Genomic DNA, 288358 nt, shown 5'->3' with positions numbered 1-288358 from the left:
TGCAGGTAAAGAAGCCTTAGTGTGGGATGCACAACATTCTTAGACTCACTAGAGTTCTTGAAGTATATTTTGATGACATAGAATATGCATATGTTAGCATATCTTGTCCTACTTTTGCTTACTTTGGTAAAACTTGTACTTATTATCTAAGTTATGTAATGTGCACTTAAGTGCACCTTTTGACACTCTTAGAATGTGATTGTAATGAGGCCAAGGGCCAAAGACACTTATGTGAAATGTATGCTAACTTTGAACTTCATTGTTGCCTATGGAAGATATGTGGATTAATGCATTGAAGGGTTCTATTTTGCATATGACATCCCATGAGGCCATAGGCCATTGCAACACATCTATTTTATCACATTACAAATGCTTGCATGCTCACTTTGGCAAACAAAACCATCCTTGATGAAACAAAGACTCTAAGTAGCATTTTTAGGGAGTTTTACCCTATTCTGTTCTAGGGGAATTTCGGGTATTTCAAAATGTGTTTTTTTCATTTTTCCTCACGTGTCACATAGAAAATTCAATTTTAAGGGGGGTTTGTTCTTTGTTTTTTTTCCAAAAACTTCCATCTTGGCCCTTAAAAATCTATTTTTTTCCGAAAAATCATTTCTGCCAGGTTTTTGCCGACTTTAGTGCAAATATACTTGGTACTATTCATCGACTTTTTTTTGAAAAGTGTGACGACCGATCCGAAACTTCCAGGGGTCTTGTGGGTGTATTTTAAGACTGTATTTTCAATTTAGGCAATTTAAAAACCTTCTGAAGCCCCATTTCCTTTCCTTGGGCAGTAGCTTGGAACGATTTTTGACCTCTAGACCTGATTTTCTTGAGGGTATTTTGCACATTTTAAATGCATTTTTTTGGTTTCCGTTTGCCTATTGAGTAGAAAACTTGATTTTAGGGGGGGGGTTTCTTCTTTGAGTTTTTCCAGAAAAGTCCGTTTAGATGCCCGTTTTTACTCTCAGTTGCAGCAGTAGTGGGTTGATGGCACTATAGCTGTCACGGCCTTCGTCGGGCCGCCGCGACGTCGATTTTGTTTTTGACCTTTCTCCCTCATCCGGACTCCAAATCAAGTGAGTTTTTTTTTTTAAATTGATTAATTTTTCATTGTCTATCCAACGGTGTGGTCGGTTGCACCCAGATATTTTTGGATAATTACCAATTTACCCTTTTAGCTTTATTACTCGTTTTTCTTTGTTTTGTCATTTCTCCTTCGTCCGGAATCCGGATAATGAAATTCTTGAGTCCATCATTATTAGTTTTTCATTGTCTTCCTAGTGGTGTGCTCGATAGAACTTGAATTAATTTTTTTTTAAATGACCATTTTGCCCCTAGGTTCCTTTTTGTCCATTTTTGAAACGACACTTCCGCATTTGTTTTCCTTTGGGTTCCATGACCTCATTGAGGGTCACATTGGTGTCTTAGAGACGCATTGTATCTCTAGAGACCGTTGTTTCGCCTTTCGCTTTCGCATTTCGGATCCGTTATCGGGTCATCTTTTGGTCATCACTGACGCACCGGGTTTACAAAACTTGGGCCGTCACAAGTAGTATCAGAGCTCCTAGGTTCAAAAACCTTAGGACGACGAGTTTTGGGTGCATAACATGCTTTTGTTAGTGTGCTTTGATTTATTAGAATACCTTTGATAACATGTTTTTGGCATTATAACATAATTATATGTTTCTTGGTGACATACTTGTTATTATGATATGTCTCTATGTTTGTATGCTTATATGTTTAAGAAGCATCCTTGTTTAACATATTGCTTAAGTGCTTAACTGTTTAAATAGCCTTCCTTGATTGCCTTATCATGACCGTATGTTACATACCTCATCTTGCTTCGTATTTCTTACTTTCATAGTACGAGTTGCATTCGGTCATAATAACTTGTGTTATTGTTGACCTCTTTCATTGTATATGTTTAGCATCATGGTTGTCACACGTGGGGAATCTTCGCGTCAGGGCGTTGAGGAGCAGGTGGATGACACCGAGTTTACGAGGGGTCCAGGGAGGCCTAGGATTCCAGTTCATGGCACGGGTCCAAATCCACCACGAGCTCCGACTTACAAGGAGCAGATTGCACAGGGAGTGGCTCTGGGAAGTCGGAGTCCATTCAAGCGATGTTTCACCAGCAAATGGCGGGGATACAGATTCTTGTACCAGCACCAGCACCGGCACCTGTTGCTAATGAGGCATTGGACTACTTCATGAAGTTACAGAAGGTTAAGATCGACCAGTTTACAAGGAGTATGGATCCGCTTGCTTCAGAGGCATGGTTTGATCTCATGGTACGCAAGCTCGATAGCATGGCAGTACCTACAGACCGATTGAGGATCTCCTTGACAGCCTCTATGTTCATGGGAGATGCCGATATCTAGTGGAGGTCTATGACCAATATCCACGATATGGAGGTGATGACTTGGGAGGAGTTCAGGACATTGTTCTTTGACCGCTTCTTTCCAAAGGCTACGAGGCATGATATGAGAGTGCAGTTTATAGGTCTCTATCAGGGCAGGATAAGTGTCATTGAGTATGAGACACGCTTCACTTCTCTTTCCCGCTATACACCGGAGATGGTAGCCACCGATGAGCTCAGGGCGAAAAAGTTTCAGGATAGGTTACATCTTGATATTGGGCCACAAATTTCAGTGTTGGATCTGAGGACTTATGGGGAGGTAGTATAGAAGGCTATACTAATTGAGGCAGAGGACCGAGATCAGCTTAGGATCAAGGGTTCATATAAGCAGCCACGTGGAGAGGCTTCATTAGTATCCGTTGGGGGTCAGCGTAAGAAGGCTAAGGCTGGGGACAGTTCACACACTCAGGGACAGTCACAGCAGGCTCGGTATGCATCTGCATGTCCAGTATCTTTGGGGTCAGCCCGGGGAGTCATTTATCACCACTGTCAGCAGCCGGGGCACATCAAGCCTCGTTACCCACAGTTGCAGTCTCAGGGCAGTTGTTCTCAGACTAGTAAGTCTTCAGTTTCGACGCAGGGACTTCAGGGGGTTTGCAATTACTGCAAGTAGCCTGGACATTTCATGAGGGAGTGTCCACAGCTACAGAATGGGGCACAGAGTGGTGCAGGCCCACAGGACACACCGGCACAGTCGAAAATTGCACAGTCAGGTTTCAAGGTGCCTCAAGCACCACAGCCAGTTGCACCAGTCAATTTGTATCCGGGTAGGAACCCTACTGCTTCCGGACATTAGTCAGCTCAGCAAGGTAGTTCACAGCAGTCAAGGGCTCAGGGACGAGCTTACGCACTGCCACAGGTCGATACCTCTGCAGGGACTTTTACAGTTCGAGGTATCTTTCCAGTTTTCAGTTCTTAGGCTAGAGTTCTTGTTGACACTGGTGCATCACATTCATTCATATCTGCATTGCACATTCTTTGGGTCTGGAGGTCACGCTGCGGGATGGTTTCCTTTGTGTTGACACACCAGTTGGTGGTCCAGTGTTTTTGGACCGTGTTTGTCAGAGTTGTGCTATCGAGATAGCTGGACGGACGTTGGAGTTTGATTTTGTTGTTTTCGACATGACGGGTTTTGACGTCATTCTTGGGATGGACTGGTTGTCTTTCTTTTGTTCTACGATTGATTGCTTCCATGGGTGAGTGTCTGTTTGCACTCCCGCGGGGGATTGTTTTCACTTCGTGGGAGATCGGAGTGATTCCCACCCGACGATGATTTTCAATATCGGTGACTGGAGTCGCCACAGGTCCTACTTGGCTAGCCTGTTAGTTGACAAGGGTAGTAGTCTGGGCCGTGTTAATTCGACAGTTGTAGACGAGTTTCTGGATGTCTTCCCGGAGGAGTTGACCGAACTCCCTCCTCTTCGGGAGGTTCTCTTTTCCATCGATGTCGTTCCTGGTGCTGCACTTATTTCTATGGCACCGTACCGTATGGCACCGGCAGAGCTTGATGAGCTGAAAGCTCAATTGGATGATTTGAAAGCTAAGGGCTTTATTCGTCCTAGTGCTTCACCCTGGGGAGCACCGGTTCTTTTTGCGAAGAAAAAGGATAGGTCTTTGAGACTTTGCATCGATTATCACAAGCTGAACCATGTCACAATAAAGAACAGGTATCCTTTGCCTAGGATTGATGACTTGTTTGATCAGTTGAAGGGAGCGACATGCTTTTCGAAGATTGATCTGAGATCGGGTTACTATCAGTTGAGGGTTAAGGATGAGGATGTATCCAAGACCGCTTTCCATACACGGTATGGCCATTATGAGTTTCTAGTGATGCCATTTGGTTTGACCAATGCTCCAGCAGCTTTTATGGACTTAACGAACCGTGTATTTAGTGACCATCTTGATCAGTTCATTGTAGTCTTTGTTAATGACATTCTTGTATACTCAGCTTCGGCGGAGGAGCATGAGTATCATTTGAGGACAGTGTTGCAAATCCTTAGGGATAATCGGTTGTACGCCAAGTTCGAGAAATACGAATTTTGGCTACCAGAAGTGAAGTTCCTTGGACATGTTGTATCAAGGGGCGGTGTTGTAGTGGATCCAACGAAGATTGAGTCAGTGATGGATTGGGAGCGTCCAAAGACAGTGTTTGAGATTCGGAGTTTTATTGGCCTAGCCGGCTATTATCGGAGATTTGTTCGGGATTTCTCTCGTTTAACGGCACCTATGACTCGACTTACCCGAAAGGGGGTCAAGTTCGTATGGAACGAGGCATGTGAGTTTGCTTTTCAGGAGTTGAAGGTCAGGTTGACATCGGCTCCAGTTTTGATCATTCCTAAACGTGGTTTAGGTTATGTGATCTTTTGTGATGCTTCACGAAAAGGTTTGGGTTGTGTCTTGATGCAGACAGAGCGGGTGGTTGCTTATGGGTCTCCACAGTTGAAGACTCACGAGTTGAACTATCTAACACATGATTTGGAGTTAGCAACAGTTATCTTTGCCCTGAAGGGGTGGAGACACTATTTGTACGGGGAGAAGTTTGAAGTTTTCTCCGACCACAAGAGTCTCAAGTATCTCTTCTCTCAGAAAGATTTGAACTTGAGACAGCGCAGATGGGTTGAGTTTATGGAGGATTACGATTTTGAATTACAGTATCACCCAGGTAAGGCTAATGTGGTGGCTGATGCATTGAGTAGGAAGTCACGGGGAATACTTGCTAGCATTTCCCTTCATGGATGGAAGATGCTAGAAGAGCTTGCAGATCTTGGTTTACAGTGTTATGAGGATGTTTCACCGGCTATTTTGTTTAGCCTTGTGGCTCAACCGGCACTTGTTAGCAGAGTTATTGAGGTACAATTGGAGGATGGGGAGATGAAGGCCATCTATGTTCGGATTTCAGGCGGCGAGAATGTTGGACCTTACATTGAAACGATGGTCTCAGGTACAAGGGGATGATGTTTGTTCCATTATCTTATCGTGAGGACGTTCTTCGGGATTTCCACCACTCTAGGCTCATAGTTCATCCTGGTGGTACAAAGATGTATCACAATCTGCGATGACAGTTTTGGTGGCAGGGCATGAAACGGGATGTTTCACAATTCGTATCTCAATGCCTTACTTGTCAACAAGTGAAGGCAGAGCATCAGCGACCGGCAGGATTGTTGCAAACATTACCAGTAGCTGAGTGGAAATGGGAGCATATCACTATAGATTTCGTGACGGGACTTCCGAGGTCTCAGGCAGGGAATGATGCCGTTTGGGTCACAGTTGATAGGTTGACTAAGACGGCTCACTTCTTACCAATGGCAATGACAGATAGTGCAGAGAGACTGAGTGGACTGTATGTGAGACAGATTGTCAAGCTTCACAGGGTTCCAGTATCCATTGTTTCGGATAGGGATCCGCGGTTCACCTCTTACTTTTGGCAGAGTTTCCAGGAGGCTCTTGACACGGGGCTTCATTTTAGCCCGGCATTCTATCCTCAGACTGATGGACAGTTGGAACGCACCATTCAGGTATTGGAGGATATGTTGCGGGCTTGTATCTTGAATTTTGGGGGTAGTTGGGAGGACTACTTGCCTTTGGTTGAGTTTGCCTACAACAGCAGTTACCAGGCCAGTATTGGCATGGCACCTTTTGAGGCGTTGTATGGCAGACCTTGCAGATCTCCAGTTTATTGGACCGAGGTCGGTGATATTGTTGCCTTGGGTCCCAACATTGTTATTGAGACTACAGAGAAGATCAAGTTGATTCGGCAACGGTTGGCTACCGCACAGAGTAAACAGAAGAGTTACGCTGACAGGAGGAGACGATCATTGTCTTTTGAGGTAGGGGATCATGTCTTTCTTAAGATTTCTCCGCGTAAGGGGCTCTTGAGATTTCGGCAGACTAGCAAGTTGTCGCCTAGGTTCATCGGACCATTTGAGATTTTGGAGCGCGTCGGTGAAGTTGCTTATCATTTGGCATTGCCGCCAGACATAGATAGGGTTCACGACGTCTTTCATGTCTCTATGTTGAGGAAGTACGAGCCTGACCCATCACATGTTCTGCGGTGGACTGATGTAGTCATTGATGAGGACGTGACCTACGAGGAAGGTCCGGTCCAGATTCTTGATTCACGGGAGCAGGTCTTGCAGACCAAGACCATTGCATTGGTTAAAGTCCTGTGGAGACATCACGGTGTTGAGGAGGCTACCTGGGAGCTCGAATAGGAAGTTCGCTTACGGTATCCCCATTTGTTCACCTTTTCAGGTACGACTCGATTTCGGGGACGAAATCCTTTTAAGGAGGGTAGGTTGTAATGACCCGGCCTTTTTCCTCCTTTTCCATTTTTAGCGATTTTCTTTTTTCGTCTTTTTTCCTATTTTGTCTTTTCATATTTTGTCTTTTTCCCGTTTCTTTCTTTTTTTTCCTTGCATAACCTTACTTGTTGTGCTCGGATTTCATTCCGGTTTTGCATGCATTCATGGTATTTAAATTCCATGACATCTACATTTTTACTTTTGTAGAAATGCATATTAAATGCTTACTTTCTTTGTAAATGCCATGAAAATATGACTTTTTTGTAATTATGCATAACTTGAGGGGTTTTTGGGTAATTACGTAAAGTAATTATTTTTCGTCTTAGGGACCATTTTGTAATTTAATTTGGAAGATATTTTCAAAAAGGACTTGTTTGCAATTTCTAGAAAGTGTGACAAGTGTCACACTCTCATTGGTCCACTTGTTGACATTTGTGTGGAAACACTTTGATGCCTTGGATGATGACATGTGGAGGGTGGAGATTCACCCACTTGTTGGCCTAGGATTGGTAGACTTGTTGGCACGGATGGTTGACAAATGTTGGTTCAATATTAAGTCTTGAAAGTTTACATAGGATGGTGACAAGTGTAGGCTTGAGATTAAGCCTAGGAATGAATCATAGATTCATGACAAGTGTAGGTTCACCATTTAGTCTTGCATTTTGTGTGTGAGAGAGGTAGTGTAAGAGCACATAGTGAGTGGAGGATTTCTAGCCCTTCCACTCACCATTTTACACTTTATCATTTTCATTTTCACTTGTCTTCAAGAACCATAACCTAGCCACCATTGGAGAAAAGCTTGGTTAATAGCTTTTTTCTTCATTTTGGCCTCCTTCGACTCACCTTAGACATAAAACCTTGGAAGACAAAAGCTTCCTCTCACTCCCCACTTCATTAACCCTAAACTTGTTTTCCATTTTGAGCTTGGTTGCTTGGATTATAGAGATTCAATTCTCTATTGAGGTAGGGCGTGTTATCATTTATCTTCCAAGTGATTTTATTTGTTCCTATAGTGATATCTAAGTTATATGTTTGTCTTGTATTAAAATGAGAAATAAATGATTAATTGTGACTTGTATGTAATTCACTTTAGACTTGATAAATAACATGACCATGGCTTGATTCATAACTTATGTTAATTTGAGGTCATTTAGAGTTGTTTTAAAATCTAGAGGGATTAATGAATTAATTTAATTAATTTTTATTTATATGCTTCCATGACTTAAATCAAGTTTTGAAGTGATTTATATAATAACCATGACATGTACTACAACATATATTAAATTGAGCATGTTTGGATGAGAAGTGAAATCTAGGGAATTTAGTTGTTCTATTAAATTGTTTAAATTATGATTTTAAACTTATATCATACTTGTGAGGTTATGTTCTTGTTGTTGAATGATATTGTTGTAATTAGTGGCAAATAGCATAATGATCATTCAATATTCTTCATGCCATTTTAGTTGAGAACTTAGGGCATGTATTGTGTTTCCAAAATTGATTTGTGCATGTTGATGGCTTTACATTGTATATATATATGTTATGTTGATACATATATGTAACGTGCACAAAATGTTGATTTTGGAAACATGGGGATGTCGTTGTTATGACTATGGCTAGGGCATGGTTCTAGTACGGGGGAAAGTCCCTCTACAAGTCTAGTGCGCACATAGGGAGGTTACCCATGGGCTAGTAACCCTAAAGTAACCACATTGTCGGTTTGATCTGGCGTGACGTCCTACTATCCACTTTGGTTTGATTTTGCATTTTAATTCCAAGTTGTTAACTTTGTAAAATTACATCTCCTTGTGTTATGTTGAAAGTTCTATTGTCATTTGATAGCATGAATTAAATGGTATTGGATTGTAACTTGGTACAAAGATAAACCCATGCATTCCCTACGAGTAAACTTGTTTACTCACCCCTAAGTTAATGGGTGTTTTGCAGGTAAAGAAGCCTTAGTGTGGGATGCACAACATTCTTAGACTCACTAGAGTTCTTGAAGTATATTTTGATGACATAGAATATGCATATGTTAGCATATCTTGTCCTACTTTTGCTTACTTTGGTAAAACTTGTACTTATTATCTAAGTTATGTAATGTGCACTTAAGTGCACCTTTTGACACTCTTAGAATGTGATTGTAATGAGGCCAAGGGCCAAAGACACTTATGTGAAATGTATGCTAACTTTGAACTTCATTGTTGCCTATGGAAGATATGTGGATTAATGCATTGAAGGGTTCTATTTTGCATATGACATCCCATGAGGCCATAGGCCATTGCAACACATCTATTTTATCACATTACAAATGCTTGCATGCTCACTTTGGCAAACAAAACCATCCTTGATGAAACAAAGACTCTAAGTAGCATTTTTAGGGAGTTTTACCCTATTCTGTTCTAGGGGAATTTCGGGTATTTCAAAATGTGTTTTTTTCATTTTTCCTCACGTGTCACATAGAAAATTCAATTTTAAGGGGGGTTTGTTCTTTGTTTTTTTTCCAAAAACTTCCATCTTGGCCCTTAAAAATCTATTTTTTTCCGAAAAATCATTTCTGCCAGGTTTTTGCCGACTTTAGTGCAAATATACTTGGTACTATTCATCGACTTTTTTTTGAAAAGTGTGACGACCGATCCGAAACTTCCAGGGGTCTTGTGGGTGTATTTTAAGACTGTATTTTCAATTTAGGCAATTTAAAAACCTTCTGAAGCCCCATTTCCTTTCCTTGGGCAGTAGCTTGGAACGATTTTTGACCTCTAGACCTGATTTTCTTGAGGGTATTTTGGACATTTTAAATGCATTTTTTTGGTTTCCGTTTGCCTATTGAGTAGAAAACTTGATTTTAGGGGGGGGGGGGGTTTCTTCTTTGAGTTTTTCCAGAAAAGTCCGTTTAGATGCCCGTTTTTACTCTCAGTTGCAGCAGTAGTGGGTTGATGGCACTATAGCTGTCACGGCCTTCGTCGGGCCGCCGCGACGTCGATTTTGTTTTTGACCTTTCTCCCTCATCCGGACTCCAAATCAAGTGAGTTTTTTTTTTTAAATTGATTAATTTTTCATTGTCTATCCAACGGTGTGGTCGGTTGCACCCAGATATTTTTGGATAATTACCAATTTACCCTTTTAGCTTTATTACTCGTTTTTCTTTGTTTTGTCATTTCTCCTTCGTCCGGAATCCGGATAATGAAATTCTTGAGTCCATCATTATTAGTTTTTCATTGTCTTCCTAGTGGTGTGCTCGATAGAACTTGAATTAATTTTTTTTTAAATGACCATTTTGCCCCTAGGTTCCTTTTTGTCCATTTTTGAAACGACACTTCCGCATTTGTTTTCCTTTGGGTTCCATGACCTCATTGAGGGTCACATTGGTGTCTTAGAGACGCATTGTATCTCTAGAGACCGTTGTTTCGCCTTTCGCTTCCGCATTTCGGATCCGTTATCGGGTCATCTTTTGGTCATCACTGACGCACCGGGTTTACAAAACTTGGGCCGTCACAAGTAGTATCAGAGCTCCTAGGTTCAAAAACCTTAGGACGACGAGTTTTGGGTGCATAACATGCTTTTGTTAGTGTGCTTTGATTTATTAGAATACCTTTGATAACATGTTTTTGGCATTATAACATAATTATATGTTTCTTGGTGACATACTTGTTATTATGATATGTCTCTATGTTTGTATGCTTATATGTTTAAGAAGCATCCTTGTTTAACATATTGCTTAAGTGCTTAACTGTTTAAATAGCCTTCCTTGATTGCCTTATCATGACCGTATGTTACATACCTCATCTTGCTTCGTATTTCTTACTTTCATAGTACGAGTTGCATTCGGTCATAATAACTTGTGTTATTGTTGACCTCTTTCATTGCATATGTTTAGCATCATGGTTGTCACACGTGGGGAATCTTCGCGTCAGGGCGTTGAGGAGCAGGTGGATGACACCGAGTTTACGAGGGGTCCAGGGAGGCCTAGGATTCCAGTTCATGGCACGGGTCCAAATCCACCACGAGCTCCGACTTACAAGGAGCAGATTGCACAGGGAGTGGCTCTGGGAAGTCGGAGTCCATTCAAGCGATGTTTCACCAGCAAATGGCGGGGATACAGATTCTTGTACCAGCACCAGCACCGGCACCTGTTGCTAATGAGGCATTGGACTACTTCATGAAGTTACAGAAGGTTAAGATCGACCAGTTTACAGGGAGTATGGATCCGCTTGCTTCAGAGGCATGGTTTGATCTCATGGTACGCAAGCTCGATAGCATGGCAGTACCTACAGACCGATTGAGGATCTCCTTGACAGCCTCTATGTTCATAGGAGATGCCGATATCTAGTGGAGGTCTATGACCAATATCCACGATATGGAGGTGATGACTTGGGAGGAGTTCAGGACATTGTTCTTTGACCGCTTCTTTCCAAAGGCTACGAGGCATGATATGAGAGTGCAGTTTATAGGTCTCTATCAGGGCAGGATAAGTGTCATTGAGTATGAGACACGCTTCACTTCTCTTTCCCGCTATGCACCGGAGATGGTAGCCACCGATGAGCTCAGGGCGAAAAAGTTTCAGGATAGGTTACATCTTGATATTGGGCCATAAATTTCAGTGTTGGATCTGAGGACTTATGGGGAGGTAGTATAGAAGGCTATACTAATTGAGGCAGAGGACCGAGATCAGCTTAGGATCAAGGGTTCATATAAGCAGCCACGTGGAGAGGCTTCATCAGTATCCGTTGGGGGTCAGCGTAAGAAGGCTAAGGCTGGGGACAGTTCACACACTCAGGGACAGTCACAGCAGGCTCGGTCTGCATCTGCATGTGTAGTATCTTTGGGGTCAGCCCGGGGAGTCATTTATCACCACTGTCAGCAGCCGGGGCACATCAAGCCTCGTTACCCACAGTTGCAGTCTCAGGGCAGTTGTTCTCAGACTAGTAAGTCTTCAGTTTCGATGCAGGGACTTCAGGGGGTTTGCAATTACTGCAAGTAGCCTGGACATTTCATGAGGGAGTGTCCACAGCTACAGAATGGGGCACAGAGTGGCGCAGGCCCACAGGACACACCGGCACAGTCGACAATTGCACAGTCAGGTTTCAAGGTGCCTCAAGCACCACAGCCAGTTGCACCAGTCAATTTATATCCGAGTAGGAACCCTACTGCTTCCGGACATTAGTCAGCTCAGCAAGGTAGTTCACAGCAGTCAGGGGCTCAGGGACGAGCTTACGCACTGCCACAGGCCGATACCTCTGCAGGGACTTCTACAGTTCGAGGTATCTTTCCAGTTTTCAGTTCTTAAGCTAGAGTTCTTGTTGACACTGGTGCATCACATTCATTCATATCTGCATTGCACATTCTTTGGGTCTGGAGGTCACGCTGCGGGATGGTTTCCTTTGTGTTGACACACCAGTTGGTGGTCCAGTGTTTTTGGACCGTGTTTGTCAGAGTTGTGCTATCGAGATAGCTGGACGGATGTTGGAGTTTGATTTTGTTGTATTCGACATGACGGGTTTTGACGTCATTCTTGGGATGGACTGGTTGTCTTTCTTTTGTTCTACGATTGATTGCTTCCATGGGTGAGTGTCTGTTTGCACTCCCGCGGGGGATTGTTTTCACTTCGTGGGAGATCGGAGTGATTCCCACCCGACGATGATTTTCAATATCGGTGACTGGAGTCGCCACAGGTCTTACTTGGCTAGCCTGTTAGTTGACGAGGGTAGCAGTCTGGGCCGTGTTCATTCGACAGTTGTAGACGAGTTTCTGGATGTCTTCCCGGAGGAGTTGACCGAACTCCCTCCTCTTCGGGAGGTTGTCTTTTCCATCGATGTCATTCCTGGTGCTGCACTTATTTCTATGGCACCGTACCGTATGGCACCGGTAGAGCTTGATGAGCTGAAAGCTCAATTGGATGATTTGAAAGCTAAGGGCTTTATTCGTCCTAGTGCTTCACCCTGGGGAGCACCGGTTCTTTTTGCGAAGAAAAAGGATAGGTCTTTGAGACTTTGCATCGATTATCACAAGCTGAACCATGTCACAATAAAGAACAGGTATCCTTTGCCTAGGATTGATGACTTGTTTGATCAATTGAAGGGAGCGACATGCTTTTCGAAGATTGATCTGAGATCGGGTTACTATCAGTTGAGGGTTAAGGATGAGGATGTATCCAAGACTGCTTTCCGTACACGGTATGGCCATTATGAGTTTCTAGTGATGCCATTTGGTTTGACCAATGCTCCAGCAGCTTTTATGGACTTAACGAACCGTGTATTTAGTGACCATCTTGATCAGTTCATTGTAGTCTTTGTTGATGACATTCTTGTATACTCAGCTTCGGCGGAGGAGCATGAGTATCATTTGAGGACAGTGTTGCAAATCCTTAGGGATAATCGGTTGTACGCCAAGTTCGAGAAATGCGAATTTTGGCTACCAGAAGTGAAGTTCCTTGGACATGTTGTATCAAGGGGCGGTGTTGTAGTGGATCCAACGAAGATTGAGTCAGTGATGGATTGGGAGCGTCCAAAGACAGTGTTTGAGATTCGGAGTTTTATTGGCCTAGCCGGCTATTATCGGAGATTTGTTCGGGATTTCTCTCGTTTAGCGGCACCTATGACTCGACTTACCCGAAAGGGGGTCAAGTTCGTATGGAACGAGGCATGTGAGTTTGCTTTTCAGGAGTTGAAGGTCAGGTTGACATCGGCTCCAGTTTTGATCATTCCTAAACGTGGTTTAGGTTATGTGATCTTTTGTGATGCTTCACGAAAAGGTTTGGGTTGTGTCTTGATGCAGACAGAGCGGGTGGTTGCTTATGGGTCTCGACAGTTGAAGACTCACGAGTTGAACTATCCAACACATGATTTGGAGATAGCAACAGTTATCTTTGCCCTGAAGGGGTGGAGACACTATTTGTACGGGGAGAAGTTTGAAGTTTTCTCCGACCACAAGAGTCTCAAGTATCTCTTCTCTCAGAAAGATTTGAACTTGAGACAGCGCAGATGGGTTGAGTTTATGGAGGATTACGATTTTGAATTACAGTATCACCCAGGTAAGGCTAATGTGGTGGCTGATGCATTGAGTAGGAAGTCACGGGGAACACTTGCTAGCATTTCCCTTCATAGATGGAAGATGCTAGAAGAGCTTGCAGATATTGGTTTACAGTGTTATGAGGATGTTTCACCGGCTATTTTGTTTAGCCTTGTGGCTCAACCGGCACTTGTTAGCAGAGTTATTGAGGTACAATTGGAGGATGGGGAGATGAAGGCCATCCATGTTCGGATTTCAGGCGGCGAGAATGTAGAGGGTTGCACCTTACATTCAAACAATGGTCTCAGGTACAAGGGTATGATGTTTGTTTCATTATCTTATCGTGAGGACGTTCTTCGGGATTTCCACCACTCTAGGCTCATAGTTCATCCTGGTGGTACAAAGATGTATCACAATCTGCGATGACAGTTTTGGTGGCAGGGCATGAAACGGGATGTTTCACAATTCGTATCTCAATGCCTTACTTGTCAACAAGTGAAGGCAGAGCATCAGCGACCGGCAGGATTGTTGCAAACATTACCAGTAGCTGAGTGGAAATGGGAGCATATCACTATGGATTTCGTGACGGGACTTCCGAGGTCTCAGGCAGGGAATGATGCCGTTTGGGTCACAGTTGATAGGTTGACTAAGACGGCTCACTTCTTACCAATGGCAATGATAGATAGTGCAGAGAGACTGAGTGGACTGTATGTGAGACAGATTGTCAAGCTTCACAGGGTTCCAGTATCCATTGTTTCGGATAGGGATCCGCGGTTCACCTCTTACTTTTGGCAGAGTTTCCAGGAGGCTCTTGACACGGGGCTTCATTTTAGCACGGCATTCTATCCTCAGACTGATGGACAGTTGGAACGCACCATTCAGGTATTCGAGGATATGTTGCGGGCTTGTATCTTGAATTTTGGGGGTAGTTGGGAGGACTACTTGCCTTTGGTTGAGTTTGCCTACAATAACAGTTACCAGGCCAGTATTGGCATGGCACCTTTTGAGGCGTTGTATGGCAGACCTTGCAGATCTCCAGTTTATTGGACCGAGGTCGGTGATATTGTTGCCTTGGGTCCCAACATTGTTATTGAGACTACAGAGAAGATCAAGTTGATTCGGCAACGGTTGGCTACCGCACAGAGTAAACAGAAGAGTTACGCTGACAGGAGGAGACGATCATTGTCTTTTGAGGTAGGGGATCATGTCTTTCTTAAGATTTCTCCGCGTAAGGGGCTCTTGAGATTTCGGCAGACTAGCAAGTTGTCGCCTAGGTTCATCGGACCATTTGAGATTTTGGAGCGCGTCGGTGAAGTTGGTTATCATTTGGCATTGCCGCCAGACATAGATAGGGTTCACGACGTCTTTCATGTCTCTATGTTGAGGAAGTACGAGCCGGACCCATCACATGTTCTGCGGTGGACTGATGTAGTCATTGATGAGGACGTGACCTACGAGGAAGGTCCGGTCCAGATTCTTGATTCACGGGAGCAGGTCTTGCAGACCAAGACCATTGCATTGGTTAAAGTCCTGTGGAGACATCACGGTGTTGAGGAGGCTACCTGGGAGCTCGAATAGGAGGTTCGCTCACGGTATCCCCATTTGTTCACCTTTTCAGGTACGACTCGATTTCGGGGACGAAATCCTTTTAAGGAGGGTAGGTTGTAATGACCCGGCCTTTTTCCTCCTTTTCCATTTTTAGCGATTTTCTTTTTTCGTCTTTTTTCCAATTTTGTCTTTTCATATTTTGTCTTTTTCCCGTTTCTTTCTTTTTTTTCCTTGCATAACCTTACTTGTTGTGCTCGGATTTCATTCCGGTTTTGCATGCATTCATGGTATTTAAATTCCATGACATCTACATTTTTACTTTTGTAGAAATGCATATTAAATGCTTACTTTCTTTGTAAATGCCATGAAAATATGACTTTTTTGTAATTATGCATAACTTGAGGGGTTTTTGGGTAATTACGTAAAGTAATTATTTTTCGTCTTAGGGACCATTTTGTAATTTAATTTGGAAGATATTTTCAAAAAGGACTTGTTTGCAATTTCTAGAAAGTGTGACAAGTGTCACACTCTCATTGGTCCACTTGTTGACATTTGTGTGGAAACACTTTGATGCCTTGGATGATGACATGTGGAGGGTGGAGATTCACCCACTTGTTGGCCTAGGATTGGTAGACTTGTTGGCACGGATGGTTGACAAATGTTGGTTCAATATTAAGTCTTGAAAGTTTACATAGGATGGTGACAAGTGTAGGCTTGAGATTAAGCCTAGGAATGAATCATAGATTCATGACAAGTGTAGGTTCACCATTTAGTCTTGCATTATGTGTGTGAGAGAGGTAGTGTAAGAGCACATAGTGAGTGGAGGATTTCTAGCCCTTCCACTCACCATTTTACACTTTATCATTTTCATTTTCACTTGTCTTCAAGAACCATAACCTAGCCACCATTGGAGAAAAGCTTGGTTAATAGCTTTTTTCTTCATTTTGGCCTCCTTCGACTCACCTTAGACATAAAACCTTGGAAGACAAAAGCTTCCTCTCACTCCCCACTTCATTAACCCTAAACTTGTTTTCCATTTTGAGCTTGGTTGCTTGGATTATAGAGATTCAATTCTCTATTGAGGTAGGGCGTGTTATCATTTATCTTCCAAGTGATTTTATTTGTTCCAATAGTGATATCTAAGTTATATGTTTGTCTTGTATTAAAATGAGAAATAAATGATTAATTGTGACTTGTATGTAATTCACTTTAGACTTGATAAATAACATGACCATGGCTTGATTCATAACTTATGTTAATTTGAGGTCATTTAGAGTTGTTTTAAAATCTAGAGGGATTAATGAATTAATTTAATTAATTTTTATTTATATGCTTCCATGACTTAAATCAAGTTTTGAAGTGATTTATATAATAACCATGACATGTACTACAACATATATTAAATTGAGCATGTTTGGATAAGAAGTGAAATCTAGGGAATTTAGTTGTTTTATTAAATTGTTTAAATTATGATTTTAAACTTATATCATACTTGTGAGGTTATGTTCTTGTTGTTGAATGATATTGTTGTAATTAGTGGCAAATAGCATAATGATCATTCAATATTCTTCATGCCATTTTAGTTGAGAACTTAGGGCATGTATTGTGTTTCCAAAATTGATTTGTGCATGTTGATGGCTTTACATTGTATATATATATGTTATGTTGATACATATATGTAATGTGCACAAAATGTTAATTTTGGAAACTTGGAGATGTCGTTGTTATGACTATGGCTAGGGCATGGTTCTAGTATTTTGGACATTTTACAATGCATTTTTTTGTTTCCGTTCACCTATCAAGTAGAAAACTTGATTTTAGGGGGGGTTTCTTCTTTGAGTTTTTCCAGAAAAGTCCGTTTAGATGCCCGTTTTTACTCTCAGTTGCAGCAGTAGTGGGTTGATGGCACTGTAGCTGTCACAGCCTTCATCGGGCCGTCGCGACATCGATTTTGTTTTTGACCTTTCTCCCTCATCCGGTCTCCAAATCAAGTGAGTTTTTTTTTTTGAAATTGATTAATTTTTCATTGTCTATCCAACGGTGTGCTTGGTTGCACCCAGATATTTCTGGATAATTACCAGTTTACCCTTTTAGCTTTATTACTCATTTTTCTTTGTTTTGTCGTTTCTCCTTCGTCCGGAATCCGGATAATGAAATTCTTGAGTCCATCATCATTAGCTTTTCATTGTCTTCCCAGTTGTGTGCTCGATAGCACTTGAATCCATTTTTTTTTTTTAAATGACCATTTTGCCCCTAGGTTCCTTTTTGTCCGTTTTTGAAATGACACTTCCGCATTTGTTTTCCTTTGGGTTCCATGACCTCATTGAGGGTCACATTGGTGTCTTAGAGACGCATTGTATCTCTAGAGACCGTTGTTTCACCTTTCACTTCTGCATTTCGGATCCGTTATTGGGTTATCTTTTGGTCATCACTGACGCACTAGGTTTATAAAACTTGGGCCGTCACATAGACATGCGAGGTTATAATACGCTTTCAGGATGGGGTAAGTAAACCAGCAATTTGAGTCAAATGATATAGATTCAATTGATAAACTGTAGTGTCACGATGGTTTATCGGAGGAACTGACTTGGCTGAATATTTTCTCAAAAATTTTAAACAGGTGTTCCCAAGTCAGTACGAGAATTTTGTACTGCTTTAAGTACTAGTTTGAATGACACCGACTGAGGATAATAGACGAATTAACTATTCACCAGACTATCTTTAATCAGGAAGTTGATTCACGAAGGTGTGTCGTTAGAAGGAGTTGCCGGAATTACATCTCGAGGAGGAAGCAAGTCACTTCATTTGCACAAATAATATGGAAATTTTTTTTTTTTTTTTAGGTTACAGTTCGCAACAAATAGTTGTTGCTCGGGAATTGTTGATTGTTCGGGGGATGGAAGGATTCCATACTCTTATGTGGTGCGACAGTAAGTTTAACAGACACTTACTTGGGTTAGGAAAGTAGGATGTCAAAGCCTTGACGGTAAGATTAAACATTTAAATATGGAAGCTGGTGTTACAAGACTAATGATATTGTCGTTAGACAAATTGGAAGGAGGATGTAAGGACTGAGGTTCATAACTCTTTGTTCTTTAATTGGTCTCGAAGGAAACATGATGCTTCGCAATAGGAAGCAGATGTTTGGGAGGAGGATGATCTTATCAGCTAATAAGGTAATTAGGGTTTAGCGTATGGAAATAATAATACTTGCTATTACCGGGGAAATGGAGGCGGTCAACTTAGAATGTTTGAGCTGACCCCACGGGAGGTTGTACTTTACTCCGATGCATTTTGGGTACTGAAGAAGGATTGATAGTTGTCATTCTGATTCTAGGAAGGTCGGAGTGACTAAGGTGTCACATTCATAACTTTGATCATGGCCAATATGCTTAGGATATATATCTTAGGATGGCAAAGATAATTGAAAGCGTTCCTTAGCTTTTCAGTATTATCTGTGCTATTGTTGGCACAGGGAGGTTCGTGCGACAATGTTTGGGGTTTTAGATAGTCGGGTTGTGCCGATCTCTCACTGGTTGGTCCGGCATGGAAGCGAGGTTATCTAATAAGACCTTGACTTTATGTAAGGATACATCAGAGAAACATACTCTCTTTTGGTAATGATTGCACACGGTTTGGAGGCGACAGTCTGATTTTGTAGATAGTTGAACTCGTACATAGGAGTTTTCTATCAGGAAATGGTTGTTTTGTAGAAAGGTCAGTTTTATGTATTACACCGACTTTTCACGAATTTTGCTAATCCAGATAGGCAGTTGCCTATACTATAGCGTTACCAACTTGTTAAGCGCTGGATGCATAGGAATCTTATGCATTTATTCTATGGAACTTGGAGGAATAAGGATCGTACCCTTCCTTACATAGTGGGTAAGATTGGATCGTTGATAGATACAATCTAGGAGTTGTCTAATTATGGTATGTCTTCTATAGATGAGCTACACGCTAACGGAAATGAATTCTGCAAATACTATAATTCAGAGTTTCGTGAATTCCAAGGACAGAATTTCTTTTATTAGGGGGGAAGAATGTAATAACCCTAATTTTCAAAAGGGATAAAATGGGAATTTAATTTTGTTTTTATAGTATTTTGATTTAATTATGTGACTTATGTAGTTTATTTGCTTAGTTGATTTAGTGTGACTTTATTTTAAATTAATTGGTTAATTGTTATTTTTTTTATTTAATTGGTTAATTGTTATTTTTTTATTTGTTTTATTTAATTGGTTAATTGTAATTATGTATTTGTTTTATTTAATTGGTTACGTGTGATTATTTTTTGGTTTTAGTTAGTCATTTAATTGTGATTAAATTTACTTATTTGATTTATTGGTTTTAATTGACGTGTTTTATCTAGAAGCATAGGTGGGTTATTTGTTTTAAATATGTATGATAGGGTTTTAGTTTCATATAGTTTTGGGACGCCGACTTATATTAGGTTTTAATTAGCAACTTGTAGATATAAGTTTAAGCCGACTTAGGATGTGGGATGCATATATATATATTCTTAGACAGTTGCTAGGGTTATGGGAAAACCCTATTCACGTGATAGGGTCTTGAGAGGAAAAACCAGAGAGTGGTCTGCAGAGGAAAACACAGAAAGAGAATCACAAGTGTCTTGAGAGATTAATTAAAGGGGTTGCTTCAGGATGGAATTAAGAAGCAATAGTGGAATGAAACTGTGATCAGAGGAGAAACGCTCTTGGTGAATTCTGGAATTTAGCAACGACATTGAAAGGTTTCAAACCAGAATCTTAAGGTAAGTTTCAGTCTATTCCTTTCCTATAAACTTGTGTTCTGTGCATTCTAAATAGACTCCAGGGATGTAATAAAACTTTAAAACAAGTGTTTATGCATAAGGAATTAAATTGAAATCTGTTCTATGTTTCGTGTATAACTGTGTTTGCTTTCTTGTATAGACTGCTTCGATTCGGATTTAAACCTCTGTAAATCAATTATAACGGAATTCAAAGAATTTCTAGGGCTGTTTAGACCTTGTTTGAACTCTGAAAACTTTAGAAAAAAAATTGAGAACAGAAGGTTGAAGTTCGCCATGGAAGAAGAAGACGAACAGAGGAGTAGAGAAGGCTCAAAGAAGGGGAGGAAAAGGCTCTAGATTGTGGGAGCCATCTCCCCCTTCAAAGAGCCGGCTCCAAGGGGTTAGGGAGCCAGCTCTAGGTGGCAAAGAGCCTGCTCCAGTTTTTTAGAGCAGGCTCACTTGTGTGTGTGCGTTCTGAAATTCTTTGTGCACTGTTTGGAGAAGTTTCATTTTTCAGAAGGGTTTGGAAGTTTACAAGGGTTTCTAAATATGGTTTTCATGAACATTTAAATCCTCATATGGCATAAATTATATCTGTAGACGTAATGGATGCAATGGTAAGAAAGTAAACAACAGAGCAGGTTCTGTGGTTGGGTGTTACAGCGTGTGTTACAGAAGCTTAAACTTAGAGAAGGCTCCAGTTTTTTAGAGAACGCTCAATTTATTTGGAGAAGGCTCCAGTTTTTTAGAGAAGGCTTAATCTACTTGGAGAAGGATCCAGTTTTTTGGTGAAGGCTCAATCTACTTGGAGAAGGCTCCAGTTTTTTGGAGAAGGCTCAATCCACTTATAGAAGGCTCTGGTTTTTTAGAGAAGGCTTAATCCACTTAGAGAAGGCTCCAGTTTTTTAGAGAAGGCTCAATCCACTTAGAGAAGGCTCTTGAAAACTTGGAGAAGGCTCTCCCTTGGTTGGAGACGTCTCTAGGTGTTTAAAGCCTTCTCCAGTTTTTTTAGAGAAGGCTCTGTGGCTTTGTGGATTACAGTAGCTTAAATTACGCCTTGTTTGGTTAACTGGGGTTTTTTCCACTATGGTTGGGTTATTGTGATGGTTTTAAATATTAATTCATGGAATATTAAAGCCCTAGGATGCAAGTCGCAAGCTGTTTACGGACTTGACGGACCAGAATGATTTAATTGTGTAAACAGTGTCTAAAAATTTAAAAGGGTTAGAACATGGATTCTAATCATTGTACCATGCTACATTAGAGCCACACTTGATAAATCAATGTCTCTGAACTCATGGGTTTAATCGTAGGAATGTATACAACGGTGCAGGCAGTTAACGGTTGGAAGAAGTTTAATTGCCTAATTCAGGTTTAGCAATTTAACGGAGTATGTATACATTTGTAAATCTTGTTTTGGTTGCACGCTAGGATCATTTAATTAACAAGTTTGATCTATGCATATCCTGGATGTTAATTGTTGAAATACTAATTACTTTTCTGCAATACATGGATTTAAGCTTGGAATCTTAATTGCTGTAACATTAAGCATTTTGCTGCAATTATTTGGGTTAGGGTTTGGATTTAAGTTGCTGAATTAGTACTTAGGTTCTGTCAGTCTAATTGGACGTTGGCCTGGAATTAATTGAAGAATTAAATGTATATTTTCTGTCAATTATTTGGATGGATGCTGGAATTTAACTTGACGAATTAGTAAGCTTTGTCTCGTTTGACGCTGGATTTTTAGTTGATAACTTGTTTAAATTCTGTGTTTATCAACTATATGGATAATGTGGACTTTATTTGATGTACTGTATAAAATATTGCATCATTTGTATGTATGCACCGGTATGGGACGGTAGCATATGGAGGGACGGATTAGGTCACAACGCTAATCCCTACCCATTCATACATAAGGAATGGATTAACTAAAATAGTTAAATCCTACATGGATACATGTCCTGTCAACTAAAACAGTTGAACGACATAATGGATATTTGTTTTTTCTTTCTGCACTAGGAAGGAATTTATATATATATTTATGGTACCGTGGTATGAGCTTGAGTCTCCTGATCATGGTTAGGGTGCGTATATTGCAAAGGTTGAGTAGCTAGATATAGCTAAAGTTCCCTGGTAAGTCTAGGTACTTGGCCGCTGAAAAGCGTGTTTTGTATGTCACCTTCTACCTGGGCTGAACTATGTTATAAGCTAGTGACCATCCTATAGTGTGTGTGTATATATATATGGACTATTGTAGATATTGCCGAGCTATCTAGGATGTATCTGCATATCGGGTTTATGTACGGATTGTAGTAGATTGGAACTTGCATGTGGGCCTGACCCACTCCTATTTTTCAGGTGTTCGCCGGTACCAGGCTTAGAGCTTGATCGTGTTGATGCAGATACAGACACTCACTCTTCCGACTACATAGGATTTTCTTTTTCTTTTTTAGTTTTGGATTTTAATTCTGTAATATTAATTATCGTTTGGGATTATTAGGGGTCCACTAGATAGATTCCCGAGTTGTACAGATTGGAAGGATTTAAATGATATTGATTTATTATTTAAAGTTTAAGGGTTTTTATTTTAGATTTCTTTTAGTGTATTATTATTTTATTCTTAATTCAGTTTTTATTCTTGCTTGTTTATATATTGATTGTTTGGTATCCCTCGGATCTGTGCTCGGACTTGATCAGCCGTGGCTCTAGAAACGAGGGGTATCACAAATACTCCATGTATGCTTTATGGATGCCATTTAAGAGAAAAAATTTTGAAAGATTGATATCTTGCTTGCACTTATGGTCCACATCATCTTAATTTTGTAATTGTTTTAAGATTCACTCTATGTGTAATGTCCCAAGTTTTTACAACCCAGTTCGTCAGTGATGACCTTAAGTTGACCCGGTAACAGATCTGAAATACAAAAGCGAAAGATAAAATGAAGGCCTCTAGAGATATAAATCATCCGTAAGACTCCAAAGTGACCTTCCATGAAGTCACAGAACATAAAGAGAATGAAAGAGAAAATGAGAGTCAAAACGAGCAAAATCCATTAATTAAGGGTAAAATGGTCAATTTACAAATAAAAAGAGAAACTTGACTCTAAACAAGTCAAATGAAGTCCATACAACCTAATCTAATCATTTCACAACATTCCAAGAGGTTCTAAGAACTTTGGCCAAGAATCTCACAAAACGCCCATTCCCAGTTAAAGCAAAAACTGACATTATCTCACTAAAACATGAATAACTCTTACTGTGATTTGAATTTGAGAATGAAATTAGTGCCATTGGAAAGCTGACTCAAAATCCTTAAGTTTAGGCTCAAGAATCACCCCATTTGGATTATAAATGAAGGAGATATGACCATTTGAAGTCAGAGTAAGAATGCTGATACATAAACTGAAAAACTAGTGTGCAAGAGTCATTTAGGTCGACCGAAATCCGAAAATGGCATTTCGGTCATTTGAAATGGCATTTCGGTCAACCGAAATGAACAAAGAATCACCCAAAACCTGATTTTTTAGGGAAAGTCACTTCGGTAGGCCGAAATAAAGAATCGGTCGACCGAAATGAACCCAAACAGTGATTTTAGCAACTGAAAAGTGAGTTTTACTGTGCAATTAATACCCAAAAGCCATCGGTCGACTGAAATGACATTTCGATCGGCCAAAATGACTCGAGAAGGTGTTGAAAGACATGATATGCACCAAAAATGTTAAGGCTTTTAACCCAAGCCTCAATTCCCATCATGAATTGGTTCAAAAACAAAGGTTAAAAGCTGAATTTCAAAGGGATATGAGCATGTGAACATGTCAACGAACGTAATATGAATATTTGAATGTATTACAATGGCTCACGGCCTCATACATGCCAATCACAAAGATTTCATATGTCAAACCTCCAAAGTTAGTTAAAATGTATTTTTAAAGCAAAGCATGGTACCAAATGAGTATAAGTGCTAAAGTAAACATGTTTGGCCCTTGGCCTCATTACATACATGCCTATAGTGTCAAAAGTAAGTACTTAAGTATCATTACACATCAAGGAAGCCACATTAGCTTCTAAAATACCATACATCCATAGTATATAAAATATAACATCAAAAGTAAGGCATGTTAAACACTTGCATGTCAATATACAAAGATATTCCAAATTGCTCATAAGCCCCTAAGGATGATGAGCATCTAAGAACATAGTCTCCTTACCTATAAAATAACCCACACAGCTAGGGTGAGTAATCAAGTTACTTGTAGGAAGAAGCATATGCGTATACCCTAAAGTTTCAAGATCATTGTAAGATCAATATAGACGAATACAAGGGATCATTCCACTTAAAATCTCTATTCAAGATGTTTTAAATGATCATCTTAAGCTAACTTAAATGATTCTAACACATCACAATATCTATATTAATGTACTTAACAACATCAAATTGCTAATAACTAAAATTACAAGTCACAATTAAGCATTGGTTGTCAACTTGGAATTGAATGCGAAATCAAATAGTGGAAAACTTGGACATCAAATCCTGAAGTAAACCAAGACCTAAACGGTTATTTCAGGCACTAACCCGCTGGGAATACCACCCTAGTGAGCACTATAAAATGGAGAGAACTCGTACCTCCCGCACTAGAGCCAAACTCTAGCCATGTCATTTGTAACAATGTCCCAAGAGAATCCAAAATCATAAAATAAGTTCAAAACTTATATATAATAATTAAAGCATATAAACCATCTTTCATGCACAAGTAATTTGAAACCACACAAACTATGTCTTAGGGTTCCAAGTCTAAAATGGCATAACAAATGACAAGTCCTCATCATGATATAATGTACAATATATTACCATCAACTTATCTATTTAAATTATGCCTCAACAATAAGCTTTATATATTAGATTATAACATTGTAGTAATAGGCTTCTAAAATAATTACCAATAGTAATCCATAAGAATATAGAATTATTATCGGGAAAAGTGTAAAAAAAAACCCCTGAATTATTAGAAAACATGCAACTAACCCCCTAAACTATTAAAATTGCATAAAACCCCCTAAACTGTACAAATTTGTTGCAGATCACTCCATCCGGCGATCGGCCATCCAAAAATAAGAGCATAATTCTCACGCGACAGACAAATTGATTTTTTTGGACAATAATGCCCTTCCACCGACTACGACAGAGGATTGAGGGAGAATGAGATGATCTCCAAGGACAACGGCCACCACCCATATCTACAAACCCATAACCACCACCACGTTCAACCAAAACCATCGCCGCTCTTCCACCCAAAACCTTCATAATTACCACTCATCCCCATCACAAAGCCAACACCAATTGCAAAACCAATTAACCTATATGCTCACTGCAAAACCAAACCAAAATCATCACCATTGTAACCTAAATTTGCAGACCTTCACCACTAATCATCATCACCACCAATTAATTACAAAGCCAAGCCAAATAAATAAATTACAGCAACTGGAGAGCCAAATTAGCTTGGCTTTGGTTGAACGGATAATTTTAAGACATATGCTTGAGTATTTTTTACATCAAAAAAAAAAAAAAAAAAAACACCCTAGAGAACCATCACCGCTGCCACCACTTCAGCCCGTCGCCGTCACCGAGCCAAATTCTGGGAAGTGGTGTGTGCACAGCATGGAATTCCAACTGGAGAGAGTGAACGTGTACTACAATGAGGCTAGAACTTCGTCGATGACACACCCCCTTTCCGTCTTCACACTCGCGGCCGAATTTAATTTCAAATTGAGACCCAATTGCTCCTTCTCAATCACCACCGTTCCATCCCGCCAAGCACCACCGCAAGCCTCTCTTTATAACAGAGATGAAGCTTCTGTCTTCTGCTCCGCCGACGAAACCGCCCTTTATGACACCTGCGACCACTGTATGACACAACTGCTGCTGTGGAAGGCGGCCGGAAAAGATAGAGACGTAGAAGCTCTGAGACTTTCGAGACCACCGTGAAGTTCTACAAGGGCTTCTTCAACAGATCCGTCGTTTATCTCTCTCTATGTTTCAAGAAAAAATAGAGCAACCCAATATACCCACACCGTCGCTGCTTCTCATCCACAACCACCACCATCACACCGACGCTAACAACAGCCGTCGCCGCCTCTCCCCAACAATCACAGTCGCTGCCTCTCCCCAACAACCACAGCCACCACCAACGCCAAGCTTTCCCCTAAGCCCATCCTCCACACACTGCCATTAGAACCCATCATCGGCATCGCCAATCGCACAATCTAATTGCTGGCATCGTCAATCGCCAATCGACGGCCTAAGCGCACAACCCAATCGTCGTTCACACAACCCGTTTTCGACGGCGATGGGAGAAGCAACAGATAGCCACTTGTAAAGCCGAATCATCCTCTTCTCTTGAAGGAGGCAGCTTTGTTTTTCTTCTGTGAGTCAATTACTCTCTTTTATTGCTCCAATTTCTCTCTCTTTCGTTGCTCTAAATCACAGCTTTGAATGGTGATGGGCATCAACTCTCTCTCTTTCCCTCTCCCTCTCTCTCTATAGAAAAATGAGGGCCCAAAATAAAGAGAGGTTAATTAATTGAGGGTAATGTTGTCTTTTGGCTTTTACGGCACCCTATTGTTAGTTCAAGGGGGTTAAATGTAACAATTCGTTAGTTTAAGGGGGTTTTATGTAGTTCAAGGGGGTTAGTTGCAAAACCCTAATACTTAAGGGGGATTTTTTGCACTTTTCCTATTATCATCACAATAAATATAGCAACTCAAGTCAATAAGAATTGTATATAACATTAATAATTCTACAAAAGATAAATACATATCATATATGCTTAAATCAACAAACCCTAAGTCAAATGTGAGGATTTCCTATAATATACAAGACTACGATACTAAAAGTATGTACACAATGTATATTAAACCCCAAAGGAATACAAAACACTTAAAGTATAAACATACTACCACCCTTACCTAAATAGAGAATTGAATCTCTATAATCCAAAGCAACCAAGCTTAAAATGGAAAACTAAACTAGGGTTTTGTAAAGGAGAGTGAGAGGAAACTTTTACTTCCCAAGGTTTAAAGTCTAAGGTGAGTGGAAGGACGCCAAAATGAAGTAATTAGCTCTAAGCCAAGCTTTTCTTTAATGGTGGCTAGGTTAGGGTTTGAGAGTAATGAGAGTGAGGAAGATAAAATGAATGCGGTGAGTGAAGGATTTAATATTCCTCCACTCACTATGTACTCTTACACTATCTCTCACACACATACTAATGCAAGACTAAATTTGGAGCCTACACTTGTCACCAATCTATGGCTCCTTTTAAGACTTAATCCTACACCTACACTTGTCAACCATCCAAGCCAACAAGTGCACCTATCCTAGGCCAATAAGTGGGTGAATCTCCACCCTCCACATGTCATAAGATAAAGCTTCCAAGTGACTCCACCCCAATGCCATCAAGTGGCTCCATGAGAGTGTGACACTTTCCAAAAATTGTAAAAAGGTCCTTTTCCAAAATATCTTCTAAAATAAATTGTAAAAAGGTCCCTAAGATGAAAAATAATTACTTTTCATAATTACACTAAAACCTCAAAAATCAAGAATGTTTTCCAAAAAACTATGCATTCATGCCCTTTACGAAAAAAAAAATAAGCAACTAGCATGTTTTCCTAAGAAAGTAAAAACACAAATATCCTAGAAATCAAATATTATGAATGCATGCAAAGCCAGAATCAAATCCGATCAAAAAAAGCAAGGTTATGCAAAGAAAAACGATAAACGGGAAAAAGACAAAATAGGGAAAAAAGACGAAAAAAAGAAATTACCAAAGAAAATAAAAGAAGGAAAATGACTGGGTCATTACACTAGGATTCTACACTAGCACAGGCGCACACTAGCATTCATTTGTGGGATACATGCTTTGTTGATTATTGATTTGGTTATATCCCAATTGAGCTAGTAGTGCATTGAAAGTTTTCATTCTTGATAAAGGTGGATAACAAACCCTTTTTTACTAAATAGCCAAGATTCTAGCCTCATCAAGCACTGAATTTCTCATGCTGAGAGATGGAGGGCCTAAACTCTAGGTTAATAACTTTAAAAAAAAATAAAAAATAAAAAATTTGCAAATGCAAATAAAAAAGTGAGGACTTCTCCCAAAAGGTAGGAAGTGGGAAATGATTAGATAGAGGTTGTTTTAATTTGTAACCTAATCGATTTGAGTTTGTAAGTCCTTAGGGGTGTTTAAACACCTAATGCCCTAAAACCGTCCGGTTTGGGAGTCATTAATCTAACGCTCAACTTCATGGATCGCTAGAAAGCTTAATAGATCAACACATTGCACTATGTTTCCATCTTTGATCCTTAATGTTACAACCAAAAAAAAAAAAAAATCAAGTGAAAAAAATAAGTGCACCTAGTTGAATAAAGCTTTAATAAAAGGTTCATTCTTTGTCTTGATGATCGGTACTAGATTTGTGTGCTAACTTGAGGCCGGATGCGATCATTTCTTTAGTTGGCTTGGATAGCAACATACTTGATGCCACTTCACTTAAAAAGGATTCTAGGGTCATTTTGATTTGCATGATCATTGTCTGGATGTGTGGAGGACCATACTTGCTTGCTTGATATTGAAATTTTAGGTGATTGCTTGGAAATGGTTAAAAAATTGCATACTTGAGGTTGTTTTCTCCCCAATGCTTATTTGAAATATTGGTGCCTCTTTAGTGAGAAAGAGCTTAATGTTTGTGGGTATCATTTCTGAAAACCCTCACGAGACTTCACTAGTCCACTAGGGGTAACCTATGGGTTCAAAAGGCTTGTTGCATGCACTAAATGCAATCGTGTTCCTTATGAAAGTAACGTTATCCATTTATTGTTTTCTAGTTCATTTTTGTATAGTTATTGATTTCTTGTTTTTCTTTGTAGTTCATTACTAGGGACTAGCAATATTTAAGTTTAGGGGTGTGATAAAGGCTGAAAAGTGCACATTTAAACCCCTTAAGCTTGAGTGTTTTAAAACATTTATCTATCTTATTTTCCCGTTTTAATCTAATTTCATGTTATTTCCCTTTTTCAGGCACTTATCCCCAGAATAAGTTAATTCAGCTGAATTAGAGCATTAAAAGAAGCAATCTCAAGCCTAGTAGAAGAAATGAGCAAAGTGGTAAAGAAGTCTTCTATGATCGATCGAATAGAGCCATGATCGATCGCACTCCGATCGTTCCAACCATGCCATGATAGATCGAAGCCCTTGTCCTTATTTTCAGGAAAATTTCCTATTCGACCAATCCAACCTTTCCTTCGATCGATCAAACCTTTTGATCTTATCCTCACCTACAACTTTTGTCCTGTTCCCATAAATATCTCAGCCTTTGTCCTTATCCAAATAAATACGCCGCCTTACTTCGAATCGATCATAATAACCATGTGATTGATTGAATTACCTCAAATTGCGTGCAAAATAGATTTCAAGCTAAATTGAAGGTGTGCTCGTGGTGTAATCATTTGGAGCTCCTAGTACACAAGGTTTGACCATTGGGTGTGACATTTGAGCTACCTATATAAGGAATTTGACTTATTTTAGCATAGAGGTTGGTTAGTTAGATAGAGACTTGGCTAGAGATTAGAAAGAGAAATATACAATTTGGGAAAGTTCTTCCACTCATCTTTCTACCAAGAACACAAGAGGAGGAGGACGAATTCTACCATGGAGATAGCCTTTGAGGGTTGGATGACAATATCAATGAGTGGCTAAACCATTCTCTTAGGGCTAGAGATAGCCCTAAGCAAGCCTTCTAGACTTTGATGTTTTGTAATTAATGGGGATTTGTGTTATAATTCTTATCTTGACATCTTATATATATAAATCTTGTTTATACATGATTTGTGTAATTTAATACTTCTAATTGATCATTTAATTCTATTCATATGTCTATGTATGCTAGAATGGATGTTCATGTGTTTATCTCTAGATTTTGTGACATTGATGCATGTCTGTGTGTTGATATTATGAATCTAGTGATGGTCAAGGCATGGTGCTTAAATGGATTACTTTTGTAGTTTATTTGATGGTTCATACTTATTTCTTGATGGATTATGCCACCTCCTTAGTTTAATTAGTTTAATTTTCATGTTACTAGCTTAGTTGTAGTGTAATTGCCTTATTTTCTTAGATAGGTGGACAATCAATTCTTATTGTTTGATATTCCATGCTTATGAATGCAAGTGGTATATTTCTCTAATTTGTTGAGCGTGCATTAATTGTGGGCTTATGGAAGGATTAATGGCTTAATTTGATATGTTGTGTTATTCACTAGATTGATTAGACAATGTATGCTTACTTGGCCATCTATGTTAATATTTCAATTAATGGCACACACTTTCATTTACAACACACAATCCCCCTAATCCATCAAATATTGAATGTCTAGGAAGGTAATGCTTAGTGATGAACTCTATGACCCAAGACTCTTCTATCACATTCTCTACACCTCATTTGTTTTAGTTGTTTTACATTGCATTTATGTAGTTTAAATTATAGTATAATTCAACCAATAAACCCTCTTTTGATCATTCAACCTACTAATCCAACATTGATTCCAAGTACCGTTATTTTCCCTTGGGACGATCCCTAGTTACTCTAGCTACGTTAATAGTTAGTAGTGGTAGTGAGATTCTATAAATTCAAACTTGGCCACACTACACACTTTTATGCAAATCGATACGAGACACACCAGATAATTTATTGCCTTGTATATACATGATATATACGTTGTTGCAGAACTTGTTGATTTTGGAAACTTGGGATGTTGTTTGTTTCAAATTTGACTAGAGTATGGCTCTAGGGCGAGAGATTAGCTCTCCCCACATGTGCGCACTAGGGTAATTCCCAGTGGGCTAGTAACCCAAAATAGCTACTATCGTTCGGTTAAATCCGACATGATGTCCAAGTATCCACCTTTGTTGATTTTATATTTTCATTTCAAGTTGTAACTTGAAGTTCCTTATTTGATTTCACATTTTAAGTTTTAAGTTGTTAATTTTGAGAAATTATTCTTTATTGCATCGTATTGGAAGTTCCAATGTTGGTTAAATTGCATTGATGTAAAGATTTGTGTTTTATTATTCTAATGTACCTTAGGAATGATCATATAGACTCATTTGGAACATAGACGTTAGGTGGCATGAACCACTTTAGTTGATTTCGCACTTTCATTTTCAAGTTGATAATATTGGGAAGTTATAACTAGTTGTGTTGTATTAGATATCCCAATGTGGTTTAATCACATTAACCTTGTGGTTTATGTAGATGATGTGCTCAAGTAGCTTAGGATGATCCCTTAGTCTCACTTTGATATAAACGTTAGGTGGAATGAACCACATGGATCAATTTATATTAACTTGTAAAACTTAGTTTATACGCATGTTCATTTCCTACGAGTAATGTAAGTTACTCACCCCCGTTGAATGCGATTTATTTCAGGTAAGGAGACACCATTTTGGAATGCACAACATCTCTACATTGCTTTAATAGCTTGGCATATTTTGAAGTACCTTATTCATGCACTTGTTAGCATGAAATGCCTTACTTTTGGTTTTATATGTCAAAACATATATACTTTGGTTTTAATTTTGTAATGTGCACATAAGTGCACCCTTTGGGATGTATTTGACATGTATGTAATGAGGCCAAGGGCCGTTTACTTTTAAGTTGTCTTTTAAGTATTTTTTGTTTCATGTATAATTAAAGAAAAATGAAGAAATTTGATGCTTTAACATGCTATCTTTCATTAGAGATGTGTAAAGTGTGCATAAGCACACCTTTTAGGTCTCTTTATATATGCATGAAGTGTGGCCAAGGGCCAAACGGTCTTTTGAATGCATCCAATTTGAGGTTTAATAGGTCATTTTAAGGCATATTTGGGGGCCATGAACCATTCTCACGCACTTTAAATCACTTATTACGTTTGCATGCACAATCGTTTTATCACTTCATATTTGACCAACTGGACACTTGAAGCAAAATTGCATTTTTTAACTTTTTGCTAAAAACTGAACAGAGGGGCATTTTGGGGATTTCACATCAAAATTAAATTTTTCTTTTGACATTGTCAGTTAGAAAATATGATTTTAAGGGGGGGTTTCTTCTTTGTGTTTTTTCAAAAAAAAATCATCTAAGGGTCCAAATTAGCTCTCTGTTCAGCATTTTCTATCAAAAGGGCCTGTTGCTGTCTCAGCCATGCCACCGCACGTGCGGCATGTGTTTTTGCGCGCACATGGGGGCTCCCTTGGCCGCGACGACTCTGTTTTTGTTTTAAACCTTATTTCTTCATCCGAACTCCGAATCAAATGATTCTTGAGTGTAATTTTATTAATTTTTCGTTGTCTATCCAACTGTGTACTCATTAGGACCCGCATATTTTTAGAAATGACCATTTTACCCCTAGCGCTAAAATTGTCCATTTTTAAAACGTTGCTTCCGCATTTGTTTTTCTTTTTGTTTCTGTGACTCATAGAAGGTCACATTAGTGTCTTAGGGATGACGTACATCTCTAAAGACTTGGTTTCTATTTTCATTTCCGCATTCGGGATCCGTTATCGGGTCAAACTTCAAGTTATCACATGATGTACTGGTTTAAAAAACCAGGGCCGTCACAGTCCACAAGCAGCTAGCTTCCTTTCTAGGGAGTTAATGTAGCCCATTCCAAGTAAATATGGTTTAATTGTATTTCAATTTGGGGAATTTTGCTTGTGTATAACAAGTTGTATAATCTAAAGAATTATATTAATGTAATTGAATTTCATTCTTATATATGATCTTGTTGGAATCCTTATCTTCTCTTAGAAAGAATTTCATCTTGATTATACTTCTAACATTCTTATAGTGACAATAAGGATGAGATTATGTAATAGTTTTCTTGGCATGTTTTATGGAGATTTTGATAGGTCATTCTTAGGGAAGAAAGATCGTACTATAACCCTAGTGTAACCGTAGATAGGTAGACGGCCCGTGCAAACCAAAGATACGTTATACTTAGTCTTTGAATACATGACTAGGGAAGACAGGCACTATAAGAAATGTGGGATTTTACGACATAGTATTTACGGGGCTTCTTTATTTTGCCTCGTGATTACTACCATTTACGGAGTTTTTAAAAGAATTCTCGTAATTGTTACGTTATAGGACATGCTTTCACGAGGTTTTAGTAGAATCCTCGTAGAAATTTTTTTTTGCGGTGTATTAAATATCTCGTGAATATTTAGATATATTTACGGCATATTTGTACACCTTTAACGGGATAAATGTTCCTCGTTGATAAAGTACTAAAATTTCACATTTAAGGCCTTTTTTTTTCCCCGTAAATAAGCCATACAACTTGCCCGCCAAATTGAATACGCATCATTAATAAAATTACTTAAAAAATATATACAGAAAAGAATGAAAAAATGAACTTAAGTTCTTTTACGGTGTAAGAAAGAACTCATGAATAAATTTCACATTTAAAGCGTCTTTTTTGCCCCGTAGATATGCAATAAAACTTTCCCACCAAACAAATTTCACTCCCCCACCAAAGTGCCAAAGTAAAATAGTTGGGCACAATTAATATAATAAGTTTAAATATATATACCGGAAAAAAAAAAAAAAAAAAAAAAAGCCCAAACCCCAACTTATAGAGTTTCAGAATTTTTCTTCCCAAAAGAAGCTTCAACGAGGTGGAAAGAGAAAGACCCAAATCTCTCATCTATCGATTTCTTTGGATGAACCGTGTTGATGGCAATAATTTGAGGAAAGAAAGCTTGATTTCCTAAACTCATCTTTCTCAGATTGGACTCCCGACGGTGTTAATCATTCCGTAAGTGACAAGTGAAGAGGTTAGGGTTTTCAACAAGCGACCAAAAATTAAATTTGAATCGAGCCACCATGCATGATGGTACGTACCTTGTTACAGTTGCCTCTCATCCTTTCCATTATCAGTCTAATCATTTTCACAAAAAATTTCTCTATATCTATACATTTTAATGCACATATGTTTGTATATATGTGTGTGTGTGTGTGTGTGTTTGTGTGTCTATGAACTGATTCCTGATTTGATTTATTTGAGCGAGCTATTTGTTTATACCACCTGGAAAAGAAAGTGTTTGAGATTGATAGCTTAATAGAAATATCTAAACAGTTGCTCGCAGTTAGAGTATTTCTTATTTTCTTTTCAAATCCCATAGATTCTAAATCTTTCACTTCTAAAATTCAATCGGATTAATCATCTCCTAATTTTGCAAAGGTTTCATGAAAGCAAAAAGGGGAAATAAACAAATTTAATTTGCAAGATGAAAATAAAATTTATAAATGGTGGGTTATCTTTAAGAAAATAAGCTTTAGAGCATCAATTAGTACTATAAATCATGAAATTTAGAACACAATTTAATTTCATATGAAATCCTTAAAGTGTCAAATTTATTTGAATAGTGGAAATTTGAGTAGAAAAAATAAAATAAAATGAAAATCAAGGTCGTCATAAGTTTATCACAGATAATTAAAAAATTCACCCATGTTGGTCACCTTTCAGAAAAGTTAAATGAATCTATACCTATTTATTATTTTGTATGTATGGTGTAATTTATAGAGTATTTTTATATCTGACTCAATTTGTTTTGTTCAAAAAGTAAATAAAAAAAATCAGTAACAGATTTGATACATATGTTTTTTATAGCCTTATATATAAGTGTGTGTGTGTGTGTGTGTGTGTTTGTATTATAATATTGTTTCTAATCATTGTTCTACTTTCAACTCTGGTCTATCTTGTAATGCATAAGATGTTTATTATAACCCTTATACACACACACATATATATGCCTGTGAATATTTTTATTATCATATTGTTATGCCCTCTCTGATCTTTGTTCCACTTACAACTTTGATGCATATATAGGCAAAATTGAAATGCAAGTATATGGCCAAAATTTAGTGCCAAAATTTTAGAGCTTAAGTGGGGTTGTGGTAGGCCAAGAGGGGCTGCCAAGACAATCAAAAACTGGGATGCGTGAAAGAATGTGGTATATAGGGTAGTGAGGGGGGGAGAAGAGGGAATTCATCCCTATATAATTTATATTATGGGAAACTTAATTTGACGAAACCTATATTGTTTTTTAGTATTTTCATTTATTATCAAACCTATATTGTTTTGCGCTACTTTCATTTATTATTATTATTTTTGAACTATTTGAATATTATAAGAGATGAAGAAAATATTTGATTTTTGTGGAATTTATAAAGAAAGAAAGAAATTTATAGCTTTTGTCACCTTGATCACCTCTAATTTTACTGAGCATCTTTAAAAAAAACATGTTCTACTTGAATTTTTTTTTTTTCAGTCGGTACTTGTTCAGGTGGTTTTTTTATTGCAAGTATCAAACAAAATTAAGTATTTAACTTTCAGCTTAATTATTTGCCAAATAGTAATAAGATTGAGATGGAACAAATGTCTAGAAAGCCAAAGGAATAAATTAGTTGTATAAATTAAGTATTCAGATGACTACGTCCAAATAATTTTGTTTAGGTAGTTAGTTAAACCAATATTAGTTCCACTTCTTCTAGATATTGTAATCTAATGATAATATGCGAACTTTGTCTAGAATTGAGTTCCTTTTCTTTTTCAATTTATCTTTTAGTATCTGTTGAGTGCTGGAAATTAATTAGCCTTGTTTGGTTATGTGCTTCATTACTTTTTTGATTTATTTAAACTAATCATAGATCACTTGATTTATTTTCTGTTTATGTTCTGGAGTATAGCAGTTAAATTTAATATTTTGGAGAAGTTTTAATGAATGTGGGGGTCTGGAAAAAGAAGTTAAAGTAGCCAATATCAAATGATGACTCAGAATGTATTCTTCATATGCTTGTTTATTTTGATTTAATAATACTTGATTCTTCATATCAGCTTGTAAATAGAATTATGGACACTTCTGAGGCACCAATGCGTAGAATATTAAGGTCCAGCATTTCTCGAACTTGAACTGAGACACCATCTCCATGTTCAACTGCCACACAACCGAGTGGAGAAGCTGATGGTAGTAATTCAATTAATGAACAGCCTATTATGGAAGGTGATGGTAATACTTTGCAGACGAGGCCACAACCAAGTAGAGATGATAATTATCCATCTAAATCATATACTATCCAATTCTAACTATTACTTTGTGTTACAGCTGAAAGAAAGTTAAGAAAGGCAAGAAATGCAAAACGAAAAGATGAGGAAGTTGAAAGTCCTGAGGAGGGTCCTGCTATTCGCATGTACAAGGACACGCATTTTAGAGAAGAAACTGGATGGGTAAACGAGACAGCTAGGCCAAACTACATAAGTTAACCAGATCTGAAGGCCACGTGTTAGATACATGTTTTCCAAATCCCCACTTCTTTTTTAATATTTCTTAATGTGTTAACCAGATCTGAAATTCTATGATTTAAATCAATCTGTCACAATAAATGTGCTAATAATCATAGAACTAGAAAACTGTCACACCATCACTCACATTTGGCACCCATTTTTAATACATTCACATCACCTTACATGCTTATAACGCGTACACAAACTCTATATTTTTTCACTTTACACTTTAATTTATTTCTTAATGTGTTATTATTGCCATCTTGTTTGATAATTCCTGTGAATAAATAAAAATGAACATTAATATCAAATGATTCCTGATAAATTAAATTTAAATTAGCAACGATAAGTGTGAGTTACGTTTTTGCTTGCATATTCTAAATGATTTTCAGAGTACCTCAAGCCCTCCTGGTTGATTCCTAGTGTCTTCAATTTGTTGCCATGACCCTTTGATCACTTTATAACAATTCTCACTCTCACTCTATTTTTTTGGCAAGGAAACAATAATATAATAATTACATGCATTGTTTTAATATGTATTATTTTTAGTAATACTGTAACTATGCTTTAAAGTGAAGTCCGAGGGCTACCTTTTCCAACATTCTTTAGTTCTCCTTTAAGCCTCTGCCAATGATGCTTCCCACTTGCATTGTCCCCTTTTTTCTTCCAATTTTACAGTTTCTCACTCTTTGTTTCTGAGACATTCATGCTAACACAAAATTTGAGACTAGTAAGTAGTAGTATCAAACAGATAGCTTTACTTTCTCGTTGAGTGAATTAGGTAGATCAAATGTTTACTTAAATATATATACTTATATGTAGAATTATATATGAATTTTCTGCTCTAATACATTCAAAAAATTACAAGAGGAGGATCTTATTTAATATGTTTCCTGCTATATAAATGAACCAACATGTTGGAATTTTTTTTGTGTTTTCTGCTATATGTCTTTATGTTATTTTTGTTTCTAAAATTTAATTTAAAAGCTGTTAAATCAGTTTACTTCAATCTATTTTCAGGAATTTTTAAAAAAAAATTGTATTAGGGAAGTTTAATTTTGATAGAATGTAGAATACAAGACCCAATATCAGATCTTGGATTACTACTGCCATTTTATTCATCATGTTTGACTCCAAAAATTAGTTACAGCCACTATCATAATGCATGGTTGATTATATAATATTTAAAAGCCCTTAGAATTAGGAACAACTGAGAAACAAATAAATAGTGATAATCAACTATGAATATTAGTAGCTTTAGGCTTGTTGACAAAACTATGAGTTGGGCTTATGGATATCAGCAAAAGGATATTTCTTGGAAGGGGTAGCTTCAGACCAGGGCCAAATGATTTGATAATTTATTAACTTTCAATTATAGAATATTAATCAATTCAATTGGCTGGTCATTAAATAGATGATTTTATTTTGTCCCATTAATTTTCAGATTATAGGATATTAATTTATCAATCTTCTTCACATAGAAAATAGAAGAAAGTAGCTCTAGAGTTTTATAGGAATTCTGTACAGATAAAAATTAAATAAAGACATGCAATTTCTGTAAAGGTGATTGACAATAATCCATTCAGTGGGAGCAGGCAGAGACTGAACCAGAGTTTGGTTAGTTAATCAACATATATAAATAATACATGGATTAAAAAAATAAAAATAAAAAAATTGTTGCCTTTTCGGAATCCTTAAAAAAATTGTCTCAAATTTTCAGTCTTGCATTAATTATCTAATATATTGTTGAACAATTGAAATGGGAAATAAAAGTAAGTTAGTTAATTTTGGAAAATGTTCACTTCATCGCATACTTGACTGTTTCATGTATTGGAAATTTCCCATTTAATCTACATGCATAGTTCTATATTTAATGAATACAAATATGTTTCTGGTTATAATAGATCATTTCTTCTTCTTTTTTGGTCTGTGCATTTGTGTGCAAGTAGGTGATGGGGACATTTATTACATATGAAGATAAATGTATGTGGTTTTAACACACAACATAACAGGTGACATGTATCTTATGTTCATTCATGTGGTGTGATAAGCAAAAGCATAGTGTGATCATAATATGTTGGATTGTTCAACTAGGTTATGTTGTCTCATGGAACAGTAAGATTATAGTTTTGTTCTCTCTTTAAAGACAGACTCAATAGAATGTTGTGGACTCCCAATCTGGAGGATTGATTATATGGATCTTTGGCCAATCATTTCCTCTGCAACTTGTGTGTATAATAGGGGTAGGCAATTGTGGGGATGGGATCATAATAGAGAAATAACCATAAGTTGTTACACTGGAATGGGTCAGGTGTAGTTGTTGCCAAGGCCAAGATTGCAGCAACGGATCCCAATGTGTTAGAAGATCATTTTCCAATTGGTCCAGATTGTTGGAAAATATGGATTGATGATATTCTAGTCGGCGACTGTCCTTTGTATTGAGCAAGCCTAAATGGAAATTTTTATCTTCGTTATGCTAACACAAGCTTAGTTGTATGGCCTAAGAAATATGTGAAAATTATGCACGTCAATTAGTCATTCACTAACTTATTATTAAATTTTTTAAATTAGTCATACGATCTGATTTTTTATGTATTTGTTGGCATTACATTTTTTAAATGTTTTTTTCTGACAGGATTGATTATCACCAGTTCATTAGAAGCAGAAGAATCAGAATTTCTATGATTCCAATCTACAATAAAGGTCAAATGCTATGCTTCTTCATTTTTATTATCACCATGGCAATGCATTATATGCTTAAAAAGTTGATTGTTTTAAGGGGTCACGTGCCTTAAGTGGGCATTTTTTTTTATTATTATTGTGCATAAATGGAGGTCAGAAAATTATTGCGGATGGAGTTTAATTTTCATTCATCGCATATTACGGTGTATAAGGGGTCATGTGATACCCCTCGGATCCGAGACACGGGTTGATCAGCCCCGGGCCCAAACCCGAGGGAAATATCAAACAATTAATATATAACTGAACACAGAATACAAGATGAGATAAATAATAATAATAAACTGAAAGAATACTAATTGAAATCCTCAAAATATCATTAATGAAAACTATTAAATCCAAACTCCAAAACTCCATAAGTTACAACTCGGGAATCCATTTAGTGGACCCCTTATTAAAATCCCAAAAGAAACTAAAATAACTGAAATAGAAACTAAAGGTAAACATAGCAAAGATTCCTACGTAGTCAGAGGAATGAATGTATGTATCTGCTCTGCACGTCCAAGCTCTAACCCTAGAACTGACGAACACCTGAAAAATAAGAGAGTGGGTCAGGCCCACATGCAAGTCCTATTCTACTACGATCCAAACAGTAATCCGATACGCAGATACATCCTAGGGAGACTCAACAATATCTAGAGTAGTCCATATGTATATATATAGTACACACTATAGAACGCTCACTAGTCCAGTAGGTCTATCTCAGCCTGAGTAGAGATACCATGCAAATCGCACAATAATGTGGTCATGTGTACCTAGACTTACCAGGGAACAACACATATGTCCAGTTATCTATCCTAGGCGATATACGCGCCCTAACCATGGTCCTAAGATTCAAACTCATACCATGGCATCATAAAATATGTTTATAAAATCCTTGTACTCCTAATACAAAATATCAACCATCTGTATTGTGGTTTAATATATGTATAACCAATCCATCCTAAAACTACCACAGGTTATTCAATCGTTTTAATGATATAACACAACTATGAGATGAACTTAACCTTTTTGGTTAATCCATCATTACATCCAGATTAGGTAGAACATAGTGTTTGAAAACAGTCCATACCCAGTACGCCACCGTCCCATACCGGTGCATACAATCCTCCATCCAACATAGTTAACAAAAATAGCACCATATACATTTATTAACTATACTCTAGAACCAACATACAACCAATCTAATTTGTGTATGATTCAAATATATATCTAGTATATAATCTAGAAGTCACATTCTAGTCCTTTAAAATGTTAGAGTAAAACACAACAACTAACTCCTCTAAAACAGTACCATAACTTGATGCAATAACTAGTATAGCTAAACATCAATTAATTTCCATTTAAGCATACCTATATATTTTCCCAGAATATGTAATATATGCTTATACAACAGTTGAACCATGAACAACAGTTTAAAATTATGCTAGAAACCAAAGTGCTTTATAGGAACAGCAAGCAATGTCAACGTAAAAATCAACCTTCCACATGCAGTGTATTAATTAACTGTAGGTTATTTCATACTTTAAAATTAATACCAACATGTTTCCCAATCCTTTTAACACTCTAGAACAGTTTAATAAACCATCCATAGCCCCTAGAACCACTCAGAAACCTTCCTACAGGCCAAACCGAACCCAAAACCACGTAAAAACCAACATCAGAGATTGAAGCCGCCTCCTTCCACATTGGAGCCGCCTCCACTGCATGTGGAGCCGCCTCCAATGCATGTGGAGCCAGCTCAACCTCTTGTGGAGGTGGCTCCACCCTTGGGGTGAGCCGGCTCTACTCCACTGTGAGCCGTTGCGCGTAATCTGATCATCTTCTTCGCCTCCGGTGAAGTTCAGAGGCTCTGTACAATTTTTATAACTTATTCTAGAGATCAATTGATGTTCCAGAGTTAATTATAAGCATGATCAAATCCCACATACATGAAAGATTTTCAAGTTTAAACATTAACGCAAACAGATTTTCAAGTGAAAACTACCTCCAACCAACGACAGAATTATGCAACGATTTAAAAACTAATACAAACATAATTTCAAGATGAATTATGATATTTATTTAATCCATTTTAACGTTGGTTTAATCCCTGGAGTCATCCTAAACATGCACAGATCACGAATTAAAGAGAAGGAGAAGAATAGTGACTTGCCTTTGAGTTTCAGATTTGAAACTCTAAACTGCCGTATCCTAAATTTTCCGACGAGGTCTCCGACCGTTGTTCCACCTTCATCACTCTACGTTTAGTCTCAGTTGAAACCCACGACCCCAACTTCCTTACTCTCTGTAACTCTCTCAAGTTCTCCTCTCTGCTTCTCCCAAAACCACAACTATTACTCTCTGTATGTTCTCTTTGTTTCACAGTGTGACTATGAGAACTATGATTGTGTTTCTAACCCTAAACCAACGTAGAATATGCATATATATAGACTTTTAAATTCTAAACCCTAATCCTTATACAACTAGGCCCATTGAACAACCTAGGTTTAACAGTGCCGGCTACATGAACTTACGTAAATTTATAATAACAATGACTTAAATAAAGAAATAAAAACAACCATTAACAACCAATTTTATAATTAAAACAATTTAAATAATTAAAACAATTTAAATAATTAACAATTTACAAAATAATTAACAATTAAACAAAATACCCGCAATTAAATAATTAACACAACAAACAAGGAAAACAATTAATAAAAAAAACAATTAAATCAAAAATAAAATATCAGAAATATCCTTTTAAAAATTAAGGGTATTATAGGTCATGTGCCTTAAGTGGCCATATTTTTATTATTATTGTGCATAAATTGAAGTCAGGAAATTATTGCGGATGGAGTTTGGTTTTCATTGCATATTATAGTGTATAGGGGGTCACGTGCCTTAAGTGACCATTTTTGCTGCTTTTCGATTTATTATTTTTCTGCACGAAGGATTGCTTAGTTCTAGTAATGCTAGTTGGGTTCGATATTGGGCTGAACAGAAAATTTAAGTTGCTAAATGATAAAACTGAGATCATCATTATCAATGGCTATTTGAGTAATTGTCTACTTCTTCTTCTTTGATTTGTTTGATTGTGCCTGAGCATATGCTGTCCCCTGAACAAAAAAAAAAATTAAATAAATAAAAAGAAGAAAAAATATGACGCGAATCATTAAAATAAAAAAAATAAAAAATAAAAAAGCTTAAAGAGTGAACATGATTAAGAAAATAATTACAATAAAAAGTGGGGTTATTGTGATTGTGAAAAATGTAGATACTACACACTTGCAACCATTCATCCATTGAAGCATCAATGGTCCCAGTTCCAACTTCCACCTTTGGCACCCTCTTAGATTTCTGAATATTAAAGAGGAAAATTTTAAAGAATTTGCCTCGGGGAAAAAATAAAAACCGAACTAAATGGGATATAAAGTCACGGAGAAATGTAGATAGACACAAAAAAAAAAAAAAAAAAAGGAAGAAGAAGAAGAAGAAGATCCATGTCCGTTCCTTTAACACACATAGCAAAACATGTGAAGCTATAACATTTATTTGGTAGATTAGAGGGGGGAAGCTACAACATATATTTGGAGGATTTAGAAAAGTACAGGTCCCAGACTAGAACTTCGGTCTTTTTAGTGGATGGATCATAGCTCATTAATATGCCATGTGGTTTTCCCTCTAGAATGTCCCAGACGAACCTCGATAGGTTGTATTTGTATGATGCATCTGTAAAATAGATCATGCCATCATCTGCTATATCAACACCGTCTGTTAGTTTGAATTCTACACCTTCGGCCTCTTTTATCAACAGCTTCACCTTACCATCTTCAGTTACTTTCAGTAGCCCCTGCACCATCATATATATTATGCTAAGAACATATTTAGTATAAATTTTGTTTTTTGGGAATAGTTTATGTTCTCAGTGAACAAAAAAGATAAAACAGCTTGAAACTACATTTGTTTATTTTAAAATAGTGAAATCTGAGCTTGAAACTCTATATGTTTATTTCATACAACACTCTTTTTCTCTGTAGAAAACTGTTTTGTGTTTCCTTGCGTTCAAAATTGTTTCAAAAAACACAACCATTCAGCCTAGGCAAAGTTCGAAATTGTTGTGTCACAACAATTCCTTATTCTCATGGATTTTGTTACAAGTCATGGATTTTGTTTCGTAATGGGAAATGTATTGAGTAGTCACAATTGTCATGCTGTCCAATCTTGTCTCTTTGATGAGGTGGGATGACTCCATGTGTTTAGTATGAATGCATTACAACTAGCAAAGGCAAGAAAAAATTGCTATGCCCATGATATGTAGAGCAAAATTTTCTTCCACCATACATTGTTGGCATGCATGACTCTCTTATATTGGAGTCATTACCCTTAGGTTTGGTATTTGAGAGCAGGATAAGGGGGCATTTTCTGACAATTAATGTATGTGTTGTGAACATAAGAAATCAAATTGGAATTGGTTACTATGTACAGTGACATTTCGAATCACATACTCTTTTTAGAACATAATTAGAACATCATATATATATATATATATATATATTATGCGAAAAAGGGTAGACTAATCTATGTGATATATAGATGATGATGTGGGGTTTATTTCTTAAATTAAAGCACACAATAGAATATATAGAAGGGTTGAGTTTGAGGACATGGTAGATTCTGAACGTGGGCTGCTTTTTATGGTTTGAAATAATACACACAAACTTGCATACTTATTAGGTAGAGTTTGAAGTTGATGGATTTATGGGAGCAACAGATCATTCAATATATTTCAGCAACGAACAATCAAGCCCTCTCTTAATTGCTTGCAACCATATCCATCATCCCTGCAATTCCAACTTTTCAACTCTCTGCTTTATCTCCTTCTCTGGTATGCTTTTTTTTTTACATTTTAATTTCTACTCCATGCTCATACTTTCTCCTTTCTTTTCCCTCTATAATATTTCAACCCCTTTTAATTTGTACTACTCTATGTCAAAACACTAGCTTTCATTTATAAACACTATAATAAATTTCTCCATCTTTTTCATTTCCACAAGAAAAAACTTCTCCATTTCTCTCTCTCTCTCTCTCTAATTTTTTGGAACTTCTTCAGGACTAATTACCCAGAAAAATGCCATAGACACCTGATCACTGAGTGTAATACAATCCTAAATTTATGGTTTGAGTCGGCTAGAATATGTATTCTCTTTATCTCATAAATATAAAGAGATTATAATATTGTCTGTTCTCATACATCCATGCAAAAAATTTGTATTTAATTAAGGAAAATTATCTACTTGAAATATTTTTGGCAGATCAGAGGAAGAAATTCTTAGCAAAATGTTTGTGTTTGATTCATAAATGATAATCTTGTTATTTCCTTTTTTTATTAGTATTCTAAATTTGAGACTTGTGTAATGCAACTACTTCCTTGGATTTTGTACTGTGGATTTTGCAGCTACTTCCTTAGATTTTGTACAGTGAGGTGATTTTTTGACAAGTGCAGATTGAAACTCAAGTGCTAGAAGGTTTATCAATTTTTCAACAGAAGTGTTAGGAAATTGATGATTTTCTTGACAAATGGACTTACTTCCTGTTTTGGAACATTGATAAATGTTGAATTGTTTTGGCACATTGATAAATGATAAATTATAAAAATGTTTTAACTCTTTTGATATTTTTAGTGGGATATGTTTTTTGAATTAAATTATAGCTGAAAGTGATGTGAATTACAGGTTGTGGATGATTGATTAACTGGCAATAATTAAGGCTGCTTAATTTATTAAAAAATATATATTTTATTTACGGGGAGCTTGAAACCCCGTAAATAAAAAGTCATATATTAGTGAAAATCCTCATAAATAACTTTTCTACGACATACATGGCAGCTGAATGGTTTATATTATTTACGGGTAGCTAAAATTCGCTGTAGAAAACTTTTCTACGGCATACTTCAATGCCTTGTGAGATTATTTATGGGTAATTAAAATTCGCTGTAAAAACTTTTCTGCGATATACTTCAATGCCTCGTGAGATTACTTACGGGTAGTTACAATTCGCCGTAGAAAACTTTTCTACGACATGCGTCGATGTCTCGTAAGTTAATTATTAACAGAAAAATATCCATGTTGTAAATAAATTTAATATATAAACAAATTTTAATATAGAAAATTTGATTTCGGAAGGAGTTTCTTCTTTATGTTTTTCCAAAAAAACTCGTTTAATAGCCTATTTTTGCTCTCAGATGTGGACAGATACTGTAGCAGCTTTTTGACCCTCCTGACCTCTTCTGGTCTAGGGGCATTTTGGGGATTTCGCAGTGTGTTTTTTTCGTTTCCTTTCACGTGGCCGGGTAAAAATCTTGATTTTAGGGGGGTTTCTTCTTCGTGTTTTCCCAGAAAAAATTGTTTCGGCTCTCAATTCTGGCAGAATTTTTTCTTCCCTAGCATGTCATGGTGTATGTCAGGATGCTCGTGGAGTGACGGCCCTGGTTTTTAGGCCAGTACATCAGTGATGAACCGAAAGGATGATCTGATAACGAATCCGAATGCGGAAGCGAAAACAGAAAACAAGACTCTAACAAGTCAAAGTGACCTTCCATGAGGTCGTGAAACTCAATGAGAACTGATGCGGAAGCAAAAGATCAAAAATATGACAAATAAGCCCTCATGGGCAAAATAGTCATTTTTGAAAACTGTGGACTTGGATGCCACCGAGCACACCGCTGGAAGGACAACGAAAAACTAATCAAGATGGACTTAAGAATCGCATGATTCGGAGTTCGGACGAAGAAGAAACGGCATGATGAAGAAAAACGAGCACTTAAGGCTAAAAGGGTAAATTGGTAATTATCCAGGAAGATTTGGGTGCAACCGAACACACCGTTGGAAAGACAGCGAAAAATTAATGAAGTTCAAAACAAAGTTCACTCGATTTGGAGTCCGGACAAGGGAGAAACAAGAGTTTGAAGTTTTGACGTCGCGGCGGCCCGACGAAGGCCATGACATGCCTCATGTGCTCCCGGCGCCCATACCGGCGAGCGCGCCGGCGCCCAATGGCATGCCCATGCTAACAGCAAAGGTCCAAAGCAGGTTTTCCAAAACTGAGGCTTGAAACGGAGTCAAGACTAGTTTTTCTAGAAAAACACGAAGAAAAAACCCCCCCTAAAATCGAGTTTTCTACGTGACTCGCAAGAAAATTCAAAAACAACTCACTATAAAATGCTCAAAATGCCCCTCCATGAAATCTGGTCATGAAAGCCAAAAAGCTGCTAAATGCAAACTGGAAGTTGAAACTTCACGAGGGATTTCCGGTACCAAGACGATATTTTCTAGAAAAACACAAAGAAGAAACCCCCCCTAAAATCACATTTTCTATTCAACCATATTGAAAGAAGAAATTAAAACTGATGTGAAAGGTCTAAAATGCCCCTAAATCAGATTATGCAACAAAACCTTAAAATGAGTTCCTAGGAGGCTCAAATTGCCAAGGAAGAGGTTTTTATTGAAAATAATCATGCATGCAAATGTAACTTACCTATTAGGACGTGCTACAATGGTCCATGACTTAAAAATACCACCGATGCAAAATCCGACCCCCCAACGAGCAAAAAGGCAAAGATGAACAAGAAAAGGGAAATTTGAAAACCAAAATTAACAAATGATTTCAAATTACCGTTTGGCCATTGGCCACACTTCATACATGATTAATAAGACCCTATAAAAGAATAAAAATGGAATTCCCACACCCGATGCAAGCATAGTGAAGCAATGACTCAGCATTTTTCAATATTTCACAATATTTCATGAAGTGAAAAGTTACATAGGATACAAATTAGAGGTCATTGGCCTATGGCCTCATCTCATACATGTCAAATACATTGTAAAGAGTGTACTTATGTACACATTACAAAAATATAATCAAATTTACACATTTTGATATATAAAGTTATAAATAGCATTTCAAGCCAACATTTACAAGAAATGAGAACTTCAAGTCTACAAATCATCCAAGCATGATGTGAATCCCAAATCTTGATCCCGGTACCTGAAAAAAGTTCCCACTACGTGGGTGAGTAACATAAAGCTACTCATAGGAGATGAGCATGCATCGACCTAGCGTTTTACAATTATACCACCTTAAGGTGAAACATGTCAAATGGGCCCATGCCACCTAACGCCTATGTCAAGTGAGACTCAGGGATCATCCTAAGCTACTCATGCAATTTGAAATGAACAACGGCATACAAGTATACATGCTCAAGTATACTAAACAATGTTAAACATTTTATACAATATACAAGCATACATTTCCAAGTATACTAAACCACATTAAGACAAGTCATGCAATGTCTAAGCATATTTACACAAGTATGCATTTTATATGAAAATCTCATAAATCAAGTATACCGACACAAGTATACTAAGCTAAGAGAGATACGCCTAAAATAAGTATACACGGCACAAGCATACTAAATGAAATCTAAACTCACAGAGCAACCATACAAGTTCAAGTACACTATATGAGATCTAAATGCACAAAACAAGTATACAGTTTCAAGTATACTAACTAAGATTCAAATATCCAAAGCAAGCATTAATTCTCAAGTTACAAGTAATCCATGATTAACAACTTGAAATTGAATGCAAAATCAAAGTAGAAAAACTAGGACATGTGGTCACTAGACCAAGCAAGTGTTTCCGGGCAATTACGACCCACAAGGCACTACCTAGTGCGCACATGCATAAGTTATTCCGGGCAATTACGACCCACAAGGTACTACCTAGTGCACACTTATGACTTAGAAGACTCTTGTCTCCGTACTAAAGCCAAACCCTAGCCATCATGTGAAATATGTCCTTACAAGCTTTCCAAAATCAGTAAGTCCAAAACTTATACAAAAATCAATAAGTTAGACCAAACTTATACCAAATCCACTAATGCATAAAGCCATCTTCCATGCACAAATAAGGTTGAATTCACACAAACCATGTCCTAGAATTCAAGTCTAGATAGCATATGACATGTCAAGCCTCCAATATGCAATTTATACACCAAAATAATAATATTTTACAATAATTGAACCACATTACCACACTAAGCCACAAGTACTAAATAAGTCCCAATTTAGTAAATAGCTTCCAAGGTAAACAATTGTAATATTCTAACAAGCTATACACCTACACAAGATATATCTAAACAAGCTATGCAAGTCAATGATATTCTATATCATGCTAAGTCCAATTAGCATTTCAAGATTTCTCAAGTACTAATTCTACATCAAATTAGTAACATGCTCACAAGGTGATTAAACAAACCACATTTCAAGGGATTATCAACCTATTACCTCCAATATCAATTTAAGTGACTAACACACTTAAAATAAAATTAATTAAGCTCATTAATTAATTTTTTCCTAGATTTTTAAACATATCTAAATGTCCTCAATTTAATATATGTTAAAGAACTCACCAAGGCCTACTTTAATATCACATTACAAGTTCATTCCATGCTTGATACAACTAGGTGAATTAATTTCACAAAAGATAAATATTAAATAAAATTTACAATTCTTATTCAAATAACCCCAATTTAATATATATCAACCACCATACCAAAGCCTAAATTTTTAGCATGCCACAATTTAATTCTAAGTTGCCTAGCATCATAAGAATTAAATCTTAAACAAAGAAAATAATTAAATTAAATTCTAAAAACTTGAACAAGGCATGCTCACAAGTTGTATATGCTTATAAAATAATCAATACAACAATAATATAAACCTAAGACACCCCCTACCTCAATTTGAGATGAAAATCTCAAAAGCCATCAAAACGAAACGGCTCCGAATCCGACAATACTTCGGGGTTTCGTCGGAGACAACGCCATGAACGATAAACTCCAAAGAGGACCCATGAAAATCACAACTTGACTTCAAAACCAAACTCAAAATTTGGCCCGAAATGGGTTCTAATAAGGGTGAAAGAAGCGCGTAGTCAACACGAACACAAAACGCAAAGGCCCTACTATGTTCTGACAAAGAAATGAAGTTCAAATGAGGAGAGATAAGGTGGCAGCCTCCCTTGGGCTACCATGGAAGCTTCAGGTCGTGCAAGAGAGTGGGCAAGTTGAAAAAATAAAATATCTCATCCCCTTTTTATAGAATCTCAAAAAGTGCCCCAAACGGGCCCCGCCGAGTCTGAAAAAGTGAAATTTGAGCAGACGCGCTCAAATGATGAAAATCTATGAACAAAAAAGATTCAAAATGAGAAAATAAGAATAACAAAAGAAACAGCGTCAAAAACTGAGTCCCGAGCAAAAAGTTATGCCCCAAACAAGTTTGGCGCAAATCGGGGCCAAAAACCCTTAAACTGGAAAATATCGACCAGAAGGGACTTCTAAGAGTTTACGACTCGATGAAAAGTGAAAATGAATCCCGTACAAGGATCCAGGCTCAAAACAAGATAATTTACAATAACTTTCATTAATTGCACAATGGCCCCCACAAAAAGGGTTAACTGCAAAACTGCCCCAGAATAAAAATATCTTCCAAAATGTATTTTCTTAGATACTCCTGAAATAAAATATCTTCAAAAGATATTTACGAAAAACACCCCAAGAAAAGAAATTAATTTCAAAGAATTATGCATCCATGCCCCTATGGACACCGAGAGCAACCAAAGTACTTTCCTACAAAAGTAAAGATACGTATTTCGTGGAAACCACTCACGATAAAGATACGTGAAGTCAAAAACCAACTCCAAGCACAAGAAGTGAGGTTTTGCCAACAAAGTGACAAACGGGAAAAGACAAAATAGGGAAAAGGACGAAATAGGAATAAGGACAAAAAAGTGAATAGTGTCGAAAAACGAAAATTGTGGAAATGACTCGATCCTCAAAGGAAGTTGTCAATCCACGGAAAAGAGTCTCAGAAACTATTTCCAAGCACTCAAGATGACACTAAGTGACAAAAAACCATCCACATAAAAGAAAAAATAACGGAAAAAATTTATCCGCAAAATTTGAGGAAAAAGAAAAAGGAAGAAAATGACCGGGTCATTACACGTGGGATGCTCGTGGGGTGCTTGTGGTGCCCCGTCTCGACGTCGTGACATCGATTTTTGTTTTCACTCGTTCTCCTTCGTTCGGACTCCAAATCAAGTGAACTTGTTTTTGAACTCGACTAATTTTTCGCTATCTTTCCAACGGTGTGCTCGGTTGCACCCGGATCTTCCTGGATAATTACCAGTTTACCCTTTTTACCTTAAGTACTCGTTTTTCTTCGTCATGCCGTTTTGCCTTCGTCCAGACTCCGAATCATATGATTCTTGAGTCCATCTTGATTAGTTTTTTGTTGCCTTTCCAGCGGTGTGCTCGGTGGCACCTGAATTCATAGTTTCATAAATGACTATTTTGCCCTTGGGGCTATTTTTGCCCAGTTTTTCTTGCTTTTCGTTACTTTTTTTTTAGTTTCGTGACTTCAAGGGAAATCACGGATGTGTTTCGGGAATGATATACATTCTAGGGATGTCATTTCCATGTAAAATGACTATTTTGCCCCTGGGGGCTTAATTGTTATTTTTTCGATCTTTTACTTTCGCGTCAGTTCTCATTGAATTCCACGACCTCATGGAAGGTCATCAAAGTGTCTTAGAGGTATGTTGTGCCTTGGGAGACCGTTGTCTCATTTCTTGCTTCCGCATTCTAAATTCGTTATTAGATCTGCGTTCGATTCATCATAAGACACGCTGGCCTAAAAACCAGGGCCGTCACAGGTGGTATCAGAGCGTCCGGGTTCGAATACCTTGGACGACTGGTTTTGGGTGCATATCATGCTCATGTTGTTTTGCTTTGATATGTCATTTGTATGTTGATAACATGTCTTGTTTGATAACATGTCTTATATGATAACATGTTCACATGCCCAGGTGTTTTGAGACATCTATTATTTGTTAAGCATGTTTTATGTGTATATATGCTTACTGATAACATGGTCTAGATAGCTATCATGTCCTAGTGTGATATTATGTCTGTGTGCTTATGTTAGCAGGACCGTATGAGACGTATGTTGGCATACCTTACGCTTTTCATTCACGTATATTGTCGTATCATGTACTTACGTGCTTTTTGATAACATATTTTAACTTGATAACTCATTTGTTTGCTTATGTGGCAACTTGTTTAGGAGCTTACCTTGACTGTCTTAGCATATGATATATGCTCATTTGCCTTAGCACATTGTACTTGCTTATTATCTTAGCATATAATATATGCTTGTCTACCTGAGTACATTGTATACGCTTGTTCATCTTGGCATGATTATATACTGCATATTGTCATGTTTTACGTTCTTCTCCTGTATACACTGATATGCTTTATGTAATCTTACTGCTTGTGTGAGTAGATAGTCCGTTGCTATGTTACATGCTAGCTGATTACTTTCATGTCTGATTTTGATATTGTCTCTTTAGGTCTATCATGTCCTTTAGATGCATTTTATTTTACGAAGTTCTTCCCTAGATAGGAGAAATTCATTATGTAAGGACCCATGTTGGGAACCTTCTTGTCTGTTTTGTTGGTTGGATGTTTCGAGACCTTAGTCTGATGGTTGATGCGAGTAAGGCTCACATAAGTGTAGAATCGCAATCCTTATCTAGTGGAGTGAGACGCGGGCCAGGGAGGCACCGTTTCATTTCTTTTTTCCTTCGTGGCTTTACGACGTGGTCGGGGAATGTCAAGGGTATTTTGCAATGTAGGAGCTACTGGTTTTACTTACACTGAGGATTTAAGACCTTAAACGGTGCCTATGACATTATTGTCAGAGTTTTAGGATTGGCCAATATGGTCTGGCCAGACATCATTGGACCATATCCCACTCTCACAAAATGCCTGGTTCCCGTAGTGCTTTTGGTAATGATCGTTTCCGACATTGATGTCATCTGTATCGATTGGTTTTTCAGAGTTGACTTTGTTCGGGGAAGGTTATGAACTAGTGCCTTATACTGTCTTGCTACCGTACCAAGTTATGTTGTGGGCGGGTGCTAGTCGCCGTCGATGCTACCTTACTGACAAGTAAGTGTGGGCAGGCGCTAGGCACTGTCATTGCTACCACATTGAGTATGTTGTGGGCGGGTTTTGGTCATTGTTCGTATTACCTTGTCGCTCTTTCCTTTTGTCATGTTTTGACGTTTTGTTGTCTTAGGATTCTCTCGGTAGTCGACGTTGAGTTAACAGGCCGATTCGTATGGGGTGTTGTCTTCGGTTCATGGTTTCACATTCCTTCAGTTGATCTTGAGACTTCTGGAGTTGTCCTTTAGTGCTTTATGACCTGTCATTTGGTTTGACCTTGCGTTCAGTCTTAGTTCGGTTCTCCTCGAGATGTTCCTAATTTTGGAACAAAATTCCTTTAACGGGGGTAGGTTGTAATGACTCAGTCATTTTCCTTCATTTATTTTTTCTCAAATTTTACGAAAAAAAAAAAAATCGTTTAATTTTCTTTTCCGAGTTCAGTTTCTTATCACTGGGCGTCGTCTCGAGTGCTTGGAAATGATTTCTGAGACTCTTTCATTCGGATTGACAACTTCCTTTAATAACCGAGTCATTTCCGCATTTTTACTTTTTGGACACTATTCACTTTTCGTCCTTTTCCTTATTTTGTCTTTTCCCCGTTTGTCACTTTTTGACACAACCTCACTTTTCATGCTCGGAGTTGGTTTTTGACTTCATGTATCTTCATTCTAAGTGGTTTCCACGAAATACGTATCTTTACTTTTGTAGAAAAGTACTCTGGTTGCTCCTGGTGTCCATAAGGGCATGAATGCACAATTCTTCAGAAACTTTTTCTTTTCTTGAGGTGTTTTCATAAATATCTTTTAAAGATATTTTATTTTAGGGGTTTTTAAGAAAATAATTTTTGGAAGATATTTTCATTTTGGGTCATTAGTGCAGTTAACCCTTTTTGGAGGGGCCATTGTGTAATTAACGAAAGTTATTGCAAAATACCCCGTTTTGAGCCTGGATCCTCGTACGAGATTCATTCTCACATTTCATCGAGTCATGTACTCTTAGAATTTCCTCCTGGTCGCTTTCCCTAGTTTTAGGGTTTTCTGACCCCAGTTGCCGCCGAACTTGTTCAGGGTATATCTCTCTGCTCGAGACTCGATTTTTGACGCAGTTCTTTTGTTGTTCATATTTTCTCATTTCGGTTCTTTTTCATTCACAGATTTTTGCCGTTTGAACGCGTCTGCTCAAATTTCACTTTTTCGGACCCAGCGAGGCCCTTTCAAGACACTTTTAGGGTTTTACTATAAATAGAATGTCTTAAAGTGAAAATTCACTTTTTTCATCATCTTCCTCCCTCTTTGGCCAGCAGCTATGGAACCTCTTTGGGCTGCCACCTTTTCTTTTTCTCCTCCACTTGATTTCCTTTGTAAAAAGTTTTCTGCCTTAACGTTTATCATAGGCCTTGACGACGCACACTTTTTCCCCATATTAGAATCGATTTCTGACCATTTTTGAGTTCGGGTTTCAAGTTCAAGTTTGGATTTTCATGCTACCTCAAAGGTTAAAGTTGCTCCCCTCGTTGTTCCTGACATAACCTAGGAGTATCGTCGGATTCAGAGCACTTTTCTTTCGGTGGGGATTTGAGATTTTCATCTCAAATTGAGGTAGGGGGTGTTATAATTTATATTCTTGATGTATTGCATGTTATTGATGGTTATACAACTCATTTACATGTCTATGTATTAAATCTAGAAACTTTATTTATTTATTTTCTTGTATGAGATTTAATTCTCCTGGTTGGTTAGAGCTTGGTTTAAACATGTGGCATGATATTATATTACACCTTGATATGTTCATTGACATATATTAAATTGAGAGCATTTGAACAAGTATAAAAGTTTATATTTAATATTTTTCTAGAATGAAATTTTAATTCATGTGGCCTTATCTAGCTTGAAATTAATGTGTGATGTCATATTATATTAGGCCCTAGCATGCTCTTCAACATATGTGAATTTGAAAGTATTTGAAGATGTTTTAAAATCTAGAGATAATTAATTAATTTTTTTCAAGTGCACTATTCACTTTATTGGAATTTCGACTTGATATTATTGATGTACATGCCATATACTTTCACATATATTATATCGAGAATATTTGATTAGGTTTTGAAACCTTTCATTTATTATTTTTCTTGTATAAAGGTTTAATTATCATGGTTGCAACTTACATGGAAATCACTTGTGTTAGACTATTAAATCAAGTCTTGGCTTGTTTTATAACATACTTTAATTTGAGAGCATTTGGGTGAGTTTAAAAATCTAAAGATTTTAATTAAAGTAATTAATTAAAATCTATTTAATGGTTCCATTGGCTTAATTAAGTTTTTAACTTGATATTTGTAATGAGTAGGACTTGTTTACTAGCATATATTAATTTGGGACCATTTGAAGTTGCTTTAGAACCTTGGGATTTAAATTAGCATGATTTAATTAAATTCTATTTTATTATTCCAATAACCTAATCAAGTTTTTGAATAAATATCGGTGATGACCGTGCTATAACCTTTAATATGTATTGATTTGAGGTTATTCGGAATTGATTTGGAATCTAGAGAATTTAATTATTTTTATTTAATTAAATTATATCTAATTGCTCCATGGATTAAATAATGTTTTGGAAGTTGTTTATTTATTTAAATCATGGACTTGGACTTGTTGTACATTCACTTGGTCACATGTTGAGCATTAGATAACATTGTTGTTATATTTAGATTCATGAGTTTATGTTTTCAATATTGAGTAACATTGTTATAGCGTGTAACGAATCACACACTGAAGATTCGATATTGTCATGCCATAGTAGTTGTGGACTTAAAGCATGTATTGTATATGTTTCCAAATTTGGTTGTGCGTGGTAGATAGTTGATTATCTTATATATACATGTTGATATATACGTTGTTGCATAACTTTTTGATTTTGAAAACTTGGGGATGTCATTGTATGACTACGGCTAGGACATGGTTCTAGTACGGGGGATTGTCCCTCTACAAGTCTAGTGCGTACATAGGGAGGTTACCCGCGGGCTAATAACCCTAAAGTAACTATAGTGTCTGTCTGATCCGACGTGATGTCCGAGTATCCACCTTGTTTGATTTCGCATTTCATTTCAAGTTGATAACTAGATAAAATCGTAACTTGTTATTCCTTATTTGATTTCCCATTTTAAGTTTCAAGATGTTTACTTTGAGAAATCATGCTTTATGCGTTGTATTGGAAGTTCCAATGTTGGTTAAATTGCATCGATATTGTGATTTATATTTTATTGTTTTAATGTAGCTTAGGAATGATCCTATAGATTCAATGGGAATATTGACGTTAGGTGGCATGACCCACTTTAGTTGTTTTCGTATTATAAATTTCAAGTTGATAACTTTGAGAATCTATGTCTTGTTGCGTTGTATAATATGTTTCTATATCGTTTAATTGCATAAATATTGTAGTTTATGCTAGAATTACTCTAAGGTAGCTTAGGATGCTCCCTAAGTCTCACTTTGACATAGATGTTAGGTAGCATGAGCCCCTTTAACATGTTTCACTTTAAGGTGATAAATTTGTAAAATGTTAGGTCTATACATGCTCACCTCCTATGAGTAGCTTTATGTTACTCACCCCAAAGTTACTGCAACATTTTTCAGGTACGAAGACTTGATTCGTGATGCTCATCATTCCTTGGATGACTTGCAGCTTTTAAGTTTCCATTTTATGCAAATATTAGCATGAAATGTCATTTTGTAGCCTTATATGTCAAAACTTGTATCTTTAATTCCATATATGTAATGTGTACATAAGTACACCTTTTATGATGTATTTGACTTGTATGAGATGAGGCCAGAGACCAATGACATTTATATTGCATCTTATGTAATTCTTGACTTCATGAAATATTATGAAATATTGAAAAATCGCAAGTCATTGCTTCACCATGTTTGTATCGTGTGTGAGAATTCCGTTTTTATTCTTCCATAGGGTCTCATTAATCATGTATGAAGTGTGACCAAGGGCCAAACGGTAATTTGACTCCATTTTATATTTTTAGTTTTCAAAATTTCGATTCCAAGTTCATTTTTATCATTTTTGTCCGTCGGGGGGTCGGATTTTGAGGAAGGGTTTTTTCTTCATATTTTTCCAGAAAAATTCATTTAATAGTCCATTTTTGCTCTCAGATGTGGACAGATACTGTAGCAGCTCTTTGGCGCTCTTGACCTCTTCTGGTCTAGGGGCATTTTGGGGATTTTGCAATAAATTTTTTTCGTTTCCTTTAACATGGTCGAGTGGAAAACTCAATTTTAGGGGGGGTTTCTTTTTCGTGTTTTTCCATAAAAATTCGTTTTGGACCTCGTTTCGACTCTCAGTTCTGGCATTTTTCTTCCCTAGCATGTCATGGTGCATATCAAAATGCTCGTGGGATAGTCGTGGGGTGCTCATGGTGCCCCGTCTCGACGTCGTGGCGTCGATTTTTGTTTTCACTTGTTCTCCTTCGTCCGGACTCCAAATCGAGTGAACTTGTTTTTGAACTCGACTAATTTTTCGCTATCTTTCCAACGGTGTGCTCGGTTACACCCGGATCTTCCTGGATAATTACCAGTTTACCCTTTTTGCCTTAAGTGCTCGTTTTTCTTCGTCATGCTATTTCGCCTTTGTCCATCTTAATTAGTTTTTCGTTGCCTTTCCAGCGGTGTGCTAGGTGGCACCCGAATCCATAGTTTCAGAAATGACTATTTTGCCCTTGGGGCTATTTTTGCCTAGTTTTTCTTACTTTCTGCTTCCGCTACTTTCTTTTGAGTTCCGTGACTTCATGGGAAATCACGAATGTGTTTCGGGAATGATATACATTCCAGGGACATTATTTCCATATAAAATGACTATTTTGCCCCTAGGGGCTTAATTGTTATTTTTCCGATCTTTTATTTTCTCATCAGTTCTCATTGAATTCCACGACCTCATGGAAGGTCATCAAAGTGTCTTAAGGGTGTGTTGTGCTTTGGGAGACCGTTGTTTTGTTTCTTGCTTTCGCATTCTGAATTCGTTATCGGATTTACGTTCGGTTCATCACAGAACGCGTTGGCCTAAAAACCAGGGCCGTCATAATTCACCTCGAGAATAGTATTCAGGTTAAAAAGAATTTACATTAGACTATTCACCTTGGGAATAGTATCTCGGGGTAAAAAAAAAAAAAAAAATCTTTAATTTTTAGGGAAAAAATATACCCTAAGTTTGATTATTGTCTTTACTGTACCATTCCCTTCAACTTCGTAGAAAAGAGCGTAAATCATTCAATTGACGAAGATAGGAGTAATCAGTTAGAAAAGATAAACAAAATCTCCTTAATCGACATCTACGTAACCGTTTGGATCCCGATGCAACCATAAATACGGTAGATGGCCATTAAATGAGGTATGAGAAAAACTCTAAAATATTCAATACATAACTAATTTCTGTTATACGATTCTAAGCACTGACTTGATCGTCGGAGTGTCCTCGACCGGCATCCCACCAATGCCATTTGAGTTGACTTAATCTCCATTATTTTGCAAGTAAACATCGTCGTTCCGAGTCGCAAGAATTTTTACATCAACATATAGTAAAGTGAATGAAATTCTGCTAAACAAAAAAAAAAAACAATACGAATAGGAATATAAATATTTCTCTACTACTACTATTGAGTCAACTAAACATATTTAACAAAATTGTGACAATGAATAAGCAAGAGAACCAAATAACTAATAATTACAAAAAAGAAGGTCATGAAATAAACATATTAAAACAGAATGTTTGTTACCTTTGTTTGGGATAAGATGTCAATTGAAAATTTTATTTTCTGATTTAAAAAATTTGTAAAAATGTATAAAAATAATAAAAAGTCTTACCCTTTATTTTTAGTATAGATATAGATTGATTGATTATTATTTTAAAATATTTTGTATCAAATAATATATTAAGTACTTAATAAATTAAATTAAATACAAACCAACAGATACAAACCACTTTTACAATGGTGATTATTTTTTTATATTGTTTATCAAGTAACATTTTAAGTATTTAATAGTAAGTTAACCTATGTTGTATAATTTTGTTATCTTTTATGTTATGTTATTATATATTATTTATAATTATAAAAATATTTATTTATTTAAAAATATTTTGAATTACGTATATTTTTCCTAGTACATTTAAATGTTGCAGTTAGCATTGGATGGTTTAGTTTACAATTTTTGTTTGTAAAATTCACTAGACTTTTTAAGAGAATAAAAAATATTAGGGATAATTGTACAAAACCTCCTGTAAAACTTTTCATACATTACTAATTGTACAAAATAGTACGGTATGGAAGTTAACTAACAATCCTTATTCTTTTGGGTATATACCAAGTATGCCAAACTCTCTTATTCTTTAAAAATTTTAAATAACACTGTGTATATTAGTAATGTATAAACATTTTTAGTTTTCGAGTTTGTAAAGTAATTTTATTAGGGTCAAGTGGAGAAAACACTCCTAATGTATATTTTGTGTAGCATTTTTATCCTTATTTGAAAAAGTGTGCTAAAAACACCCCTATTCTTTAAAAATTATGCAGAAACACCCCTCAATTATAAATTGTTAATAAAGTAATACTGTAATACTCATTTTGCCCTTTTACTCATAAAAAAATGCCCAAAGGGTGTCTATGCTAATAATCTCATAGTATATGAGTGTTATGTTCACATTAACTATATTTAACCAACTTTTAAGGATTTTCTCTCACATTTTCGAAATTTTTTCTCTCTATATGTTTTGGCTAACCATGTATTCTCTCTTCTAAAAAAAAAATTATTGTCACAATTGTCAAATTAATGTACAGTATATCGTATGGAATAAAAATTTCAGTTCCTTTTATAATTATAAAAAAAAATTATTCCCAATTAAATTTTAATACAATTATTAGTTTTCATTAAATATATAAATAAAAAATTAAATTAAAGGTACTTATTCATTATATATAAATAATATACATTTAATTTTTTAAACTTTAGAATTTGCAATAAATTTTCGCATATATATATACATACATATATATAATATATAAAATTCTTTACATAGCAACAAATGGGTATTTAATCTTTATCGAGAATAACTAAATAAATAAATAAATGGGAATTTAGGAAAAATAAATAAATAAATAAATAATTGGGTGTTCAATCACCTACCATCATCATATTATTCAAATGGCGATAAAACTACGTTTGCAATTAAATTTAACCGTTAAGATTACAAGATTCAAAACAACAATAGTTAATAAAGTGCAAAAAACATCCTTATAATATGCTTACAATGCGTATCACACCCCCCATATACTAAATAACCATTTTCGTCATTTCATAAAATTATACATTTTAAAATAATATATAAAATGTATAAATATATAAGGGCAATTTAGTCAAACTATAACTTAAATGTGTCAAAAGAGATATATTTGCACTAAATTGAAACTTTAGAGATATTTTATGCACATTAGGAATTAACAGTTAAATTTAGGTGTTTAGTAACAGGAATTAATTCCTGATTTCTATTGTCAATTTCTAAATTAGGAATCAAAAGTGAAAATCATGTTTAGTAAAATATTTTTACTTTTCAACTTTAAGGAAGTACTTTCTAATTTTGTAAAGAGAAGAGAAAGTGAAAAATTCTCACTTTCTGTATTTTCTGTACTGTAGCAAGGAATTACTTCCTTTTACTGTAGCACACTCTCTCAAATTAACAGACCCATAATGAAGCCATCGCCACCCAAAGTGGAATAGAGATTGCTCCACAAAGACTTTGTTCTGCTTTGTGGTAACTGCTGTAGCTGTTCTGTCCTTCTTTGGCCCTTCCTAGTCCACAACAGACCTGATCTTCCCTTGACCCATCTGAATCACACCCTTCAATTGACTCATTATCTCAGACAAGAAAAGCATACGAATCCACCGAGAAAGTCAAACCTCATCGAAGTTGGCAAAGAAGCAGACGATGAATGATTACGATGTTGAAACATCTGCGTTTTCATGGCAGAAGTTGTGGCTGTTCATTGGGCTTGGGTTCTTCATGAGCATATCATTTCTGCATTCAAGCAATCTGTATGTGTAGAGAGTATTGACGAACAGGTGGGTCTCAATGCCTGAGAAATTATCTCGATTAGAAGCAAGAGGCCGTTTGTAGAGGCCAGAAATTGACTGGGGTTTTAAAATTGGAGATGACACATGAAATTCTTGTGATGCGATCGTTTTTGTACCATCCGATCAGAGGTCATGTGAGAAAAGCAATGACCTTAATTTCAAAAAGCGAAGGAGAAAAACAATTACCTTGATTTTGAAGATGGGTGAAGATGCGAAGGTTGTGGGTGAAATGGGTTTGCCGAAGTTAATTTTTGGTGGTGGGATTGGATATGGTGGTGGTCGGATGTGTGGCGCTCGTCGTCGCCGAGCATAATATCAGAAGTCATCGTTGTTTCAATCCATCTCGTCGTGCTGGTTCAACATCGTCTTCTTCGCGAGATTTCAGCCGCTGTTTTTGTTTAGAGAGAGAAATATAATAGGAAAGCAAAATTAAAATTAAAATTATTAAATTTACTTTCTATTTTTTACTTTCAAAATAGTAAAAATAAAATTAAACATCATTTTACTTCCTATTCCATCTCAAAAAAGTAAAATGATTTTACTTTTGAAGAAAGTAAAAGTAAGAAAGTGAAAGCGTTAGTAAACGGGCCCTAAGGATGTGAGATGTACTATAAGCATACTATATGGATGTCTTGTGCACTTGACCCAATTTATTAATGACCACATTTTCATCATTTCATTTATGTTATTTTTGGTCGCATAAAGAAAAAATAATTCAATTAATCATGGCAACAAATATGTATTTTAGGCTCCGTTTGACGTAAAATATTTTCTTGAGGAGAGATTTTCCTTTTTTAAGTAAATATATATTTTTTATTTTTTATTTTTGTTTTGGGTAAATTGCACAGATACCCCCTGAGATTTTGGTTAATATCACTCAACGGACGATCAATGGCTTTTTTTACATTAACATCCCATGAGGTCTCAAAAATGTACATTGACACTCCCTCAAGACCTTTGAAATTATATGAAATTACTTTTTAAACTTTTGACTTGTCAACAATTTCATTTAAATCATGAAATTACAAATTTAACATCCTAAATAAATTTAATGAACCAAACTAACCTCTTCATCTCTTCTATACATATAGATATAATTTATATATAATAATACTTGTACCACCTAACCTATACTTATACATCCCAAACGCCACCAGAACCGTCACCACACAAAGACAACACCACCAACACACCCAGACGCTACAAGAACCACCATCACTAGCACAATAGAATTTTTTTCTTTTTTGAAACACCCTGATAACCTAGATACCACCACACCCACACCACAGCAACCACTACCAGACTAGAAAAAAATAAAAATAAAAAACAACCATGGCCAACCCAGACCCACCGTAACAGGAGAAAAAAAACAGCCATGTCCGAGATCGAGAAGAGAGAGAGGGAGTGTTGGCGGCTAGGTACTAAAATGAACCAAAATAAAAATAAAAATAAAGAATTAAAGATTAGGGTAGAGAAAGAGGGATAATGATGAAGGTAGTTTTGTAACTTTGTCAGTTAATAGGGCATTTTTTTTGTAAATTAATAAATTAAATAATTAGGGGCAAAATATGACATTTGAAATCACAAGGGTGTTATTGTTAAAAAAACCGTTGACTTGTATCTGAACGACATTGATCGAAATCTCAGGGGGTGTCAATGCAATTTAACCTTTTATTTTTTTTGGGTTTTTGACATATGTTTAGGTCAAAGTTGAAGGTGAATCCATTGGGCATGTAAAATGACTTTTCTAAAATTGATCAATAAATTATTTTGTTAAGTTTTAATAATAAAATTTTCCTAGTCAAATGCCAAAAAATAAAAAAAAAATATTTTAAAAAATATTAAGATGCGAATTACAAGCCGTCCAGGTAAACAAAAAAATAAAAAAATTACAAGCCGTCAATTCAAAAAAGTTTCATTTAGGAGGTACTGTGCAGTTTATTGGAAAAATTGTGCTAGTAAAACCGAGAATATGAAAATGGTCATTTCTTGTTTTTGGAGGACATGGGTATAAACGGACGCAGAACACAAATGTAGAGAGAGAAACTGAGAGAAGCAAAGAGAGAGAGAGTCTTCCCTTGTAAAAGTCGAGGGTTTTTGCTTCTAGGATATACACATACATATACAACACATACATATACACACAGACAGCAATGCGAAGAGCTAAAATGACTGGAATAGAATAATTTCGTTGGCGAATCGTACAAAGGCTCGCTTTAGAGTATAATTTGACACAGTCAGTCATCAAACACGCCTCACACTAAAATCTTCATCTTCCAAAACCCTAAATCTTCCATCTTCTCTCTAGTTCTCAATTTCACTGATCTGGTTCCGAACACTATTATTATTCATCTCTGGAGCATATACTGTGATTGATTGTTATCATCGATGGCTCTCTCAGCTTCCGACCTACCTGCAATGTATAATTTGCTCACCAATTCGTTAAGTGGGGACGAGAACGTGCGCAAACCGGCCGAAATCGCCCTCTCTCAGTCGGAAAGCAAACCAGGTTTCTGCTCTTGTCTCATGGTAATCTCCCCGTTTTCCTCATTTATAGGGTTTTGATTAAATACATACTCAATGGTGTTTGTATGGATGTTAATTATGTTGTGTGTATTCACAGACCTATATCTGTATAAGTATTCACGGAGTTTGTGTGATGAAGGTTCCTTTTGACGCAGGAAGTGATAAGTGCAAAGGATTTGGCATGTCAGGTGGATGTTCGTTTGTTGGCATCAGTTTATTTCAAAAATACCATTAACCGGTATTGGAGAAACAGGCGTGATTCAGGGTATGATTTTGTGTCTTTCCACTTATTTTTCTACAGTATTGTAACTTATTACTAACAAATTAGAGTTCTTCATTCCTGAATTTCTTATTCTTAATTGGTACTATATGACAGTAAAGTGATAAGAATGTAACACTAACTGCAAACCTCATTACTCGTCGGCAGAATAACTCGGGTGGTTGTTTTTGCATGCTGAACAGCTGAAGTAGCAAAGCAGGGTTGCTATTGGACTAGCACACACCTCTTATAGATTAGATGTTTTATAACAAGGAAATAAATTGTGCACTACTTTTTGTTATTCTGTGTCTTGGATTCAAGGCGCACAGTGCAGGAAAAAGTAAAAGGAGGTTTCTTCTCATTTATCATGTAGATTGGTATTGCTTTGACTTGGACACTCGTTGATGTAACTTTTATCCTCTCGAAATGGGTATAATATACCAGAACAGACATACAATCAGGAAGTTAATTGGTTGCATATTACTCAGCTCATGTACTCTAAAGATATGTAGTAGATTAGCAACAATGTACCCAAGTAATCGCGGGTTGAGGGATGTGAATGTACAATCAAGGATGATACATCCTGGCCAAATACCATGTTAGGATTAATTTTTACTAAAGTTGTGAAACAATTTTGTGAATGAAATATATAAGTACTTGATTAGAAATCATTTTTCAATCTCTATAAGAAAGTAACATAAAGCCTCATTGAAGTAAGTTCTAAATAAATGGTAGACACGTATGCTCTTGGGCTGTTCAGATACTCGAAAGGGAGATAACAACTCCTATAATATTGTGATCCCGCTATCTTTCTCAGGGGAGCAGGGTTGGGTTCTGCTACAATAAATTTTTTATTTTTTCTGTTTTATATAGTGATATTCATTTTTGTTTATTCTCTATTCTTTTTACTTGTACTAGTGCCATGAGAGAAATTGTTATGCTTTCTAAGCTGCAATTTACTATGATATGCAGGGGCATAAGCAATGAAGAAAAAATATATTTGAGACAAAAACTGTTGTCACACTTGAGAGAAGAGAATTATCAGGTGGTACCTTATTCTTTTTCACTGACTATTTAACTTTCCTTTCAATTATATAAAGTTGACAGAAGTGATTTCATCTGTGTTTGTATCAATCATAATATTGTAAGCATTCATGGGCTTCTAAACAGTTTTTGTGAAGTGTATTAGAATTTTATCTCAGTTTGTTTTGAGGTCAACGCTGCTTTTGATTCTCATGCTGTTAAATGGTTCGGCAGTCTACTTCCGTTTAGAAGTTACCTTTGCTAATTCTTACTCTTTGATTTATTTATTTATTTTTACATCAAAACAGATTGCTCTTACGTTGGCTGTGCTGATCTCAAAAATTGCTCGTATTGATTATGCCAAAGAATGGTAACTTTTCTTTCTTAGTTTCTCAATCTAAGATTTCATTGGAAGAAACATTGAAAAAATATTTTGGAGTAGTTGTATGGAACTTGCATTTATAAGGCACCTTTGAGTAGTATGCCTGTGTTATTTGAATTAATAATCATGGGATAGAATATTTCAACTGTAAGTCTCACACTTTAGTTGATGGTGTGCGAGGCTAGCATTTTCTTAGCCTTTTCAAGCAGGGTTTTCTTTTTCGTGATAAGTAACATTCCCAAGCACTTAACTTGACAACTGTAGCATGATATTATTTCTGGTACATTTTCCTCACCTAAGTTGACATATGATCAATCAAGTGCATCAAACACTAATGACTATATCTAGTAGAGAGAATAACATGGTTTTAGTGGAGGAAAGCCAAAAAGGATTTTGATTTATGGTAGCAAGAAAAGATCTCATGGCCTATTATGTGACAGAAGATATAGTCCTGATGGAAAAGAAAATAAGACTCATGTAACTGACTCTAGTTTTCTAGGATCAGATTGAGTATATATTTACTGGATATGATCTCATGGAGCAGTACATGGTTAATTTTAATTTATTTAATAACATATTCTTCAAAAGAATTTTCTGATAGTCTTTTATTTTGAATTGTTTATATTTATAGGAGTTAACTTCTCACAGCATTTTTCATGTTTCCATGGCTGACTTTAGCATACATAGTAAACAATTGTTGTTCTAAAATTGTTAAGCATCCTAGTCTCTTGCCATACATGGTTTTCTGGTTCACTTTTTACACCCTATTATGTCTTAATTGTTCTTTTAGTTATATACGTTATATGTTCTGACCCTCAAACATGACCATATTCAGGCCAGAACTCTTTTCTGTTTTAGCACAACAGCTTCAATCGGCAGATATTCTTACTTCCCACAGGATCTTTATGATTCTTTTCCGAACCTTGAAGGAGTTGTCTACTAAACGTCTTACTTCTGACCAAAAGAACTTTGCTGAGGTATAGGCTTCGACATCAAATTTTTATTTACTTTTTTGTTTTTGTTTTTTTTTTTTTTTGTTTTTTTTCCTTCTTATTTTTATTAAACAAAAGATTTGATTACTCTAGTCCTGCAACTTGCATGATTTGTATTAATTGTTGCAACTTTACAATATTAATGGGATGGATTTACCTGTAGAGAATAATTTTGGCAGTTCCTATTGCCCAAAAAAAGTTTTTAAATTTTCCATTTTTCCTTGTTGAGGTGGGTGGGGGCTCTAAAATTATCTTCATTTTTTTTTACAAAAGAGAGGAAATCTCTCATATTTTTCTTTTTCTTGCACTCCATGTATGATTTATATACAATAACCTTCTTTTCTCTCTTCTTATTCTACTTTTATTCACTTATTCTTTAAATTTATTGCTGGAATTTTATACACTAAGGGCATGTCTGACAATCGTTTTCTGTTGTACGTTTTCGTTGACAAATTGGTGAAAAAGATAATCTAGTCATGAAAACACAATAATGCGCTGTTACTACACTATTATTTTTTGGCTTCTTGTCTTGCTGCACTGTTAGTTGGATCTTTCTTCATTTTTTTTTTTTTTTTTTTTTTTTTTTTTTTTTTTTTTCGTCACGCTTAATATGCAAATTTCTGGCTCCTCCCTGGTTGTAGACTATGTCATAAGTATTTCAGGTTAGTGTCGGATATCCTCAAGTCCAAAATCTCAGAATATGGGATATGTTTCCAAAAGCTGTATACGGGCATATAGTTACCATCAATTGAATACTTTATATTTTATATTATAGTATAATGTTTGATGTTGTTATTCTTTAAGAATTTACTCAGTTATTATTTCAATTTTATGGGATATGGTAAGAAAATGGGCCCATCAATCTCATAAATGGAAAAACTCTTCTCTGCTAACAAATATGACGTTTTTCTTCTGCTTCTTTAGTCATGCCATGCGAAGGATCTTGGTGTCTGATTTGGGTTTGTGCATTTGACACATATATGATGTAAATAAAGAATGTTGCCTTGAGAAGTCTCTTTTTGTTTAATGAAGGCAGATTTCGTCCTTTTTTAAATAAAAAATATTAATTAAGGTTCAGAAATACCAAGTCTTCGCTTAGGGAAGTGGGAAAAGTGTTAATCCTGTGTGGGGATTGTAGAAGTCATTATAGAATCACTGTTCGAGCCTCAATTTCTAAATGGAAATCTGAGAAAAGCGTGAAGAGAAGTTAATAATCTGAAAATATTTCAAAATTATATTGATTAAAACTTGTTACATTCTTACAGAGAGAACTCAGAGAGGGCTGTCCCTTTATAATATAACTTCTTTCAGTTTCACCTTTCCTGCCCATGTGCTTTTTGATGGTTTAACTGATGTGGTAGCACTCCATTTTGCACATCCAGACTGCATATGTCACTAAAATCTTCCTTCAATAGGCTATCTTATACAATTCTCAGCTTCACATGCCTTTGTTTTCTGCCATCTTTGTCTCCCAATGTCTAGATTAAGAGGAGAAATGGTTCCATATTGTTCTAATGTAGTGAGAAATTTGATGTTGCAGATTTTCAAAATCTTCTTTTGTGGCTATCTTGCTTCCTTACCTGCATATGCGAAGATTGGATACAAGTCTACCAAGTGCCCAAGGGTTGTAAATAGTCACATTATTGATAAAACTGTTGGGATAGCAGATATGAGCGAACAATGAGATCCAATGAAAACCAACATAACAATCACACACAAACACAAAATATAACGTGGTTCGGCCACAAGGGGCCTCCATCCACGGATGGAAAGAAATTCCACTATGATTTGTATAGATATTGCAACAGTAGAGTACCAACATCATGTAGATGCCTTTTCACCATGTACCACTTCACGAGCCAGCCCTTTTGCCACAGTTTTTCCTACTCTACCAACTATAAACTAGCTCTGTCTATCAACTCTATCATGAGACTATATCTTAATCTCACAAGTCTCAACACATAACTAAGCTACCAATTTATAAAATTCCAAACTCAATTCCTTGTTGGATAAGGATTACAATTCCTTGGAGCCCAAGACTTGTCTAACACGAAATTGCCTAATAAAATACAACTCCGAAATAGAAACCTAATTAGACTAGGAATTTGAGACAAAATTTCTAATAATCTCCACCTTCGCTCAAATTCCATCAACTTAATCATCGCTTCCCACATCATTGATCATGGCAGTTCTTTTGCAGCTTCCATCTTGCACACAAAATCAATCACTCTTTTGGGACTTCCACCCTTAGTCACACGATTTGTGTAGGAGGGTGGCGATCCTCACATTCACGAATTTAGCACGGATGCGGCAAGAAACCGCAAATTCCAATTTCAGAATTCACGTACTCAATTTTTGAGTTCGCATTGAGTTCGCGGATTCAAACTAATTCATCCATTTGCTCCCACGTGTCACAATCATGTAAACTAATTTCGTCCATTACCGCCATGTGTTTCAATCATGCATATGTATATGAGACTAGCCACGTGGTGCAATGGCCGATTGAGTTGTAAAGCATAAAAGTGAATGATGCAAGACTCGAAACAGGTCCTTTAATAGGGAAAGTGGCAAAACAAACCATTAGGCCACTATTTGTTTTGATATTAAAAGCTCACTATATTATATATATTTGTAAATACATTAGGACACTATAACTTAAAAAATAGCAAAATAATTTTTTTTTTAAAAATAAATTTATATAATAATATTTCATATAAAATAAGTACAAATTCATAAAATATATAATATATAGGCGCTCTCAAGACGCTTCCGCTCTTGGTCTATGTGACTTAGCTTCCACCCATGGGCCATGGACCATTCTTGCGTCTTAGCTTGATTTAGGAACTTACACTTCTCCAGTCTGATTCAGGGACTTTCACCCAAGGAGCCAGTTCCTCCTTACTCTTAGGATTGCATGCCAAAATTTCACGATCCTCTTGCAAAACTCTAATTGTCCACACTGAACGCTGCTTCATTAGTTGAACCTCCAAGGCTCCACGTTGACTACTCGAGCTCCTAGGAAGCATGGACACGCCTAAAAGGGCAAAGAATCCGTGTCGGACATCGACACGCGCCAGACACGCCAACATACGTGTCCGAATATTTTATATTTTTTCGAATATCTAGACACACCGTGGAGACGCTTCCGACACGCTATGGATATGTGTCCGACACGTGTGTCCCACTTTTTAGAAACAATGTTGAGTTGAAGTGTAAATATTAGGAGTTGTTTATTTAGATAATTACTTAAAAACTGGTTGTTTCATAAAACAATTTTATATTCAAACAACTAGATATTTATTCTTATATTTTAGTTCAAACGTTCGAACCCTTGCCCAATCCTCTTTGAGTCTCTTGTTGTCCCACCAACCAAGCTTTGCTACCGGTGAATGATCTCTTTTCTCTCTATTCTTCGTTGTCCTCTTTTCTCTCTATTCTTCGTCCTCCTCTTTTCTTTCTTTTTCTTGTTCTTCACAAACCCTAAATACTTCTTTTTTTTACTTTCACAACAAATTTCTTCTTGTCTCTTTTTCCTCTATTCCCTATAAACTTTTTTCTCTTCTATGGATTCTTACCTTTATTTTTAACTAAGGCCTAATTTTTTTTCTAACAAAACCCTAATCCTTATTTTTTTATTTTATTTTTTATTATTATTTTTTTTATGACATTGTAAATAATAATATTACTGACAATTTCTTAAAGTACAACATCATATATATAGAAAAAATATTTCTTATTTGCCGTGTCCCCGCCGTGCCCGTTTCCTAATTTTTTAGGATTTGACGTGCCGCCGTATCCACGTTGTGTCGTATTCATGTCTGTGCTTCTTAGTCGAGCTCGATTCCATGCAACAATCATGATTTTTTGACCACCATGACCAAACAAGCTGATTGATTGAGTTCACCTGCAACTAAGGCCCATTGCATAATCTGGTGAGACCTGTGTTTTCTGGATCTCCTTTGCCTTCGGCTTTGATACCAATTTGTTGGGACAGCGGAATCGCCCGAACAACAAGATCCAATGAAGCCACAACCGGCCTACATCCACAGATGATAAGAGATCACTGTGATTCGTAGAGATATTACAACACTAGAGTACTAAGACCACATACATGCTCTGCCAATCCTCTCGTCAACAGTGTCACTGGTGTTTTTCCTACTCTATCAACCCATAATGTCACGCCTTAAATCCCAAGGACCTTGTTCATGATGAAAGATGAAAAGAAATGAAACAAAACTCAACCCGGAACCGAAATCCCTATGCGGAAGCAATACCCATGTTAACTCCCTTGGTTAACGGGGCCACAATCACGACATCAACCACACATACGTTAACCTCGCTTTAGAATCATAATGTAGAAGCATATCTTTGGTTAAGAATGAAAAGGAATGGTTAAAGTCCCTACTTGGTTCATCAAGTCCTTACAAGTATATGTGAAGGAAGGAAAGAGAATCAAATCCGAATTCGGATCTGACAACACAATGCGGAAGCTGACACAACACCGTTAACCCCTAGGGTTAACGAGGCCACAAGCCTAACTACTCGAAATGAAAGTCGATTCTTACTCGTTTGAAGCTCAATAAGATGCTTCAAGGTCTCATAATAGAGGGAAACTTGGAAGTTGCTTCACATAGCCGCAACATGCCAATACAAGAAAATATGAAGGAATAAATGAAGGAAAAGGGTAATTTAACAAGTCCCATTCATGTGTATTTACATTAATAAAATAATTTCGTGATGCTTGGAACTTATTGTGAAACACGAGTTGAAAGTCTCCCGAAAAGGTCCCATTTCGTTTTGAAAAGATGAGAGAGAGAAAGAATGGATGAACATCAAACCCATTAAGAACATGAAACTCATCATTTAGCATAGCAAATTAATTTAGAACCCACAACCCCTCGTGTGGAGCATATAGTGATCATATAAAACATGGACTCCATCGCGTGTAGCATATAGAAATCGCATTTATAGCATACTTGACACAACAACATACATATATAGGACTATAAGAACAATAGGGTAAAAAGCTTAACACACCCCTACCTCGAATGGAGAAAACGCAAACCTCCACCGAAATGAAAATGTCCAAATCCGAAATCCAAAACCATAATCGTGATGAGAATCTCGTGGTGAACAACTTTCTCTCTTGCACCTTCTTCAAATTCGGCCTCGATGTGGGTCCATTCTAGAGAGAGAAAGTAGATCTAGGAGTTTTTGAAGAGAAAGTAGATCTAGGAGTTTTTTATTTAAATAATTTTTTAAATTCTTGGCAATAGTATGACGTCACTATGTGCGATTTCACCACAGTAGGGGTGACTTGTGGGGCGGTTTGTGTTTTGTTAGGTTGGGATGAAATCCTTTATGGAAATTGCAAGATTACCAAGAATCTCGCTTGGTGGGGAAGTGAAGTTGGCAGTTCCTCACCGAGGACCGTCGTTGTACATTGACGGGGAGTCCGTTGGAGGAAGGAAGTTTGTTCTCTCCTCTTGTTTGGTCGGAAGATTTGATAAGGAAGTGGGGAGCTGTGATTGTGTGAAAGAATGGGCAGCGCGGGCTTGGAATACGACTTGTGGATTAGGGGTAACACCGTTATCCGACTCACTACTTCTTTTCCGGTTTCCTTCTCAGGCAGAGGCCAAACGTGTGCTGAAAGAAGGGCGACGACAGTGGGGTTCTGTAACTTTGAGGATCGACGTGTGGTCCTTTCGTGTTGGGTGTTGTGGCGTTCTCAGTGATCAAGGTTTCAAGTAGATCAGGCTGTTTGGCCTTCCATTGCATCTCTGGTGTCATGCTCTGTTCGTCGAAGTGGGGCAGCTTTGTGGTGGATACGTGAGATCTGATGTGGATGAGATTAGGGATGCCGAAAGCATTCGGATAACAGTGCGATCCGGTCGTGATTGTCCGAAGTTCGTGTTTATTAACGACGACACCTTTTGTTACAAGGTCGCGATTTGGGAAGAAATTTTGCCGGAGTTTGTTCCTTCAACGGAGAGTCTCGAAGGAAGTGACGAATCTTATCTTATGTCGGAAGAGAAATGGAATGAGATTCTTAGTAAAGGAAAAGAAGGGGTTCTCGAAATTCAGCATTGGCTGAAGGATCGCGAAATTCAGCAAGCAGTGAAGTTTATTGGAGGTAGACGACGAAGTGATCTTCACGCGCCTGCCAAACACGTTGTTGATGAGCAGCGTAAGAGTACACGTGGAGATCAACGGGATGCCCCTTCAGATTCGGCCTTATCCTAATCTCTTGATGATAAGGTTGGGGAGGATTCGTCTTTTTGGGCTGAGGATGGCGGTGTGTTGGGCCAGAAGATGTCAAGACAGGCCAGGAGTACTGGGCCTGGTTTTAATCTTGGGCTCATTCAGCCTAAACCCAACAGAGCGAATTTGGGTTCTAGGCCTTTTCGACGGGTACAGAAAGGGCCACTTAGATTTGGCCAAAGTGGGCAGCTTTAGGTTGGGCCTATTAGATCTGGGCCTAATAGAACGGTGCAAAAAGGGCCTAATTCTTTATTTATCTCTTTCCCAAACACCAAACCTGGCCCTAAGCTATTTAAAGAAACACAAGCCCTTGTTAAGCCTTCAACCCATTTGTTGAAACCCGAGCGGAGGATGATGGACGTCGGTCGCCATGGACCTCGGTGGACTCGGACTGAAAAACAAAAATGGGTTGCACGATCTCACACTTCTTCTCCAAGTTGGAGTTCTGATCATTCTCTAAATGCTTTCTCTACTTCTACTTCTTCTTCTTCGGGTGGAGTGGTAAGTAATAGGAATGTTGTAGAGGATGTTTTGAATCAACAAAGGAGTCTTATTGGGTCTTCGAGTTCATGGTGTGTTGGGTCAGAGTTGGATGTCTCAAAAGTCACAACTGGGAGTTTGGGTTCTTTCAATGGAGTGACAGTTTGCATTGGGAAAGATCTGCATTTCAAATTGAATAATGATTCAGCTGTAGCTCTGCTTAAAGAGCTTCGGCTCTTTGCTTCAGTTGAAGGTTTGAACAGTCAATCATCTGAGAATGAGGTGATTTTGTCAACTCCACCCGTAGAAGTTGATGCTTTGGAAACAGAGGGGAATATGCAGTTAGGAGTGGTTGATGTTCCTTCTCAGCAGCACTATTCTAATGATTCTTTTTCCGGGATGGACTTTGATCAATCTGAAGTGGATTTAATGGAACCTCTGGCAGTCGTGCAACCAGATTGTTTGGAGATGGCCAGTGATCTGGGTATGGAATGGGTTATTGAGAATATTGGAGCAGTAAGTGAAGCTTTGGGTGTCTCTGTAGAAGGTTATGAGGAACAAACCTTGTCTATTCTTCACGAAATTGTTGCAGGAAATGGTAGTACTGAACCAAATCGTGGCACAAAAGAAGTCAAAGTCAGAAATTCACATTGGAAAGGCAAATAGGAAGTGAAGAATCTGATTTCTTGTGTTAATTATGACGGCAAGAATGGGACGACCAAAGAAAGGGGAAGAACCGGAAGTGGTAAACGGGGAGGAGGAGAATTGATCGTTTTTGGTTCTACGTGAAGCTACGACTTATAACATGGAATGTTCGTGGTCTTAATGATCCGAAAAGAAGAAGAGTTGTCAAGGTAGCTTTGAGGAAGTGGAGTGCTCATGTCGTTTGTTTACAGGAAACTAAGATGGCTGCTATCACTGTTGAGATTGTCAGGAGTCTTTGGGGAGGTAGGTTTGTGGAATGGGAAGGGCTAAACGCACAGGCACTTCAGGTGGTATTCTTCTCATGTGGGATCGAAGGTGGTTGTCAAGTTTGAATTGTTGGAAGGGTATTTTCTCTGTGTCTTGTCTGTTTCAGATGGAGGAAGACAATTTCAGGTGGGTGTTTTTAGGTGTTTATGGCCTGTTACTGATAGTGATAAACCAGTCCTGTGGGAAGAGCTTTGCTATGTTAAGGATTTATGGTCATTGCCTTGGTGTTTTGGTGGGGACTTTAATTATGTTAGGTCCCCATTTGAGAGGTCCACAGGGGGCAGGTGGTCTTCAGAAATGACCATGTTTTCAGAATTCATTGACAGTAATTTCCTTATTGACCTACCATTGGAAGGACCGGCCTTTACTTGGTCTAATGGTAGGGAACCGGTTACTTTTTCCCGGTTGGATAGATTTCTTATTTCTAGGGCGTGGGAAGAGCATTTCCCGGATGTCTCTTAGGCTGTGTTGGTTAGAGTCACATCTAATCATGTGCCTTTAGTTCTTGATTGTGGTGGCTTGAGTTCTAGACGCACTCCTTTCTGCTTTTAAAACACGTGGCTTAGATCTGAGGACTTTCAAGGGAAGGTTCAGTTTTGGTGGGAGAAAGCGAATTTCACAAGATCTGCTAGTTATGTGTTAGCTAGAAAGTTTTAATTTCTTAAAACTGAGTCAAAGAGGTGGAATAAAGAAGTGTTTGGGAATCTTGAATGGAAGAAGAATAGAGTTCTTGCTGATATTGCTGAGCTCGATCGTCTTGATGAGGTGGGACAGAGTGGGGAATCATTACGATCTAAAAGAGCCTCTTGCCAAGCGGTTTTTGCTGAGATTGCTCTTATGGAGGAGATTTCGTGGCACCAGAAGTCTCGGGCTTTGTGATTAAAAGATGGGGCTCGTAATACAAATTCTTTCATAGACTTGCCAATGCTCACAGAAGATGTAATCACATCGGGCGTATCCGAGTCAATGATTCTGAATTGTGGAGGGAGGACGAGGTGCGCGGGGGAATCGCTTCTTTTTATGAACAACTCTACACTGAGACTTTGGATTGGAGACCTACTCTTGATGGTCTTCCATTTAATTCTATTTTTGCGTTGGATGGTGATAGGATTGAGATTCCATTCACGGAGGAGGAAGTGCTTAAGACACTTTCTAGTTGTAACAGGGACAAAGCTCCAGGGCCAGATGGGCTTACTATGCGGTTTCTTAAGGAGAGTTGGGAGGTGGTGCGAGCTAAGATGATGGGCACCTTTCAGGATTTTTATTCTCATGGCACATTTGAGAAATCTCTAAACGCATCTTTTATTGCTTTCATTCCCAAGAAGGGCGGTTCCTCTGATATTAAGGACTTTCGGCCAATTAAGCTTAATTGGATGTTTGTATAAGCTTATTGCTAAGGTTCTTGTCTCCAGGATGAGTAATGTTTTGGATGGTCTCATTTCAGAATCACAGAATGCTTTTGTTGGTGGGAGGCAGATTTTGGATTCTGTTCTTATTGCAGGGGAATGTGTTGACTTTAGATTAAAAAGTGGGGTTCCTGGTGTTTTGTGTAAGCTTGATATTGAGAAAGCTTATGATCATATTAATTGGAAGTTTGTTCAGTATCTGCTTCGGAGGATGGGGTTTGGTGAAAGGTGGATAAAATGGATTGAAACTTGTATCTCGTCAGTTATGTTTTCTGTGCTTGTGAATGGTTTACCTGCGGGTCTTTTTGCTAGCTCGCGTGGTCTGCAACAAGGAGATCCATTATTGTCTTTTCTTTTCCTTATTGTCATGGAAGGTCTGAGCAGGTTAATGAGAAAAACGGAAGATTTGGGTTACATCAGGGGGTTCAGAGTTGGCAGAGATGTTGAACATCAGATGCAGATTTCCCATTTGTTGTTTGCGGATGATACTTTGGTATTTTGTGATGCTGAAGTTTCTCAACTTAGATATCTGAGGTGCATTCTTGCTTGCTTCCAAGCAGTTTCTGGGTTAAAGATTAATGTCGGAAAGAGTGTGCTTGTCGCAGTGGGGGATGTCCCAGATATTTCCTCCTTAGCTACTGTCCTAGGGTGTGGAGTTGGTACTTTTCCTCTTCCTTACTTAGGATTGTCTTTGGGAGTTTCTTCTACACGAGTTGGGATTTGGGATCCAGTGATTAATAGATATGAGAAAAGATTAGCAGGATGGAAAAAGCAGTATCTATCTAAGGGGGGGAAAGTCACACTCATTAAGAGTACCCTCTCATCCCTTCCTACCTATTTTTTTATCTTTGTTTTAAATTCCATGCTCTGTTGCTAAAAGGATTGAAAAAATTCAGAGGGATTTTCTCTAGGGTGGAAGGGGAGAGGAGTTTAAGTAACATCTTGTTAATTGGGATCAAGTCTGCCAACTGTTGAGGTTAGGCGGGTTAGGCATTCGAAAAATCGTTCCTTTTAATCGTGCTCTCTTGGGAAAGTGGTTATGGAGATTTGGAAGGGAACGTCATCGTCAGTGGAGAAGAGTTGTCTCGTGTCGTTTTGGTGAGGAGAGTGGGGGTTGGTCATCTCTTCCAGTCACTATTACGGGAGGCGTTGGTGTGTGGAAATTCATTCGGAAGGGCTGGGATGTTTTCTCCACACATATTAGATTCAAAGTTCTATAATGTTTGGCATATTCTTCGTTCTTTGTTCTATAATGTTTGGCATATTCTTCGTTCTTTTTTCTATAATGTTTGGCATATTCTTCGTTCTTTGTTCGGAAGGTCTGGGATGTTTTCTCCACACATATTGGTGTCTCAACTTATTTTTTTGCATGTTTGGCATTTTTTGGGTAATGCCTAAGCCTCCTCACAATTGACTAATGCTTGGAAAAGGTGTTCTGTTAAAGAACAAGCTCGTGATTATTAGAAGATTGTTCGGTGTTTGTGGCGTGAGAGGAATAACAGATCCTTTGAAGGAAAAGAATCGTCTTTAGCTAATTTAAAAATTCATATTCTTCGTTCTTTGTTCTATAATGTAAGAGGAAATGCATGCTCCTCGATTGATGATTTCTTTAATTTCTTGGATTCTATTGGTCCTTAGACCTTTTTTCTTCTTGTATTAGGGACGTGTTCCCCTTTTGAACGTTTTTCTAATATATTTTTACTTATCAAAAAAACAAAAAAAAGAGTATAGAGAGAAAGAGGAGCCGATTCTATAGCTCTCGTTTGCCCAGCTCCTTTTATATTCCTTCTCTTGCCCTAATTCCTTGTTACCCCAACTTCAATTAATTTTCCTCCTTGCGGAAAGCAACTCCTTGTAATTACACTAGGCAACATTCTACTTATTAAAAAAAAAAAAAAAAAAAAAAATTACACTAGGCAACATTCCTACCCTATGCATGACAACTAGGCCGTTAATGAATTTCATTTAGGCTCTCGACAAATTCTGAGCACTCGGGCTGCCTGGGACCACACGCCCGTCATCCGGTCCCATGTGCCTGAGTTAAAAAAATAAAAGAACCTGACTATTAAACCAATGAATTCAGAACATCTCAAGACAACAAGAAACAATCCCGAACGCCCAACACAAGAGTCCTAAGGCAAAAATCATGACCGGACCCGTAACGAAATATTTTATGGAAAAGAAAAAGAATCCGGGTCTCTACACATAAACTTCCTCTATCCATCAACTTTCTCATGTGACTATATCTCTCTTAATCTCATAAGTTTCATTCCGTAACCTGTGTCTCTGTTTATAACGTTCCGAACTCGATTCCGTTGGACAAGGATTACAATTCCTTGGAGCCCAAGACTTATCTAATAAGAAATTACCTAATAAAATATAACCCCAAAATTGAAATCTCATTAGACTAGCAATTTTGAGACAAAATTTCAAAGAATAACAACTCTTGATGGAGGAAGATCTTGGGAATTATGATGATGCCAACCCAACTTTTGATGAAGAAGATGAGATCTTGGGGGTACTTTCAACTTCCCGTCTTCCAGAATTTAACAATTAAGAGGAATATGAAGAAAACAAGAAGGCAGAAGAGGGGATGTCTAAAGAAGCAGCCAACAACGTGTCAGAAGTTGAGCCAGTCGTTATTTAATGTGCAATTTGAGTTTGATGTGAGAAAGTGGGCACCTTTGAAAAAATTAAACTATCTCAAGTTGATTTGCAAGTTGTTAAATTTCAGAGCTTATGTTCGTCGACAAACAAATAGGTGGAAAATTTGAAGATTCCAATGTTAAATTGTTAAGTGGTGCATTAGACAATACATATGATGAAGTTTACTTGAATAATTTGGTTGGAAATGGAGCTACTATTTGGTCTCTCAAATCTAGTATTTTGTCGTTGTTATTCTTTTGGGTTAATAGGCGAAATTGTGTATCATTGGGTAGTCTTTTGGATTTTGTTGATACTTTAAAGATGTAATGTCGCTGGTAGCGGCTTTTTGTTCTTGGGAGCGCTCCCCTTTTGAGTGCCTTTAATGAATTTTACTTACCAAAAAAAGAAAGAAATGGAGCTACTTTGTTCATGGAGTTGAAAAATCATGAATTTCATATTCATCACCCGATTTAGGATGAATTCTTGGTGCGACATATGTCTAGGAGTTGTTCCAATTTAAAAATCAGATTAATTTAGGTTTTGCTTCGTGATGTGTGCAATCAAGCTTTGAAAATCTACTAAATTTTAAAAAAGATTTTCGGGAAGTTCATGAAAAGGTGTTCTTTGTTGGTGAAAGTCTTCGACTAAGAAAAAGAAGAAAGAAAGGAAGCAAGGCCTTATTTAGGTTTTAATTGATAGTGGTAAATGTCTAAAAACTCGAGGGCGATTTTCTTCAAGGAGAACAAATTATGCAAATAAAGAATGGTGCCTTGAAAAGTCTCTTTTTGTGCAATGAAGTCAAGACTCAAAGTTCATCGTGGTTTCTATGAAAAATATTGATTAAGGTTTGGAAATACCAAGTCTTAGCTTAGGGAAGTGGTAAAAGTGTTATTAATGCCAAGTGGGGATTCTAAAGGTCATTTTATGAGTCACTCAGAGTTATATTATGAAAGGGATATCTCATAACAAGTCTTAATCAATATAATTTTGAAATATTATCAGATTATGAACTTCTCTTCAGGCTTTTCTTGATTTCCTTTTAGAAATCAAGGCTCCAAGTTTCCAATGGTGAGTGGAGTAATTCTAGTCTAACTGTTGTAAGAGGACTTTGTTCTCTCTCTCTTTGCTTCAATATCTCATCTTGTGTCGCGTTGACATGGGTACGTGAAAGGAGGAACGTCCATTTAACACATTGTAAGTCAAGCTTACTAGAAAATGGGCAAATCATGAATTCTGCATGCAGTAGAATTTGGACCTTTTGTTTATTTGATGATTGTAATATATTATCAGCTTACAAATAGTACACAGGTTGTAAATCTACAACTCACAATCAGTGGCTGCAAACATTTTTTTTCCCTCCCTACAGTCTCTTGTTGTTGAAGCTACTAATACAAAAAATTCGATTAATATTATGGAAAACAGAGGCTGTGATTCTCGTACTTTAAGAAAACACAAAGAAAAAGGATGATTAACGTATCAATGCCAAGGAAGTCAAAGAAATAGATGATGTGAGGTTGGATTATTTTTATTCATGGCAGATCTAAGGAAGTGCATGATTTGCAGTTGTCTTGACTATTAATTTCATTAGCCCAGATAGATTGGATGGTGTCATGGGAAAAAAAGCTCCTTTCCAAAAGGAAAATTGATGTGAAATCAACTTTAAATTTTATTCCACCAAGAATACGAGGTCAAAGCTTGTGACTTTTCATATTTCAACACTTCAAAACTCAAAGTCGAGTTTTCTTGAATGTGACGGAGAGAGTTATACAAAGCATTCTAAGAAGAAAATGTGCAGTTATGCCAGTTAAAGATTTGGACCTTGTGTACTCAATTTTGGGTTAGTTGAGTTTTATTTTACTTTAATTATATATATACACATAATTTTTTTATTACTGGTAGAATTTCATTTACGTTTTCTTGTTTTATAGAGATAAAATGAATTCTGGTAATTTTAAAATTTGGTGAAAATGACCTGTGGTAGTGAACCTAGTGGTACATGATTTAGATTATAATTCGTTTATCTGAAAGCATTAAACATAAATAGTGATAATTATAAAAAGTTAAAGCAATCACAGAGAGAACTCAAGGATTTATATTTCCCCCATAGGTGAAAAACTATGATATCCTGGGTCTGACAGATCAAATCAACTATAATGAAATGCGATACAACCCCAATTATGTTATTCTAATCCCACAAAACCATCTAAGTTACCCTAGATCCAGTTTTTCGCTAGATGTTCATCCTTGAACTTTGTTGTTGTTGATATTTGAATCCGTTTACCAGCCCAACTCTCATTTAAAAATTTGCAAATATTACTATAACTTTCTCATTTGTAAAAATTTATGGTCCTCAATATGATTCGAAATATCAGCTATTGATCAAATATATGAGCACGTGGCTACAAACCACTGTGTTGGGGGTTCAAATCCCTCCTCGCCCACAACCAGACCAAAAGGGAAGGATCTTTCCCTTTTGGGGTAGGGGAGTCATGATTGTCCCAATTTCAATAAGCTTCCTTACAACAGGGATCTCCAAAAATCTTCATATATGTCCCTTGATTAAAAGAAGGCCTGCAGTGTGTCTTGCACACTATTGAGATCTGAATGCCCTCATAAGATGTTGAAGCTGGCCATACATAACTTTGGCTATATACAGTTTATCTTTACGGTCAGTGTACTTCAATTTCTTATTGAAGTTCTTCTGTTCTGCATTATTGCCTTTTTCTGCCTTTGCCCTCTCAATTGGGATATACCCTTTGGTAACTTGTGCTTCTATTATATTATAGAGGATCAGATCTGGTTTTAGTATTATTTCTTACCATATTTCTTTCATAAATTTTCTTTTGACAGATATCATCCCATTTGTTCGATTACAGCTGGCACCTTTGGCAGAGGGATGTGCAAACTATACTACATGGTTTCTCTGCACTTACTCGGAACTTCAGTTCAAATGCTTCAGGGCCACATCATGATGATCTTTATTTGACATGTGAGAGATGGTTTTTATGTTCAAAGATAATACAGCAACTGATAATTTCTGGGTTTCCAAGTGACGCGAAATCATTAAAGGTAACTATTTAGTTTTATCTTTTGTTCTTACTTAGGTTTTGTATTTGATAGCACCTCATTTTTTTGTTTCTATTTCTAGGAGGTTCATCTAGTCAAGGAGGTCTCTCCTATGCTGTTGAATGCTATTCAGTCACTTCTTCAATACTGTGAGACTTCTATCTTGTTTTCATTTCCAAGTGTTGTAAGGTCTGCACAGTTGCAATATATCTTCCGAGCCATTCAGGATTTATTTTTGCATTTCTTTTTAAAATTTTCTGCAGTTTATTTCTTGCTGTTTGAGACTTTGAGTCACCAACCACGAATGCGTATTTCCATGTTATTTTGTTATTATATGATTTTCTATTTAATAATTCAAAAAGTAGAAAAGAATTTCATTTTTATTGGTTATTGAACATGTTTGCATCTAAAAAAAACCAAGTTTTGTCAGTTCCAGTGAAAGTAATGCCATGAATTGTGCCACTTTTGAGATCCACTGGACAGCCAACTGAAATGAGACCTCATGTGTGTCCTTCGACAAGAGAAAGCTCATTAAACCACCAATCCAAGTTGCTTTTGGGATGGGTGGAAGGGTCTAAATTCCAGTATTTTGCGTTGGTGCTACAGAACATTGGTAAATTTTAGATTAGCTATCATACTTGAGGACACAACTCTATTGCATTGACTAAAATTAGGCTTCCTATCTTCATGATTTACACTGTCATGTCATATCCAAGCAGCTCCAAAACTTCCCTCATGTTTTTTGATAGTGTGGTTCTACCCCGCGTGCTTTCAGAAGCACATGTTTTTTTTTTTTTTTTTTTTTGATAAGTAAAAAAGTATTAGGCTTTCAGAAGCACTGTTCTACCTTAAAGGTGAACCACATGGTGGGATAGTACTTTTAATCCCCATTAGAGTCATCCTGATTGATCCAAACCCATCAATCGCTGTACCTCTTCATTTTTAAGGTTGTTAATGCTGACATTTTTTTTTCCCTAAATGGAATTGTAATTAAAAAAAGGAAGAAAATACAGAAAGAGAAGAGAGACGTGGAGACAGAAAAACACAGAGAGCTGTGGAGTGAGAAACCTTAAACATGACGTTTTATTTATGTAAGCAATTTTTTATTTTTTTTATTTTTATTTTTTCATACCAAGGGTAATTTAGTCATTTCATAGCTCCAGTAACGGGAGATGGACGGAAAGGACCTAACCGAACAAAATCTTTAGTAGGGGGGTGGTTTTAGACAGGGAGGGGTGTAATACAAACAATATGCATACCACAAGGGTGTTTTCTGCATTAATCCATTAAACTAACACAAATAATACATGACACCCATTCAAGACAAATTATACATCACACCCATTCAAAACCATCAAGCGCCAGGTTGGGCCAGCTCGATACAATTAGAGGCCTAAGGCGAAAACTATAATCGAGGCCTCCGCCTCCAGCGCCACAACCTTCTTTATTTCCTTTACAGATATTTTTCCCTTTTTTTTTTTAATTTGGATAATTTCACCATTACCACCACAACATCGAGTTTCTTTGACTCCAAAGAGTTCCAACTCCAATTACTTACACACACATCGTAGACACTTTATTACACTAGTACACATTTTTTATTATTATTTTTTTTTTCACTCCAACATATTTGCGCACACTTGAACAAAACAGCTCTCACTCCTGCCTGGCCAAACATTGCATACACTAAAACATAATGATAAACACTAATGCATAACAGCCACACCACCATACAGACAACTAAACTAACACAAATCACACACCACACCCACTCAAAACAATCAAGCACCAGGACATTGAATCATATCACACTACTACATTTTTTGGTGATTGTAACCTCCTTTTTTTTTTTTTTTTTTTCCCGTGTCTTAAAACAAAGCTAAATTCGAGAATTCATGCTTTCAGATCAAATAAGTTCGTAGATTCATGACTCTAGTTTTTAAGTAAAAAGATTCTATATGAACAAGGAAAAAATGTAGTTCAATATATTATTGCATTAGATTTGTTTAAAATGATCCACATAAAAATTGGAGAGAGTGTATATTAAAACAAAAAAACCTATAATGAGACGTGCGTTTAAAAAAAAAGGGTTATTTGGAGGGGAAAAAAAAAAAAAAGAAGAATTGGGGGGCCTTTCCCCAAACGTAGCCTTAGGCGACCGCCTAATTCACTTAAGAATCCAGCAGCCCCTGCTGTGATGGACACCTTTGAATCTCGCTAGTCATAGTGATATTCTAAGTTAATAAAAGATGATTTGGTGGAATTTTCAAACAGGCTCCCGCTAAGAGATATGTGGGGGAGACTTCTGCTGGAAAGAAGCAGCCCCAGTTGGAAGTTGGGAGGAAGTGTAAACCCCCCCTCCCCCAATCCATGGTGGTGCAACTGTCTTCCTCATGACCTGCAAAGCCTAGCACGTGCAAACCCTAATGCCTCAAAGAGAAATCCTATTGAAAACGAATTTCTTTTATACAATATAATTATCTAATGCTGACATCTCAGTAGACATCATATTATGAAATTTTTTTTGCACATCGTAATCTGAAATATAACATACCAATATAACATACCAATGTGACTTAGCACATCGTAATCCAAAATTCACGTGCAACTTTCAATCATATGAAGAATGTTACCGCTTTACTTTATTTTCTTGATGAATTATAATTATGCTGATCTCGCGACTTTAACTGCAGATTCATCTTCCCAGGATCAGTATCCTCAATTCTGGGACTTCTTAAAGAGGGCTTGTACCAAATTGATGAAAATTTTGGTCGCAATTCAGCACAGACATCCTTATTCCTTCAGTGACAAGTGTATCCTTCCACTTGTCATAGACTTCTGTTTGAATAATATCACAAATCCGGAACCAGATCTAATGTTATTTGAGCTATTCCTCATTCAATGTATGTCGATGTTGAAATCTGTCTTGGAGTGTAAAGAATACAAACCAAGCTTGACTGGTCGTGTGGTTGGTGAGAACGGGATCACACTTGAGCAGATGAGGAAAAAAATCACCAGTGTTGCTGCTGGTGTTCTTTCCTCCCTTTTACCCAGTGACAGGGTAGTACTCTTGTGCAACATATTAATAAGAAGGTAACAACGGACCTATCTTTCCTTGCTTTGTTAATTTGCCTGAGGCCTATTTGGCTAAATTTATTGCATAAGATAGTATGGCATGCCATCTTCATACAAGGATGCTGTATATGTGGAAATTGGTACTGTGGGATTTTTTGTCACATTTTTGTTAAATAAATCTATATTACTTTTTTTTTTTTTTTAATTATTTTTTGTTTTAGTTTTTTTTATCTGTTCTTGTATTATTGCTCGAATCAAACGGGAAGCCCTCACTCAGGAAGGGGGAGGGGTATTAAGAGCACCGATACATGTACCTTTTAGCAACATAGTAAAAGAAGCCCTTAAAGATGTCTATACAGCCTTAAAACAATAGTGTAGATAACCTTTGCTACCTCCCTATTAAGGTATCTTTTAAGAGGCCAGCAGGATACATAAACATAACCACAGAAAGGATTACACTCGTAGAAAATAGGGACACAGATATAAAACAGATAGTAAGGTATCTTATCCCCCTGAATCCCCCTCGAGGGGAGATAGTAAGAGCAGGGAAAGTGAGAGTTGCTACCACTGTATTGTGAAAGCAGGAACAGTCCAAGCAACTACCACCTTCCTAATAATCCTGTGCTTATTCCCCTTGGATAGCGTTACTATCACCATATAGGTATAGTGTGCCTCTCTTCCCCACCGTTCGCAGAGTCGTTGACATGTCTCCTGATTAAGAGGCGACCACATTAGTTTTCTGCCACTGACTTAAAGCAGTCAATGGTCGCTGGTAATGTGACACTTTTTTTCTTTTTTCGATGAGCATGTTTCCACTTTTTGCTTCTGAAGTTCTTACTATAAGAATCTGCAGTCATCTTATCTATCACTTTGATAATAGAATAATTGGCTTATGATTGAGACCAAAATCAATGTCATTTCTAGGTGATTGCTTCACTATGGACAGGGTAAATCATCAAATTTACAATCAGTTCAATTCCAATCCGAGTCTGATTTTCTCCAAATTATTAAGTTTTTGTTCAATTTTTAAAATCCAGTCTTCTGAAACTTCGGGGGAGAGAGATTGAACACCACCTAAGACGAGAGACGAAAGTGTTGGAGAATCAATTTGGATTCATGCTGGGTAGGTCAGTGATGGCGGCTATATACTTATTGAGGATATTAATGGAAAGATATAGAGAGAAGAAGAGAGACCTCCATATGGTTTTTATTGATTTGGAGAAAGCCTATGATAGGGGTTACCTAGAGACCTAATATGGAGGTTTTATTTATTTATTTATAAGTAAAGTTTTATAAAAGGCGCTCAAAAGGGGAGCGTTCCCAAAGAAGACAGCAGTCGACCAAAATCGACTCTATAGCTTTAAGTTATCCACAAAGTCCAAAAGCCTATCCATTGAATTACAATCCTGCCCATATACCCAAAAAAATAAAGAAGTAAGAATATTGTATTTAATAGCCCAAATGGGAGACTCCACTCCTTCAAAGTATCTCCTATTTCTTTCGCGCCACAGTGACCATCGGATATAAAGGTGAGTGGTCCTCCAAGGATCTCTGACTCGGCTCTCCACTGTACACCCTTTCCAAATCTCTAACAACTCGACCGTGGATTTTGGGAACACCCATGGAAGACCAAACGCAACGAAAAACATAACCTAAACATCCCTAGCCACTGAGCAATGTATAAGGAGATGGTTGACAGATTTCTCTATCTTCTTGCACATGTAACACCTGTTAACGACAATATGACTTCTTTTTCTAAGGTTATCAATAGTAAGGATGCTTCCCAAAGCGACAATCCGTGAGAAGAATGCCACCTTCAGTGGAGCTTTCGTCCTCCAAATGGCTCTCCAAGGAAACATAGGGCTAGGGCACTCCAACATACATTTGTAGACGGACTTGACCTCGAACACTCCTCTCGGGGTATCCTTCCACAACATCTCGTCCATGCCCACCCCGACCACCACCTGTCTATAAATGAATGCTAGGAGGAAGTCTGTAACCTCCAAAAGTTCCCAATCATGAAACTGTCTACGAAACTACACATCCCAAGTCACCCTCCCATTATCGAGTCGATAATAGTTAGCGACTTCCGCATCTCTAGCCACAACAATCCGGTAAATACGAGGGAATCTACTAGCTAAGTCCGAATCCCCACACCATCCGTCTTCCCAAAACCTGACATTACTCTTGCTTCTAACTTTGAACCGAATACGTTTGGAGAATTCATCCCAACCTCTACGGATAAGTTTCCAAGAGCCCATACCTGTTCTAGCCTCCTTAGAAATCCATCCTCCATTGCCCTCCCCATGACAAGCTATAACACGCCTCCAAAGCTTGGACCTTTCTCTCCCAAACTTCCACAACCACTTGCCCAACAACGCCTTATCAAATACATCCAGCCTTCGAATCCCCAAACCCTCCTTATTAATAGGGGAACACACCCTCTCCCAGTTAACCCCATAGAAACTTCCTCTGAATATCATCAAGTCTATGAACAACTGTCTTAGGCATCAGAAAAGCGACATATAGTAGGTCGGGAGATTTGAGAGTGTGCTTTTCATAAGTGTAACCCTCCCCCCTTTGGACAAGTGTTGCTTCTTCCAACCGGCTAGCTTCTTCTCAAACCGCTCAACAATCGGATCCCACACAGTAACTCTCCTCGACGTGGCTCCCAAAGGGAGTCCCAAGTAGGAGATCGGAAAAGATCCAACACACACCCCAAAGTATCAGCTAAGGCATGAATGTCATCCACCTCCCCAACTGGTACAATCTCACTTTTCACAATGTTAATCTTCAACCCAGAAACAACTTGGAAGCAGGGCAACACGCACCGTAAATACCTCAACTGAAGGAGGCTAGCATCACAAATGACAATGGTGTCATCCGCAAAAAGCAGGTGGGAGATGCCCAACTGATTCGGAGCTCTACCCACCGAGAATCCATGAATGAACCCAAGATCACCCACCCTCCCCATCAGACGGCTGAAGCCCTCCATAGCAATAGCAAACAAGAATGGGGAAAGTGGGTCCCCCTGCCCTGCCTCAGTCCACGAGAACTAGCAAAAAAACCAACTGGGGATCCATTCACTAAAATCAAGAATCGAGTAGTCGAAATATAGAAAAATCCACGCCCTCCACTTTTGCCCAAAGCCCATTCTCTCCATCACGTACATCAAAAAATTCCAACACACATGCTCATAAGCCTTTTCGATATCCAGCTTGCAAACAACCCCCAGAATACCACTTCTCGCCCTAGCCTCAGTGCATTCCATAGCAATCAAAACTGAATCCAAAATTTGACGCCCTCCAACAAAAGCATTCTGGGAGTCTAAGATCACCCCTTCGAGAACTCTCCTCAACCGAATGGCTAAGACTTTCGCAATAATTTTATACACCGCCCCAACAAGACTAATTTGTCTAAAGTCCTTCGCCTCACATGCTCCGCCCTTTTTGGGAATAAGAGTGATGAAGGAAGCGTTGAGGCTCTTCTCAAAAGAACCATGAAGAAAAAAAGAATCCAATGCCCCCATCACCTCAGCCTTCACCACCTCCCAATTCTGATGAAAGAACCTCATCCTCCCCAAACGGCATTTCAAGCCTGTTTCTATCACCTTCCGAGATTGCTGCAAACTCAAGCCCATCAAGCAAGGTCCTCCAACTGGAAGTCTCCTCAAACAGCTGCTTGTAATATAAGACACGAACCCATCCCAGATCTCATCTTCTCTAGACACCTTAACCCCATTAAATTGCATTCTCCCAATATGGTTACATCTTCTGTGTGCATTGGCCATTCAGTGAAAAAATTTTGTATTCCAATCACCTTCCTTAAGCCAGAGTGCTCTAGACTTTTGTCTCCATGATATCTCCACCATTTCTCCAAACTCAACCTTACACTGCTCCCTTCTACTAATATCCATGCTGCAGAGGCCCTCCTCACCCTCCTTTCTGTCCAAATCTGAGATTTCCAGTAGGATTCTATTCTTTCGCCACTCAAGAATGCCAAACACTTATTTGTTCCATTTCTTGATGTCAATTTTCAACAAACTTAGCTTGGAGGCCAACTGGAAGCTCGGACTGCCCCTAACCTCATACTCCGTCCACCAAAGCCGAACCCTATCAAGTCTTCAACCCGGAGCCACATATTTTCAAACCGGAAGGGCAATCTCTCTCTCCTCACCCCTCCACAATCAAGAAGAATAGGGATGTGGTCCGAAATAGCACGGGTCAAAGCCACCTGAGAAACATCAGGGAACATTTCCTCCAAATCCCCCGAGATCAAAAATCTGTCCAACCGAGACAACGTTGGTGAATCCCGTCCACTAGACCACGTGAACTGATTTCCTTCCATCAGAATATCCATAAGGTGGTGAGAGTCAATAAAATCTGAAAAATCCGTCATTGCCAGAGACACGAACCCCCTGTGGACCTCTCACTAGGAGTACGGACAACATTAAAATCACCCCCAACACACCACGGGGCATTCCACCTTGATTTAGCATATCCGAACTCCTCCCACAAAACTCTCCTTTCAACATCCCCTCATGGTCCATACACACCAGAAAAGACCCATTGCGATCCATCTTCTTCTAACGAGAACAACAAGGAAATAGAGTGCTGCCCTTTCCACAAATCAGCTTTTGAGACCCACCATATATCCCAAAGCACCATAAAACCTCCAGCAGTCCCCTTGGCATCAATCCACAAACCTACCCCCCCATAAACTTTTAATTACACGATCAGAAGGAGAGGCCAGTTTAGACTCCTGCAAACAGACCACATGCACCCACCATTTTCTTAAAAGAACCTTCACCACCCTTCTTTTGTTCGGGTCATTCAAACCCCGAACTTTCCAAGACACAATTTTGATCTTATATACACACAACATCTTTCCCTCCCCCCCTCCTTCCCCCACTCCTTCTCTCACCCTTCTCTCCACTTCTCCCATCATAGTTGACATCGGAAAACAGGCTTTTGAGTTCTCTCCCCCCTTTCCAGCTAGGACTCTTCGTTGTCTTCACCGTTGCCCACTCATCCTCAACAGATTGGAACATGTCTTGAGACTGCTTTTCGTCCCCACCACATGACAGTCCCAACAGCTTACTTGTCCCTCCAATACACTCCCTAAACCACTCCTCATTACAGCCTTCCAAGTTAGCAACCCTCTGCCCGACTCTGATGGCTGCCAGTGGAGTGACAATCCCAATCGTGCCCCCATGCTCCCACACGGGAGGTGGAAGATCCAACGCTAAGGAAGAGCAATCAGCCACTGCCAGAGCATCACATTCAGAGAATAAAGACCCAGCTTCCTGCTCCCACCCCTCGGAATTGCTCAGCACTCTGCCCTAATCAGAAACTCCAGTAACAAGCAGATTTGGCTCAACAGAACCCGTCTTCATCCCAATCCAATGAATCTTCAGATCAGCTGTGCCTCCATCAATTAACAACTGAGTCCCTCAGCCAACACACAGAACAACGCTCCCATCCGCTTTGCCACTTCGGGTATGCTTCAGTGGCCAATCCTTAAAAATTGAACTGCAGGTCTCAGAACATGATGTGGTCCCTATATAACCCCGCCATCATCCTCAAATCTGCCTTCAAAGCTCTCTTCCGCAACTTGGGGACAGCCAATGAGCCCCCATGTTGAAACCACCATCCACCCTTCCATCACCCCTCCTCAACACCCCACAAAGAGTAGAAGTAGGAGGAGTAGAGATAGAATAGATAGTTGGCAAAGGAACAGAGCACATACCCGGGTTATGAGCTCCAGTTGTGGACTTTACCCACTTTTGTTTCTGTTTTCTGCACCATCTTTGATTTTTCGAGCTTGCCCGAGAGTAACTCGTTCTATGAATTCTGGCAGCGGAAAGTCCTGCACCAGCGCCCTCACTGCTCTGTCTTGCATGAGGCACCATCTCAGATCCCTTCAAAAGAGCTGACTTCATCACCCCCTGAACCCAACTCATCTTGTAAACAGCCAAACGAATTAACCAGCCCAGTTGATCTATCCTTAAGAGGCCCATGGTGCTGCCTAAAGGCCTTAGAATGAGCTTTGGGCCTCACTTTAGTTGTGGTAGGTTGGGCTCTATCCTTAAAAGGCCCATGGTGCTGCCTAAAGGCCTTAGAATGAGCTTTGGGCCTCACTTGAGTTGTGGTAGGTTGAGCCCTATGTCTTCTTTCTGGCCCTGGAATACCAGAAGAGTCATACACCCTCGGCCCGTATCCTTTCTGTCCCAACCTGTTTCGAACATAACTTCCCAGTTGTCCTGAATCTGTTCGGCCTGCATGTGGCCCAAACGAACTCACCCTCTCCCGAGTGGGCTTGATAAAATCACACCCATGTGGCCCAGCCCAAGCACAAGGGCCATCCCTCATCCCTTTGAAAGAAGAGTCACGTGACCCACCTTTGAAATTCAAATGGCGCGTGTGCCTTATCTTATCCGGATAGGCGTAATCCCCCGTTGACTTTGCATGCCAACCATGTGTCCCCCCCGTTCTGCCTCTTAAATCACACGCTGGTCGTGCGTGAAAATCCCGTCTTCTTCTACCCTGAGCATCTGCAGACTCCGGCGCCATCGTCCCCTTTCCACCTCTTCTTTGCAACCTCAACCATTCCTCTTCTAAGAGGACCGTACTCTTATCCCTTATGTCAAGACCCGTAATTGTGGGAGCAAGATCTGGGAACCTCTCAATTGCCAAATTCACCCTGTAACAGAGGCGCTCGTCGTTCGCCAGAATCCACTCTAGGACAACGCCATCATCGTCAACATTTTTTTTTGATAAATAAAAATGTATTAGAAAGCGTTGAAAAGGGGAACGAGTCCCAAGAGCTGTACATGAACCGAGAAAAAGAAAAAATAGGGGAAGGGGAGGACCTATGGACCCAAAGACCCCACAAAGTCCATGATCTTATCTACAGATAAACAATCTCTCCCCATACCCCAACTAAAAAGAGAACAAATAATAGAAAACTTCAACGCCCCAATGGAGATCTCCTCCCCATCAAAGATCTTCTATTCCGTTCTTTCCAGAGGCTCCACCAAACATAAAGGGGGGTCACCCTCCAAAAATCGCAAACACGCGCTCCCACCCTTACCCGTCCAAATATCATCGTCAACATAAATAATAACCTTGCTCGCATCCTTCCTTTCGTCAAGCTTCAGCCTTCTTGAAACTCCCACAAGTGTTGTCAATTGATTCAAATAGAGCATACGACCACAAATGTAACGGCAAAGCGAACACCATCACTCTCTTCACCTTCTTCTCCTTAAGGATTCCACAGCACCCAACATGGAAGGACCACACATCCAATCGTAACTTAACATCTCCCCGAGTCCGTTTGCCTTCCCTCAACAGCCTAATCGCCTCAGTATGAGAAGGCAGTCTGAACAACAAGAGAGAGTCTGGCAACGGGGAAATCACCACACCTGTAGAAACGTTCCAAGCCCTTGAAGCCCAATCTTCCATTCTTGCACAATCCCCAACATCACGGTCAAACCTTCCCACCAGATAACTTTGCATAACATCCCTTCTTTTCCAAATGCTTTGATCATCAAGAAAGAAATCAACAGCCCTTTTTGACACCGATGCCACCTCAACGTACGATCGATCCCTCATCGAGAAAGATCAGTCTGGCTTCAATCTAATCTTTAAACATACTTGAACAATTCTTTTGTTGCTTGAGTTAATCTTTGGTTGAAAATTCCAACGGAGCTTAGTTCAAGTTGAACTTAAGCAGAGGCCATAAAATGAACGGAGACGGAGGAAATTTTTCCCGAGAAAGTTTCCCTGTAATCGGATGATAAATGGACCAATAGAATCTTTGATTCGCCGGAAAATTAGCGTTTTTACTCTACAGATATGGAGGGTTTTCACAAAGTGATACACTGACACAATAAAGGACATGTATGATGGTTCTAAGAAGCGCACACACTTCTACAAGGTGTTGTGTACGTGTTGGACATCGACACTTCATGGACACTTCTGGACAAGTCTCTGACACTCCATGACCATGTCCATAATTTAAAAATAATTTAGGCAAATTACACCTACCTCCCCTGAGGTTTGTCAAGATAACACTTACACCCCCTCTTGGTATCAATTTCCCACTTACCTCCCCTGTCAGTTACGGCTGTCCAACTGAGTAACAGTAGTGTGTTACACTGTTACTTTACTGTTTTGATCATCAATTATATATTGATAGTGATAGAGATTTGTACCTGAAACGGAAAGGACCAAAATACACTTTCTTTCTCTTTACCCATGTAATCCAAACACTTGTGCTAATGAGTGTGTATATATACATATATTCATATAAATATATATGTAGAGAGAGAGAGAGTCTTGTTCAAGTACTCCCTGCCATGTAGAGGGAAAAATATCCACGAATTAGTGTTTAATTTCCTTAAATGCATGTCTTTATATCCATATGAAGAACCACTACAGAAAATGAAATGCCTTTACATGTCTTTCTTCTTTCCCACCAACACCATATTCACTAGCAGAGAGACCCTTACAGCAGCAGGTTTTTCATCTCTGTTCCAAACACCAGCAGTTTGATTGCAAAATCGTGCTTCCGTAGCCACCAATGACCAATCAACTAAATTTGTTGTCATCTTAAAGCTATGAGCGAGTCCCTTTCTTTATCGATTCCTCTCCTCTTATGAATAATTCTTTTTATTGCTAGTGTCATGAATCTCGTGTTATCATCTATTCGTGAACATGCCCAAATCTACAATATACTTGGGCTGCATATGTGCAAAAATTTGATTCCACCTGGCTTCGAGCAAAGGCAGGTATAGTGATTTTTTTTATTTCATTTTTTATTTGAAACAAGAGAGAGAGGAGCAATATGTGCCATAGAGCTAACCCCAAGGTTGTTATACTTTTTTTTTTTTTGATAATTAAGAAAATTCATAAAAAAACGTTCAAAAGGGGAACGCGTCCCAAATACAACAAAAGTGACATAGAAAGGTCCCTAGGAACTCAGAAAGTCAATTGTCTCCTCAGGGGAGGAACAATGTCTACCCGAACCCCAACAACATAAAGAACTAATAAGGAAAGATTTAAGAACAACAATCGAAGATTCTTGTCCTTCAAATGATCTATTGTTCTGCTCCCTCCACAAACACGACCATAAGCACAAAGGCGCCATCCTCCAATAATCACGAGCCTGTGATCCCACGTAGCACCCTCTCCAAGCGTCCATCAATCCTCTCGCAGATCTAGGCATAACCCACGAAACCCCAAAGATACCCAACAAAAGGCTTCAACAACCAAAAGCCACTGGACAGTGCAAAAGAAGATGATCAACCGACTCTCCGTTACACTTGCACATACAATACCAGTCAACTGTGATTTGTTTTCGCCTCCTCAAATTATCAAGCGTCAAAATCTTGCCCCACACCACTGTCCAAGCAAAGAACGCCACTTTGAGCATCACCTTGGAATGCCACACTGCCTTCCACGGAAAAGTAGCCCCGGCAGAATTTGAAAGACATCGAAAAAAGGATCTCACTTCGAAACTTCCCCGAGAAGAAGGCACCCAAACAAGAGAATCCCTACCTACGCCACGAACCTTAAGACAATATAAACGTTCCAAAAATTGATAGACGTCGTCCAGCTCCCAATCCTGAAAAGATCTCAAGAAATGCACGTCCTATTTTAATCTCCCGCTATCAAGCCAATAGCCGTCAGAAACCGAGACATGCCTATCAACAGCAATCCTAAACAATCTTGGAAATGAACATGCTAAAGTACAATCTCCACACCAAAGGTTATCCCAAAAACGAATATCCCGACCATCTTAAACTCTGAATATGATATGTTTGGAAAACTCATTCCATCCTTTCCTAATGGATTTCCAGATGCCCACACCTCCAGGAATCCTCACCATACAAGAGCACCACCCCCTCGTCTGTTCCCCAAAACGGCACAAGATAATTCTCCTCCAGACCCTGTGACGCTCAAGACCAAATCTCCATAGCCACTTACCAAGGAGAGCCTTGTTGAAGGTCACCAACCTCCTGATCCCTAGGCCTCCGGACTGAATCGGCCTACAAATCTACTCCCAACGAACAAGGTGATGCTTAAACTCATCCCGTAAACCACCCCATAAAAAGTTTCTTTGAAGCCTCTCGACCGAAGCCGCAACCAAGGACGGAATCTAGAAGAGGGATAAGAAATAAGTAGGAAGACTTGAGAGCATGCTTTTCAAAAGAGTGATTCCCACCTTTCGATAAGTATTGCTTCTTCCACCCTTTAAGTCTCCTCTCAATCACAGGATCCCAAGCACCCATAGTCCTCGAAGAAACCCCCAAAGGTAAACCTAAATAGGAAATCGGAAAATAACTGATACCACATCCAAGGACAGAAGCCAACTCGCTAATATCCTGCACCTCCGCTACTGGAATCAGAGCACTCTTCCCCACATTCACTTTTAAGCCCGAAACTGCCTGAAAACAAATCAACACAGACCTCAAGTACCTCAGTTAGGACACCTTAGCCTCACAAAACTCCAAAGTATCATCCGCAAAAAATAAGTGGGAAATCTCCAACTGATGAGCAGCATCCCTGCCCACCCTGAATCCCCTAATGAAACCCATCTCCATGGCCCTCCCCATCAACTTACTAACACCCTCCATAACAATGATGAACAAGAAGGGAGACAAAGGATCCCCCTGACGCAAACCTCGCGAGCTACTGAAGAAACCTGTCGGGAACCCATTAACCATCACCAAGAATCTCGCTGAAGAGATGCAGAATTCAATCCAACTCCTCCATCTATCCCCAAAACCCATTCTCTCCATCATATACAACTGGAACTTCCAGCTTACATGTTCATAAGCTTTCTCAACATCAAGCTTACAGAGAACCCCTCGAACACCACTCCTTAACCTAGTGTCCACACACTCACTAGCAATAAGAGCTGAATCCAGAATCTGACACCGCCCTCCTTTAAAAGCGTTCTGAGACTTTTATATAATATCATTCAAAACATCCCTCAATCTCGATGCTAGGACTTTAGCTATTTGGGAGATGGTTGGAGTAGCACCAATTGGAGATAAAATGAAAGAGTTTTGGTTAAGATGGTTTGGACATGTGCAAAGAAAACCTTTAAGTGCGCCGGTTAGGAAAAATGATGTAGTCCACATTGAGAGTAATACTAGGGGAAGAGGAAGATCAAAGTTAATGTAGGTAGAGTAAGTAAAGAAAAATATGATAACATTTGGATTGACTAAGGGTATGCCTTAAATAGAGCGAAATGGAAACATAGGATTCATGTAGCCAACTTCAAGTAATTGGGAAAAGGGTTGGTGGTGGTTGTTTTAAAATCCAATCTTTTAAGTTGTCATTTAATTCTTCGGCTAGTACTAGACAAATGTCAACAAGTTCCATCTACCATTTAGAAAAGTTGATTTTTTTTTTTTCCCTAAATTATTAAAGCTAAATCAGCTCTTGTTTATTGCACTTAAACCTGTACTTTCTGAACTCCACAATTTTCCAATCTGCGTCGAAATTTTGTTTGTCCAGACTTCTTCAAATGCAAGGGTCCAATTAAAATTCAAAATTTCTCCATATTTTCACGAATATTTGGTGAACTTGAAAACTGTGTTTGTAGATGGTTGTTCTCATCATACAACAGCAGCAGCAACAACAATAAAAAACAAAGCCTTTTTCTAACTACTTGGGGTCGGCTACATGAATCATATCTTTCATTTAGCTCTATCCAAGGCCTTAGCCTCAGCCAAACCACATGTTATCATATGTATAACCTTAGGATTCATGTTGATATTGTTCATGACAAAAGCGTTGGTTGTCAAGCTACCTAACGCAACCCTCTTCCTTTTTCTGGGCTTGGGACTGGCTGTGTAATGATAATACACTAAGCATGACAAAGATGGAGTTATAGGTGTTCTTATTTTTATTGACAAAATTTAAATTGTTTCTTTTGTAATGTATTTTGGTGTTTCAAATTGCTAATATTCTCCTATTTTGTTAAAACAGGTTTTTTGTTTTAACGGCAAATGATTTGGAGGAGTGGTACCATAGCCCTGAGTCTTTTCATCATGAGCAGGATTCAGTTCAGTGGGAACTAAAGCTGAGGCCATGTGCTGAAGCCTTATATATTGTTTTGTTTGAAAACCATAGCCAAGTAGGTGGACTCAATTCTTGGTTCCATATTTTTCCAGTAACATATTTGTAGAAATATTGAGAGGTGTGTTCAACTGCTCATTGTTATTTAAGCTGCTAGGTCCAGTTGTTGTTTCGATTCTTCAAGAGGCAATGAATGGTTGTCCTGCTTCAGTAACTGAAATCACTCCAGGGCTGCTTCTTAAGGATGCTGCCTATAATGCTGCTGCATACGTTTATTATGAGCTCTCAAATTATCTGAGCTTCAAAGACTGGTGTGTTTTTCCTTCACTTTTATCAATTAATTTGTCATACCAACTCTTCCAAATTTATATGTTGTTGATATTGTGGCATTTTACTTGCAATTGTTTTCTATGGCTTATTTATTCTATGTAGGAAACTAATTAAATCCTGTATATCTGTTATAAATAAAAGACTATTTACTGTATCTGTTTTCCCTAAACTTGTTCGGGTATCATGGTAGAATTATTTATTAAGCTATAACGATTTCTCTAGGAAAAAGAAAAGAAAAAAGAAAAAAGGTGAAGCCCTAAATCTAATGCAAACTTTTTTTTGAAAAACATTGTAGATTATCTATCCTGCCTAGCTTGAGATCAGAAGCTTGCTATGTGGATGACGTTTTTAACATCAAGGCCCATGTTAGCTGCCACGCCCCGGATTTCCAAAATCATAGAACAAATAACCTTTTAGCATAAGCATCATTCATCACATCTATTATTTATTATTTTAATTTTTGTTAGCTATCTTTATATCATATTTATCTTTCTTTTCTTTAAATCAGTCCCACCAAAACTACATGGCCGCTTCGGCACACTTACATTTCTTATTTATCTACTCTAAAGTGATTGGTTTAATGTTCACTCACTTTCTTTTTCATCACCCACCAAATATGTGCACAGGTGTGTTTACCATGTGTAAGTAAGTGTTGAAATATATGTCTTATTATTATTTTTATTTTTATTAGCTGATTTCAGCCTTTTATTAGGTGTTTTATGTAAGATCCCTATTATCAAGGGATCATGTAGATAATATCCTCGTAATTACGGGATCGCGTAGATAAGATTCCCGTAATCATGGGATCACGTAGATTTTAGCATATTTCCTGTTTTTCTTTAATTTGGTTTCCTTTCTTTGTACCCTATTCTTGTATATAAATATAGCTCTTGGTTCTCGGTTTGAGTAAACCAAAACCCAAAACTTCTTCTTTTTGGTATCAGAGCAAAACAAAAACCTTCGCCTCCCCATCTTTCTCCCAACCCCGCCACCTTCTCTCTCCCTCTCTCCATTTTCCCTCACCTCCGGTGCGCCTCCATCTCCTCCCAGCCCTTACACTGGACCCCTTGGCTAACCCTCTGTTTTTGACTCCTTTTTTAGGAGAATTCCCTTAGGTTTTTTATGACCTAAGGGTCCTTCTGGCATTTTTTTTTTCTTTGTGGGTTGCCGGTGTTTGTTCGACAGCATATTTGGAAATAAGCGCCGATTTTGGCGGTGTTTTTTCTGGCCTTATTTTTTTCTTTCCTCCTGCTTTGACGTGTGGACCAGCCTTATTTTGGTACTATGACTAATTCTAGTAGCCAAAATGACACTGTATCCTCGGTTTAGCATACTTTATCTTCGGCACATCATACTTCGGCACAACGGGTTACTAGTGTGCTCTTGAATGGGCGCAACTTTGTATCTTGGTCCCGTTCTCTTTAACTCTATATTGGAGGGAAAGGGAAAACTGGTTGGCTTTTGGATCTAGTAAAGGAACCGGAAAAGACGGATACTAAATATATTGCATGGGACATGGACAGGTGCACCATTCTGGGTTGGATCTTCCACTCAATGGAGGAGCGTATCTATAACATGTTCATGTTTCACACTTACGTTTTTCGTCTGTGGCAAGCCCTCAACAAGATGTATGCCCATTCCCGCAATGACGCTCGTATTTTTGAACTCTATCATGAGATTGCCCATGTATCTCAGGAGATACTCAAGCTGTCAGTATCAGAGTATTTTGGGTACCTCCAGTCTAGGTGGGAAGAATTAGCACAGTATGAACCTCTCTCCGATTTCTCTGAAGAATCCACAACTCTTTTGGTCAAGAGATTGGACCGCCAACATACCTACCAGTTTTTGATGGGTTTACGACCTGAGTATGATGCTCTTAGAACTCAGATCATAAACACCTCTCCTATGCCTGATTTATATGATGCCTTCGCTATTGTTGACCATGAGGAGTATAGATGTCAGATCTCTGAGCCAGTAGCTTTACTAGAGACTCTTGATCTGATGGCTCTTGCTGCTAATTCTAGACTTTCAGAGGGAAAGGTTATTTGTCAACAGGTCATATAAAGGATCGTTGCTTTAAGCTTTATCCCAAGCTAAAACATAAATTTTCTTGCAATTGTCCTTCTGGCCGTGGCCGCACTGCCGCAGTAGCCGATACCATTTGTGGGTATACTATTCCACATTTTGTTGTCCCTCTTGCTTCAACTCCCCCAGACCATCTTTTCGGGACTTCAATCAGTTACAGTCCCAGATTGGTCAGCTTCAGGAGCAGTTCGGAGCTTTATCTACCATGGCTAGCTCTTCTATTCCTATAGTTACTATAGCTACATGTACTCCTCCTGCTTTTTATGTTAAAGCGGGAAAACCTACTTGGGTTTTGGATTTTGGAGCCATTGATCACATGATTGGTGAGTTGTCATTATTTTCTACTCCCTTTACCCCTGATAATCAGACTGTTAGTCTGGGTCAACCACCATTATTCGTCGTAAGGGAGATGTTCATCTATCCCTTGATATTATTATGGAGAGGAAGGATGTCATCTTTGTCGGTGTAAAAGCCATCTCCATGGACCGCCAATTGGAATCTTCAATCTTCAAAACCCTAAAAGCCACCACAAGATAGGAGAACCAAGAGAGATAAGAGAGGTAGAGATAAGAAAGCCCTCTTCAATATGTCTTCTCATCTTCTTTTATGGTGGAGAACAAGTCCTAATCCCCTTTGGATGAGCTTTACAGCTTCTGAAGTCATCTTGGCCCGTCTAGAACCAAAAAGGAGTGTTTCCCGCATGTATTTTTAAGTTCTAGGATGACAGTGCTCGAGCATACTCTCAACACGTAGTTTTCTTTCAACAAATTTTTCTGAAGTTGTAATGCTATTTTGACATATTTGGAGTACGAATCTCGAAATTGCTATTAGATACAAAAACGTCAGGCTTCGAGTCTTCTTTCCACAGCTTCTGAGTTTGCCCAATTTGGAGTTTTGAGTGAAAGTTTTTTTTTTTTTTTTTTTTTTTTTTTTTGATAAATATAGTTTTGAGTGAAAAGTTATGCCCAAAATACTGAAGGAGGCCTAGAATTTTCCATCAGTGCTCGAGCTCTGAGGGGTTATGCTCGAGCACAAAGTTTTGTGCTCGAGCTCTGGGAGCTGAATTTTTCCGAAGTGTCTTTTTCTTTGACGCTTAGCTTTTTTTCTTGAAATTTTTTATTTGTACTCGAGCATAGAAAGTTGTGCTCAAGCCCTTGGACTTGTGCTCGTGCATAGATACTTGTGCTCGAGTTCTAGGGCTGGAATTTATCAAATCTTCCCGGTTGAGTTTTGAATCGACCCAAAAGGCCTAGAACATCTCCTTAAGCGTTGGGAACATCGCCATAAACTCTAAATACATGGGATTATCCACATCTTTGGGTAAAGACCTACAAAATGTAAATAAATGAAAATAATTATAAGAATCGAGATAAAAATATCAATAAGGCATTAAAATATGTACGTTTAAGGGCTCGAATATGTAATATTCAACGCTTATCACAACCCCAAACTTACATATTGTTAGTCCCTTAGCAATACAAAAGTAAACAAAAATTAAAATAAAATAAAAATATAAAGTTCGCTTTTGTGGGAATCACGATTGCATTTAGCTTATGCAACAAGCCTTTAAACCCCTAGGTTACCCCTAGTGGTCGAGCTGTAGTCTCGTGAGGGTTTCCAGAGATGGTACCCACAAACATCCAAAATTTAGCTCAATTATCACCTGTTTAGCAAGCAAAGGTATCCTGACAATGATTAAACAGAAAATTACAAGAAGTATGTAGATTACGACCATCATGCACAACATCATGCTCAACAACAATGGTCCCTATATAAAGTTCAAATCCATATATCAAATAATTTCAAACTCTAGCATCCTTATAAAAGTGAACTTACATTCATCTATGTTGCTTACCATCCATACTCATATACATTCCGTAATATTCTTCAATTTATTGGTAATTCTTCAAATTTTGATTCCCAAGGCATAAATAACAATTCTAACACGTGTGTGCCTTTTTTTTTTTTTTTTCAACAAGAGTTTTGTGCAATGTTCGGATCCCTTAAGCTCTCTAGAAAACCCATGTAGCAAGCTTTCGGCCAATGATTCCCAAACCGGCCAATTTTTGGGCATTAGGTGTCAAGACACCCCGAAGGACTTAATCACTTGAGTTAACTAGGCTACGAATCTAAACTAACTCTTCAACTTTCTTTTTCCTAAGTTCTCCACCTTTTGATGTGAAATCTCAATGTAATGAGGCAAGAGTCCCAGTTACTCAGTGGAAAGTAGTTGAATTTTTGCGTACAAAAATTTACCAACTTATCTCAGTCAATTACAAATCATAACAAGATATCAAGTTCATACCCCACAAAATAGATGCAAGTGTGCTCAGATGAAAGTGAAGTACTCTAGAAGTTCAAAAATCATGAGAATGTGGAAAGACCTATAATGTGGACCACTATATGAAAACGCAATGTAAATTTTTTTCAATTTATCCCAAAATTAGCAACAATTCCACATATATGATGTATTAATCCATTAAAAATTGCTTCGGGACACCAAACTAGCTTCACATGCATAAATTTATTGTTAAAACTGCATGCTCTTAACTTTGTATCAGTCAAAGATTGCAAATTCTATCAAAAAGTGTGAAATTAAACACAAACTTGCAATTTTATTGCCTCCCCAAACTTGAACTGCACATTTTCCTATTTGTGTAATGAGAATAAAAATAGAAGAAGGGTTAGAACAATATTACCGTAGAAGTGATGAATGTCAAAATCAAACCGTCCAAAGCACAGGCAATTGTCAAACAAGGTGGTACCCTGTCAATGAAAGCAACTAGACAACACCACATGAGAGTGAACAAAGATATGAAAGAGTATGTTGTCAGGGGCTTATTTGTTATTACTTATATAATGTTGGGGCTTATATGTAATTTCTGAAACTTTTTATTATAAATAGAATCTGGTGGAAGGATGAAAGTATTCTTTCATTCTTTCTCTTTTTCTCTCATCCGCTTTCTTCTCTTTTTCTTCTTCTTCTTCTTATTTATCACTTACTCTTGATTTGATTATATCTTCAAGTCAACATGGTATCAGAGCATGGTTTGTAAAGTTTTAGGTTTGTAGTTAAAACCCTAGGGCAAGTTTGTGTAAACCCTAGTGGGGTGTGAAGGGTTTTGAAGAGACTCCAAAATGGGATCTGAAGTAGTGTTAATCACATCCACACGTACCTTGGATCCAACAAAAAAATTATTTTGGACCTGTTTTTTATCTATTGTAGTCTCGATCGGTGTTTTTTTTTGTTCTCGGGGTTCTGCAACAACGGCTTTTTCTTCGTCGTTCGCGATTATGGTATGGTCTACTTTGTTGCTTTCTAGGGTTTGTGTGGTGACTGTGTGGTCGCTTTTTTATGCATCTCAGAAGACGGTAATCTTTTTAGTTGAAGTTTGTGTGTTAGAGAGGTGGTCCTCTACATATTTTTTTGTTGTTTTTGTTTATGAGGATTGTTTCAATCCATACAGGGCCTTTTTAAGGTGACAAACAGTGTGAAGATACTCCCCCTGAGCAACAAACCCAGGTGGTTGCTCCATATAAACCTCTTCTGCTAAGTCACCATGCAAAAAGGCATTTTTAACGTCCAACTGAAACAGAGGCCAATGTCTATTAGCAGCAAGAGAAATCAAAACATGAATAGAAGAAATCTTAGCAACAGGGGCAAACGTCTCATCATAGTCAATACCAAAAGTCTGGGTATAACCTTTGGCAACAAGACGTGGTTTTAAACGCTCAACGGACCCATCTGGAAGATACTTCACAGTGTATACCCAGCGACAACCAACATGTTTGGCACCTGGAGGTAATGGAACAAGAGTCCATGTGCCATTCTTATGCAAAGCATCCATTTCATCTTGCATTGCTTTTCTCCGGCCCAAATCAGACAAAACATCCTGCACAGTCTTAGGAACAAATGTAGTAAACAACTTAGAGGAAAAACATGAGAATGATGGCGACAAGGAATTATAAGAGACATAATGAGCAATGGGATGTTTAGTAACACATGAGCGAGGAGCTCTACGAAGTGCAATCGGCAAGGAATCAGACACAGTGGAATTTGTCGGATCCAAAGACTCTGAAGATGATGGAGGAGGCATGACAGCAAATGGCTTTGGTCTTCTTTTGTACACCTGTAACGGGGCAGGTGAAGGAGAGCTGGGTTGAAGAGAAAGCGAGGGAAGAGGAACCGCAGGAAGAGACGACTCAGGGGTGATATCAAGAAGTGAATCATTATCTGAAAAATATGGGATGGACTCACAAAAGGTTACATCCGCGCTAATAAAGTACCGTTGAGAAACAGGACTATAGCAGCGATAACCTTTATGAGAACGAGAGTAGCTAAGAAAGACACATTTTGTGGCACGTGGGTCGAGTTTATCAAAACCAGGACCAAGATTGTGGACATAACATACACATCTAAAAACTCTAGGAGGAAGAGAAAACAAGGGAGAATTAGGAAATAAGATAGAATATGGAGATTTGCCAGCTAATATAGATGACGGCATACGGTTAATAAGATGACAGGCAGTAAGAACAGCATCACCCCAAAACCGTTTAGGCATACGCATATGAAACAAAAGAGCACGGGTTACTTCTAAGAGGTGTCGATTCTTACGTTCTGCAACTCCATTTTGTTGACGAGTATAAACACATGAATTTTGATGACTAATTCCTTTATCACTAAGATATGTATCAAAGGGGTTTGAGGAATATTCCTTAGCATTATCAAAGGGGTTTGACGAGTATAAACTGAGTTTTGATTTCTTTTCGAAATTTTTGAAAAATTAAAAATAACTCAGAACGATCTTTCAATGGAAACAACCAAGTCAGGTGAGAATAATCATCCACAAATGTCACAAAATAATGAAATTTATTGATTGAAGAATGCTTTATTGGACCCCATACATCTGAATGAACCAAATGAAAAGGACTAGAGACACGATTATTAACCCTAGACTTGAAAGACATGCGATGGTGCTTACTAAGTTGACAAACTTCACTTGACAAGAATTCCAAATGACTAAGACCCTCTTGACGCTTCAAAACTTGAAGTGACGGGTGACTAAGACGATAATGCCACTGGAATGGAGACACAGAAGACTGAAGAGCCATAGGATAAGGTTCCAAATCAAAATAATATAAGCCACCAGCTTCATGCCCCACACCAATCTTCTTCTTCGTCTTGAGATCCTGAAACACACAAGAAGTAGGATCAAATGTAACAGAGCACTTGAGAGATTTAGTAAGCTTACTGATAGACATTAAATTAAAGGGAAACTGCGGAACATATAAAACAGATGAGAGAGACAAGGAATCACTAAGTTGAGTTGTCCCCAAACCTGAAACCTGAGTGGATGAACTATTAGCAAGAGTAACACTTTGAGAATGAGGTACAGAATTAAAATCAGATAGACGAGAAGAACATCCAGTCATATGATCGGATGCTCCAGTGTCTATGATCCAAGGACTGCGAGTGGAAGACAATAGACACGTGTGTGCATTACCTGACTGGGCAAAGGTAGCCGTGGAAGATGAATTAGATGCTTGCTTATAAGACAAAAACTGAGTATACTCATCCCGTGGAATAGGGACTGTTTTTGATTCAGATACATTGTGAGATCGAGAAGCAACATCATTCGGAGAGGAGGAAACTTGATTGGCATAACCAGATGGTTTGCCATGAAGGTCCCAACAAAAGTTCACAGTATGATTAGAAAGGCCACAATGAGTACATTTTCGTGATTCCCTGCCACGGCCACATCCTCCCCGTGAATCACGACCACCACGTGTGGAGCATCCCCCACGACCTCCACGGTAAGCATTATGTTCACCCTTTGAAACTACCAATGCTGAACGTTCACCACTCTGCCCAGAATTCAAATTTAAGGTGTCGCTTGCAAGTGTAGCGCGTTGAAGTCGAGAGAACACCTCAGTAAGAGATGGAAGTGTGGGACTGCCCATAATCTGTGCACGAAAAGGCTCATATGTTGATGACAGACCGGTGAGAAAACGGACAACATTAAAGTCCTCACGCTGTTGTTGCATATTGCGAACATCAGCAGTAATGGGCTGATACATATTCAGCTCCTCACAGACTCCCATAACTGTGGAATAATACTCCTCTATACTATGATTACCTTGTTCAAGATGGAAGTACTGCTTACAGAGCTCATAAACACGAGTGATATTACCTGTCCCAGAATACAATTGTTGCAATCTGTTCTATATCTCCTTGGCAGTATCCAAGTAAAATAAAGTTGAACTGATTTGGGGTTCAATACTGTTTAACAGCAGAGAGATGATCTAAGCATCTTCCTTTTCCCATGCATCAAAAGAAGCATCAGTTTCCTTGGGTTTATCTTTAGTCAGATGATTGCCAAGACCTCTGCCTTTGAGAAAAATTGCAACAGATTTATCCCACAGTATGTAGTTCTTCCCATTGAGTTTAACTGAAGTCATGGGAGAATGAAGACTTAATGTGGGAGAAAGCAAATATGAACTGGACGCCGTATTGAATCCAGAAAAACAGAGAAGAGAAAAAAAAAAAAAAAAAATTTGCAGAATTTGTATTCTGGCCGAACCTGGAAATGAGCCGGATCCGGGCAAATGGGTCGGATCTTGGGCAAACGGGTCGGATCTTGGGCAAACGGGCCGGATTTTGGGCAAACGGGCCGGATCTGGGCTATCCCTGGTTTAGTAAACTGGAATTGGAATAGCTATCCCAGGTTTAGTAAACCAGGGTTGGAATAGCATAACCGTGTAGCCAAACACGGGTCTTCTTTTTCACACCTTCACAAACACCGGTGTACAACGCGGTGGAGGCGATGGCAACCCAATCACAAGCAGCGGCTGCAACTTCCGGCCAAAAAAAAAACCAACCTCACCTCTGCAAATCGAGACAGCAGATGTCGGCGAGCTTGCTGACAACTAAAGAGGAGCTGCCGGCGACAACGAAGATATGACGAACAAGCTTCAGATCTGATGACGACGAACGAGGCTGCAGATCCGACTACGGTGAACAAGGAATTGCCGACGACGACGAATGAGAAGCTGTCGGCAGAGACACCAAAACCACAATCGTGATTCCGATTGCGATTCAGATCTTATACAAGAACAACCCACCTACTTACTCTCACACCCATGATCATTTTGCTCTGATACCATGTTCAGAATCGAGAGAGAGAGAGAGAGAGCGAAGCATATATTCTATATATTTAACACTCTAACCTAATAAGCCTGTGTAGGCTTATATATAAAGGGTACAAGTCTTGCATAATAACACAAGGGTCCTATTAACTAAATGTAATTACATAATGACCCAACATATATATATATATATATATATATATATATATATAAAACTTCTAACAATAAGTATTGGAATATGGATTTTAACCCGGTCTAGAGAATGTGGCATTGGCTTGCTCTTGAAGAAATTCAGAAGATTGACCTGTTAAAGGACAATTTCCGGCACGATGAGACGAATTAGAGCAGATTGAGCACACCTAATGTGGTAATGGGAGCATACCCCGCTACTAAGACTTGGTCAAATCTTCGGGTCAATGCTTCTATTTGAGTAGCTAACTCTCGAGTTTTCTCAATTTCAAACAGACTTTGTACCTTATGGAGACCAGGAGTGGACCTAAACCTAGAAGTAGAAGCATGTTGGATAGAATTCGTTATTATGTCACATTCATTGATGATTATTCCCGCTGCACATGGGTATATTTACTTAAAAAGAAATCTGAAGTTTTTCCCTGGTTCACTCAATTCCTCCAAATGATCAAAACTCAATATAAAACTGTTGTTAAGAATATTAGGTCCGACAATGGTCGTGAATATGTTTCCAATGAGTTTCAGTCTCAACTTAACCAACAAGGTATTCTTCATCAACTTACTTGTCCATATACCCTTGAACAAAATGGTGTGGCAGAACATAAAAACTACCAACTAATGTCAGTTGTTCGATGTCTTTTAAGTGGTATGAGTGTGCCAAAGTCATATTGGCACATGTCGGTTCTTACAACAATTTTTCTCATTAATCGTACCCCTGGTAGAGTATTAAATGGTAATGCCCCCTTACAAGTGCTTCAGCCTGATATTACTCTTTTTTTCATCATGCCTTGGGTGTTTGGATGTACATGTTTTGTCCAGAATCATAGCCCTTCTCGGACTAAACTTGATGACAAGGCCATCAAATGTATCTTTTTAGGACACTCTTCAATGTCAAAAGGTTACCGGTGTTATGATCTTGTACACAAACACATGTATCACTCTCTTGATGTCACCTTTCATGAGCATACCCTTTTTTATTGTTCTAACACTATCTGGTAGGAATCTTCTACTCTCGATCAAGAGGTTTCTCCTCTTGCTCGTCCTCTTCCTATTTTTCATGAAGAGTCTTCTCTTGTGATTTCCACACCCCCTTTGCAGGTCTATTCTTGCCGCCCTCGTGCTCCGCCTCCACTGCCTTCATTCTCCTTAGATACAGGTTTAGGTACATCTCCACTGTCTACTTTACATTTCCTGACCTGTTCTTGAGTTTCGGTATCCCACTTGGGACCACAAACCCCCTGCTCGATTTGGATTCGCTTGTAGTAGTGATCATCCTATTTCGCAGTATCTCTTATGATGGTCTTTTAGGGTCTTACCGAGCCTTTCTAGGCAAACTTGATTCCATTTCTATTCTTAGAAATGTCTCTGAGGCTCTCCGGAATCCCAATTAGATGTCTGCTATGATGGTAGAAATGGATGCGTTGTAGCAAAATGAAACATTGGAGCTTGTATCTCTCCCTCTTGGTGAAAAGACTCTCGGTTACAAATGGGTATTCAGTGTTAAATATCTGCCCGATGGCTCTATTAATCGGTATAAGGTCCGTTTGGTGGCTAAAAGGTTTATTCAGATTCCTGGTAAAGACTTTAATGATACCTTCGCTCTAGTGGCTAAATTAACCTCAGTTCTTTTGCTTGTCTCCCTGGTTGCCTCTCACAATTGGCCTCTTCATCAGCTTGATGTGAAGAATACTTTCCTTAACGGTGATCTTCTTGAGACTATTTATATGGATCCTCTACCTAGTTTTCGGGCTGTGGGGGAGTATGCTGGAAAGGTTTGTCGATTGCGGAAGTCTTTGTATGGGTTAAAACAATCTCCCATAGCTTGGTTCAGCTGCTTCAATGATATAATTCTATCCATGGAGTTTGTTTGATGTCATTCTGACCATACATGTTTTATCCACCGTTCCTCCACCGGTCGATATATAATTATTCTTGTCTATGTTGATGATATCATCATTACTGACAGTGTTATCCCTGGGATTGCTCAAGTAAAGCTTCAATTGGCTAAAGTTTTTGATGTGAAAGACCTTGGGCAGCTCAGATATTTCTTGGGAATTGAGGTTGCTAGATCTAAGCAGGGTATCTCTTTATCGCAAAGGAAGTATGTCTTGGATCTTCTTCGAGACATGGGTATGCTTGAATGTAAACCTGCTTCCACTCCTATGGATCCTAACAGTGTTGTTAAAGGCGCGCCTAGGCTCGAGGCTTAGGTTTAGCGCCTATTGTCATCCCAGGCTCACTGATGTTCACTAGGCGCGCGCCTCAGTTGCACCTCGTCTTGCTTATGAGGCGCGCTTCACTGATATTTGTTTTAAAAAATACGATTGTTCTATTTCTTAAGCCAAAAAGTGTACTTTTGGCAACTTAATAAACAAAAAAGAAATCTCAATCATACGATACAAGGAACTTTTGTTCAAAAGAATAAAAAAATAAGAAAGCCCAAGAGTCAAAGTGTTAACCGAACAACGATAGAATGAGATTGTGAGATGAAGACGAAGCCATGTCAGTTCCTTCTTCTTCTTCTTCATATATATATATATATTTTCCCTTGGATCTTTCCTCTCTTCTTATCTTTGTTTACATCTCTCTCTTTGTCTGGTTCTCTTTTCTTTCTTTCTGTCTTCTTCTTTTTTTTTTTTTTGTTAACATATTTATTTCTTTTTGTGCTTTGTTTTGCCATTAAAAAAAACACATTTTGCTTTGCCTTTCAAGAAAACAAATTTGTGCTATGTTTTATGATTGTTGGATGCTTGTATGGTTGATGGATTTACTTTTTTATATTTGATATTAATTTTTAGAATATTGATATGATTTATGAGATATGAATGTTATTATGGTATTTTAAATTTTCAATTGTGTGCCTCACTTCACTTAGGCGTGCGCCTTGCCGTGTGCCTCACGTCTAGGCTTTAAAGGACCTCTATCACCTTGCTGCTCCTTGGGCCTTTAATAACACTGGATTCTAATCTGAAGATCTCGGCTGAGTCTGGAGATCTCCTTTCTAATCCCTTGTAGTATCAGCGCTTGGTAGGAAGATTGTTTTATCTTACCAATACCCGTCCTGATTTGGTTTTTGCGGTTAATGTTTTGAGTCAGTTTATGCATGGTCTTTGCACAGCTCACATTGATGCAGTATATCATATTCTTCGATAACTCAAGTCCTGTCCTGGACTTGGATTATTCTATTCTTCTAGCAGGCAGGTTGGGCTATCCTGTTTCAGTGATGCAGACTATGATGGGTCCAAGACTGACAAATGTTCCACATCTGGCTTCTGTACTTTCTACGGAGACCATCTTATATCCTGGATAAGTAAGAAGCAACCTGTAGTTTCGAGATTTTCGGCAGAGGCTGAATATCGTGCCATGGCCCAGGGTACTTACGAAATTCTCTGGCTTCGATCTTTCTTGAAGGAGCTAGGGCTAAGTGAAAAACAGTCCTCTGACTTGTTTTGTGATAACAAGTCAGCTATCATGCTTCAGATTCTGTTCTTCACCAGAGGACTAAACATATAGAGGTGGACATTTTAGCAGAGAGAAGGTTCGTTCGGGAATCATTAAGCTGTGCTTTTTTCAGTCCTCTAATCAGTCGGCAGATGTGTTCACCAAATCCATTGGTCCATCTTTGCTTCATTCCTCGATTACCAAGTTGGGCTTGATTGATATCTTCACTTCAACTTGAGGGGGAGTGTTGAAATATCTGTATTATTATTATTATTATTTGTTTTTGTTAGCTATTTTCAGCTTTTTATTAGGTGTTTTATGTAAGATCCCTATTATCAAGGGATCACGTAGATAAGATTCTCGTAATCATGGGATCGCTTAGATAAGATCCCCATAATCAGGGGATTACGTAGATTTTGGCATATTTCCTGTTTTTCTTTGATTTGGTTTCCTTTCTTTGTACACTATTCTTATATATAAATATAGCTCTCGGCTCTTGGTTTGAGTAAGCTAAAATCCAAAACTTCTTCTTTTGTAAGTATAACACTTATTACAGGTACACCGGTTGAGAACTTTGCACTTCCTTGTTACAATCTACATACTTATTTTAAGCACGGGCACAAGATGCCAAGAGAAAGCCCAAGTATCCAATCAGACCCTCATATGTATATAAATCAAGTAGACACCCCTAGAAGTGATTTCCCCACATCCAAAACATTAGACAAATATAATCACTTCAGACTGACTTAGATATTCTGACTCATCAAAATAGTTCCAACATCAAAATAATAAATTTAACCTTCCATAATTCCAAATGGAAATGAAACTACTATTTGCTCTCAAATTAAATTGGCAACACCCAACACGTGTCCGCCTAAAAAATAAAAATAAAAATAAGAATAAAAATAAAAATAGTCCTTCCCAAGCAAGCAACATAGAAGTGATCTTTTCCAAGTAAGCTAAGTAACCAACACCTTATATGCACAACTTTAAAAATCAATATATAAATTCTATTTAGGCATCCAACACAACTCAATGCAAGTAAGAACAAGAACCAAATGACAATGCATAGTTTCATGTAATGGGAAAATAATGTATACCTAATTATATTTCATCTATGATGAAAAAGTTTAGCCTACCTCAAAGCTAAATCCGAAGTTACCAAGATTCAAGTATGTAGACGCGTAGAGAAAGTTGAGATGAACGCTTTTCATTCTTGGCCCACCAACAAATTCCTTCCGATTTGTCTTTTAAGAAAGGAATAGATGAAGAAGAAGGCTAGGGTTTATTTTTCTTGCTCTCTCTACGCTCATTGTTTCGTCTCTTTTTCTTTTATTTTCTTTTCGTTGATTTACTTTATATACACACGGTCAAATGAAACTCGTGGGAATCGAATTACAAAAGACAATTTTCACACATTTTGCTTTTAGTTCTTTTTTTTTTTTTTTTTTTTTTTTTTTTTTTTTTTTAAAAATACTGAAAAGGTCACGCACAGAAACATGTATCTCTTGGTATATTATGCTTGCTTATTCATTTAGCCTAAGCATGTACGCCGAGGCTACAATTGTAAAGGAAACTGAGATTCTTATTGGTTTCCAAAGAAATCAACACCACCCGACCCCCCCCCCCCTTTTTTTTTTTTTTTTTCTTCCCGTAACCTGTACAGAACCGTAAGTCACACTAGGTAAAGCTATAACCTAAAGGTACAGAACTGTAAGGAACCAGTGCGTTTTATGCTTTACCAAATAAATAAATAACTAAATAAGAGCAATAAAATATTCCTTTTCAACCTATTATTTCCCTTAATTGTAATTGCACCTCCAACAACAATATCACACAAATGCACCCAAACATTAATAAAAATTATAATAATCACAATAAATAAATGACATTTTTTTGTAAGAAGTCGGGTGAATCTGTGAACCATCTTCTCCTTCATTGCTCGGTGGCAAGGGATGTTTGGTCTATGTTCTTGGCGGATTTTGGTCTTCCATGGGTTTTCCCTTTTCCACCGTGGATATGTTAGAGACTTGGAAAGGGTGTATAGTGGAGAGCTGAGTCAGAGATGCTTGGAGGGCTACTCCCCTCTGTATTTGGTGGGGTCTGTGGTGTGAGAGGAATAGGAGATCCTTTGAGATAGAGGAGTCTCCTATTTGGTCTCTTAAATTCAATATTCTATCTACTTTATTCTTTTGGGTTAATGGGAGGGATTGTAACTCTATAGATTGTCTTTTGGACTTTGTGGATAACTTAAAAGTTATAATGCCGCCTTGGTCGGTTTTGTTTCCTCTGGGAGCGCTCCCCTTTTGAGCGCCTTTCTTCTATATAATCTTATTAAAAAAAAAAGAAAAGAAAAAAAAAAGAAGGTCTGTACATTAGCTCTGGCCTTGAACCCATTGAAACTTTGTTTTTGTTTTTCGTTAATTAACTGTGATACTTTATTGGCTTGGTTTTGGCCCTAAACTTCGTGGTTGATTTTGGACAGGGCCCTGGCCAGTTCATTTACATATATTGCCTTTGGATTGGGTTGACATGGGTGATTGGCCCAGCCTAGCCTGCTCAATGTGCAGCCCCTGCACATAGCTTTTATTACTCAAATCTCAGCTGCCTTTGCACTTGTTTGTTTAATGAAAATTGACTATTTGGGGGGCAGTTCATGTTGTTTGTTCACTTTGTAAATGATTTTACTGGATGGAAAAATATTTTTATGATGTGATCAAAGTGATCGACTGATCATATTTAGTTAATTAGATGATGAAATTTCAGCTAAATCTCCTAGACTCCCATATTGCCTTTATCTTTTGTGTTGGTATGCTATTTATCTATTTATTTTTTGATCTGTTTCCTGAAACTACATGTAGGTTTAGTGGTGCATTATCTCTAGAACTCACAAATGATCACCCAAACATGCGCATCATCCATAGAAAAGTTGCACTAATCCTTGGGCAATGGGTTTCTGAGGTATGTTATCTCAACGATTTGTATAGTACAGTCTTTGAAACTCTAATCTGCTATTCGCTCTGTGTGTGTACATGCATGTGTGTCTGATTTGACATTTTAAAACAAGGGTGCCGTGAAGAATAGTCACTTGTTGATATCTCTTCAATGTTTTGCTCAAATTTGACAGAAAATCAATTACTTATCACTTTTTCTCTTATCTGGATCTCTTTAATGTTTTGCTCTTAGAATCAGATAAGTCATAAAACTAAGTTGACGGGAACTTCCAGGTTGACTCTGATGGCTTCTATCCAAGGCAATCCTATCTGCCCATGATATTTTACATTTTCATATGTCCTTCCCATCAATGTTGAGTTCTCATGCCTGTCTTTATATCATAGGATTCCGTAGGCAAAATATTAAACATACATGGGTGTGGGGCTTACTTTTTTGACCTTTTATTAGTTAGAAGTAATGGTCAGTGACTGCATATGTTGTAGTGCAGCGCTTGATGACAGTTACTTTGAGGTTCCGAAATATTGATACATCCATCTGATATCTCGATAATAAGGATATTGAGCAGGTGTGTATTTTGTGGTGATATCTGCAACTTAAACGCAAGTTTATGATTTTAGAATGAGCCAAATACTTGAGTTTGCCTCGTGTTTGGCTTGCTAAGAGCTGGTTTTAGCCTTTTCAGTTTGTCTTTTGTTAGTTAAGCTTGAATTTTAAAGCCACAGTTTCCTAGAGGGAAAATGGAAGCGTGAAACGTTGTTCACAAAAAATCATAGAAAACAGGAAAGATGGGTGATACAAAATTAAATAAAAAACTTCCTTTTGTGTTTTTTTGGGCTTCGCTCCCCTTTTGAGCGTTTTTAATAAAATCTTACTTATCAAAAAAAAAAAAAAAAATTAAATAAAAAACTGATTGGGAATATTATGAATAAAATTTGTCAAAATTTATGTAAAACACACACAAAAGAAAAAAAGAAGGTAAATTAAATATTTTTGTTGGGAAATAATTAGGGATATTTTCAAGGTGGTATTTTTGGCAAAAAGCATCAAGAGTATAGCAAATAAGTAAAAGTTTGAGAATCATGTTTGTAGTAAGTTTTTCTGCGATTCCTGCTAGGTTCCTGAAAGTTCTTTACAAAGGATCAGAAGAAAGGGCTATCGACTCAATCCACCAGTCTGAATGCAGGTAATGAAAAGCCCAGACCTCCTTGCAGTTTAAAGTATTAAAGGGGATCCCTTCATATAAGAATTCCATCTCAGAGAGCAGCTGCAGTCGTTTTGAAATGGAAATGGATTGGAATTCAAGGAAATATCTATTGGTGAATTAAGTTAAAGGAAATAATTAATTGAGGCATTCCCAAAATATAGGATACTTGGGTGAAATTAAGGAGGAAAAGCAAGTTGATAAGTATAAAAACTATGTCAAGCAATACTTAACAAGTTTAAAAGATTCCAAATATTATAAAATAATAGGAGGAAATATTTTTACACACATCATAAGAAAAAGTACCATCTAAAGCAAAACAATAAGCAAGGTACAGTACTCTTTGAGATTGTTGTGCACAGAATCACAGATAAATATTTTGATAATTTTGTGTTCAGACTCTTCCAGAATGTTCCATTGGAAAAAAGTTAGTTTTTGGTGTGATGTTTGAATTTCTGTTTTCCACTGGTTTTATTAAGGTTTACTATGGTACCAATTTTTTTTTGATCACTACACAGATTTTAGAAACAAAATGAAATTCTTACATGTTCCCTACAGATCTTTCTGGAGTTTCTAAAATGTTCCTGAAACATTTTAAAATGATTTCCCTTAAAATGTCTTTGATATTTCATCCCGGTTTTCGAAACTGTTTTCTGCCCTCAAACAAGTATCTCGGCAACTACGTTACTATTATTATTATTTGGATAATTACAACTACACTATTTTAATTCTGGCTCATTCTAGTCTCATCAATAATCCCATTTTTCGCTTGATATGTCCATGCACATTATTTTTTGTTGTGAAATTAAGGATTTTGAAATACTACATTTGCTGAAAAGCCAAGTCTCCAACCAAATAAAAATGCTCGAAGGCTCTTTATTTTGAGGTCCGTTCTTTATTTTTCTGCCTGCCGGGTTTCATGGATCCATTTTCCCGTGGAAGACGGTGTGGCGTTCAAAGGCTCCTCGCAGAGTGGCGTTCTTTGCCTGGACTGATGGAGAGTCCGTGGATCACCTTCTTTTGGATTGCCCTGTGGCTTATGCCTGCTAGAGTCTTATTTTTGGTTTGTTCGGCGTTCAGTGGGTCATGCCTCGGTCCTCGAGGGATTTAATTGACGGTTGGAGAGGCTTCAGTGTGGGGGCCCATGTCCGGGACTTTTGGAGGCATCTCCCCTCAGTGTTTGGTGGTGTATTTGGAAGGAACGCAATAGAAGATCTTTTGAGGGGGAGGAATCTTCCATCGGGGTGCTGAAATTTACCATTATTAGTTCTATTTTTAGTTGGGTGATGGGGAGAAATTGTATATATTTAGATGAAATCAAGGATTTTTTGGGTTCCTTGGGTCCCTAGGGCCTTTCTTTGTACAGCTTTCGGGATGCGTTCCCCTCTTGAATGCTCTCTATTATACTCTATTTATATATAAAAAAAAAAAAAAATTCAATTTTCCTAGTTTTTGTGAAGAGTCGATCAACTGACTTTAGCAGTGCCAGAAATTTGTTTCTACTCATTGATGCACTCTTGAATTCAACTGAAAAAATATTTATCTTGGTCAAGTTGAGCTAGACAAATCTTTTCATATTCTACAGTTTTAGTCCTGCACCTACATTTCATCCAGCGCCCTCTGAATACTCCTTGGATTGTATAGTCCTACTAGGTTTCTGTTTGATTTTATTGTTGAGATTCTGTCAGATATCTGTAGTGGAATTGTATTAAGATTATTTGGCTTGACTGTTATTCAGATTATCACATATCTGTATTGGACTGCTATTCAGATTATCTGTATTAATTATATTGTTGATGGGTAGGTGTATTTGAGGGCTTCAAAGTCCCAGACCTTAACAATTGCTGTGGAAGATGTCCTTTTGTCCCTCTTTTGCTAGACACTTTTTTTTTTTGGTAGTTTTCATTCGAGTCACATTAAGGATAATTCCGTAAGTATGATGCATCCCACTTTTTCTGTATGGCACATCTGTGAGAGAATGAGTATGGTCAAAGTGATAATGATGCTATGGGAAAACGAGACTTTAAAGTGACGAAATGGGATAGGGATTTAAGAACATGTTGTTACTACTTAACATTGAGTTGTGGACCTGTGGTGTGCCACGTCACCTAATAATATGCTAAGACAAAAATGAGTTGAATAGAATAATCTTATGTAAAAGTGACTCTCACATGGCCTATTGAACAACATTAATGGATCGAGTGTTTGATTATATATAGGGAAGGTGTTAGTCACTCCATATTTCCACACTCGTGAATGGTTTCCGTATTATTATGGATGATTCCCTAAATGTGTTCGTGTTTGGAATGCATATAAAATGTTGTGAGATTCTTTATTACTTTATCCTTTGGAGTATTTGTGGTTTTGTACGTATTACAACAACCAATGCAACTGTGTACTTTGGCATCAAAGTGCATGGTGTAGGTGTCTCTTTGCTCTGTCAAAAGGATTTTTCTGCCACAGTACTAGTTTGTTTGTTTTTTTTTTTTCTAATTTGGTTTTGATGTTTGCACTCTTCACAGATTGTCGGTGACATAAGAAGACCAGCATACTGTGCTTTGATCAAATTGCTTCAGAACAAAGATCTAGCTGTCAGAGTATGGCGCATTAATAGGAATCATCAATCTTGCCCATCTCCGCAATTTATTCACAAGTTTCAGCTTTTTAATTTTCTTTTGACTTATCCATGTTTAATAATGCTTCCGTTTATTCAGCTGGCAGCTTGTCGGTCTTTGTCTTATGTTATTGAAGAAGCAAACTTCTCAGAGCAAGATTTTTCTGATCTTCTTCCACTGTGTTGGGATTTATGTTTTAAATTGGTGGAGGAAGTGCAGGAGTTCGATTCAAAGGTAAATTATTGCTGCTGGTAATTAGTTGCTAGAGTACTTACTTGTTGATTAATTATACTTCTTTATTTTCTTCTACTCCAGTTTGCACATTGATTACTGATCAATGCCTGCTCCCCTTGTCATGAGTTCCCCATAAAGATGGCTTAGGTATCTTATTGCATGGTTCATGCGCGTGTTGGCAGAAAATTCTGTCAAGGATACAATTATATAGGAGTAAAAATGTATTGCATATATATGGTACACATGGTTGTAACTATAATGGTTGATGCCAAGGCGATAAAATTGTGTATTTTGTCAAGCGTCAGTGTCACACCCCTAACCTAGGAATACAACCCATTTTGAAGTCCAGGGCTGATCAATTATTATGTCAACTTCATTAATCTCGTTGCATGGTCTAGGCCTAAATAAAATCGAATTAGCGTTTAATTGAGAAACTTTGAGTTTCAACCTCTCTGACTTGATAAATCCATTGCATAAAACACAAGTCCAAATTTCTTGAATTGAATCTATAAATACTAGACCTATCCGGGATTCTTGGAAAAATAATCAAATACCAAAACTCTCATTTTATATTTATTAAGAAATTCCAAGTCGCCATCAACTTTCTGTCAGGTTCCTGACATAGAAATACTTTCTTTAAATTATTGAGATTTATATACTAGGATTTTAGTGACAAGGTCTGTATTTCTCGATGGTGGACTTCCTAAGCTTTCCAACCAGATACAGTAAATTATTGTTTGATGTCATTAGGCCCTTCAATTATTTCCTAAAATCAAGTCATTTGTTTGCCTGAATATTCTGATGAACCCAGGAAGATTTTCTAAATTCTAGATTAATTAATTACTGGTCTCTATCTCACACAACTATTTCCGACCAGATTGGTGTTTTAATTTGACAGCAAATATCTTTTGAAATTAAAACAAAAACTTGAATTGTTCTATCTAATATAGAGCACAACTTATTTCTAGGTAATAAAGATAGCCAGTTTGTTGCATATTTCTCCAAATTCGGCATATAAAAATGGGGAGGCGATATTCACACTTTCCTTTTTAATAAAAGCATTCCAATTTTAAAATGAAATGCCATTTGTGTCCCTAATTAATTTTTTTATTTTTATTTTATTTTTTATTGATAAGTAAATATTGTATAAAGAGCGTTCAAAAGGGGAATGCATCCCTCAAAACTACAAAAGGCCAAATAGGGCCTCTAAACCCTCAACGAACCCAAAAGATCTACAAACTCCTCTATGGATTCTATTTCTCCCAAGAACCCAACAAAAAAGGGTGCTAATAATACAAAAAGGGTGCTAATAATGGAGAACTTCAACGTACCAATAGGATTCTCCTTTCCTTCGAAGGACCTCCTATTTGTCTCAAGCTATTAACACCACCATACGCATAAAGGAGAAACCCTGCAGAAATCACGGACTTGGGCCCCCCACTGTACAACCTCTCCAAGCCTTTGGAAGACTTGGGCATAACCCACTCAACCCCAAACAAACCCAACAACAAAATCCAGCAATCCTGTGCTACTGGGCAATGCAAAAGAAGGTGATCAACCGTTTCCTCATCATTCTTACCCATAAAGCACCAATTGACTACAATCTGTTTTCTCCTCTTAAGGTTATCCTGGGTCAAGATCTTCCCCAAGATGGATGTCCACGCAAAATGCCATTTTTAGAGGAGCCTTCGAATGCCAAATAGCCCTCTAGGGAAAGGGGGCCCTTGGAGCATTTGAAAGACACCTATAAAGAGACCTAACATCAAAGCGACCCTAAGAGAAGGAATCCACACCCAAGAGTCAGAAACATCTCCCACAATCTCCTAGCGATACAGAAGCTCAAAAAAAGTAGTAGCATCCTCTATCTCCCAATCCAGAAAATGACTTGAGAAACCAAGGTCTCAAACCGTTCTCCCACTATCGAGACGATAGCAGTCGACTACCAAGGCATGTTTATCCGTAGTCCGGAAGAGTATAGGAAAAGTGAGTGCAAGAGGACGGTCATCACACCAAATGTCCTCCCAAAAGCGGATTCTCCTGTCCCTAATTTGAAACATAATGTGTAGAAAATTCATCCCACCCCTTCCGAATGAATTTCCGAACCCCAACTCCACTAGGGATTGTCACCTTTGAAGAGCACCAACCTCCTCTCAACTCCCCAAATTTTCTCCCAATCACTCTCCTCCAAAGTTTGTGCGAATATCAGCTCCCCAAAAAGTTCATAAAGACAAAAAAGAAAGAAGGGAGTGCAAATATCACCTCCCCAAAATGTTCATATTTGAAAATTCACTTCAGCTTGATTGATTTTCTGTTTATTAGTGTTATGGCTACCCAACAAAAAGAAAAATAAATTGTGAATGACTTAGTCTATGTCTATTTCATTTTATCCGGAAGAGGATAGTTTGTAGATTCACTTGGATGTCATATCTATGACCTGGGCTACGTTTTCTTGGGAATTTGAACATTTCTCTAACAGACTCATCTCAACAAAACTTTTTCCCAACTAATTGGAATCAGCTACATGAATCCCTTTCCATTATCCTCTAGTATGGACACAACATCAGTCAAACCATATGTTACCATATCTTTCCTTACTACTCTATTCATGTTAATTTATATCTTCCCCTTTCCCTAGCAGCATTACCTTCAATGTGGACAATGTCGCTCTTGACTCTTCCTAACTGGTGCACTTAGTGGTCTTCTTTGCGCATATTGAAACCATCTTAATCGATATTCTCCCATTTCATTTCCAATTGCTGCTATTTGAAATGTTTCACACTTTATTTCCAATTGTTGCTACTTCAACCGTTTCACGAATGTATTCATTTTTTAGTTCTATCATTTATTGTCCTGCTGCACATCCGTCTCAATATTCGTATGTCCCACACTTTATGTATATGTTGTTTCCTAGTTGCACAACATTTTGTCCATAAAAACGGTTGGTTTAATAGTTATTCTGTAGAATTTGCCTTTCAATCTTAGTGAGATGTGCTGATTGCACGATATATTAGACTCATTTAGCGTTGATTTCATGATTAATATCATCTTTAGTTTCTCCTTCATTTTGAATAATAGAGCCTAAGTAGTGTAAATGTTCCCCATTTTGGTATGTCTTAATTTTTAAGCTTCACTACATCCTATTTCTTTTTCTAATATTAACTAATGTCACACTTCATATATTCAATTTTATTCCTACATATTTTAAATTATGTTAATTATAGAGCTTCCCTTTAAACCTCCTGTTTAGCACTAATGCTTTCTCTACTTTCATCATTTAAAACAATATCATCAGCAAATAACATACAAAAGTACAAATGGAATCTCATCCTGAATGTCTCATTAGTTCATCCATAACTATGAAAAAAGGTATGTGTTCAATGCTAACTCATGATGTAAGCCTATAGAAATTGAAAACTGAAAATTTAATTGATCCCCTTACAGTCATTTAAACTATAGTCACACTTTCATCATGCTTTTCTTTTATCATGTCAATATAGTCCTTTTTGACTTGTTTCTTTTCTAAAATTCTTCATAGCGGATCTATAGGTACCCTATCATAGGCTCTATTGTTGACCTGCTTGACACAAGTCCAAGTTGATTTTCTATCACTTCTGTTTTTGTCTTAATCATTCATTCACTCTCTCTCAAAGTTTCACATATATATATATATATATATTTGATAGATAAGAAAGATTTCATAAAAACGCTCAAAAGGGGAGCGCTCCCAAAACATACAACTGCCGTCCATGACGACACTATAGCTTTAAGCTATCAACATCCAAAAGACAATCCACTGACATACAATCCCGCCCATTTACCCAAAAGAATAAAGAAGAAAGTATACCATACTTAATAGCCCAAATAGGAGACTCCACACCCTCAAAATATCTCTTATTTCTCTATCGCTACAAATCCCACCATATACACGGGAGTAGCCCTCCAAGAATCTCTGACTCGGCTCTCCACTATACACCCTCTCCAAGTCTCAAGCAAGTCGACCGCATATTCTGAGAACACCCATGTAATACCAAACGCAACCAAAAACAAAGACCAAACATCCCTTGCCATCGAGCAATGAATAAGAAGATGGTTGACAGATTCCCCCGTCTTCTTACACATGTAGCACCTGTTACCCACAACTTGACTTCTTCTTCTATGATTATCAATAGTGAGGATGCTTCCCAAAGCAGCTGTCCACGAGAAAAGAGCTACCTTCAGTGGTGCTTTCGTCCTCTAAATAGCTTTCCAAGGAAAAGTGGGGCCAGGAATCTCCACCATACTAAAATAGAAGGACTTGACCTCGAATACCCGACCACCACTTGGCTATAGACGAAGCTAGAAGATCTGTAACCCCCAATGGTTTCCAATCATGAAACTGTCTACGGAACCGCATATCCCAAGTCACCCTTCCATTATCAAGGCGCCAATAATTGGCAACTATAGCATCTCTATTCACAACAATCTAGTAAATTTGAGGGAACCTACGGGCCAAAGCCAAATCCCCACACCATATGTCTTCCCAAAACCTGCCATTTCTTCCACTTTGAACCTTGAATTGAATCCTTTTAGAAAATTCATCCCAACCTCTACGAATAAGTTTCCAAAAGCCCATACCCACTGGGAATCTAACCTCCCTAGATTGCAACCCTACTTCACTCTCCCCGTAATGATAAGCGATGACATGCCTCCAAAGCTTGATCCTTTCTCTCCCAAATCTCCACAACCACTTGCCCAACAACGCCTTATTAAATACATCCAGCCTTCGAATGACCAAACCCCCCATTTTAATAGGGGAACACACTTTATTCCAGTCAACCAAGTGATACTAGAACTTCTTCTAAATAACATCAAGTCTTCTAACAATTGTCTTAGGAGTCGGAAAAAGCAACAAAAAATAGGTCGGGAGGCTTGAGAGTGTGCTTTTCATAAGGGAGAACTCGGGAAGCCACCGAAGGAAACTTGCCATGGTACAGCCGCGGCCGGAGTCCACTGCTTCGACCACTCACCGGAGTCATTAACTCCGGTGAAATCCTCTACTACTTTCCTTTCTTATGTTCTCTTTCTCTATTGGCTTCGTTGTTTTGTTGGTTGTGGACTTGTTCATGAAAGCGCTCGATGGTCAGAAGTTGTCGTATTTGGAGGTTGCCCGTCTTCCTTGTCTGGATTTGAAAGGGGAGGCGGAACGAATTTCTTCTCAGAAGGATCATGTGTTTAAGGTGGATAATCTCAGCACTTCCTCTTGCGAATAGGTTCTTAGGGCTTGCTTTGTTGTGCGTTTTGACAAAGAGGTGGGATCCTTGGAAGAGATTGAAGATTGGGCCACGAAGACCTGGTTGATTTCGGGCAGGGTTAGGGTTAACTCCTTGCTGGACGGGCTTTTGTTGTTCCGGTTCCTGTCGGCGTTGGAGGCTTATAAGGTCCTTGATTGGGGTAAGAAAGTTTTGGGTGAGGCTCAGCTCTTCATCGATCTCTGGTACCACAGGGTTGGGTGCTCCGGTTTGTGGTTAAGGAATAATTTCCAGCGAGTCATTTTGTATGGTATGCCGTTGCATCTTTGGTGCCAAAAGCTTTTCGTCGCCATTGGTGATGCGTGTAGAGGTTTTCGGGAAGTGGAGGCCTTCTAGATGAGCGACACAGAAAGGATTGTGATCACTGTGGCTGATGGTGGTGTGATTCTAGCGAGTATAGTGGTGGAGGATGGTCAGTTGGCGTTCAGAATCTCGTTATCTGAAGAAATTGCTCCAACCATGGTCCCGCTGACTGGGACTTCTTCCGGAAAAGGTGTCTTGGGACCAACGGCGGCGTCGGCTGCCTCCCGTCCAGTTCGTAGATCTAGTGGTGGAGGTAGATCTAAGTCGGAGCTCCAAAAGGTGGAGGTGCAGCACAGTCGGACTCAAGGTCAGGGACGTGGGAGACGCCACGCGCCTCAGGCGAGTGGCAGTGGGAAGGAAACTCCTGTGACACATGGTTGGAGGAGAAACGACGCCCGTTGTGAGTGGAAGACAGCTGCTCCGCCACGTGCTGAGCCACGTGATCCTCGGCATTTTTTGAATTCTAATTCTTTTGGGCCTGATGGGGTTGGGCCGTTTCAACGTGGGGCTCATATTGAGGGCTCGAAAGGGACTGGGAGGGATAAGCATGAGTGGGGTGGATGCCTCAAGCTTTCTGGGCCTCTTGTTGTTGCTGGACCAGCCCCGGTTAAGCCAAGATTGGCTAAGGAGAGGGTGGTTAAATGGGGCCCAAATAAAAGCCTTTCAATTTCACTTCAAGGTGGGCAACCCAATTCAGGAATGAACCACAACCATTCTTTTCAAGAACCTCATCTGGACATGTCGCAGAGAAGCTCGGCATCACGTTCTTGGTCGAGGAGAGAAAAAGCGAACTTGAGCATGACGAAGGGGGATGGGGTCTGTCCGAAGACTTTTCGGCATGGATCGTGTTGTTAGAACCGGCTCTCGGGTAACGGATTTGATCTTCTTCAGTCTGGGTTTTTGGGTGATGATGAAAATGGAGACCGTGAGTCCATGAAGGAGGATGGTCTCTCTTGGAATCTTTTGAAGCAACCTAGAAAGAAATGGACTAGAAAGGACAAACAGAAGTGGGTCGCCCATAAGGATTCTCATTCGTGTCCAGGTAAGTCTTCTTATTCTCATGTCTGGAACTCTCTGTCAGCTTCTTTTCCTTCTTGTACTCCTTCTTGTGAGTTGTTGAGAAGCAAAGGGGAGGAGGTTTTTGTTGGGAGGCAGCAGATGTTGTCGCCTGGTCTTGAGGGTGACTCGGTGGATGCGATGAGCTCTACGGTTGGTTCTGATTTTGGGGATGTTGGGTCGTCAGAAAGGGATGGGATGGTTTGTTTCTCTGGTGACAGGGATTTCAACTGGTTTTGTGCCGGGTTTGCTGAGACATGCTTGGAGTTTTCTTCCGTGTCTCGATTTAATGATTCCTCAGGGGAGGAAATGGGCAGGTCGGCTAAGCTTCTTTTGAGTGGAACGGCAAGGCCTTGTTCTCCTCTAAAATATGGTCCAGTGACTTGTTTGAAGGGTTCTGTGCCTGATTTGGTGACTGTTTGTATGGGCAAAGATATCCGTATTTCCCTCAGCGATGAATCAGCCTCTCTTTTGGTAAAGGAGCTGCAGAAGCACAGATTTTCGCCTGATGATCAAACTGTTGACTGCAATCCGGACCCTTTCATCCTGGATGGTGTATTGGATTATGGTGAGGAATGGTCTTCTCATGTTGAGGAGGCAGTGGTGGACAAGGGAGGTGAGGGAGATGGGAGTAGGTCTCTTGATCTGATGATGTGGGAGGAGGAGGGTCATACTAACTTGGGGGTGGTGGACCCATTGGCTATTGTTCTTCCAGAGGATTTGGGCAGTAAGGAGTGTAGACAAGAAGCTGAGGATACTGGAAAGGAATGGGTCAAGGCTAATATTGGGGTCACTAGTGAACTTCTGGGTGTCTCTTGCAAAGGCAATCGGGATCAGGCCTTAGCAATTGTTCAGGCCACGGCAGAGGGGAGAGAGGGGGAGATGATTCAATTTTCCAGAAGGAGGAGAAGAACCTTTCTCCGTGGATAGGGGAAAGGGAGCTTAAGAATTTGTGTTTTGATGTGAATTATGATAGGGTGATTAAGGGGGTGAAGGAGAGGGGGAGTGTTAAGGGAGGAGGGAGGGGTAAGGGGGAGATGGGGGTGAGTGTTTCCTTATGAAGCTACGACTTTTATCTCGGAATGTCCATGGCCTTAATGGTCCGGGCAAGCGAAAGGTGGTGAAGATGGCGGTGAGGAAATGGGGGGTGCATTTGGTGCGTCTTCAAGAAACAAAGATTGATTCTATGACTGATCGGGTGGTGAAGAGTTTGCGGGGTAACCGGTTTGTTGAGTGGGAGGCGTTGGATTCTGTTGGGACTTCAGGCGGTGTTCTTATTATGTTGGATAGAAGGTGGATGTCTAAGGTAGATGTTTTTAGGGGGATTTTTTCTCTGTCTTGTGCCTTTGTGATGGAGGAGGATGGTTTCACTTGGGGCTTTTCTGGGGTGTATGGGCCGGTTGATGATGATGTGAGGGATGGTTTTTGGGAGGAGTTGAGTGGGGTGAAGGAAAGGTGGTCTTTTCCTTGGTGCGTGGTAGGTGATTTTAATGTGGTTAGGTCCCCGACGGAGAGAACAGGAGGTCCGTGGAATCAGGCTATGATGCACTTTTCTGGCTTTATTGATGGTCAACAACTTATTGATCTTCCTCTTGAGGGAGCTTCTTTCACTTGGTCCAGTGGAAGGGAAGCACCAACTTTCTCTCGCCTTGATAGATTTTTGATTTTCGGTGACTGGGAAGAGAAGATCCCGGATGTTGTTCAGGCTGTGTTGGCTAGTGTGACTTCGGATCACATTCCTTTGGTTTTAGACTGTGGAGGGTTGAGATCTCATTGCACTCCTTTTAGATTTGAGAATATGTGGCTTCGTGCGGATAACTTCGAAGGACTTGTGCATTCTTGGTGGGAGGAGAACTTGGTGGTGGGTATGTCGAGTTTTATTCTTGCAGGAAAGCTTCGTATTCTGAAAAATAATCTCAAAAGGTGGAATAAGGAGGTTTTTGGGAGTTTGGAGTGGAGAAAGAATAGGGCTTTGGCTGATATTGCCGAGATTGATAGACTAGAAGGGGAGGGTGTTCTTTCTGAATCTCAACGTAGTAGGAGAGCAGCTTGTCAGGCAGAATGTGTGGAGATTGCAGTTTTGGAGGAAATTTCGTGGCGACAGAAATCTTGGGCCTTATGGCTCAAAGAGGGAGACCGGAATACCAAGTTTTTCCATAGAACTGCTAATGCTCATAGGAGGAATAATTACATTGGGCGGATGTGTGTGGATGGTGCGGTTTTGACTACGGAGGAGGAGGTGCGTAGCGGTATTGTCTCTTTCTACCAAAAGCTTTATTCTAAGCCTCTTCGATGGAGGCCACGTCTTGATGATCTTCACTTTGATTCTATTTTTGCCTTGGAAAGAGATGCGTTGGAAAATCCTTTTTCGGAGGAAGAGGTGCTAAAGGCTCTTAAGAGCTGTAATGGTGATAAGGCTCCAGGCCGACGGCGTTACTATGAGATTTCTGTTGGAGAGCTGGGAGGTGGTCCGGTACGAGGTTATGGGCACTTTTCATGAGTTTCATTCCACGGGGTGGTTTGAGAAATCACTGAACGCATCTTTTATTGCCCTTATACCTAAGAAGGGTGGTGCTTCTAACATTCAGGATTTTCGACCAATCAGTCTGATTGGATGCATTTACAAGCTCATCGCAAAAGTCCTTGCGTTTCGATTGAGGGAGGTTTTGGATGGAGTTATCTTTGAGTCTTAGAATGCTTTGATTAGGGGTAGACAAATCCTGGATTCCGCTCTTATTGCCAGTGAATGTGTGGACTCTAGATTGTGTAGTGGGGCTCCTGGTGTTCTTTGTAAGCTGGATATCGAGAAAGCCTATGATCATGTTTGCTGCAATTTCCTGTTCTACCTGTTGGAGAGGATGGGCTTTCGTGAGAGATGGAGGAAATGGATTGTTTCATGTGTTTCCACTGTCAGATTTTCGGTGTTGGTGAATGGGTCTCCTGCGGGGTTTTTTGGCAGTTCTCGCGGTCTGAGGCAGGGGGACCCTCTCTCCCCGTTCCTTTTTATTATTGTTATGGAGGCTCTTAGTTGGTTGATGAGAAGGGCGGTGGACTTGGGTTTTATCAGGGGCTTTAAGATCAGCCCTGATTCCGTTCAGCAGATGGAGTTTTCTCACTTGCTCTTTGCGGATGACACTACTGTTTTTTGCGAGGCAGAGGTGTCCCAGTTAAGGTATATGAGATGTGTCTTGGTTTGCTTTCAGGCTGTCTCTGGTTTGAAAGTCAATGTGGGCAAGAGTGTGCTTGTCCTTGTGGGGCAGGTTCAAGAGGTGGACACTCTGGCTGCTGTTTTAGGGTGTGGGACGCAACGTTTCCCTATCTCGTATTTGGGTTTGCCGTTAGGGGACTTGGCCAGGAGGGTGGGAAGTTGGGACCCGGTGATTGAGAGGGTCGAGAGAAGATTAGCTGGTTGGAAAAAGCAATATCTCTCCAAGGGTGGTAAAGTTACGTTAGTGAAAAGTATCTTGTTAAGCCTCCTAACGTATTTTCTTTCGCTCTTTCGGGTTCCAGCCTCGGTTGTTGGACGTCTTGAGATGCTTCAACGAAACTTTGGGGGGGTTGTGGAGGGGAGTTTAAGTATCATCTTGTCAGATGGGAGCAGGTTTGTAGGCCATTTCAGTTGGGCGGGCTTGGGATTAGGAGATTGACCCCCTTTAACAGTGCTCTCCTCGGTAAGTGGCTTTGGAGATTCGGCAGTGAAAGGCATAGATTATAGAGAAGGGTTATTTCTTGTCGCTTTGGGGAGGAGAGAGGGGGGTGGTCAGCTAGGCTAGTCAGGTCTGCTAGTGGAGTAGGGGTGTGGAGGGCCATTAGAAAAGGATGGGACGAGTTTTTCAAACATGTTAGATTCAAAGTTTGGGATGGAAGGTTTGTCCGGTTTTGGGAGGATCCCTAGTGCGAGGATAGGCCTTTGGCTCTTTTGTTTCTAAGGCTGTTCAGGATTGCTGTTGACAAATATACTATGGTTGCTAACTGCTATCGCCTTAATAGCGGGAGGTTATCTTGGGATGTGCGATTCTGGTGATCTTTTCAGGATTGGGAGTTAGATGATGTCACTGGCTTGTTGGCTCTCTTGTACAGACAGGAGGTGGAGGGCACTAGTGTTGACTCCCTGATTTGGGTGCCTTCTTCTAAGGGGATGTTCTAGGTCCGGTCTTTTTTTGTGTGCCTCTCTGGTTTTCATGGCGTTTCCTTCCTGTGGAAGACGGTGTGGTTGTCCAAGGCGCCTTTTAGGGTGGCCTTTTCTGTGTGAACTGTAGCTTGGAGTAAGATTTTGACTTTAGATAACTTGAGGAAGCGAAGACATATTGTTGTTAATTGGTGTTGTCTTTGTAAGTTGAATGGGGAGTCAGTGGATCACCTGCTGCTGCATTGTCCTGTGGCTCATGATTCTTGGAGTCTCATTTTTGATCTGTTTGGTATTCATTGGGTCATGCCTCGGACATCTCGGGAATTGATGGATATTTGGAGGGGCCAATGGGTGGGGGCTCAGGCGAGAGTCTTCTGGAGGGTAACCCTTTTTTGTGTTTGGTGGAGCATTTGGAAAGTGCGGAATAGAAGATCTTTTGATGGGAAGGAGTCCTCCATTAGGGTGTTGAAATTTTCTATTATTTATACTCTTTTTTGTTGGGGTTGGGGGAGAGATTTTTCCTCGATTGAGGATATTGTGGACCTTTTGGGCTCCTTGAGATCATAGGTTCAGTTTTTATTTGTATAGCTTGGGACGCGCTCCCCTTTTGAACACCTTCTAATACATTTTACTTAAAAAAAAAAAAAAAAGGTCTCCTTTCAAATCTCTCAACAATCGGATCCCAAACAGAAATTCTCCTCGACGAGGCTCCCAAAGGGAGTCCCAAGTAGTAGATCGGAAAAGAGCCACCACCACATCCCATATCAACCAAAACTTAAATATCTTCCACCACCCCAACTGGAACTATCTCACTTTTTTCAATTTTATCTTCAAACCAGAAACAACTTGGAAACATGTCAACACACACCTTAAATTCCTCAGCTGATGAAGAGTAGCATCACAAAAGACAATGGTATCATCCGCAAACAACAGATGGGAAATGACTAACTGGTTAAGGGCTCTACCCACTGAGAATCCCTGAATAAACCCAAGGTCCCCCGCCTTGCCCATTAAACAACTAAAAGCCTCCATAACAATAACAAACAAGAATGGGGAGAGAGGGTCCCCTTGCCTCAATCCTCGAGAACTAGCAAAGATATTTGCGGAAAAGAAGAAAAAAGATGAGGAATAATCTGTATATTAACCTTTTAGAGGATGGGATACAACCTATTTATAACACGCTCTTAAACAGCCAGCTATACAAAGTCAATGACAACTATACAATCCTGAATTAATTTCTAGAGATCCTACCTACCACAGAAAATAAGGAAACTAATTAACTAATTTAAAATACAAACAAATAGTCAATACATGGTAACTAAAGCTCAACAATACAGCTGTAATGCCAATTAATGAATAATTCTGCTGTAATTCTAACACTCCCCCTCAAGGCTGGTGAGTAGATGTCAACCATTCCCAGCTTGGTTCTTAAATCTTCAAAGAGTACCGTTGTAACTCCTTTTGTGAGTATATCAGCCAATTGTTGATGAGTTGTTACGAACGGAGTAGTAATCTGTCCCCTTTCAATTTTCTCTTTGATGAAGTGTCTGTCCACTTCGACATGCTTAGTGCGGTCATGTTGAACGGGGTTGTGAGCTATACTGATTGTAGCTTTATTATCACAAAACACTTTCATAGGAGATGTATATTCTAGTTTAAGTTCTTTTAACAACTTATGTATCCATAAAAATCTCACAAATTCCCAGAGCCATAGCTCTGTATTCTGCTTCTGCACTGGACCTGGCAACTACATTTTGCTTCTTGCGCCTCCAAGTAACCAGATTACCTCATACGAAAGTACAATAACCTGTTGTAGATCTCCTATCTGTGATTGAACCAGCCCAATCGGCATTTGTGTAAACTTCCACTAGTAGATGTTCAGATTTTTTAAATAGAAGTCCTCTGCCTGGTGTAGCCTTTAGATACCTCAGAATTCTTTGAACAACTTCTATATGACACTCCAAGGGAGAGTGCATAAATTGACTTACAACCCCTACAACATAGGCAATGTCTGGTTTTGTGTGGGATGGATAAATCAGTTTCCCGACGAGCCTTTGATATCTCCCCTTGTCAATTGGATTTTCTTCACTGTTAAGTCCCCAATCTATGAGTCGGATCAATTGGAGTCGTTGCTGGTTTACTTCCTAAAGATCCCATTTCCTTAAGCAAGTCAAGAATGCATTTTCTCTGAGAATCAAACATATTATCCTTTGACCTTGCTACTTTCATACCTAGGAAATATTTGAGATTTCTTAAGTCCTTAATTTCAAATTCTTTTGCAAGTTGAGTCTTCATATCTTTAATTTCTTCAAAGTTGTCCCCTGTCACAATAATATCATCAACGTAGACAATGAGAATTGTAGTCTTTTGATGAGGAGAATGCTTGAAGAATAACGTATGATCTCCTTGACTCTGTAAGAAGCCACACTCTATGAGAAACTTGGAGAATCTTTCGAACCAAGCTCTAGGAGACTGCTTTAGCCCATATAAAGATTTTTTCAACCTGCAAACCTTCCCATCATTTGAATCTCCGAAACCAGGAGGTAAATCCATATAAACCTCCTCTTCTAGATTACCACGACGAAATGCATTTTTTACATCAAATTGATGTAAAGGCCAATCTAAGTTGATAGCAAGAGAAAACAAAATTCTTACTAAGTTCATTTTCGCAATAGGGGCAAATGTTTCTTGATAGTCTAAACCATAGGTTTGAGTGAACCCTTTGGCAATGAGTCTCGCCTTGTATCTTTCTACTGACCCATCTGATTTATACTTCACCGTGAAAACCCACTTGCATCCCACATGCTTCTTCCCTTTAGGTAGATTTACAATTTTCCAAGTTTCATTTTACTGTAGAGCTTTTATTTCCTCAAGAATTGATCCTCTCCACTTCAGGTCTTTTAGAGATTCAGAAATATTAGCAGGAATATTTTCTGTAGAAATTTGAGAAATAAAAGCCTAAAAGGAGGGCTTAATCGATGATAAGATAAAAAATTGGAAATTGGATGTTTGGTGGTACATGACCTCACCCCCTTTCGGATAGCTATGGGAATATCTAAATCTGTATCAACCTGTGGCAATGAAGGATTAGGTGAACTACCTGACCGAGGACTCACCATTTACTGTACCTAATAATTGCATTGTCAATAGGCCCAAAAGAAATGAAAAATGTATGCATAAATAATGTGCTCCTTTCTAACCATCATTTACACGTTGTATGAGCAGCCACATCTGTGGAGGACCATTGTGGTTGTGACATCCCCTTTACGCGCCTAGGAAGTTGAGGGCATGCACCCAGCTAATTTAGAATTTTAGAATATAATGTTTTTGGTAAGTATAGATTATTCAAATATTTTGGACATGTTGGTGTGACACATTATTTTAATATAGAAAAAGAATCAAACTTGTAAAGAAATATTCATGGTGATAATTATATAATATATAGAATAATTTGTATATCATCAATCATAATATTGTTTTCCATACATTTTGGACATATTGCCATACCAGATTCTATCAATTCCCTACTTTTATAAATTTGCCTTGGTAATATTTCTCGATTGTATCAGTGTCATGTTTAGTGTCCTCATCTGTACATTTGGTCATTTGTTTAGAAGTTAATTTAAGTTAAGAGCACTTTCATCCAATTTTTGCTTTAAGAAATTAATTCTCAATTTTGCTTTGGTTCAACAATTGATACATTTATTTTCAGGTTCTAGTTTTAAATTCAATCTCTGTTCTTATCACACATGCTGGTGAAGTCTTTCCAAATGCAAACAAGTTGGTGCATTTTTTCCAGAAGGTATTGTTATGATATTTATTTTTTATATCTTGATATGAATTAATTGCTAATTAATACTCAATTTCATGCTATGAAGATTGACCTTAACTCAGTGGAGATATATGATATTAGGTTGGTATTTAGGCCCTAGTTTGTCCAGTGATTATTTGTGAATCATTAACATTATTCAGGAGTTGTTTATGGGTATACCGTTTCACAACGACTTGTAATGATTTGCTAGATTGGACCCTTTTTTACTAGATAATACTATAGAGGAGGCTTTAAAACTTGAAACTTATTCAAGGAGGTGTTGATGGAATGCTTTTGGTCTAATATAAATAACAGTCGGAGTGAGAAAGAGGATCAACTAAGATTGGTGGATAAGAATCTATTAAGATGTTTTATATTATTGTTTTTGAATTGTGTATAAAGCTGTTGAATTACAACATGATTTAATATATATATATATATTTAGGATAAATACCCCGACCTCCCCTGAGGTTCAGTTAAATTATCCAGGACTGAAACATTTTGAAAAATTGTGACCAACCTCCCTTAAGGTTTTGCATAATTACTTTAATCACCCGTCGTTAATAGACCATTAAGTCAGTCGTTTGATAAATTCGATTTTTTTTCGAAAATGCCTTTATTTGAAGCAAAATGACGCAGATGACCCTATTGATTTCATAGATGACCATTTTAACCATCCTCAATCCTCTCTCTCTAACCCAAACAATCCCTCATCCACCTCATCTGCATATACCTAATCAAAACAGGTAGACGACAGTCACAGTGAGAAGTTCTCAATGAACTCTTTTTATAGGTTGTGTATCATCCAAACTCTACAGGAAAGATCTCAAGTAAGACATTATCTTTGGCAATGGAGACTACAGACAAACATGTCTCTCTCATGGAAGATCTACAAGGGGGGGTAATGGCCTTTCCGTTTCAGGCGAAGAAATGCCCTAAATAGGGGTGCGTTTAGTAACATTTCCGTTTTATGTTTTTGCAGTCCCAAAGAAACAGAAACATAATTTTGTTTTTCGAAGTAAAAACAAAAAGCAAAAATAACGTTTAGTAACTTTTGCTGTTGCCACAATTTTAATAACAAAAAACAAAAAGCAATGTTTAGTAAAACATTTGTCACAAAAATTTTTTTTTTTGGAAATTTTTTTAATTTATTTTTTCATCCATTTATCAAAATCTGACTTTCAATCACAATAAAAGACATAATCTAAAAAGGAATATATATATATATATATATATATATATATACAGGGCAAGATAAGCGTACAATTGTATAATGTATATATATAGAATATAAAAATAGATTTTATATATACATATATATTAACAAAAAATCTGAAAACAAACCACAACCAATACATGTATAACAAATAGAAAGAGGAAAAAAAAAAAAATACAGTACAGTTGTATAATGTATATATATAGAATATAAAAATAGATTAGGTATAATGTATATATATAGAATATAAAAGTACTAATGGAGTAATGTCAGTGGTTGTGTATTAATGGAAGAGTAATGTCAGTTGTTGCGTAAAAAACGAGGGAAACAGGAGTGAAAACGTTTCCTCTGCTACAGTGAAAAAACACAGGAAACATCATTTTGATGTTTTCGCTTTCTTTCATAAAAATGAGAAATGTTTTTCATTAAGAGGAAACAAAAACAAATTACTAAACATGATTTTTGTGTTTGTTTCTCCTTTTTAAGGATTGACAACAGAAAACAAAAAATGTTTTGAGTTACTAAACACACCCTAGGGCTTCGAGATATCAACTTGAGAATCCCATTGAAGTTCTTGAGCGAGATGTGTGTACCCATTGCAGTTTTTGAATCAGATGGATGTACCCATTGAAGTTCCTGGCTAGATCGGTGGTTTCCCGAGGAAGGTGAAGAGATTTGAAGTTATAGATGTAGTAGTATTTCAGGCCCATTATAACGTAGTATTGTGGATTCAAAATTTGAAGAGATTTGAAGATATAGATGAGTAGATCTGAGGATATTATAAATTAGTATTTCATCAAAGTCTCTTAACTGATACTGATACGGAGGTTGCACTTCCACCTTGGAGTAGTACTTGAGGCCCCAAACGCTCATCCACCTCTTCTATATAGGGTAAGAGAGATTTGGGTTGATTGCTGTGAATTGGGCTTTATAAACACGAGAGAGAGAGAGAAAGAGACCATGGTGGTGGTATTAAGAGAGAATGAGATAGAGTTGGGGAAGTGGTGGTGAAGGGACAGAAGCGGCGCTGCCATAAGCTAGGGATGGTGGCAGTGAGCTAGGGGAGTAGTGGCGGATGGTATCTATATAAGTGAACCTATGTGTATGTGTATATATAAAGTAATATACCAATATGTAATATATTGTTACGGAAATGCAATGAACCAAAAACAAATCACGAAACACGACAAAAAAATAAACATGCCATACACAAAGAACACAAAAAATTTATGCTCTGTTTGGTTGAAGGGATGGAAAAATGGATAGAAGAGATAGGGGGTAGGGATAGATGAGGAATTTGTCTCCCCCATTTTTTGTTTGGTTGAATGGAATTGATAGTAGAAAAGAAGTATGTGGTGATACTTTTTTTTGTTTGGTTGGAAGGAAGGGAAATAGAGTTTTTATGTTTTTTACCAATATACCCTCACTGTATAAAATAATAAAAGGTAGATATTCATTTGAATTTTTTTGAAAAGGTTAAAATTGTAAATTGTATATTTGTAGGTAGTTATTCACTCTCTCTCCTCCCTTCCTCCCAAAATTGGGCAGGTAGAAAAACATGAAGAAAGGAGGGATGCTTCATCCCTCCTAGCTTCCTCCCCTTCCCTCCAACCAAACACGAAAAGCTACATCCATCCCTCCTCAATCCTTCCCTCCAACCAAACATAGCATTAGTATGGTTTGATACAAGCATCCAAGGTGAAGATTTGGTAAAAGGTTTTACTATGCAAAAGTTAGGAGATTACAAGTTTCAGCCCCCAAGGCCTAGCTCTCGCGCTCTCAATTTCCCATTCCGAACCCTAAATGACCTTATATATCGGGCTACAAGAGTATTAAACATGGTCCGTGACTCGCAAGCAAAAATCGGTTCATTGGGTCATCAGGTGTTGCAACCTGGAACCAAATTCGGGCCACAACATCACACATATGTATAGGAATTTATATTTAGTTTTTAATTTTTTGTTTGTGGGCATTTTTGTAACTTGATTTTCAAAGTTAATGGTGTTAAAATATTTGCTCTGAGTGATGTCACCGAAAGTTGCATCCGAGGATAATTTAACTAAACCTCAGGGAGGTTAGGGTAATTTACCATAATTTATTCACTTTTTTTTTTTTGTTTGACCCAGAGAAGTCTAGTGGAAGGGTTTGAATATAGTGCTGCAAACGAGTCGAGCCGAGTAGGGCTCGGCTCGGGCTCGGCTCGATCATATAGCAATGGTGTCTGAGCTTGACTCGAGCTTTTACGTGAGTGTCTGAGCTCGGCTCGACCATGATTGATAAATTCCGAGCTCTGGTCTTTATTTCAATATTCACTTCCGATTCTGCCATCCAAATGGAGAATTGGGGAGGTGCGATCTCATGGGAAATATGACAGGTATAGAGAGAGGGTTAACCATGTATTTCGGGTGTGATGGAGTGTGTCATCGTCGCCGGCGTTGAATAGCAGGTTGCTGCAGTGTTCTGGCCAGAGCGCTGCTTCCATAGAGGTGGCGATTAGGATAAGGTTGGGGATCGATATGGTGGTGAGAAATGGATATGTGTGAGATAACGATGCTTAGGGTTTATATGATGGGCTTGGAAATATGGGCTTGGGCTGTTTTAATTTTAAAAGGGCTCATGTTATGTTTATATGCATTGGATTGGGTTGGGTTGGATTGGGCTCGAAAAATAGTGGGCCTAGTAGGCTATTATATACATGTATATACATACATATATATTCATATTAACATGCTCAAAAATGAGCCCATTAACGAGCTTGTTCACAAACATGTTCGCGAACAAATGAGCCGAGTTAGAGTGTGTTTGAGCTCGGCTCGCTTATTAAATAAACGAACGCGAGCCGAGCATTTAGCAAACCGAGCTCGAGCTATTCGCTAACAACTCTTTTTGTTTGCAGCCCTATTTGGATATTAACATTGACTTGAGGTACAAACTTGAATGTGTTTAGATACCAACTAATGTAGGATTAGAAGGAAAGCAAGTGATGAGAAGATAGAAGTTGAGATGAAGCTAGATGAAGGAGATGAGAAGACGTATTAAAAAGATAGGTTGGATGAGACTGAAAAGTTGGGAAGAGTAGGAATGATGAATGAGACATAAATAATTCTCAAATCACTATGTTATTCCAATAATCAAAGCTAAATTGTGGGATTACATATAGGCCTTTATATAGGCATAATTAAGCAAATCCCTAATAAACCCTAAAATATGAAAATACCAAAATTGCAGAAAAAATATAAAAAGAAGAAAAATTAAAGAATTGTGTAAAGGCTTGAATGAGATTATCACTCATTCACAGCTAGTATTTATAGATAAAAAGAGCACATGCTCGTATTACAAGAAAGGAAATTAAATCAAATCACAACATATTGTATGGCATATTCTATAGTAAATCAAATATCTGCTAATATGGTAAGTAATTCCATAAATCGTGGCTATCATATTTGCTAACACTCCCTCTCAAGTTGGTGCGTGGATATCTGAAACGCCTAACTTGGACAATGCATTCTGAAACCCAATCTTGCCGATGCCCTTTGTAAGAGTGTCTGAGTGCTTGTGGCAAATGTAGTGCAAATCTGACTAGCGATGATTTTCTCTCAGATGAAATGCCGATAAACAAATAAAAAATGTCTCCTCAGACCGTAATCAACCAACAATGTCTCCTTAGACAGTAAACAACCAACAATGTCTCTTTAGACCATTTCCCTTCATATACATGTTTAAAACATGTAGATGGAAGAATCAACAATGTCTCCTCAGACCATTCCCCTTTGTTGAAAGAGAGAGAGAAAGAGAATATATGAAAACGTATATCTTATTGAGTGAGTAATGCAATAATACAGTGGTGTTTATATAGGAGAAGTTACGGGAGTAGGTGAATGGAGAACAAGTAAACCCTATACATGGTAATTCTATATATGGTAATGAGGGGTAGGTGACAACTCATACAATACTAACTGTACACGTGTGACAACTCATACAATACTGTTTGGGGTGTGCACAATTCGGTTTGGACTGGTTTAAGAGTTTTTTGAAACCAAATCAATTGTAACGGATTCATAAAATTTGGAACCAAACCGAACCATTTGACTAAAGGAACCAAACCAAACCAGATCATGAAAAACCAGTTTGGTTCGGTTCCACAGTTCCTTTTTTTTTTTTTTTTTTTGTCTATTATTGCAAAAGTATTCATATTATCCACATGCACAACAATAAACCAAGTTACCAACACATTCAGAACTATTAATATATTCAGAACGTTTAATTCATTATTTTCTATCACTTCTGGAACTAAAGTAAATAAATTTTGAATTGGTAATAACTTAATACATTTAGAATTACTAATTCAACAACAAACAATCAGCCACAATTCAATTAAGTCACTAAAAAAAAAAAAAAATTATCTAATAAATTGATAAGATATTTAAGAGTGTATGATTGATAGTTATTACAAACTTCTAAGTGATTTGGATTGTAGGATTATATTATATTATCTATACTCTAAAATTTAATATATATATATAAATAAATATATATATAATATAACAGTTTGGTTTGGTCTAGTTCGGTCCTAAAGGACCTCAAACCGTGACCAAACCGTATCTTTACGGTTTAACAAATTTAGAACCGTGACCGAACCAAACCAAACCAAACTGTCCGGTCCGGTTTGGTCTGGTTTGGATTTTTGATTTGACCGGATTTTTGTGCACCCCTAAATACTGTACAACACTCCCCCTCAAGCTGGAGAGTAAATGTCAATAACTCCCAGTTTGCTACATATGGAATCAAGAGTTCTTGGGAAGCGCCTTAGTGAAGATGTCTGCCTACCTACCAGAAGGAACAAAAGGTGTAACAATCTCATTCAAGTCAACTTTAGATCGAATAAAATGGCAATCTACTTCAATGTGTTTAGTCCTCCCATGGTAGACTGGATTGCTAGCAATATGAATAGTTGCCTGATTGTCACAATGGAGAGGAATTGGGTACTGGATTGAAATTCCAAGTTCCTGTAAAAGGGTTTTCAACCAAGTAAGTTCATTGTGTGCCATGGCACGATACTCTACTTCAGCACTGGAATGAGCCACAACTGTTTCTTACTCCTCTAAGTTACTAGATTTCCTCTTATGAAGGTGCAGTAACCCGTGGTGGACCGTCGATCAAAAGGAGAACCAGCCCAATCTGCATCTGTGCATCCCTCAATCCGAAGATGTCCAGAAGATCGATAAAGCAGACCACGTCCTAGAGCACCCTTGAGATACTTCAAGATGCGTACAATTGCCTCCATGTGAGGTACCCGAGGACTGGTCATGAACTGGCTCATAACACTGACTGCATAGGAGATGTCTGAACGAGTGATTGTGAGGTAAATAAGTTTACCTACAAGTCTCCAATACATCTCTGGATCATCGAGTGGGTCACCATCATCCACCTTAAGTTTTATGTTATTCTCCATGGGTGTAACTACAGGTTTCGAACCAAGATATCCAGTATCTTGTAAGAGATCAAGAGTATACTTCCGCTGAGAAAGACTAATGCCTTACTTCGACTGAGCCACCTCAATTTCTAGAAAATACCGAAGTTTGCCCAAATCCTTAGTAAGGAAGCTAGAACTCAAGTGATGGATTAGAACTTGGATCTTATCTTTGTTACTGCCGGTGATAACGATATCATCTACATACACCACAATAATCACAATACCACGTTTCGTTTTCTTAAAAAAGAGAGTGTGGTAAGCCTGGCTTTTGGTCATGCCATGAGCTACCATTGCTTTACTGAACTTATCAAACCATGTACGAGGGGGACTGTTTGAGGCCATAGATAGACTTCTTGAGATGACACACACACTCCCCCTTAGCCTCAAACCCAGGCGTTTGAGTCATATAGACTGTCTCAGTAAGGTCATCGTGCAGAAAGGCATTTTTAACATCAAGTTGATGAAGTAGCCAGTCTCGATTAGCTGGAAGGGAGATTATCACATGAATATAATTCAGTTTGGCCATAGGAGAGAATGTCTTGGTATAATCAAGGCCATAAGTTTGAGTGTAGCCTTTAGCAACAGGTCAAGCTTTGAGACGGTTAATAGTACCATCAAGCTTCTGTTTAACAGTAAAAACCCAACGACAACCAACAACCTGAGTATCAGTAGGCTTAGGAACAAGGTCCCAAGTATGATTCAATTTTAAAGCGTTTATTTCTTCTTCCATAGCTTTCCTCCACCCTTGATGAGAAAGTGCCTACTTAGGAAGAGCAATAGAGGATAATGACAAACAAAAAGCTTGAAAGGAGGTGGACAATTTATTATACGATACAAAATGGGAGATAGGGTGATTGGTACAAAACCGTTTACCTTTCCGAACAGCAATAGGTTGATCAAGATTAGAGTCCGGAGAGATGGAAGAATCTCCAGGCGTTGAAGCGACTGGTGGAAGTGGCAAGGCTGGGTTTACTACTTTAGTCGTTGGAACATGATTAACTACTCTTTTCTGGCGACGAGTATAGACACAAAGAGCTGGTGGGATGTCAGAATAAAAAACTGGAGTTGGAAGAACAGACTCTTGAAGAATAGAGTACTCAAAACTACTGTCTTCCTGGGAATAATAAGGAACATCCTCAAATAAAGTTACATTTGCACACACATTGTTTACAAAGAGTTGGACTGTAATATTTTATCTCTTTTGAGTGCGAGAATAACCTAAGAAAATACATTTGTGAGCACGAGGATCAAGTTTGTCTCGTCTTGGGCTTAGATTATGAACAAAACAGACACACCCAAACACCTTTCGAGGAATGGAAAAAGGTTTTTTGTCAGGAAACATCATTTGGAAGGGTGATTTTCCTTGAAGGACCTTAGAAGGCATGCGGTTTAAAAGATAAGCAGGAACCGGAACTTCATCTGCCCAAAAATGTTTTGGAACATGCATTTGAATTATTAAGGCACAAGCGATAGCTAGGAGTGGGCCATTCTTCCGTTCAACAACTCCATTTTGTTGAGGGGTATCAACACAAGATGTTTGATGCATAATGCCCCTCGACTCACGAAACTTTTGAAAAACAAGAAGTGTATATTCAAGGGCATTGTCAGTTCTAAGAATTAGTAATTTTGCATCAAACTGATTTTGAATTTCATCATTAAAGGATTGAAAAACAGAGAATACTTGAGATCTATCTTTAAGAATATAAACCTAAGTTAAACGTGAATAATCATCAATAAATGACACAAAATAACGAGCACCAAATAAACCAGTAGTACGAGCTGGTCCCCAAACATCCGAATGTACTAACTCAAAAGGTTTTAAACTTTTATTATCAAAACGAGACTTAAAAGTAGCCCGACGATGTTTACTAAGTTGGCAAGTAGTACAATTAAACTTAGCAAAATCAACTAAAGGAGGGACCAAGGCTCGAAGACTATTTGAAGAGGGATGTCCAAGGCGGCAATGCCATTGGTAAGCTGAAGAGGAGGTGGAATGTAGAGTTGTCAGAGCAGTAGTTGACTGGAAGTAGTAAAGACATCCTTCTCAAATCCCCCACCAATCGTCTTCTTTGTCTTTGAGATCTTGAAAGACACAACGGGAAGGAGAAAAAGTAACTGAGCAATTTAAATTTGATATGATTTTGTGAACTGACAATAAATTGAATGAAAATTGAGGGATATATAAAACTGATGAAAAAGTGAGACACGAAGTACGGAAGGCACAAATTCTATGAACAGGTGAATTGGCACCATTCATTGTGGTAACCGATGGTGAGAAAACATGAGAAATATCAAAAAGAAGAGATGGGTTACTTGTCATGTGATCAGATGCCCCTGAATCAATGATCCAAGGTGTAGAAGAGGAAGCATTGAGACATGTATTACCTGAAGTAATGATAGTAGTGGTGGAGGAGGGCTGATTTGCACGCTCACGCTTTACCAGAGAATCATATTCGGCATTGGAGAGAATGACTTGTTCATTCACAAGAGTGGGAGTAGTCTCCTCAGAAATTGAAGCTTGATTAGCCCAAGTTGTTTTGCCTTGAAGAGCCCAGTAGAAGTCAACATAGTGATTGTTTCGGCCACAATGAGTACACTTTTGCTGCCGCAACCCCCTCTGCTGCCACGAGTACTACGGCCTGCGTTGGAAGGACCTCTGCTCCCTCGTCCTCCACAGAAAGTATCATGTTGCTCATTAGGAACAACAAGAGTAGAGTGGTTGTCCTTCTCAATCACAAGGGCATGAATAGATGCTCTTCGAAATCGAGCAAAAGTCTCACTTGCTGTGGGTATCTCCTTGACAAACAATTTGCGAACTGATCGGAGCTAGTTCGGGTTTAAGTCCAGATAAAAATTTTGCCACCCGAAACTTGTCCCTATGCCCTTTTTGTTGTTCTATGTCTGTAGTCAATGGTTGTTAGACTTTCCATTCTTACCACATGCCCTTCAATTCTAAGTAATAATCTTCAATAGAACGATCTCCCTATTGGAGATTAAAAATATCTTGGTGCAACTGATAAATACGAGAAATATTCTTCTCTGAAGAATACATGTCCTTGAGATTTTCCCAGATATCTTTGGCATATTCTAGGAATGACACGTTGTTGAAGATCTCAGGCTTCAAGTTGTTCCATAATCAAGTCATAGTCTGAATAAGACTAAACAAAATAAATAAAGAAATAATAAAAAGGGATCGATTTCCGCTCTGATACCATGTTGAAAGAGAGAGAGAGAGAGAAATAAAATATATAAAAACGTATATCTTATTGAGTGAGTAATACAATAATACAGTGGTGTTTATGTTAGAATCGGGATTCTACGTAGGATCGATGAGGGCTTCATAGGATCGGAATTGTAGGATTGGATCGAGAATCGGAAGATTTTATGAAACTATTAGAAAAGTAACTCAAACTAACTTTCTAAATCAAACATTTTCAATATAAATAGAGAATAAGGCTAAATAACCAATTCAGACACTAACAAAATTAATTAACCTTAAAAGTGCTAAGACACGTGACAAATACTAAATATCAATTTCTTGATTTCAACAAAAAATCAGCATAACAATCATGCAAAAACGTAAAGAAGAAATTAAAGTAAAGCCTAGTATAGAGTGAAAAGTACAATTTATTTGCCTAATTGTTTGAGCAATTTAGTTGAAAAGTTTGCTTTTCGGTTAAAAAAAAACAAAGAACAAAATTGTGATAGAAAGAACAACGGAATGAAAATGAAGTCTTTCTTTATTTTTGTTTTAGAATTGACAAAGAATAGGTGGAAAAATAGAATTCTTTATGTTCATTGTACTGAAAAAGAAAGAAGAAAAGAGAAATTAAGAAGAATAGAAAAAAATAGAGGAAATTTTAAACGATTTAAAATTTAGAGATCATCTCTACATTTGACGTTCATTTTTTTGTTTTTATTTTATTTTATTAATGTAATTAAGCTAATGAGTTGGACTTTATATTTAAAATTATTAAATTTATTAGTCCAAAATTAATTGGAGGCCAAATAAATTTGGAAGAAGAACAAAATAACACATTTTAGTAGAATCAGTAGGATCGTAAGATTCTATGAGATTCTACGATCCCACTCCCGATTCTACAGATCCTACTGAGATTCTACTTTTCAGAGATTTTACAAGGGATCGAAATCGTTTTGGCAATTTAGGATCGTAGAATCATAAGATTCTAAGATCCAGAATCGGGATTTTAACAACTATTATATAGAAGAAGTTACGGGAGTAGGTGAGTGGAGAACAAGTAAACCATATACATGGTAATTCTATATATGGTAATGAGGGGTAGGTGACAACTCATACAATACTGTACAACACCCTTCATACATATGTTTAAACAATGTAGATGAAAGAATCAACAATGTCTCCTCAGACCATAAAAAGAAACAACTATGTCAACTCTAACCATTTCTGAATAGGTGGTGCCAAACTCGCAACACCTTTATTGAGGTCGGACCACCCACCCTACCTGACACATCTCGAATGGGTGTTGTCATGTCACTTTATACCATTCCCGATTGTGTGGTGTCGAACTCACAATGCCCTCATTGCAGTCGGACCATCTTGGCTCTGATACCAAGTAGAAATATAAAAAGAAGAAAAATGAGAGAATTGTGTAAAGGCTTGAATGAGATTATCACTCATTCACAGCTAGTATTTATAGATAAAAAGAGCACATGCTCGTATTACAAGAAAGGAAATTAAATCAAATCTAAATCAAATCACAACATATTCTATGGCTATTCTATATAAAATCAAATCTCTGCTAATACGATAAGTAATTCCATAAATCGTGGCTATCATATCTGCTAACAATTACCCTAAAATTGAATCATTAAAAAAAATAAAAAAATAAAAAAACCATAAAATTATCATATCTGCTAACAATTACCCTAAAATTAAATCATTAAAAAAAAAAAAAATTATCCCTAATTTACAAAATTCTTAATTCTATTTCTCTTCTCCTCTTTTTCCAAAGTAACTCTAAAACAGATGCAACTTCCTCCAGTATATCACTAGCAGTCCTCAAGTACGGCATGCAGCTTTTTGTTTGTTTCAAAGCCGTTTTTGCGGGGCATACTAATCCCACTACATACCACAACACTGGGCAGCTTGCCTGAATGCCTAGTCTTTCTTGTCGCCAACTTAATGCTGTTAGAACCTGCAAGAGTGAAGAAAGGCTGAGTGGAAGGGGGCAGTCAGCTGGCTGCTCCTCGGCCACGCCCCACTGCTTATAGATACAAGATACTCTATTTAAATTCTACAATAGGAAATTGCACACTGTTAGCCAATACACGTATCGGAACATGGGTACATGATATTGAATGTCATCCAGGTCAAGACACAAATGGATTGTCAGGAATGGTAGATGGAACAAGGATGCATAGTAGGCTTAAAACTCGACACAAATTGGATGCACTGCAGCCGAGCTTTCCTCTACTACTTCCTGGAGAAACCTCCTTCAATTGATTGTCAGTAGGTAGGTCGGTAAGAAAGTCAGATGCCTCTCCTACAGGCCGAAATGTTTCCTTTTGAATAGATGCAGTTCTCCCCATAAAAAAAGAGTGAGCACTGGGCTGAGGAAGAGTTATGGAGCCTAAAATGGAAAGTACGCTGATGGGACTAGGCATAGTATGTGTAATGTGTGTGAACATGTCTCGTTCCCCATCACTAATAGGATTTAATTATGATTCAACAAGGATAGTAGAGAATTGATATTTCATTTAAGAAACCTGTAAGAAATGTGAAAAATTCTGGAAACTGAATCCCAAAGTGAGTGAGTTCGAGAACTTTCCAAGTTACACAGCAATGTATTTAGGCATGTATGTGTGTTTAGTTGGGTGTATTTGAATGTTCCGACTAGTAATTTTTCCTATCAAGTTGTGACCATAGGACCTACCTAATTAACTTCTTCACTTCTAAAGAAACAGTTACAATTATGCTTGCTACTCTTGCTTTACACTAATTAGAAATGCTTGTTTTTTCCAAGGCATGGGAGGAATCTTCGAATGAAAGCCTTCTGCAAATTCAGCTTCTTACTGCTCTAAAGAACTTTGTGACTGCACTTGGTTATCAGTCATCCATTTGTTATAACATGCTGCTGCCCATTTTACAATGTGGAATTGACATAAATGGCCCAGATGAACTTCTTGAAGACAGCATGCTGGTTAGCAATTCATTGTGTTCTTATTCTGATTTTTCTCCAAATGATTACCATCATTTTCAAAAGTACCATGCTAACGCAAGTGATGTAATCATGCAGTTATGGGAAGCCACACTTTCTAATGCCCCCTCAATTGTGCCTCAACTAATGGGTTATTTCCCATGTCTACTGAAAATCTTGGAAAGAAGTTTTGATCATTTAAAGGTGAAAATTTTCTAGAGTGTAATTTATTTGACTTGTGTATTGCATCATTTCCTAGAAGTATGCTGTGCATTTTATATTATCCTGACTTCCACTGATTTTGAACTATAGGTTGCTGCCAATATCATTGAAGACTACATAGTTTTGGGTGGAATGGATTTTCTAAATATGCATGCTTCTATTGTTCCTAAACTTCTTGATCTGGTTGTTGAAAATGTAAACGATAGGGGGTTGCTCTCAGTTCTTCACATCATTGAAATTCTAATTCAGGTACCTGGTTTTACACTTGCTACGATTAGTATCAGAATAACATTTGTGGCAGATTTTGATGTCTCATGTGAAGCAAATTATTACATTGCCCTTACATGGCGTTTGAAATGGATTCTTTTGGTTCAATTATACGTATATGGAGTTCATCATCCGCCTTTTTCCGTGGAAGGATTACCTTTTGGGTTCTTCTCTAATAATGTCAACCTACCAAAAGAAATTGTTAGAAATGTGGCTAAAATTCATTTGTTAAAGGCATGTGTTTTTTGTTGATTGGTTAGCTGTATGTGGTTCCCTGTAATTGGTCTTAGTGACGTGGTTGTTGTGATTAACTAAGCAAATGGAATTGATAAGTAATGGACAGCTAAGACAACTGAAATGATGGACCAGTCAAAGATTGAGTTACTTAGTGGCTAAGGAATGTTAGACGGCAAGGAAAAGTAAGGGTGGAGGAAGCTCACCTATAAATATAGGTGCATGGCGATGAAGGAAGGTAGAGGAGGGGATAAATATGTGAGAGAGAATAAAAAAGAGAGATTAGGGTGGGTGTGAGGGTAGAGAGATGTAGTCTCGTAGAAGTGTGTGTGTCTGTGTGTGTGTGTGTGTGTGTGTGTGTGGGGGGGGGGGGGGGGGGGGTGATTCTCTATCGTTGCAATATCTCTTCTGTACTAATGACTAGTGGAATCTCTTCCAGGTGGAGCCTATTGAAGATTTAATGGAGGAAAATCTTTCAGTAATTGATGTTGTTTCCTGTTATTGAAGATTTGGTGTTACTAGAGGAATCAATGGAGAAAAATCCTCCTTGTTTCCTATTTTTGTGGAAAAATACGAGTTAGTCTCCTTGATTAGTGGGAGGCTAGCACTAGAATTGTGTAAATATTTGTTTCCTAGAGTTTAGGGATTTGATTGATAGAGAATCAGGGATTCCTGATTATAGGGTTTTCAAAATTTAGTTAGTTGCTAATTTTTCTCACTGTAATTTCTTATATATAGCCCAACAGAGGCTCTTGTAAAAAGATTAACAGATTCAATGGAATTGAATTCATTTCACCACATGGTATCAGAGTCGTAAGGCTTGGATTTCCTAAAAAAAAAAAAAAAAATGGATTTCCTGAAAAAAAAAAAAAAAAAAAATTATTTATTTATTTATTTATTTTCTGTTCAGGCCTTCATAGCTTATTTTCTCTGTGACTTGCCTTCATCGCAGTCATTCTCTGGTAATTTCTTTTGCCAATTTTTGCATAACCCTTCTGTCCGGCCTTCATAGTCGATTGTTGAAGAATGTCAGAAACTACTGTTCAATCATCCCAATCACCCGAGGAAGAGCAGGTTCAGCGCTCCACAAGTGAACTGCAGAATATTCAACCGGCATACCGACTTAATGGAAGAAACTACTTGAAATGGTCTCAATTGGTTCGAACTTTTCTGAAAGGAAAAGGGAAATTAAGTCACTTGCTGGGAACGAGACCAAAGAAAGGTGATGCAAATTTTGAAGCGTGGGACGAGGAGGACTCAATGGTCATGTCCTGGTTGTGGAATTCCATGACACCTGAAATTAGCGATACATGCATGTTCCTACCAACTGGCGAAGGCCATCTGGGACGCTCTCAACCAGACTTACTCCAAGGTTCATGATGCGGCGCAAGTATACGAAATCAAGACAAAGACAGCGTCTACAAAACAGGGGAACAAGTCCGTGATTGAGTATGCCAATTTTCTTCAAAACCAGTGGCAAGAATAGGATTACTACCAAGTGATTGATTTGAAGTGCAGTGAATGCACTGTAATTATAAAAAATTTCATTGAAAAAGATCGAGTTTATGATTTTCTCGCTGGCCTAAACTCTGAATTTGATCAAGTCAGAATTCAAATTTGGGGAAGGAGGAGGTACCATCTCTTAATGAGGTGATTTCATTGATTTGGGCTGAAGAGAGTCGGAGAGGAATCATGCTTGAACCTCAGTCGATTGACAGCTCAGCACTCGTAGCCTCTGCTGACAAGAAGCGGGGTTTCCTGTAGAACAGCCGCAAAATGCTGAACATGGAAAGGCGGAATTATTGAAGGGGGCAAACCGAGACAATCTCTGGTGTACGTATTGTAAAAAGTCGCGACATACCAGGGATCTTTGTTGGAAATTACACGGGAAACCACCCACATCCAGCCAAGAATGGGAAAACAAAGGAGGACAGTAGCAACGACAACAAGTGCAAGTCCATATGACCTCACAGGTGGGTCAGGACCAGACAAAAGAATATGGAGGATTCGACAGTGAAGATATAGAGAAGTTAAGAAACCTGCTGGGAACCTTGAGAAACCATCTTCTGGTGCTTGTTCTTTAGCCCTCTCAGGTGAGTCTTTATTCTCCTTTGGATTAAATGTTTCTGATAAATTGTTTGTGGATTCATGGATAATAGACTCAGGAGCCACAGACCACATGACACATGCCTCAAACCAGTTCATCACTTATATCCCATGTCCTAGCAATAGGAAAATCACTGTTGCTGATGGAACCACAACCACGGTTGTTGGTGTAGGAGATATCCATATCACCCCTAGTCTTGTTCTTAAAAATATTCTACATGTTCCTAAATTGTTCGCTAACCTTGTGTTCATTCAAAAGCTTACTAGAGAGTTACATTGTCATGTTACGTTTTATCCCTCTTACTGTGAATTTCAGGACCAGGATTCGGGGAGGAGGATTGGACGTGCTAAGGAAAAGGAAGGACTCTACTACCTTGAGACACCGAGCCTTCCGAGTATGATCAAGACAAATTTATCCTCTTCGTTTCTCTCTTCTTCCAATAAAGATGTCATATGGTTGCATCATTTTCGTCTCGGACATCTGTCTTTTGCAATTCTAAAAATTATGTTTCCTTGTTTGTTTAAGGGATTAAATATTGGAACATTTCATTGTGATATTTGTGTGTATGCAAAACACACTCGTGTAGCTTTTCCCATTAGCAATAAAAGAAGTTCCTCCCCTTTTTATTTAATTCACAGTGATATATGGGGACCCTCTATAGTCCCAAATGTTTCTAGTTCACGGTGGTTTGTGTCCTTTATCGATGATTGCACTAGAGTCCCTTGGATATTTTTACTCAAAAACAAATCAGATGTGAGTAATATCTTTCTCAATTTCCATACAATGATCCGCAATCAATTTGGTTCCAAAATAAAGAGGTTTAGGTCTGATAATGCGAGGGATTACTTCAATCAAGTCTTGTCACCCTTCTTTCAAAAGGAAGGAATTATTCATGAGTCATCTTGCATTAATACTCCACAACAAAACGGAATAGCCGAAAGGAAAAACGTTCATCTCCTAAACACTACTAGAGCACTCTTGTTTCATCAAAATGTACCAAAACACAATTGGGGGGAAGCAGTACTGCCTACATCATAAACAGACTTCCTTCACGGGTTTTAGGGTCAAGAAGTCCAATGGAAGCCCTTTCTAAATTCTACCCCGACCTTCGTGCCACAAACAACCTTACCCCTAGGATATTTGGGTGCACTTCATTTGTTCATGTCCATAGCAACAACTGGGGAAAATTAGATCCTAGAGCCATTAACTGTGTGTTTGTAGGATACTCGTCCACACAAAAAGGTTACAAATGTTTTCATCCTCCTACCAGGAAACTCTATATCTCAGCTGATGTCACATTTGCGGAAGGGAAACCGTATTTTATTGAACCTTATTTTCAGGGGGAGTCATTTATCATGGAAGATAAGGATTTTTTCCAGCTCACTTTACTGTCTTCGTCTCATTCACCATCTCTCTTACCTGTATCAAACACTCAATCTAACTCAGTACCTGAGTCTGAATCTCCTGTTTTATCACCTATGTCTCCTGTTGTGTCTTCTGTGAAGGATAATACGATTCTTGATCACGTACGATATAGGAAAGGGAAGGTGTACTCGAGGAAGCAAGGTCCAGCTCCTTATCCGGTGCAGGCCCAAACCTCCAACCTGACTCCTGAGAATGAGGTAACGGTATCTGAACCTACTCCACTTATAGAACACCAGCTCCCTAGACCTCAAATAACTGACCAAGATTTGCCCATAGCCTTAAGGAAAGGAACTCGAGAGTGTACCAAACGACCATTATACCCGCTGTCTCATTATGTATCCTTCAAGAAATTCTCACCAGCCCATAGGAGTTTTCTCACGAGTCTAAATGAAATCTCTATTCCAAACACTTTATTTGAGGCATTATCCAATGAAAAATGGAGGAAAACAATGAGAGTTGAGATGGATGCATTGGAAAAAAATGGGACGTGGGAGGTGGTTGATCTACCAAAAGGAAAGAAGGCAGTGGGTGTAAGTGGGTTTTTACCTTGAAATATAAGGCTGATGGATCATTAGAGTGCTACAAAGCAAGGCAAGGTGCTAAGGGGTACACTCAGACATATGGAGTTGATTACCAAGAGACCTTCGCTCCAGTTGCAAAAATGAACACTGTGAGGATGTTGTCATTAACAGCTAATTTTAATTGGGAATTATAGTAGTACGATGTGAAGAACGCCTTTCTCCATGGTAACCTGGAAAGAAGAAATCTATATGAGCATCCCACCAGGATTTAGAGGAGTTGAAGGGAACAAGGTATGCAAGTTAAGGAAAGCATTATACGATTTAAAACAATCGCCCCGTGCATGGTTTGGGAGATTTACTAAGGTGATGTTAGGTACAGGATACAAGCAAAGTCGGGGAGATCACACTCTTTTCATCAAACACTCGGTGATAATCACGACCTTGACAGTTTATGTGGACGATATAATTATGACTGGAAATGATGAGAAGGAGAAGCAAGCCTTGAAATAATGTTTAATCAAAGAATTCGAGATAAAAGATTTGGGGAGATTGAAGTATTTTCTAGGGATAGAAGTGGCTCATTCTAGACAAGGTATCTTTATCTCGCAGCAAAAGTATGTCATCGCTTCTTAAGGAAACAGGAATGCTCGCAAGCAAACCAGCTGCAATACCTATAGAGCTGAACCATAGACTTGGAGAGGCTATTGGAGATCAAGCAGTAGATAGAGAGATGTACCAGAGATTAGTTGGAAAACTCATCTATCTTGCCCACACCCGGCCGAACATAGCATATTCTGTTAGCGTCATCAACCAATTCATGCATGATCCCAAGGAGATTCATCTTCAAGCTGCCTACCGTGTGCTTCATTTACTTGAAAACTAATCCTGGTAAGGGGATAATGTTCAAGAGAAACTTTGAGTTTGTCCTTGAAGCCTACACAGATGCAGATTACGCAGGGTCCCATATGGATCGGAGGTCTACTTTAGGTTATTGTACATTCTTTGGAGGCAATTTGGTAACATGGTGAAGCAAGAAGCAAATTGTTGTAGCCCGGTCAAGTGCAGAAGCCGAGTTTAGAGCAATGGCACAAGGTGTCTGAGTTGTTATGGCTGAAGATTATACTGGAAGACTTGAAGATTAAATGGAGTGGGCCAACGAGACTCTATTGTGACAATAAATCAACAATCAACATTGCATATAATCTAGTGCAACACGACCGAACTAAGTACATCGAGATAGACAGGCATTTTATCAAGGAAAAACTAGAAAGCTGATTAATTTGCACACCATACATTCCCACGGAGGTCAAATGGCAGATGTTCTTACAAAGGGGCTCAATTGTGTTGTCTTCCAATAGATTATTTCCAAGCTGGGAATGATTGACACCAATTCACCAGCTTGAGGGGGAGTGTGGAAAAATACAAGTTAGTCTCCTTGATTAGTGGTAGGTTAGCACTAGAATTATGTAAATATTTGTTTCCTAGAGTTTAGGGATTTGTGTAAATATTTGTTTCCTTGAGTTTAGGGATTTGATTGATAGAGAATCAGGGATTCCTGATTATAGGGTTTTCAAAATTTATTTAGTTGCTGATTTTTCTCTCTATAATTTTTTTTATATAGCCCAACAGAGGCTCTTGTAAAAAGATTAATAGATTCAATATAATTGAATTCATTCCACCACAATTTTATATCTCTTTCCATTCTCATAATTTCTTCTCTTATATAAAAGAGCCTCCACCATTGTATTGTGTATGAGTTAAGAGATTATAATAAAAGTGATGTAGCTTGTTGGGCTCTTTGTGCCGTGGATGTATGCCGTAGTGGTTGAACCATAAATATCTTTGTGTTTTTCTCGTTTAATTTCTCTTCACATATGTTTTATACTTTACAACATGGTATCAAAGCCTAATTTCTCTTCTTAGGTTCGGACCCCTATTTTGGGGTATTCCCTTAGCATCTAAAATGTTGCTAAGGGTTTCTCAGTGCTATTTGTAACTTGTTTGGGTTGCCGGTTTGTTCGGCAATAATGTTTTTCGCCTTTATCGTGTCTCCGACAGTTTTTATTGACTTGTTTGGGATGCTGGTGTGTTCGGTAGCATTGTCTTCTTCTTTGCCGTGTCTCCAGCAGTTTTTATCGACTTGTTTGGGCTGCCGGTGCGTTCGGTAGCATTGTTTTCGCCTTTGTCGTGTCTTCGGTAATTTTTGTTTGACTTATTTGGGCTGCCGGTGTGTTCGGTATCATTGTTCTTCGCCTTTTTTCGTCTTTCTTCATCATTCGCACTTCTTGTTACTCGTCATCTCAATAGCAAGGTTGGCATTCATGCTCCAACTTGAGGGGGAGTATTGAAGATTTAATGGAGGAATCAGTGGAGTAAAATCTTTTAATAATTGATGTTTCCTATTATTGAAGATTTGGTGTTACTAGAGGAATCAGTAGAGAAAAATCCTCCTTGTTTCCTATTTTCTATCTTTTTCCATTCTCATAATTTCTTCTCCTATATAAAGGAGCCTCAAACATTGTATTGTGTATGAGTTGAGAGATTATAATAAAAGTGATGTAGCCCTTTGGGCTCTTTGTGCCGTGGATGCAGGCCCTAGTGGCTGAACCACATAATATCTGTGTTTTTCTCGTTTAATTTCTCTTTACATATGTTTTATACTTTCCAACAGAGCCGAACCACGTTAAATATTGTGTGTATTTATGTGTTTGTATTTTTATACGTTGTGTGATGTTCAGATCTCTAGTTATTGAGTGTGCGCTTCTGCTGTGCTGAACGAAGGAGGGGTTAATTCCTAACAAATTGGTATCAGAGCCAGGTTACGTGCACATGAGCAGTGCATCTGGGAACGGGACATGCCAACAATGGCGAGCGTTGAGGAGTCGGCGTGGGGAGGTGACTTGAGGTGCTGCCAAAGAGGGACCCTATCTATTGGGCGCGTACACTAGAGAGTTGTACAAGGAAGCAATGGAAGGCCGTGCTAGCGGGAGGCTGGGTAACTCGAGGGGAGTCGTTCTATGAACAGTCACAAAGTCGTCACGCTCGAGAGGAGTCCCTGTGTCGAGCTGTGTGTAGAGCTGAAGGTTCATCTTGAAAAGTTCAGTCATTGTTTTATAATGGAGGTCCAGAGAAGAAAAACAAAAAATACAAATGCATGATGGTTGGAGTGGTGAGCTTGCGGGAAGGTGGAGAATTTTAGCCAAGGTGGAGATTTGTTAGAAATGTGGCTAAAATTCATTGGTTAAAGGCATGTGTTTTTTGTTGATTGGTTAGCTATATGTGGTTCCCTGTAATTGGTCTTAGTGACGTGGTGGTTGTGATCAACTAAGCAAAAGGAATTGATAAGTAATGGACAGCTAAGACAGCCGAAATGATGGACCAGTCAAAGATTGAGTTACCTAGTGGCTAAGGAATGTCATGCGGCAAGGAAAAGTAAGGGTGAAGGAAGCTCGCCTATAAATATAGGTGCATGGCGATGAAGGAAGGTAGAGAAGAGGGGAGAAATATGTGAGTGCGAGAATAAAAAAGAGAGATTAGAGTGGGTGTGATATAGTTGTTAAAGGCTCAAGGCGCGCTAGGGCGCCAAATGCCTTCTGGAGCCTAAGCGCAAGATGCAGTATAAGGTGCGAGCCTGATTGAAGTAAGGCACGTGTATATAATAATGCATATTTAAATATATATATTATTATATATATTCATAATCAAACAGTAATTGCAGTTAATGTAAGTAGTGAACCATAAATTTATGAACTTTTTCAAATATTTCAGAAGGTTAAACAATAAGATATATGATATAGAACCTTTTAATTTACTAGTCATCAAGTAAAAAAGAAATGATATGAATAAATGATTAAAAAATACAAGGCGCGCCCCTTTTTTTAGCTTGGAGCCTACTAAAACGTGTGAGCCTGGTTGAAGGGGCCCGGCCCATAGTAGGCTGAGGCGCTCTAGCTGAGCCTTGACGAGCCTGGGGCTTTTTTGGAGCCTAGGCGCGCCTTTAACAACTACCGTGTGAGGGTAGAGAGATGTAGTCTCACAAAAATATGTGAGTGCGTGGGGATAGAGATGATTCTGTGTGGTGAACACCGATGGCAAGCGGAGGTCTCGTGGAGTGGTAGATCGTGAAGGGCTCGGGTATCTGACACCATGCCTGAGTATTGAGTGTGTGTGGACATGGTCCGGTGTTCGAAATCTATACCGGTGTAATTTCTGATGAGACAGTGTGTGTGTGTGTATATTCTCTACCGTTGTAATATCTCTTTCGTAATAATGAAGAGTGGAATCTCCTCTCTATGGACGTAGGGCCAGGTGGAGCTGAACCACGTTAAATATTGTGTGTTTGTATTTTTGTATTTTTGTACGTTGTGCGATGTTCAGATCTCCAGTTATTGTGCGTGTGCTTCCACTGTGCCGAACGAAGGAAGGGTTAATTCCTAACAGAAATAATGTCATAAAGTTCAGTATCATCTATTGTGATGATTTCATACTAATGCTAAAAGATATGGAAAAGAAAATGAAGTGGTTCCCTTTTTCAGAAAATCAAATGCACCATTTCAATTTTGAAGGTTGAACATTTGATGTGGCTCCAGTTTATATTCTTTGATTTTAATCAATAGTAATTTATATTTGCTTCTTCTGCTTTGCAGTGTTTCCCTGTGGAGGTACCCCAATTGATCAGCAGTACTCTTCAGGTAATAATGATTGTCTTATTTGTTTCAGTTTCAATAATTTTGTTTTTGTGTGCCCACAATTGTGGGGCCATTCTGCTTTTTTTAGACAGTTTCACATATTTGGTTTTTTTGCTGGTTCTTGCTAGAAATTAATCATTATATGCTTGACCGGAGGAGATGACCATGATCCTTCTAAGACAGCTGTAAAGGCCTCTTCAGCAGCCATCTTAGCAAGGATTTTGGTAATGAATACCAATTACCTTGCTCAATTAACATCAGAATCATCACTGGTGTTATCCCTGCAGAAGGCGGGTTTCTCAACCGAAGAAAACGTGCTTCTTTGTCTGGTGGACATATGGCTTGACAAGGTCAGTGGAACTTTCATCTCCAAGACAAGGATATTCTTCACACTGACTGATGTTTTCTGCCCTTTTTGTTCTCTTAAATGTTTAAGCATGTATATATGTCCTGAAATACCTATAAATTGCATTGCCATATATATGGTGAATTTTTGTCTTAAAATCTGGGCCTAAAACGTAATTAAAAAACCAGCTCGTGTGGAGTTGTCTATACAACATGTTAGTCTTCTTTAGGCTCCTAGGTTTGGATTCAAGGAGTGGAGTATAGAATGCAATCGGTTTATAATGCTATCCTTTTATTATTTTACGTTCTTTTTAGTATTTAAATGTTTCATGAAATGGGAATGTGATACTTAACATGGGGATTCCTTATTTCTAGGTAGGAATTCCTTATTTCTAGTCTCTACCTCTTTCTCTAGTAAAACAACAATCCGTCATTCTAAAATTCTTAAACATTGGCCTTCAAGATTAGAATTTATTAAAGATCGTACAGACAAGTTATATTTTTAGGGATTGTTCTATTTCTGAAATAAGCTGTATTAGATATATATTATGCAGAGTATACATGTGTATGTGTGTGTATTCTCATTCATAGTGAATTCAGAACTATTTAAATATATTTGCTAGAGTGATTCTGCTAATGGCAAATTCAGAATAATATGGAAAATCTGCAAATGAGTGTTATCAATATGAGAGAGAGAGAGAGAGAGAGAGAGAGGTTGGGACATGTGCATTTTTGCATTGTCAGATCAAGTACTATATGATTACTGTTAATGTGGGCTCTATATGCATACTGGATCCAGAGTAGACTGAGTGAGGTAGAAGTCTAGACAAACTTGAGAGAGAGATAGGATGGCATTGTGCAAGTTCACCATTGACTCCCTTGGTGAAGGTTTAGAGGGTGAGCTGAGAGAGAGACTGTGTGACTGTGTGTATGGGTGAGAGCAAGAGATCTAGAGGGTGGTGGTTCCTTAGATTTCCTTTCTCCCTTTGCCCTTAGTAAAGTGTCCTTTTTATAGGCTAAATGTGAGGGTGGATGATGTTATGCTTGTAAGTCAGAGAAAATGGAGTCAAAGCAGAATTTCTGATGATGGAAGCAATCCACTCCCTTTGGTTTTCATTACTATTTATATTACAAAATTTGCCAAACAAGTGGCTACAATCAAGGAGGAGTAATTACAGTGTGTATCTAAAAGGTAAATCACGTAATCAAACCCACAGCAACTATAGTAGGCTGTGTTTGGTACGGTGGGAATAAAGAGAAAGGATAACATTAGTTATAAGGGAAAGGGAAAGGGAAGGGAAGGGAAGGGAAGGGAAGGATAATTTTAACCCTCAATCGTGTTTGGTTGATTAATGAAGGAAAAGACAGGGAAGGATAATAATCATGTTTGGGAAAAGAAAGGAAAGGAAACTATTTATATAAATTTACTATTATACCTTTTTATATTTTAAAAGATAAATTGATAAAAAATATATATATTTTTATTGCAAATCATTTCAGCCTCCGCCTCCATCTCTATTCTCGTTCTCAACTCTGCACTTGCCCTCTCTCTGTCTCTCTCTCCATCTCTCTCTCTCCAACTGCAAACTACAAAATCTACATTTCAAATTGTTCAAAAAATCAAAACCCATATTGGCATATCATTTCAGATTGTTCAAAAAATCAAAACCCATATCTTTCAGTTTCAATCTCCCCCTGTTCCAGTTCGGGTTCGCCATTCGCAAGCTTCAGCCGCTGTCTCTCAACTCTCCAAGCTTGCCCCCCTCTCTCGCTGCAACTGCTAACTTGTATGTATGGGTTTTGTTTTAATTTTTTTTTTTTCTAAATCAACTAATCAAGGTCTGTAATTCTCGTTTTGCAAACTAAATCCTAAAATCAAGTGTAATCTTGATTTTGTGTAAGGGTAAATTTGGCATCAGAACTAATTCATCACCCTAGCCTTCCCTGTCCTTCCATTTCCTCCCATTTTTGGGAGATTAAGAAAATTACTATTCATGCCTTGAGTTATCCTTCCAAAACAATCCATCACCTTCCCTTTCCTTCCCACCATTTATGCCAAACACAATTTTTTAATCACCCTCCATCACCTTCCCTTTCCTTTCCTCCCTTTTCCATTGCACCAAACTGACCCTTAAGGTAAGTCAATGCTAGCTAATATAATCCTACATTAATGCGGATTCTGATCAAGCAACAATTTGGTTGTTAGAAATTCATGACGTGGACAAGATAAGGCTTTTGTGAACAAATCTGCAAGCTGGTTCTCAGAGGAAACATGAGGAAGCTGTATAGAACCTGTGAGAACATGGTGCCGAATAAAATGGCAGTCTACTTCTATAGGCTTTGTCTTTTCATGAAACACTGGATTATTAGCAATTTGCATAGCACTGGTGTTGTCAACATAGAGTGGAGTAGGACCACGAATTGTAATTTTCAAGTTCCTGAAGAAGTCTACGAAGCCATATCACCTCTCCACTAGCAGATGACATAAGACCTGTAATCAGCCTCGGCTGAGGATTTAGAAATTGTTGGCTGATTTTTGCACTTCCAAGAGATTAGAGATGACCCCAAAAACATACACCAACTAGTTGTAGTAGAACATCGTGTATCTTGGCAGCCAGCCCAATTAGTATCAGCATAACTGTGAAGTGCCAAGGAAGAGGTGGAAGAGTAAAAGAGCCCTCGATCAAGAGTTCCCCAAATATAACGAAGAATACGATGAACGATAGCTAGATGGGGCTTATGAGGATTACTAATAAATTGACTAACAATTTGAACTGCATGAGTGGATGAGTCATAGTGAGATAGATCAAGCTTCCCACAAGATGACAGTATATAGTAGCCTAGGAAGCACGGACACTCCAAAATGGGCGAAGAATCCGTGTCCGACACGTGTCGGATACACCAAAAAACGTGTGTGGAATTTTTTATTTTTTTTGAATTTTCGGACACGGCTCGGACACTCCGCGGACACGAATACGGACACGGACACGGCACGGACACTTTTGGAATTTTTTTTTTTTTTTTTGAATGCTGATATGCTCTGTATTGTAAATGGTAAAAGTCCTAGGTCAAATGATGGATGGGAATAGATGATAGTACACTGACTTGTTTTTGTATCTTTTTTGGGGACTAGCCTTTAGGTTTTTGTGAATGTTAAGTGCTAACAGTAAAGTCCTAAATGTTAATAGTCCTTTTGTCTATGCTTTTGTATTTGGAGTAAAGTTGCAATGATGATTAAATGATACTAGTTATTATTCTAATGTCTTGTTTTTTATTTTGTTTTATAACTCTGCAACATTATTCTTTTATAGTTTATTAGTTATGAGTAATGATTTGTGTTTTTTTTTAACTGTGAGGTTGATGAAAAATAGTAATACTCAGTAATTTTTAAAGTACTATATCATATATATATATATATATATATACACTATTCGCCGTGTCTCCGCCATATCCGTGTCCTAATTTTTTTGAATTTGCCGTGTCGCCGTGTCGGTGTCGTGTCGTATCTGTATCCCTTATCCGTGTCCGTGCTTCTTAGATAGTAGCATCAGGAAGAGGAGGTCCATCATCTTTGTGTAGCTCAGCATTCAACTCCAATGGTGTATCACATAGTTTTGAATCCGCTAGATGAGCCAAGGATAATAAGTCTTCGGCATATTTCTTTGCCGAATGCGAAATTTCCAATCATAGGAAGTATGTGAGAGGTCCCAAATCCTTCATTTTAAAGGATTGGATTAAGTAGGTCTTCAGAGAGGGTAATTCCAAATTCATCATCTCCCGTAATGATCATATCATCAACATATAATAGTAACCATGTAGAACCTGTGCTTAACAAACAAGGAGTTATCATTAACACTCTGGTGAAATCCAGCTTTTATGATGGCACTGCAAAATTTTTCAAACCATGCACGAGGAGCTTGCTTAAGACCGTAAAGAGATTTGTGCAAGTGGCAAACATGGTTGGGAGGAAAGACATATTCTGGTGGTGGCTTCATAAAAACTGTCTCATGGAGATCTTCATGCAAAAATGCATTTTTAACATCCATTTGCCAAAGAGGCCATCCTCGAATGGCAGCAACGGCGAGTAAAGTTCGAACTGTGGGCATCTTAGCAACCGGAGCAAATGTTTCTTCATAATCGATACCATACTCTTGTTTATACCCTTGAGCAACAAGGCGAGCCTTGTATCGTTCCAAAGTTCCAAACTACCATCAGGTTTCAACTTCAATGAGTAAATCCATTTGCTTCCAATTACTTGAACTCTAGAAGGCCGGGGAATTAAATTCCAAGTGTGATTTGATTCAAGAGCAATTAATTCTTTTGTTATAGCATCTTGCCTTTGGCCTTTGAATAAGATGAAGGAACATACATAGAATCTACATTGGAAAGGAGGGCAGAAAATCCAAAGCGGTCAAGTGGTTTAGAAACACGAGAAGAACGATGTGGAGTTAGGGAGATTTCAGGAGTAATGTTACCTGGTGATGAAGGTGGCACGAATGAGTGATCGGGAGTAGGAGCAGATGTAGGAGGACGTTGCAACCTTCGACTAAAAATCTGCAATTCTTTAGTAGAGTTTAAAGGAGAAGAGCTAGAAAAATGAGGAAGGTAAGTAATATTTGATATTTGAGACTCCTTTTGAAGAGAACAGAAGGGAATATGCTCAAGGAAGACCACATTGTGGGATATACGTGTTCATCGAGCCTCTGGATCATAGCATAAAAATCCCTTATGTTCATCACTGTATCCAAGGAACACACACTTGGCTGCTTGTTGGGACAGTTTGTTTCTTTCCAAGGAAGGAAGATGAACGAAACAAAGGCATCCAAACGTACACAAGTGTGTGTAAGAAGGAGGGGAATGAAATAAAGATACATATGGGGAAATATTCTCAAGCACAGGAGTGTGCAGTCTATTAATCAAATAGACAGCAGTGTGCACTGCCTCACACCAAAAACCAGAAAGGACTGCTGATTCAAATAGTATGGCCCTTGTTGTCTCTAGAATATGCCGATGTTTGCGTTTGGCAATCCCATTTTGCTGAGGGGTGTGTGGGTAGGTTTTCTGGGAAAGGATCCCTTTATCAAAGAAAAAGGAAGAAAACTCTTTAAGATTGTATTCCCCACCTGAGTCAGACCTGAGGGCCTTGATTTTTTTTATTGAATTGAGTTTCCACAAGATTACTGAATTTTTTGAATGTGGACAAAACCACAGATTTATGACGAAGAAAATAAATCCATGTAAACCGAGAGTGATCATCAATGAATGTGACAGAGTATTTATAACCAAGCCTACTGAATTTAGGTGCAATTCTTCAAACATTTGTATGGATAATGTCAAAAGGACCAGTATGACAGGAGGAATGAGCCTGAAATGGTAAAACATGACTTTTACTTAAACAACAGGACATATATTTGGACTGTAACAAATAAGCTTGAATAAAAAATAAAGTTTATCATTATTCAAATGACCGAGGCGACGATGCCAAATGGTCCACAAATTATTCTGAGAGCTAACAGAAGATGGAAGCAATGCTCCAAGTCCCACGTCCAACAGAAATGTTCTCCCACGTTTACTCCCTGTCCCGATCACCTTCTCCGTTATGTAAACTGAACCGTGTAACCATTATCAACCAATTGTCCCACAGATAATAAATTAGCAGATAAATTAGGAACAAAGTAAACATTAGACAAGTTCGGAAGTTGGTTTTGGGGAGTAGAAAGGGTGATAGAATCAACACCAGAAATAGGCATATTCTGGTAATTTGCAATCTGAATATTTTCAGTTCCAGTATAAGGATGAGATTTATCAAGGCTATGCTCTACAGAAGTCATATGGTTAGACGCACCTGAGTCAATAACCCAAGAGGATGGCGAATTAAATGTAGAAGAGGAAGTTAAGTTGTACCGACCATTAATACCCATGGAGGTAAAGGCAGATGCAACAGAAGCATTAATCATCTCGCGAATCTGATCAGCTTGGGAGGAAGAATCATTAGCCGGAGTAGGATCAGCTTTGGCATGGAAGGCAGCTGGATTTTGACGATGTTGTGAAGCCTCAGTTTTCCTTGGTGGATGTCTTCGACACTCGGAGATTATATGCCCAGATTTCTTGCAGTAATTGCATAAGTTCTTTTTGCAATAGCGAGCAATGTGGCCAAAATCCTTTTATTCAAAGCACTGGACTGATCTGTTGTTGGTAGAAAGAAGAGCTGCCTCGCTTGAAGCAGATGCATGGAAGGCTTTTGAATCTTCTATAATGGTATGCTGAGATTGAAAGCGAAGTTCCTCTCTCAAAACCTCTTGGAAACATGTATCTAAATCTGGAGAAGCTTCTCTATTCATTAAAACAGCTCGTACAGACTCAAACTCTGGGCGTAGTGTCATCAAGAATTGATTAACATAGGCTTCCTCTTGTAATTTAAGAACATGGGAATGTGCAGTTGGGTCAAAACCATCCAAGATCATAGAATCCTTCTCATGCCAGAGTGAGAGGAAACCATTGTCGTATTCTTGTACAGTCTTATCGCCTTGACTGCATTTAGCCAACTCGATGTCAATGAAGTACTTCCTTGATTTGTTGGTCTGATGATAAACTTTCTTCAAATGTTTCCACATCTTTGAGGCTTTACAAAAGGACTGAAGAGACAAGGTGATTGAAGGATCAATAGAATTCAAGATCCAAGTAATCACCTTTGAATTGTTTTGGATCCATGTGACTTTGGTTTTGTCATCAGTAGGCTCAGTGGCAGTTCCATCTAAAAACTCAGCCAATCCTTGTCCTTGGACATAGTGCTTGAGATGAAAAGACCATCCCACATAGTTGATAGCACCAGCAAGACGAATAGGAATGATGTCACTTTTATCCATAGCAAAAGTGGAACAGATATGCAACGAAAGAGTCAAATCTGAATAGATGTCAACGGAGTTATTAGTCACAATAATGCAAGGAGACTAATAAATCAGCAAAGATCTGCTCTAAGCAGAGGTTTCAAAGATGATGATGTTGTGAATCAGATTCGGACAGAGAACTGAATAAAGATCTAAACGGAGAAAAAAAAAATGCAAGTCTTTGACTAACCCTGCTCTGATACCATGTAAATCAGAGAAAATGGAGTCAAAGCAGAATTTCTGATGATGGAAGCGATCCACTCCCTTTGGTTTTCATTACTATTTATATTACAAGATTTGCCAAAGCTACAATCAAGGAGGAGTAATTACAGTATGTATCTAAAAGGTAAATCGCCTAATCAAATTCCATAATTACAGCAACTATATTAAGGTAAGTCAATGCTAGCTAATATAATCCTAAATTTAAGGCATGATTATTGTCACTATTTACAATGCTAGGGTAAAGTATGAGTTTAATATCATGATAACAAGGGGAAATGTACACACAGTGATGCGAGAAAAGGATAGGGTGTAGAATTGTTAAATATAATAAGGGTAAATATTTAATGAGATTAGTGTTATTATAGGCCCAAGGCGCACAAAGGCGCTAGAGGTCCTTTGGAGCCTAGGCGCAAGGCGAGGCGCGCGCCTGAGTGAAGCGAGGCACACAATTGAAAATTAAATTACTATTAAAGCATATCCATATTCCATATTAAAGGCGCAAATGCTGTCAAGGCACATCTGGGCACACAACAGGCGCAAGTGTTGCACCTGAATGAGCCTGGAGCCTAGGCACGCACCTAGGTGTGCATTTTTTTTTTTTCCCTAAATGGTTGGAAAATTTATTGATACAAACAGACAATAAAGTACAAGAGATATCATGATCTCTAAAAGAAACCATTAAGAAATCACAAGACAAAAGATATCAAAAGACGGTCTAATCAAGGGCATACCCTTGACTAGAGAAAGAGAGAGAGACCACTAGTCAGAACAAAACCTGCAAATCAGCCAAGGAAATGCCTAAACAAGATAATCCATCAATGCAGTCTTCCCTAGCCACCTCATTAAAAGGAGTTGGAGTTCCACCATGAAGAACTTTATTTCTCCATACGCTCCAAATGATGGAGGTATAGAATCATCTAGATGCCTTGCCTCTCATAGAAGGCTGTTGACAATGGGTAATGAACCAGTGTTGTAAAAGACGAAAGCCCCATAATGTCCCAATTGCAGAAATCTACATACCAGTGCCACACCTGACTAGCGAAAGGACAGGCCAGAACAAATGATCCCTTGAACCATCTCCACTATAGCAATTATGACAGATGGAAGGAAGAGTCAAACCCCGTCTGTGAAGATTAACCGATGACTTGTTAGCATGTTGCATTACAAGAACTGCAAAGATAGATACTCTAGGCCTGCTGCCATTCCAAACCAGAGAATACCATGGAACCTCTGCACTATGTTGTCTACATAAATCCCAAGCAGCTGTGAAAGAAAACTGTCCATCCTTCCAGAGCACTTCATCTTCTTCTGTTGATTACTACTTCCCTTTCAACCAATTAACTATTTCAGTTGGCCATGAATGTGGAATTTGCCACTCATCATTATGTCTAAGCTCACTAACTGTGTCCCCAGGCTGAAACCCTGCTTTGACCCTCTTCAAACCATATCTTGGTTGAAGAGATATTCCATCAAACCATGGGTCATAAAACCGACTGAATGTAGGCTATGTAGCATCATTATTAGTTTTATACACCAAAAGTGGCAACAAAATATCTCTGACAAAGAGAATTTCTCTCCAAATTTCAGAGTCAGAAGTTTTGCTGTTCACAAGCCAAAACTGTGATTTCCTCAGATATTTATCTCTAAACCATCTAACCCATTGAGCTTCTTTGAGGTGTAAGAAATCCCACAGTAGCACACACTTACTAGCAGTGGAGATACCCTGCATACATCTTAATCCCAGACCTCCTTCCCTTTTTGGTAGAGTAACATTCTCCTAGCTAAACAGAAGGTTGGCTCTTTTATCTTGATTAGCAGTCCATATAAAATTCCTGACTTTCTTCTCTATAATACTCTGAACACCTCCAGGTAAAGAGAACACAGCAGACCAGAAATAATAACATGAAGTTATGACAGACCTGACCATCTCTACCCTTCCTGCCAGAGAAAGATTAAAAGAATTCCAAGCAGACAACTTTGAATTGATCTTGTTCACCAGAGGAGCAGTGAGCAACAGTAAGTCTTCTGTCCCCCAATGGTAAACCCAAGTATGTGACTGGCAAAGTCCCCACAGAGAAAATTAAGATGCTCTTAATGCCCCCTCTTCCTTCTCACTGATCTTGAGAAAAACAACTCACTTTTCTGAGAGTTCACACTCAAACCTGAAATTTCAGTAAATTGCTGCAGCGGCATCCTTAAATATCTAGCATTAGAAGTACTAGCCTTCACAATCATGAATAAGTCATCTGCAAAGAAAGCATTAGAAATCTGGGCATTCATTTTCTGAACGTTGTGACAAAGATGGAGATGACCCTCTTGGACGGCTCTGTGAACCATTTGGGAGAAGTAATCAGTGACAAGACAGAACAGTAGAGGGGAGAGTGAACACCCCTGCCTAATGCCTCTCTCCCTGAGTGGAAAAATCCCTCTGGGACTCCATTAACATGGGATAACACATCCGATACCTACAACTATAAACAGCAGTTTTAATGGTTTTGGTTTATGCTGTACAAGAGAATGATGCGTCAACATTGTTTTTGTGCACATATCATTCATGACATATTAAAGCTTTAAAAAGAAGTATTTTTTACTTTACTGAAACATGAAATTTTGATGCCTGAAGGGCTTTGCTCTTTGTGTTGCCAAACTAATGTTAAATTATTATTCTAATGTCAGTATGTTCTGAATAGGAGTCAATTCTCATTGCAAGTGAAGGCTTTCAAAGTATCTTTTATGTTTTGGCTTCTGATTGCATTCTTATGGGGTGTAACTGAGCTTTTATTTGGCAGATTTTTCCATAATGTCTTGTAAAGGTCAGTACAATATCTCACTTTTTTTTTCCCCCTGGTTTGTGGCGCAGGTCGATAATGTAACCTCTATCCAGAAAAAGACATTTGGTTTAGCCCTTTCTATAATATTGACTTTGCGATTGCCTCAAGTACTTGACAAACTTGATCAGATCCTTAGGTAATTTTTTGGCTTTGAATTGATTCATTATTTGATGTCTAATTATCAGATCTCCTTCGCGTTCATGCAATAACATTTTTCATGGTGTATACTAATATGTGATAGTGTATGTACGAGTGTAATATTGGGTGGAAGTGAAGACTTAACTGAGGAAGAATCCAGGTTAAATTTTATTGTGCTTTGTTAACTTGGTGGTTTTCATAAAATTGACAATATTCTCTTTATTTCTCATTGTAAATGTAACTTTTTTACTTGATAACAGTAGCGATAATATGAGCTCCAGCAGGCTTCATGTTCCAAGCAAAGAATTCAGGAGGCGGCAGGTAAACATTCTTAGGATTCTTGAAATCAAGAATTAATGTCTATAGAATTTTATTCTGACATTTTTTCACCCTTGTTAGATCAAGTTCTCAGACCCTATAAACCAGTTGTCATTAGAGAATTCAGTGAGAGACAACCTTCAAACATGTGCTGCCCTTCATGGAGAGAATTTTAATTCGGCCATTAGTAGAATGGATCCTGCAGCATTTGCTCAAGTAAAGCAAGCTTTGAAAATGTCATAGGCACCTAGCAAAAAGAGAATTTTTTTTGGTTGCCTGAAACTCCAATATTTTGACAGCAGAGTGGTCTTACGTCCAGGGTCATTCAAGTTTCCTCTAATCCTGTAAATTGGGAAGATATGGGGTATGTTTTTTAACCTCTTATTATTTTGAAGTTGTTTCGACGTTCCTTAACATTATTATTGAAATTAATGAGGCATATGATTCATGTAACTGCGTACTATATTTCTTTGCTATATGAAAACAATGTTCTATGCAGTAGTAAGTATGATTATTCTACCTTGAGGATTATTGCTTTTAATAAAATAAAATTCAGCTACGTACACCAAAATTTAATTGAAATAGACTTTTTTTTTCCCTAAGACTGGTGATTAGAAGATTCACAGCTCATAATTATGGAGACAAAGAATTGAAGCATCAATTTGCTTAACCCCAGTGGGTTTGGCCTAGTTGGAAATGACTCGGGCCCTGGTGCCTCATGAAGCATCAGGTCTCATGATCGATTCCTGCTTGATTTAAACAATTCCTTGGAGTGTACCAACTAGTAAAAAAATAAAAAATAAAAAGCATCAATTTGCTCTCTCTCTCTCTCTCTCTCTCTCTCTCTCTCTCTCTCATGCGGTTGTGGCCCTTTGTGGTGAACATATCTGATGTCAAATATTTTACTTTTCCAGGTGTCAACGGAGCTGCTTTGATTATATGTGGTGGTGCGTTCTGTATTCTTTAATTTTTCTTCTAGTCGTTTGGGCTTGAGCTTCTTTCCCATTTATCAGATTACAGTGGCTGTAAATGCTTCTTTGGCACAATCACACTGTATATAGGGCGTGTGACCCTTTTTTCCATAGTATTTGAGGTATAAGGGTCAGCGTTAATTTCACCACAGATCTGATTCTATAGTAAAAGAGTGGGGGTTGACAGAAAATGAGAGTTAGAAAGTTGAATGTGTAAGGTTTTTCTTTATCCAAAGGTTTTGTTTGTGTATTGTTTCTCGATTGTCTTGCATTCAAGCAGTTTATTGAAGAACCCTAGTGAAGATTAAAAGCAATGTTGATTTGAGATTGAATAATGTTGTTTTCTATCAATTAGTAAAGTGATTTCTTGTTTCCTTTCCGCAAAAGATGTAGTGAGATATGTTTTATGATGGGGATCTTTCATTTAACCACATGAACTGTTGTAGTAGTGACTGGATCTGACAGTGTCACCCAAGCCCCGAAACAAGAAGTGTTTTTGTTTTTGTCGGATACTGTAATAGTGAATAGTGAAAAAAACGTGTTTGGTAAAAACTGTTTTGTTTTACAAAGTGTCAAAACATTTCGTGAATGATGGCCAAAAATCAAAAAATGACTTTTTCAAACTTGTAACATATTTATTTATACCAAACATCATGTTTTTATGTTTTTGTTTCCAAAAAACTTGCAACAAATAGATGTTACAAAAAATGCTTTCGATTACCATTCAAAACCCTTATTTTGTTTAAAATTTAAACAAAACACGTGCCAAACATGGTCTATGTTTTCTACCACAACATGTTGGAGGCCGTGCAATTATGGGCTTAAAAGAGAGCGTTGTAAAGTGGGCTTGAAGAATTCATGGATTCCATATTCTTTTGGCATGTTTTAAGATGGTACGGATTTGGTTCTCCCAAACAAAACGCAACTAGGGTGTCCTAGAAGCTACTAGGGTGTCTTAGAATTGGAAGTAATTTAGTTCAAACTTTAATTCTGCTTGATTTTGATGCGCCCAAGACATAGTTTTAGTGGGACATCCATGAGTTGACGCTAGCCATACTACAAACATTTGACATGTGCTTCGTCTCAAAATTTGAATAATATTCATTACTTGAAGTGGTTCTTTCTTGCATTCATCAAAAGGAGACGCTTTGAATTTGACCAATTGGGATATCTAGAAACAATATATTTTTTTATTTATTATTTTTTCATTCTAAATTCGAAGTGGGTTCTGATTCTATTTCTGTATTCTTTTTAAGATTCAATGATTAACCACGGAATCACAAATAAAAAATAGTGAATAGATTCATAGGTTTGATACCTTGTAACAGAACTCATGATAGAAATATTAGACCACAAAGTACAAAAGCAACCAAAAAGAGGACGTTAAGAGCCACTGGGCCTAGATCTGCTCTGTGTTCACCGTCACTACACATCATTCTTTTATAAACATATATTGGGCAATAAACCACCGATTATCGCTATAAGAAATAAAGATGAATAAGAAAGTAAAATAATGCACACGTCACACGTAAAATTCTATCCCAGTATGGTAAATAAATAAAGGCAGATCCTAATTATATGATAAAGTTAACTATAAAAAATGGTAAAAACTAATTACATAAATTGCTGCTATAATTGGGAAATTATTTATGTAAATGTTGAAGTGAGTCGTGTTAACAACTAAAGCTTGATTGATGAAGGAGTATCTCTAATATGCCCCCGCAAGATGGTGCTCAGATCAAAGACACCAATCTTGGACCGAAGATACAGAAGTCGCGACTTGGACATTGGTTTTATGAGAGCATCCGCGAGTTGGTCCTTTGTCGAAACATGGAGACACGAAGTTCACTGCGAGTAACCTTGTCACGAACAAATTGAAAATCAATAGCGATGTGCTTCATCCTAGAGTGAAACACGGGGTTGGCGCATAAATAAGTGGTTCCCACATTGTTACAGTAAATAGCAGGTTGTTGCGGGAGTGTGACACGAAGTTCCTTTAGTAAAGATTGAATCCATGCTAATTCAGCTGTTGTTGCTGCAACTGCTTGATACTCGGCTTCTATTGAGGAACAAGCAACAGAACGTTGTTTCTTAGAGCTCCACGAAATTGGATTATGACAAAGAAAAATAACTGTGATGACCCAAGTTTTACAAACCTGATGCGTTAGCGAGTGACCCGAAACTGACCCGATAACGGATCCCAAATGCTGAAGCAAAAGAAAAGGAGTCTTTAGAGATGATATTCATCTCTAAGACGCCAAAGTAACTTCCCATGAAGCCACAAAACTTATATGAACACAAAAGCGGAAGCTAGGTTTTTGAAAACGGACAAAGCAAACCCCAAGGGTAAAATGGTCTTTTCAAAAGGAATTGGATGCTACCGTGCATACCATTGGATAAAAAATAAAAAAAATTAATAAAGTTAGACTCAAGAATCATCCGATTTGGAGTCTGGATGAAGAAGATATGAAACCTCGAAGTTTCATAAAAATTTGACAAACTGAGTGCACAGTGTGATCGATCGCAGAATGACGAGCCCCTTTCTAAGTGTTTAGAAAATGAACTTTGTAATGCGAGAGGTCGCTTCGCAAGGTCAAAATATGAATGTGGTTTATGAAACCTTTCTAGTCAAATTTACATTTATAAAACCACTACTACAACTAATGAAGCATAGTGCGTAGGGATCGTCCGCAGGGATTATACGTGTTGGAATTTAATATTGACTCTAATGTACCAATTGATTGCAAAGAGAGAGATTGGTTGATTAAACTAAGATGCAAGGAAATTAAAATACAATTAAAATAAACTAAGTTGAGTTAGGGATTTAAGAGATGAGGAGTGAGGTCTTGGGGTTCATTGGAATTGCTACCAAGCTTGTTCACAAAACCACACACTTTCAACTAATTTGGGGAAAACCTTCTTGTGAATGAAATGTGACTACCAATTGCAATATTAAGCATGGACCATTAAATTCAATAATGAATTGCCTACCTAACCAACAATTAAACTAAGTGTAGAACAACCCGTCAATTCTAACCATGACCCATCAAACTAGTCATAATTGTAGCACACATCAATCTAGAGAATCATGGAATTTGCAATAATAAGCCATGGAATATCAAATCAAGTGTAGATTGTCTACCTACCTACAAGCATGAATTAAATTGTAGAACAACCCATCAAACATAAGCATAATCCATCAAATTAATTGACAAACCCATCTAATAAAAATCATGTCTAGCCATCACTAGATTCTCAACACATAGACATGCAATTAATATAGAAAAATAAGTGCATAGATCAATTCCCAAATAATCACACATAAGACAACATGTAATCACATAGAGAAATAATAGAAAAATTAATCCATAAAAATTAAAGGAGAACCCAAGATTCACTAAATTCACAAGGCTAAACTACTAATCACAAGATATTATTTCCCAAAAAGTATGAAAGAGATAGAGGTTTAGATTACAAACTTGGGACTCATCCAAGCCCCAAGGAGAAGTCTAGCCAATCATAGAGGAGGTGGGCATGATATTGGAACCCTCAAGGGCAATCCCCAAACATGGCTCCATCTTCTTCCCCTTCTTCTTTATTGAATTCTAGAGAGAGAGTGTGTGTAGATATTGAGATGTGTTATTGGAGCCTCCACTCTTCTCTTTTCTTCTAACCCTAATCTCTAACTTTTCTAGAGAGAGAAAATAAAATTAAATGAAATAAAATCGAAGACAAAAGATATTTTACAAAATGGTTCAATTCCCTTTAAATATAAGGTCCTTGGAGTAGTGAACAAGTCAGAAAATAAGCCCTTAAAATATCTAATCCTGCAACTATGTGGTAGGTGGAGTTCGGGCGCGCGGGTATAAAACAGCTCGCTGCCAACACATTTTCGATCGATCGAAGAAATCTTCGATCGATCTAAATCCACTGGTGGCGAAATTCTGCATTTTTGACCTTTTTCCGGATTTTTTTGAAATCTTTTCGGAACTTTTGCTTGACTCCAAAAAGGCTGTAATAGACCATTTTTAGCCCGTTTGAATCTTATTGACCTGAAATAGACAAAAACACAAATAAGTACTAAAGTGGAAAAATAAAGATAGATGAATGGACTAAAATACCTCGCTTAGGTGCTAAAATGCGTCACATTTAAGCACTTATCACAAAATTCGGCGATCGATCACCGAATCTACGATCGATTGGGACAGTAGCCAAATTCCAAAATTTAAAAATGAATAAGCCCAGTGCGATCGAACGCCACTTCTACGATAGGTCGCAAAGTTTTGCGAAGGATGAACAGTGACCACAAAGGATGAAAAATGACCAAAAAGGTGCCCCATGATCAATTGATTGCAACAATCGGCGATTGATTGCCGATTCTGCGAAGGATCGTGATTGGGCTGGTTGTGACCTTGAAGTTTTAAAAAAATGTTTTTTTTTCGAAGCAAAAATGATTTCTTTTGGAAAAAGTTTGTGAAGCCCCCCTACCAACCCCCCCCCCCCCCCCCCCCCCAAAAAAAAAAAAAGGGTTTTCAAATCAACTATGGTTTAAAACAAATTAAATTTCAACATAAAATGCCCAAAATGCCCCTGACATTAAATAGGTCGCTGAGGTAATACATGTTGAAATTTCATCATACATTCTAATCCTCAAAAGAGTTTGGCCCTTGGCCTCATTACATATATGTTGAAACTACTTCAAAATAAAGTGCTTAAGTAAATATTACATTGCCAAAAGGAAGCATGCCATGCTTCTAAACAAGTTACATTTTACAATCAACTAAAGATAAAGTAAAACATGCTAACACTTGCATGATAATGTACCCAAAAGATATCTAATTGCTACCAAGCTAAACTAAGGATGATAAGCATCCAAAAACAAGGTCTCCTTGCCTAAAAAAAATAACCCAAACAACTTGGGTGAGTAAGCACATGCGCATGCCCTAAAGTTTCAATGGTTTTTTTGTAAGCATAATATAAATCGAGTTCATATGGATCATACCTCCTAACGTCTACATTTCAAGGGAAAGCTAAGGAAGCACCCTAAGCTACATTTGAAACAAAATGAAAACAATCCACAATTGGTAATACACCTAACTCAATTGGAACATCCAATGCAATATACAACAAGTTATAATCTCAATGTAATATCAACTTGTAAATTGAAATGCGAAATCAATAATGTGGAAAACTTAGAGGCGGCGTCCGAATGTGAACTTACAATACAAGACAATACAAGTTATTTCAGGCGTTAACCCTCAAGGAAGTACCTAATTGTGCACTATAATTTGGGGAGAACTCATACCTCCCGCACTAGGGCCAAACCCTAGCCATTTCAATGCTTCTTTGCCCCAAGTATTTCCAAAATCAACAAGTGTCACAACAACCACAAGTGTAACAATGCAATTTAAACACCTTCCATACACAACCAACGTTTGGTTATCACACACAACCATGCTCTAAGTCTCTAAGCTACAATGACATGTGAATGTCAAGTTTATAATGCAATATCAACTATGTTATAGCAAGGTTACTAAACAAGGGATTTCATCCACATAACATAGTAAACTTAAAACCTTAATATAAACAACAATATAGTATAGATTTCACAACAATAATCAAGGCAAGAATTTCACTAGAATTTCATAAGCATTATACAAGAAATCTCTAGATTTTATTCTTACACAAAATGAAACTATAACAATATAAGAGTTTAACTATATACAAGTCTTATGCAAAATGAAAGCCAAGGTTAGATAAAATCAAGTTTCATCTATATACAACCCTAGAACTTCACTAAATATGCACATAACTTATATTAACTATAAAGAACACATGATACACTTAAAGTATAAACATAATACACCCCCTACCTAGCTAGAGAATATAATCTCTAGAATCCAAGCAAAGTGGTGCAAAGCTAATTCCAAGAACAAGGCCTCCAAGATGATGATCCAAGGAAGCTAAAACCCTTCTATCGTGAGGTGAAAAGGTGAGGGGAAAGTGGTGTAAGGTAAGGTCTAAGCAAGGTAACAATGGTGGTGGCTAGAGAGAAAAGATGAGGAAGAAGATGAAGTTAGTGGAAAAAGATGTATTCTTCCACTAATTAAAGCACACACACACAATGCACTATGCTAGCACTACCTCTCACACACACACACACCAAATCTCCACCTTCCACTTATTAAGATCTCAAGTAACTTCACAAGAATCAGTCCTAAGCTTACACTTGTCACCATCATAAGCCCCCAAGTGTCCCAAACCAAGGCCAACAAGTGAGTGAATTTACACCCAACACTTGTCACCAAAAAAGGCTTCCAAGTGTTTCCACTACAAAGCCTACAAGTGGTCCAATGGGAGTGTGACAATTGTCACACTTTCCAAAAATTGTAACTTAGTCCCTCTTCCAAAATATCTCACAAAAATAATTACAAAATGGTCCTTAAGACAAAATATCTAAAAAAGATAATTACACAAAGCACCACAAAAAGTGAATGTTTCCAAAGAAACTATGTATGCATACCCCTACGGAAATGAAATCAAGCTAGCATGCTTTTCTACAAAATTAAAACTATGCATTTCATGGAAATAAAATGGGGTGAATGCATGTAAAGTCCAAAATCAAATCCGAGCTCAAAACCTTACCTCGGGTCTCCAAAACCCTAAGGTTACGCGAAAAGAAAAATGCCAGAAAAGAAAGGAAATGAAAACAAAAATGACAAGGTCATCACAATAACATAGGCACTGGTAGAGGTATGATCATCCTTATTCCCCACCCAATCAGCATTTGAGAAGGCATGAAGATGTAGTGGATATTATTTTTGAGAAGTAGACTATGAGACATCGCACCCTTGAGGTATCGAAGAAGATGTTTGGCAGCTGCCCAATGAAGAGTGGTGGGCTTGTGCATAAATTGCAAGAGCTTGTTTACTATGAATGAAATGTTCGGACGGGTGATTGACAAATATTGAAGACTGCCGACGACCCGTCGATACTCATTGGCGGCGGAGAGGTTGGAATCAACAGTAATAGTGAGAGATGAGCTTATGGATAGGGGCGTCTGAAGCTCCTTTGCCTCAAGCATGACAGTTCTATCAAGGAGATCTTGTATATATTTGTGTTGAGACAAAAGAAGACCTAATGAGTGGGAACGACCTCGACACCAAAAAAATAGTTGAGAGCCCCAAGATTTTTGATAGAGAATTTATCAGAAAGCTGAGCAATAAGGTTATGAATAATGGATGTACTAGTACCCGTCATAATTAAATCATCAACATATACTAACAAGTAAATCAAAGTTTCATCATAAGAGTATATGAATAGTGATGTATCTGAATGAGAATTTGAAAAACCTGCTGATAATAAAAAAAAAAGAAAAAAAAGTTGAGTTCAGTGTACCATGCTCGTGGTGCTTGCTTGAGTCCGTATTGAGCTTTGTGCAATTTACAGACATGTTTTGGAAATGTGGGATTAATAAAGCATGGTGGTTGAGACATGTAGACTTCCTCAGTGAAATGCCCATGAAGAAAGGCATTGTTCACGTTAAGTCGGCGAAGTAGCCAGCCACAAGAAAGTGTAAGACAGAGAACAATCTGAATCGTCGTTGGCTTGACAACTGGACTAAAAGTACCTTTATAATCAATTCCAGGGCGCTGATGAAAGCCCTTTGCTACAAGACGAGCTTTGTAGTGTGAAATTGAGCCATCAGGATTTCGTTTAACACGGAATACCCACTTGCAACCAATAAGATTCAAAGTTGGATGAGAGGGAACTAGTTCCAATGTGCCGTTCTAGATAAGTGCATCAATCTCCTCCGACATAGCAGCTCTCCATTCGGGAATTTTCTTTGCTTGTGAGATACATGAGGGTTCAAGTGATGCACTGGGAAAGTGAGTAGTGGTCACAAAGAGCTTCTTCGGTTTCTGTATGTTATTTTGTGAACAGGTGACCATGGTATGGGTTCGTGTGGGCTGAAGAGATGGTTCCATGGTAGGATGAGCTATAATAGTAATAGGGTCATCGAAATTCTCATGTGAGAGAGGAATTTCGCACGGGGAGGAACAAGCCAAAGGGATTGACTGAGTCGGTGAGCTGGGCATCTCATGCATAGAATTGGAAACTGAGGATGTGGTTGGTAAGATTTACGGGGAGGAAATCTCGCTAAAGATGGAAAGAGTAGGAGAATCGGGGATTGGAATTTGATAGATGGGAGCAGCGGTAATTGCATGGGAGGTCCATGTGGATATATTTGTGGAATTAACGCGTGTAGAGTTTTGGTCAAGAGAAAAATATAGAAAGATTGTCTCTATAAAATTGACGTGTTTGGAAACAAAGATGCGGTTGGTGGTGGAATCTAGACACTTATACGCATTTTGTGTAAGAGATTACCCAAGGAACACACAAGGCTGAGAACGAGGTTCAAGTTTGTTCTTAGTGTAAGGCTTTAACCAAGGGTAATATAAGCATCCAAAAACACGTAGTTTGGTATAATTTTGTGAATGACCAAACAAATTTTCAAATGGAGATTGGAGAGACAAAATTGGTGTTGGCATGCGATTAATTAGATAGACAGTAGTGAGAAATGCATTGGACCAAAATTTTAGAGGAAGCGAGGCTTGACTTAAAAGTGTGAGTCCCATTTCTAGAATATGACGGTGACGACGTTCAGCTATTCCATTATGTTCAGGGGTATGGGGTGGTGTCAGAAGGTGTGTAATCCAATGGGATTCAATAAAGGATTTCAATGCATTAAATTCCCCACCACCATCATAATATATTTAGATAATTTGTCTTTGGAAATTTTTTTCAACCACTTGTTTAAACAAATAAACATACTAGAGACCTCAGATTTTAATTTCATCGAAAAAAGCCAAATATACTTTGTGAAGTGGTCAACAAATATAACGTAATAGTGAAAACAATCATGAGATTTAACAAGAGAGGGTCCCTAAACATCAGAGTAAAGTAATTCAAGAGGAGCATTACTTTTTAAGAGGACTTATGAAAAGGAAGTTTATGGATTTTATTGCAAATGCAAACATTACATAAAATTTCACTAGTAGTATGATAAGTGCGCAAATGTTGCACATTTTAGCACCTAAGCTAGGGTATTTTAGTCCATTCATCTATCTTACTTTCTCGTTTTAGTTCTAATTCTTGTTTTTGTCTATTTCAGGTCAATAAGGTTCAAACGGGCTAAAAACAGCCTATTAAGCCCTCTTTGGAGTTAAGAAGAAAATCCGAAAAAAGTCTAAAAATTTGCCCTGGAGCAATCTCGATCGATCGAAGATTCATCCACGATCGATCAAAGGTTGGCAATCCTTCAAAGCCACGTCAGAAAAAGGATAAGGCTGCCAACTCATTGTTTGACCAAATTGGCGATCGATTAAAGCCTATGGCGATCGATCGCAGTGCCACATCAGCGCTAGCTAAGCAGATAAGGTTGCCAGTTGTCAAGATAAGTATGCCACGTCATTTACAATCGATCGAAGATATTCTCGATCCATCGAAGACCCTTTCGATCGATTGAAATCTTGCTAGCAGTGAGTTGTTTAATTCCTGAGCGCGCCCGAATTCCACTTAACTTTTGGCTGCGGGATTAGACTAATGAAATGGCTATTTTCTGATTTGTTGCCTACATAAAGGGGCTTGTATTTAAATAAAATGAAACCAATTGTATAAGGTTCCACTTTTTGTTACAATTTTTACATAGTTTGTGGCTAGTTTCTCTCTCTAGAGATTAGGGTTCTTGAGCAAAGCAAGAAGAAGAAGATGGAGCTTAATTTGAAGATAGCGCTTGAGGGTTGCAAGACAACAACCATGAGTGGCTAGATCATCCTCTTGGGGCTAGAGATAGCCTTAGGATTGCCTTTTAAACTCTAGTATTTTGTTATTTTTGCGGATTCATGTTGTAAATAATGTATTGACCTTGTGATTCTATAGATCTTGAATTTTTAAATGATTTGTATGGATCAATTCTTCCAATTAATCTTTTAATTTATTTACATGTCTATGTGTGATGAAATGGATGATTATGTCTCTACATTGGGTTCTCTATATTTGATACATGTCTATGTGTGGTTAAATTGTGAATCTAGTGATGGTCAATGCTTTGGTTTAATTGGCTACTCTTGTGATTAATTTAATGGGCTATGCTTATGTTTGATGGATTGTTCTTCACCATTAGTTTAATTAGTTTAATTTCATGTCTTAGTGTAATGGTAGTATAATTGCTTTCAATACCTAGATATGAAGACAATCCATGCTTGTGTTTGATAGCCCATGCTTCTGATTGCAAGTAGTACATTTCTCTAGATTAATATGTGTACCAATTGTTGGTTTATTGAATGGTTAATGCCTTAACTTGATGACTTGTGTTACACATTAGCTTAAGTAGACAATTAATACTTGTTTTTGTCATCCATGCTTATTGTTTTAATTGGTAGCACACACTTGTTTTACAACATTGAATCCCCCTAAGTTGAGAAATGCTAGTTGTTTATGAGGTGGAGCTTAGTGGTGAATGATGTGTGTCTAATTTTACTACTCGCAATAGGATGATTCCATGTAGAATAGTGCTATAGAAAGAGATGTCGAACCCACAGGGAGATGAGATTTATTTCAGTCTTTAATTTCATTTTATGGTTTACAGGTAACTTGGTTGGAAATTTTGTTGGTTGTCACGATTAAAAACAAACTAAAATTAAACTGAAATATTAGACTAAGTAGTCAGAGAGAAAAATCTTAGGGCTTTGACTTCACCACAATCATCATACTATGGTCAATTGAATCAACTCTGGGAATTTAACCAATTATGTTTTCAAATGAATTGAACTCAATAACATTCATTCAATTCGGATTTTAAAGAAAGATGTTTTACAAAATTCAGTTAACGATAACCTATCTGCGGTTAGCGAGGACTATCCACCTACCTACTCTAACTACTCTAACTACTTTGTAAACAATCCACCTTTCCTAGGCATGGACTATGAAAACATTCTTTTGTAAAAAACGTTAGAATACCATTATATGACCTCTATTATTGTGTCTGGCAGGGCTCCGCCAGATACCACACAACAAGATAGGTTGAGAATAGATAATAAACCATTACATCTAAGATAAGGGAATAACAGTTTATAATCTACTACAGCATGGTTGAGTTATCTCAATTGCTCATAGTCATATAATTAAGAAAACATTATATATTAAAATAAAAATCCCAAAGTTAAAATAATCAAACCATAATATCAGATTGGGTTACATCAGTGTCCTAAGAGAGAGATTAGTTACTCATGACGATGTCAGATGTGTGTTAGAGTTGTCCCCATCGTCACGGACGACACTTCTCTTTTCAGGATCTTCACTTTCAAGGTTGTAGAAACCCTAAAAGTCACCACGCTACCAGCCTTTTGAATAACACCATAAAAAGAACTTGAAATTTTGGACCTCTTCTATCACGGCTTACGCCTTCTTTTATAGAAGAAAATAAAGATCTGGTGAGCTTTTAGGTCTTCTAGCCCATCTAGGATGAGATACGGCCGATAAAGAGAGCAATCCTGTACTTTAAATCTGACATGTCATGGAAGGCTCGAGCTTTAGGAACAGAGGCTTGAGCTTTAACGTTCAGGCTCGAGCTTATCTGGATTGATGCTCGAGCTTCAAGAATTGGTGCTCGATCTTTACTTTGACATTTAGCCAATTTTCTTTAACTATTTTCCGAAGCGTCTTCTTCTTCAACACTTAGAATATTTTTGGAATTGAAATCTGTTAACATTGCTCGATCTAAGCTTCATGAGCTCAAGCACTAGGTACCAGGCTCGAGCATTTGGGACTCTAGGCTCGAGCTTCAATGAATGGTGCTCGATCCTGAAGGAGAGGCACGAGACACGGGAGCACAGCCTTTCAATTAAAATCAACTCTTTAACTTTCGATGCCTCATGCTCGAGCTTGAGGGTCAAGGCTTGAGCACCCTTAGGTAAGGCTCGAGCACCCTAAGTTAGGGGTTGAGCACCAAGGTACAAAGCTCGAGCTTTAATGCTTTGTTGACTTTTCTTCTTTTCTTTGTTGTGATGCTCGAGCCTCAACACCTGGGCTTGAGCTCTGGGACTGAATTTCTTCAAACTTCACCATTTAAGCTCTTGGCTTGCTCTGAATGACCGGCAACGACTCTGTAAGCTTCGATATCATTATAAAGTCCCAATTTTAACCATTTCTCTGGGAAAGTACCTGCAAACGCACATTAAACATAAATCAGTCTAAATATGGATAGAAGTATCATTTTAGGCCTTAACATACGTATATTTAGGGGTTCGAATATGCATATATTCAGCGCTCATCAGTGAACTCTATGCCCTAAGACCTCTATCTCATTCTCTATACCCTAATTACTTTAGTTTGTTTTACATTGCATGTTTCAATACAATTGTAGCTTAATTCAACCAACCAAACCATTCTTTTTGACCATTCGACCTACTAATCCAAAGTTGATTCCAAACAACCTTCAAATCTCTTGGGATGATCCCTACTCTTTATGCTATGTTAGTAGTAGTAGTGGTTTTATAAATTTAAATTTTAACCAAAAAGGCTTCTTGAACCACACTCCCAATTTGACGTCTTTGTGACATAACTAAGAGAAGGCCGGTCAAATTTTGGCGTCGTTGCCGGGGATTTAACGGTTTTGTTTGGAATTAAAATAGGAAATAGTACTCTTAGAGCAAAGAAAAACAAGCATTGGACCTTGAAGCAAGCATAAAAAATAAAATAAAATAAAATAAAAATCAAAAGCATAAAAAAATCTTTTTTTTTTTTTTTAATAAGTTTGAAGCATAAAAAAAATCTTGAAGTTGCTTAAGGACCTTTGTAAACAATTCTTAAACTCTTTTAACCTAGTTGTTTATTTCTATATATGGTTGAGATAGCCCTTGTCGAGGCTAATTACTTTGTTTAAATTCTTGTTAAAGCATAAGCCCTTGTCATGGCGTTTACTTTATGTTCAAAGCGTGGGTCCTTGTTGTGGCGAATATTTTTTTCCATTGATATAACATGGGAGTATGGGAATATCGTATGTGGAGGTTGTTGATTGATTGATTGTTGTGAAGGAGAAGTATTTGCATGTTGTTGTTACTTGTTGGTGTGTTGACTTAATATTGTGCGATTCTTTCCACTCTTCATCATCACTCCAATGGAAAACCTCAATGAGAATCTTGGTTATCTAAACCTCAATTTCATCCAACGTCCTCCTCTTGATCAATTTCCTCCAAGAATTCAGGTTCTAAATCCTCCAATAGTCCTTTGTGATCTTTAATCTCCTAATGTGTATAATGCACCGACTTGCATCATGCTTCCAAATTTTAGGGCAAATCATTATGAAATCAAACCCGAGATCATCCAAATGTGTCCACTTTTCTATAAATTAAACAATGAAGACCCGTATAAGCATTTGGGTGAATTTCTTAAGGTGTGCTCCACCGTGAAAATCTTGGATGTCCCGGAAGAAGTTATTAAGTTAAAAATCTTTCCTCTTACTCTACGGGACAAGGCTAAGTATTGGTTTAATAATTTGGGGGTGAATACCATAACTTCTTGGGCTCAAATGCAAAATAAATTTTTGAAAAAGTATTACCCCATGAGTCGAACCAATTCAATGAGAACTACAATTAGGTAATTTTCACACGAGGATGGAGAACTTCTACATAAAGTGTGATAGAGATTGAACGAGTTGCTAAAGAAGTGTCCATACCATGACATTCCAAAATGGAAAATATTTCAATACTTCTATGAGAGCCTATCCGATACCCATAAGAGTATAGTCGATGCTTCATGTGGAGTGTAGCGAACCGAGTTTTTCAACCCGGTTCATTAGTGATGAACCGAAAGTTGACCCGATAACGGATCCAAAATGCGGAAGTAAAAGATGAAACCAAAGTCTTTAGAGATATAAACTATCTCTAAGACACCAATGTGATCTTCTATGAACTCACGAAGCTCAATGAGAACGAATGCGGAAACAAAGGGTCAAAACGGACAAAAACCATAACCAAAGGGCAAAATGGTCAACTCACCATTAAAAGGAGAAACTTGACTCTAAACAAGTCAAATAAGGTGAAAAAAATCTAATCTAATCATATCAAGACTTTCCAAGAGGTTCTAAGAACATTAGACAAGAATTTCACAAAACGCCATTTCTCAATTTAAGCGAAAACCGACACCCTCTCACTAAAAATTGAATAACTCCCACTGTGATTGGAATCTGAGAATGTAGGTACCATTGGAAATCTGACTAGAAATCCATGAATTTAGGCTCAAGAATCACCCTATTTGGATTTAAAATGAAGGAGTTATGATCATTTGAAGTCGGAACATCAGTGCTGAAACTGAACTGAAGAAGCTGGGTGAAAGGGGTCATTTCAGTCATGCTGAAACTGAACTGAAGAAGCTGGGTGAAAGGGGTCATTTCGGTCGACCGAAATGACCCATCGAACGACCGAAATGGACATGCTGAGAGCTGAAATCATGGTTCAAAGGGGCTGGTTGTTTTGGTAGACCGAAATAACCCATCGGTCGACCGAAATAGGCTTGAACAGTACTTTTGGCAACTGGAAATGCATGATTTGAAGTTCAAAAGAATTCCACTTGACATCGGTCGATCGAACGAAACACCACGAAATGCTACAAAATGGCCTGCAATGAACAAGATTTGATGAAGCTTCACCCAAACTTCAAACCCCAACATGGATATGATCCAAAAACAAGATTTTAAGCTATATAAACATGCTAGCAAGTATAATTTACATATTTAAATGTATTACAATGGCCGATGGCCTCTTTACATGACATTTGCTCAAATTCATATACTAAACCTCAAGTTAGAAAAGAATACACTTCAAGAACAAAACTTGCAACTTAAATGCATACACTTGAATCTTTAAAGTTTATGGCCCTTGGCTTCATGTCATACACATCAAATACATTGAAAGGAGTGTACCTACGTACATTTTACATGATTAGAATCAAAATTACATGTTTTTGACATATAAGGCTATAATGGCATTTCAAGCCAATCTTCACAAAAATGGAACCCTTCAACTCCACAATCATCCAAGCATAATAAGAGTCTCAACTTTAAATCCCTGTACTTGAAATATGCCCTAGAAATGTAGGGGTGAGCAACATAAAGCTATTCGTAGGAAATGAGCATGCATCGACCTACGTTTTACAAGTCAGCATGATTTAATCATTGTGGTTCATTCCACCTAGCGTCTATGTCAAGGTGAGACTCAGGGAGCATCCTAAGCTACCCTAGATTAATTCTAGTATCAATCGCCTCATTCATGCAATTTTAGCAACCTAGGGTCATGCTTACACAAAGAAACAACATAGGAGCATGCTTACACAAAACAACAACATATAGATTCCCAAGGTAATCAACTTGAAGTCTAAAATGCAACATCAACTAAATATAACAATTTAGCATAATTAGAATACCTAATAGCACACATCAAGACATACATTCTCTAGGTTATCAACTAGAAATCTAAAACTGTGAAATCAACTAAATGTATCAATTTAGTATGGATGTACTTATCAACATCAAAATCGCCAATAGCCAAAACTACAAGTCAATAAGGTAAACATGATTGTCAACTTGGAATTGAATGCGAAAATAAATAGTGGAAGACTTGGACATTAAAGCTCGGATTTCTGCCGAGACTAGGAAAATTTGGAGCTACTTACTCCCAGGCAGCCTACCCAACGCGCGAACTTTTGACTTAGAGGACTCCTGTCCCCGTACTAGAGCCAAACCCTAGCCATCACAGCTTAACAATGTCCCAAGCAACTCCAAAATAATCCAAATAAGTTCATAACTTATACACATTACTACTACATAGTAACAAGTTAGCAATATAACTCTCAATTATGCATAATAAGCATTTCATATCCATAATGCTATGAAATCACAAGTCAACAATATATTTATATTAGAAGCATACTCTCATGAATATAAATTTAACAACAATGCTCTTCAATGCGTATAACACAATCAAGTGAATACATCACAATTCTAAATCCATGATCTTAAAATAGAAGTAACTTCTGAAACATGATTAAATCCATGGATACACAAGATAGATATTAATTACATCAAAATAATTAAACTTTCTAGATTTCAAATCATTTCCAATTGGCCCCAATTTAATATATGTTAATAGATATATCATGGTCATTACATATATTCACACACAAGCTTAATTAGGCCCATGAAACCACCGAAAATAGATTTTAATTAATTCTCTTAATTAAAGTCTCTAGATTTCCAAACTCAACCAAATGCTCTCAAATTAAAGTATGTTAACAAACATGTCAAAACTTAATTTAGAAGCACAATACTACTCAATTTCATGCAAGGTACGGCCATGAACTTAAATCTTTCACAAAAGATAAATATTAATTAAAAAGTGCAATCCTTATTTAATTAATCCCAATTTAATATATATTAACCAACATATTAAAATTAAACTTTCTAGCATGCCACAATCCAAATCAAAGTTACACATCATCATGAATTTTAAATCTTATACAAAGAAATAAAAATTACTAACTTTCTAGATTTGATACAAGGCATACATATATGTTGTATAATCATGGTAACCACACAATACAATACACAAATAATCCTAAAACATTCCCTACCTCTATTTGAGATGAAATCCCAAATCCCCACCAAATGGAAACCGCTCCGAATCCGACGAAACTCCTAGGTTTTGTCGGGGACAACACCACGAACAAGAATCCGAAGAAAGCCCCATCAAAAACACATCTTGACTTCAAACCCAAACTCTAGAAATGGCCAAAACTGAGTTTTAATAAGGGGGAAAGGTAGAGCATGGCGAGGGGAACAATAAACACAAAGGTACTACACCTTTTCAACCAAGGGAAGTGATCGGAAAAGAAGAGAGAAGCATGGCAGCCTTGGCTACCATGAGATCCGGCCAAGAGAGAGGAGAGAGAGAGAAAAATATGATATTTTCTCTTAAGTGTTCCAATTTATAGAAAAACCCTAAAAGTGCCCCGAATGGGTCCCGCCGGGTCCGGAAATATGGAATTTGAGTAGACGGGTTCAAACGGCAAAACTCCATGAACAAAAAAGATTCAAAATGAGAAAATATGAACAATGGAAGAGACAATGTTGAAAACCGAGTCCCGAGCAGAAAGTTATGCCCCAAACAAATTTGGCGCAAATTGGAAAATAGCGACCAGGAGGAAATTCCAAGAGTACACGACTCGACGAAAAGTGAAAATGAATCCCATATGAGAATCCAGCCTCAAAACAAGACATTGAGCAATAACTTTCATTAATTGCACAATATCCCCTCCAAAAAGTTAAAACTGCGAAACTGCCCCGGAATGAAAATATCTTCCAAAAAGATATTTTCTTAGAAACCTCTGAAATAAATATCTTGAAAAGATATTTTTGAAAAACACCCCAAGAATAGGAAATCTTTCCAAAGAACTATGCATCCATGCCCCTATGGACACCGGGAGCAACCAGAGTACTTTCTTGCAAAAGTAAAGAAACGTATTTCATGGAAACCATTGAGAATGAAGATACGTGAAGTCAGAAACCAACTCCGAACACAAGAAGTGTGGTTATGCAATCAAAGTGCGAAATGGGGAAAAAGACAGAATAGGGAAAATGACGAAATAGGGAAAATGACAAAAGTGAATAGTGTCGAAAAACGAAAAATGTGGAAATGACTCGGTCCTCAAAGGAAGTTGTCATTCCAACGAAAAGAGTCTCGAAAATCACTCTAGAGCACTCGAGACGACACTAATCGACAAGAATCGAAACTCAAAAGGGAAAAGACAACGGAAAATAATTTATCGGAAAATCCGGGTCATTACAGCCTTCCCACCTTAAAGGGATATCATCCCCGAAATCCAGCCCCAACAAAACAAAAAGGCGAAACCAGGATAACTACGGAGTACATCTCCGAGTACCCCACACAACATGCCACACCAGCGGCCTCAAAGCTGAAAAGAAACCCCCAAACCAATGTCATTTGCACCCACGTGCTCACGACAAGACAACCTTTCAAAGAAAAAGTGACCGTATAGCCACATGACAAGTTAGAACTCACACACTGAACCCAAGGTCAGACAAAAGAATGGAAAACAACAACCGTAAGCATTCTTCCTGATGAACCTCCAAACCGATCCATAAACAACTACCAAATGAACTCCAAGATCATCACAGATCAAATCAAGGTACAGAACAAAGACAACGTGATAGTACGAATAGTGACCAGAACCGCCCATGACGTACTCAAATGTGTGGTAGCAACGACAGTGCCTAGTGCCTGCCTACACTTACTCGTCAGTTAGGTAGCATCGACGGCAACTAGCACTTGCCCACAACACATAACTTTATACAGTAGCATGACAGTATAAAACACTAGTTCATAACCTGCCCCCACTAAGTCTACCCATGGAACTCTCGATACCAATGACATCAATGTCACAAAACGATCATGGCCAACATTTTTGCGGGAACAAGGCATCTGTGAGAGTTAGAATATGGCCCAAAGATGTTCTAGACCATCCTAGCCAATCCCAAACTCTGACAATAATGTCATAGGCACCATTATGTTTAAGGCCTCAAATCCTTATACAACAAAACAAACAACTCTAATGCCTCAAAATGCTACTACCAACAACATCAATCGAGAATCCAAAACCTGAAAAGCAAATCAAAACCTCCAGAAATCAAAACGAGTCTCACTACAAGATATTTCATCGAAAGTCCTACATTTCTCCCTAAAACAGATCAACTACAAAACCAATCACCGTGATCAAACATCCAATCCATATCCCTATCACGGATAACTAAATCCTCAAAATACAAATCCACCAAGTGGCACACACATCAAAATACCAACAACCAAGGTAACAAAATGAATCTCTCAAAATCGTGCTTGGCAACACCAAGCTAAATCAAAATTCCTTAATTTCAATCCATAACCAATCATCGGAACTACAATTCCTCAAAACCACGCCTAGTCATAACTAGGACGAGAAACTCCACAAACAAGCTATATCCAATAGCGATCCTCCAAAATTCCTCCTAAGAGTCAACCACATCCAGGTCTCCAAAACGAAAACAAGTCTCCAAAAGACATTCTCAAAAGAGCATCGAGCTCACCTCACAATCAAACAAATCCTCAATGATATGGACACAAGTCCCCATAAAATGATCTCACACCAATCAACTCACTCTGAGCACCACAACTCCATTAACAACCACGGCAGAAACTCCCCAAGGGAAGACACGAAAGAAAGGGAACCACCAGTCCTAAAAAGGACAACACCACGATTCTATCTCTGAAATAAAAGACAACAAGGTTAAAGACTTCACCCCCTACATGGAAGTAAGTCGACCAAAATCCATCAAATCCTCACCAAGGACTCAAGACAACGATAGTGATCCTCACGGATCAACCAACCACAGAACAGTGCACAACGCAATGAAGAGAAGAGACTCACTCCTTGTAAAGTCCTTTACTCAAACCAAGAAAAGAGAAGAAATCCTATCCTCCCTCAGGTGTCGATATGACAAACACAGAAATGGAGCATCCTTCCCACCTTAAGGAAGCGGACAGCTCAAGACAAAACAGATGTGACAACTCCTCTACAAGGAATTTCACAACGAAACCCTTACGGAAACCCACACACACACCACGTGCTGCCGAGGGGAAAACAAAAGGGGCAAACCAAACCTAGAAGTCATGCATATGACAAGGAATGCAATTACTTGAAAGAAAATCTACTCACATAGATAAAATCAAGGGTACATGTAACACGTCTCCACGTAAGCACAAAAGCATGTCACTAAAGTACAGTAACAACATGGCATCTCTAAGCATATAAGGAAGGCATGCTAATACCACACAACAAGAAGACAAATGTGGATACACCTCCACCTACTCATGCATCAGAATAACATAAATCATACTACTAACATGGTAGTAAACGAAACTACTGAAGATAAAGATGATGCAACTATGAACCCTATGGACGTCGTGTTCTAGAGTGTCTAGATAAAAGGAAAGACCAATCCTAGTCACAAACTGACTCCAAAAACCAATATGACAATAACCTGTCTCAAATCAAACGTGAGCCCTTACCGTAACGGTAAGACTCTAACAATCCATCCCTGAATCTAAAGGTGACACTATAAGTGACACTAACAATGCAAAGCTCTCTCTACCCGAAACATCAATCAATCAACTTGATCCCAAAAACGTCATCACGCAAGGACTCCTCAAAAAAAAGGGCAACTATAGCCACACCAACAACAACCAAATCAATCACCACGACTGATCTCCTAAACAACCATCATCATTATCGATAAAAAGGACAACGCCTATCGAAACAAAACCCACCTTGGTTCCATCTGAACTACACTTGTATCTAGCCAGTACGGTAGCATGACAGTGCCATGCACCTGCCCCCAACGTACCGGCCCACGAAAAACGCAATCCCAAAGGAATCATTACGAACAATCAATGATCCTAAGAGGTCCATAACCTCATTATGGCTTAAAACCAACAAATCCATCACTATGGCAACGTAAATGACTCACTTCACGAGAGGTTAAACAAAAAGGTGACCATCCACCTACCTCAAAACCAATGCTAGGTCGACAACAACCTACACTACCACAAAACTGTGACTACAATCACCATCAACCTCAACTTGTGCCTCAATGACCAATCCCGTGTCATGCCAAATGTGCAACACAGTTATGCATATACAATTCTAATCTACCATACATCACATGTCATGCTCTTTACATTAGAATTAAAATAAGCTAAACAGATAGCATACCACATACAGCACGTAAGCATATAAACATGTTATCAAACCAAAATATGTTATCAGGAAGAAAATAAGCATGATATGCACCCAAACCCATCGTTCAAGGTATTCAAAGCTAGGAGCTCTGATACCACTTGTAGCGACCCGAGTTTTTCAACCTGGTTCATTAGTGCCGAAAGTTGACCCGATAACGGATCCGAAATGCGGAAGCAAAAGATGAAACCAAAGTCTTTAGAGATATAAACCATCTCTAAGACACCAATGTGATCTTCCATGAAGTCACGAAGCTCAATGAGAATGAATGCGGAAACGAAGGGTAAAAACAGACAAAAACCATAACCAAAGGGCAAAATGGTCAACTCACCATTAAAAGGAGAAACTTAACTCTAAACAAGTCAAATAAGGTAGAAAAAATCTAATCTAATCATTTCAAGACTTTCCAAGAGGTTCTAAGAACATTGGACAAGAATCTCACAAAACGCCCTTTCTCGGTTTAAGCAAAAACTGATACCCTTTCACTAAAACTTGAATGACTCCCACTGTGATTAGAATATGAGAATGTAATTGGTACCATTGGAAAGCTAACTCATTATCCAAGAATTTAGGCTCAAGAATCACCCCATTTGGATTTAAAATGAAGGAGTTATGATCATTTGAAGTCAGAACATCAGTGCTGAAATTGAACTGAAGAAGCTGGGTGAAAGGGGCCATTTCGGTCGACCGAAATGACCCATCGGATGACCAAAATAGACATGCTGAGAGCTGAAATCATGGTTCAAAGGGGTTGGTTGTTTCGGTAGACCGAAATAACCCATCGGTCGACCGAAATAGGCTTGAACAGTACTTTTAGCTACTGCAAATGCATGATTTGAAGTTCAAAAGAATTCCACTTGAAGTTCAAACTGTGATTACAATCACCATCAACCTCAACTTGTGCCTCAATGACCAATCCCGTGTCATGCCAAATGTGCAACACAGTTATGCATATACAATTCTAATCTACCATACGTCACATGTCATGCTCTTTACATTAGAATTAAAATAAGCTAAACAGATAGCATACCACGTATAGCACGTAAGCACTTAAACATGTTATCAAACCAAAATATGTTATCAAGAAGCATATAAACACATAGAGCATGGCAATATAAGCATGATATGCATCCAAACCCGTCGTCCAAGGTATTCAAAGCTAGGAGCTCTGATACTACCTGTAGCGACCCGAGTTTTTCAACCCAGTTCGCTAGTGATGAACCAAAAGTTGACCGGATAACGGATCCGAAATGCGGAAGCAAAAGATGAAACCAAAGTCTTTAGAGATATAAACCATCCCAAAGACACCAATGTGTTCTTCCATGAAGTTACGAAGCTCAATGAGAACGAATACGGAAACAAAGGGTCAAAACGGACAAAAACCATAACCAAAGGGCAAAATGGTCAGCTCACCATTAAAAGGAGAAAATTGACTCTAAACAAGTCAAATAAGGTGGAAAAAATCTAATCTAATCATTTCAAGACTTTCCAAGAGGTTCTAAGAACATTGGACAAGAATCTCACAAAATGCCCTTTCTCGGTTTAAGAGAAAACCGACACCCTTTCACTAAAACTTGAATAACTCCCACTGTGATTGGAATATGAGAATTTATTGGTACCATTGGAAAGCTGACTCAAAATACATGAATTTAGGCTTAAGAATCACCCCATTTGGATTTAAAATGAAGGAGTTATGATCATTTGAAATCGGAACATCAGTGCTGAAATTGAACTGAAGAAGCTGGGTGAAAGGGGTCATTTCGGTCGACCGAAATGACCCATCGGATGACCGAAATGGACATGCTGAGAGCTGAAATCATGGTTCAAAGGGGCTGGTTGTTTCGGTAGACCGAAATAACCTATCGGTCGACTGAAATAAGCTTGAATAGTACTTTTGGCTACTGGAAATGCATGATTTGAAGTTCAAAAGAATTCCACTTGACATCGGTCGACCGAAATGGAGTTATGCTGCAAAATGGCCTGCTATGAACAAGATTTGATGAAGCTTCACCCAAGCTTCCAACCCCAACATGGATATGATCCAAAAATAAGATTTTAAGCTATATAAACATTCCAGCAAGTATAATTTACATATTAAAGTGTATTACAATGGCCTATGGCCTCTTTACATGACATTTGCTCAAATTCGTATACTAAACCTCAAGTTAGAAAAGAATACACTTCAAGAACAAAACTTGCAACTTAAATGCATACACTTGAATCTTTAAAGTTTATGGCCCTTGGCCTCATGTTATACACATCAAATACATTGAAAGGAGTGTACCTACGTACACTTTACATGATTAGAATCAAAATTACATGTTTTTGACATATAAGTCTATAATGGCATTTCAAGCCAATCTTCACAAAAATGGAACCCTTCAACTCCACAATCATTTAAGCATAATAAGAGTCTCAACTTTAAATCCCTGCACCTGAAATATGCCCCAGTAACGTAGGGGTGAGCAATATAAAGCTACTCGTAGGAAATGAGCATGCATCGACCTACGTTTTACAAGTCAGCATGATTTAATCATTGTGGTTCATTCCACCTAGCGTCTATGTCAAGGTGAGACTCAGGGAGCATCCTAAGCTACCCTAGATCAATTCTAGCATCAATCGCCTCATTCATGCAATTTCAGCAACCTAGGGTCATTCTTACACAAAACAACAACATAGGAGCATGCTTACACAAAGCAACAACATATAGATTCTCAAGGTAATCAACTTGAAGTCTAAAATGCAACATCAACTAAATATTACAATTTAGCATAATTAGAATACCTAATACCACACATCAAGTATAGATTCTCTAGGTTATCAACTAGAAATCTAGAAGTGTGAAATCAACTAAATGTATCAATTTAGTATGGATGTCCTTAACAACATCAAAATCGCCAATAGCCAAAACCACAAGTCAACAAGGTAAACATGATTGCCAACTTGGAATTGAATGTGAAAACAAATAGTGGAAGACTTGGACATCAAAGCTCAGATTTCCACCGAGACAAGGCAAATTTGGAGCTACTAACCCCCAGGCAGCCTACCCAACGCACGAACTTTATAGGGCTAATTTGGAGCTTCTAACCCCTAGGCAGCCTACCCAACACGAGAACTTTTGACTTAGAGGACTCTTGTCCCCGTACTAGAGCCAAACCCTAGCCATCACAACTTAACAATGTCCCAAGTAACTCTAAAATAATCCAAATAAGTTCATAACTTATACACATTACTACTACATAGTAACAAGTTAGTAATATAACTCTCAATTGTGCATAATAAGCATTTCATATCCATAATGCTATGAAATCACAAGCCAACAATATATTCATATTAGAAACATACTCTCATGAATATAAATTTAACAACAATGCTCTTCAATGCGTATAACACAATCAAGTGAGTACATCACAATTCTAAATCCATGATCTTAAAATAGAAGTAACTTCTAAAACATGATTAAATCCATGGATGCACAAGATAGAATTTAATTACATCAAAATAATTAAACTCTCTAGATTTCAAATCATTTCCAATTGGCCCTAATTTAATATATGTTAATAGATATATCATGGTCATTACATATATTCACACATAAGCTTAATTAGGCCCATGAAACCACCAAAAATATATTTTAATTAATTCTCTTAATTAAAGTCTCTAGATTTCCAAACTCAACCAAATGTTCTCAAATTAAAGTATGTTAACAAACATGTCAAAACTTAATTTAGAAGCATAATACAACTCAATTTCATGCAAGGTACGGCCATGAACTTAAATCTTTCACAAAAGATAAATATTAATTAAAAAGTGCAATCCTTATTTAATTAATCCCAATTTAATATATGTTAACCAACATATTAAAACTAAACTTTCTAGCATGCCACAATCCAAATCAAAGTTACACATCATCATGAATTTTAAATCTTATACAAAGAAATAAAAATTACTACCTTTCTAGATTTGATACAAGGCATACATATATGTTGTATAATCATGGCAACCACACAATACAACACACAAATAATCCTAAAACATTCCCTACCTCCATTTGAGATGAAATCCCAAATCCCCACTAAATGGAAACCTCTCCGAATCCGATGAAACTCCTAGGTTTTGTCGGGGACAACACCACAAAAAAGAATCTAAAGAAAGCCCCATCAAAAACACATCTTGACTTCAAACCCAAACTCAAGATATGGCCAAAACTGAGTTCTAATAAGGGGGAAAGGTAGAGCACGGCGAGGGGAACAATAAACACAAATGTACTACACATTTTCAACCAAGGGAAGTGACCGGAAAAGAAGAGAGAAGCATAGCAGCCATGGCTACCATGAGATCTAGCCAAGAGAGAGGAGAGAGAGAGAAAAATGTGATATTTTCTCTTAAGTGCTCCTATTTATAGAAAAACCCTAAAAGTGTCCCGAACGGGGTCTCGTCGGGTCCGGAAAAGTGGAATTTGAGTAGACGCGCTCAAACGGAAAAACTCCATGAACAAAAAAGATTCAAAATGAGAAAATATAAACAATGGAAGAAACGGCGTTGAAAACCGAGTCCCGAGCAGAAAGTTATGCCCTAAACAAATTTGGCACAAACTGGGGCCAGAAACCCTGAAACTAGAAAACATCGACCAGGAGGAAATTCCAAGTGTACATGACTTGACAAAAAGTGAAAATGAATCCCATACGAGGATCCAGGCTCAAAACAAGACATTGAGCAATAACTTTCATTAATTGCACAATGTCCTCTCCAAAAAGTGAAAACCGCGAAACTGCCCCAGAATGAAAATATCTTCCAAAAAGATATTTTCTTAGAAACCTTTGAAATAAATATCTTCAAAAGATATTCATGAAAAATACCCCAAGAATAGGAAATGTTTCCGAAGAACTATGCATCCATGTCCCTATGGACACCGGGAGCAACCAAAGTACTTTCTTGCAAAAGTAAAGATACATATTTCATGAAAACCACTGAGAATGAAGATACGTGAAGTCAGAAACCAACTCTGAACACAAGAAGTGTGGTTATGCAATCAAAGTGCGAAACGGGGAAAAAGACAAAATAGGGAAAATGACGAAATATGGAAAAGGACGAAAGTGAATAGTGTCAAAAAACGAAAAATGTGGAAATGACTCGGTCCTTAAAGGAAGTTGTCATTCCAAAGAAAAGAGTCTCGAAAATCACTCTAGAGCACTCGAGACGACACTAATTGACAAGAATCGAAACTCAAAAGGGAAAAGACAACGGAAAATAATTTATCCCAAAATCCTGGTCATTACATGGAGGTTCATATTTTAGAAAGCATGAGGACGACATTTGGCGCCTCTTTGAGAATATGAGCAAAAACTCAATGCATAAATCTCAATCTTCTCGGGTAAGTCATAATTCTAATATGAGAGGGAAAAACTCAAATTTGTGTCAAGTGGAGAGTCCAATGGAGATTGTTGCCGAAGTTAAAATTCTCACCCAAAGACTTGACCAATTTTTTATGAATCAAAAACCAACAATCCAATCATTCTACTCTTTCCATCCTAAAAATGAAATGTGTATGACATGTTCTAGTGTGCTTCATAATATTTCTAATTGTCCCCATGGACATGTTCAAAGTGAGCAACATGAACAAGTTAATGCCACATTTGCTCATCCTTATTCCAATGCTTACATTCTGGTGTGGAGCGAGACTTCAAACTTTTCTTGTAATAATCAAGGAACCGGCATAAGCCCTCCACAAAGTCAAACTTTTCAAAAAAGGTATGTGCCTCTTCATATAAGAAATGAAAATTCTCAAGGGTTCCATCCATCCTCTTTTCATTATCAAAATATGAATCACTTTTCTCACTCCCATACTTACAATTCTCAAGCCTACTCTCATCAATCTCAAGCACCTCCTAGGAATCTCACCTTTGAGGATAAGGCGGCTTTGGGTGGCTTAGAAGCGAATAATCAATTGTTGCACTCTCATTCTCAATCTATCTCAAAGCTTGAATCCCAAATCAGGAGAATAGCTTATTCCATGAATGTAAGAGAGAAAGGTAAGTTGCTGGTGTCATCGTGAACCAACAAGTTAAAATGTGTTAAAAAGTGGCCAAGTTTGAATATATAAAGTGCCACTACTACCTCTAACTACTAATATAGCTAGGGTGAGTAGGAATTATCCTAAGGGATTGGGAGCAACGTTGATATGGAAACAACGTCGGACTAATAAGTCGAGTGATCAAAATGTGGTTTGATTGGTTAATTAAACTATAATGTAAACAAATTCAATACAAATAAATTAAAGTAAATAAAGGGTAGAGAACAAGAGAGAGGGATCTTGGGATTTAGAGGTCACCACTAAACGTCATCTTTCTAGATACCCAATGTGTAATGAATGAGGGGAAATATATGTTGCAACACCAATATGTGTGATTGATTGAATCAACAAACATGGATGACTAATTAAGTATATATTGTCTAGACAACCTAATGAATAGCACAATATATCATACTAAGCCATTATTCCTTCGTTTAAGCTCACAATCAAACACTTTAATAAGTTAGAGAATTATATTACTTGCATTCATAAGCATGGAACATCAAACAACAAGCATGGATGGTCTTTCTATCTTGGAAAATAAGGCAACTACACTACAACTAAACTAGGGGCATGAAAATTAAACTAATGAAACTAAGGTAGAGGCACAATCCATCAAGAAATGAGTATTAACCATCAAACAAGCCACAAGTGTATTCCGTTAAAGCACCATGCCTTGACAATCTCTAAATTCATAGCATCAACATACATAGACATGCATTAATATCACAAAACCAAGAGATAAATACATGAACATCTATTATAGCATACATAGATATATGAATAGAATGAAATGATCAATTGGAAGTATTAAACAGCACAAATCATTGTAGAAACAAGATTTATATATATATATAAAATGTCAAGATAAGAATTACAACATAAATCCCCTCAAAATATAAAATATCAAGATCTAACTTTAGCCCCAAAAAAATGTTTAGCCACTCATTGATATGGTTATCCAACCCTTATGGGCCATCTCCATGGTAAGATTGATCTTCTTCTACTTGATGGAAATCCTAGATGAATGGAAGAACTCCCAAATGGTGTATGTGTCTCTAATCTCTAAGCTCTCTCCTATTCTATTGTTGTATGATGATATATGATCCTCCTCCTTTGTAAAAATGGCTCAAAACCTTTATATAGGTAGCTCCAATGTCACACCTAATGGTCAGGTTTCATGCACTAGGGCGCTTTCAATGATTGCACTACGAGCCATTATTCAATGAGCTGGACTTTGTTTTTATTTTGAATTCTGATGAGATCAATCGAAGTATGACCAGATCGATCAAACCTTGGTGGCGCTTTTTGGAATAGGACAAGTCTGAGATATTTTTGGGATATTTTGAGAAAAATACAAAAGTGGTAGGTGGGGATAAGATCAAAGAAGTTCGATCGATCGAAAGAAAAGTTGGATCTATCGAAGATGGAAATTCTTAAGGATACGGACAAGGGGTTTAATCCATCTTGGTGAGGCTGGATTGATCACTGTGACATCGATCGAAACTTGCTGTTTTCCACCACTTTGCTCTTTCTTCCATTTAACTTGAGATTGCTTCTTTTATGCTCAAATTTGGCTGAATTGACTTATTTTGGGGATAAACGCATAAAAAGGGCAATAACATGAAATTAGTCTAAAACGGAAAAATAAGATAGATAAAGTTCCTAGAATACTGGAGCTTAAGGGGTTTAAATACGCACTTTTCAGCGCTCATCACACCCCCAAACTTAAATATTGCTAGTCCCTAACAATGAACTACGAAGTAAAGGAATGAAATGAACATCTATACAACTATAACTAGAAAGCAATAAATGGATAACACCACTTTCATAGCGAACATGATTGCATTTAACGCATGTAATAAGCCTTTTGAACCCCTAGGTTACCCCTAGTGGACGAGTGAAGTATCGTGAGGGTTTCTAGAAATGATACCCATAAACATTAAGCTCATTCTCTCAAAAGAGGCATTAATATTAGAAACTAGCATTGGGAGAACACTACCTCAAGTATGCAATTTTTCAACCATTTCCAAGCAATTTCCTAAAATTTTGACATCAAGCAAGCCAGTATGGTCCTCCACACATCAAGAAAATGATCATACAAATCAAAACAACTATAGAATTCTTTTTGAGTGGACCGGTATCAAGTATGTTGCTATCTAAGTTAACTAAGGAAATGATCACATCCTTACCCTCAAACTAGCACACAAATCTAGTCCCAATCATCAAAACAAAGAGTGAACCTTTTATTAAAGCTTTATTGATCTAGGTGCGCTTATTCTTTTCACTCAATATTTTTTTTTTTTTTTTTTTTACTATCTTAGAGGATCAAAGATGGAAGAATGGTGCAATGTAGTGATCTATTAAGCTTTTTAGCGATCCATGAGGTCGAGCGTTAGGTCAATGACTCCTAAACCAGACGGCTTTAGGGCATTAGGTGTTTAAACACCCCTAAAGACTTACAAGCTCAAATCAACTAGGTTACAAGTCAAAACAATCTCCATCTAATCATTTTCCACTTTTCACCTTTTGGGAGAAGTTCTCACTTTTTTATTTGCTTTGGCAATACTATTTTATTTTATTTTATTTTTATTTTTGTAAGTTCAATTATTAACCTAGAGTTTGGGCCCTCCACCTTTCGGCGCGAGAAATTCAGTGCTTGATGAGGCTAGAATCCCAACTACTCAATGAAAAGGGTTTATTATCCACTTTTGTCAAGATGAAAACTTTCAATGCACTACTAGCCCAATTGAGATATAACCAATTCAATAATCAACAAAGCATGTACCTCACAAATGAATGCTAGTGTGTGCCTGTGCTAGTGTAGAATCCTAGAGTGAATCTCAAAACAGTCACAAAATTGGGATGATGTGGACCACAAGTGTAATGACCCAGTTATTTTCCTTCCTTTTTCTTTCTCAGATTTTCACAGATATTTTTTTCCGTTGATCTTTTCCTTTCTGAGTTCAGTTTCTTGTCACTTAGTGTCGTCTCGAGTGCTCTGGAATGATTTCTGAGACTCTTTTCCTTGGATTGACAACTTCCTTTGAGGACCGTGTCATTTCCACATTTTTATTTTTCGGACACTATACACTTTCGTCTTTTTCCCTATTTTGTCTTTTCCCTTTTTATCACATTTTAGCACAATCTCACTTTTTGTGTTCAGAGTTGGTTTTTGACTTCACCTATCTTCATTCTAAGTGGTTTCAATGAAATACGTATCTTTACTTTTGTAGAAAAGTACTCTGGTTGTTTTTCTCCAGTTTCAGGGTTTCTGGCGCCGATTGTCGCCAAACTTGTTTGGGGCATATCTCTCTGCTCGGGACTCATTTTTCGATGATGTTTATTCTGTTGTTCATATTTACTCATTTTGGTTCTTTTTTGTTCACGGAATTTCACCGTTTGAGCGCGTCTACTCAAATTCCACTTTTCCTGACCCGGCAAGGCCCTACCAGGGTACTTTTAGGGTTTTTCTATAATAGTGCCTTAGTATTTTATGTTCATCTTGATAAGGCCTTCGATTCCACCGATTGGAATCTCGTTTTGGCCATTTCTTGAGTTCGTGTTTGAAGTCAAGTTGTGATTTTGATGGGGCTTCGTTGGCGTTCTTGTTCATCGTGTTGTCCCCCACAAAACCTAGAAGTTTCGTCAGATTCGGAGCGGTTTCATTTTAGTGGCTTTTGAGATTTTTATCTCAAATTGAGGTAGGGGGTATTTTAGAATTTTGTATGTGTTGTATTGAGTGTTTTCCATGATTATACAACTTGTTTGCATGCCTTGTATCAAATCTAGAAAATTAGTAATATTTATTTCTTTCTATAAGATTTAATTTACAAGAATGTATATAGCTTAGAATTGAATTGTGGCATGACGATAAATTATGCTTTGATATGTTTGTTAACATATATTAAATTAGAATTATTTGAATAAGGATTGCACTTTTTATTTAATAATTATCTTTGGTGAAAGTTTAATTCTCATGGACGTACCTTGCATGAAATTAACTTGTGATATGCTTTTAAATTAAGTCTTGACATGTTCTTTAACATACTTTAATTTGAGAGCATTTGGATAAGTATGAAAATCCAAAGATTTTAATTAAAATGATTAATTAAAATCTATTTAATGGTTCCATTGGCCTAATTAAGTTTTTAACTTGATATTTGTGATGACTAGGACTTGTATACTAGCATATGTTAATTTGGGACCATTTGATGTTGTTTTAGAATTTAGGGATTTGATTATCATGATTTAATTAAATTCCATTTTATTGTTCAAATGGCCTAATCAAGTTTTTGATTTGATATATGTAATAACCATGCTCTATGTTGTTTAACATGTACTAATTAGGGACCATTTGGTTGAGAATTGAAACTTAGAGAAATTAATTAGTTATTTGATTATTTTTATTTATTTATTTTTTTTTTTTGCATTATTGATTTAAATCATGTGTTTGACATTGGTATTACGTTTGAAGCATGATTTTAGGCTTGTAATGGATTTATGAGTTTATTTTTTCAATATTGGATTATATTGTTATAGCGTGTAATGAATCGTACACTAAAGATTTGACATATGATGTTATTATAACGTGTAACGAATCGCACTCAGAAGATTCGACATTGTCATCCTATAGTAGCTGTGGATTTAGAGTATGAATTGTGTGGTTTCAACCTACTTGTGCATGAAGGTAGTTTCGTGTACTATTTAATACGTATATAAGTTGTTAACTTATTTATTTTGGAGTCACTTGGGATATTGTTACTGTGATATGCCTAGAGTTTGGCTCTAGTGCGGGAGGTATAAGTTCTCCTCATTGAGATAGTGCGCACTAGAGTGGTCTTCCCAACGTGTTAATGCCCGGAATAACCATTTTGATCTTGGTTAACCTCAAGATGTGATGTCCAAGTCTTCCATTATTTGATTTCGCACTTTTAGATTTCTAGTTCATAACCTAGAGAATCTATGTTTTAATGTGTTGTATTAGAAATTCTAATTGTACTAAATTGCTATATTTAGTTGTTTTTGCACTTTTAGATTTCAAGTTGATAACTTAGAGAATCTATGTTTTGATGTGTGGTATTAGAAATTCTAATTATACTAAATTGCTATATTTAGTTGTTTTCGTATTTTAGATTTCAAGTTGATAACTTTGAGAATCTATATCTTGTTACTTTGTATAGCATGCTTCTATGCTGGTTAAATTGCATAGATATTGTGATTTGTGTTTTGTTATTTAAATGTGACTTATGAATGATCCTATAGTTTTATTTGGAACATAGACGTTATGTGGCATGACCCACTTTGGTTGTTTTCGCATTTTAGATTTCAAGTTGATAACCTTGAGAATCTATATCTTGTTGGTTTGTATAGCATGCTTTTATGTGGTTTGAATTGCATGGATGATGTGATTTATGCTAGAAATGATCTAAGGTAGCTTAGGATGCTCCCTGAGTCTCACCCTTAACATAGACGTTAGGTGGCATGAACCCTTTAACATGTTTCACCTTAAGGTGATAAAATTGTAAAATACTAGGTCGATGCATGCTCATTTCCTACAAGTAGCTTTATGTTACTCACCCACGTAGTGGGGATATTTTTCAGGTACAGGAATCAAGGTTAGAGATTCTCATCATGCTTGGATGATTTGAGGATTTGAAGGGTTCAATTCTTGTGTAGGTTGGCTTGAAGTGCCGCTTGTAACCTTATTTATCAAATATGTATATTTGATTCTAAACTTGTAATGTGCGCCTAAGCACACTTTTGATTTTCATTTTATGTATATGACATGAGGCCAAGGGCCAAACTTCTTTTGGAATAACATATATGTCATGGATGTTAAATCTTGTCTTTAATGAGAATATATGAAAAATCATGCGTTTTAGTATGCTATTTTGCACCGGAGCATGCATTGTGCATGAAATTCATCCATTGGCATTCATTAATCATGCATAAAGTGTGGCCAAGGGCCAAATGGCATTTTTAAACCATTTCATATTTTTGAGTTCCAAGTTTTCATTCAAAGTCCATTTCTGCCTTTTTGGCCGTTGGGGGCTCGTATTTTGCTTCGGCGATATTTTTAAGCCATGGACTATTGTAACACATCCTATTAGGTATGTTACGTTAGTGTGCATGATCATTTTCATGAGAAACTTCTTCTTTGGTGACATGAGCCTCCTATGGACTCATTTTGCATTTTTATTGCAAAATCTGGTCTAAGGGCATTTTGGGATTTTTATTCAAGAAATAAATTCCAGTCTTGATATGGTCACTTAGAAAATGTGATTTTAGGGGGGGTTTCTTCTTCATGTCTTTTCAGAAAATGTCATCTTTATTCCGAAAATCCATCGCAAAGTTCAGCTTTCAGTTTTGCATTTTAGCAGCTTTTTGACCCTCATGACCTGATTTAATAGAGGGGCATTTTTGGCATTTCACCGCAAGTTTTTTTTTTTTTTTTTTTTTTTTTTTTTTTTTTTTTTTTTTCATGTAGTCACGTGGAAAACTCAATTTTGAGGGGGGTTTCTTCTTTGTGTTTTTCCAAAAAATGTCATCTTGGCCCTCAAAAATCCATTTTTTTTCCCGAAAAACCCCTATTGCCAGGTTTTTGCTGAGCTGTAGTACAAGTGTGTGAGTAGTAGGCTTCTCATAATTGGTTAAATGACTCGGGGTAGAATGTGAACTCTCTATTTTGGCCTCCTAACCGGTTAGGATGGTTTGGTAACCAGTTAGATGTGCTTGGGTTGGCTCATTTTGACCTTTTTACCCCTGTTTTTCCATTAGCCATATCTTCTTCATCCGGACTCCGAATCAAGTGATTCTTGAGTCTAAGTTTATTAATTTTTCATTTTATTTCCAATGGTGTGCTTGGTAGCACCCACTTTCATGTTGGAAATGACCTTTTTGCCCATAGATTCATTCTTGTCCGTTTTTGAAACGCCGCTTCCACATTTGTTTCCTTTGGGTTCCGTGACCTCGTTGAGGGTCGCATTGCTGTCTTAGAGATGTGTTGTATCTCTAGAGACCATTGTTTTATATTTTTCTTCCGTATTCTGGATCCATTTCGTGTCATCACAAGACACATTGGGTTATAAAATCCAGGGTCGTCACAAGTGGTATCAGAGCTTCTAGGTTTGAGTACCTTGGACGACGGGTTTTAGGTCCATTTCACGTTTTTGTTGCTATGTTATACGTGTGTATATGCTATTTGTTAACATGATTCGGTATTATAACATGTTTATGTGTTTCTTAATAACACGTTTGGTATTATGATATGTCTCTATGCTTATATGCTTATGTGTTTAAAAACATCCTTGTTTGACATGTACGCTTATTTGCTTAAGTGCTGAATTTTTTAAACAGTTTTCTTTGATTGCTTTAGCATGACCGTATGTTGCATACCCTGTCTTGCTTTGTGTTTGGTACATTCATAGTGTGAGTTGCATTCGATCATAATAACTCGTGTTATTATTGATCTCATTTCCTTTCCATGCATATAGCGTCACAGTCTTAACTCACGGAGAGTCTTCTTATTAGAGCTCGGGTCAGTGTAGAGTTATTGTCTCCGTCTGACAAGATGAGACGTAGGCCATGGAGGCACCGTTTCGTCTCATTTTCTTTTGTGTTTTCATAATGTTGCCATAGTGGTGTTAGAGGTGTTGGTGTCATCTCTTAGAACTTCATCACGGTCTTGACGTCATGATGTCATTGAGGTCTTTGTTTCTAGCGTCATGGGACGATGAGTCAGGACTGACTCGAATCCTTCCTCAGGGAGTTGGGAAGTTGCATTATGAGCCTCAGGGTAAGGTTCTCGTGTCTTGTCTTCTTAGGGCAATGGTTTCGAGATTTGGATGGGTGTGTTGACCTAGGATCCTGCTTGTCTTGCCTTGGTTAGCTCTTATGGGCTACGGTTGGGATATGAGTGGTTTCGTGTAATTAATTGTGTTGGTACAATTAATTACTCTCCCTTATCATTGGAGACTTGGGGGGCATTGTGTTAGGGTTCCGGTAGAATCCTGCAGAGTTCCTGTCGAACTCGTTGGCATCATGGTTTGGGGGTTTTCTTGTTGATGTCTCGTAACGGTTAGCATTGGGGCTATCCATTTTTGTTGTTGTCTTGTTTCGTGTGGTGTTGGGATTCCATCGGGGTATGAGCTGGTCTTAGGAAAGACTTATTGACCATATACCTTGAGGACCTTAATGGTCGGTTGTACATTTTCTGTGTGGTGTCTTTTGAGAGGTATTTCATTCATTTTTGTTGATTTTACGAACTTGCCATTTGTATGATCACTTTTACATGTTTATGTGCCCCATTGTTTTCGGGCATGCATTAGAAACATGTTTAGGATTTATAACTATGTGGTAGTTATATGAGGATGTATATGATACGTTGTTTATATAGTGTCTGCTTACCATGTTTGTGTCGTTGGTGGTGTATAACGTTTCGCTATTTGTTTAACCCTATGTGATAGGTGGTTTACTTGGCTTACCTTATGTGTACTGTGTGTTTAATACTATGATATCATTTGATTTATGTCATTTAATTTTGCGAGTATGCACTATGTGATTATTTGGTTTATACTATTTCATCTTTCCTGCACTTATGTAGGGTTTTGTGACCTTGGTTGTTGGGATTGAGATGTGTGAGCTACGCAGTAGACTTGTGTTTTGAGGTTTTAGTTGTCTAGTATAAGAATTTTGACCCAGAGTTTTGTCTTCTATATGTAGCCTTACGGTAGGTCTACTTCAGATATGTGCTTTGGTTTTCAGTTTAGTGGGTCCAATCCATTAGCTTGGGGGCACAGACTTGTCAGGCTATGGATTTGGGACTGGTGTTGTTGCCACGTTTTCAGATATGGGGGTCATCAGTACGCCAGCGTTAGGGATTTAAGGCCTTAAGTGTAACGGTGCCAATGACATTATTGTTTGAATTTTGGGATTAGTTACCTCAACTCTCACGGATGCTTGGTTCCCGTAGTGCATTTGGTAATGATCATTCTCGACATTGATGTCATTTGTATCGAAAAGTTTCTTTCTGGGTTGATCTGATAAGGGTATGTTATGAACTAGTGCCTTATACTGTCATGCTACCTTATTGATAAGTAAGTGTGGGCAGGTTCTGGTCATTGTTCGTACTGCCATATCATTCTTAACCATATGTCTTGATTCGACTTATCGTTATCTTGGGATTCTCTCAGTGATTGACATTAGGTTAATATGCCGATTCGTTTGGGAAGTGTCACTCAGTTCTTGGGTTTTGCATTCCTTCGGATGATCTTCAGGCTTTTGAAGTTGTCCTTTAGCACCTTATAGTGTGTCCCTTAGTTTGATCTTGCTTTGATCTTGTTCGGTTCTCTTTTGTCTGTTCCTAATTTTAGGGATGAAATCCCTTTAAGGAGGGTAGGTTGTAATTATCTGGTCATTTTTCTTCTTTTCATTTTCTCAGATTTTCACGGATATTTTTTTCCATTGATCTTTTCCTTTCTGAGTTCAGTTTCTTATCACTTAGTGTCATCTCGAGTGTTTTGAAATGATTTTCGAGACTCTTTTCCTTAGATTGACAACTTCCTTTGAGGACCATGTCATTTCCACATTTTTTTTTAGACACTATTCACTTTTTGTCTTTTTTCCTATTTTGTCTTTTCCCCGTTTGTCACTTTTTGGCACAACCTTACTTTTTGTGTTCGGAGTTGGTTTTTGACTTCACGTATCTTCATTCTAAGTGGTTTTTATGAAATACGTATCTTTACTTTTGTAGAAAAGTACTCTGGTTGTTTTTCTCCAGTTTCAGGATTTTTGCCGCCGGTTGCCGCAAAACTTGTTTGGGGCATATCTCTTTGCTCGGGACTCAATTTTTGATGCTGTTTCTTCCATTGTTCATATTTTCTCATTTTGGTTCTTTTTCATTCACAGAGTTTTGCCGTTTAAGCCCATCTGCTCAAATTCCACTTTTCTGGACTCGGCAGGGCCCTTTCGGGGCACTTTTAGGGTTTTTATATAAATAGAGGGTTTTTAAGTGAAAAATCAGATTTCACTCTCTCTCACCCCCCTCTTGGCCGGATTCCATGGCAGCCAAGGGCTGCCATCTTCTCTCTCTTCTTTTGAGTTTCCTCTCTTCAGAAAAAAGTCATAGTGCCTTAGTGTTTTATGTTCGTCTTGGCGGGGCCTTCGATTACACCAATTGGAATCTCATTTTGGCCATTTCTTGAGTTTGGGTTTGAAGTCAAGTCGTGATTTTGATGGGGCTTCCTTGGGGTTTTTGTTCATCGTGTTGTCCCCCACAAAACCTAGAAGTTTCGTCAGATTCGGAGCGGTTTCATTTTGGTGGCTTTGAGATTTTCATCTCAAATTAAGGTAGGTGGTGTTTTAGAATTTTGTATATATTATATTGAGTGTTTTCCATGATTATACAACTTGTTTGCATACCTTGTATCAAATCTAGAAAATTAGTAATATTTATTTCTTTGTATAAGATTTAATTTACAAGGATGTATATAGCTTAGAATTAACTTATGGCATGATGATAAATTATGCTTTGATATGTTTGTTAATATATATTAAATTGGAATTATTTGAACAAGGATTGCACTTTTTATTTAATAATTATCTTTGATGAAAGTTCAATTCTCATGGACGTACCTTGCATGAAATTAACTTGTGATATGCTTTTAAATTAAGTCTTGGCTGTTCTTTAACATACTTTAATTTGAGAGCATTTGGATAAGTATGAAAATCTAGAGATTTTAATTAAAATGATTAAAATCTATTTAATGGTTCCATTGGCCTAATTAAGTTTTTAACTTGATATTTGTGATGACTAGGACTTGTATACTAGCATATGTTAATTTGGGACCATTTGATGTTGTTTTAGAATTTAGGGATTTGATTATCATGATTTAATTAAATTTCATTTTATTGTTCAAATGGCCTAATCAAGTTTTTGATTTGGTATATGTAATGACCATGCTATATTGTTTAACATGTACTAATTAGGGACCATTTGGTTGAAAATTAAAACTTAGAGAAATTAATTAGTTACTTGATTAATTTCTGTTTCTATTGCATTGTTGATTGAAATCATGTGTTTGATATTGGTATTACGTTTGAAGCATGGTTTTAGACTTGTAATGGATTTATGAGCTTATGTTTTCAATATTGGATTATATTGTTATAGCGTGTAACGAATCGCACATTGAAGATTCGATATGTGATGTTATTATAGCGTGTAACGAATCGCACTCTGAAAATTCGACATTGTCATCCTATAGTAGTTGTGGATTTAGAGTATGAATTGTGTGGTTTCAACCTATTTGTGCATGAAGGTAGTTTCGTGTACTATTTAATAGGTATATAAGTTGTTAACTTATTTATTTTGGAGTCACTTGGGAAATTGTTACTGTGATATGCCTAGTGTTTGGCTTTAGTGCGGGAGGTATGAGTTCTCCCCGTTAAGATAGTGCACACTAGGGTGGTCTTTTTAGTGGGTTAATGCCCGGAATAACCGTTTTGATCTTGGTTAACCCCGTGACGTGATCTCCAAGTCTTCCACTATTTGATTTCACACTTTTAGATTTGTAGTTGATAACCTAGAGAATCTATGTCTTGATGTGTGGTATTAGAAATTCTAATTATCCTAAATTGCTATATTTAGTTATTTTCGCACTTTCAAGTTGATAACTTAGAGAATCTATGTTTTGGTGTGTGGTATTAGAAATTATAATTATACTAAATTGCTATATTTAGTTGTTTTTGTACTTTAGATTTCAAGTTGATAACTTTGAGAATCTATATCTTGTTACTTTGTATAGCATGCTTCTATGTTGGTTAAATTGCATAGATATTGTGATTTGTGTTTTGTTGTTCAAATGTGACTTAGGAATGATCTTATAGATTTATTTGGAACATAGACGTTAGGTGGCATGACCCACTTTGGTTATTTTCGCATTTTAGATTCCAAGTTGATAACCTTGAGAATCTATATCTTGTTGCTTTGTATAACATGCTTCATGTGGTTTGAATTGCATGGATGATATGATTTACGCTTGAAATAATCTAGGGTAGCTTAGGATGCTCCTTGAGTCTCACCCTTGACATAGACGTTAGGTGGCATGAGCCCTTTAACATGTTTCACCTTGAGGTGATAAAATTATAAAATGCTAGGTCGATGCATGCTCATTTCCTAGGAGTAGCTTTATGTTACTCACCCATGTAGTGGGGACATTTTTTAAGTACAGGAGTCAAGGTTAGAGATTCTCATTATGCTTGGATGATTTGACGATTTGAAAGGTTCAATTCTTGTGTAGGTTGGCTTGAAGTGCCGCTTGTAACCTTATTTGTCAAATGTGTATATTTGATTCTAAACTTGTAATGTGCGCCTAAGCACACTTTTTGAGTCTCATTTTATGTATATGACATGAGGCCAAGGGACAAACTTCTTTTGGAATTACATATATGTCATGGATGTTAAATCTTGCCTTTAATTAGAATATATGAAAAATCATGCGTTTTAGTATGCTATTTTGCATCGGAGCATGCATTGTGTATGAAATTCATCCATTGGCATTCATTAATCATGCATGAAGTATGGCCTAGGGCCAAACGGCATTTTGAAACCATTTCATAATTTTGAGTTCTAAGTTTTCATTTTAAGTCCATTTCCGCCTTTTTGGCCGTTGGGGGCTCGTATTTTGCATCGGCGATATTTTTAAGCCATGGACTTGTAGTACATCCTATTAGGTAAGTTACGTTTGTGTGCATGGTAGTTTTCATGAAAAACTTCTTCTTTGCTGAAATGAGCCTCCTATGGACTCATTTTGTATTTTTATTGTAAAATCTGGTCTAAGGGTATTTTGGGATTTTTCTTCAGGAAATAAATTCTGATCTTGATTTGGTCATTTAGAAAATGTGATTTTAGGGGGGGGTTTCTTCTTTGTGTTTTTTTATAAAATGTCATCTTGGTTCTAGAAATCCATTGCAAAATTCAACTTTCAGTTTTTCATTTTAGCAGCTTTTTGACCCTCATGGCCTGAAATAATGGAGGGGCATTTTGGGCATTTCACTGTGAGTTTTTTTCCTTTTCTTTTGCTCTTCCATGTAGAAAACTCAATTTTGAGGGGGGTTTCTTCTTTGTGTTTTTCCAAAAAATGTCATATTGGCCTTTAAAAACCTATTTTTTTCCCGATAAACCCCTGCTGCCAGGTTTTTGCTGAGCTGTAGCACAATTGTGCGAGTAGTAGGCTTCTCGTAATCGGTTAGATGACTTGGGGCAAAATACGAACTCTCTATTTTGGCTTCCTAACCGGTTAGGAAGGTTTGGTAACTGTGACGGCCCAAGTACCCACTTTGGTTTGATTTCGCATTTAAAATACTTGTTGTTAACTTTGTGAAATTACATCTCATTGTGTTATGTTGAAAGTTCTATTGTCACTTGGTAGCATGAATTAAATGGTATTGGATTGTAACTTGGTACAAAGATAAACCCATGCATTCCCTACGAGTAAACTTGTTTACTCACCCCTAAGTTAATGGGTGTTTTGCAGGTAAAGAAGCTGTAGTGTGGGACGCACAACATTCTTAGACTTACTAGAGTTCTTGAAGTATTTTTGATGCCATAGAATATGCATATGTTAGCATATCTTGTCCTACTTTGCTTGCTTTGATAAAACTTGTACTTATTGTCTAAGTTACGTAATGTGCACTTAAGTGCACCTCTTGACACTCTTAGAATATGTATGTAATGAGGCTAATGGCCAAGGACACATATATGCCATGTATGCTACTTTATCTTTATAGTTTGTATGTGGAACTTAAGGGATTTCATCCATTGAAGGGTCATATTTTGCATATGACGTTCCATGACGCCGTAGACCATTGTAGCATGTCTATTTCATCATAATACATTTGTGTGCATGCTCACTTGGGCAAAATTCACACCATTTCAAGAAATGAACTTCCTTTGGACACTTTTTGACATTTTAAATTGCAAATCTGATGTGAGGGCATTTTAAGGATTTTAACTTGACAAATTAATTCCGTTCTTCACATGGTCACTTAGCAAATGTGATTTTAGGGGGGGTTTTTTCTTCGTGTTTTTCCAGAAAATGCCATCTTGGCATCGGAAATCGCATCCGAAGTTCAGCTCTCAGTTTTTAAATTTAGCAGCTTTTTGGACCCTCTGGACCAGTTTTCTTGGGAGGGAATTTTGGGCATTTCACATTGCATATTTTTCAATTTTTCTCAAATGTTATGTAGAAAACTCGATTTTGAGGGGGGGTTCTTCTTTGAGTTTTTTTAGAAAATGTCATCTTGACCCTCAAATTTCCATTTTTCCCGGAAAAACCCCTACTGCCAGGGTTTCTTGCTACCCATTCTGCCGCCTTCACATCGAAATGGTTACGAGGGGTTTCATAACCGGTTAGATGAGTGTGGGCAGTGTATTTCTCATGAATTTTGGCCTCCTAACCGGTTAGGAAGGTCTCCTAACAGGTTAGATGTTTATGGGTTGCCTCTTTTGGACCATTTTGCCCCTTCTTCTTCCTTTAGCCATATCTTCTTCATCCGGACTCCGAATCAAGTGATTCTTGAGTCTAAATTCATTATTTTTTTTGCTGTCTTTCCAATGGCATGCTTGGTGGCACCCACTTTTAAGCAAAAAATGACAATTTTTCCCCTGGGTTCATTCTTGTTCGTTTTTGAAACGTTGCTTCCATATTTGATTCCTTTGGGTTCCGTGACCTCGTTGAGGGTCATAGTGGTGTCTTAGAGCCATGTAGTATCTCTAGAGACCGTTGTTTTGTCTTTTGCTTTCGTATTTTGGATTCGTTATCGGGTCATCTTTCGGATCATCACTGACGCACCAGGTTGAAAAACTTGGGCCGTCATAAGTGGTATCAGAGCCCTTTGCTTCGAAAACCTTTGGACGATGGGTTTTGGGTGCATAACATGCTTTTGTTAGTGTACTTTGATTTATTAGCATACTTTTGATAACATGTTTTTGGCATTATAACATGATTACATGTTTCTTGGTGACATACTTGTTATTATGATATGTCTCTATGTTTGTATGCTTATATGTTTAAGAAGCATCCTTGTTTGACATATTGCTTAAGTGCTTAACTATTTAAACAGCCTTCTTTGATTGCTTTGTCATGACCGTATGTTACATACCTCATCTTGCTTCGTATCTTTTACTTTCATAGTACAAGTTGCATTTGGTCATAATAACTTGTGTTATTGTTGATCTCTTTTATTACATATGCTTAGCATCATGGTTGTCACATGTGGGGAGTCTTCACGTCAGGGTGTTGAGGAGCAGGTGGATGACACTGAGTTTACGAGGGGTCCAGGGAGGCTTAGGATTCCAGTTCGTGGCACGGGTCCAAATCCACCACGAGCTCTGACTTACGAGGAACAGATTGCACAGGGAGTGGCTCTGGGGATGTCAGAGTCCATTCAGGCGATGTTTCGCCAGCAAATGGCGAGGATATAGATTCCGGTATTGGCACCAACACCGGCACCAGTTGCTAATGAGGCATTGGACTACTTTTTGAAGTTACTGAGGGTTAAGATCGACCAGTTTGCAAGGAGTATGGATCCGCTTGCCTCAGAGGCATGGTTTGATCTCATGGTATGCAAGCTTGATAGCATGGCAGTACCTACAGACTGATTGAGGATCTCCTTGACAGCGTCTATGTTCATGGGAGATGCCGATATCTGGTGGAGGTCTATGACCAATATCCACAATGTGGAGGTGATGACTTGGGAGGAGTTCAAGACGTTGTTCTTTGATCGCTTCTTTCTAAGGGCTATAAGGCATGATATGAGAGTGCAGTTTACAGGTCTCTATCAGGGCAGGATGAGTGTCATTGAGTATGCGACACGCTTCACTTCTCTTTCCCGCTATGCACCGAAGATGGTAGCCACCGATGAGCTCAGGGCAAAAAAGTTTCAGGATGGGTTACATCTTGATATTAGGCCACGGATTTCAGTGTTGGATCTGAGGACTTATGGGGAGGTAGTACAGAAGGCTATGCTAGTTGAGGCAGAAGACCGAGATCAGCTTAGGATCAAGGGTTCATATAAACAGCCATGTGGAGAGGCTTCATCAGTATCTGTTGGGGGTCAGTGGAAGAAGGCTAAGGCCACGGATAGTTCAAGCACTGAGGGACAGTCACAATAGGCTCAGTCTGTATCTACAGGTCTAGTATCTTCGGGGTCAGCCCGGGGAGTCGTTTGTCACCACTGTCAGCAGCCGGGGCACATCAAGCCTCGTTGCCCACAGTTGTAGTCTCAGGGCAGTCGTTCTCAGACTAGTAAGTCTTCAGCTACAACGCAGGGGCTTCAGTGGGTTTGCAATTACTGCAAGCAGCCTAGACATTTCAAGAGGGAGTGTCCACGCCTACAGAACAAGGCACAGAGTGGCGCAGGCCCACAGGTAACACCGGCACAGTCAACAGTTGCACAGTCAGGTTTCAGGGTGACTCAAGCACCACAGCCAGTTGCACCAGTCTATTCGTATCCGAGTAGGAACCCTACACCTACTACTTCCGGACATCAGTCAGCTCAGCAGGGCAGTTCACAGTAGTCGGGGGCTCAGGGACGAGTTTACGCACTGCCACAGGCCAATACCTCCGCAGGGACTTCTACAGTTCGAGGTATCTTTCTAGTTTTCAGTTCTTGGGCTAGAGTTCTTGTTGACACAGGTGCATCACATTCATTCATATCTGCATCATTTGCACATTCTTTAGGTCTGGAGGTCACGCAAAGGGATGGTTTCCTTTGTGTTGACACACCAGTTGGTGGTCCAGTGTTTTTGGACCGTGTTTGTCGGGGTTGTGCTATTGAGATAGCTAGACGGACTTTGGAGTTTGATTTCGTTGTTCTTGACATCACGGGCTTTGATGTCATTCTCGGGATGGATTGGTTGTCCTTCTTTCGTGCCACGATCGATTGTTTACGTCAACGGGTGTCTGTTTGCACTCCCGCGGGGGATTGTTTTCACTTCGTGGGAGATCGGAGAGATTCCCACCCGACGATGATTTTCAGTATCGGTGATTGGAGTCGCCACAGGTCCTACTTGGCTAGCCTGTTAGTTGATAAGGGTAGCAGTCTAGGCCATGTTTTTCCAACAGTTGTAGACGAGTTTCTGGATGTCTTCCCGGAGGAGTTGACAGAACTCCCTCCTCTTCTGGAGGTTGTCTTTGCCATCGATGTCATTCCCGGTACTGCACCTATTTCTCTGGCACCATACCGTATAGCACCAGTAGAACTTGATGAGCTGAAGGCTCAATTGGAGGATTTGAAAGCTAAGGGTTTTATACGTCCTAGTGCTTCACCCTCGGGAGCACTGGTTCTTTTTGCGAAGAAGAAGGATGGGTCTTTGAGACTTTGCATCGATTATCGCAAGCTGAACCATGTCACAATCAAGAACAGGTATCCTTTGCCTAAGATTGATGACTTATTTGATCAGTTGAAGGGAGCAACGTGCTTTTCAAAGATTGATCTGAGATCGGGTTACTATCAGTTGAGGGTTAAGGATGAGGATGTATCCAAGACCACTTTCCACACACGGTATGGCCATTATGAGTTTCTAGTGATGCCATTCGGTTTGACAAATGCTCCAGCAGCTTTTATGGACTTGATGAACCGTGTATTTAGTAACCATCTTAATTAGTTCGTTGTAGTCTTTGTTGATGACATTCTTGTATACTCAGCTTCGGTGGAGGAGCATGAGTATCTTTTGAGGACAGTGTTACAGATCCTTAGGGCTAATCGGTTATACGCCAAATTCTAGAGATGCGAATTTTGGCTACCAGAAGTGAAGTTCCTTGGACATGTTGTCTCAAGGGGCAGTGTTGCAGTGGATCCAACGAAGATTGAGTCAGTGATGGATTGAGAGCGTCCGAAGATAGTGTTTGAGATTCAGAGTTTTCTTGGCCTAGCCGGCTATTACCAGAGATTTGTTCGGGATTTCTCTCGTGTAGTAGCACCTATGACTCGACTTACCCGCAAGGGGGTTAAGTTCGTATGGAACGAGGCATGTGAGTTTGCTTTTCAGGAGTTGAAGGTCAGGTTGACATCGGCTCCAGTTTTGATCATTCCTGAACGAGGTTTTGGTTATGTGATCTTTTGTGATGCTTCACGAGAAGGTTTGGGTTGTGTCTTGATGCAGATAGAGCGGATGGTTGCTTATGGGTCTCGACAGTTGAAGACTCATGAGTTAAACTATGCAACACATGACTTGGAGTTAGCAGCAGTTATCTTTGCCCTGAAGGGGTGGAGACACTATTTGTATGGGGAGAAGTTTGAAGTTTTCTCCGACCACAAGAGTCTCAAGTATCTCTTCTCTTAGAAGGATTTGAACTTGAGACAGCGCAGATGGGTTGAGTTCATGGGGGATTACGATTTTGAATTACAATATCACCCTGGTAAGGCCAATGTGGTGGCTGATGCATTGAGTAGGAAGTCACGGGGAACTCTTGCTAGCATTTCCATTCACAGATGGAAGATGCTAGAAGAGTTTACAGATCTTAGTTTACAGTGTTATGAGGATGTTTCACCGACTATTTTGTTTAGCCTTGTGGCTCAACCGGCACTTGTTAGCAGAGTTATTGAGGCACAGTTGGAGGATGGGGAGATGAAGGCCATCCATATTTGGATTTTAGGCGGCGAGAATGTAGAGGGTTGGACCTTACATTTAGACAGTGGTCTCAGGTACAAGGGGATGATGTGTGTTCCATTGTCTTGTCGTGAGGACGTTCTTCGGGATTTCCACCACTCTAGGCTCGCAGTTCATCCTGGTGGTACAAAGATGTATCACAATCTGCGATGACAGTTTTGGTGGCAGGGCATGAAACGGGATGTTTCACAATTCGTGGCTCGATAACTTACTTGTCAACAAGTGAGGGCAGAGCATCAGTGACCGGCAGGATCGTTGCAACCATTACCAGTAGCTGAGTGGAAATGGGAGCATATCACTATGGATTTCGTGACGGGACTTCCGAGGTCTCAAGTAGGGAAAGATGCCGTTTGGGTTATAGTTGACAGGTTGACTAAGACGGCTCACTTCTTACCCATGGCAATGACAGATAGTGCAGAGAGACTGAGTGGACTGTATATGAGACAGATTGTCAAGTTTCACGGGGTTCCTGTATCCATTGTTTTGGATAGGGATCCGCGGTTCACCTCTCACTTTTGGCAGAGTTTTCAGGAGGCTCTTGACACTGGGCTTCATTTTAGCACAGCATTCCATCCTCAGACTGATGGACAGTCAGAACGCACCATTCAAGTATTGGAGGATATGTTACGAGCTTGTATCTTGGATTTTGGTGGTAGTTGGGAGGACTACTTGCCTTTAGTTGAGTTTGCCTACAACAACAGTTACCAGGCTAATATTGGCATGGCACCTTTTGAGGCATTGTATGGCAGACCTTACAGATCTCTAGTTTGTTGGACCGAGGTCGATGATACTGTTGCCTTGGGTCCCGACATTGTTATTGAGACTACAGAGAAGATCAAGTTGATTCGGCAGTAGTTGGCTACCGCATAGAGTAGACAGAATAGTAACGCTGACAGGAGGAGGCAATCATTGTCTTTTGAGGTAGGGGACCATGTATTTCTTAAGATTTCTTCGCGTAAGGGGCTCCTAAGATTTCAACAGATTGGTAAGTTGTCTCCTAGGTTCATCGGACCATTTGAGATTTTGGAGCGCGTCGGCGAAGTTGCTTATCAGTTGGCATTGCCACTAGACCTAGATAGGGTTCACGACGTCTTTCATGTCTCTATGTTGAGGAAGTACGAGCCAGACCCATCGCATGTTCTACGGTGGACTGATGTGGTTATTGATGAGGACGTGACCTACGAGGAAGGTCCGGTCCAGATTCTTGATTCACGGGAGCAGGTCTTGCAGACCAAGACCATCCCATTGGTCAAGGTCTTGTGGAGACACTATGGCATTGAGGAGGCTACCTGGGAGCTCGAACAGGAGGTTCGTTCTCGGTATACCCATTTGTTCCCTCTATCAGGTACGGTTCGATTTCGAGGACGAAATCCCTTTAAAGAGGGAAGGTTGTAATGACCTTGTCATTTTATGTCCTTTCTTTTTTCGAAAATTATCTTGTTTTGTCTTTTCCTTATTTCGTCCTCTTCTCGTTTTTCACTTTTACTTGCATAACCTCATTTGTTGTGCTCGGATTTGATTCTGGTTTTCTATACGTCCATGATATTTAAATTCCATGACATCTACATTTTTACTTTTGTAGAAATGCATATTAAATGCTTACTTTCTTTGTAAAAGCCATGAAAACAAGACTTTTTGTAATTATCTATAACTTGTTGGGTTTTTGGGTAATTAAGTAAAGTAATTATTTTTCATCTTAGGGACCATTTTGCAAATTAATTTGGAAGATATTTTCAAAAAGGACCTTTTTGTAATTTTTGAAAAATGTGACAAGTGTCCCATTCCTATGGTGCCACTTGTTGATTTTGTGGTGAAACCACTTGGAGGCTTAATCTCATGACACATGGAGGGTGGAGATTCACCCACTTGTTGTCCTAGGATTTGTGCACTTGTTGGCATGGATGGTTGACAAGTGTAGGGTTAATATTTAATCTTGGAAGCATACTTGGATTCATGACAAGTGTAGGACTCACCTTTAGTCTTGCATTAGTGTGTGTGTGAGAGGTAGTGCAAGAGCACCTAGTGAGTGGAGAAGCCCACCAAATTAGCTTAGGGTTTACATATTTTAATTCATTCATCACTTTCCTCTCAAGAACCTTAAGGAAGCCACCATTGGAGAAAAGCTTGACTAGTAGCTTTGACTTCATTTTTGGTGCCCTTTCACTCACCTTAGAACTTTGAACTTGGAATATTTTAGGTTCCTCCCACTCCCCTCTACAAAACCCTTGTTTGGTTTTTCATTTTTAAGCTTGGTTGCCTTGGATTCAAGAGGAATAATCCTCTTGTGAGGTAGGGGGTGTTATCATTTATCTTCCAAGTGATTTTATTTGTTCCTATAGTGATATCTAAGTTATATATTTGTCTTGTATTAAAATGAGAAATAAATGATTACTTATAACTTGAATGTAATTCACTTTAGACTTGATAAATAACATGACCATGGCTTGATTCATAACATATGTTAATTTGAGGTCATTTAGAGTCGTTTTAAAAATCTAGAGGGATTACTGAATTAATTTAATTAATTTTTATTTATATGCTCCTATGACTTAAATCAAGTTTTGAAGTGATTTATATAATAAACATGACATGTACTACAACATATATTAAATTGAGCATGTTTAGATGAGAAGTGAAATGTAGGGAATTTAGTTGTTTTATTTAATTGTTTAAATTATGATTTTAAACTTATATCATAGTTGTGAGGCTATGTTCTTGTTGTTGAATGATATTGTTGTAATTAGTGGTAAATTGCATAATGATTATTCAATATTCTTCATGCCATTTTAGTCAAGAACTTAGGGCATGTATTGTGTTTCCAAAATTGGTTTGTGTATGTTGATGGCTTTACATTGTATATATATATGTTATGTTGATACATATATGTAATGTGCACAAAATGTTGATTTTGGAAACTTGGGGATGTCGTTGTTATGAATATGGCTAGGGCATGGTTCTAGTACGGGGGAAAGTCCCTCTACAAGTCTAATGCGCACATAGGGAGGTTACCCATGGGCTAGTAACCCTAAAGTAATCACATTGTCGGTTTGATCTGGCGTGACGTCCAAGTATCCACTTTGGTTTGATTTCGCATTTAAATTCCATGTTGTTAACTTTGTGAAATTACATCTCATTGTGTTAAGTTGAAAGTTCTATTGTCACTTGATAGCATGAATTAAATGGTATTGGATTGTAACTTGGTACAAAGATAAACCCATGCATTCTCTACGAGTAAACTTGTTTACTCACCCCTAAGTTAATGCGTGTTTTGCAAGTAAAGAAGCCTTAGTGTGGGACGCACAACATTCTTAGACTTACTAGAGTTCTTGAAGTATTTTTGATTATGCATATGTTAGCATATCTTGTCCTACTTTGCTTACTTTGATAAAACTTGTACTTATTGTCTAAGTTAGGTAATGTGCACTGAAGTGCACCTTTTGACACTCTTAGAATATGTATGTAATGAGGCCAATGGCCAAGGACGCATATATGCCATGTTTGCTACTTTCTCTTTATAGTTTGTATGTGGAACTTAAGGGATTTCATCCATTGAAGGGTCATATTTTGCATATGACGTCCCATGAGGCTGTAGGCCATTGTAGCCCATCTATTTCATCATAATACATTTGCGTGCATGCTCACTTGGGCAAAATTCAGACCATTTCATGAAATGAACTTCCTTTGGACACTTTTTGACATTTTAAATTGCAAATCTGATGTGAGGGAATTTTAGGGATTTTACCTTGACAAATTAATTCCATTTTTTAGATGGTCACTTAGAAAATGCGATTTTAGGGGGGGTTTCTTCTTCGTGTTTTCCAAAAAATTCCATCTTGGCATCAGAAATCGCATCCGAAGTGCAGCTCTCAGTTTTTAAATTTAGCAGCTTTTTGGACCCTCTGTACCAGTTTTCTTGGGAGGGAATTTTGGGCATTTCACATTACGTATTTTTCAATTTTTTTTGAATGTCATGTAGAAAACTCGACTTTGAGGGGGGTTTCTTCTTTGAGTTTTTCCAGAAAATGTCATCTTGACCCCCAAATTTCCATTTTTCCCGGAAAAACCCCTGCTGCCAAAGTTTCTTGCTACCCATTCTGCCGCCTTCACATCTAAATGGTTACGAGGGGTTTCGTAACCGGTTAGATGAGTGTGGGCAGTGTATTTCTCGTGAATTTTGGCCTCCTAACCGGTTAGGAAGGTCTCCTAACCGGTTACATGTTCATGGGTTGCCTCTTTTGGACCGTTTTGCCCCTTCTTCTTCCGTTAGCCATATCTTCTTCATCCGGACTCCGAATCAAGTGATTCTTAAGTCTAAATTCATTATTTTTTTGTTATCTTTCCAATGGTGTGCTTGGTGGTACCCACTTTTATGCTGGAAATGATGATTTTGCCCCTAGGTTCATTCTTGTTCGTTTTTGAAACGTTGCTTCCGTAGTTGATTGCTTTGGGTTCCGTGACCTCGTTGAGGGTCATAGTGGTATCTTAGAGCCATGTAGTATCTCTAGAGATCATTGTTTTGTCTTTTGCTTTCACATTTTGGATCTGTTATCGTGTCATCTTTCGGATCATCACTGATGCACCGGGTTGAAAAACTTGGGCTGTCATAAGTGGTATCAGAGCCCCTTGCTTCAAAAACCTTAGGATGATGTGTTTTGGGTGCATAACATGCTTTTGTTAGTGTACTTTGATTTATTAGCATACCTTTGATAACTTGTTTTTGGCATTATAACATGATTACATGTTTCTTGGTGACATACTTGTTATTATAATATGTCTTTATGTTTGTATGCTTATATGTTTAAGAAGCATCTTTGTTTGACCTATTGCTTAAGTGCTTGACTATTTAAACAGCCTTCCTTGATTGCTTTGTCATGACCGTATCTTACATACCTCATCTTGCTTCGTACCTCTTACTTTCATAGTACAAGTTGCATTTGGTCATAATAACTTGTGTTATTGTTGACCTCTTTTATTACATATGCTTAGCATCATGGTTGTCACATGTGGGGAGTCTTCGCGCAAGGGTGTTGAGGAGCAGGTGGATGACACCGATTTTACGAGGGATCCAAGGAGACCTAGGATTCCAGTTCGTGGCACGGGTCCAAATCCACCACGAGTTCTGACTTACGAGGAGCAGATTGCACAGGGAGTGGCTCTGGGGATATTATAGTCCATTCAGGCAATGTTTCACCAACAAATGGCGAGGATATAGATTCTGGTATCGGCACCAACACCGGCACCAGTTGCTAATGAGGCATTGGACTACTTTTTGAAGTTACAGAGGGTTAAGATCGACCAGTTTGCAGGGAGTATGGATTCGCTTGCCTCAGAGGCATGGTTTAATCTCATGGTACGTAAGCTCGATAGCATGGCAGTTCCCACAGATTGATTGAGGATCTCCTGGACAGCCTCTATGTTCATAGGAGATGTCGATATCTGGTGGAGGTTTATGACCAATATCCACGATGTGGAGGTGATGACTTGGGAGGAGTTCATGACATTGTTCTTTGACCGCTTCTTTTCAAGGGCTATGAGGCATGATATGAGAGTGCAGTTTATAGGTCTCTATCAGGGCAGGATGAGTGTCATTGAGTATGCGACATGCTTCACTTCTCTTTCCAGCTATGCACCAGAGATGGTAGCCACCGATGAGCTCAGGGCGAAAAAGTTTTAGGATGGGTTACATCTTGATAATAGGCCACGGATTTTAGAGTTGGATCTGAGGACTTATGCGGAGGTAGTACAGAAGGCTATGCTAGTTGAGGCAGAGGACCGAGATCAGTTTAGGATCAAGGGTTCATATAAGCAGCCACGTGGAGAGGCTTCATCAGTATCCGTTGGGGGTCAGTGGAAGAAGGCTAAAGCCGGGGACAGTTCACGTACTGAGGGACAGTCACAGCAGGCTCAGTCTGTATCTACAGGTCCAGTATCTTCGGGGTCAGCCTGGGGAGTCAGTTGTCACCACTGTCAGCAGCCGGGGTACATCAAGCCTCGTTGCCCACAGTTGCAGTCTTAAGACAGTCGTTCTCAGACTAGTAAGTCTTCAGCTTCGACGCAGGGACTTCAGGGGTTTACAATTACTGCAAGCAGCCTGGACATTTTAAGAAGGAGTGTCCGCACCTACAGAACAGGGCACTGAGTGGCGCAGGCCCACAGGCCACACCGGCACAGTCAACAGTTGCACAGTTAGGTTTCAGGGTGACTCAAGCACCATAGCCAGTTGCACCAGTCAGTTCGTATCCGTGTAGGAACCCTACACCTACTGCTTTTGGACATCAGTCAGCTCAGCAAGGCCGTTCACAGTAGTCGGGGGCTCAGGGACGAGTTTACGCACTGCCACAGGCCAATACCTCGGCAGGGATTTCTACAGTTCGTGGTATCTTTCTAGTTTCAGTTCTTGGGCTAGAGTTTTTGTTGACACAGGTGCATCACATTCATTCATATCTGCATCATTTGCACATTCTTTGGGTTTGGAGGTCACGCAAAGGGATGGTTTCCTTTGTGTTGACACACCAGTTGGTGGTCCAGTGTTTTTAGACCGTGTTTGTCGGGGTTGTGCTATTGAGATAGCTGGACGGACATTAGAGTTTGATTTCATTGTTCTCGACATGACGGGCTTTGACATCATTCTCGGGATGGATTGGTTGTCCTTCTTCGTGCCACGATCGATTGCTTCCGTGGGCGGGTGTCTGTTTGCACTCCCGCGGGGGATTGTTTTCACTTCGTGGGAGATCGAAGGGATTCCCACCCGACGATGATTTTCAGTATCGGTGATTGGAGTCGCCACAGGTCCTACTTGGCTAGCCTATTAGTTGATAAGGGTAGCAGTCTAGGTCGTGTTTTTCCAACAGTTGTAGACGAGTTTCTAGATGTCTTCCCGGAGGAGTTGACAGAACTCCCTCCTCTTCGGGAGGTTGTCTTTGCCATTGAAGTCATTCTCGGTACTGCACCTATTTCTATGGCACCAGCAGAACTTGATGAGCTAAAGGCTTAATTGGAGGATTTGAAAGCTAAAGGTTTTATACGTCCTAGTGCTTCACCCTGGGGAGCACCGGTTCTTTTTGAGAAGAAGAAGGATGGGCTTTGAGACTTTGCATCGATTATCGCAAGCTGAACCATGTCACAATCAAGAACAGGTATCCTTTGCCTAGGATTGATGACTTGTTTGATCAGTTGAAGGGAGCGACATGCTTTTCAAAGATTGATCTGAGATCGGGTTACTATCAGTTGAGGGTTAAGTATGAGGATGTATCCAAGACCGCTTTCCGCACACGGTATGGCCATTATGAGTTTCTAGTGATGCCATTCGGTTTGACAAATGCTCTAGCAGATTTTATGGACTTGATGAACCGTGTATTTAGTGACCATCTTGATCAGTTTGTTGTAGTCTTTGTTGATGACATTCTTGTATACTCAGCTTCGGTGGAGGAGCATGAGTATCATTTGAGGATAGTGTTGTAGATCCTTAGGGATAATCGGTTATACGCCAAATTCTAGAAATACAAATTTTGGCTACTAGAAGTGAAGTTCCTTGGACATGTTGTGTCAAGGGGCAGTGTTGCAGTGGATCCAACAAAGATTGAGTCAGTGATGGATTGGGAGCGTCCGAAGATAGTGTTTGAGATTCAGAGTTTTCTTGGCCTAGCCGGCTCTTACCGGAGATTTGTTTGGGAGAAAAAAAAGATGAGCTGACCATAACTCAAAATGAACACCTATGACTCGACTTACCCGCAAGGGGGTTAAGTTCGTATGGAACGAGGCATGTGAGTTTTCTTTTCAGGAGTTGAAGGTCAGGTTGATATCGGCTCCAGTTTTGATCATTCCTAAATGTGGTTTAGGTTATGTGATCTTTTGTGATGCTTCACGAGAAGGTTTGGGTTGTGTCTTGATGTAGACAGAGTGGGTGGTTGCTTATGGGTCTTGACAGTTGAAGACTCACGAGTTGAACTATCCAACACAAGACTTGGAGTTAGCAGCAGTTATCTTTGTCCTGAAGGGGTGGAGACACTATTTGTACGGGGAGAAGTTTGAAGTTTTCTCCGACCACAAGAGTCTCAAGTATCTCTTCTCTCAGAAGGATTTGAACTTGAGACAGCACAGATGGGTTGAGTTCATGGAGGATTACGATTTTGAATTACAATATCACCCGGGTAAGGCCAATGTGGTGGCTGATGCATTGAGTAGGAAGTCACGGGGAACTCTTGCTAGCATTTCCATTCACAGATGGAAGTTGCTAGAAGAGCTTACAGATCTTGGTTTATAATGTTATAAGGATATTTCACCGGCTATTTTGTTTAGCCTTGTGGCTCAACCAGCACTTGTTAGTAGAGTTATTGAGGCACAGTTGGAGGATGGGGAGATGAAGGCCATCCATGTTCGGATTTCAGGCAGCGAGAATGTAGAGGGTTAGACCTTACATTTAGATGGTGGTCTCAGGTACAAAGGGATGATGTGTGTTCCATTGTCTTGTCGTGAGGACGTTCTTCAGGATTTCCACCACTCTAGGCTCGCAGTTCATCCTGGTGGTATAAAGATGTATCATAATCTGCGACGGCAGTTTTGGTGGCAGGGCATGTAACGGGATGTTTTACAATTCGTGGCTCGATACCTTACTTGTCAACAAGTGAAGGCAGAGCATCAGCGACTGGCAGGATTGTTGCAACCATTACCAGTAGCTGAGTGGAAATGGGAGCATATCACTATGGATTTCGTGACGGGACTTCCGAGGTCTCAAGCAGGGAATGATGCCGTTTGGGTTATAGTTGACAGGTTGACTAAGACGGCTCACTTCTTACCCATGGCAATGACAGATAGTGCAGAGAGACTGAGTGGACTGTATGTGAGACAGATTGTTAAGTTTCACGGGGTTCCTGTATCCATTGTTTTGGATAGGGATCCGTGGTTCACCTTTCACTTTTGGCAGAGTTTTCAGGAGGCTCTTGACACGGGGCTTCATTTTAGCACGGCATTCCATTCTCAGACTGATGGACAGTCAGAACGCACCATTCCAGTATTGGAGGATATGTTACGGGCTTGTATCTTGGATTTCGGTGGTAGTTGGGAGGACTACTTGCCTTTAGTTGAGTTTGCCTACAACAACAGTTATGAGGCCAGTATTGGCATGGCACCTTTTAAGGCGGTGTATGGTAGACCTTACAGATCTCCAGTTTGTTGGACCGAGGTAGGTGATACTGTTGCCTTGGGTCCCGACATTGTTATTGAGACTATAGAGAAGATCAAGTTGATTCGGCAGTAGTTGGCTACCGCATAGAGTAGACAGAAGAGTCACGCTGACAGGAGGAGGCGATCATTGTCTTTTGAGGTAGGGGACCATGTCTTTCTTAAGATTTCTCCGCGTAAGGGGCTCCTGAGATTTTGACAGACTGGTAAGTTGTCTCCTAGGTTCATCGTACCATTTGAGATTTTGGAGCGCGTCGCCGAAGTTGCTTATCGGTTGGCATTTCCACCAGACCTAGATAGGGTTCATGATGTCTTTCATGTCTCTATGTTGAGGAAGTAAGAGCCGGACCCATCGCATGTTCTGCGGTGGACTAATGTGGTTATTGATGAGGACGTGACCTACGAGGAAGGTCCGGTCCAGATTCTTGATTCACGGGAGCAGGTCTTGCGGACCAAGACCATCCCATTGCTCAATGTCTTATGGAGACACCATGGCATTGAGGAGGCTACCTGGGAGCTCAAATAGGAGGTTCGCTCTCGGTATCCCCATTTGTTCCCTCTTTCAGGTACGGTTCGATTTCGGGGACGAAATCCCTTTAGAGAGGGTAGGTTGTAATGACCCTGTCATTTTACGTCCTTTCTTTTTTCGAAAATTATCTTTTTTCGTCTTTTCTTTATTTTGTCCTCTTCTAGTTTTTCACTTTTACTTGCATAACCTCATTTTTTGTGCTCGGATTTGATTCTGGTTTTCCAAACATCCATGATATTTAAATTCCATGACATCTACATTTTTACTTTTGAAGAAATGCATATTAAATGCTTACCTTCTTTGTAAAAGCCATGAAAACAAGACTTTTTGTAATTATCTATGACTTGAGGGATTTTTGGGTAATTAAGTAAAGTAATTATTTTTCATCTTAGGGACCATTTTGCAAATTAATTTGGAAGATATTTTCAAAAAGGATCTTTTTGCAATTTTCGGAAAATGTGACAAGTGTCCCATTCCTATGGTGCCACTTGTTGATTTTGTGGTGAAATCACTTGGAGGCTTAATCTCATGACACATGGAGGGTGGAGATTCACCCACTTGTTGTCCTAGGATTGATGCACTTGTTGGCATGGATGGTTGACAAGTGTAGGGTTAATATTTAATCTTGGAAGCATACTTGGATTCATGACAATTGTAGGACTCACCTTTAGTTTTGCATTAGTGTGTGTGTGAGAGGTAGTGCAAGAGCACCTAGTGAGTGGAGAAGCCCACCAAATTAGCTTAGGGTTTACACATTTTAATTCATTCATCACTTTCCTCTCAAGAACCCTAAGGAAGCCACCTTTGGAGAAAAGCTTAAGTAATAGCTTTGACTTCATTTTTGGTGCCCTTTCACTCACCTTAGAACTTTGAACTTGGAATACTTTAGGTTCCTCCCACTCCCCTCTACAAAACCCTTGTTTGGTTTTTCATTTTTAAGCTTGGTTGCCTTGGATTCAAGAGGAATAATCCTCTTGTGAGGTAGGGGGTGTTATCATTTATCTTCCAAGTGATTTTATTTGTTCCTATAGTGATATCTAAGTTATATGTTTGTCTAGTATTAAAATGAGAAATAAATGATTAGTTATAACTAGAATGTAATTCACTTTAGACTTGATAAATAACATGACCATGGCTTGATCCATAACATATGTTAATTTGAGGTCATTTAGAGTCGTTTTAAAAATCTAGAGGGATTAATGAATTAATTTAATTAATTTTTATTTATATGCTCCTATGACTTAAATCAAGTTTTGAAGTGATTTATATAATCACCATGACATGTACTACAACATATATTAAATTGAACATGTTTAGATGAGAAGTGAAATGTAGGGAATTTAGTTGTTTTATTTAATTGTTCAAATTATGATTTTTAACTTATATCATACTTGTGAGGCTATGTTCTTATTGTTGAATGATATTGTTGTAATTAGTGGCAAATTGCATAATGATTATTCAATATTCTTCATGCCATTTTAGTCAAGAACTTAGGGCATGTATTGTGTTTCCAAAATTGGTTTGTGCATGTTGATGGCTTTACATTGTATATATATATGTTATGTTGATACATATATGTAATGTGCACAAAATGTTGATTTTGGAAACTTGGGGATGTCGTTGTTATGACTATGGTTAGGGCATGGTTCTAGTATGGGGGAAAGTCCCTCTACAAGTCTAGTGCGCACATAGGGAGGTTACCCATGGGCTAGTAACCCTAAAGTAATCACATTGTCGGTTTGATCCGGCGTGACGTCTAAGTATCCACTTTGGTTTGATTTCGCATTTAAATTACATGTTGTTAACTTTGTGAAATTACATCTCATTGTGTTATGTTGAAAGTTCTATTGTCAGTTGATAGCATGAATTAAATGGTATTGGATTTTAACTTGGTACAAAGATAAACCCATGCATTCCCTACGAGTAAACTTGTTTACTCACCCCTAAGTTAATGCGTGTTTTGCAGGTAAAGAAGCCTTAGTGTGGGACGCACAGCATTCTTAGACTTACTAGAGTTCTTGAAGTATTTTTGATGACATAGAATATGCATATGTTGGCATATCTTGTCCTACTTTGCTTACTTTGATAAAACTTGTACTTATTGTCTAAGTTACGTAATGTGCACTTAAGTGCACCTTTTGACACTCTTAGAATATGTATGTAATGAGGCCAATGGCCAAGGACACATATATGCCATGTATGCCACTTTCTCTTTATAGTTTGTATGTGGAACTTAAGGGATTTCATCCATTGAAGGGTCATATTTTGCATATGACGTCCCATAAGGCTGTAGGCCATTGTAGCACATCTATTTCATCGTAATACATTTGTGTGCATGCTCACTTGGGCAAAATTCACACCATTTCATGAAATGAACTTCCTTTGGACACTTTTTGACATTTTAAATTGCAAATCTGATGTGAGGGAATTTTAGGGATTTTACCTTGACAAATTAATTCTGTTCTTCACATGGTCACTTAGAAAATGTGATTTTAGGTGGGGTTTATTCTTCGTGTTTTTCCAGAAAATTCCATCTTGGCATCGGAAATCGCATCTGAAGTTCAGCTCTCAGTTTTTAAATTTAGCAGCTTTTTGGACCCTTTGGACCAGTTTTCTTGGGAGGGAATTTTGGGCATTTCACATTGCGTATTTTTCAAATTTTCTTAAATTTCATGTAGAAAACTCGATTTTGAGGGGGGTTTCTTCTTTGAGTTTTTCCAGAAAATGTCATCTTGACCCTCAAATTTCCATTTTTCCTGGAAAAACCCTTATTGCCAAGGTTTCTTGCTACCCATTCTGCCGCCTTCACATCTAAACGGTTACGAGGGGTTTCGTAACCGGTTAGATGAGTGTGGGTAGTGTATTTCTCGTGAATTTTGGCCTCCTAACCGGTTAGGAAGGTCTCCTAATCGGTTAGATGTTCATGGGTTGCCTCTTTTGGACCATTTTTGCCCCTTCTTCCGTTAGTCATATCTTCTTCATCCAGACTACGAATCAAGTGATTTTTGAGTCTAAATTCATTATTTTTTTGTTGTCTTTCCAATGGTGTGCTTGGTGGCACCCACTTTTAAGCTAGAAATGAAAATTTTGCCCCTAGGTTCATTCTTGTTCGTTTTTGAATTGTTGCTTCCGCATTTGATTCCTTTGGGTTCCGTGACCTCGTTGAGGGTCATAGTGGTGTCTTAGAGCCATGTAGTATCTCTAGAGACCGTTTTTTTGTCTTTTGCTTCTGAATTTTGGATCCATTATCTGGTCATCTTTCGGATCATCACTAACGCACCGGGTTGAAAAACTTGGGCCGTCACAGTAACCGGTTAGATGTGCTTGGGTTGGCTCCTTTTGACCTTTTTACCCCTGTTTCTTCCGTTAGCCATATCTTCTTCATCCGAACTCTGAATCAAGTGATTCTTAAGTCTAAGTTTATTAATTTTTCATTGTCTTTCCAATGGTGTGCTTGGTAGCACCTACTTTCATGTTGGAAATGACCGTTTTTTCCCTAGGTTCATTCTTGTCCGTTTTTGAAACGCCGCTTTCGCATTTGTTTCCTTTGGGTTCCGTGACCTCGTTGAGGGTCACATTGGTGTCTTAGAGACGTGTTGTATCTCTAGAGACCATTGTTTCATCTTTTGCTTCCACATTCTGGATCCATTTTGGGTCATCACAGGACACAGTGGGTTGTAAAATCCAGGATCGTCAGAACAAGTGCAAGTAAGATATCAATCTTCAAAAAATTTACCCCTAAATGATATCCATAAGGCATACAAGGAGTATTGGACTCTCAAGTCAAGCAATTTTTAAATTTTAAATAATATAGTACTCGAAAGATCAAAATCATAGCTAGCCATGGACCAATCATAGAAAATCTCTAAAATACACAAGTCATGCTCAAAATTTTGAATTGAAAACAAACACTGCAAAGAACACATATTACCCCTAAACTTAAATGGCACAGTGTCCTCAATGTGCAAAGAGAACAAAAGGAAAGAGTATACCAGTGCAGCTATGGCAAAGAATGGCCAGGACACAAATATCCGAAGTGGGTGGTATAACCCCCCTAAACTTGGGATTGACTGTGGTTCTGAAAAAAATGGCACTGGAATAAAAGCTGATCAGACAACAAAGGGGATAATAACAGTGCACAGTGGGCATGCAAGTGTAAGTGGAATAATATCTGAGTTAAGGAGAGAGGAATAAGAATGGTCATAAAAAAATTTGGGCAGCACTCTCTCACTGAAGTCACTGGGATGTACCTGATAATGAAGTCAATCACAGATAAATATATCAATATAATAACCTGACATCCATAAATAGCATGCATAAAATAGAGAGAATAAAAGTAATGTATAGTACAACATAGTATCTGGGCCAACAGACTGGCCGTACAAATATAACAATAATATCAAAAGAACCGTAAAGTATCACAGATATATAAAATGATAAAGAGAGAGAGAAAAAGAGATGTCAGGCAGATGAAGTTGGTTTAACAGGGCGTGATCCCTGGATATCTCTGGATAAGTCCTGCAGCGCAGTCAAGACGTCCGCACGGAGAGTACTCACATCAGTGCTAAGGGAGGCCACATTTGCTCGAAGAGAGACTACCGCGTCCTCTAAGGTCTGGATAAGCTCTCCTAGGCCGAGTGTCTGAACTGGAGCGTCAGGGATGACTGGGTTAGGAGATTGATGCTCCTTCTGACTCTACTCCTAAGAATGTACTGGCAGCCCTACTAGAAAGTGATATGGTGACTCCGCTGGAGGCTCCTGCTCCAAGTCAATCTCCATATGTGCGTCCGCAGCTACCTATGGGTCTGCTGGATCATGTGTTGTTGCTGCTGCTGCCTCTGCCTCTGCCTCTGCTAACTCTACCTCCTCCGCCTCCTCAGCTGCTAAGGCTGCCTCATCCTCTAAACTCCGAATAAGAGCGTTTTAGCTCTTGTCCCAATCCTTCTTGCCATAGCAGCAAGCGTCGGACTCAGGCTGCTCCTCGGAATAGAAAGGGTAGTGCTGATCTCTGAGGATCTAAGTAATCAACCAATGGCCCGTATAGAAGGCGTAGAGGGTTGCAAGAAAATCTGAATACCGCAGATCTTATAGCCCGCCATAAATACATTTTGGTACAAGACTGAGTCGAAGAACCATAGATCATCAGGCAAATAAGTCTAGGTGGCAAATGTCTCGCCATCATTGTAAGGATCAGTTAGGGCAACAGCTATATCTGCATCAGATGGCCTCCTCAGAATAGGATATTGAAGGCTGGGAGGGCAAACGTATGGGCACCGAGAGTATGTGGCTAGTGTCTTGACTGTGTTGCAGATGAGATGGCTATCAATAGTAGTCTGCAACTCCGATAGATTACTCAGGGTCGGCCGGAGGTTCTGGTAAAACAACCGGACGAGCTGTGGGTAAATTGGGTAGGCTACCGGGGCAAGAATAGCTGAAATACTATGCCGCTCAATCTCATCATAGGTCGCCCTGGTTAAAATTGACCGGGAGAAGAAAGTAGTGTCAAAAATAGACTCATGTGCCACTGAAAGGTGTGAATATCTCCTGGTAGGTCTGTCTCGGACCTGGCCGGACTGTGCCGACGGTGGTGAAGGAAGTGGTATATGCTTAGTCTCCTCTGCCGATGAAGAAGATGAGGATGAGGATGCAAAAGAGGTAGAGCGCTCGGACTGAGCTAGAGCTGGCTCCTCAGCCTCCTCTGTACGTGGTCTCACTCGGCGATGATACTGCCGGTTGGCAACAGTCTTGACTCGAGCCATGGCCTGTAAAAGAAAGAAAACACTTGCAAGTGTAGTTAGTACAGGTATGAAATATAGAATTGAAGCACAATAAATAGAAACATGTTTGTTAAGTTAAGATAGACAACTCAGAATAAAGTACATGAATCTATGTAAGTGATAATACAGCCAGGTATAGACATCAAATGTTCAAATAGAGTGAAACATGTTGAACATGATAAGTATGGAATGCATCCAATATGGAAAACACAAGCATTGGGCATAAATTGGATAACATGAAACACAAAGATGATATGCAAAATGATAAAGTTTGATCGGTCAGAAAAAAGATGAGATCGATCCAAGTTGAATCGATCAGGACATAGATAAGATCGATCAAGATTTGATCGATCAAAAAAAGGGTGCGATCGATCGAACTCTGTAACAAACACGAACAGTCACAGATTTATGACGTGGACAACACGGGGGGCACCCGAGCAAACTCGTAGGCCCCTCTACACCTCAAAAGTCAATATTGGTCACTTAAATAGGCACGTGACCCCCTAAATTGAAATCGGAAATGAAATATATACAAAATATATACATATATATATATATATACACATATGCTTGAAAAGTCAAAAATGGCAACAATGGAACATGAAAACTCTAGATTTAGGCATGGTAACATGAAAAACATATAGATTGAAGCTCAAAAGTGATAATATAAACCAAAACTTACCAAGAACTAACGAGAGGAGTGGAAACGGAGAGGATGAGATGAGATCAGAGCCGAGAGAGAGTTTAGAAGCTTGGAGAACTCACCGGAAGCTCGTCGGAGGTGGGGAAGAAGGTGAAACAGTGGTGAGAAAGGAGAAGGGTCGTAATCGATGGTGAAATCAATCAAAATGACCCTTGGGTCATATTTTTAAAAACTGTTTCTGACAAGTTCGATCGATCACTTGTGAATCATATCGATCGAACTCCGATCGATTAAGAAGGAACTCAGATCGATCGAACCCACAAAACGACAAAGTATTTTTGAAAATTATATTCTTTTTTTATTATTTTAAAAAGGTGAATTAAAAATATTTTTGAATTTTTATAAAATATAATAAATTTTGAAAAATATTTTTGGAATTTTATTTTATATTTTAATTTTTTTTATATTGAAATAAATTTAAATTCAACAAGAAGTCAAAGGTCAACAGGAGCACCCAGATCAATCGAACATAGATCGATCGAAGCTCGATCGATCCAACAGGTGAAAAACCTGCAGACATGTTTGAACGATCACACAGAGAAGTGATTTTTCATTGGGTTCAAAATTTTTCTAAGTATGGGGCACGGATCGATCTGAGGAAAATCTAGATTGATCTTGGAACACTCAGATTGATCAAACATAAGGTTCGCATGATACATAGAGAGCTTAAATATGTAGGAAATTTACACAAGATGGGACAGAGAGATGATTGGATGCAGAGATGATGTTCGATCGATCGAATAGGCATAAAATGCTTAATTAAAAAATGACAGTGCATGCATTCTCAATCAAAGTCCCTAGCAATGTGTATGAACCTAGAATATATCTAGACTTCGTAAGAAAGGAAAGGTACAATAGAAATGAGGAAGGAATAGGGTTGTAAACTCTACGAAGTACTAGTGTTTAATGTCTTTATCAAGACATTCGGCTCTTTAGCCTGGATCAAAGATCTTGTTGTGCATCCCCTCCTTGACGGGGTGAAAATTACTTTGAATCCCACCCAACAAATTGTTCCCTAGAGAACTTGTTGGATTTGACTCAAAGGAGATTGACGATCCTTTGTCAAAGCAATTATTGGGCTTCCATGCCCATTCAAACTTTGTTTTTGAAACAACTTTCTTTGAAATCAAATTGGAAGGCAAACCTTTGGAAATACGATTTTCAAGTAACGACTCAACTCTATCAAATTCATTGTCAAGATATTTTTCCACAACACATGCTTCTTCATGCTTGTCTATTGAATTCAGGGTTGGATTAAAAATGTTCAACTTCACTTTCATATAGCCAAATGAGACTTTCATTATCCCTATCCTACAATTTATGTTGGCATTTGTGGTTGCCAAGAAAGGACGGCCAAGGATAACGGGAATTTGGTTCTTGGGATTCGGAACCGGTTCCGTGTTAATGACAACAAAATCAACCGGGAAGAAGAATTTATCAATCTTGATCAACACATCCTCAATAATACCCCGTGGCTTTTTGATGGATCGGTCGGTAAGTTGCAAAACTACCGAAGTTGGTTTCAAGTCTCCTAAGCCCAATTTAACATATACCGAGTACGGAAGAAAGTTAACACTTGCTCCTAAATATAGAAGAGCCCGATTAATAACATGGTCACCAATGACACAAGACGTAGTAGGTGAACTGGGGTCCTTAAACTTTGGGAGAGTGTTTTGTTGTAAAATGGAACTTACTTGCTCGGTCAAGACCACTTTCTTTCGTACTTGGCTTTTATTCTTCCTCTTTTGGGTGCAAAAATCTTTCAAGAATTTGGCATAAGCCGGAATTTATTTGATTGCATCCAAAAGCGGAAGATTAATCTTCACTTTCCTAAACACTTCAATGATTTCATTCACTTTGGTCTTTTGTTTTTCAATAGAGATGAATCTTTTCAAGGCATCCGGAAATGGAGCCTTTGGCTCAAAAACCTTTCCAAAATCTTTCTTCACAACATCTTCAACACAAGAATTTTTCAAATCATTGTTCAAATCATTTTTCAAATAATTTTTCATGACTTTCTCAACAAGATGATCATGCACATGCAATGAAGAAGGAATAGAATGTGAAACAGGACGGGTGTCAACTTTTGGTTGCACTGGTTCGCTCTCTTCATTGAAAACACCAACTTGATTGTCAACAATTTTCCCATTTCTCAAGGTTGTCACCACGTTAACATGTTCAATGGTGTGACCTTCTGATGAGGAATTAGTTTTCACAACAAATTGTTGCTTTGGTGGAGTATTTAGAGGCATCTTCCCTTTCTCTCTAGCATTTAAAGTACTAGCTATTTTCCCAACTTGGGTTTCTAGCTTAGTGATGGATTGAGAATGGGAATGAGTGTTTGCCTCTAGAGTACCCAAAGCGGTTAACACTTTTTTTTCAAAAACGGGGCTCCTAGAATTTCCTTGAGAATAAGATGATTGATTAGGGAAATGAGAGTTTGAAAATTGGTTTCCATGTGATTGAAAAGATGATCTATAACCTTGGGAACCTTGGCTTTGCATTGGAGGTGGAACATACTTGCCTTGAAAACCACCTTGGGGAGGGTTTGAGCCTTCCCTTTGGCTTTTTCAAGAGAAGTTTGGATGGTTCCTCCATACGGCATTGTACTGTGTGCCATATGGATTATTTGATAAATGTGGCATTAACTTGTTCATAATGCTCATTTTGCACATGTCCATATGGACAATTGGAAGTAGAATTCAAGACACTAGAATAAGTTATGCATGTTTCATTAGATGGATGATGAACATGATTAGGGGAGGAAGACACTTAATTCACCGAATTTTAGTTGATAAAAAATTGATCGAACCTTTGAGTTAGATTTGACTTCGGCTGCTATGTTATTGGAATTGTCAACTTGATATAAGCCGATATTCTTCCTTCCACCTAGAATTCTAACATTTTTTTATTGATAAAGATCGATGCATGAAATTTTCACTCATACTTTCATACAATTACCAAACATCATTTTCATGTTTATCAAGATAAGAACCACCCATGGATGCGTCTACCATTCCTTTTTGATTATCCAGCAAACTTTTAAAGAAGTATTGGACTAATTGCCACTTAAGAATGTCATGATGAGGACACTTCCTAAGCAAGTCATTAAATCTTTCCCATACCTCATGAAACAATTCCCCATCCCCTTGAGAAAATTCATGAATGGAAGTTCTCATAGCATTGGTCTTTGATACCGGGTAATACTTTTTCAAGAACTCTTGTTGCATTTCTGCCCAAGAAGTTATCGAAAAAGGCCTAAGATTGTTGAACTAATATTTTGCTTTATCTTTAAGGGTAAAAGGAAAAAGTTTGAGTCTCAAAACCTCTTCCGGCATGTCCATGTATTTCACAGTGTAGTATACTTCAAGAAACTCATCCAAATGCTTGTAAGATTCTTCACTTGGAAGTCCATGATAGTTAGGAAGCATTTGAATAGTTTATGGTTTAATCTCATAATGATGTGCTCTAAATGGGGGCAATTGAATGCATGTAGGTGCATTATATTCATTTGGCACATAATGATCACACAAAACAATGGGAGGATTCACAAGCAGTGGTGCTACACGAACACCTTGATGGCCTTGCATAATGGGAGGTTGTGGAGTAAAAATTGGCTGAGGCATTCCCAATGGAATTTGGCCTTGTTGTTGTGGTGGAATGAATGGTCTTGGCATGCCTAATGGGACTTGAATGTTGTCATGATGCACATTAGGGTGGAGGATGCCTTGTTGGTTTATGTGACCAAGGTCCTCCACATAGTCGTCATGTCGCTCCTCCATTGGTAAAATAGAGTAATGAGAGCTACCCCTTCCACTAGGATTATGAACAATGGATTCAAAATTCAAATTAAGTAGGATAAGAGTAGGATTTAACGATCTATGACAATATATACACAAACAAAACAAAAACACGCAAAAAGCAAGTAGCAATCACTTCACCTCCACAACAAATCAATAAAGAAGCATCCTCCATATACAATGATCCCATACTCCCATGCTTTCAACAATATGTTAGAAAAATTAAATAGCCTCCATGCGGGCTCATGATCTATCTAAGAATTTAAGAACTTGCCACCACGCGGGCTGATGATTTCATTAGAGATTGAGTTAGAAAAAGCTCACAAAGGGTCCTTAAGCAACTTCAATTTAGTTTTCAAGTTTTGCTATGCTTTGCAATTTTTTAGAATTTTGCCCTTTTTATGCTTAGCTTAGCTCCTTGCTTTCCCATTCTCCTTTGTTTCACTTCCTTTCTCAGTGCACCTAGCCAATCAAGAACAAACACAATAAGTAATCAAAATAAAATAAAGTAAAGACACGATCAAAAGAGTTCTAATTCCTAATTGTTTCCAAAACACGGCGTTGCCAATTCAATCCCTAGCAACGGTGCCAAAACTTGGTGTTGTCGTGAACCAACAAGTTAAAATGTGTTAAAGAGTGGCCATGTTTAAATTTATAAAGTGCCACTACTACCTCTAACTACTAATATAGCTAGGGTGAGTAGGGATTGGGAGCAATGTTGATATGGAAACAAGGTCGGACTAGTAGATCGAGTGATCAAAAGGTGGTTTGATTGGTTAATTAAACTACAATGTAAACAAATTCAATACAAAGCCATTAAAGTAAATAAATGGTAGAGAATAAGAGAGAATGATCTTAGGATTTAGAGGTCACCACTAAACATCACCTTTCTAGATACTTAATGTGTAATGAATGAGGGGAAATATATGTTGCAACACCAATATATGTGATTGATTGAATCAACAAGCATGAATGACTAATTAAGTATACATTGTCTATTCAACCTAATGAATAACACAATATATCAAACTAAGCAATTATTCCTTCCTTTAAGCTCACAATCAATAACTTTAATAAGCTAGAGAATTATACTACTTGCATTCATAAGCATGGAACATCAAACAACAAGCATGGATGGTCCTCCTATCTAGGAAAATAAGGCAACTACACTACAACTAAACTAGGGACATGAAAATTAAACTAATTAAACTAAGGCAGAGGCACAATCCATTAAGAAATGAGTATGAACCATCAAACAAGCCACAAGAGTATTTCATTAAAGCACCATGCCTTGACAATCTTTAGATTCATAGCATCAACATACATAGACATGCATCAATATCACAAAATCAAACATAAATACATAAACATCTATTCTAGCATACATAGACATATGAATAGAATGAAATGATCAATTGAAAGTATTAAACAACACAAATCATTATAGAAACAAGATTCATATATAAATCAAATATCAAGACAAGAATTACAACATAAATGTCCTTAAAATATAAAACATCAAGATCTAGAAGGCATGCTTAGGGCTAACTCTAGCCCCTAGAAGATGTTTAGCCACTCATTGATATAGTCAAGGGCCATCTCTATGGTAGGATTGATCTTCTTCTCCTTGATAGAAACCCTAGATGAATGGAAGAACTCCCAAATGGTATATGTGTCTCTAATCTCTAAGATCTCTCTAATTCTATTGTTGTATGATGATATATGATCCTCCTCTTTTGTAAAAATAGCTCAAAACCCTTATATAGGTATCTCCAATGTCACACCCAATGGTCAGGTTTCGTGCATTAGGGCGCTTTCAATTATTGCACCACGAGCCATCTTTTAATGAGCTGACTCTGTTTTTATTTCGAACTTGAGGAGATTTGATCGATCGAATTCTGATGAGATCAATCGAAGTATGACCAGATCGATCAAAGTATGGCTAGATCAATCAAACCTTGGCCACACCTTTTTGGAATAGGACAAGTCAGAGATACTTTTGGGATATTTTGGGAAAAAGACAAAAGTGGTCGATGGGGATAAGATCAAAAAAGTTCGGTCAATCGAAAGAAAAGTTGGATCGATCGAAAATGGAAATTCTTGAGAATAAGGATAAGGGGTTTGATCCATCTTGGTGAGGCTGGATCGATCACTGTAAGATCGATCGAAGATTGGTCTGATCAATCAAAACTTGCTGTTTTCCACCACTTTGCTCTTTTCTTCCATTTAGCTTGAGATTGCTTCTTTTATGCTCTAATTTGGCTAAATTGACTTATTTTGGGGATAAGCTCCTGAAAAGGGCAATAACATGAAATTAGTCTAAAATGGGAAAATAAGATAGATAAAGGTCCTAGAATACTTAAGCTTAAGGGGTTTAAATACTCACTTTTCAGCGTTCATCAGCTGCCTAGCCAACCCGAGAGAAATCCCATGGCACATTATATGGTTGAAGCAAGTCCTACATCAGGATGCCCTCCACATAAGCAAGTGCAAGCTATAACCACCTTAAGAAGTGGTAGAAAAATTGATAATAAGGTAGAGAGACCAAGTGAAAGTAGTGAACTGGTGCAACCAAGTGGTTGCCCCTGTCCCGTTTCCAATCCTATTCCTACTTCTTTGGATGAAAGTGGTTCCAAAAAGAACTCTCCATCTTTTCCTTCCTCATCACCCCAATTAGAAAAGTCTTATAAGCCAAAATCTCCATTTCCTCATGCATTGAGAGAGACTTCACCATTTGGGAGACAAGAGGGAAAAATTCATGATATGATGGAAGTTTTCAAGCAAGTTAAAATTAACCTTTCTCTTTTTGATGTGATTTGCCAAATTCCACCATATGCAAAGTTCTTAAAAGACTTATGCACTCAAAAGAGAAAGAACAAGGGACAAAGCCCTAAAAAAGTGCTTCTCACAGAGCAAGTGAGCTCTAGTCTTCTCCATAACACTCCTCTTAAGTTCAAAGATCCGATGCTCTGACCATTTCTTGTGTGATTAGAAACCATGAGGTTCGTAGAGCTCTTCTTGACTTAGGGGCAACTGTTAATTTGATTCCTTACTCCGTGTATGTTCAACTAGGTTTGAGTGATTTGAAGCCAATTTCAATGGTGCTTCAATTGGCCGATAGATCCACCAAGAAGCCTTGGGGCATGGTTGAGGATATTCTCATTAAGGTTGACAAGTTCTATTTTCCGATTGACTTTGTTGTTCTAGATACCGAACCGGTTTCTAATCCTACCAATCACATTCCAATTATCTTAGGAAGGCCATTCCTTACCATCGCAAATGCAACAATTAATTGTAGATCCAATCTTGCTTTTGGCAATATGATGGTCAAGCTTAATGTATTCAATGCAAGTTGACATCCTATCAATGAAGACGAGTATTGTCTTATAGATGCTTTGGATGAAGTTGTAGAGGAGTCCATCCCTTCCATGCTCTTAAAGAACCATCTTGAGGAAAATCTTTCATCTATCCTTTCTGAAGATCCTCTTGTATCATATCTCTTAGAAATGTATGGAAATTATGGGTTTGACAATGATGGATCCATAAGCAAAGTGAATGCTTTGATGGAATCCGTTGCTACCTTGGACTTCCAACCTTGGAAAAATATAAAGGATCATCTTCCTCCACTTTCTAGTACTCTTCCGGTTCCATCTCTCATTTCTCCACCCACTCTTGAGCTTAAAACTCTTCCTTCTAATCTCAAGTATGCCTTCTTAGGCCCAAATGAAACTCTTCCGGTCATCATTGCTTCAAATCTTAGAGATGACCAAAAGAAAGCTCTTTTGGAAGTGTTAAAAGAAAATAAGGAATCTATTGGGTGGAGTGTTGCCAATTTAAAGGGAATTGACCCTTCCATATGTATGCATTGCATTCTTATAGAGGAGAATGAGAAACCCTTTAGAGATACCCAAAGGAGATTGAACCTAAAAATATAAAGGAAGTTGTTAAAAAGGAGGCAGTGAAGCTTTTGGATGTAGGGATCATATATCCTATCTTTGATGGTAAGTGGTTAGTCCGACACAAGTAGTTCCCAAAAAGACAGGAATTATGGTTATGGAGAAAGCAAAAGGTGATCTAATTTCGAAACACACCGCCACTTCATGGCGTGTATGCATTGATTACCGTAAGCTCAATTTCACAACTAGGAAGGACGATTTTCTTTTGCCCTTCATTGATCAAATCTTGGAAAGATTGGCCGAGCAAAAATACTATTACTTTCTAGATGGTTACTCGGGATACAATCAAGTGGCCCTTGATCCACTAGACCAAGAGAAAACCACATTCACTTGTCCTTTTGGCACATTTGCTTACCGACGGATGCCATTTGGTTTGTGCAATGCCCCCACCACATTGCAAAGGTGTATGATCTCGATATTCTAGGACATGGTGGAAAAATATTTAAAAGTCTTCATAGATGATTTCTCAGTCTTCGGGTCTTCTTTTGATTCATGCATTCAAAATCTTTCTTTTTGTGTTTAAAAGATGTCGTGAGATTAACCTTGTTCTACGTTAGGAAAAGAGCCATTTCATGGTTCAAAAGGGGATTTTTTTAGGCCATGTCATTTCACAAAGGGGTATTGAGGTTGATAAAGTAAAAGTTGAACTTATTTCTGAATTGCCTCCACCTTCTACGGTGAGAGAGACCACTCCTTTCTAGGTCATGTCGGCTTCTACCGCCGTTTCATCAAAGACTTTAGCAAAATTGCTAGACCTTTGTGCAATCTTCTTGCCAAGGAGACACCATTTGTCTTTGACCAAGCATGCCTAGATGCTTTCCATAAACTCCAAAATCTTTTGTCATCCGCTTCCATCATGCAACCTCCAAATTGGTCATTACCATTTGAGATTATATGTGATTCGTCCGACTATGTAATGGGTGCCGTCTTGGGGAAAAGGGTGGGAAAGCTTCCATGCGCCATATAGTATGCTAGTAAGACTTTCTCGGGAGTCTAATTGAATTACTCAACTACCGAGAAAGAATTGTTTGTTGTAATGTATGCCCTTGATAAGTTTCGATCATATTTCTTGGGGTCGAAGGTTATTGTGTTTTCCGATCATGCTACTCTTAGGTATCTCTTGATTAAAAAGGAAACCAAACCTCACTTAATAAGATAGATTTTACTCCTCCAATAATTTGATTTTGAAATCAAGGATAAGAATGGCTCCGACAATGTCGTTGCTAACCACCTCTCAAAGCTAATGGTTGAATTTTCTCCAATCCTCCAATTCATGATTCATTTCCGGATGAACAATTCTTTCAAATCTCCAATGAAAAATTGCCATGGTATGCTGATATTATGAATTACCTTGCAATTGGCAAACTTCCTACCAATTGGTTAAGACAAGAAAAAGACCAATTCTTTGCCAATATCTAAAAATACTATTGGGAAGATCCCATTTTGTTTCAATATTGCTCGGATCAAATAATGAGAAGATGTGTGCCGAAGAGTGAAGTTCCTAGTGTTCTTGTGTTTTGCCATACACTTGCAAGTGGTGGACATTTTAGTGCCAAGAAGACCGTCTTAAAGGTTCTTCAAGGTGGGTTATTTTGGCCCACTATCTATAGAGATGCTTACAACTTTTGCAAAGTGTGTGTGCGGTGCCAAAAGATGGGATCAATGTCAAATAGAGACATGATACCCTTAACTAATATTCTTGTTGTAGAAATTTTTGATATTTAGGGCACTGATTTCATGGGACCATTCCCCATGTCTTATGGTTTCCAATATATTCTCATTGCCTTTGATTATGTCTCAAAGTAGGTTGAGGCTTGTGCTACCAAAACGAATGGCCATTCCGCAGTAATTGCATTTGTCAAATCAAACATCTTTACTCGCTTTGGTATGCTAAGGGCAATCATTAGTGATAAGGGCAAACATTTTTGCAATCAATTCTCAAGACAACTTTATTTGAAATACTCCGTCACTCACAAGGTTGCTACGGCCTACCATCTTCAAACAAGTGGGCAAGTTAGGGTTTCAAACCGAGAAATTAAATAAATTCTTAAAAAAATGGTGAACCTAACCCAGAAGGATTGGTCAAGGAAATTAAATGATGCTTTGTAGGCTTACAAGACAACTTATAAGACTCCAATAGGTATATCTCCTTATAGACTTGTTTATAGGAAACCTTGCCATCTTTTGGTTGAGCTAGAACATAAGGCTATGTGGGCAATCAAGAAGCTTAACCTTGATCTTGATAAGGCCGGTGAGAATCATTTTGTCCAATTGAATAAGTTGGAAGAATTGCAAAATGATACCTATGATAATGCTAAAATCTATAAGGAAAGGACTAACGCTTTTCATGATAAACATATTATGAAGAAGTCCTTTGAGCCCGGCCAAAAAGCATGGCTTTTCAACTCCAGACTGAAGTTCTTTCTAGGGAAACTTCGCACTAAATGGGAAGGCCCTTATAAGATCATTTATGTTTCCCCCCATGGGGAGGTTGAAATCAAGAGCCTAAAAGATGAGAAAACTTTTAAAGTAAATGGTCAAAGATTGAAGCCCTATATTGAAGGACAAGCTTTTCAAAGAGATGTGGAAGATGCCCTCTTGGTGGATCCCATCTATCTTGATGATTAAGAGCATCCCAACGTCTTGCTAGAGACGTTAAAGACTAGTTCGTAGGGTTCAAACTCTAGCCCTCCCTCATTTATTCTTTTGTTTACTTCCTTGTGTTACTTTTTATAAGTTTTACATGCTTCAATGCAGTTTCCTGGGCAATTTTGAGCAGTTCCTTCACTTTCTGTGTCATTTTCGATCAATCAAAGTCTACATAGCCCTGTTTTACCTGGTAATCACCTCTCGGTATCATCCATTGTGAACTTTTTCAATCAATCATGGACCCTTCTTGATTGATCGCCATTGTGTTTCAGAAACTTTCATGTTCCAGAGAATCGCTCGTAAGTTCCTTCGATCGATTGTTGAAGTTTTCGATCGATCGTTTTGTGCATAAGAAAAATCAACCTTCCAGGGTATCCTTCATGACATTTGGCAATCGATTGCCAAAATCTTCAATCGATCACAGCATTTCTAAAAAAAGAATAAAGTTTTTTCCTTGTGTATTTAAAATGTTTGCTTGCATGGTTGCTTCCTTATTTTTCTTTTCTCTTTTTAATCTTGCATTTAGGTTTCTTTGCATGTTTTCATAAATAAAAATAAATTTAAAAAAACCATAAAAACTTGATCTCATATCTCTATTTCATCTTGTGCTATATTACCTTAGAGTGCATGATTTGCCTTTCTTTATCCCATTGTGATATTTGATGTGAGTTTGCTAGTGTGGTTATTTAAATAGATTCCTAATTCCAAGTTTGGGGGAGATGCCTTTCTTACATGGATCGTTGCTGGGCCACATAAGCTTTGCCTCCACGGTATACTCTTTCCATCTTTTTCATTGTTCTCATTGCATATTGAAGACAATGTGCGGTTTAAGTTTGGGGGTAAGATGGTTTTGTTGCATTCTACTTAAGTTCGAGCTTTAATTGCATGATTACATGATTGAGATTGGAAATCTATGTTAACTATGATTTTGATCTTTTGAGGGCCATGTTACTTAGAATTTAAAAATTTCTTGACTTGTGAATTCAATACTCCTTGTATGCCTTTGGGATGTCATTTTGGGGCAAATTTTTCAAAAGTTTGATTTTATGATTGCTTTTGTGGTCCACATCATCATATTTATGAGAATGTTTTGAGATTCATCTCTAGAGTTCTACACTTGCACATGCGCACACTAGTATTCATTTGTAGGGTACATGTTTAGTTGATTATTGCTTTGGTTATATCCCAATTGAGCTAATATTGCTTTGAAAGCTCTCATTCTTGACAAGATGACCGTAAATGCTTAATAACAAGCCTTTTACTGAGTAGCCAGGATTCGAGCCTCATTAAGTATTAAACTCTCATGTGCGAAAAGTGAAGGCCCACACAATAGTTAAATAAATAAATAAATAATAATAATAATAATAATAATAATAATAATAATAATAATAGTAATAAAATTTGCAAAATACAAATAAGTGAGTGCTTCTCACCAAAGGTGGAAGTAGATAAATAATTTGATGAGAGTTGTTTTGATTTGTAACCTAGTTGATTCGAGTTTATAAGACCTTAGGGGTGTTTTTACACCTAATGCCCTAAAGCCGCCCGGTTTGGGAGTCATTGACCTAACATTCGTTACATGGATTTTCTAGAAAGCTTAAGAGATCACTACATTACACCATACTCTTATCTTTGATCCCATATATATATAAATAAATAAAAAAGAGTGAAAAAGAAATAAAAAGAGAGTATGTAGGAAATAAATTGAAATAAAGAGGTTCATTCTTTGTCTTGATGATTGGTACTAGATTTATGTGCTAGCTTGAGACCGGTTGTACCCATTTCATTGATTTGTTAAGATAACAATATATTTGATACCGGTTCACTCAAAAAGGATGCTAGAGTTGTTTTGATTTGCATGATCGTCTTACTTAATGTATGGAGGACCATATTTGCTTGCTCATTGTTAAAATTTTAGGAAATTGCTTAGAGATGGTTGAAAAATGGCATACTTGAGGTAGTTTTCTTTTAATGCTTGCTTGGAATATTGGTGTCTCTTAAGTGAGAAAGAGCTTAATGTTTGTGGGTATCATTTCTGGAAACCCTCACGAGACTTCACTTGTCCACTAGGGGTAACCTAGGGGTTTAAAAGGCTTGTTGCATATGCTAAATGCATCCATGATCCCTACGAAAGTGGCGATATCCTTTTATTGCTTTCTAGTTAATAGTTATTTAGTTGCTCATTTATTTCTTTGCTTTGTAGTTCATTGATAGGGACTAGCGATATCTAAGTTTGGGGTTGTGATAAGTGCTCAAATGTTGCACATTTTATCACCTAAGCTAGGGTATTTTAGTCCATTCATCTAACTTACTTTCTCGTTTTAGTTTTAATTCTTATTTCTGTCTATTTTAGGTCAATAAGGTTTAAACGGGCTAAAAACAACCTATTAAGCCCTCTTTGGAGTCAAGAAAAAAATTTAAAAAAAGTTTAAAAATTTGCCCTAGAGCAATCTCGATCAATCGAAGATTCATCCATGATTAATCGAAGGTTGGCGATCCTTCGAAGCCACGTCAGTAAAGGGATAAGGTTGCCACCTTATCGTTTGACCAAATTGGCGATTAATAGAAGCCTATGGCGATCGATCGAAGTGCCACGTCAGCGCCAGCTAAGCAGATAAGGTTGCCAATTGTAAAGATAAACATGCCGTGTCATTTACGATTGATCGAAGATATTCTCGATCCATTGAAGACCCTTTCGATCGATCGAAATCCTACTGGTAGTGCATTGTTTAATTCCTGAGTGTGCCCGAATTCCACATAACTTTCGGCTGTGGGATTAGACCAATGAAATGGCTATTTTCACACTTGTTGCCTACACAAAGGGGCTTGTATTTAAATGAAATGGAACCAATTGTATAAGGTTCCACTTTTTGTTACAATTTTTACATAGTTTGTGGCTAGTTTCTCTCTCTAGAGATTAGGGTTCTTGAGCAAAGCAAGACGAAGAAGATGGAGCTTAATTTGAAGATAGCCCTTGAGGGTTGTAAGATAATAACCATGAGTGGCTAGATAATCCTATTGGGGCTAGAGATCGCGTTAGGCTTGCCTTCTAAACTCTAGTATTTTGTTATTTTTGGGGATTCATGCTGTAAATAATGTATTGACCTTGTGATTATATAGATCTTGAATTTTAAATGATTTGTATGGATCAATTCTTCTAATTAATCTTTCAATTTATTTCCATCTCTATGTATGATGAAATGGATGATTATGTCTGTACACTAGGTTCTCTAGATTTTATACATGTCTATGTGTGGTTAAATTATGAATCTAGTGATGGTCAATGCTTTGGTTTAATTGGCTACTCTTGTGATTAATTTGATGGGCTATGCTTATGTTTGATGGATTGTTCTTCACCATTATCTTAATTAGTTTAATTATATGTCTTAGTGTAATAGTAGTATAATTGCTTTCAATACCTAGATAGGAAGACAATCCATGTTTGTATTTGATAGTCCATGCTTATAATTGCAAATAGTACATTTTTCTAGATTAATGTGTACACCAATTATTGGTTTATTGAATGGTTAATGCCTTAACTTGATAAGTTATACTACACATTAGCTTAAGTAGACAATTTATACTTGTTGTTGTCATCCGTGCTTATTGTTTTAATTGGTAGCACACACTTATTTTACAACATTGAATCCCCCTAAATTGACAAATGCTAGTTATTTAAGAGGTGGAGCTTAGTGGTGAACTCTATGCCCTAAGACCTCTCTCTCATTCTCTATACCCTAATTACTTTAATTTGTTTTACATTGCATATTTTAATGCAATTGTAGTTTAATTCAACCAACCAAACCACTCTCTTTGATCATTCGACCTACTAATCCGAACAACCTTCAAATCTCTTGGGACGATCCTTACTCTCTATGCTCCGTTAGTAGTAATAGTAGTAGTGGTTTTATAAATTTAAATTTTGACCAAAAATGCTTCTTAAACCACACTCCCAATTTGACATCTTTGTGACATGACTAAGCAAAGGCTAGTCAGTAGACGAGGACAATGGTAAGGTTTGAGAAGAGAATATGTTTAAGGATTTTTGTAGATGGATGACCCAGACAGTTATGCCACTGATGTAAAGGAACTTTGACACTAGCAAATGCAAGAATTGGCTTGAAAGAGTGTGATACATGAGATAGCCATCCATAAACTCCGTCTTTATTTGCTTTTTTCATAAGAGGTGCCCCGTGTGAAGATCCTTCACCACAAAAGAAGAAGATGAGAATTCAATAGACACACTATTAGAATTACAAAACTTAGAAACTGAAATAAGATTCTTTTTCATGTTAGGAACACAAAGTACATCAGACAGTAAGAATGATTGAGAATACGATGGTAATGTAGTAGAACTAGTGTGAGTGATTTAAAGCCTTGTACCACTCCAATCATTATGTCATCTAAACCATTATATTCTGAGTGCAATGAGAGATTATTAGGATCCGCACTAATATGATGTGATGCTCTAGAATAAACCAACCAGTTTATAAAGGAAAGGTTTAGTTGAACGGCAAAATGAGCACGTGGCGGTATAAAGGGAGTGCGTTGAGGTGCACTAAAATTCTAGTAGGATGGTTAAGAAGGCGTTTATGAGAAAAACCTGAAGCAAGTGCAATGTTTGGTAATATGACCTTGCTGATCACACAGTTAACAAAAACCCTTATAGGGTTTTGGGTTTTGATTCCTCCTGGTGTTGTTGTTGGAATTTTGACTCTAGTTGTATGGATTATGGCCAGAGTTGTTGGGCCGCCCTTACTTATTTTGAGTATTGCCTTTCCAGTTCTGACTTGATTTGTTAGCGACATTTACAGTGATAAAAGAATTTTTAGATCTATGTGTCTTACGTTTAAGAAAAGTTTTATGATCAGACAACTTTTCATGTAACTCTTCAAAAGAGATCGGACTGTCTCTGGCCCGCACAGCTGCATTGATTTCTTTGAAATCAGGATTGAGTCCATTCAGTACATGGATGACAAGATCTTCATCATTGAGAGGAGCATCAATAAGAGCAAGTTCATCAGCATAACTTTTGATGATCTGTATGTATTCAGTCACACTTTGAGTATCCTTTGAGAGTTCGTCAGTTTGTCTTTAATCCAAATGACATGACCACGAGATGGTTTGACATATATCGTGCCAAGTTTTGACTATGCTTCCCGTGATATTTTAGAGGAAGGAATAAAGGGGGTAATTTTATCAGAAAAGGAAGCCAAGATAACACTAAAAAGAAGTTTGTCTTGGTGGATCTAAAGTGAATAACTTGGATTAACTTTTTCTGTTCCATTTTCCTTGAGGATAGGGGAAGGACAAGGTAGAGTTCCATCAATATAACCCATAAGGTCATATCCAATAAGAAGAGAATCGAACTGAGCTCTCCAAGATGTGTAGTTAGAATGAGTAAGTTTTAGTTGGGCTTGAGTTGCAACATTAATAGAGATAAGAGTTGTGATGGCCCAAGTTTTGTAAACCCGGTGCGTCAGTGATGACCAAAAGATGACCTGATAACGGATCCAAAATACAGAATTGAAAGGTGAAACAATGGTCTCTAGAGATACAATGCATCTCTAAAACACCAATGTGACCCTCAATGAGGTCATGGAACCCAAAGGAAAACAAATGCGGAAATGTCATTTCAAAAACGGACAAAAAGGAACCTAGGAGCAAAATGGTCATTTTGCAAAAATGTGGATTCAAGTCCTATCGAGCACACCACTGGGAAGACAATGAAAAACTAATCATGATGGACTTAAGAATTTCATTATTCGGATTCCGGACGAAGGAGAAACGACAAAACAAAGAAAAACGAGCAATAAAGCTAAAAGGGGTAAACTGGTAATTATCCAAAAATATCTGGGTGCAACCGAGCACACCGTTGGATAGACAACGAAAAATTAATCAATTTCAAAAAAAAAATTCACTTGATTTGGAGTCCGGATGAGGGAGAAAGGACAAAAACAAAATCGACGTCGCGGCGGCCCGACGAAGGCCGTGACAGCTACAGTGCCGTCAACCCACTACTGCTGCAACTGAGAGTAAAAACGGGCATCTAAACGAACTTTTCTGAAAAAACTCAAAGAAGAAATTCCCCCTAAAATCAAGTTTCCTACCCCAATCGTGAACGGAAACAAAAAAAAAAAAAAAAAAAAAAATGCATTATAAAATGCCCAGAATGCCCCCAAGAAAATCTGGTCAAGGGGGTAAAAATTTCTCCGAGCTGCTGCCCAAAGAAAGGAAATAGGGCTTCGGGAGGTTTTTAAATTGCCTAAATTGAAAATGAAATCTTAAAATATACCCACAAGACCCCCGGAAGTTTCGGATCGGTCATCACACTTTTCAAAAAAAAAGTCGATGAATAGTACCAAGTACATTTGTACTAAAAATTTGCAAAACTTGGAGGCAAGGATTTTTCGGACAAATATGGATTTTTGAGCGCCAAGATGAAATTTTCTAGAAAAACACAAAGAAGAAACCCCCCTCAAAATTGAGTTTTTGAATGACCTAAGAGAAAAAATGAAAAAAACGCATTATGAAAAATCCGAAATGCCCCTGGAACAGAATAGGGTAAAACTCCCTAAAAATGCTACTTAGAGTTTTTGTTTCATCAAGGATGGTGATGTTTGCCAAAGTGAGTATGCAAGTGCATGCAATATGATAAAATAGATGTACCAACATGGCCTAAAGCCTCTTTACATTCCATTAACAAGTTTTAGCATACAAAGCCTCCATTTCTCACAAATAAGCTACAATGGCAATACTTGAGTTTTAGAGGAAACATACTTGTAACCTTTCAAGTTAATGGCCCTTGGCCTCATATCATACATGTAAAATGCATTAAAAGGAGTATACTTATGTACACTTTACATACGTAGAATCAAAGAATACAAGTTTGTTACATAAAGCTACCAAACGATCCAAGGCAATGAAATCTTCAAGTCTTGAGTCCTGTACCTGAAATATGTCCCAGTATCGTAGGGGTGAGTAACATAAAGCTACTCGTAGGAGATGAGCATGCATCGACCTAGCATTTTACAATTTTATCACCTTAAGGTGAAACATATCAAAGGGGTTCATGCCACCTAACGTCTATGTGAAAATAAGACTCAGGAAGCATCCTAAGCTACCTTAAAACATTTATAGCATAATCATATTGTTCATGTAATTCAAATAACATGGAAACATGTTATACAAAGCAACAAGATATAGATTCTCAAAATCTTTAACTTGAAATCCAAGATACGAAAACAACAAGAGTGGGTCATACCACCTAGCGTCTATGTTCAAAGTGAATCTATAGGATCATTCCTAAACTACATTTGAACATCAAAACACAAATTATAATATCGATGCAATTTAACCAACATTGGAACTTCCAATACAACGCTTAAGGCATGATTTCTCAAAGTGAACATCTTGCAACTTAAAATGGGAAATCAAACAAAGAACAACAAGTTACGATATCATCTAGTTATCAACTTGAAATGAAATACGAAATCAAACAAAGTGGATACTCGGACGTCACGCCGGATCAGACCGATAACATAGTTACTTTATGGTTACTAGCCCATGGGTAACCTCCCTATGTGCGCACTAGACTATATAGAGGGACAATCCCCCGTACTAGAACCAACTCCTAGCCGTAGCCAAACAACGACATCCCGAAGTTTCCAAAATCAACAAATTGTGCAACAACGTATATATATATCAACATCTATATACAAGATATCAACTATTTACCAAGCACAATCCAATTTTGGAAACTTATACAATACATGCTCAAAGTCTACAACTACTATGGCATGAAAAATGTCAAATACAAAGTATGCAATTCCTTACACATAGCAACAATATATTCAATAAGGAAAAACATATTCTCATGAATATAAAAGTAACAACTATGTGATCCAATGCTCAAAAGTGATCAAGTGAACATACACCAAATCCAAATCCATGATTTAAATATAAAAACAACTTCCAAAATGCAATTAAATCCATGGAGTAATAAAATAGAATTTAATTAAACATAAATAGTTAAATTCTCTAAATCCCAAGTTAATCCCAAATAACCCCAATTTGATATATTTTGAAGGACATGTCATGGTCATCACATATATATCTTCAAATGACAAGTTAAGTGACTAAAACACTTAAAACAAAATTAATCAAGCTAATTAATTAATTTCCTCTAGATTTTTAAACAATTCCAAATGCCCTCAATTTAATCTATGTTAGAGAACATACCAAGGCCTATCCAAATATCACATTACATCATGATTTCATGTTTGCTATCACCATGTGAATTAAACTTTCACAAAAGATAAATATTAAATAAATTTTGTAATTCTTATCCAAATGCCCCAAATTTAATATATGTTAATCAACATACTAAAACTTAATTTCCTAGCATGCCACAATTTAATTCCATGTTATACACAAAGCCATATGAATTAAATCTCAAATACAAAAATTAATTAAATTAAATTCTAAATTTTAAACAAAACATGCTCACAAATTGTATATGCTCATATAACAATCAATACAACATAAATATAATCCTAAGACACCCCCTACCTCAATTTGAGATGAAAATCTCAAAAGTCATCAAAACGAAACGGCTCTGAATCCGACGAAACTCTTAGGTTTTATCGGGGACAACCCGATCTATATGAATCTCCAAGAAGCCCCATGAAAATCCAAACTTGGCCTAAATCCCAAACTCAAAATTTGGTCAGAAATGGTTTCTAATAAGGGGTAATGGTAGAGCACGACGAGGCGAGTAACAAATGCGAAGGCTAAAGGATTTTCACTTAGGAAAAGTAGGTTAAAGGAGGAGAGAGAAGATGGCAGCTCCATGGGCATCCGTGGCTGCCTTTGGTCGTGCAAGGAGAGGAGCAAGAAGAAGAAAATCTGATTTTTCTTCTTTAAGGCACCTATTTATAGTAAATCACAAAAAGTGCCCCTAAAGGGCCTCGCTGGGTCCGGAAAAGTGGATTTTGAGCAACCGCGCTCAAACGGAAAAACTCCATTAACAAAAAAGATTCAAAATGAGAAAATATGAATAATGAAAGAGACGGCGTCAAAAACCGAGTTCCGAGCAGAAAGTTATACCCCGAACAAGTTCAGCGGCAACCGGGTCCAGAAACTCTGAAACTGGAGAAAAATGACCAGAACGGAATTCTATGATTTTACAAGTCAACAAAAAGTAAAAATGAATCCCGTACGAGGATCCAGGCTCCGGACGAGACATTTTGCAATAACTTTCGTTAATTACACAATGGCCCCTACAAAAAGTGTAAACTGCGAAACTGCCCCAGAATGAAAATATCTTCCAAAAGATATTTTCTTAGATGCCCTTAAAATAAAATATCTTCAAAAGATATTTATGAAAAACACCCCAAGAAATGAAATGAATTCCAAAGATTTATGCATCCATGCCCCTATGGGCACCGGGAGTAACCAGAGTACTTTCTTACAAAAGTAAAGATACGTATTTCGTGAAAACCACTCACGATAAGGATACGTGAAGTCAAAAACCAACTCCGAGCATAAGAAGTGAGGTTGTGCCAAAAACTGACAAACGGAGATAAGTCGAAATAGGGAAAATGACAGAATAAGGAAAAGACAAAATAACGCATAGTGTCCAAAAACGAAAAATGCGAAAATGACTCGATCCTCAAAGGAAGTTGTCAATTCATATGAAAGAGTCTCAGAAACCAATTCTGAGCACTCGAGATGACACTAAGCGACAAAAAACCGTCCACAGAAAAGAAAAGACAACGGAAAAAATTTATCCGCAAAATTTGAGGAAAAAGGGAAAAGGAAGAAAATGACCAGGTCATTACAACCTGCCCACCTTAAAAGGATTTCGTCCCCAAAATCCAGCCCAAACAAAACAAAAGGTAAAACTAGGATAACTACGGAGTACATCTCCGAGTACCCCAAACAACATGCAATGAAAACAACCCCAAGGCTGAAAGACAATGCTCAAGCCAATGACATTTGCACTCACGTGCTTACGACTGGACAACCTCTCAAAAGAAAAATGACCGTACAGCCACACGACAAGTTAAAGGTCACTCACAGAACCGAACGCCAGACAAAGGAACGGAAGACGATAACCGTAAGCATTTCTCCTGATGAACCATCATACCGATCCAAAAATAACCCAAAAATAACTTCAAATCATCACAGATCAAATCAAAGTACAAAAGAAGGACAACGTGGCAGTACGAATAGTGACCAGAACCCGCCCACACTTAGTTGTCAGTAAGGTAGCATAACAGTATAAGGCATTAATTCATAACCTGCCCCCCACTAGGTCTACCCATGTTACCTCTCGATACAAATGACATCAATGTTATGAATCATCATTACCAAAAGCACTACGGGAACTAGGCATCTTGTGAGAGTTAGGGTAGCTAATCCCAAAACTCTGACAACAATGTCATAGGCACCGCTAAGCTTAAGGTCCTAAGTCCTCAATACAACAAAACCAACAACTCTAACGCCTCAAAATACTCCTATTAACAACCTCAATCAAGAGTCCAAAGTCTAACAAGCAAAACATCATCTCCGAAATCCCAGATATCATCCTAAAACAGATCAACTACGAAACCACACTGAAATCAAACATCAGATCAAAATCCCTACTACGGATGACCAAATCCTCGAAATACAAGTCCACTAAGTGGTACACACATCAAGTCCTGACAACCAAAGTCACAAAACGAATCTCTCAAAACAGTGCTTGGCATCGCCAAGCTAAATCAAAATCTTTTAATTTCAATTCACAATCAATCACTGGAACTACAATTCCTCAAAACTATGCCTAGCCATAACTAGGATGAGAAAACTCCATAAACAACAAGTCTAGGTCTCTAAAAACTTCTCCTAAGGGTCAACCACATCTAGGTCTCCAAAAAAACAAAACAAGTCTCCAAAGGACATTCTCAAAAGAGTAGCGAGTTCACCTCATGAATTAAATAAATCCTCAATGATATGGACGCAAGTCCCCATAAAATGATCTCGCACCAATCAACTCACTCTGAGCACCACAACTCCTTCAACAACCATGGCAAAACTCCCCAAGGGAAAGACACGAAGGAAAGGAAACCACCAGTCCTAAGAAGGATAACACCACGACTCCACCTCTGAAATGAATGACAACAAGGTCAAAGACTTCACCCCCTACATGAAAAGTAAGTCGACCAAAATCCATCAAATCCTCGCTAAAGACTCAAAATGACAACGATGATCCTCACGGACCAACCAACCCCAAAATTGCCCACAAGGCGATGAAGAGAAGAGACTCACTCCTTGTGAAGTCCCAACCATGAACCAAGAAAGAAGAGGAATCCCATTCTCCCACTTCCCACCTTAAAGAAATGGACAGCTCAAGACCAAACAAATGTGACAACTCCTATACAAGGAATCTCACAACAAAATAAGACACACTGCGTATGACTGAGGGAAACAGAAAGGAGAATCAAATACGGAAGTCATACATATGACAAGGAATGCAACTACCAAATAAATAAATCTACTCACATAGATAAAACAAAAGGTACATGCGGCACGTCTCCACGTAAGCACAAAAGTCATGTCACAAAAATACAGTAACAATATGGCATCTCTAAGCATATAAAGAAGGCATGCTAAAGCCACATAACAAGAAAGCAAATATGGATAGACCTCCACCTACTCATGCATCGCAATAACATAAATCATACTACTAACATGGTAGTAAATGAAACTGTAGAAAACAAAAGTGATGCAATAATGAACCCTATGGATATCGTGTCCTAGAGTGTCTAGGTAAAAGGAATGATCGGCCCTAGCTATAATTGTCTCCACAAACCAACGCAACAACAACCTTTCTCAAAACAAATGTGAGCCCTTACCACAATGGTAAGACTCTAACAGTCCATCTCTAAATCTAAAGGTGACACCACAAGTGACACTAACAATGCAATGCTCTCTCTACCCAAAACATTAATCAATCGACTTGATCCCAAAAGCGTTATCACGCAAGGAGAACTTAAATGAAATGGCTACTCTAGCCATACAATCAGACAACCAAATCGATCACTACGATTGATCCCCAAAACAACCATCATCATTATCGATCAAAAGGACTACACTTGTCGGAACAAAACCCAACACTGATTCCATCCAAACTGCACTCGTAGCTTGCCAGTACGGTAGCATGATAGTACGGTAGCATGACAGTGCCATGCACCTGCCCATAACGTACCTACCCACGAAAATTGTAATCTCAAAGGAACCTTCCAAAACAACTAAGGATTCCAAAAGGTCCAAAACCTAACCATGGCCTAAAATCAACAAATCCAATACTACGGTTGTACCTAATGGCTCACTCCACTAGAGCCTAAACAAAAGGTATCTCTCCACCTACCTCAAAACCAACTCTAAGTCAACAACAACCTAAACTACAATACAACAGTGACTACAATCACCATCAACCTCAACTCGTGCCTCAATGACCAATCCCGTGTCATGCCAAATATGTAACACATTTATATATATGCAAATCTAATCTAGCATACATCATATGTCATGCTCTTTATATTGGAATCAAAACAAGTTAAACAGATAGCATACCACGTATAGCATATAAGCACTTAAACTTGTTATCAAACCAAAACATGTTATCATGAAGCATATAAGCACGTAAAACAAAGCAACAGAAATGTAATATGCACCCAAAACCCGTCATCCCAATGTATTCAAACCTGGGAGCTCTGATACCACTTGTGACGGCCTAAGTTTTGTAAACTCGGTGTGTCAGTGATGACCAAAAGATGACCTGATAACGATCCGAAATGCGGAAGCGAAAGGTGAAATAACGGTCTCTAGAGATACAATGCGTCTCTAAGACACCAATGTGACCATCAATGAGGTCATGGAATCCAAAGGAAAACAAATGCGGAAGTGTCGTTTCAAAAATGGACAAAAAGGAACCTAGGAGCAAAGTGGTCATTTTGCAAAAAAGTGGATTCAAGTGCTATCGAGCACACCACTGGGAAGACAATGAAAAACTAGTCATGATGGACTCAAGAATTTCATTATTCAGATTCCGGACGAAGGAGAAACGACAAAACAAAGAAAAACGAGCAATAAAGCTAAAAGGGGTAAACTGGTAATTATCCAGAAATATCTGGGTGCAACCGAGCACACCATTGGATAGACAATGAAAAATTAATCAATTTCATAAAAAAAATTCACTTGATTTGGAGTCCGGATAGGGGAGAAAGGTTAAAAACAAAATCGACATCGCGGCGGCCCGACGAAGGCCGTGACAGCTACAGTGTCGTCAACCCACTACTACTGCAACTGAGAGTAAAAACGGGCATCTAAACGGACTTTTCTGGAAAAACTCAAAGAAGAAACCCCCCATAAAATCAAGTTTCCTACCCTGAATGCAAATGGAAACAAAAAAAAATGCATTGTAAAATGCCCAGAATGCCCCCAAGAAAATCTGGTCAAGGGGGTAAAAATTTCTCCGAGCTGCTGCCCAAAGAAAGGAAATAGGGTTTCGGGAGGTTTTTAAATTGCCAAAATTGAAAATACAATCTTAAAATACACCCACAAGACCCCTGGAAGTTTCGGATCGGTCGTCACACTTTTCAAAAAAAAGTTGATGAATAGTACCAAGTACATTTGCACTAAAAATCTACAAAACCTGGCAGCAAGAATTTTTCGGACAAATATGGATTTTTGAGGGCCAAGATGACATTTTCTGGAAAAACACAAAGAAGAAACCCCCCTCAAAATTGAGTTTTCTACATGACTTAAGAGAAAAATTAAAAAAAACAAATTGTGAAATATCCGAAATGCCCCTGGAACAGAATAGGGTAAAACTCCCTAAAAATGTTACTTAGAGTTTTTGTTTCATCAAGGATGGTGTTGTTTGCCAAAGTGAGTATGCAAGTGCATGCAATATGATAAAATAGATGTACCAACATGGCCTAAAGCCTCTTTATATTCCATTAACAAGTTTTAGCATACAAAGCCTCCATTTCTCACAAATAAGCTACAATGGCAATACTTGAGTTTTAGAGGAAACATACTTGTAACCTTTCAAGTTAATGGCCCTTGGCCTCATGTCATACATGTAAAATGTATTAAAAGGAGTGTACTTATGTACACTTTACATACGTAGAATCAAAGAATACAAGTTTGATACATAAAGCTACCAAACGATCCAAGGCAATGAAATCTTCAAGTCTTGAGTCCTGTACCTGAAATATGCCCCAGTATCGTAGGGCTAAGTAACATAAAGCTACTTGTAGGAGATGAGAATGCATCGACCTAGCATTTTACAATTTTATCACCTTAAGGTGAAACATATCAAAGGGGTTCATACCACCTAACGTCTATGTCAAAATGAGACTCAGGAAGCATCCTAAGCCACCTTAAAACATTTCTAGCATAATCACATTGTTCATGCAATTCAAACAACATGGAAACATGTTATACAAAGCAACAAGATATAGATCCTCAAAGTCTTTAACTTGACATCCAAGATACGAAAACAACAAGAGTGGGTCATACCACCTAGCGTCTATGTTCAAAGTGAATCTATAGGATCATTCCTAAACTACATTTGAACATCAAAACACAAATTATGATATCGATGCAATTTAACTAACATTGGAACTTCCAATACAACGCTTAAAGCATGATTTCTCAAAGTTAACATCTTGCAACTTAAAATGGGAAATCAAACAAAGAACAACAAGTTATGATATCATTTAGTTATCAACTTGAAATAAAATACGAAATCAAACAAAGTGGATACTCGGACGTCACGCCGGATCAGACCGACAACATAGTTACTTTATCGTTACTAGCCCATGGGTAACCTCCCTATGTGCACACTAGACTATATAGAGGGACAATCCCCCATACTAGAACCAAGTCCTAGCCTTAGCAAAACAACGACATACCGAAGTTTCCAAAATCAACAAATTGTGCAACAACGTATATATATATATCAACATCTATATACAAGATATCAACTATTTACTAAGCACAATCCAATTTTAGAAACTTATACAATAATTTTAGAAACTTATACAATCCAAGTATGCAATTCCTTACACATAGCAACAATATATTCAATAAGGAAAAACATATTCTCATGAATATAAAAGTAACAACTATGTTATCCAATGCTTAAAAGTAATCAAGTGAACATACACCAAATCCAAATCCATGATTTAAATATAAAAACAACTTCCAAAATGCAATTAAATCCATGGAGTATTAAAATAGAATTTAATTAAACATAAATAGTTAAATTCTCTAAATCCCAAGTTAATCCCAAATAACCTCAATTTAATATATTTTGAAGGACATGTCATGGTCATCACATATATATCTTCAAATGACAAATTAAGTGACTAAAACACTTAAAACAAAATTAATCAAGCAAATTAATTAATTTCCTCTAGATTTTTAAACAATTCCAAATGCCCTCAATTTAATCTATGTTAGAGAACATACCAAGGCCTATCCAAATATCACATTACATCATGATTTCATGTTTGCTATCACCATGTGAATTAAACTTTCACAAAAGATAAATATTAAATAAATTTTGTAATTCTTATCCAAATGCCCCAAATTTAATATATGTTAATCAACATACTAAAACTTAATTTCCTAGCATGCCACAATTTAATTCCATGTTATACACAAAGCCATTTGAATTAAATCTCAAATACATAAATTAATTAAATTAAATTCTAAATTTTAAACAAAACATGCTCACAAATTGTATATGCTCATATAACAATCAATACAACATAAATATAATCCTAAGACACCCCCTACCTCAATTTGAGATGAAAATCTCAAAAGTCATCAAAACGAAACGGCTCCGAATCCGACGAAACTCTTAGGTTTTGTCGGGGACAACCCGATCTATATGAATCTCCAAGAAGCCCCATGAAAATCCAAACTTGGCCTAAATCTCAAACTCAAAATTTAGTCAGAAATGGTTTCTAATAAGGGGTAATGGTAGAGCACGACGAGGCGAGCAACAAATGCGAAGGCCGAAGGATTTTCACTTAGGAAAAGTAGGTTAAAGGAGGAGAGAGAAGATGGAAGCTCCATGGGCATCCATGGCTGCCTTTGGTCATCCAAAGAGAGGAGCAAGAAGAAGAAAATCTGATTTTTCTTCTTTAAGGCACCTATTTATAGTAAATCACAAAAAGTGCCCCGAAAGGGCCCCGCCGAATCCGGAAAAGTGGATTTTGAGCAGCCGCGCTCAAACGAAAAAACTCCATAAACGAAAAAAATTCAAAATGAGAAAATATGAATAATGAAAGAAACGGCGTCAAAAGCTGAGTCCCGAGCAGAAAGTTATACCCCGAACAAGTTCGGCGGCAACCTAGTCCAGAAACTCTGAAACTGGAGAAAAATGACCAGAACGGAATTCTATGAATTTACAAGTCAACAAAAAGTGAAAATGAATCTCGTACAAGGATCCAGGCTCCGGACGAGACATTTTGCAATAACTTTCGTTAATTACACAATGGCCCCTACAAAAAGGGTTAACTGCAAAACTGCCCCAGAATGAAAATATCTTCCAAAAGATATTTTCTTAGATGCCCCTGAAATAAAATATCTTCAAAAGATATTTATGAAAAACACTCCAAGAAATGAAATTAATTCCAAAGATTTATGCATCCATGCCCCTATGGGCACCGGGAGCAACCAGAGTACTTTCTTGCAAAAGTAAAGATACGTATTTCGTGGAAACCACTCACGATAAGGATACGTGAAGTCAAAAACCAACTCCGAGCATAAGAAGTGAGGTTGTGCCAAAAACTGACGAACGGAGATAAGACAAAATTGGGAAAATGACAGAATAGGGAAAAGACGAAATTGCGCATAGTGTCCAAAAACGAAAAATGCGAAAATGACTCGGTCCTCAAAGGAAGTTGTCAATTCACATGAAAGAGTCTCAGAAACCAGTTCTGAGTACTCGAGATGACACTAAGAGACGAAAAACCATCCATAGAAAAGAAAAGACAATGGAAAAAATTTATCCGCAAAATTTGAGGAAAAAGGGAAAAGGAAGAAAATGACCGGGTCATTACAAGAGTGTTGTTGGATCCTAGAGGATTAACAACAGTATTTGAGAAGGAAGGAGAGGGGGTGATGCTATTGAGAGAGGATTCGTTATCGGCCATTGAAGAACTCATTTGAGCAAAAAGCTCTGATACCATGTTAAAATATATATATATATATATATATATATATATATATATAAAATTAAAAAAAAATTAAAAAATTAAAAATTAAAGAGAGAAATAAGATAGAAAAACACGCAAATATATCGTGGTTTAGTCACTAGGGCTTACATCCACGACATACAAAGCCCAAAGGACTACATCACTTTTTATTATGAACTCTCTTAATCGTGTTTACATAAACCCACCTCTATTTATAGGTGGGTTAGAAAAAAGTTGTAAATAAAGAATAACAAAGACTTGTTTTACAAGTATTCTTACTTTATAAGAATATAATTATAAAGGAAAGACTTGAAAGAAAGTTAAAAGACAAATATGGTAACAATCAATCAGTCATATTAGGAAAAACTTGTTTCTCAAGTTTAGTAACTTTAACACTCCCCCTTAAGGTGGAACGTATATAAAAATAATGTCTAGCTTGCATATCAAATCAAACAAGTGAACATAGGGTCTGCAAGAGTGAAGAACATGATTCTAAGCACTTCATCAAAAATTTATGATGATATTTGGTGTAGAGGCTGCCCCTGATGATATGGTCACAATGAAACTCCTTTGAAGATGTTACTATTCAGTTGACATGAAGAAGAAATGCATGAAATGATGCCAAGTGCAAAACAATGGCAAAAAATTAACAATTTTTGTCGAACACTTTGATAGAGAGAAAATCAATTAAGATGAAATGAGCGAAAGAATGATCTAGAGTAGGATACAATAAACCTGCTCTAATACCATATAAGAAATAAAGATGAATAAGAAAATGAAATAATGCACACATTTATCATTGTTTCATTGTGTTAATTATGTACATGTAAAATCCTATCTATAAGTATGGTAAATAAATAAAGGCAGATCCTAATATATGATACAATCATTTATCAAAAATGGGAAAAACTAATTACATACATTGCTGCTATAATTGGGAAATTATTTTTGTAAATGTTACAGTGTATCATGTTGATGATTGAAGTTTGATTGATAAAGGAGTATCTCTAATAATCAATTTTGCCTTTCCAATAAACCAACAAAACCCAACAATGTTACGTAGTTACAATTTTTGCAAACTATACCACAAAAATATAATTAAAATTAAAACTTCCACCATCATACCATCGGGGATGGCAAAATATCTCACCCTATAGGTGATAAGCGCCGAATATTGTATATTCAAGCGCCCTAAATTGCATTAGTAAAGTCCGTTGTATGTTAATTTATGTAGATTATCTTCATTTCTATGTTTTTATGCATTTTCAGGTTCATTGGCCAAAATGGAACAAGAATAAGGCCTTGTGGAATCTTGAGCAACAAAAGGTGCCAATGCTGAATTCTGGCAGCAGTAGAACCTGGACTTTACTTGCCATTTTGACTTTCCAAACTCGAGAACTTGACTTCCCTCATAACATAAAAGATTTAGATCTCTGAATTAGCTTTCTAAATCTTCAAACGGTTTGTCATTTGGAGCTCGGAGCAGAGAGTTATGGCCTTGTTACCAGAGGTGCGCAGAACTGCCTGGCAGCAATGAAATTCTGCCTTGATCTTCATTTTCGACCAACCATCCTTGAGAATTGGATCTCCACCAAAACATGAAATATTTATAGCTCTGAATTAGCTTTCTAAATCTTCAAACGGTTCATCATTCGGAGTTTGGAGCGCAAAATTATGGCTGTTTAACCAAAGTAGGTCTGGGCGGAACAAGTGAAGCACGGAGCTTTTTACACTAAATTCGAGTGCTCGAGGCCTTGCTTAGAGTGCTCGAATTTTGGGCAGAATGCCCTTCGGAAATGGCTCATTTCAGCCCACTTGCACCTTGGTTTCTTCATTTTGTTTTCCTCTTTAATGAAGTGGTTGGAGATGTTGGTTGGTGGCATTTTGGTGGTAGATAAGAGGGATAAGAGCCACACAATAAAAAAAAAGCTTCATTTTGAGAAGATAGAGGAGAGAGAGAAGAGCAAGAAGGAGGAGTTCTTGAAGCTTCAAGGAGGGTGCACGAAAATGGAGATGAGGATCAAGCTTCTTCTTCAATCTAGGGCCACCATGGGTAACTAAACCCTCTTCTAGGGAGGTGATGAAGCCCTCTCTAGTAAGCATGTTCTAGCCTTAGTTTATTTTGGGGAAAATGATGTATATATGTGATTATTTCACAATCTAGAGTTACACTTGATGTAATGAACCTAATTTCTTATAAATGATTATGATGAATGTATTATCTTGTCTTAGATCATATTTTCTCATGATTGTATGCCTTGCATTTCTATAGTGACATTGGAAATGAGATTGTGAAATGGGTTTCTTGGCATGTTGTATGAGAATCTTGATATTCCATAGCTTAGGACCCTCCTTTGATGGACTATTCTTGACTCTTGACTTCATGTGCTCCTATCATGTGATTAAAGGCTTGATAATCTCTAACTTAGTAAGCATGTCCAAGGCTACACACTAGTTTAGGTAGTTCAAACATGTGCATCTTTGATAGGTTATACTTGCCATTGATTTCATGAATTTCTTGAAGGAATGTAGCAATTTTGGTTGTAGCATCCCATGGTCACATATTTATGTTGTTTCCCCAATTTAGCTCTAATCTAGCATGTGTTTAGGGATGGAGCGGATTCATTTCCTTAGGCTTCTCTACTTGTATTATATCTCTTTACTTCCTAGCACATTACTATTTTATGCATTCTAAGTTCTAAGTTTAAGTGACAAACAAACAAAACCCTCTATAAACCCCTTATCATTCTAAGAACAATTCTAGACACTTAGGTTGCCATAGACTAGCGCAGTCCCAGTGGTTCGACTTACCCGACCAATAGCCCTATTTTACAATGATTCGTGCTATTGCGAAGGTTGATGTATAGTTGATCAACCGATCAATTTTTGGCGCCGTTGCCGGGGACTGCAAACGGTTTAGCGACCAAAGTTTCAGGGTTAAACTTAGTGTGATTGTTAATATTGTGTTTTATGCATATTTCTCGTGTGGTTTAACCATTTTTATGTTGTAAGATTCTAGGGACTCGACTCTCGCCGTGGGAACGCTAGCAAAGTGTAAGTCTAGAGGACCCTAGGTAAGCTTCTTGACCTTTTAGTTTCGCATTGTTATATTTTGTGCATGTGTTAAGCTTAGAAGTAGTTAATTTATTTGCAAGCCCTTGTTGAGGCTATATTATTGTTTTAATTTTGTGTTCAAGCATCGGTCCTTGTCGTGGACATTTATTTTCTGTCTTGATAATTGAGGAGAAAGGGAACATCGTATGTGGAGTTGTGGTTGATGAATTGCTTTGTTGAGTATATGCTTTGTTGTTGATGTTCGGTCGTAGGTCACTTTCCTTACCCACAATCGATTCTCCCATTGATATTAACTCTCTTGAAAGAACTCTTAGACGGAACCCTAGGGAACCTACTCTTATACGGGATCTTGAAACTGAATTTAATACAATGGGGGATAATATAGGAAATCCGGGGAATGAAAGGGCTGAAATTCCTAATATCGAGCCAATGACTCTTAGACATCATTTCATCCCTACCACCTATGCTTCTCCATCTTGCATAGTGATGCCAAACATCGATGCAGCTCAATATGAGATCAAATCTAGTACCATCCAAATGCTTCCATCTTTTCATGGTTTTGATAATGAAGATCCATATAAGCATCTCGATGAGTTCCTTGAAATCTGTTCAACCATCCGGTTGAGAGGATTTCCTGAAAATGCACTCCACTTACATCTTTTCCCATTCTCCCTAAAGGATAGGGCAAAATATTGGTTGAACTCCCTTGCTCCCAACTCTATTACTTCTTGGGCTTAATTGCAACAAGAATTTCTTAAGAAGTATTATCCGGTGAGTAAAACCAACCAAATGAGGCGTTCCATTCTAAGCTTTTCTCAAGTTGATGGAGAACAACTCCACGAGACTTGGGAAAGGTTACAAGATCTTCTTCGGAAGTGTCCTCATCATTTGATCCCAAAATGGCAATTAGTGCAAGCTTTCTATGCCGGCTTGACCGACACCCATAGATTCATGGTTGACTCTTCTTGTGGTGGGATGTTCATATCCAAGAATGCGGATGAGGCTTAGACCTTACTTGAGAATTTGAGTGAAAATTCACTTCAACACAATTCTCGTAGGGCTCCGACCTCAACCACTCCAAAGAACACCAATCCTTGTCAACAAAAATCAATAAGGGAGGAATCATCTCAAGTGGATGCCATTGCTCATAAATTCTACCAATTGATGGCACCACATCTTCCCCCTTCATTGTCTCAAAATTCGGCAAGTTCGGTTTGTGCTTCATGTACTAGTCCATTCCATCTCTCGGAAGATTGCCCCACACCGGAGCAATTTCCCAATCCCAACCAAGAACAAGCTAATGCCATGTTCTCAAGGCCCGGGCATAACCCGTATTCCAATACATATAATCCAGGTTGGAGGGACCATCCGAATTTTTCGTGGAGGCAACAAGCCCCACAAAATTCCCAACTTCAAAATTAAGGGCCTCAAAATCAACCCTCTTCTCAATATCAAGGTAGGCCTTTCCAAGCCTCTTCAAGCTACCAACCTCCATACAATCCAAGTGTCTCCACTCAACCTCCTGTGAATCCAATTGATGAGATAGTGGCTGCAAACAAGCAAATGATGGAATCATTAAATGTGTAAATGATAGAATCATTAAACAAGCAAATCATGGATTCCAACAAGCATCTCTTGACATCCTTGCAACCTACTCTCCAAATGGTTCACTCCCATACTCAATCCATAGCTAGGCTCGAAAATCAAATGGGACAAATAGCTAACCAAGTGAACCAACTTTTTCAAAAAGATAAGGGTAAGCTTCCCGCTCAACCATTTGAAAATCCTAGAGGAATGCATGTGATTGATGAAACCCCTCCTCCGAGTGGGCTGACTCATGAACAAGTTCAAGCTATCACCACCCTTCGGAGTGGTAGAGTGGTTGACAATAAGGTTGATGGAGACACAAGTGAGAAAAACCCTCCTTTGAAAAATCCGAATTCAAGCTCTTCAAGTCCAAATTCAAGCTCTTCTTGTCCAAATACCATTCACGGAAAGCCCACTCATGTTAACCCAAATGTGGAAACTTCTTATGAGCCAAAAGCTCCGTTTCCTCAACGTCTCCAAGAATCGACACATTTTGGGAATAAGAATTGCAAAATTCAAGACATGTGGGAAGTTTTTAGGCAAGTAAAGATCAATCTTCCTCTCTTGGATGCTATCAAGCAAATTCCTCCCTATGCAAAATTCCTTAAGGATTTGTGCACTCAAAAGCGCACTTCCAGAAGTCATTTACCAAAGAAAGTGAGGTTAACCAAAAATGTTAGTGCGATCAATCAGCACAGCACTCCTCCGAAGTATAAGGATCCGGGTGCCCCCACAATCTCTTGTGTCATTGGTGACAACAAAATCGAGAGGGCCCTCCTTGACTTAGGAGCTAGTGTGAATTTGATTCCATATTCGGTTTACCTACAACTTGGTTTGGGAGATCTTAAACCAACTCCGATAGTATTGCAACTTGCCGATAGATCTATTAAGCAACCACGGGGAATCATTGAAGATGTTATCATAAAGGTGGATAGGTTCTACTTCCCGGTAGACTTCGTGGTTCTTGATACAGAACCAGTCCACGACCCAAGAAAACACATTCCCATAATCCTCGGACGTCCTTTTCTAGCTACAGCTAATGCTTCTATTAACTGTAGAACCGGATTGATGGATATCTCTTTTGGGAATAAGAATGTTAAGCTCAATATTTTCAATGCTGTGCATCTTTCTCTGGATGAGAGTGAGTGTTTTGCAATCACTATTGCTGATGAACTCATTGAAAATCCAATTCCACCTCCTTCAACGGAGGATCCCCTACAAGCTTGCTTGGTCCACTCTGATTTTGAGGATTTTAATGAGGAAAAATCCATTCGGGAAGTCAACTCCTTGCTTGATATTCCATCACCATTTTCCTCTCCTTTATGGGAAGCACCAAATCCATCTCTATCTTGGGATTGTCCATCTCCTTCCATTTCTTCACCGGAGTTACCTCAACATTTTGAAGGTGAACCACCGGATAAGGGTAAGGAGAATGTTGGCAAGTTGCTAGAAATTCTTCCAATCATTCCGGCCCAATCTAGAATCATTGTCCATGATACTCAACCTATGAACAAACCATTTGAGTACAATGAGGTATATGACTTGGAGATTGCAAATATGAAAGGTCATGATCCTCCCATTGTTAGTCAAGACAGTGACATTCAACGAGCCTCCATAATCTCGAACAAGCAACACCTTTGCTTAAATCTGAAAATAAAAGAAATGAGATTAAAAGCGATGCTCAAATCCTCTAAGGCCAAACTTGTTTCTCTTCGGAAGGATCAATATCCCTCACCATTCATTGATCCAAGTTTGAGACCATATGAAGAAGGCAAGTTACATACGGAGCGTTAAGGATCCATCTCTCCAATGGATCCCGATCCTGGTTCGTCTAGCTATCGACATTAAATTTAGCAAAGCAAGGGAAGAAATTCTTTCGATGTTCTAAGCTTCCCTACCTTCTCAAATTGCTCGTGCCTTGAAATTTTCTGGGAAACGGTTTAGAAAAGCCAAAAATTTGATTTTTCTTAGACCTTCTCAACTCTAATTTTCATTCCCGGAAACTTCATCGCTTCCTAGCAATTTCATCGGATCTTGGGAATGCTACTCATGTGCATAATGTCTCATTTGTAATACATTCTTGAAAATTTTCGCAAAATCATCCATGCATTGAAATTCTCGCACCGTTTAAAATTTTTCCATGCATTTGCAATGTTTGAAAATTTTTCAATATTCTCCATGCATTAGAGAAAAATTGCAAACTGTGAACAATTTTCAAAATTTTTCATCCATGCTTTGGAATGGAATGAATTTGCAAGGTTTAAAAAATTTTCCCAAATTTCATCCATGCATTTGAGATGAAGTGTAAAGTTTAAATTTTTCCATGCATTGAATTAAAATGGAGTTGCTAAGTTTTAAAAAAATTTCCATGCATTTGAGATGATGTGCAATTTCAATTTTTTTTCTTTTCTCCTAAATTCATCCAAGCATTGGGGAAAAATTGCTCAGTCTGAAAAAATTTCAAAATTTTCCATGCATTGCATTGAAGCTTAGAGCTTGGTAATTTTTCCATCCCTGCAATTGCAAAGCTTTTGAATTTTTTTTTCCCACAAGTTAATCCATGCATTGGATTGACATTGCAAGTTTTAAAAATTTTCCATGAATTGTGTGATGTTGCATTGAAGAGATATTCAAAAATTCCAAAATTTTCAAATTCATTCAAAGTCTGGAAATTTTCCAAAGATGATGCAATTTGAAAATTTTCTTCAGTTCATTCAAGCATTATGAGACAATTTGAAAATTTTCCGACATTCTTCCATTCCATGGGAATGACATGCAAAATTTTTTTGTTTCCAAGTCGCCAACTTGCAAAATTCTTGGAATGATGTTGCAAATGCATCAAAATGCATGAAAATGCATGCAATAGTGCTCACTGTCTTCCATGGAATGAGATTGCAAATGCAAATGCATGGAATTTCCATGCATGGACTCCATTTTGAACAGCTTCCATTTCCATGTTGCTCACATTCCATATTCCATTGCAACAAATTCAACTTCTATGGTGCTCACTGTCTTGCATGTTTTCCCTTTCACTCCTTGCTTCAGTCCTCACAGCCGAGCTCACCCCCTAGCCTACTGAGCCAATTTTGTGCCCTCCAAATCCCATTTAGATTGCTCCAAATTACCACACCAATTTTGCATGCTCACTGCCCAAGTTTGGAGTGCTCTAGCTTCCATTTGGATTGCTCCAAACTTCTCCACCATCATTCCGAGGCTGCTGCTTGTATTTAGAGCACTCTAATTCCATTTTAGAGTGCTCTAAATGTGAACCAATCTCATCCCAAGCTACTGCCTTCATTTAGAGCACTCTAGCTCCCATTTGGAGTGCTCTAAATGTGAACCATCAATCCCAAGCTCACTGCCTTCATTTAGAGCACTCTAGCTTCCATTTAGAGTGCTCTAAATTTTCAGCCCAACATCCCGCAACCACTGTCTCCAATTCGAGCACTCGAAGGCCAAGCTTCGAGTGCTCACAGCTGCTATCCCACTGCAACCCAACATACCGAACTCTCTGTCTTCAAATCGAGCACTCGAAATCCCATTTCGAGTGCTGGAAATCTCTTTCCCTCCCTCACACAACACCACTCTCGACAAAATAAACCCAACCAGTCACCATGCACCCAACCATTCACATCAACTCCATGCACAACACCCACTCAACCATCTCTCTTCTCGGCATCCGCCCTCAACCCAAACAGCCCACTACCACCACAAACCTTCCCCTTCTCTCTCTCAACCCGAGCCACGCCACACACCAACCCTCCATTTCCACTCTCTGCCAGTTTCTCGAGCACTCGAAGAAGCATTTCGAGTGCTCGAGCTTACTAGAGCTTCCTCACACCAAACATCCCGAGCTCACTGCCCTCCATTCGAGCTCTCTCACTCCCCTGCCGAGTGCTCGAAACACCACCTACCATCACACACATCTCCCAACCCATGTAAACCTCTCCTCTCGGCAACTCCACTATCTTCTATCCTCCTCACCTTACCATTCTTCCCTCTCACAACTAACCAACCAACCTCCTCAAGCTTCACCACCTACCTCAACTCCTCTCTCATCTCCAACCAAACAACCCACTTCATACAACCCAACCTCACTCTCCCATGCCACCCTTTCGGCACATCAACCTCCCATCATGCACGCCAACCTTGCCAACCATGCAACCACCCTACCCAAACCAACCAACCTCGGCTTCTATCCCCTTCACCCTCGGCATCCACCCTCACCAACCTCACCTTTTCACTCACCACAAACTCATGCATGCCATTCATTCCAAAAAAAAAAAAAAAAAAAAAAAAAAAAAAAAAAACATAATACTATATATATAATAATAATATTATAAAAAATATATATATATATATATATATAAATAAATAAATAAGTCCTATTTTTCTTATTATTTATGTTTTGATTTTTACTTGTGTACATTAGTTGTGTTTTGATAGGTCTTCATGTCCAAGTTTGGGGGACGCATTTGCATACTCACATGGCTGAACATCTACGTCGTCGTCACTCCACTTGGTATTATTGTTCTTTTCCCCCCTTTACTCTTATTTTGTTTCACTTGTCTTCACACATTGAGGACAATGTGACATTCAAGTTTGGGGGTGCAATAGGACATTTTTGGTTTCACATTTTGACATTTTTGGTTTTATAATTTTTGCTAAGCAATGATAGTGTAACTTGGAACTTGTCGGAGACGAAGCATATGTTTAATACCTTGTGTATAGAAGCAATTGACATTTTTGAAAATAAAGAAAAATTTGAGTTGAAATGATCATGTAGATTCAAATTAGTCTGTATAAATGTCTCAATTAAATTCTCGCTGGATTTGACACTCTTTTAAGCTTCACAATGCACAGATGCACATTGGAAACTTAACTGTGAGGCATGCAACTTGATCAACCTTGACCTTGGCCTAGTTAATTTGATTTAATGAACCTGATAGATGAATATCTTTGGCATGATTTAGGTTGTCTAAAAAAAAAAAAAAAAAAAAAAAAAACTAAAAAGGAAAGAAAATAATGACCAGTTGACGTTCGTAGCCTTTCCAACTCGAGCTATTAAGCCCTAGGAGTGTCTCTACACTTAACACCCTAAAGCCATCTGGTTTGGGAGTTGTTGGCCTAACGCTTGCTACAAGGGTTGGTTAGAAAGCTTAAAGGACTTAAACATTGCACGGTCATTCAAAAAAAATAAACTGGTAATAAACATGGTTCGTTGGAGTTCGTAGCCTTTCCAACTTGAGCTATTAAGCCCTATGGAGTGTCTCTACACTTAACACCCTAAAGCCATCTGGTTTGGGAGTTGTTGGCCTAACGCTTGCTACATAGGTTGGTTAGAAAGCTTAAGGGACTTCAGCATTGCACAACCATTCTATGTTTCGCTTATGAGTTACAATAAATTGTCAACAAGCAACAAAAGTTGTCTTGTAAATAAAATCATGCCTTAGGGACCTCATTTAAAGGGGAATTCAATGATTTGAAAACTTGTGCTTTGGAATTGGAAAAGAAAGTAAAAGCCGCATGTTGAGAATCTAATTCACTTTCACTGAAGCTAGAGTTGATTTCCATTCAAGAGATGATAATTGAGTTATTTATATAGACTTTGATGTTGATGCATGTATGTGGAAATGTATTTAGCCAATTTTTGTATCAATGCTTCATATATGCAAGGTAGTCTTCCCAATGACCCCATCTCCAGCTCTTTTTCTATTTCAAGTTATTTTTGAGCAATGTATATATCTTATTTTACCATGGATGATATTTTTGTAGTAGCAAGCCCATGGTTGTCTTTTCATTAAATTTTTCATTGTAGTTTTGCTAAGGGACTAGCAAAATGTAAGTTTGGGGGTGTGATAAGCGCCGAATATTGTATATTCAAGCGCCCTAAATTGCATTAGTAAAGTCCGTTGTATGTTAATTTATGTAGATTATCTTCATTTCTATGTTTTTATGCATTTTTAGGTTCATTGGCCAAAATGGAACAAGAATAAGGCCTTGTGGAATCTTGAGCAACAAAAGGTGCCAATGCTGAATTCTGGCAGCAGTAGAACCTGGAATTTGCTTGCCATTTTGACCTTCCAAACTCGAGAACTGGACTTCCCTCATAACATGAAAGATTTAGAGCTCTGAATTAACTTTCTAAATCTTCAAACGGTTTGTCATTTGGAGCTCAGAGCAGAGAGTTATGGCCTTGTTACCAGAGGTGCGCAGAACTGCCTGGCAGCAATGAAATTCTGCCTTGATCTTCATTTTTGACCAACCATCCTTGAGAATTGGATCTCCACCAAAACATGAAATATTTAGAGCTCTGAATTAGCTTTCTAAATCTTCAAACGGTTCATCATTCGGAGTTTGGAGCGCAAAATTATGGCTGTTTAACCAAAGTAGGTCTGGGCGGAACAAGTGAAGCACGGAGCTTTTTACACTAAATTCGAGTGCTCGAGGCCTTGCTTAGAGTGCTCGAATTTTGGGCAGAATGCCCTTCGGAAATGGCTCATTTCAGCCCACTTGCACCTTGGTTTCTTCATTTTGTTTTCCTCTTTAATGAAGTGGTTGGAGATGTTGGTTGGTGGCATTTTGGTGGTAGATAAGAGGGATAAGAGCCACACAATAAAAAAAAAAGCTTCATTTTGAGAAGATAGAGGAGAGAGAGAAGAGCAAGAAGGAGGAGTTCTTGAAGCTTCAAGGAGGGTGCACGAAAATGGAGATGAGGATCAAGCTTCTTCTTCAATCTAGGGCCACCATGGGTAACTAAACCCTCTTCTAGGGAGGTGATGAAGCCCTCTCTAGTAAGCATGTTCTAGCCTTAGTTTATTTTGGGGAAAATGATGTATATATGTGATTATTTCACAATCTAGAGTTACACTTGATGTAATGAACCTAATTTCTTATAAATGATTATGATGAATGTTTTATCTTGTCTTAGATCATATTTTCTCATGATTGTATGCCTTGCATTTCTATAGTGACATTGGAAATGAGATTGTGAAATGGGTTTCTTGGCATGTTGTATGAGAATCTTGATATTCCATAGCTTAGGACCCTCCTTTGATGGACTATTCTTGACTCTTGACTTCATGTGCTCCTATCATGTGATTAAAGGCTTGATAATCTCTAACTTAGTAAGCATGTCCAAGGCTACACACTAGTTTAGGTAGTTCAAACATGTGCATCTTTGATAGGTTATACTTGCCATTGATTTCATGAATTTCTTGAAGGAATGTAGCAATTTTGGTTGTAGCATCCCATGGTCACATATTTATGTTGTTTCCCCAATTTAGCTCTAATCTAGCATGTGTTTAGGGATGGAGCGGATTCATTTCCTTAGGCTTCTCTACTTGTATTATATCTCTTTACTTCCTAGCACATTACTATTTTATGCATTCTAAGTTCTAAGTTTAAGTGACAAACAAACAAAACCCTCTATAAACCCCTTATCATTCTAAGAACAATTCTAGACACTTAGGTTGCCATAGACTAGCGCAGTCCCAGTGGTTCGACTTACCCGACCAATAGCCCTATTTTACAATGATTCGTGCTATTGCGAAGGTCGATGTATAGTTGATCAACCGATCAATAGGGTACTCGCCCCCGTTTTAAATGGTTGTGCCAAAGATGGGGTTTAGGATTAAAAATTCGTATGGTTATGGGGTAGGGATGGGGAAAGGTTACCTCCCTTCAATTCACCCCGCTCCATTTATATTGATCAATTATAATTGTCTTTATATTTTATTTTATATTTAATAATATTAGATATACATTAAGAGAATCCTAGTTTATTCTTTTCCAATCACTAAATATTATTTTCTATTATTCTTATTTGAGAACTTCTATGTATTATTTTGATCTTCCAACAATAATTTTAGACTAAGTTTTAATTGAGAAGTTGAATCTTGTTTTTCTTCGCATAAGAGAAAAAAAAAAAACAATTATGATCATAGTTGAAATTTGTTTCATTATATTTATATTATAATTATGAAAATACTCTACAAAACCCATCCTTGTCTCATTTAATAAACAGTTTTGGAACGGGGATAGGGGTAGCTATTCTAAACCTAAAACTTTTCATCGAAGACAAAACCCAGCAGTGGTTTAAAGGTGTTTGTGGGTGTTTGAAGAAATTAATCTCACACTTTTGGTGGAGAGAGGACACACTTTGTTTACAATAAATAAATAAAGACATGCTAGCTTCTTGTGTTTTCACTCTTTTGTAAGTCATCTTTTACATTTTGGGAATATACCACAATGGTAGACATTTGGGTCAGTCCTTCAAGGATCTACACGTTTGTTGTTGGTTTTATTTTGGTAATGAAGGTAATCTTCAAGTTCCATTGCTGGACATTTATCCATCTTCGCTGTTTATGTCACCGGAGACTGTTTACCTAGTCCACTAGATGGTATTGTGCATCAACCTTAAATAGCTCAGCTTCGAGTCTTTATCTGCCAATGGGAAGTGGTCCTTGTTTCTTATTATGTGGCTTTTCCTCTTTGTTTGCCAGGAATATATATATATATATATACCAAAAAAGAAAAAGAAAAAAAAGAAAGAAAGATAATGTCTAACTTTTGCTAAGGATAAAGTACACTTACTTTCCGTGAGGTTTAAACAAATATATATGGGTAAACTGTTTAACGTTGATTAACTCGATTTTCCCTTTTCTAAATATGTTTTTTCCCTAATCCTATTTGCCGGTGATCGGAAGGTGAATGTGAATGTAAAAAGTCAATAATACCATTATATTATAGTAATATATTATATTGCATTTTATACAAGAGAAGGGCTATATTGTTATTTTATAAAATTTGGTCAATATATTTAGGCAAAATATCTCCTCTTATTTCACAGTGACCGGTTCAATCTGGTGTCAAATAACTGGCTGTGAATGTGCCACATCAATTAAAAAACTAAGTAACTAAATTTTTATTGTCCCTCTTTAAGTTATATTCCATGCGTATAAAAACTTTAAACATTAATTCCAAAATAGTTTTCTCTTAATTTTGTGTTCTAGGTCAAACCATTGAAGAGGGTTGCTCTGTGTTTGTTTCGTCTTCCCCTATCTCTTTGGTCTCTGGTATGTATTTTGGGTTCCAGCAAAATTCCTTTGATTAACAATTTCCTCTCAATTTTGTGTTCTAGGTCAGACCATTGAAAAAGCTAGCTCTGTGTTTGTTTCGTCTTCCTCTCTCTCCTTAGTCTCTGGTATTGTGATGCCCTGATTTTACAAACACGGTGCGTCCTGTGATGAACTGAAAGATGACCTGTTAACGGATCCAGAATGCAGAAACAAGAAAGAGAACAAGGTCTCTAGAGACATAGATCATCCTTAAGATGCCAAAGTGGCCTCCCGAGGAGTCCCGTGACTTAACAGAAGCAAGTTGAAAGTTATGGTTTCAAAATCCTCCAAAAAATGGACTAAGGATAAAATGGTCATTTTACCCAGAAATGGGTGCTTTCGTGCACACCATTGGATAGACAACAAAAAGAAAATAAAGTTAGACTAAAAAATCACTTGATTCAGAGTCCGGACGAAGAAGTTATGATAATTTCAAATTCCGGTTAAGAAACTGCCAAAGGAGACACCCTGGGCACCTGCAGCGCAAGTCGCACGCACGCGCTTGTGTACGCCAGGAAGCACCTTGACAAGCTACTATCGGTAGTAGAAGCTTCTACTACTACTGGTAATAGAAAGCTGAAATTGTTGCCTAAGCAATGGAAAAAGGCCTTCGGGGTGTTTTTAAAAGGTCTAAATTGATTATGTAGTGTTTAAATGCACCCAAATGAACTCGGGAAGTCTCAGAACAGTCGGTTCGGTTTTTGAAAAAAAGTTTATGAATAGTAACATGCTCAATTTTTTTTTTTTTTAAAAAAAAAAAAAAAAAAGCTCGCACCAGAAAATCAGAGAAAATGCACAATTTTCAAGACCAAAACGACATTTTTTGGAAAAATGATGTGAAGCGACCTCCCCTAAAATCACATTTTCTAAGTGACCATGTTAAGAGAAGTCCTTATTTTTTAGGTGAAATACCCAAAATGCCCTTATGCGCATGTTTTGTAAAAATGTCAAAATGCATGAACCAGGGGTGTGCATTTCATACAAAAAGGGTGTTGTGTGCAAAAGTGAACATGCATGCAAATGTAATATGTATTTTCACACGCGCTACAATGGTCCTCGGCCTCAATACATGCCAAAGGCAAAATATCACATGTCAACCCTCTGATATCCATAAAATTGCTTTCAAAAGTAAAATATGGAATCAAGGTACATAAATGAAAACGAAAAGGTGTTTGGCTCTTGGCCATACATCATACATATAAAAAGGATCCCAAATAATGTGCCTAAAACTTTACATATTGCAAGATAAAAACAATGTATAAAACCTAGTTATATTTTATAATTCCATAAGAATGCAAAACATGTTAACACTCGCATGTGTGTGAAATTACACAAAAATACATCAAGCTACTAAGCAAACCTAGAGATGTTGTGCATCCCAAAACAAGGTCTCCTCACTTAAAAAATGTCCCAAACAACGAGGGTGAGTAAACAAGTTACTCGTAGGAAAGTATTGCATGTGTATACCCTAAGGTTTCAAATGTCATGTAAGTTCAATATAGACGAATACAAGGGATCATTCCACCTAACGTCTATGTCACAAGGTGAACTAAGGGATCATCTCAAGCTACACAAGTAATTGAAATGAAAGACATTAAATACAAGTATATTGGGCACAAGTATACTAAACAATATTAAAATGAATATACCATGCACAAGCATACTAGGCACAAGTATACTAAACGAAATTGAAACTTCAAGCACCAAATCACAAGTTACAAGTAATCCATGATTAACAACTTGGGATTAAATGCGAAATCAAGTAGTCGAAAAACTAGGACATGTGATCTTGGTTTTTAATCAAGACCTTACAAGTTATTCCTGGTAATATAATCCACAAGGTACTACCTAGTGCACACTATAATGATGTAGGGAGAACTCGTACCTCCCATACTAGAGCTAAGCCCTAGCTGTATCACTTTTACATGTCTTTACAAGCTTTCCTAAAATCAACAAGTTTACAACTCATACTCAAATACTATGCATAAAATCACATTTCATGCACAAGTAAGGTGAAACCCACACAAACCATGTCCTAGGGTTTCATGTCTACAATAACATACACCATGTCGAATCTTCAATATGCGATTCATTACACATATAAATACACTAAATGTCAAGCCTTCAATGTGCGGCTTGCTACATATACAAGTATACAAAATGTCAAGTCTTCAATGTGCGACTTGTTATATGTACAAGTATATTATAAATCAACCAACTCATTCTACCATTATACAAGCTACAAGTGCTAGGTATACTACAACTTAGCAACAAGCTTCCAAGGTAATCATAAGCAACATTCTACAAGAGTTCATCACTTCAACAAGAAAAATCTCTAGAATTCAACAAGTTATAAAGTGAAAATTTATCTCTACCCAATATAAATAATCTACACATGCTTTGAATCATTAAGCCCTAAGCCAAGCATATAGAATTTCCACTAAAATGCAATACAACAATTCACTAAGCATGGAATCCATATATATAACAAGCTACTATATACAAGAATATCTCTACTTAATATATATATAAGCTATACATGCTTTGAATCATAAAACCCTAAGTCAAGCATATAGAACCTTCACTAATATGCAATATAACAATTCAATAGGGATGTAAATAATATATATATAACCCCATAGCACAAAAACACATAAAGTATAAACATACAACAACCCCTTACCTCACTAGAGAATTAAATCTCTAGAATCCAAGGCAAATGAAGGCAAAATGCAAAACCGTACAAAGGTGTTCTAGAGAAGGATGAGGGGAAGGTTTTATCTCCCATGCACCAAGCCAAATGGTGAGAGGAAGAGGTCCAAAACCAAGGTTACAATTCTAGGTCAAAGGTTACAACAATGGTGGCTAGAGAGGATTTTGGTGAGAAAGAGATGAAGGCTTAATGAAAATCATGTATTCCTCCACTCACAAAGTCTTTGTTGGTAAAAAAAAACACACACTCCTACACTACCTCTCTCACACACAAATGCAAGACACAATCTAGGCCCTCCACTTGTCACCAAGTTAGGCCTCCTGATAAGATCATATCCTAGGCCAACATTTGTCACCATCCAAAGCCTCCTCTCAAGGCTTAATCTAAGCCCTACACTTGTCCATATCCAAAGCCAACAAGTGGACCAATGCTAGGCCAACAAGTAGGTGAATCCTCACCCTCCACATGTCATCATCCAAGGCTTCCAAGTGGACCAATAAGAGTGTGACACTTGTCACACTTTCTGAAAATTGTAAAAGGGTCCCTCCCTAAAATATCTCACAAATTAAATTGCAAAATGATCCCTAAGACAAATATACCAAGAAAATTTAATTACGCAAAACACCACATAAAACAAAAATATTTCCGAAAAAACTATGCATCCATACCCCTACGAAAAAAGTAAACAAGTAGTTACGTTTCTACCAAAGTAAGACTACGCATTTCAAGGATATCAAATGGAATGCATGCACGTGAAGTCAGAAATCCAATCTGAATGAGAAACCGAACTCAAAATCCCACCTCGGGTTTCAAAAACCCAAAGGTTACATGAAAAAGAAAAACACCAAAAAAAGAGAGAAGATGACACGGTCCTCACAAGTACAATACTAATCTCCAAAAGAAAGAGTCTCGGAACTATTCCCGAGCACTTAAGATAACCCGTAAAGACAATACCCGGACTCAGAAAGAAACATCAATGGAAAAATAAAATCTGTAATAAAAAAAGGGGGGAAAAGGAAAGGAAGAAAAATGACTGGATCATTACAGGTATGTTATTTTGGGGTTCTAGTGAAATTCCTTTGATTATAGTCAAATTTGTTCCCGTTGTCTAAATAATGGTTGGCCCATTCCAAATTCCCGTTGTTTACGTGGTTTAACTTGAATTCCTTTGATAAGAGTCAATTTTATTCACTTTGTCTGAAAATTGTTGGTTCATTGATTCATAATTTACTGCTCTAGAATTAAAAAAGAAGCTCGGTCTGTGTTGGTGTTCCTCTCTCTCTCTCTCTCTTTTCGTGTTTGTTCTATTAATTTGGTGGTTCAAGTTGAATTACTGTGATTTTTGTCAAATTTCTTCCCTTTGTCTGGAGAATTGTTCGTTCATTGATTCATAGTTTGTTGTTGTTGGTCCAATTTTGAATTCATCTCATTGCCTCGCCAAACTGATTGATATTTCTACTTTTGGTTGGCTTCATTCAGTTGTTGATGGAATTCACAGAACTTAGTTGTGTTGTGTTAGGATTTTAAATAGGTAGGAATTAAGTTGTTAGCTCATAAGAATAAAGCAAAGAGGAAATATAATAAGAATTTTTACCTGTTCGAAGGAAGAGAAACATTCCTGATCTTTCTCTTACTCAATTACGCACTGCAATTACTCTCTTCAATAAGATTTTGTTGGGATTGTATGTATAACATAAGCATGAAACAAACTACATAATGCTTGGGATTTTACCTATAACATAACTATGAAACAAACTACATACTACTTGGGATGTTAAATATATTATAATTTGAACTAGTATTTTTCCGATTACAATCATTGACTATCATCCAGTAAGATTATGTTGGGATGTCGCGTACAACTTACATTGACTTAAATTACTAACTGCTTAGGATGTCATGTACAGAAGTATTTGCATAACAAATAAACTTACAAGTACACAAATAATTAAAAAAAAAAAAATGCCTTTCTAGAACATATTCGAAATTGCTCTACAAATCTTTGTATCTACTTTAAACCCAAACAATTTATGGATGAAGCAAACAAATAAACGAAAGGTTAATTTCTTTTTTTTAGGTATCGTCCACTTATCTCCCTTCCTTCTTATTAATTATTTCCCTTTTTCTGCCATTGAGTTCTTTTTTAAATTAAAGGATTTGTTTGGATATAAAATTAAAAAAAAAAAACTTGGAAACTCTATGCTCTGGTTCTTTTTGGAAACAAATCAATATCTTATTATTTTGGGAGAGAAGAAAGCAAAATGGGCATGATTATCAAAAATCACGTCCCGTTAGCTAGCAATTTAGAACAAAAGGGAGGAGATGACGTATTTGTGATGTATATATCATATATACAACTTTAGTTTCCGTATATAAAAAAATTACAAAAATTTTACCTTCTACAACTATTCATTTACTTTACCGGATGGAACTGGATTACTATGCAACTGAAGAGGATCCAGATCCAACATATATTTTGCAAATAAAAGGCTAGTCATGACTTGAGTACACATGTTTATTAAAAAAAGGGGGTTAAAATCATAAAACCCCCATCCTCTATCTCAAACCGTTATATAACCCCCTATAGTAACAACTAACCCCTGAAACTAACAAAATTGTTCACTTTACCCCCATTCTGTGATGGAGCAGTAAAATGACATGTGAAATGAATAAACTAACCTCTATTGTTAAAATCATAAAATCCCCCTATACTGTCCAAAATTAGTCATATAACCCCATATACTAACAAAAATGTGAGGACTCGTCCTCTTTTTCATTTTTCTGTGTTTTTTTTCCGTTAATTTTTTAGGTTCCAATCATGTAGAATCGAACCGGGTAAAGTGTTCGAAAAAAAATTTCTGACACTTTGCATTTATTATTTTTGAGATATACGGGACTTATATATTTCATTTAGGGTGCATTAGACATCATGTTTTATTTTAGGGTTTTTGTGTGATTATCTTTGGAGATATTTCCATTTTGGAGTTTTGTGTGATTATCTTTTGAATATATTTTTATTTGGGGCAATAGTGCGATTATCTTTTGGGATATTTTTATGGAGGGACTTTTGTGTAAATAATGAAAGTTTGTGCCAAGTGTTGTGTTGTGATTGGAGATCGACATGTGTTGGGGTTGATTGGTGGCATGTGGATGGCCTGATGGTTGACAAGTGGAGGGTGGTGATGTGTGTGTGAGAGAGGTAGTAATAGGGTATGTTTATTTGAGTTATATCATTTTCCTTTAGTCACTTTTTCTCCTAATCTTCATCTTCTTTCTTTCACTAAGCTTCCTCAATTGACGCTCAAGCTTTGTGCTCCATTTCCTTCACCTTCCACTCACATTTTTGACTTGCCATAGAAGGGAGTAAGGTTGAGGACACCAAGGGCTTCAAAACACTTGTTCCTATTTTTGATTCGGAATATTTGTGACATTGGGGTGAGTTTGGGTTGGATTCTTGACCCACTATAGGAGGGTTTTATGACGGGGACACCAAGGGCTTCAAAACCCTTAGTTTCATTTTCGATTCTGGGTATTTTGAGTTTTTGGGGCCAAGTTTGGGTTTGGATTTGGAGGCGGCTGTAGGAGACTTTTTCGTTACCCTCGCCTTCTTTGTCAACCCTTCGATGTTATAGCTTGTTCGGTGTATTTCTATTTTGGAGGTTTTGGGATTTTTATCCCAAATGAGGTAGGGAGGTGTTGCATACGTAAGGCTGCGCTTTCTTTGCGTTTTATGAATTTAGATTGTGTATACATGCGTGTGTGTGTGTGTGTGTGTATAGACTTAGAAATCTATAATTGGTTTAGTGAGTCTTTAAATTGATAGATAAGTGATGTTATCAATTTTATACCTAATGAGTTCTTGGATATATTATTGTGATGGTAGTTGTTGGAAGAAGTACTGGAATGATTTTAGAAATTGTATGCATATATACCTATGTGTTGTATTTACTTTTAAGGTATGGTGGATGACATATGAGTGATATTTACTTGAGGCTATGTGGATCATGGTGGATGACATATGAGTGATATTTACTTAAGGCTATATGGATCATTTTGGGCTATATAATGTATTTTGGAAATGGAATATTAGGTTTCCCAGTATATTAGTTGTTGAAAAAATGCTCATATGAGAATTAGAATTCGTTTTGATTATATCATGCTTAAATTCTTATCATTGTATTTATGAGCATGCCATGGTAGCATTGGACTTTAGGGCATGATTTTTATGGGAAACAGAAGTTCATGTGCTCTTGTGAAGTGCAATTTGGCTATATATTGGTATATACTTACCTTATGGATTGTTGTTGATTTTGGGAGATACTTGGTGGATTATGCAATTTTATTCCGTTACTTTGAGAATGTGAGGACATGGAGCTCGCGGGTGAGACATGAGCCTCCCTAAATTTATAGTGACCACTTGGGTGGTTCCCTACGGGTTAATAGCCTAAGAACAATTACAATTAGTTACCGGCGGCCTTATTCCGAAAGAACCATATTTTTCGTTCATATAGTGTGTGTGTGTGTGTGTGTGTGTGTGTGTGTGTGTGTGTGTGTGTGTCGATATATCTCACTTCTTGTTGATTTTGAATATGTTTATAAGTTGGTATCCATGTGTAGTTTGTAACTTGGCTCATTGTCATTATTTCACATTGCGATTTTTATAGCAAGTTGGCATCCATGCGTAGTTGTAACTTGATTGCTAGTTATATCTCATTTGTTATGTACTTGATTACTAGAAATGAAAAAGGGTGATGCGTATGTATATTAATGTTTATAGTATGAGTTTATCATGCCTAATTGCCAATGGTATCTTAAGATGATGCCTTAGGGTTTCTTCCCAAAAATTAGACGTTAAGAAGCATGTCCCTTGCATTGTTGGCATAGACTATACTTAGGACACCCAATAAATATACGTAGTATGTGTATGAACCTAGCATTTACCTACTAAGAATTGTAGCTCACCCCCTCATTTATTCCCCTTTCAAGTTGATATAAAGCTTTTGAAGACGACATTTCCTTCTTAATTGTTTTGGTAATGTATATGATGTATTTTGGAGATTATGTAATTATTTCCGTTCATATTGTGGTTATATCGGATTTTGTAATATGATTTCATGTATCCATATGTGAGTTAATGTAATTTCTTTCATGATGTATGGATGTATTTGATATTTGGAAGAATGATGTATTTAATATTATAGTTTCAATGTACACTTAAGGTATGATTTCAACCACTTTTTGGCTCACAGTTGTCCTGACCATGTGTTGGCCTTTTATTTTGGACATTTCTTTATCATGTTTATACATGGGGCATGTTTGGAGATAGTTTGGATGAGGTGTTGCATTCGTTCATTATGTTCACACATGTTCATGACATGTTTCATGGGCATACGACCACTTTGGGATGTTTGCATGATGTTCAGGAAATGTTTTGGGCATGCTTAGGGTATTTTGGGGTACCGTGTAGGTGCTTGGGACCTTAAGCATCATTGTTGTTGAATTTTAAATGTTAATCGCAAGTGCACAACTCTATTGAAGTATAGACAAAGCAAGAACGAGGACGAACCCAACAGAATTCTTTGTAGAAAAACTAATGTAAATCCAAATTAATTTAAATCTAACCTAGTTAACCAAATTGCTTAAAGAGTGAATTTATACTAAAAGATGCAAAGTAAAATAAAATTTTAATAAATAGACAATATCTAAGGCATCAAATTCCACTACCATTAAATTCACAATCTTTGAAACATTTCATTCATTAATTCCCAATTTTGAAGTAGCAATTTAGAAATCAATCTACTGCTTTCTCAAGATTTAGCAATGAAACACAACTGAAATATTTAATTAAAGGTAAATTCTTCTTTGCTTCAAAGAGTAAATCTTAAGAATAATATGTATCCAAAATATGAAAGATATAGGATCAAATAATTAATTCAACGCATCCTATGTATCCAATTTCAATAAAAAACATAATATCAAATGATTTTACTATCAAGAGTTATAAAACCAAGCATTGATTAATTGAATATAGTGTTTATCTAACTTCCAAAAATACATGATATTAATTGTGAAAGTACTAAAATTCAATATGAAACAAGAATTATAGACATTAAAATCATTAGAGTGTGAATTAGTTAGAAACTCTACCAAATCTGCTACTGCACTCCTTGTAAATATTATTGGCTATAAATACTTATATCCTTCTTTTCTGTAGCCACCATTTCTCACTATTTTGATACTTATATACCAGATTTCGTCACTTATTACAAATATCTACAAAAACACAAACATCTACTAATAAAATAAAATAAATAGAAATAAGGTTCTAATAAATATAAATTTGGGATAAAATATGAGATGAGAGAGATAGTGCCACTGTTTTGCACGAACAACATCATCACAAGAAGTATAAATGGCTGTGAAGAACTAGGAGTGTAAAAAATATAAACTCATCAATTATTTTCTGGAGTTGTTGGCACATTCTGAACTTTTGTGCTCGTGCATAAAGGGGATGCGACAGATTGCACATCAGGGTGTGACCGGTCGACAAAGGGCCATTTTGGGCATATAGTGGATGTGACTGATCACACATTAGTGTGCAACCAATCAACAAAGCCATTCTAGGCATAAGGTAATGTGACACATCACACATTAGGGTGCGACCGATCGACAGAGGGCACTTTTCCCAGATTTAGGTTTTTAAGCTCTTTTCTTAACTTGGCCATATATTCTTCGTTTTAAGTCCGATTTAAGTCATTCTTGAGCCAACAATTTTTTTTTAAGCTATCTATCCAATAGTGTGTGGTGTGTGTCAAGCACTAGTTGCAATAAAAGTGTGTAGTGTGGCCAAGTTTGAATTTATAGAATGCCACTACCACTACTAACTAAAATATAGCAAAAATGACTAAGGATCGTCCCACGGGAAAGGAGTCGTGCTTTAGAATCAATTATTGGATTAGTAGGTTGAATGATCAAAAGAGGGGTTTGATTTGATTTGATCAAAGGAGTCGTCCAATTAAAAACAATGCAATTATCAATCTAGAAATTAGAGGGAAAATAAATAAGAGAGAAATCTTGGGGCTTAGAGTTCACCACTAAGTTTCACTTCAACAAACACTATCAATTGTAAATTAATGGGGACATTTAAGTTGTAAAATATGTGTGTGTGTGTGTGTGTGTCACGAATTGAAAACTAAGCATGGATAGCAAATAAGCATAGATTGTCTAGTCAATCTAGTGAATAGCACAACCTATCAAATGAGAGCATAACCCATTCAACTAAACCACAATTAGAACACACACAATAATCTAGAGAAATGTACTATTTGCATTCATAAGTATGGAACATCAAGAAACAAGAATGGATTGTCCACTTATTTAAGAAATTAAAGCAATTACACTACATATAGGCTAGAGACATGAGAATTAAACTAATTAAACTAAAGGTGTGGTACAATCCATCAAGAAATAAGTGTGAACCATCAAATAAATCACAAGAGTATTCAATTAAGTACTATGTTTTGACCATCACTGATTAGTAACATCAATACACATAGAGATGCATTAATTTCATTAAATCTAAAGAAAAGCACATGAACATCCATTCTAGTATACGTAGACATATAGATAAAAATAAATGATCAATTAAAAGCATTAATCCATACAAATCAAGTATAAATCACAATATATATATTAATTCAAGATTAAAACATTTATTACAACTAAACAAAAATATACAAAAGCTGGGTTTAGGAAGCAATCCTAGGGGCTATCTCTAGCCCCAAGTGAAGGATTTAGCCACTCATTGTAGTGGTCATGGAACCCTCAAGGGCTAACTTGGAGGTTGGCATCATCATCTTCATCATTGCTTTCTACCTAAAACCCTAGTTATAGAGAGGAAAAAAATATCTACTCTATGAATATTACAAAATAAATTGATAGATGTTTAATTAATTCATTACATTCCCCTTTGAGTAGGCACCAAGTCAAAAATAAAGCCTAAGATTGGAGGAAATTCGCAGCTATTCAAGTTAGGTAGAAATCGGCGCGCACGAAAATTAGACAGCACACTGCCAGCAGGCACTTCGATCGATCGAAGATTCTCGATCGATCAAACACTTAGCTTCAATCGATCGAAGCTAACATCGCATCAAAAATATCTTTTGGGCCTTATCCACTTTGCTGAGCTAGCACCGCCTCATTTCGATTGATTTTAGAACTCTTCGATCGATCGGGCCTCCCTTCGATCGATCGAAGCTCCTCTGGTGTATTTTTTTTGTTTCTTTCCAACTTTACTCCTTAGCTCCAAAATTGAGCTAAATGGCTCTTGTTAGCCTGTTTGAACTTTATTAACCTGAAATAGGCAATAACACAAATAAGTATCTAAGACATGAAAGTAAGATAGATAAATGGACTAAAATACCCTAACTTAGGTACTAAAATGCGTCACATTTGAGCACTTATCAGTGTGCATCTTGATCACCATCGTTGTCATGATATGACTATTTTACCCTTGGTTATTTGATCATTTTGACCTTACCTTTCACATTTTGTTGCTCGGGTCTTCGGGTCGGGTTTGGTTTTACTTTATTGATGTACCGGATCATCGAATTTGGGGCATCACAAAAAATATCCAAAAACTCTAGTACTTTTTAAAATCTATCATATCACCCCCAATCTTTTTGTTGTGATGTCAAATAGTAACGAGATATGAGCATTTGCTATCATGAACCAACTTTTAAAATAATAAATGATCAGGATACCCTTTTAAACCCCAAATCAAGTCCCAAACTTGTACTCTCTCTGTCCCATTTTAGATGTCGGCTTCAGGAACTGTGACTCACAAACAACTCCTGATGCTGACATCTAAAATGGGACAGAGGTAGTATTATGTAATTAAAATTTAATTTTTTTATAAATAATTGTAATATAATTTTTGGGAGGTGATATTGGCACTCCCCAACAATCCTCAGGCGCTCCAACTCTATGTTTTCCTTAAGAGAGGGACAAAAATAGCCCTCAACTATCCTTTCAACAAAAAACACTTGGTTATCCTATCTCTACTTTGAGTCACCTGTCTTGCTCTCTCTACCTTCTCTCTCTTCTATAACATTATCAAAAAACGTCCAAATAAAAATCAAGTAGATAAGAAAAAAAAAAAAAAAAAAAAAAAAAAAAAAAAAAAAACCGACACAATATTAATTAGAAATAAAGATTAGAGAGTACAAAGGGAGAAAGAGTGTGTGTGTAACATAAAAGGGATAATATAGAAAGGATAGTGGGTAAATCCAGGAGGTGTGCATTAATATTGCTTATAAATATAAACATATAAAGTACAATAGGCAAAAGGAAAATCCTAATAGATAGGTCAAAGGTCTCACATACCCAATAATTTATGTATCTTTCATCGATATTTTTCTCTATCTTAGATGCTTCTGCTGACAAAAATTGCACGTCCTGTGCTCTACAATTCCTTTTGGGTTTATTAGTTATTTTAAATCGATGATTATTGTCATCAAAGAAGATTTGGGTCTATTTATTTCTTTTAGCCTATAATGATTGATAATGATATGATTTAATCCTTAAATTAGATGGAAAAGATTAAATCAGGGGAATTAGTATTCCTAGAATGCATGCAATAAATAATTAACTAAACGGGATGAGAAAGATCAATAAGGGATAATTTATTTGTTTTTCTATTGACCCTTTGTGACGGCCTGAATTTCATAGAACCCCGTGTGTCAGTGAGTAATCCAAAAACTGACTTGAAAACGAGTCCCAAAATGCGGAAACAATGAAAGAGAAGAGGTCTCTAGAGATGGACACCACCTCTATGACAACAAAGTGAATGTCTAAGAAGTCACGCGACTCAAATAGGAAACGAAAACGGAAGCTAAGGTTAAAACGGACAAGGTATGAACTAGGGGTAAAATGGTCATTTTAAACAAAACTGGATATTACCATGCATACCATTGGATAGCCAATAAAAAATCAATATAATTAGACTCAAAAATCACTTGATTTGGAGTTGGAATGAAAGAGAAAAGAAGTTTTGAAGTTTTATAAAAAAAAGTTGCCAAAAATGCTCAAGTGCGATTGATTGTAAAATTGTACGAACGATCGAAATGCAAAGAGGGGTTCAGGTGCCATCGATCGCACTCTCGTAGGGGACGAAATTTAAGCCTAAAAACAAGATGATCAGGTGCGATCGATCGTACAGGGCTATGAACGATCACCTATAGCCTTACAAAAAAAATTCAAATTTTGAGAATTTTGCAACATTGAAATCTATGGAAAGATTAGACTTTATGGGAAAAAATTGTGAAGAAGCTTCCCCTCAAAAATGATTCTAAGATCGCCTATGGTCCAAACCGGGAATGAAAAGTAAAGTAAAATGACAGAAATGCCCCCGAGTGCATGATATGCCAAAGAGATAAATATATGCTACAAAATGACATAATTCACGTACATTTTTTTTTCCCTAAATGAAGGAGTATATTAAATATTAACAAAATATTACATAGGAAAAATGAAGACAAACCTTCAATAAAACAACCCAAAGTCCTAGAAACAGGACACAAAACAAAACTAAAAGATAATGAAAACTACAAAATGTCTAGAAATGGAACCCCCAAAACATCAAACACTTCCTATAAAATACTTTTAGCTAAATCCTTAGCCTCTCTAATTCACATACATTAAAATATCTGGCCCTTGGCCTCATTACATACATGTTAAGTTGACACAAAAGAAAGTGTTTAGGTACATATTACACACACAAAAGGAAGCAAGGCATGCTTCTAATTACATTACACATTGTCAACCTTAAAAGACAAACACAACATTGTAACACTTATATGCTAATAATCATACAGAAGATGTCCAAAATGTAAACACAAGTCCGAGCTTTGGATGGTGTACATCCAAGAAGAGTACCTCCTTGCCTAAAAAATAATAATTAACAAGGGTGAGTAATCGAATTATTTAGTAGAACAATGTGTATGCGTATAACCTAAAGTTTCGATGGTTTTGCAAGTGTAATATAGACAAATACATATGGATCATGCCCCATAACGTCTAGTTTCAAGGTAAAGCTAAGGAATCATCCTAAAACTAACTTCGAAGCATTTTAAAAGTAATCCATAATAAGTAACGCATTTAAACAATATTAGAACCTCCAATGCTAAACAACAAGTTACAACTACATAGTATTGTCAACTTGAAATAAAATGCGAAATCAAACAATAGGAATATACTTGGATATTGCGCCGGTTATCAACCAAACAAAAATAACTATTTTGGTTTACTAGCCCGCTGGTAACTACCCAAGTGGCCACTATATTGGGGCCACTAGAGCCGTGCTCTAGCCATGCCATAAACAAAATACCCCAAGTTTCCAAAATCTTTTTTTTTTTTTTTTTCATTAAATGAAGAAAATTTTATAAAAATATAACAAAATAATACAAGAAGAAAGTGAAGGCATTCCTTCACTAAAACACATAAGGACATCTCGGGCAGTGCAGACAAACCTATAACAACCTCAAACTCCTATGAACTTAAAAAATCTTGAAGACAAATTCAGGCTATATCTAGGACATCCCAAACAATGCATTTAACTAGAAATGAAGGAGACCTAATAACATCATTGTGAAGTCTACCATTCCTTGTGAAATTGAGTTTGCAGAGCTGCAGCAAAGGAACTAAATGAATTCAACTTTTGAACACTCCAATGAAACACACCAGCCAAACCACGCCAGACCTCCCAAGCATACACACATTTCACAAACATGTGATTAACATGTTCTTCACTACTGCCACATAGATAACATCTGGAAGCTAAGGAAATTCCTCTACGCTGCAAGTTTGCACCAGTTAAGATAACACTTTAAATAATTAAAGCACTATACACAAACCATGCATCGAGGTCTACCCCCATTCTAAACCAAACCAAACCAAGAAACCTCAGGTTTTGAATCCCTACAAGAGTCCCAAGCAACTTTAAAAGTAAAAGGTTTGTGGTTCCATAATAACTGATCCTCTCCACCATAAATCATAATTTGCTGTATAAATTGTTGAACAACTAGTGGAATACCATTAAGCTACCATTGATCTTGAGCAATAAAATTGCTCAACTCAATCTGTTTATTAGTGGATACATGTCTCAAGGTTCTATAACTAAAAACTTCTGATAAAAACTGACCCCCACACCATGGATCTAGAAAAGTTTTAATCTTAGCACCATTGCCAATGTGATAAGAACACTGCTCCTTAAGAATATTTCTCACTGATACAATGCTCTTCCAAATGGTTGAATGAGTTATCAATCTTCATTCATCAAACCTTTATCCAGTTGAGCATAAATTCTTTTAGCAATTCTTCTATTATTACACCAAGTATAAGTTGTAATACCCCTAAATTTTAAAGGTTTTTATTTATCTATTTTTATTTCATTTTATTTGTCTACGTGGCTATCTGACTTGTTTGTGCATTTATTTTAGGATTTTATTTGTTTGTCAATTAAATAATAATTATTTAGTGTTTATTTTATTTCGTTATTTTAAGTGTGTATTTTATTTAATTATTATTATTATTATTATTATTTTATGCACTTGACTAATTGAATTGTTGTGGGGGTTATTTATTTGTCCTTTAAATGTTTTTATGCACTTGACTAATTGAATTGTTGTGGGGGTTATTTATTTGTCCTTTAAATGGTACTTATTTAGTTGTAATTCTTTAGTTAATTGTAAATTTGTCATTGATGTTATTTTTATTTTGTTTTGTTTTTATTTATTTATAGTTAGTTGTATGGATGGGTGATATATATATAAAATTATATATATATATATAAATATATATGGTTAGTATACTGTAATGACCCGGATTTTTCGGATAAATTTTTTCCGTGGATCTTTTCCTTTCTGAGTTCAGTTTCACGTCGCTTAGTGTTGTCTCGAGTGCTCTGGAGTGATTTCCAAGACTCTTTTTTTGTGGATTGACAACTTCCTTTGAGGACCGAGTCAGTTCCGCACTTTTCGTTTTTCGACAATATTCACTTTTTGTCTTTTCCCCTATTTTGTCTGTTTCCCTATTTCGTCTTTTCCTCGTTTGTCACTCTATTTGCATAACCACACTTCTTGTGTTCAGAGTTGATTTCTGAATTCACGTATCTTCATTCCTAATGATTTCTATGAGATACGTATCTTCATTTTCATGAGAAAGTACTCTGGTTGCTCTCGGTGCCCGTAGGGGCATAAATGCAAAGTTCTTTGGAAAAATTTTCTCTTCTTGGGGTGTTTTTCATGAATATCTTTTGAAGATATTTTATTTCAGGGGTATCTAAGAAAATATATTTTGGAAGATATTTTCATTCTGGGGCAGTTTCGCAGTTTTCACTTTTTGGAGGGACCATTGTGCAATTAATGAAAGTTACTGCTCAATGCCTTGTTTTGAGCCTGGATCCTCGTATGGGATACATTTTCATATTTCGTTGAGTCGTGGGCTCTTAGAATTTCCTCCTGGACAATGTTTTCCAGTTTCAGGGTTTTTGGCCCCGGTTTGCGCCAAACTTGTTTTGGGCATAACTCTCTGCTTGGGACTCAGTTTTTCACGTTGTTTCTTTTGTTGTTCATATTTTCTCATTTGGAATCTTTTTCATTCACGAAGTTTTGCCATTTGAGCGCGTCTGCATGAATTCCACTTTTCCGGACCTAGTAGGGCCTGTTTAGGGCACTTTTTGAGTTTTTCTATAAATAGGAGGTCTTAGAAAAAAAAATTAGATTTTTCTCTCTCTCTCCTCTCTCATGGCCGGTCCAAGCTCCATCCATGGCTGCCATCTTCTTTCTCCTCTTTTGGACTTCTTCCCTTGATTAAAAAGTGGTGATGCCTTTATGTTTATTGTTCCCCTCTACGAGGCCTTCGATTCCAACCGATTGGAATCTCGTTTTGGCCATTTCTTGAGTTCGGGTTTGAAGTCAAGTTGTGTTTTTGATGGGGCTTCCTTGGGATTCATGTTCGTGGTGTTGTCCCCGACAAAACCTAGGAGTTTCGTCAAATTCGGAGCCGATTTATTTTGGTGGGGATTTAAGATTTCATCTCAAATGGAGGTAGGAAATGTTTTAGGATTTTATATGTGTTGTATTGTGTGTTTTCCATGTTTATACAACCTATATGCGTGCCTTGTATCAAATCTAAGAAATTTGAAATATTTAATTCTTTGTATAAGATTTAATTTTCATGATGATAAGAAACTTGGTTTTGAATTGTGGCATGGTAGAAACTCTTGTTTTAATATGTTGGTTAACATATATTAAATTGGAATTAATTAAATAAGAATTGCTCTTTTTAATTAATATTTATTTTTTGTGAAAGATTTAAGTTCATGGCTATACCTTGCATGGAATTGAGTTGTATTATGTTTCTAAATTAAGTTTTGGCATGTGTGTTAACATACTTTAATTTGAGAGCATTTGGTTGAGTTTGGAAATCTAGAGACTTTAATTAAGGGTATTAATTAAAATCTATTTTGGTGGTTTCATGGACCTAATTAAGCTTGTGTGTGAACATATGTAATGACCATGATATGTCTATTAACATATATTAAAATGGGGCCAATTGGAAATGATTTGAAATCTAGAGAGTTTAATTATTTTGATGTAATTAAATTCTATCTTGTGTATCCATGGATCTAATCATGTTTTAGAAGTTGTTTCTATTTTAAGAGCATGGATTTAGACTTGTGAAGTATTTAAATGATTGTATTATATGCATTGAAGGGCATTGTTGTTAAATTTATATTCATGAGAGTATGTTTCTATATGAATATATTGTTGGCTTGTGATTTCGTAGCATTATGGATATGAAATGCTTATTATGCACAATTGAGAGTTATATTGCTAACTTGTTACTATGTAATAGTAATATCTAGAAGTTATGAACTTATTTGGCTTATTTTGGAATCTTGGAACATTATTGAGTTGAGATGGCTAGGGTTTGGCTCTAGTACGGGGACGTGAGTCCTCTAAGTCATTGAGATAGTGCGCACTTATGGTGGTCTTCCCTGCGGCTTAGTGCCCGGAATAACCATTGAGGTCTCGGCAGAATTCCGAGCGTGATGTCCAAGTCTTCCACTATTTGTTTTTGCATTCAATTCCAAGTTGACAATCATGTTTACCTTGTTAACTTGTGGTTTTGGCTATTGGCGATTTTGATGTTGTTAAGTACATCCATACTAAATTGATATATTTAGTTGATTTCACACTTTTAGATTTCTAGTTGATAACCTAAAGAATCTATGTCTTGTTGTGTGGTATTAGATATTCTAATTATGCTAAATTGTTATATTTAGTTGATGTTGCATTTTAGACTTTAAGTTGATAACCTTGAGAATCTATATGTTGTTGCTTTGTGTAAGCATGAACCTATGTTGCTAAAATTGCATGAATGAGGTGATTGATGCTAGAAATGATCTTAGGTAGTTAGGATGCTCCTTGAGTCTCACCTTTGACATAGACGTTAGGTGGAATGAACCACAATGATTAAATCATGCAACTTGTAAAACGTAGGTTGATGCATGCTCATTTCCTATGAGTAGCTTTAGTTACTCACCCCTACGATACTTGGGCATATTTCAGATGCAAGAATCAAAGTTGAGGTCTTCATTATGCTTGGATGGTTTGTGGACTTGGAGACTTCCACTTTTGTGAAGGTTGGCTTGGAATGCCAATTATAGTCTTATATGTCAACATGTGTACATTTGATTCCTTATATGTAATGTGTACATGAGTACACTCTTTACGATGTATTTGACATGTATGAGATGAGGCCGGAGGCCAATGACATGTAAATTGTATCCTATGTAAATTTTGACTTCATGGAATATTATGAAAGTATTGTAAAATATTGAGTTTTTGATTCACCATGTTTGCATTGGGTGTGGGAATTCCATTTTGATTCTTCCATTAGCATTCATTCACCATGTATGAACTATGGCCAAGGGCTAAGTGGCATTTTGAAACCATCTCATGATTTTAAATTCCAAGTTTTCGTTTCAAACTTCATTTTTGGCATTTTGGCCGTTGGGGGATCATATTTTGCATCGGCCATATTTTTGGGCCATGGACCATTGTAGCACATCTTACTAGGTAAGTTACGTTTGCGTGCATGGTTGTTTCCGGGCAAAGCTTCTTCTTTGGTGAAATGAGCCTCCTACGGACTCATTTTACACTTTCGTTGCATTTTCTGACCTAAGGGTATTTTAGAAATTTTCTTTGAGAAATAAATTCCGTTCTTTACATAGTTGATTAGAAAATATGAGTTTAGAGAGGGTTTCTTTTTTGTGTTTTTCCAGAAAATGTCATCTTGGCATCGGAAATTGCATCCGAAGTTCAGCTCTCAGTTTTTAAATTTAGCAGCTTTTTGAACCCTCTGGACCAGTTTTCTTGGAAGGGCATTTTGGGCATTTTTTATTGTGTATTTTCCGATTTTCCTTAATATTCACATAGAAAACTCGATTTTGAGGGGGGTTTTTTCTTTGAGTTTTTCCAGAAAATGTCATCTTGGCCCTCAAATTTCCATTTTTCCCAGAAAAACCCCTTGCTGCCAGGTTTTCCTTGCTGAGTATTCTGCCCTCTTCACATGTAAACAGTTATGAGGAGTTTGGTAACCGGTTACATGTGCATGGGCAGTGTTTTGGTCGAATTTTTTGGCCTCCTAACCAGTTAGGGAGACCTTCCTAACCGGTTAGATGTTATTGGTTGTCACCTTTTTGACCTTTTTGACCTTTTTGCCCCTTCTTCTTCCATTAGCCATATCTTCTTCATCCGGACTCCGAATCAAGTGATTCTTGAGTCTAAATTCATTAATTTTCGTTGTCTTTCCAATGGTGTGCTTGGTGGCACCCACTTTTAAGCTGGAAATGACAATTTTGCCCCTAGGTTCATTCTTATTCGTTTTTGAAACGTTGCTTCCCCATTTGATTCATTTGGGTTCCGTGACCTCGTTGAGAGTCATAATGGTGTCTTAGAGCCATGTTGTATCTCTAGAGATCGTTGTTTTGTCTTTTGCTTCCGCATTTCGGATCCGTTATCGGGTCATCTTTCGGTTCATCACTGACGCACCGGGTTGAAAAACTTAAGCCGTCACATATATTTTAAATATATATTTATTTTACAAATGATCAATTACGTGCACAGGAGTATGTAGACTTGATTGTTATTAGTAATGTTTTAATTATTAGTTTTTATTTTGTTTTATTTTATTTGTTTTAAATGATTGGTGGTTAATGGTTAAAGTGGATTTTTAATCCTGTAGCTTTTCACCTTTAGTAGTCTTGATTTTATTTATTATTTGTTTGTTTTTAATTCTTATTAACATAGGTATAAGTAGATTTTTTCTTTACCTGTACGTAGCTTTGCACCATTGGGTGATTAGAGTTTTTCTTATTTTGTTTATATATAAATATATATAAATTAATTAACGGTGTTAGGTTAGTATATTATATATATAAATAAGGTTGTGTTATGGTGTGGGTGGATGTACTTGACTTAGTATAGGATTAGGTTACTTTAGTATATGTATATATATACTTATATGTTTAGGTTTGCTAGGTGGGTTTTCTAGTAACAACGAAACAGTGAAAAACAATAAGAGCAGAAAGGGGCAGCGTGAAGAGAGAAAAGAAAGAGAGGAAGAAAGAAGGAGAACGAAAAGAAAAATCGGAGCAGCACGGTATAGAGTTTCGACCCGAAACTCCAAGGCAATTCTTTATTCTATTCATTCTCGTTGATTTCGTGTACGATTCATCTGTAGAATGACTTTAGGAAGTTAATTACAGATTAAATTAAATATTTTCTGTTGAAAACGGATTGTAGAAATATATATATATATATATATAGTTATGTTTGTGTGTGTGTGTATATATATATTCATAATTGGAGTGGATGTTTATTGATTTTAATCACACCTAATTACTTTGTCAATTGCAATTTAGATACTGTCC

At 37.9% G+C, this 288358-nt stretch overlaps 2 protein-coding genes across 2 annotated transcripts; both read left to right on the top strand.

The window, feature by feature from the left end:
- The first annotated feature begins 62354 nt into the window (after positions 1 to 62354).
- LOC132279029 (uncharacterized) lies at positions 62355 to 164741 on the top strand. Its single transcript, XM_059780943.1, has 24 exons — positions 62355 to 62877; positions 63030 to 63139; positions 64106 to 64178; positions 64465 to 64526; positions 65374 to 65515; positions 80146 to 80364; positions 80444 to 80510; positions 83055 to 83454; positions 95439 to 95586; positions 95679 to 95839; positions 111581 to 111680; positions 115398 to 115472; positions 115590 to 115724; positions 130213 to 130302; positions 143006 to 143182; positions 143279 to 143383; positions 143492 to 143650; positions 152602 to 152646; positions 152772 to 152993; positions 162958 to 163064; positions 163170 to 163226; positions 163327 to 163387; positions 163466 to 163748; positions 164299 to 164741. Exons 1-23 carry the CDS (start codon positions 62737 to 62739, stop codon positions 163625 to 163627), a joined length of 3018 nt encoding a protein of 1005 aa, XP_059636926.1. The 5' UTR covers positions 62355 to 62736; the 3' UTR covers positions 163628 to 163748; positions 164299 to 164741.
- A 71420-nt stretch (positions 164742 to 236161) lies between these two features.
- Positions 236162 to 236581, top strand: LOC132277425 (uncharacterized). The gene has a single exon (XM_059779286.1). It carries the CDS (start codon positions 236162 to 236164, stop codon positions 236579 to 236581), a length of 420 nt encoding a protein of 139 aa, XP_059635269.1.
- Positions 236582 to 288358: the final 51777 nt, after the last annotated feature.

The sequence above is a fragment of the Cornus florida genome, unplaced genomic scaffold (genome assembly GCF_030987335.1).
Source record: "Cornus florida cultivar Cherokee Brave unplaced genomic scaffold, ASM3098733v1 CherokeeBrave_3.0.0_Hap2_Chr10, whole genome shotgun sequence".
NCBI classification, from domain to species: domain Eukaryota; kingdom Viridiplantae; phylum Streptophyta; class Magnoliopsida; order Cornales; family Cornaceae; genus Cornus; species Cornus florida.
This window is presented reverse-complemented; position numbering and strand designations above follow the sequence as displayed.

What these genes read in the sequence shown, in the direction of transcription:
- LOC132279029 (XM_059780943.1), top strand. Translation starts at nt 62,737, where the DNA reads ATGGCTCTCTCAGCTTCCGACCTACCTGCAATGTATAATTTGCTCACC. An exon ending in GTGACGCGAAATCATTAAAG is followed by an intron (nt 80,365 to 80,443) that starts GTAACTATTTAG and finishes TTCTATTTCTAG; the next exon opens with GAGGTTCATCTAGTCAAGGA. An exon ending in TCATTGAAATTCTAATTCAG is followed by an intron (nt 143,651 to 152,601) that starts GTACCTGGTTTT and finishes TCTGCTTTGCAG; the next exon opens with TGTTTCCCTGTGGAGGTACC.
- LOC132277425 (XM_059779286.1), top strand. Translation starts at nt 236,162, where the DNA reads ATGTGGGCAATCAAGAAGCTTAACCTTGATCTTGATAAGGCCGGTGAG.